At 39.5% G+C, this 278701-nt stretch overlaps 10 protein-coding genes and 1 pseudogene across 17 annotated transcripts in view; 6 read left to right on the top strand and 5 right to left on the bottom strand.

Annotated features, from left to right (window-relative positions):
• Positions 1-1392: 1392 nt before the first annotated feature.
• Positions 1393-4397, top strand: LOC138631615 (collagenase 3-like). The gene is made up of 10 exons (XM_069716669.1): positions 1393-1482; positions 1678-1925; positions 2018-2166; positions 2364-2492; positions 2620-2781; positions 2912-3035; positions 3149-3282; positions 3378-3537; positions 3650-3753; positions 3845-4397. Exons 1-10 carry the CDS (start codon positions 1393-1395, stop codon positions 3952-3954), a joined length of 1410 nt encoding a protein of 469 aa, XP_069572770.1. The 3' UTR covers positions 3955-4397.
• Positions 4398-11813: 7416 nt separating this feature from the next.
• On the top strand, positions 11814-15088 carry LOC138631614 (collagenase 3-like). The gene is made up of 10 exons (XM_069716668.1): positions 11814-12021; positions 12927-13174; positions 13278-13426; positions 13503-13628; positions 13713-13874; positions 14004-14181; positions 14278-14408; positions 14522-14681; positions 14777-14880; positions 14961-15088. The coding sequence occupies exons 1-10, from the start codon at positions 11914-11916 to the stop codon at positions 15059-15061; spliced, it is 1467 nt and encodes a 488-aa protein (XP_069572769.1). The 5' UTR covers positions 11814-11913; the 3' UTR covers positions 15062-15088.
• Positions 15089-20119: 5031 nt separating this feature from the next.
• On the top strand, positions 20120-29211 carry LOC138631609 (glucose-6-phosphate exchanger SLC37A4-like). The gene is made up of 10 exons (XM_069716661.1): positions 20120-20421; positions 22546-22982; positions 23814-24046; positions 25229-25475; positions 27058-27210; positions 27296-27381; positions 27456-27569; positions 27653-27718; positions 27825-27963; positions 28071-29211. The coding sequence occupies exons 2-10, from the start codon at positions 22835-22837 to the stop codon at positions 28235-28237; spliced, it is 1353 nt and encodes a 450-aa protein (XP_069572762.1). The 5' UTR covers positions 20120-20421; positions 22546-22834; the 3' UTR covers positions 28238-29211.
• A 1222-nt stretch (positions 29212-30433) lies between these two features.
• LOC138631619 (uncharacterized) lies at positions 30434-31625 on the top strand (annotated as a pseudogene).
• A 6928-nt stretch (positions 31626-38553) lies between these two features.
• Positions 38554-42350, bottom strand: hmgn1b (high mobility group nucleosome binding domain 1b). Its single transcript, XM_069716665.1, has 6 exons — positions 42140-42350; positions 40168-40191; positions 39981-40010; positions 39848-39889; positions 39649-39756; positions 38554-39561 (listed from the first exon to the last, which is right to left on the bottom strand). Exons 1-6 carry the CDS (start codon positions 42155-42157, stop codon positions 39514-39516), a joined length of 270 nt encoding a protein of 89 aa, XP_069572766.1. The 5' UTR covers positions 42158-42350; the 3' UTR covers positions 38554-39513.
• A 3457-nt stretch (positions 42351-45807) lies between these two features.
• On the top strand, positions 45808-62271 carry igsf5a (immunoglobulin superfamily, member 5a). Its single transcript, XM_069716677.1, has 9 exons — positions 45808-45813; positions 49589-49667; positions 53923-54237; positions 57388-57678; positions 60015-60134; positions 60279-60303; positions 60418-60506; positions 61272-61336; positions 62164-62271. Exons 1-9 carry the CDS (start codon positions 45808-45810, stop codon positions 62269-62271), a joined length of 1098 nt encoding a protein of 365 aa, XP_069572778.1.
• Positions 62272-65601: 3330 nt separating this feature from the next.
• On the top strand, positions 65602-95022 carry LOC138631618 (calmodulin regulator protein PCP4-like). Its single transcript, XM_069716674.1, has 4 exons — positions 65602-65789; positions 80256-80307; positions 84187-84219; positions 94293-95022. Exons 1-4 carry the CDS (start codon positions 65781-65783, stop codon positions 94421-94423), a joined length of 225 nt encoding a protein of 74 aa, XP_069572775.1. The 5' UTR covers positions 65602-65780; the 3' UTR covers positions 94424-95022.
• Positions 95023-97032: 2010 nt separating this feature from the next.
• Positions 97033-199340, bottom strand: LOC138631606 (cell adhesion molecule DSCAM-like). 3 transcript variants are annotated; one of them, XM_069716648.1, is made up of 33 exons: positions 198379-199339; positions 173782-174099; positions 173513-173662; positions 132061-132207; positions 130584-130862; positions 130066-130341; positions 129397-129693; positions 127790-128065; positions 126289-126567; positions 126017-126136; positions 124915-125094; positions 117550-117746; positions 116832-116928; positions 116614-116742; positions 116193-116360; positions 115561-115631; positions 114622-114865; positions 114137-114283; positions 111546-111701; positions 111017-111150; positions 108207-108360; positions 107487-107604; positions 107197-107360; positions 106918-107016; positions 106632-106820; positions 105238-105528; positions 104198-104374; positions 104065-104095; positions 103808-103923; positions 103543-103701; positions 102434-102631; positions 102031-102333; positions 97033-100240 (listed from the first exon to the last, which is right to left on the bottom strand). In XM_069716648.1, exons 1-33 carry the CDS (start codon positions 198419-198421, stop codon positions 99861-99863), a joined length of 6087 nt encoding a protein of 2028 aa, XP_069572749.1. In that variant the 5' UTR covers positions 198422-199339; the 3' UTR covers positions 97033-99860. The 3 variants fall into 3 exon arrangements, with proteins under 3 accessions (XP_069572749.1, XP_069572751.1, XP_069572750.1); XM_069716649.1 differs by having other exon boundaries at positions 97034-100240; positions 103552-103701; XM_069716650.1 differs by lacking the exon at positions 102031-102333 and having other exon boundaries at positions 198379-199340.
• Positions 199341-228018: 28678 nt separating this feature from the next.
• tmprss2 (transmembrane serine protease 2) lies at positions 228019-239543 on the bottom strand. Its single transcript, XM_069716667.1, has 14 exons — positions 239206-239543; positions 236776-237591; positions 235556-235611; positions 235132-235324; positions 233968-234057; positions 233720-233836; positions 233481-233610; positions 231318-231434; positions 231185-231225; positions 229586-229754; positions 228914-229080; positions 228720-228815; positions 228348-228490; positions 228019-228243 (listed from the first exon to the last, which is right to left on the bottom strand). Exons 3-14 carry the CDS (start codon positions 235568-235570, stop codon positions 228085-228087), a joined length of 1437 nt encoding a protein of 478 aa, XP_069572768.1. The 5' UTR covers positions 235571-235611; positions 236776-237591; positions 239206-239543; the 3' UTR covers positions 228019-228084.
• A 4635-nt stretch (positions 239544-244178) lies between these two features.
• On the bottom strand, positions 244179-256896 carry acat1 (acetyl-CoA acetyltransferase 1). 2 transcript variants are annotated; one of them, XM_069716663.1, is made up of 12 exons: positions 256775-256896; positions 250976-251023; positions 250772-250889; positions 249694-249789; positions 249247-249347; positions 247422-247565; positions 247171-247321; positions 246979-247074; positions 246560-246673; positions 246059-246123; positions 245663-245820; positions 244179-244583 (listed from the first exon to the last, which is right to left on the bottom strand). In XM_069716663.1, the coding sequence occupies exons 1-12, from the start codon at positions 256823-256825 to the stop codon at positions 244463-244465; spliced, it is 1263 nt and encodes a 420-aa protein (XP_069572764.1). In that variant the 5' UTR covers positions 256826-256896; the 3' UTR covers positions 244179-244462. The 2 variants fall into 2 exon arrangements, with proteins under 2 accessions (XP_069572764.1, XP_069572765.1); XM_069716664.1 differs by lacking the exon at positions 246560-246673.
• A 17002-nt stretch (positions 256897-273898) lies between these two features.
• Positions 273899-278701, bottom strand: part of acer3 (alkaline ceramidase 3) — a 16162-nt gene continuing 11359 nt past the window's right edge. For 4 of the 5 annotated variants that reach the window (XM_069716640.1, XM_069716642.1, XM_069716645.1 and 1 more), the window contains 3 exons: positions 277630-277734; positions 277496-277541; positions 273899-277380 (listed from right to left, as the gene is read on the bottom strand). In XM_069716640.1, coding sequence (XP_069572741.1) covers positions 277327-277380; positions 277496-277541; positions 277630-277734 — 205 coding nt within the window. In that variant the 3' untranslated portion in view covers positions 273899-277326. The remainder of the gene's footprint in view (positions 277381-277495; positions 277542-277629; positions 277735-278701) is intronic. The other variant, XM_069716641.1, reaches the window with a different exon arrangement.

Below are 278701 nucleotides of genomic sequence, written 5' to 3'. Positions count from 1 at the left end.
ATTTTGTTTTGAAATGTTTTATTTTAATTTTACAGCTAGATGTTTTTTTCTTTAAGATTTGAAAAACCGCTTATGCATAATACTGAATCTTTGCGCTTCCTCCATAGATACTAAACCAAATGAAACCAAAAACCAAATGTATGTTGTGCATATGAATGTTTTGCATCACTGTGACACTGTAATCAACTGCTCACTTTTTATGGGTTTGGGTGTGATTAAATATCTGAGAAACTACATTGCTCAACATCATTTTGGTTCCTCTTGGTGTCCATTATTGGGTAACGACAGCTTAAATGTAGTTTTCCACTGAAAATGATGTATAATGTTGCTTTGATTTTTTTCAGATAGAACGGGATGGAAAAAAACAAGAGTTCACTCACACAATACCTCAAACAAGTGAATAAATGTTTCATTTTACGCTGCAGTACTGCACTTTTAAATATATTAGGTTAAACTATCTTTATTGTTTTCATAAAATGAGAGTTACAATACAAGGAATGGCAAGCCAAAATGATGAATGTTTTACTGTATGTGACTCACACCACTAATTGCATGACATCCTCTGATGACTGATCCCTGGCTTTAGTGTTCTCCCGTACCTTTTGACGGGAAGTGTAACTCCAATGATTAATAACAAACACAACTAAATAGAACAGTTAAACAATAAAACACTAAAAAGGCCAACATGCAAGAGGGCAAGTACTGCTGTGAAGGATATAACAAACATTTAATTATTTTTGTTGTTGATCTGGATTCATTTAAATGAGTGTTTTAAAGGGGGGCAATATAACATTGTCCTGATGTCACACAATAATCCAACAATCCTCGGCAGGTGGAATTTTATTTCTTTCATTGGAAGGTATAGAAACAAGGTTGCAAATATCTATCCAATGTATCCTCTGTGTACTTTTCATTGTTTTAATTTTGTTACACATCTGGATGCAGATATATTTTTTTAAAATTCAACGTGTTTATTTCTCGTGGTCAAAAATGGATTAAACATGTGTTTCATATATTTATTCTTTTAATTGAGACATTTTTAATTAATTTTTCAGTTGTATCCCACATCTAATGCAAAAAGGACTTGTTGAAAATTGATGATAAAACATATACTTTTATTAATTTACAGGTTATGAAACTGTTCTAATTGTCATTTAATGAAAATTTCCACATGCATAATCTGTTCCATGCTGTAACAGCCCAAATCATCCCATGTCATCATAATTACGGTGTCTTATTTTGGGGAACTTTTTTGTTGGATGAGCAATCAAAGACTTCCTCTCTGAAAGGAGTATTTCTTGAGTCACTGACTCAAGAAGATTGCTCAACACACCCTGGCCATAGCCTATATAACAGAAGAAGAACACACAAGTTGTATTCAACAGGAGAAACATGAAGACTTTCCATCTGAGCATTCTACTAAGCCTAGCGGTCGCAGTTTACTGCGCACCAATAGTGCAGCAAGATGAACGCTTCGCAGAGGTATGTGTGCCTTATTATGCATGTGGTTTTACTATTGTATGATGAAGTGCTTTTGAACATTTTTCTTTATATTCTACAGGTTATGTTGATATTGAAATGATCCTTTTTAGGCATACTTCTTCCTTCCTTTATCTAATAGGTAATGAAGCTGATGTATTTTATCTATGATTTTTTTTTTCTTTTTCTCTTCTGTAGAGCTACCTGAAGAAGTTTTACAATCTAACAGAAGACAGCGACCCGACTGTCAGACGGGCAATCAGCCCGATTATCAAGAAGCTGATTGAGATGCAGAGATTCTTTGGTCTCGAGATCAGTGGGTCTCTGGATACTGACACTTTGGCCATGATGAAGAAGCCCCGCTGTGGTGTTCCAGATGGAAAAATTGGTCGTTTCTCCATTTTTGGAAACAACCTTAAGTGGGAGAAAAACAGCCTCACATACAGGTGAATTATCTGAAGAGACAATGGGTGAAAGGGATGTAGTAATACAGGCACAGCACGTAGTTCATTATTGAAGTGTATTTTCTGTTCCACAGGATTGAGAACTACACACCTGACATGTCTGCTGCAGAGGTGGATGACTCCATCGAGAAAGCTCTGCAAGTTTGGGCCAAAGTCACTCCTCTGAGATTCACAAGACTCTACAGTGGAACCGCTGACATCATGATCTCCTTTGGTCGCCAAGGTGAGTCCAAAATAACTTTCAATCATTTATGCTCAATTTGTTGGTTGTAACACTCCACAAAGCCTCTAATCATACTGATGAAGAGTACCTTGTCATTTTAATAAACCAGGAACATTTGGACTTATTTTTACATTAATTAAATAAAGGATAGTGTTTTTATTTGGTCTACTAAACTTAATATGACTATGATCTCACAGAACATGGTGATTTTTACCCCTTTGATGGACCTGACGGCACTCTTGCCCACGCCTTCGCCCCATCTCCTGGTATTGGAGGAGATGCTCATTTTGATGATGATGAGACCTTTACTTTCCGCTCAAACACAGGTACATTTTATTACTTTTACATTGCATGATGTCTTCTGATATTTTATAACTAGTCTGTTAATATATGTTTTCATATGATTTACCCTAGAGAAACTGTAACCAACCTGTCATATGTTTTCTGCTTTAGGCTACATCCTCTTCATGGTTGCTGCCCATGAGTTTGGCCACTCTCTGGGCTTGTCTCACTCTGATGATCCTGGTGCTCTCATGTACCCTATATACTCATACAATAACCCCGACTCCTTTGTTCTGCCCCAGGATGATGTAAACGGCATCCAATTCCTCTACGGTTAGTACTGATTGTCTGGATCATCACTGCCTGTTTGAGCAAATAGCACTTGATCTCTTTGATGAACTTATGCAAAAATGATTTCAGGTTACTTTGCTACAATGTAACATTAATTCCATATAACCTCCAGGTAAAAACAGGGATCCTGTTCAGCCTGGACCTACATCCCCCCCCACCCCTAATGCCTGTGATTCAACCATGGTATTGGATGCTGTTGCCACCCTGCGAGGAGAGATACTTTTCTTCAAGGACAGGTATCAAAGATGCTGAACGTGCACAGTTATGAATGCTGACGTTCATTAAGAGCACTTTTCTACACACTAAAGCTTTCTCCTGAACGAATAATGTTTTTTGATTGCGTTCTCAGGTTCTTCTGGCGTAGCTACTCTCAGAACAGTTCACCTCAGCAAACTCTCATCACAAACTTCTGGCCTAATGCTCCAGTCAATATCGATGCTGCTTATGAGAGCCCAGAGTCAGACAGTGTCTTACTCTTTAAAGGTATGTGCCTTTGTGTCCACCCAGTGTCACACTATTTGTACATCTACATTATTTGCCTGAATATAGATTTACTATAAAGTCCTCTTACTCCACAGATGATCAAGTGTGGGCTTTTAGGGGCTATGATCTTGTGCGTGGCTATCCTAAATTCATTTCCAGTTTCGGTCTGCCCAAAACCGTGAAGAAAGTAGATGCAGCCCTCTACGACAAAGCTTCTGGCAAGACTCTGTTCTTTGTTGGCAGCAATTACTACAGGTGGGTTTAAATGGGAGCTGAAATTAATTGAGAGGACGGATTATAGTGGGACAATGGTTTATGTGATGTATTTCAAATGATGAATTGGTCTCATTGCTGTCTCTTGCATCAGTTATGATGAGGCCAGAAAGACTATGGACCAGGGATTCCCGAAACGAGTGGATCAGACCTTCTCTGGCCTGACCAGCAAGGTGACGGCAGCTTTGCAATACAGAGGTTAGTAGCATGCAAACACTCAATAATTCAAGTTCTTCTGTATCCTTCAAGTCATAATTCAGCACTAACATGTAACATCTCTGTTGTGCAGGCTTTACTTACATCTACAGTGGACCCTACATGTTTGAGTACAGTCTGGCGAGTGGGAAGTTGTTCCGCGTGCTGAGGAACAGTTACTTCCTGCGCTGCACCAACTACTAGACCAGCTGACTTGCTAACTCTTGTTGACAATGAAGGCACGGTTAAAAAGGATTCATGATTTGTAACAACGAATCTTATTTTATTATATCAAATGATTCTGTTGCAAAATTACAGGTGCATACTGGATATATGCCTTTCCTGAGAACTTTTTATTTTTTTTAGATGTTAGCCATTGCTTTTTTAAATAAATATAACTTAATTTTCTTTCTTTTTTAAAATTATGTAATATTAATTATTTAATTATTGCTAATGCTATTTTTGTTGTTGTTTTGTGGGTGTAATGAAGAAACATTGTTATATGTTAACTAAACATTTTAACATTATTACAACTGCATATCTGTACACAGATTTGGACACCACTGTGACTAAATATATGAATGTATGTATGTATGAAAAGTGTACGAAGGCAAAATGTGACAGTGAGAATAAATTGGTACAACGAATCAGTACATTTTTGTGTCTTCTATAGAAATCTGAAAAAAGTATCTGTTCATTACTAGAAATACCGCTTTGCAGTTGAATGCTTCCACTGACCAGGCAAGTTGCAATTTATATCCATGTCTGTTCAGATTTATATGTAGTGACGGCTTCAAAAGGAATACCTATATATGTTCACATGCTTAGCCAGTAGGCAATGCTTCTTGATATGGGGTAATAATTAATAACATAATAATAACCTTAATATGTGGCTGTTGTTGCAAAGAACCAACCAATTCTAAAATGTCACCTATTCAGTGTCTGACCAAATGTGAAATATTGTCACAATTACATTACATTTAGCTGATGCTTTTATCCAAAGCAACTTACAACACACTGATGGTACACCATCGGGAGCAATTTGTTTTAGGGTTCAGTGTCTTGCTCAAGGACGCTTAGGCACGCGGACAGGAGGAGCTGAGATTGAACCACCAACCTTGTGATTAGTGTGCAACCCACTCTACCGACTGAGCTACAGCCTCCCTCTTACCTCCTCTTATGTTGACCTATGACCTTTGGGATATAAAACATCATCACTTCACCATTTTATCCTGTTAGATATTCTTGTAATACTTTGTCAAAATTAATGCGTACGGTGTTGTGAGGGCAAGTGGTTTGCTGATATTAACAATGGGAACATAGTGGACCATAGTGGCAGTGGAGTTATGATATGCACAAGCATAAGTTACAGAAACCAAACACAGGTGCATTTTATTGATGGCAGTTTAAAATATGAAGAGATTTCCTAACAACATGCCTTTCATCCGCCGCCATCTCCTCATGTTGTGGCATGACAATGCACAGCTCCATGTTAGAGGGATCCATACAGAATTCCTGGGAAGCTGAAACATCCCATTTCTTACATGCTCGCATAATCACCAGCTGTGTCACCCATCCAGCATGTTTGCGATGCTCTGGATCGCCGTAAACAACAGCATGTTCCAATTTCTGCAAATATCCATCAACTTCACACACCTATTGAACAGGAGCAGGCCAGCATTCCATCAACAATTTGATCAACTTGATGTGAATTAAATGTGTAAAAATGGATGAGAAAATGGTGGTTAGACCAGATACTGACTAGTTTTCTGCCCATTCACACCCCCCAATACAAAATGCATATATGTAACATATGTAAAATTATGCAAAATAATATAGAAAAAAAAAAAAAAAAAAAAAAAAGGTAAAACATGCTAATTTTAGATTGGGCTTTTATTAATCAGTCAAAGGAACATCTATGCTCTAATCATGATGATTTAGGAGTGAGCTCAGTGAACGACTGAAATGCTGGATGGAAGACATGTTACCACCTGGCTCAAGGCTGGAAACAAAAAGAGAAGGCCAACCAGAAAAAAAACATGGACAAGTGTACTGGTAGCAGAACAGCTTATTCTACAAATGAGGAGTAAACTACAATGTTGGAAAAATATGTAGTTAAACACATCCAGGCTGAAAGCAGCTCAGCTACAGCTGCCAATAACGGAAGGATGTGCTGGTAAAAAGTCACAGACTGTGAATGCGAAGGCTTATGGTAGCACTTTACCATTAATAGCGCATGGAAAGGCACAATTACGTTTGTATTCCATTGTGATTTAATTATTAGATGTGTTCTCATGACGTGTATGAACGCCTTTTCATTTCAGAACGGACTGGGGAGCAAATAATAAATGAATATAAAAACACAATTCAAAACATTAAATTGGCTTAATGTTACACTTTATACGCACAACAAATACAAGGCTTAAATGCTATAGTCAGTATCTGTTTTAGGATGGGGCAGGATCTCTCTCCTCAAACTAGGTGGCGTTGTCAGGCAACATTTTACCTTCTATTCATTTCATTTCACAGCTTTTAGTCTGCTGAAATTATTAAATTTTAAAACCCTCCCTACTGGGCTGACAATAACCTGCTCCAGATCAGGTTAGTTCTACAACCTAAGTCACCATGGTAAAGTAAGAAGTGAACCAACTTCATAGTACTGAAAACCCAGAATTAAACCTGAAGTTACCTCGATAACCACAAAAATCCTGCTTCATAGTACAGGCGTGAGGACAGGGCATCGGCCACCTTATTTGAAGCCCTTTGCTTGTTTTTTGTCTAAATTAAATTGCTGGAGGAAAAGAAACCAACGCATAAGCCATTAATTTGGGTTTTGGATTGTGGCATGAAGGTTAGTGGATTATGATCAGTGTACACCACTAAGTCTTACTCAACTCCCTGCATAAACTTCAAAGCGCTTAAAAGCCCATATGAGTGCTAACGCCTCCTTGTAAACTTTAAGAGACCACAATTTAACGTGCACAGGAGTGCTCAGATTGTCATATTCCTGTCTTTCCTTGTTTTTTCCCTCTGAGTTTCCCCGCCTTCCCTTCTTGTTTCTCTCTTCTCCCCTTGTCCATATTTGGTTTGTTTGGGTCGATGTGTGTCTATGGGTGTGGGCTGCGGGTGTGCCTTTTACCAGGCTCCAAAGGGACCACATTCCACTAATCACCTCCTGGCAGGACATCAACCCCTGGTCTTCATCTCTAACTTGTCAAATAATTTGTTCAGTTAACCCGGTATTGTACTTCAGGCCGCTCGCAGTAAGTTGAGCTTTCTCTTGTCCTTTGCCAAGTTTTGATCCATGTTTCTTTCTGCTTCGATTGAGTCCACCTGTGAGCGTGCCAGCCGCTTGACTGTTGCCCCAGATGGTTTTCCTGCTGTTCACTCTGGTGAATCCTCTGTGCCTGGAGAACTCACCTGTTCAGTCCTGCATCAGTCCACAGAGACCACCAGTCGACACCTACATGCTCAGTCCTGTGTTGATCCCCAGCGGTCACCATTCGATTCTCCCAACTCAGCCAAAATCTATGGATCAAAAGACGTAACAGAACAGTAACAAAACTAGTTAAACTTCAAGTATTTGAATTTTCTGTGTGAAACACTCTCCTCAAAAAAACTATTACTGAATGCCAGGAATATCTCAGACAAGCCTCCAATGTTATCACCCGGTAAAGGTAACGAAAAGGGAGGCTACTTACAGAAATTACTTTCAAAGGTAATTTATTTAACTCAAATTAATAAATGTACTAACTAAATGGTGAACTATTTAACTAGGAGACTCAATCATGTCAATCATGTTAGAAGTGTGCGGACGAGTGAAAACACAGTGCAAGAAATGTTGGATGGCACAACCAACCAAACAAAGGAAAAGATTGAGATGGATGCAGTTGGCCAGGCTCAGAGTGACCAATCAAGAGGGACAAAATAAAATCATCCGGAACATCAGCAACTAATGAACATAAGATTCTCAGGAAATGTGGCTGTTGATGGTAAAAAGTGACAGCCCATCTGGGTCTGTGAGTCCCCGAAGAGATTTTGGGAGAAGGCTCAGAGGAAGAACACCCCCAAGAAGAAAAGGAAGACGTGAGACAGAATTCCTTGAGTTGGTGAAGAAAAGATGGCTTCTACAGAAAGCATGGAAGAAAATGAAAGAACAAGAGAAGGAAGGTCTTGCAATCCTCAGGAGAGCAGCGCAGATCCAGAAACAGCAGGATAAGAAAGAAAACATCTTAGCAAGCTTCTTCTGAGACTTAAGATCGGCTTGAGGAGAAAAAGTTTGGCAAGCTTGAGACCACTGCCCAAGAACTGGAGAATCACATCTATTGAACAATTTGGTGACAGACACAAGAACAAGACGGTCTCTCCTGGGCATTGCCTTGTCCTTAGAGATCAAGCGGGAGGTAGAGAAAGCAATCAGCACTGGAGCAAATTATGTACCCTACGAGATTAAGAACTGTAAAACTGATGATAGTTGAATGGGAAATCCAATCGATCCCATTCATATAGAGCAGAGCTGTAATCACCTTTCTCTCAAATGAGAAAGATTCCTGGAACATCACCCAATTTAGAGAATCTGGCAAATGGATCTCTCGCACTGCAGCTCATCTCCCTCACCCTCAGTTTTTTACACATATGGCATCCAAAACTTTGTTTTTACCTATTTCAGCAACTGCTCTGTCTGCTACACAAGCCAAGAAACCACAGTTGTGTGTGTGTGTGTGTGTGTGTGTGTGTGTGTGTGTGTGTGTGTGTGTGTGTGTGTGTGTGTGTGTGTGTGTGTGTGTGTGTGTGTGTGTGTGTGTGTGTGTGTGTGTGTGTGTGTGTGTGTGTGCGTGTTTGAGTGCCAGGCCTTTGGTGGGTAAAAACTAATAGGTGATGCAACTGTTGGTTGCTGCTTGTATTTAAATCTAACAGGTTTCATGCCACAGCAGGAATTGATATGCACTAGAATGACACACAATGAAAAATAAAAGCATGCAAGTAAAATCAAGTGTAATAAAACCCATTTGAAACTGTGAAATCATGCAAGAAAAAAACAAGCTAGATAAAAACACAGCAATCATTATAATGTGAGATTGGGACATTCTAGAAGATTTTTTTTTTTATTGTATTTCTACTCACGTTGTTGATCGATCCTTATTTTTTGAATACGTAGTCAATATGAGTATTGATTTGTTTAACATCGAAGTACAAAGTGTTTAACCTGAGAGTAGTTAGCCTATGTGTCAATAATGAGTCATTGTTGGACAGCAATAAATCAAACTGCTGTTTGCTTATGGAACGTTAGACAGTGATCTCCAAACTTCGGTTGAGCAGAATGTAGAGAAAAGCCATTGTTTGGACATGATTGTAAAATCATTAGTGGAGACATGTGGGTCACGAGTACCATAGGGCAGCAGTTAATGAGGAAGGCAAGCACTTTCAATACAATGAACGGGCTCATGGTAGATATGTGTAGGCAGATTTTGACTCCCCGTAAGGTAAGTCTAGACCTGAACTATTTCAAAAGAGAGTACTCGTGAGAACACTTGGTTCTTTGATGCCTTTGATTTTCAATAAACCCACATTGCAACGGACTCAGAAGACTGTGTTAGGTTAAGTAGACTGTTGTGGCAGAGGACCCAAGCCATTCTATATAGATAGATAAAAGATAGATAAGACATTATTAATCCCACAGTGGGGGATTTTAGTCATCACAGCAGCAAAGAAACACATTTTGAAAATAAAGGTGCACACAAAAAGAAAAAAATACAAATGCGTAGACAATAAAATAAGATAGAGAAATCTAATTTTTGTATTTATTGATTCTATTCTAAATTCTGGTGAGGGATTCTCCACCCCAAACATCCCCCCACACTTAAATGTTGGCAGTCCTTTCAAAACTAGGTCAATATATTAGTCCGTGTAACACACCCAGATTTGTCCTGGTAGAATGTTGTTCAGAAAAGTTCAGGCTCCTTATTTTAAGGAGACCTAGCTAAAGAGGTTTGAGTCAAAAATGGTAAGATTTATAATATACAGTTATAAATAAAATAAATAAAAATAAGATTGGAAATAAATTACTTGTTGGTTTTTTATCTATTTATTTATTGCAATACTTCCACCCATACTGTGTTTACTAGTGTTGTTCAATTTACTTGAGGCATTGTTGCACACATTATGTGTGACATATGTTCCCAGAGTTGGGAAACAGTGCCTGTAATGTAGTTTCCCATAATTAACAATATATAAATGTCACAGTAATAGATGCATCGATACATATTTAAAGAGAATATTTCTGATCAATAAGTATTAACAATAACTGCCTAAAGCCTACGCAAGGAAAAGGACATATACAGCAAGCCAGTTGTATTGTATGCAGTGCAGCACCCATACACATGTTACAGTATAGAGGAAGTTATTGTTGTATCATTTGACTGGAACCTATGTATTACAAGTTGTCAAAGAGTTTGTTGAGTAAAGTAGTCACGGGAATATAAATTGACCGCTGATTCAGAATGAGATGCGAAGGGTTTTCTTCACGGCATGACCCAGCTTGTTTGAGTTTGCTCACAAGGTGAGTCCATTATTAGTAGAAAGAGCAGCCTGAGGGCAGAGTTGACAGTTTGCGAGTAAAGATGTTTGGATTCAAGACAGACTGCCTTTAAATTCTTGGCAGAAAACGACTATTAAGATAAGCATCTTGAAAATATTCAGTCATTTATTCCTTTGCCACCTCCTCCTGGATGAAAATGAAGCATAAATGAAATGATAATATGATAATGATAAAGAAAATGATACCGATTGCCCCTCAATAACCCAGATGTGAGCAGATGTAATGATCTTTAAGGTTTTACTTTTGGGATTTAAACTTCAAAATCACTTGTTTTATTTATTCTGTTTTTATCTAGGAATAAATTATAATGAATCTTTAAATCTATTGTTACTATAAGGAAGTGTCATAATTACTGACTTGTTTTGGGAAACTTTTTCATGACTGATATTCCCCTGTAAGCCATAAATGGAATAGCTCTTGAATCACCGGCTCAAGATAGTTGCTCAACACGCCCACAGCCCATATGATGACTGACTCCAATGTTGACACAACTAAATTCAATAAGGAACCATGAGGTCCGTCCATCTGTGTATCTTACTAAGCCTGGCAGTTGTGGTTTGCTGCATGCCTGTTTCAGAAGTTACTGTGAAAGATGAAGGTTTTGCAGAGGTATGTGTTGTTTGCTTTAGATGTATAAGAACAGATAAGGAGGCACAGTGGTGCAATGGTTAGCATTGTCGCCTCACAGTGAAAAGGTTCCAGGTTTGAATCTGGGCCTGAGCCTTTCTGTGTGGAGTTTGAATGTTCTCCCTGTGCCTGCGTGGGTTCTCTCCGGGTACTCCGGCTTCCTCCCACCATCCAAAAAACATGCACTTCAGGTTAATTGGTGGTTCTACAAAATGCCCTTAGGTGTGAATGAGAGCGTGAATGGTCTTTGTTTCCATCTGTCTGTAAGTGTTGGCCCTGTGATGGACTAGCAACCTGTCCAGGGTGTACCCTATCTTTGCCCAAAGTGAGCTGGGATAGGCAAAAGCCCCCCCCCACCCCCCTCCCCTCCTCGCTGACCTTAGCGAATGAAAGCATGCATGAGTTTCACGGTGACCTTTTGGGAGCTCTGTACACTATGCCTGTTTGTGTGAGAGATTTTTGTAAAACCATGCTTGCACACCACATTCACTGTTCTAAATACAAGTTTTGCTAGTAAGAATATTATATAAACTGCAACTGAAGTATCACAGTGAAAATGATATAACAGGAAAACACAGAAAGGACCAATGTCAACTCAAACCAACGTGCTGATGACGGTTTATCTAACACATTCTGATCTTCATCATGTTCATGCAGGTCCAAGCGTCTCTAGCTGTCATCTCACCTTTTCCATGACCCACCCACAGACTCTATCTCCTTCCTGTTGTTCTAAATAGGCCTGTTCAGACTCTTGCAGGAATGTTTTATTGCCCAGTCATGCATCTTTCTCTGCTCTTCTACCCGTATCCAAAACATTTAAAATGAGTGTTTCAGGAAATAAGCAACGAGTTTATTACAACTTCCCAGCTGAGTAGAACCTGAGAGAAAAAGATAAATAAAGTACCAGGAGTTATTATTTTTTCTTTCTCAAAAGAATTATGGAGGCTGCACTGCCTGTTCAAACTGTTATGATAGTGGTGATTTTAGCACTCTGTGGAGCTGTGCCCACTACCTCACCCAGCCAAGAAGTGCTCTCAAAAGCCCAGGTAAACATCTATATATGTTCATTAATATCTTAAACCATTTGTTGGTATTATTTATTGTTATTATACCATTGTATTTTCTAGATAGGAAAAAAACAAAACATGTATAGTATGAAAATGTATTGCTTCCTACATGGAAAGTAACGTCTTTTCTCGTGTAGGCTCAATATTTTCAGGGTTTGTATTTGATTGAGTTGTTGTGCTGTCCGTCCTGGTTAAAATAGGCAGTAAAGGAAATTCAATAAATATGAGAGAAAAAGGTTATAACTCTGAAAGGGAAAGTTAACCTGATCAAAGATTAAAATTCTTGTCATGTCAGTGATTTGGCGAAACCTGTGGTCACCGTGGTCAGAGCTTACCATGATCATCTCCCAGTTGTGGAAGCAGTTAACAGTACATGCACAACTGTTTTTGGTAGAAATACAACAAAGGAGCTGTATCTGTTTACTATGCAGTCAAACCAACTCATACTATTTTTGGAAAAGTCATTGAATAAATGGTCTTTTTTCATCATGCAATGGGCAACTGGGATCTTATTACATGCTGAGTAGGTTTCCACACAACAGCATGAGCTGAACAGTAAACAATGAGGCTGATATCAACGGGGGGAAAAAAAAAAATCACAAACGGGGTTACAGACATGCAGACTTTCGCACTTACAGTTAAAAAGACAATATAGAGATGTGAATGATGGGCTTTGACAAGAAATCCTGACCATTAGTATACAAATATTTGGTTTGTTTTCATGCAAATGAAAACCATTATTACTTTATATCAAAACTGCAAAATATTATTTTTAATTGATCTTTTCCCAAAATTCTGCATTTAAATTATAATGCCTAATCAATCAATGTCATACGGAGTTTAATCTACATGTGAAGATTGTGTGTTTCTGTTTCTTTGTGCAGAACTATCTGTCCCTGTTTTTCTCTGATGTGGGGGTCAGCGCCCCCAGCACAGTCTGGCGCAGCTCTCTCGACTCATTTGAAGTCACTCTCAGAAAAATGCAGGAGTTTTTTGGTCTGGAGGTGACGGGGCAGTTGGACTCCAACACCCTGGAAGTGATGAGTCGCCCCCGCTGTGGTTTTACAGATGTGACCAGATACAGCCACTTCGACGGTCAACCAAAGTGGGACAAAACTGTGGTCACATACAGGTAGCACAAATGCTAACTAGCAAGCATGCAGTTCAAAACATAAAGCACAATAGAGTTCTTGTCGAAGAATTTGTCAACTATTTTCACTCTCACGCTGCTCCAGGATAACAGACTACACACCAGACCTGAGTGAAAGTGATGTGAATGCCAACATAGCCAAGGCTCTGAAACTCTACAGTGACGTCATTCCTCTGGATTTTAAGCAAATCGACAGTGGCACAGCTGACATCATGATCATGTTCAAGGCTCGAGGTAATGCTGCTCTTTTGGTGCATTTAAATTTGGGGGGGATTTTGAGCTAATTTTACTCTTCTACTCTCAAAATCAGAGCATGGAGATTTCGCACCATTCGATGGGGAGAACGGAGTATTGGCACATGCATTTTCCCCTGGAGAAGGTCATGGAGGCGACACCCACTTTGATGAGGATGAAAACTGGACTCTAACATCAGCAGGTGCAGACCTTCAGACACATTGTAGATGTAATGCTATAGCTGGTTACGCCACAGTAACTTTACAAGTGTGTAATGTATATGCAGGAGCGAACTTGTTTTTGGTGGCAGCCCATGAGTTTGGCCATGCACTGGGATTGTCCCACTCTCAGGTCCAGACAGCCCTGATGTATCCCACCTACAAGTATGTCAACACGGAGGGGTACAAGCTACCAGATGATGACAGAGAGGGAGTACAGGTTATCTATGGTAAGAGCCCAACTAATACACATACTGATAATTGCAAGACTATATTCCAGAAATACAGTAGATATTTCTAACAGTGATAAACTCTCTTAATGAGCCTCTCCTGCCATTTCTCTCTTTTGTCTCTTAAAGGAGTTAGAGCAACATCAGATCAACCCGACCCAAATCCACAGCCCACCAAAACACCTTTGCCAAAACCACGACCTGGGCCTGAACCCACATCCGAACCGGCTCCAGACAGGTGCAACATGAACATGATTTTTGATGCTGCAGCCTCCATTCAAAGGAATCTTTACTTTTTTAAAGATGGGTGAGACTTTAATGCACTACAATGACTTAAATGTTTTAGTATAGAGTATTTCAGCATTGTCCACTTACTGAGGATTTTTGGTCTTTCTTCTGTCAGATATTTCTGGAGGAGGGGCAGCTCCTGGACCGGCATCACTATGGGCAAAGTTCAGTCTGTCTGGCCTAGAATCAGCAAAGTTGATGCTGCTTATGAGTATAAGAAACAGAATACTATCACTTTCTTTGAAGGTACAAAATTAACTTAGTTAATGATTCATAAAAAAATATATAAAAATGGCAAAAAGCATTAAAGAAATGTTAAGACCAGTGGAGAAGATAACCCTTTCTTGTTCACACCACAGGGGATCATTACTGGAAAATCAGGGGAAATATTATCCTACCTGGCTATCCCAAACCTCTTACAGACATTGGCCTCCCTGCATCTGTCACCAAGGTAGATGCTGCTGTTCATGTGTCATTTACAAGGAGAACTCTCCTCTTTGTGAACAACAAATTCTGGAGGTGAGTTACGTAGACAGACTAAATTTATGGGCTGATTCCAGATTTAGACAGATATTGAGGGATCATGAACACTTCTTTTCATATCACTCATATAGCTACAGCGAAAAAAGGGGCAGAATGGATGGTGGGTTCCCAAAATTCATTCACAGAGAGCTCCCTGGGATCGGCCACAGAGTGGATGCTGCTTTTGAGAACAGAGGTAAGTTACAGTCAAAGCCCCTCCAGCCGTTGCATAATGCTCTTGTTTGGCATGATACTAATGATACACCTCTTTTTCAGGCTACCTGTACTTCACATATGGATTCAGGCAAACAGAGTACCACTACCAACGAAGAAGAGCTCTTCGCACTCTTTTGAACAATAGATGGATGGATTGCTGAAGAAATAAAGACCCGAAAATGTACACATTCATACATACAGCTGTAAGCATGCAACAAAGCAGCGGTTTTTAACCAGCAACATTATTATATGCATATAGCTGTTTGCAGCTACTCACTAGAAATCTGCAAGAAAGGAAATGCATTTTTAAGTTGTTTAACAATGCTGAATAGGCAAAAACTCTTGAACATGCACCAATTAACATGATTTAATAAAGCATCAAGAATGATTTAAAATACTTCTTCTTGCCTGAATATGTAATGGTAATGAAGATGCAAGACCTTCGCCCTTTGTAACTGTGTGTATTTGTGTGTGTGTTTGTGTATCTAAGCGTGTTCAGTAGCTCACTGAGAGGAGATGTTACAAAAGGTGAAACAATAATTAAGCTTCTTTTAAAACCCCATAAAGGAAAAGCTTGTTCTCGTTTGGAGGACCCACTGAAAAAATGTTTACTGTTTGCACACTTGTCAAACTATGGAGATGTTTAATTTTTTCACTGAAAACGCATGTAAGGCAACAGTAAAATGTTAAGACATTTAGTGGATATGTTCAGTTCTAGTATGACTTATCCTGTAGTATCCACACTCTTGTGCAAACACAAATAAAAACATTAATCCAATTTCTTTGATTAAATAAATTAGGCTATGATCGGTTGCATTGATAATTTCATCTGGCCCCTATTATTTAATATATTGCTTTAAGTTTTTCATTTTTATGGAAAATTATACTTTGAAGATACATATTTGGTTCAGTTTATGTAATCAGTACCCTCCAAAAGTTGATTAACAGTAGAGTGAAATGTATGTTTATGTTAGACATTTTAATTCAAGATAAAATCATGGCAATGAGTAAGAGAGACTGGCAATGGCTTTTATTTCATGATATATATGCTAATTTCATGTCAATGAATTTATGTGTAATCTATACATTAGGTATAAGCAGCAAAATGAATAAATTTCTTTTATATTGCTAACATACCTTTGGAGGGCTCTGTACAGTAGACATATTTGGCACCAACTACAACAACCATAATGCCCAGCTACTGATGATGTCAGGGAACACACCTCCCACTGTGATTGGCTGATCCCTCTGCTGCTGATGGTGAAGTGGCTCTGAGTGTGTATCCTGATCTTCCAATCCAAAATGTCACCCAGTGGATTTCCAAAAGGGTTAAGCAACACAGTGCAACTTACTTGGAGCAGTCTATGATTAACTATATGTGTATAAGCACGGTGCATAAATGAGGACGCATTTATACAACGTGTTTAAGTCTGCGATTAATGTCAATAAAATACAAATCACAGAAAAAGGTTCTAGTTTGTCTAAAATTACACTGCAGAATATCTACTCTTTACCAATGTATTTGCATCCATAATCTTTATAGTATATAGTTTATCACACTTTGTATACAAGACAGCAGAATGTTACTGTTTTATTTAGAAGAAATAACGTAATACATGTGCGACTGACTTTAGAATGTCACCAATTAATCTTTTATTTTTGGACTTTCTTCAATGATTCTGGAGCTGTTACACCACTATCTATTTAGTTGAATTTTTGTACTGCTATAAGGAGATTCCCTGACCAGCTATCTATCGTAGCAGAACCTCCTTAAACCTTTGATCAAAGGAAAGAATACTTCAAGGTTTTAGGATTGGATAGGTTGTTCCCTTTGATTTTGTACATTTAAAATTCACTTTGCTCAGTTGTGACCATAAAGGCTCACACCACAGAGGTTCTCAGTCATTAAATTATCGTGGCCGTGCTGGTTGTTTTTGTCCTGCAGGTTGAGTTTACTAAAATGTTGAAAAACTGGTGATGTGATAGGAAACTCCACAGACATGAAATAGGGCTGTACTCATTTTAGAATTAAGCACAGGGGGCTCCCTGGAGAGGTCCAATGAACTAAACTGTTTCTTCAACAGGTTTAGTTCACCGCCCTCATCTGTCTCCTCCACACCTCACACCTCCAAAACACCTCTGCTGCCTCCCCCCCTCTCCCCTCTGCGCCCCCTGGTGAACTGCATAGAGCCCTCAATCTCACAGGGCTCTTCCTCCATCCATCCCCCCTCACCCCTCACCCCCCTCTCTGTGACGACTGGCCAGGTTAGGAGACAGCTGGAGAGAATCCACCAGCGCAAGGCTGCAGGACCTGACGGCATCAGCCCCGGGGTCCTGAAGACCTGACGGCATCAGCCCCGGGGTCTTGAAGACCTGACGGCATCAGCCCCGTGGTCCTGAAGACCTGCGCCGCCCAGCTGGCTGAGGTCCTACAACACCTCTTCAACCTGAGCCTGAAACAGGAGGAAGTCCCGGTGCTGTGGAAGACGTCCTGCCTGGTTCCAGTCCCCAAGAAGAAGACTCCATCTGGCCTCAACGACTACCGTCCGGTTGCCCTCACATCTCATGTGATGAAGGTGCTGGAGAGGCTGGTCTTGTCCCACCTCAGGCTGCTGGTGAAATCTTCACTGGACCCTCTGCAATTTGCGTACCAGCCTCATGTGGGAGTGGACGACGCCATCATCTACCTGCTGCAACGAGCTCAGTCTCACCTGGATGGAACCGGTGACTCTGTGAGAATCACTTTCTTTGATTTCTCCAGTGCATTCAACACCATCCAACCACTGCTGCTGAGTGAGAAGCTGCGGGTGGTGGGGGTGGACGCGTCCACCGTCTCCTGGATCAATGACTACCTGACAGGCAGACCACAGTTTGTCCGTCTGGGCAGTGTGCTGTCTGATACGGTGGTCAGTGGTACTGGAGCTCCTCAGGGAACTGTTCTGTCTCCCTTTCTGTTCACCTTATACAACACTGACTTCCAGAACAACTCAGAGTCCTGCCATCTGCAGAAGTTCTCTGATGACTCTGCAGTGGTGGGATGTATAAGGGATGGACGGGAGGAGGAGTCAGTGGACGATGTATAAGGGATGGACAGGAGGACGAGTACAGGGCAGTAGTGGAGGACTTTGTGGAGTGGGCGGGAAGGAATCACCTGCTCCTGAACGTGGCCAAGACCAGAGAGATGGTGGTCGACTTCAGGAGGAAGGCGACGGCTCCACAACCGCTGAGAGTTCTGGGAGTGGAGGTGGACATGGTGGAGGAGTACAAGTACCTGGGTGTGTCCATCGACAACAGACTGAACTGGAAGACCAACATCAATGCTGTCTACAAGAAGGTGATGAGTCGACTCTTTTTCTTGAGGAAACTTCGATCCTTCAATGTGTGCAGCCAGATGTTGGAGATGTTCTACCAGTCTGTTGTGGCCAGTGCTTTGTACTTCGCTGGGGTCTGCTGGGGGAGCAGCATTGGAGCCGGTGACACCAACAAACTCAACAAGCTGGTTAAGAAGGCCGGCTCCATCATCGGCTACAAACTAGATAGCCTGGAAAAGGTGGTGGAGAGGAGGACGCTGAACAAACTATTGTCCATCTTGGATAATCCTGTCCACCCTCTCTACCACCTGCTGCAGGGACAGCGGAGCACTTTCTCTAAAAGGTTCCTCCAGCTCCGCTGTCACAAGGACAGATACAGGAGATCATTCCTGCCCACTGCCATAAGACTTTACAATAACTCACCTCTGGCAAAATCCATCACAGTACAAAAACACTGTTGACTGTGTTTCTTGGTTGCTTGTATATTATATGTATATTATATATATAGATATATACTGTACCGTATGTATATATATATATATATATATATATATATATATGTTGACTGTGTTTATTGGTTTGTTGTATATAATATATATAGATATTTAATGTACTGTATATATACTGTATGTACTGTGCATTTTATATTTTATATTTATATTTTTTATTTTGTTGCTTTTCTATTATATTATTCTATTCTATTATTATTTTATTCTATTGTTTCTATTATTGCTCCTGTATGTATGCTGCTGTGGCGAAAAAATTTCCCCTCGGGGATTAATAAAGTATATACCTACCTACCTACCTACCTACCTACCTACCTACCTACTTGTAGGCTACTTTACTGAAGGATTTGCATCTTATGTTAGACTTCTAACACACTACACTTCAGAAGGAAACATTATAGTTTACACAACTGCATTATTTCACAGCTTTTCTTCATATGCTATTTACAATTTTGTCATCTTGATTGTCTATAGGTTTCTGTAAATTTTCTGATTTTCCACTATTGCATGTCTGTCCATCCTGAAAGAGGGATCCCTCCTTAGTTGGACTTCTCTGGTTTTATTATATTTCTTAATCCCAATAAGCGTTTTTGGTTTCTTTGGTTTTTTTTGTTGTTGTTGTTGTTTTTTATCTTAGTTTATTTTTTTCAAGACTCAAGACAACAGGATGTATGTTGAAGGCACATTTGTGATATTTATAGTTGACATTCAAGACATATAATGAACTGATCAAATTCAATATATCATTAACAACCAGTGGTTTCTATCCTTCTTGTCCTGTGAAGGGATCTTACAAGTCAGTGTTTAGTTTGGACTCTTAACCTTCCTGCTGTACTCGGGTCTTTCGTTGCATCAAAATGGTGAAAACGGGTCACGAAAGACCCGAGTGCAGCAGGAAGGTTAATCATGTTTCTGTAAGTCAGTTTTAAGTTGTTCTACCACAATATACATTTCTCCTCTTAATTTCATTGGTTTGGTTTCATTTAAATTATATCTATTTCTCTAAAAGTAAATACGAGAGAAAAGTCCTCAAAATTTGTGGAAGATTTGTGTGTTTTCTTCTCTCTGTCATGTCTTTTGACACTTTGAAAGGGCCCAACCCAAAGCTTGTAAACAACTGGACTAAAACATCTAACTGCAGGCTATAAATGAATTAAGTCCAGCCATAGAGTCATGGAGGACATTTTGATGTAAAATTTTTACTTTTGCTTCTTTACTTTAATCTTGAGTTTATAGGCTAATAGTTAGTTGTTTTTTTTAATGCTTTAGTAGGCTTTTGATTGCAATACTTTTATTACAGAGTATATAGATATTCCGATGATTCCTTACATAATCATTTCAGTATAAATTCTCCTCCAGCCTTCAACCAACAGAGGAGGGCAGCAGTGAGCACTGTGAGCTAAATGTTGAGATTACATGGAGATACCAGAAGGTCGATGATGACGAATTAATCCTTTGGCCCAAACGATTCCTCAAAATGTGCAAGATTATGGCGGCATGCCGGCGCAGTTAAATGGGGTGCATTCGTGAGTGTTAATGCCACATAGTGGATTATTGCCCACGACAGTGTATGTGTTATTGCCACGACGGCTGGAGTGCCCCCGCCCCGTCTCTCGCATGGACTCGCTATAAAGAGCTGCAGACTCGTGAACGCGCACCCTCCTTTAACATGGATGGAATCGGCGAGAGACACGCGGATTAAAGGTAACGAGCTTTATGGACATTTTCCTCACTGTGGCGGTGAAACGGTAGACTGCTGCGTCACATGACACCGAGCAGCAACCTTTATGTCAAGATTTGCACCAAAACAGGACTCTGGTGGTGTTGGAAGGCGACAAACACGAGGACTGCCCTTCAAATCAGTTTGCCACGAGCATCTGTAAGGATGTATAGTTAGTATGACTGCTGGTTTGGAGCATAAACAGCTTGTTGTGGTTTGGTTGTTGTAGAAACTTCAAGCCAGATTGTAGTGGGTTGAAATGATTCCAGCACGTAAGGCACATTATTTAAGTGTAAAAACTGATACTTATATGGACATATCTCCGTGTAGAATAGAAAATTGTACGTAACTGTCATTTAAGGTCATAACATGTTCAAAAAAAGCCACAACTAGGTCAGCCTTCTAATTTAGAGTTCTCTGACATCTGATATGTTGAGTGTTGCTCACATGAGCCCTCCAAACCAGTTAAAGGGACAACTCTGACATTTATGACCGTTTGCCAGACTTTGAGATCACAGTTCTGCTGAGCTGCAGGTCAAGCAAGTCACTTAATCCTGATTTTACACTTGATGTATGGGAGGCTATACATAACTAGGTTGCTGGGTCAGCTCACCATCACAACATCATAACCCCCAACACGGAGATAAACAAATACAATGTAGATTTACATGCAACCCCGTTTCCAAAAAAAAGTAGGGATGCTATTTAAAATGTAAATATAAAGAGAATGCGAGTCATATAAATCCATATTTAATTGCAAATAGATCAAAGATGACATACAACATGTTGAAACTGGGAAATTTCTACTGTTTTATGAAAAATATATGCTTATTTTGAATTTGATGACTGCAACACATCTCGAAAAAACATTGGGATAGGGGCATGTTCAACACTCTTCTTTTAACAAGACTGTAAATGTTCTGGACTGCAGGAAGGCCAGTTTAGCACCCAGATTCTTCTACTATGGAACCATGCTGTCGAATGCGGTTTGGCATTGTTTTGCTGAAATAAGCAAGGCCTTCCCTGAAAGATACGATGACATATGTTGCCCCAAAACCTTCAGCATAAATGGTTCCTTCCTAGATATGCAAACTACCCATGCCATGTGCACTAATGCATCCCTATAGCCTACCGTCACAGATGCTGGCTTTTCAACTGTGCGCTGATAACAAGCTGGATGGTCCCTCTCCTCTTTAGCCCAAAGAATGCAGCATCCATGATTTCCAAAAACAATCTAAAATTGTGATTCATCAGACCTAAGGACAGTTTTCCACCTCACTTCAGTCCATCTTAAATGAGCTCGGGCCCTTCTCTAAGCGTCAGCGTTTCCTGATCATGCTTATATCTGGTTTTCTTTTTTGCAAGGTTGAGTTTTAACCAGCATTGTTGTGGATGGAGCGATTAATTGTGTTTAATGACAATGGTTTTTGGAAGTATTTCTTAGGCCAGACAATGATTTGCACTACAGTGTTGTGTCTGTTTTTAATGCAGTGCCACCTGAGGGCCCAAAGATCACTGCCATCCAATATTGATTTTTAGCATTGTCCTTGCATACAGCGATTTCTCTGGATTCTTACATTCTTTTAATGAGATGATATACCGTAGATGATGAAATTGCTGAATTCTTTGCAATTTTACGTGGAGGATCATCATTCTTAAATAGTTGCACTATTTTCCCACACAGTCTTTTGCAGAGTGGTGAACTTCTCCCCATCTTCACTGCTGAGAGCCTCTGCCTCTGCAATGCAGAGTAATAACATTACTGATCTGTTCCTATTTAAGCTAATTAGTTCTGAGATGTTCCACCAGGTGTTTTTTTTTTTAGTCTTTTGTTGCCCCATCCCAACTTCTTTGAGATGTGTTACTGGCATCAAATTTGAATATATATATTTGAATCTCACTCTTTTTCAAAATCATTGCCTTTTATTTACATTTTACACAGCGTGGCAAGTTTTACACAGTGGTCCATTCCAACATAATAATAGTAAATGATCTTTTTATTCACCAAAACAAAGTTTTCATATCTACAAGTGTGAAATATCTGCCATTTTAGGATAAGCTCGTGCAATTGCTTTAAGGAGTGCTTATTATGTTGTTCTCATTTTCAGGCTGGTGTGAGGTTTCGTTCCTGTCCTTCCTTCTCCAAGCAGCATCCTCACAGACTGAGCTTCCAGCCTGCAAGAAGTCTGCAGTAAAGAGTGCGCCTCCTCATGAAAAATACTTCATGTCTGCTGCCAGGCCGATGCTACATCTTTCTTTGATATCTACCACTGCAAACAACTGCTTGACGGTGTCAGCCTTTTACTGGCCATAATCTAGATGCCAAAGGACTCAAATTAAATACTGCGCTGAAGAAAAGACTGGGAAGAATTTTTTTTTTTTCTATCATTTACAGTCATGGGGGCAACAGGCTATGGCTACTATCGGGTGGTCATCTTCATCTGCATGTTCATCGGCTACTCGCTGTACTTCTTCAACAGGAAGACCTTCTCCTTTGTCATGCCCTCTGTGATGGAGGAGATATCACTGGACAAAGATGACTTGGGTAAGGCAGACGCATTAACTGGAGTGTTTATCATTGTTATTATTATTGGTTTGGGTTGGTCTGGCTTGAGAAAAGCTTCTTTAAGCAACAATAAGTCTTTAATGTGGCTATTGTTTTAGAAGAGCATTGTGCAGTAATACCTAAATCGTGCTTATTTTGCAAGCCTGAAATTCTGTTGAGCACCGAAATGAAAAACAGCTGATTCACAACTGAAATGTCGGCTTCACCCTCTTCCCTCTGACTGCGTGGTAAATTTATATATGTCTAACGCAGCCCCTTGCGATGTGAAGTGTTTGTTTTAGGCTTGCCACTATGCCCAATGAACTTCTCTCATTACCTCGCTTGACCTGAGCGTTTAGTCGTAACACTTTGCTAATAGGTCAAGAGAAATGAACCGCTGATGGTGGTGTTGGATGAAGTCCACCTGTAATACAAGATGAGATTATAGCCTCGCCAACACTCCTGTCGGGGTCTAACATAAAGGCAACAGTAATCTGAGTTAAATGCTAATGTCTCACAATGACAATACTAACATGCTGCTGTTTAGAAAATATGTTTGCTTCTCTCATCGAGAGTGCTAACGTATATGCCAATTAGCACTAAACACAAAAGTACAGCACAGGCTGATGGGAATTCCATTACTTTTATAGATGACTGGACATAATGTTTGAAAAATTAAAATTTGACCGCCATTGTAAAGGAGGGGGTGATTTGATGCTCTGAGGCATCTGAGGGGAAACATTTTGTGCAAACGAACGGAAGTCTGACACTTTGATTCTTTTTGAACTTTTTGAACGTGGCAATCAATTTACGTTCATTGTGTCTCCACAGGTCTGATCACCAGCAGCCAGACCATGGCCTATGCTATCAGTAAGTTCATCAGCGGCGTGCTGTCCGATCGGATCAGCGCCCGCTGGCTTTTCTCCATCGGCCTCTTCGTGGTCGGGGGCATCAATGTGGCCTTCTCCTGGTCCTCCACTGTATCCATGTTCTCACTGCTCTGGTTCATCAATGGCCTGGGACAAGGCTGTGGCTGGCCCCCATGTGGGAAGGTGCTGCGCAAGGTAGTATAATCTTATTTACCACTTCATGCAACACAGATCCCTAAATCTTTTTAATGTAATGATCAGACTCTGAACATGCAAGCTGCTCATGATGCCTGAAATTATTCTGGGCAGCACGTTCACACACCAAATGGCTCAAAGTGCTCACCTGCCATCAAGAGCAACTTGGGGTTCTTGTGTTTTATGTGGCAAGGCGGACCCGTCAATCAAACTACCAACAATTGCGTGTATTTGCACTTCATACCCTGAAAGACAACATGCACCTGTCTGCTTGTTGTGTTTGGGGGAATCACGTTCTTTGCTGTGCGACAGTGCTGAACTTTGGGACGCTGTCTGGTTTGAGGAGATGGCAGCCTCCTGTAAAAGACACTGATTGCCCAAAGCAAGTAGTGATACAGGTGGCGGTAATACTTTGAGAAAGTAAAGGATGACCTCATAATCTGTATCATTTATAAATAGCTTTAGGAATTGCTTTAAATGTATTTCGGGATCATTGATGTCTTAGTGCAGTGAATGCAGCGTATTATGAGCAATACTTTCAAGTGTGTATCATTGAGCAAATCCTAATGCATTCTACTCTCAGACAACTTGAGGCTTGTAAGAAGCTGCCTTAAAGTAGCAGTGCTCAAAAGCTGGGGAATAAATAGGCTTTGGCATGTGTTCAGTGTGTGGTAGGGGATTAGGTTACAGGAGAATGTATTTATAGAAGATTCTCAGTGGATCTTTAGAAAAGAATAGCCCCTTTGACCAAAGGTGATTTCCTTCTCCAGTGAGAGCAAACATCTTTAATTTCTCCAGGTCTGTTCTACAGCTGAGTTAGCATATACATGCATACACGCATACACACACACACGGTATTAAAACAGCCTTAGGCTGCCTTAGGTGTTTGCCCACTGGATTCTTGAGTTTCTGTGGTGTATGCTGTGTGAGGAATGTTTTCGCTCGATTACATCATAAGGACATGTTAGTCTGATGCCATAAAATTAAAAAATGAACAGCGTTATATGTATTTATAGAAAGTACTATAAATCCAAAGTCTGTTGATTAATGAGTCCAACTTTTATCATATTTCTGCTACTTTATGTACAATACAATAAGTGATAGTTACGTATATAGTTCTTTTGATTCTGCCTGCGTTATAGGCTTTTAGTAATATTGACTTTTGTTTCACTTTTCCAACAGTGGTATGAGCCCTCCCAGTTTGGAACATGGTGGGCTGTGCTGTCCTGCAGTATGAACCTGGCCGGGAGTCTGGGTCCAATCCTGATCACAGTGCTCCTGAATTACTACGACTGGAGGACTATCCTGACCGTGTCAGGCATATTCTGTGCCTCCTTCTCATTTGTTTGTTTGGTGTTTATAAAGAATGAGCCAAAGGATGTGGGCCTGCCCAGCATTCAGGCAGCATGCGCAAAAGGGGCAAAGGGAGGTGAGCAGAACAACAAGTAGAGATCTCACTTCCTGCGTAGCTGAGAATGGTTAGCGTGCCAGCCATATGGTGATGTATAATATATCAGTTACAACATTCCAAAAGCAGGTCGGTCCCAGTACCCACACTTGTGATATTTCTGAATAGTTAAGTGTCTACTTCTGCTAACTGCCAAATGTGTCCAAAATTTGTGACGGGATGATTTTAAACCTTTTAAACCTCCCAGTTTACACCAAAGCAACACGTATCTGTACTTCTATTTTAACTGCTGACTTTTGAGGCTTTCTTTTTCTTTTTTTTTTTTAACTGGGTATAATTTTTAGTGTCTTAACCCTCGTGTTGTCCTCGGGTCAAAATGACCCGCAGCTGTGTTCAACCAAGTTCTATTTTATTTCTATATTTTTATATTTTTTGGGGATCATTGGTCATAATTTTTTTTAAAGAAACCCTCACAGCCTCCTTGTCACCAATGATCCCAAAAAATATGAAAATAAAATAGAACTTGGTTGAACACAGCTGCGGGACATTTTGATCCAAGGACAACACGAGGGTTAAAATATGAATGAAGTTAGTGATAGTGAGTTGTATTTTTAGTAGTGATGAAACAGTGATACAAAGAAACGAAAGCGTAGAAAATTCAAAGCTGCTCATGGGTGCTTCAATAAGAGTAATAGACATAATGGGCCAGTTCACATTGCTGCAACTTTGCATTGCAAAGATATAAAACGGTCTGTCATCACAGCTGAACTCTGCATAGGGCTAACATTACATCCCACTGTGTATAAAAAAATAATGATAACATATTTGCAGGTCTACCAAACAACAGAGTTATTAGCACCTATCACATGGGTGTGAGCACTGAGTGTGAGGCCCTGGTTTGGGCCCCTGGCCACCCACATTTATTTTCCATCAGACATTAAGCACATATTTCTTTCAAATTGCTAAGTCATACAATGTCCCATGAAAATGGTTCAGATATTCCCCAATTTTAGACAATCTCTACTGACAGTATTTTATGGTGTGATACATGTAAAGTATAATGGTTATTTTTCCTTTTATATAAAGTCTAATATAAAACAAAACTTCTGGTAATATCAAATGAAATGATTAGGATATGGATGGCCCAGCCTGTTCTGAAAATAAACAAGATACAGCATGAATGGTTAGCTCCTATAATGACCTAGGGTTGATGGGGTTAACAGAACTTCGGACCACAGCTGCTTATATGATGCTTTTAGCGATGCAGCCCAGCTCTGTGCTTTATGTCCAAACACCAGAATATGGTGGTGTGGATGGCTGAACATTACTAGACTGACAAGATTGCATATTATAGAACTGATGAAATTATACAGTAGAACCGATACAACGCCAAACAACAACAGAACACTGCAGATGTAATCTTATGGATATAGATGGGACTCCTGTGCACCATGTGACCGGCATGCTGTAAATGCAGTTACTAATTACATGTAACTTGAATGGTCTTACAGTGTGTATATATACGTTTTTGACTTTGCTGTATACATGGCCAATCTCTTGTTATTTTGAATGTGAATGCCACACTTGTGTCTGTACTCACCAGGTAACAGTGAAAGCACCCTGAGTGAGTTCCTCCTCTCTCCTTTCCTGTGGGTGCTGTCTCTGGGGTACTTGGTGGTGTTCGGGGTGAAGACAGCAGCCACCGACTGGGGACAGCTGTTCCTCATGCAGGAGAAAGGCCAGACCACTCTCATGGGTAAGCCTGCCCTGTCTTTATCTTGGTTTTCATACTGTATAATCTGGCCAGTCACTGGTGCTGACATCAGCTGTGTTGCTAACAGGCAGTACCTACATGAGTGCCCTGGAGGTGGGAGGTTTTGCGGGCAGCCTCGCGTCAGGCTTAATCTCCGACAGAGCTGTAGCTCGGGTGAGTAACAAAATCGATGGGAATTATTAATTCAATTTCAGTGTTTTAAAAGCCCTTTCATTGTCTTTCCATAGCAAGGCTTGGGCACACATGGCAACCCTCGTCATGGCCTGCTCATTGCCATGATGGCTGGCATGTATGTGTCCATGTACCTCTTCAGGGTGACCATCACACCTGAAATCCCAATGGTAATTCATCTTTATTACCTTTCATGGTGTGTAATTTGTAACCAGTATTGACATTTTTATAAGGGCTTGTTTTTTTTACTCAGGAGGCTCCTCTTTGGGTCCAAGTCATCCATCCTGTGTCTGTCCTCATTGGTGTGACAGAAAAAGAGGTACACTCAAAAATACTTTAATTCTTGTGGCTAAAGCCTCTGCAGTGTATCATCAGAAAGCCTTCAAGAGCATGTTTTTTTTTCATGATTTGTTCATCATTCATAGATTTGGATCCTTTTCCTTGGTGCCCTGTTTGGATTTTGTTCTTACGGACCAATTGCCTTGTTTGGGGTGATCGCCAGTGAAAGTGCTCCCTCAAATTTCTGTGGAACCTCACATGCTGTTGTAGCTCTTATGGCTAACGGTAAGTTGCACATTCACATATAACCTGCAAAAATCCCTTACTGTCAGGTTTCAGTGTTGACACCTTCATATGACTAATCAAGCTTTCTGTTTGTCTGTCTTTCACAGTGGGGGCTTTTATGGCAGGGCTTCCCTTCAGCACTATTGCCAAAAAGCACAGCTGGGACATGGCTTTCTGGGTCGCTGAGGTGATTATGGCCATCGCCACAGTCGGTTTTTTCCTTGTGCGCAATATACGCACTAAAATGGGACGGATTGTTTACAAAATGGACTAATGTCACTTTTTCAAGTGAGTCAAATGTCAGTGTCCTGTTGTGTGACTGCACAGACACAGTCTTGATCGCTCTGCATACATAATACTGCACATTTATACAGTTAATAGTTTGACCAAACAAAACCACTGTCAAAAAGACTAATCTCGAGACATTTTCCTCATTACTTGGGTCGATGTAGCAACTCAGGATGAGTGGACATCATTAAATCACTTTAAATTCACAATGAGGTAGTCTCGCATGCCTAGAATTTGTCTTTATACTCAGCACAAAAGAGCAGTAGATCGTAATTGTTTCTCACAAGCTTGCATTTTAATTTTAATAAACAGTTTTCACGTAGAGATGTTTAAAAGTTAATCGATGACAGCTGTATTCTAAAGGAAACATACAAACATGAAAGTCTACAAGAGTGTGGGTGGAGTTTCTTGAGATAAATTGTATGTGCTGCTGAGTGCATACCCTGCCTTCAGTGGAGGTCAATTATATTTAACAATATTTTATGAAAGTTGACTCAAAGGGTCTGTATATTCTAGACTTCCTGTCTAGGTATTTGCACAAACATGGTAGCATGTGTCGTCATTCATTTTACTAATACCTCCAGTATTTATTAAAAAAAAATGAACAGGTTCATTGTTTCACTGGCATTCAGTAATAGGAGAACATGCTATTTTTATACAGTTATATGCTAAAGGGTTCAGAATGGCAATTTGATTTAGTGTTCTAGGCCATGTCAGCATTTCAGATCTGACATGTTTTTAAGGCTTAATGAACATCCAAGATTTGCTGCCTGACTGCTGATATTGTCACTGCTATTGTAGTTGTGTACAGCAGTTAAAACACTGAATTACATGCTCACATAATTTCTCATCTAAAAACTCTGAGTTTTGTTGATTGTATAATGAGCATACACCAAGTGCCACTTTGGCACATCTGTGTCTTACTGGAATTGTACAATGTTCTAATAAATGTGAAGTTCACTGAGTTTCCTTATGTTTGCATGTTGTATGTTGAGACCGCGAGGGGACTTTTTTCTTTTTACAGCAGCATGGAAGATATGGCAAAAGCAATACAAATTACAGAATAAAAACAGGTAGTAAAGGTATAAATGTACATACAAATAAAATAGAATACATTTAAATTAAACAACAGTGTTTATGGTGAAAGACAGATTTGGCCAGAGGTGAGTTATTGTGCAGTCTGATTGCAGTGGGCAGGCATGAGCTCCTGTATTGGTCCTTATACCTAAATACCCTTAATTGATTTCACACTCAAGATCCAAAATCTGAAAGGATTGTGTCACTAGTGTTTCTTACCAATTTTTGAAGTCAGTCTTCTAACACACTCGCATGCCCATTTGTTCATTGGAACAGCCACAAAGCGTCCCCTTATTTCTTCTATTGTGTTAAGTGACAGGAGACAACATCCAGCACTTATTCTGTGCATCCTAGTTCAGTCAAGGCTAACATGAGGCTTTATGTTACTCTAACCCCTGCAACATTTATAAACATTGACAAGGTTATCACAAATGTAGTTGCAAACAGATAATAAAAGGCAATATAGTAAAACGAAGTTGTAATTAGATACTGCAGTAAACAATAACACACAGCAGTGCACCACATTATATTGTGATAAACCATCTGTGCACGGCTTGTACTTGCAAAACATGGGGCTTTTATGTTGAAAAGACCATGTTATGTGAGGTAGACAATTTATTTGACTTCAGTCATCAAATTTATAATTACAAGATAACCCTCTTAAGATGTGTCATTTTGTTTCCACGGCGACCCTGAAATCAGGTAGTTGGGAACACATATCCAATTGCTACCATTAAATAAAGCATAAGGAGGTGCTGTCTTCAATGTATGAACAGGAGGCACAATTACAATAACCAAAAACAACTCTTCTAATGTTCATTTACTTGAATCTGCGTAGTCCTCCACCACAGGGGTTACTTGTGTAGGTTCATTATGTATAATGCATTTTGGTCTGTATATTGCAGTTGTTCAAAGAATGAATGGGGCACTTTCCTTATAGGATGATGATGAACAGGAGGATCACGTAAATCATCTCGTCTGACGTGAGCGTATTGCGTCACTTCCTGTATACAGACATTGTGACTAGTGTCACTTCTCTGCTATTTCAGCTTCTTTTCCTGAATTATACTTATCTTAACTCTCTCTACACTTCTTCTAATCTCAAGTTAAAACTCACGCTTGCTCTTTTGAGCAATTCCACTGTTACATCTTTGACCAACGTTCACTTAACTTGGCGTTTTGGTACTGCTAGCTTAGCAGTTAGCAATGGCTTCTCTCTCTCCCTCCACCTCTTCTTGTTTTTCCTGCTCAGTGTGTGACATGTTTAGTTACGACCCTGCCTCCCTTAATGATAATGGTACCTGTGATAAATGTAGTGTAGTTAGGGCTCTGGAGGCCAGGGTCATAGAATTAGAATCGCAGCTGTGCACCATGCTAAATAACCAGCTGGCTGTAGGAGCTTCTCATGGAGGGGGTGTACAGCTGCCCAGGATACAGGCTTAGTCAGCCGGTCCCCCGCAGCACCCGAACAGCCGGGACCGCAGGGCGGCTGGGTGGCAGTACGAAGGGGGCATATTCCCAAGAAGAAGCCCACGGTTCACCACCGACCCCTTCATGTCTCCAACCGATTTTCCCCACTCAGCGAAACACCCGCTGAGAAACCAACCCTGGTTATTGGAGACTCTTTAACGTGAAGTTAGTGAAACCAGCGGCCAGAGTCAGATGTCTTCTGGCCAGAGTCAGATGTCTTCTGGCCAGAGTCGGATGTCTCCCCGGGGACAGAGTCGGATGTCTTCCCGGGGCCAGAGTCGGATGTCTTCCCGGGGACAGAGTCGGATGTCTTCCCGGGGACAGAGTCGGATGTCTTCCCGGGGACAGAGTCGGATGCCTTCCCGGGGACAGAGTCGGATGCCTTCCCGGGACCAGAGCGGGCGACATTGAATCAAACCTGAAACTGCTGGCTGAGGCTAATCATAAATCCAGTCAAATTGTTATTGACGTCGGCAGTAATGACACCCGGTTACACCAATCGGAGGTCACTAAAGTTAATGTTGAATCTGTGTGCAACTTTGTAAAAACAATGTGGGACTCCGTAGTTTTCTCTGGACCCCTTCCTAATCGGACCAGTGATGATATGTTCAGCCGTACGTCTTTACTTCACCGCGGTGGTGTCCCGCTAACAATGTGGGCTTCATTGACAATTGGAATACTTTGTGGGGAAAACCTGGTCTGATCCGGAGAGACGGCATCCATCCTACTTTGGATGGTGCAGCTCTTCTTTCTAGAAATATGGCCATGTCTCTTAACAGCCCTAAAACCTGACATCCAGGGTTGAGGCCAGGACGCAGAGCTGCAGTCTTACAGCTCCTCTGCAGCTTCTTTACAGCTATCACTCACCCAAAACATTCAACATCCTATAGAGGTTGTGTCTGTACCCAGACCACCTATATTTAAAAAACTCAAGAAAAGATGTATCAATAAAAATGTATCCTATTAATGGATCAAAAAAATCTGACAATTAAAAGCGGACTATTAAATATCAGATCTCTCTGGTCTAAATCTCTGTTAGTAAATGACTTGATAACTGATCATCAGATTGATTTACTTTGTCTCAGAGAGACCTGGCTGCAACAGGAAGAATATATTAGTATTAATGAAGCAACTCCTCCCAGTCATATTCATTATCATATTCCTAGAGATTCAGGCCGAGGAGGAGGAGTGGCAGCAATCTTCCACTCAAGTTTATCAATTAATCCAAAGCCTAAACTTAGTTATAAATCATTTGAGAGTTTGACTCTTAGTCTCTCACACCCAAACTGGAAAGCAGAGAAACCGATTCAATTGTTGTTGTTTATCGCCCACCTGGTCCTTATTCAGAGTTTCTAAATTAATTCTCTGACTTTTTATCTGATTTAGTGCTGAGTTCAGATAAAGTGATGATAGTGGGAGACTTTAACATTCATGTTGACGTGGACAACAACAGCCTCAGTTCTACTTTTAGCTCATTATTAGATTCTATAGGCTTTTCTCAGAATGTAAATAAACCCACTCACCGTGGTAACCACATCCTCCATCTGGTTCTGTCGTATGGCATGGAAACTGAAAATTTAATTGTATTTCCTCAAAACCCTGTTTTGTCGGACCACTTCTTATTAACATTTGACTACACAGCATGTGGGAATAAATCCCACTACAGTAGATGTCTCAGATAATGCTGTGGCCAAGTTTAAGGAAGCAGTTACATGCTTATCCTCTTCGATGCCGTGTGTTAAAGCAGTGGAAGGCATCTACGTTGATCTTAGTCCCACACAAGTGGATCATCTGGTAGAAAACACTGCAGTATCTCTGCTACAACTCTAGATGATGTCGCCCCTCTGAAGAAGAGAGTAATGAACCAGAAGAAGTTGTCTCCGTGGTACAACTCAGAACTACGCTCTGCTAGGCAGGCGACTAGAAAGCTGGAAAGGAAATGGCGTTCCACTAATTTAGAAGAATTTCACCTGGCCTGGAAGGAAAGTCTAAGATTATATAAGAAAGCTCTTCGTAAGGACTTTATACAGTATTATTCATCATTAATAGAGGACAACAAGAACAACCCCAGGTTTCTTTTCAGCACTGTAGCAGGCTGACAAAGAGTCACAGTTCTGTTGAGCCTTCTATTCCTTCAGCTCTCAGCAGTAATGACTTCATCAACTTCTTTATCAATAAAATTCTCATTATTAGGGAGAGAATCGGGCCGACCCTTCCTGCCACAGTCACTGATGTGATGTTAAGCACAGCAGCCCTGAAAGCAACTGTAGGACCAGATGTAAACTTGGAACATTTCTCTCCTGTTGAGCTCTCTGAGTTAACTAGAATTATTTCTTCATCTGGATCCTCTAGCTGTCTGTTAGATCTCATCCCAACTAAACCTTTTAAGGAAGTCTTCCCTTTAATTAATACTTCCATATTAGATCAGATCAACCTATCTATTGTAACTGGCTATGTACCGCAGGCTTTTAAAGTGGCTGTAATTAAACCTTTACTTTAAAAGCCGACTCTTGATCCAGCTGTTTCAGGAAACTACAGACCAATTTCCAACCTGACGTTTATTTCTAAAATCCTTGAAAAAGTTGTTGCAAATCAACTTTTTGATCATTTACAAAGGAATGGTCTGTTTGAAGATTTTCAGTCTTTAGAGTTCATCATAGCACAGAAACAGCTCTGGTGAAAGTTACTAACGACCTTTTATTAGCCTCAGATAATGGACTCGTCTCTGTACTTGTTCTTCTAGACCTTAAGTGCTGCTTTTGATACGATTGATCATACGATCTTATTACAGAGAATAGAAGACATTATGAGGATCAAAGGAACTGCATTAGACTGGTTCAAATCCTACTTATACTACTTAGATTCCAGTTTGTCCATGTGAACAATGAGTCTTCCAGACAAACAAGAGTTAATTATGGAGTTCCACAAGGCTCAGTGTTAGGCCCAATACTTTTTACTTTGTACGTGCTTCCATTAGGAGCTATCATCAGGAAGCACTGCATAAACTTACATTGCTATGCAGATGACACTCAGCTAATTCTTTCTATAAAACCAGATGAAACTAATCAGTTAGTAAAATATCTAAAAGACATAAAGGCCTGGATGACCAAAAACTTCTGGCTTCTAAATTCAGACAAAACGGAAGTTATTGTACTTGGTCCTAAACACCTCAGAAACTCTTTCTGTAATCACTTAGTTAATCTAAGTCTTTTCTTGGCCTCCAGCACCACTGTGAGGAACCTTGGAGTCATCTTTGATGAGGACTTGTCCTTTAGACAGCATATAAAGCAAATCTCCAGAACTGCCTTCTTTCATCTACGTAATATTAATAAAATCAGGAAAATCCTTCCTCAGCGTGATGCAGAAAAACTCATTCATGTATTTGTTACTTCTAGGCTAGATTATTGTAATTCCTTGTTGTTAGGATGTCCAAATTACTAATTAAAAACCCTGCAGTTGATCCAAAATGCTGTAGCAAGAGTACTGACGGGATTTAGCAAGAGAGATCATATTTCTCCAGTTTTAGCTTCTCTTCACTGGCTTCCTGTTAAATCAAGAATAGAATTTAAAATTCTCTTGATGACTTACAAAGCTCTACATGACCAGGCTCCATCATATCTCAGAGATCTTATGGAACCATATAATCCTAGCAGAGCACTTCTCTCTCAGTATGCTGGTCTACTTGTGGTTCCTGGAGTTTACAGAAGTAGAATGGGAGGCAGAGCTTCAGTTTTCAGGCTTCTCTCCTGTGGAACCAGCTCCCAGTTTGTGTTCGAGGGGCAGAAACCCTCTCTAGCTTTAAGATTAGACTCAAAACGTTCCTTTTTGATAAAGCCTATAGTTAGGGCTGGCTCAGGTGGACCTGAACCAACCCTTAGTTATGCTGTTATAGGCCGAGGCTGCTGGGGGACCTCGTTACATGCTGAGCTTCTTTTCTTTCCTCCTACTCTTTAACTGACTCGTACCTCACTGTCTTTTTCTCTTCCACAGTTTTTGCTTATTGTCTGTTGTCTCCATTCAGTTCCCTCGCTCGCATAGTTTCTCTTCTTTCTTTTGCAGATGTCCCGTCATGGAGCTGCATGTCTCTGCTTGTCATCTCCACCAACAGTTCTTCTCTTCTATCTCTATGCTGTCCTTTTCTCTCTCTGCTCTCCTCTCACCCCAACCAGTCGAGGCAGATGGCCGCCCACCTCTGAGCTTGGTTCTGTTGGAGGTTTCTTCCTGTTAAGAGGGAGTTTTTCTTCCCTCTGTTGGAGGTTTTTCTCCCTTAAAGAGGAGTTTTTTCCCTCCTAGCTTATGTGGGAATTGTTGAATTGTTGGGTTTCTCTGTATAATATTGTAAAGTCTTGCTGTAAGGACTTTAATGTGTTAAGTGCCATGAAATAACCTATGTTGTGACTTGGCGCTATATAAATAAAGTTGAATTTAATAAGGGAAGCAGGCCATAGCAATGGCTGAAGAACAGTCTGTTATCCTTTTAACTATGATCTGGACCAGCTGGAGACGAATTAACAGCAGATCATATGATTAAACAACAGTCCACATGAGTAGACAATCCCAATCGCTGCCAATTGTCATAGATTTTGATTTATGGTGGGTTCTTTATTCTTCAAAAAAGAGTAAATATAGTCACCTCTCTCTTCAATTAATCAATTACCATTATGAGGCTGATTTAGCCAATCAAGGATTCTGCTTCTTATTGCAACGTTTTCTGCACAATGAGTGGCCTAAATAAAATTTGATTTTGAATTCAATTCAATTCAATTTAATTTTCTTAAACAATATTGCCAAAGTGTCAAAGATTATAGTAAACAGGATAACATTGTACATGATTCACTACTACAATAATACAACATATTTACATATATCATTAGAGATGAATGCTGCGTCTGGGCATGTCAGTCCAAAGGTTAAAGAGCAGAGACCCTGAATGCTCCATGAAGCACGATAGAGATTTAATCAATAATCATGTGACAAAATATTACCAAAATATAATGAGGAATGAAGGCACAGGAAACAGTATTGTAATAATAATAATAATAATGACTATTATTATTATTATTATTATTATTATTATTATTATTATTATTATTATTATTATATGTCTGTGTGGTTGGTCACTGCCTGTGCATAGGCAGGCTACCTGCCGGGGGGTGCCATGGCTTGAACTATGTCAGCCTGCACTTCCTCATAGTATGCTGCTCCAGATGTGCAGGCCTTACACCACTGCACTGTGCTCTTGTAGGCTGGACTCTAGCAGGTTGGGCTCTGGTAGGCTGGGTCCTGGTTCCTTGAGCTCTGATATGATGCGTTCTCGTAGGCTGGTCGTTTGTAGACTGGGTTGTGCCACATGACAGTCTTCTTTTCCTTGGCCAGTGCAGTGTGTGCTGCTGTCCATGGCTCCCCTGTGGTGGTCTTAGGTCAGGGTGGGACTGGAAGCTCTTCGTCGGCTGTTGTTCTTCTCCGGTCCTCAGCAAACATCCAGACATGATCCCAGTTCAGGTGGACATGGCCTGTAAGCGCTCGTGTCAGCGTGGGATGATGGGCCATGTTGATTTTGTTTAGTGTTGCATGCTCTGAAGTGATCACTCTGTTCATGTTGTGGTTTAGGTCCCTGGGAAAGTCAGTCCGTGGCAGTAGTGTGGAGATTCTGATGTTAACCCTGGGAAACTCTGTATTCTTTTGGAGTCACCTTGATGATAACCTCTGCAACCCTTTCTTCCCTCCCTGACCTATGACAAAAGAGTTACAGGGCCTTGTCTGTGTGAGAGCACCAGAACTTTGCCACTCTTGACAGAGGAGCAGATGTCTCTGCTCCAGGAATTTGCCACTGGAGTCAAAGAGGATGGTAGTTTTAGGGTGCTTGTAACATAGAAGGCCCTATGCCACTGTGATTGGTTCTCCTCTCACTGGGCAAGGAGATGTGTGTATGACTTCAGGAGCGGTGTTGTTCTGTGAAGGGCTGGGTCATCTGACTGTGGAGCCTGGCTACAGGGTAAACCTATGTCTGTTCTGGCTTTGAGCATCCTGCTCTGTTGTTTAATTCTCAGCCGTTTCCCCTTCATATTGACAAGAAGTGTGTCTTACTGCTCCATCTCTGTTCTCATCTGACGTAGTTCATATCTGAGAGATTCATATGTTCTTTGAGAGTGATTTGTTTTTTCTCTCAACTGTCCAACAGCAGTTGGTTTCTTCTTAAAACCGTTTTGTGAGGTGTTTTAGTTGTTGAATTGTGTCATGCTTGGACAGTTTGTTTTCCTTGAATTCTATTAGGTCCAATTGTAGGAGGGAAAGATACTGTATACGTGTCAGTGTAGCGTATTGAGCTGAGACTCTCAGCTGATACTGGGCTGTTGAAGCAGGTTGGTTCAGGACTATTGGAGGCTGTGTGGGCCAGCAAGAGGTTCCAGTCTGCCAAAGTCTCTTTTAAACTGTTCAAGTTTCGCCTGAGGATCTTGCACCATCACTTTGCCTGTGTTGTAGAAACTGATGTTAGATTTGGATTATATCAAACTGGGGGATGGATTTGTTGCCAATCATTTTAAGATTGGTATATTCCTCACGGAGAGAATGCCAACTTTCTGGGTTCCATGAAGAGCAGCAGGTCTGTTATTTTTAAAGTCTGTGTCTCTGAGCAGTTTACTTCTGAATGTCTTCCTCCTCGCTTCACTGGTCATGTCCTCTGGTTAGTGGATCACCAAACTATCTGGAGTTCATGTAATTGTTTTGGATCTATTTTCCAACCCCCAGGAATTTTATGTAGTTAATTTCTTATTCTTGTTTCTTTTTCTTAACTTTGAATTGAATGGTTTCTCAGATTTACTTGAAACTTTTCAACTTTGTCAGCAAATTCTTTCAGTTTGATTTAACACTTTCCACTAAATTTGATCTAAAAGCAATCAAATTATTTGCAGCTTAGATTCAGAGTTTCAGTAATTCTTTTTGTCAGAGTGAAGTATTAACTCAGTATATTTCTGATTACTTCAGGTAACAAATAAATGCATAATTTAGATTTCCCCATAGGTGGTTGTGAGGAGAAGGCTTTGGGGGGAAATAGAAAGTCAATTCATAAATAAGGTTATGAATTTCAAATTAAATGCTTACGCATTATTAATATTTTCATTGACTGAACTTAAACGCAGTTAGAATTTTAGCCATGACCGATGTTTTTTTTTTGTTACACATTTGGAGTAATGATTATATTATGTAAATTGGAAAATACACAGCACGTGTAGTGCTGAACAGAAAACTGTATGAATGCTACATTGGGGAGAAGATAAAGGAGACATTCCTCCTCTACTTTTCTTACTCTCTCTGCTGACCAATCCCAACACAGCCTGTAGAGAACAAGCTGCCATGATTGTCATGAAGAACTCGTGATATTTTTTAGTTTGTTCACTACACTGAAACAAGCATTATCAGTCATTTGGGAAAACTGTTGAAAATAAATCACTAGATGCGAAAAACACCTAAATAAAGGTGGTCTAATTTGAAGCTGTCCATGGTGCTGAAACTGGTCTCTCATCAGTTTTTAGAACAGAACCGGTAAAACCAGTAGTTAATTTGACGCTGGTTCTATTTACAGGATTTGTTCAAAATCATGCTTTCACTATTTCCTCTAGAAAAAGAATGTTACAACATAAACCATTTGCTGTTTTTCTCTTTTCCAGTGGGACCAAGCTTTGCCTTTTATTTAAGAGTTAATGTTTCTAGTCTCGTCTTGATGATGAACAGACTTTTCATAATGAAACAGCATTACAACTACCAATCGAGTTTTATTGGTTTGTTGATAACAATCATTACACAGGTACATCTATAAACAAAGAGAAACTGCACACTTGTACTTCATACAGATACCTAAAACTCACATGAATATTGCTACTGCTGGTATGCATTTGACATTTCAAATAAAATTTACAATTTGTCTGGTGGCCTTTAAGAAGCCAATTTCAAGTTATTTTTATGCATACATATCTCATTAGCTTGGCTAAGAACACAAATTCCATTTTTACCATCCTTACAATGTACCATTACACACTGCATATTGAAAGATTGATAACCCTTTTCACAGCAGCTATACAAATTTATTGCAATGCTATCACAGAATAGAGACACAACCAACACACGCGATGCACAGTTCTGAAAGGGAGAACTCCAGTACTAGAGATTTTAGGTTTATTGATCAGATTTCTTAATAAAACTGCATGAGTACAAGAGTTAACAAATAGGAACAAAGCTTACAAACATTCTAAAACACTGTTCTTCATTATAAACAAGAAAACAATGAGTTGCCCTGTGACTTAGTCCATCCCCACCCCAGCCCAGATAACACACACTGTCCCTTATAAACATATGGAATGTAATCCACTGAGGCAAGCTCTTCCGGTTGTTGCCCCAGCTCCTGTGAACATCATGCTTGCGTGTTGACACGGTAACCTGTCCTGCACCCGCCCCGCCTTCACATTTAAAACTGAAATGAAATCCACTGACAGTAACAACAATGACGCAATTTTCATGGTGAGGCAAAATTGTAGGATGTGATGAAATTCCAGTCTCCAAATTGATGTCTTTTTGTCTTTTGTTAAAAAAAAGTGTTCTCTACAATCAAACTACTAAAAAACCTGTATTTAGAAAATAGTTGATAAAAATATTCCCCTGAATTGTACAAGAAAAGAGGTACAGGGAGCACTGGTAAAAGACGTGGCTGGAGAGATGTTATTCTGCTGCCTCATCTTTTTCTTCAGCTCCGTCTGTAGCAGATGCCTGGAAGATACAAATTTACAGTGTAAAGGTTCTGCCATGGAAATGCAATTAATTTGACATGTTTAGAAATTATGGAGCAACTCTTACCTCTTCCTCAGCTTTGGCTTCACCATTTTCAGCAGGGGCCTCTGGTGCTTTCTCCTCAGGCTTAGATTTCTCCACCTCCTTGGCTTTCTTAGGCTTAGCAGGCGCCTTCTGCAAACAGAAATATTAACCACGTTAGCCACTTACGTTTAACAGTTCAGATGAGTGAGTCTAATTAGAAGTAATCAAAATAAGGGCTCACCTTTGGCTTGGGTTTGGACTCTGCCTTTGTAGGGGCAGGTCTCTGTGAGAAAGAAGAGCATAAAGGTCAACACTAAGAATGCAGTGAACAACATGCATTTTGTCTGTGACAAGTTGGGTTTTTCTGTACTCACATCTTTTAACCTGAGAGATCTCCTCTTGGGCTGTGGAGAGTAAACAGGCAGATTATTTAAGCAGTCGTTTTCAACCAGTGGCTGACTGATGGGCTGTTGCTGACCCCTGGTGGGTATGCAGACAAACAGTTACATTTTTATTTTTTTTATCACAGATATGTCAAACAATGTTCTGATTATTCCTTACCGCTGAGTCACCTCCTGCACCTGTCTGTGAGGGGAAACAAAAGAAGAAAATCAGGTTAAAGAAAACTTTTCTGCCAGGGCTTTGGCAGGTTTAATTGGTGATGGGAGAGGCTTTGAGTGTTTGTTATGTAATTCAAAAGTGGGCGTTTCCAGGCAGAATATTAGCCTATGACAACACAGCCTGCTTTAATTTTGGTTTAACTGACACCAGGTATTTTGATTGGCTGAGATATTAGCAACAAATTTACACAATCCATAGACTGGACATAAAAAAAAAAAAACTCTGTTTAAACATTAAAGCTCAACAGTTTAGTCTCCATGTGTAGTTACATTCAACGCACATCAGAATTGCACCTTGAGGAAGTACATTTGCTGAGAAAGTACCATTTGCCATGCTGAACTACAAAAGTTAACAAACTCAAAACTCAAAAGTTCAACACACATCAGAATTGCTCCTTGAAAAAGTACATTTTCTGAGAAAGTACCATTTGCCATGCCGGACTACAAAAGTCAGAGTAATACTGAAAACTAAACTTGAGCCAGTCTAATGCTCACAACTTCAGTTTTCTTCATTGTGATTATAATCTGTAAAATCCTGTTCAGATTTCCATTTGCACAGCTACCCTGCGGTCAGACCAATCAGGACCAGAGTTGATGGCAACTTTCAATGATGTAGAAATTGAGCGGTTGTTGGTTTTTTTTTTGCGAAATGTGGTTTTGTCTCGACGCATAGTTAAAAGCTGCTCCAATAGTTTCCAAATTAATCCCAAATTCTACAACCAGTAGGAAGCAATAACTAGCGACAATTCCCTAACGAGAGCGCCCAGGTCAGACTATATAACATCATGCTATAAAATAATAACATCATGTATTTTAAACGGCGTTACGTGCTGGTTGCTCTACCGGTTCCGGTTACTGATTTGCCTACTGTATAACTCCAGTGCAGGTGGGGGGGGGGGGACTCCGCCTTCTCACAACACATCCATTTGTTTGTAATAAATGGGACTGCCAGTGTTCGCAGAAGTCCGATAGCGTAGTCAGTTCCCGCCATGAATTTGAAAAGAGTTACTCCGAGATGCTCAGCGACTGTCGGTTTGCTAGCAGAATCTACTGGAACCCCCAGCAACAGGAGCAGCGCTGTACTGACGGAGGCTCGCCATTGCATAACCTACAACTGGCCTGAGCCGACAATACACAGAAAAGCACTGAGCTAACACGACGAACACCTTCCAAGAAATACCGTTTTCACCGGTGGAAACGAGGGCAGCCATGCATTACCAACGCATATATACGACAGCTTAATGGAAAAAAAACCAAAAAAAAAACACGTCCGTAATTAAAACATTACGGGTCTTTTTTTTTTTATTTTTTTTTTTTTTTGCCCAAAAGAAAACCACAAACAAGACTTAAGTGTCCACACGAAAATAACAAGCACAGCATTACAGACAACTCCAACTGAGTGATAAGAATTACTGAATTTGACGTTTTCAATTTCGGTCCGCGTTTTCTTTCAGAGAAACTTCAGCATCCAGCGGGACGACCGCCATAGCAAGCAATCAATAAGCTGCCAACTTTCTCTGCAGAAAAAGCTTTCTATCGACAGGCAACGAGTCCCGCTTTGTCCCACACTGCAAGTAAACGTGTATAAATACAAATCCAGTCACCGGTCTGCAGAGAAATTATTTAAAAACAAAACGGCACACGGAAAAACAATTGGCGCAAAGATAATCACTGCACTAAAGACAAACACCAAGAATCAGCTCCTCCATAACATCAAAACAGACGCTACATCCTGAACTAAACTCTTGGCTGCAAAGCACAGCACTGGTGACATTCACTTGGTGCAGAAAAGATACATTTGTAGCAACATTTCAATAACTGACTGGAAACTGTAACAAGCCCATTTTACAAATTGCAGTTGCGGGTTATAAATACTGTATTACTGAATGCATGAAATATATCGGTCTACTCACTTTGCTCCTTTTAGGCATGGCTGGTTTGTTTTTAAAAAAAAAAAAAAAAAAAAAAAAGAGCAGAATGTTATTGAATACGGAAGAAAATACAATGGTATATTCTGAATAAAGCTGTGCCAGTACAGTCTAATACGGCGCAACGAGATGTTAATGTTCCATTGGAAGAAAAACTAGCTTAAACCGGATTGGATTCTCCCCCTCCCTCACTATTCAAGCCGTTAGTGTTCCTGCTTGACTGACTGCAGTATAACCCGCCCTCGCTGCGCGTTGATTGGACGACAACGTGGTGCCCGACACCATTTCAAATCTGGGCTTTTACCTGTGTGGACACATCTCACGTCAATCAACAGATATGAAGCGCTATTTGTCTTTCTGTGCCACCGTTTGCTTTAACAGAAGGCAAAATTGTTATAAAAGCTACCTTCCTCCTCGAAGAGGAATGCATTTGTCTCCCTCCCAAAAACTTTCACCTTGACATATCTGTGAATGTTTGTGAAACCAAACCCATATTGCGCCCTTAGCACGACTGATACAAGAATAGTGGCAAGTGTATTAGCGATTGACGATTGAGAGAGGGATGGATGTATGCTCCCCCGGCCAAGTCTTTGTAATTTTGCTCGGGAAAATGGCGACAGGATGCGTATGGGCAGGCTATACCTCTTCGCGTGCGCGAGCGCGCGTGTTTGTGTCCGTGCTCATTTGCATCCTGCTCGCAGCGCTCCAATGTGTGCGTGGTGTGTAAACATGACTTCAGTAGATACAAGTGCTTTGGCTTTGTGTTGAAGTCATTTCACACGTTTTCAGCGAGACATTCATTCACTTCCACGGGGTGAATGACACTATATCCACTGGCAAGAGAAAACCACGTGTCAGAGCGCAGATCAAATAAAGGACAGGTTTCAGAATTTATTTCTGTCTGATGAATGTGCTATAAGATATTATATCCTAATTTAGTTACTCTTTGTGTAACTTGAAAATGAATTCTTTCAGCAGGCATGTATCATTAATAATATCTCAATTAAAAAAAAAATTGCTGGAAGAGGAGACAATGATGCATTTAGATAATATTGAGGGTGGTTCTTATTTTGTTCGTCTTGTTAGAAATTAAAATCAAATGTTTTCACAGACATCCATTTCATCTTTCTATGGCACAAATAAAAATTCGGACCTGCAAATCTCTCTCTCTCTCTCCGCTTCTCCTATATATTACTACTTGCTGAAACTGCTGCCGCTGCTCTTCTATCTGGAGTGAACACCATTAAACAAACAGACATGAGTGTCAGAGAGGTGCCATTTCCTGACTTGTGGCATTCTAGGGCCGCTTGTCAACATCGCAACCCACCCAAATGGATTTTGTTTGATGTACCCTTCCGGCTTACGTCACACTTAATAGCTAACAAATGCAAAAAAATTACTGCTTAGAGTTGGATTCTTTTATTTTCCAGTATGGCGTGATTCAAAAGTGAGTGATCAATAAATCAGTTCAATGTTAGTGCCATACACTCAGTACCTGGGCTCTACAGGTGGGTGCTGATTTGACTTTAGCTCACATGTGGCAACAACAGCAGTTTCAAAATTAAACATAAGTCAACTCTGTTCATAAAACTGAGTTTAAAAAGTGACCTTAGGTTGTAAAAGCTGGTTGAAAGTTTGCAACAGAGACAAGCAGCCCATCTCCTTTTGACACTCCAATTCAAGCAGTTTGTTCAAATAAAAGGTTTTCTGTGTGCTCCCTGTGGGCAGAGAAGTGTGACACAAGTCACATGCTGATGCTTGCTAGTATTATTATTATTATTATTATTATTATTATTATTATGATAATAACACCAGAAGTTTCTTTCATCCCACTGCCCTACTCAGCAGTACAAGGACAGGGTGGGTGATGCATAAATTAGGTACCTGTATCTCTGGCTGCCACTCAAAACAAGCAACTTTAACAAGCATCCACGATCTATAGCAAAATCATCTTCTGTAGTCCAAATGTAAACTGTGAGGACAGCAACCAGTTCAACAAGTTATCTAATGTTTGTGTTCACCTTCTTACTTTGAATGTAGGAATACTGTGAATATTATATAATGAATGTGACGGACCTTTTAAGACCAGTTTAAGACAAGGCACCATTATAAACACCATCTTAAAAGCTTAAGGCTGAATTCACCACACAACTTACCTTTCCTTATTTAGAAAACCTTCTATTACTGTTATTTCAGAGGGAACTCTCTTTAAATGTATTTAAAAGCCACTGCTCCAGGTTATTTATGTTGATTACTATAATGTGCCTACACATGGAATGTAATATGTAGTGTATTCATAATGAATGACATTGTCGTAAAACACAGTTGTAATAATAGAAAGTATGCCTTACAGCATTTATAATTGTTGACAAACACTGAAAATATCAATATTATCTGCTTACAATTAATTATAAAATTATACTCTGTTACAAAACAATAATGTATTGATTATATTGTGTTTATGGATGCTAAATGGGTGGTTTGTTACAATGAAGAGTTCCCAATTTCATTTATATAAATGAATCACCAAACATCAACAGACTGAACCAGCCAAAAGTACATAAAGTATTTAAATGATTCCCTGCTAATGTTGCCACAACATAAGCAATGCAAAGCACATTAACAGTACACTCGTTCACCACTTGTTATGACATATGACGGAAGGGGTGCCTCCGCAAAATGACTACTATTACTTGTGATGCATTTTGCTTATCATAATGAAATAACATTTTAAATGCAGGAATTTTAATTGTAACGAAGTATTTTCCCATTGCTATGTTTCAACTTTGAGTTCTAATGCCTCTTCCCACAACCCGTTATGAACGCAGTAGGCCTACAGAGTATAGCGCAGATTAACTTAATGCTCTTCACAAGGAAGTGTTTTTAATGAGGTTGCAAAAAGAAAAACTGGCACAAACAGGGGAGTTAAACCATCACATGTAGGTACTATATGTCTGTTCGACATGGCATCTGCTTTAGGGCATAGTCTGTTTGCCTTCAGGGCAGGCACAATTCAAAATAGAGGATCAGTGTGCTGCAAAATTTAAGTGAGCTAAAACATCAAAAGCTTACTGCATGACGGTGGAAGTTCTACGAACACTGAACTGAAAAGCAACATGGAAAGCAGTTGTAGTTCTGTCCTGTCTTGCACAACTGGCTTCGCAAGACATAATTATCATCATGTTGGAAAAGCATATCCTGCAGCTCTCTGCAGGAGTCTCACTGTAAAGATATTGTATGAACTGTATACATGACGGAGAGAGGGATAAGAAAACGAAGGACGGGCAGGGGGAAGGGAAAAGGGTAGTTCTCAAATAACAATGCTGTTGTTGTGTTGAGTATGGTGGAGTCCTTCCATCACAGCTGCTGCCTGTTGCTGTCCTTTCCCTCCTTTTTGCTCCCCCTCGTTTTTCCTCTTTAAGTTGTGAGAGCACTGGGAGGAGGAACCAGACTGTGAGCCACAGAGGAGGGGACTGTTCATGCAAATGTTTGAAAAACTACTGTTTTAACTCACAGAGTGAGTAAGGCAAAGTAATTCCTCGGACCTTTGTTCGTCAGCCACACATAGTTAATTTAATTTATTCAAACAATGTAGAGCTCTAAGAGGTAACTGGAACACAGACGGTAGTATAATCCTTAGGGAGTGTGACGGGATGAAGGTAAAGGTGACCTCATCCAAAGCCTCTTTGACATAGGGCAAATTGTTCATTAATTTTCCTCTCTCTCTCTCTCTCTCTCTCTCTCTCTCTCTCTCTCTCTCTCTCTCTCTCTCTCTCTCTCTCTCTCTCTCTCTCTGTATCTATGTCTGTCAGAAGTTGGTGGCTAAGTCTTGTAAGAACAGGTGAGATAGAGCAGTTATGTAGTGCACTTGCACACTTTTATTCCTCTTTACTGCCACCCGGTGAAACAACCAGGCGTGTAGTATATGCAGCGGGTAGGTACTCAGGTGACAGAGATGACTGGATGGATCAGCTAGACGGAAGGAAAAGCTGAGTCTCTCCTTCTCCCTCTTACTAAGTAGATTTCTCCCATGCAGCGAATGGAAGCCTTACCATATGGAGCAGCGGGGTAAAGCCAGATTATACCATTTTGTGTGAGAGGGGTTTGAGCACCACTAGGCTTCACAGCATGAACTCACATTAAGGATGGGCACTATAGATTCCACACAAAACAGCACATACAATAGCTAGTTCAACATCAGCAACCTTTATGTTGTTAGCTTTTATTAATTAGATGTTTGATAGTGTATGTGAAAAGTAAAAGTAAAATTCTTTACTGGAAAATATGACCTGAGGTTGGTTTGTTTTTCAATAAAAACAATACTTAATTCCTTTGCTACAAAATTAGATTTGTATATCATATTTGATATTTAAATTGAAAATAAATCCTGAATATGAAAAAAATCTCTGAAAAATACTATGAAACGGTGGAAAAAATGACAAATATATTTACTAAAAATAAAATAGTCTGTTGTATTTAGCAATCAAAGGAATGAATACCAGTCTAAGAAGGGGAGTGTCCATGACCTGCCGTCAACACAATCATTTACATGTGAGAGAGGGTGGCGGCTGGCAACGTGGCCTAATAAGCTCAGTAACAATAAACCTTAGTCGGCTTTAACCATTGATTAGCTAACAGCTGACAAAACAAAAACAAATCCCACAGTAGTGATAATGCATGCTCTGAAGCTGTGCCTTTTTTGTTGGGAAAGTATTATATTGTGGGGTCATATCACCTTCTGGCAGATTAGTGGGGCAATTACAGGGAACTAATCAGTGGTGGCAAACAATACCATGAAGGAAAAGGATGGTTAGGATAAGCAGCTGATGCGTGTGTTTGATACATTATGACTGATGATCCCTGACACAGCAGCCCTGGTGGCCGAGGAGGGCCTCTGAATTACTTCCATTGCAAGCCACATGCAGGGGGATGAGAGGACTGCTGTTGCTGACCCTCCCCCACTATCTACTTCCTGTTTTTCATGGTTGTCTGCTTGCTTCTGCCTATACAATACCAGCTGTGTCTGGAGACATTCCAGCTCATACTATACTGCTACCCTCATAAAACAGTGAATGCGGGCCAGAGGAGCCTATAACCACAACAGTGGAGAGGCAGATCACATTGCCAGCTTCCCAGCTACATCATAGGAGATGTGCTAATCAAGGGGCTGTTTGACACGCTTTAACTGACAATTAGATCTCCAGCTTCAGTAGACTATTTTTTTTTTATTGTTTTCAACCAGGTTTCACATTGGAAACAAAATTTGTGTAGCTACAGCGTAATAATTACATTTACAGATACCAAAGGCTGTTGGTCATGTTATCTGCTCCAACATTTAGAATGTACAGCATTTGATGTTTTGTGAGGATCTGTGTGTGCTGAAGATATTTTGGAGACACAACATTACGCATTAATTTAGTTTGCTACTGAATCCAAATCACACACGGTCAGTGGTGAAGAGTAGGCTAAGCTTCTTTAAGTACATTTACTCAAGTGGGTACAGCTTTGAAGACCTTAATATATAAGTAGCACAAAATATTATAATTTTACTACCATTACATTTCAGAGGGAAATAGTGCATATTTTACTCCATTACTTTTATGTCACAGCTACATTTATTAGTGATATTTTACATAAAAAACATAGAATATTAAATGACTCAAATGTATGTAGAATAACCAACTACTGCACTGAAGTACAGCTTACATGTCACTGCCTCAATATAAAGATCCAGTAATAAAATTGAATTGCAGTAAAAGTAAAATGTATATATGTATATAAATAATTGTATATAATATACGTATATATATAAAATCCTGTATTCAAACTTTTTGATGTTAAAGAACAGAAGTATTGGCAAATAAATGCTCGAGGGTGCCAAAAATAAAAGTCCGTACCATGTATATAAATATATATATATATATATAGCGGTATTTGTACTTAAGTAAATAAGTATTTCACTATTATATATTGTATGAGTATATTTTATTTTCTTGATCTGTGTGCACATAAACACAGTTAATAATTAGTAATTACTGCAGGGACAAATTTCAGATATTGTAATGTATATATATATGTATACTTTCTTTGTGTAATGCATTCAAATTGATTTATGTTTGATGTTGTTTGTACATAATTTGATATTGCCTACCTTATTTTGCTTAGTGAAAAAAATTCCCCTGCACAATAAATTATATAGAACTCACGTCACAGTGCAATTGTTGACAAGAACGAGTTCACAAGTTTACAAGCTAGTAGCAACCAAATGTAAGTGCATCTATAATGCCGACATATCAAAAATTTACATTTCTACTGTACAGTTTTGTGTAAGAGGAACATAATCCTACAGTGACCTCTTGTGGTCAACATGAAAAAAAACACCTCAGCCAGTGGCTTTTAGAAGAGCTTTTTGCCGCCAAACTTGCAAAGCAAAGCGTTTCAGACACATCTATATTCTCCAGTCAACTCTGCAGCCAGTGTTATGCTAAACAGTTCTAATGACCTTAGTAATGGTGATGCCACTGACAGCCATCTAAATTGATCACAGGTCAACAGGCTGCAAGAGTGTGAACTCTGGCTCGCACGCAAACTTCCCACCTTCATTCATCAAACTACTGCTGGCTCAGAGGATGACCTGGACATCCCCATCTCCAATTTATGTTCGTGATCAGTGCTTAGATCAGTATTATGGATGAGTAAATAAGGGGTTAATTAAATTATGTATTTTGGAGATCATACCAAGGCAGACACCCCTAAATACAAAACAAGAAAATAAATTCAACTATATTTTCGTAAAGTACTTTGTAAAAGTTGCTGGGACATTATTAGTGACTGACAGGTATGCTGAGCAGATAAGGGTTGGGTTTTACTGACAGAGTCTGAACTTTGCTCCCTGTTGCCGTTTTCACAACCAACGCTTTAGTCCTGCTGCTCACCTGCTGATTCAGGAAATAAAGCGTTGGGACATTGAACACACTACAGCGGGAGCTATCACGCAGTAAGTTTTTTTCTGACTAAAGATGCTGTTACTTCAGGGGAATATTTAACTATGATTGCGAAAGTTGAGACTGAGATGCTTTATGTCATTGTCTTCAATGTCAGAGTTGACACAGAGATGCTTAATTTGTCATTTATGTAGATATCAACACTAGCAAAGTACGAATTCAAGAGAGCACATATTGAAAGAGTTTAGTTTTGCAGTAAGGAAGTAACCGTGCTATTAATAACAGAAGGGATAAAACGGGATAATATAAGCGTTCCTCATTTTAATGATATGAATGAATAGTCTATTCACATAAATATTTCTTTACAGTTATTTTGGACACTACAACTACAAAATGTTGTCTGTCTAGATTAAACAAATTTGTCGAACAATTTTCTTTAGAATTTTTTTTATTTTCTTTATATCTCAGCTGTCTGTCTTTCATCTTTCAGATAAACAACACTGACATGACTGTTTCCTGGAAATCATGGGCTAGCCTCCACATCTCCTCACTACTATGTGCAAGTGGAGGTCAGCACATATTTTTATTTTTTATGACTAGCAAGATTTATTCCGAAATGTAACATAATTGCATAAACCTAATAGAAATATAACAAAGAAAGAAAAGACAAAACACTTTGTTAAAATAGTACTAATGTGAATTATTTTTAAATGGCACTGATAACTCTTCTTATAAATACACCACCCAAGGAAGTTTGTATGCTTGAAGTACTCTTCTGCATTTTACTGCGTAGCTACTGTGATTGCATGATTAGGCTTGAGGTGCTTCCAAGACCTCCAGTTCATTCCTGTGCCCGAACTCCTTCTGTGTAGCAGGTCAGACAGATTTTTATGTGCTATAAACATTAGATAAATGAAATTAAAATCAAACTGTTCATTTTCATAAAAAGCTCAATGCCAACACCGGTGACTGATAAATACAACAGTTTTCTTCCAATAGCAAGAACACATTTTACCAACTCAACTTTAATGCTCCACTTGTGAAGGATCAGTCCAATATGTCTGAGTTTCAGTCTTTTCTTACCATTGCATGATGTTGTATGATGTACAAATACTGTCCTCCTTTGCACTTATGTCAACACCTGCAACGTTCTGCCTATTACATAAAAAAAATCTATAGTAGCCTGTTGAAGTTCAACTCAAAAATTTAAAAATTCAATTCATTCCACACTCGCTGACCAGTTTATTGGGAAGACCTGCACACGTATTCATGCAATTATCAGGCAGACACCAGTAAGGCGCTTCAGTTGATGTATACATCAAACATCTGAATGGGGGAAAATGATCCGAGCGACCTTACCAGTCGTCGGGTGTGAATCCAGTTGAACGTCTTTAGGATATGGTAGAACTAAAGAGACGCAGCGATCTGCAGAAATGTGTCAGGGGTATAGTGCTATTTGTTGAAGTACCTGTGGCTCACGTGTACGAGCGCACATATGACTTGTTTCTAAGGCATAGCCACCACGGTTCAATTGGTGGCAAGATTACATAGGCAATAATGTATGTTTCCATCTTTTTAATTTAATAAAGTATCATTGTCCAATTTCAGTCACAACACGTTCCTGCAAATGCTTCACAATAATAGCCTTTTTAGGAAATCAATAGTTTCTGTTTAATGAAATGCTAGAGGGCTTTTAATTCGAAATCATACATGCACAGTTTCTGTGGGCCCTCTTCTCCTTAATACATGTCTGTCATGTATCTTCAGTAATCTATCTTTACTTTTTTTTTTTTATTTTAGCCAACAACTGTAGACAGGACAGGCCTATTGGGTCACCAACAAACTGTTCACAGCACATTTAAACAAGTATGGATAATAACAATCTGTGGTGTGCTTCAGGGAGCACATTTCATCTCTCCCTTCTGTAGCCTACAAGAACTTTGCTGGGGAGATTTGCTTAAAATAGAACATTATTTTTCTTCATGTTTATTTCTCATGTCCAAGCTGAGATGAAGCTGGAAAAAAAAAAACAGTTTAATTTTTTTTAACCCCTACATTGAGGGAATACTAACTTATTGTATAATAAAAGACAACTGAATAAGACTTCACACATGCTTTAGAAACAAAAAGACAAAATCATTCAATGACTGCCAGCAAAATAGAATAAAACCTTCCTGTGTTAGTGTTGGTCTGTTACTCTCAGCTAAAACTTATTTCAGTTGCCACAACAAGAGCTCATGTCTCACATCCTCAGTAGAATGATGAGAGACCTACTGCTGCTGTTTCTGAAACTCAGGGCTGTGCGTTTCCTGATGTTTACCTTTGCAAGATAATGTTGCTAGATTCTATACGTCATATGACATTGTAGCTATGATTCTGATGAATTATTATACGACATAGAAATGTTCCAAGATAGATTCCTGACCGACTGCCATCAATCTAAGCAACAGCCGATATTAGCTTAAACTGTTTTAGTTGTGCTCAACTACCTTCTCTTTTTTATTTTTTTTCAGTTTCCCTTTCTTGGGGAAAGACATGCCTTCCTCAGCTCCAGCATTACCCATCACTATGCTGGATTACTTCACTTTAGAGATGAATCCTTGTAGGAAACCGTTTTGTAACTATTGTAAGGGCTGAGAAGAGCCTCAGAGAAACTTAAGCCTTGCTTTTTTAAAAAAAAAAAATTCCTATCAGTCTGTCAACTAGTTTATTCTGTCAATTACAATTCTTGCATAACACCAAATACAAATCAAAATTTGCAAACAAGAAAAAACTTTTCACTGAGCTTTTCGAGGGGCCCCTCTCCACTGGGGCCCTGGGTAGTCAGTCCCACTTTTCTCCCCACAATGATGCACCTGCAAATGGTAGTTGATCATAACAAGGCTTCAATTTAATCAGTTAATTTATTTTAAATGTCATTATGACAAATTTGACTATTCCATTTTCTTAATGGCTCTCTTGTGATATACGCTTTAGAGATGATTTAATCATTAAAAAAGTAACGGCAGCACTGCAACATGACAACTGAACTGATTCTGTTTGCGGAGCATAAGGGAGGCCCTGCATTGTATTAATATGGTGTTCCAAGTGAAGTACTCTGTGAGGGTATCTATACAGAATATATTCTTCAATCAACAAAGTCTTCGATTCTTCGTTTCTTTGATTTAAGAAAAATTGCAAGACGTAGGTTTGTTGTATCCCAACCCAAGTTATACATGATTATAATCGCTTTTATATGATCCCGGCAAGAAAACTGGAATTGCCGTTTCATCTGCCTCGTCAAGTCATAGCTAATACAGAACCCTGCTAGAGGCTCTTAACTCCAGCAAAACAACTTGCCATCATATCCTCTTTACATGGTAAAGCCCTCAATAGAGAGCCCTGCATGGACATGGACAAGCACCTCAGTACAACTGTGACTTGCTTCATTCTTACATTATGAGCAAGCACTTTTTGACATTTGCTCAGTGAAACATGCATTACTAATTAATCTAAATAATCAAACTAAAAAAAAAAAAAAAAATCGTATTTACGTACACAATATATAATGTCAGAAACTTTTATCACAAAGTCAGAGCCCAAAGTCAGCTGCAAATGGGACAACAATTTTCATATTTTACAAACAGCAGTTTTAAAAACATTCTACAAAGTTGTTATTACTGGAAAGAAAAGGCTACGTGACAGTTCTATCAGTTACAACAATAAAAGGACAAACAAACAGTTAAGAGTTGGATGTTAAGATAAATTTAAACAGCAATACTGAGCAAAATTCTACAATCTCCAACTGTGCATTGCACACAATGCACTTTAAACCCCAACAAATCTCTGTATATGTGACCAGGTGATAATATCGAGGGGCCAGAATAAACTGGAACCGAGACTGATCTAGACCAAGATGTGAGCTTTATTACTTTATAAAAAAATAAAACATCTCCAGTTGACTGGATAATCCAACTAAAACACAGGGAAAGGTTGAAATAACTTGTTTAATACCAAAAAAAAAAAAATCAAATTAACCATAAATGAACAACCAAATAAATAAAGAATGCGAGTCAAAACTGCACTGACAGGGAGATTGGTGGAAAGTAAGGTATACAACAAATAAACACCACTGCAAAACAAACTAATTGGAGCTAAAACAAACTATTTCACAGCACTACAATATGCTGAAACTTAAAAGAACTCAAACAAAACATGCATGAAGACTGCCACCATTTTGTTCTCCCTGGCAAAAATGAAACAACAAACGGCCCAAACAATTTTGTATTTAAAAACCAACTAAAACCTAACAAATGGTGGGGGAAAAAACAGTGGCTGGCTTCTCAGAAGTGTCTGGTAAAAGAACTAAGGAAACAAACAAACAAATTAATATACAAAATAAACTTTACAACCACATTTTACAAACAAAAGAAAATACCTTCCAGGCCTGAAACAAAGCCCTTCCCCTCAGTTGGGAGCATGCAGGTGCCTGGAGACTATTTATAAAAAAGAGGCCAAGTTAATATGTTAAAAAGACAATTGATTAATACATCTTTTATTTTGTCTAAAAAGCTAAAAGGCACAGTGCATCTAGTAAAACCATGTTTTTCAACAAACAATTTAAAACAAAGGGAACCTACCAAAATCACCACGAAGGCTGAGCTCTTGAGCTCAGGTGTACAAGAAAGAGGCCAAGGTGAGCTTCCTGTCTCCCTTTATAGCCTCTCCTCCCTTCCTTCCTGGGTCCGAGTGCTCGACTGGTATCTGGACGGCTGCATATAAAATGTGTGAAAATGGTAAATGGTAAATTACAAAATACTGACATATTGTTTCTTTAATGTCCAGTGGTGTTGGGACAGTTCCAGCTGGAGCCGTTAAATGCAACAGTGCTGCAAGGCTCCGATATCCAATTCAACGCCACCGTGCCGGGAAAATGGCAGGTCATGACCTGGACTGTCCAAAAGCTTCTGGTCCTCACTGTCTCTACAACCAGTGGCATAATCCCATCCTCAGAGCAGTTTTCTGCCAGATACTGCTCCCGTGAGGACACCAGCTGTGTGGAGTTCACCATCTATAATGTCACCCGCAGAGAGTCCGGGCCGGTCACCTGCAGCATACAGGGAAACTTTGGACAAAAGACATCACAGCTTCACGTACAAGGTGGGGTTATTATCATCTATACTTATCCATACATTCGTATTGTGAGAGATGAAGGCTGTTTTTATCTTTTTTTTTTTACCTCTGCCCTCAGTTTGAATTGAAGGCAACAAACCCAAAGACATTCCCTAAGTTCCAGGGTTTCAGTGATGTCCTCATCCTGACACTCCAGTATTATTTCTCCTTCTCAGTATCTCTACACTCACAAGATAGAAATGCTGAGTTGCAAGGGAGGCATAGTCACTGCAATGCACTCTGGAGGGAAGCAATGAGCTCAATTAGTCTTCTCAGCAGCTTCTGATTAACTAATGGCAAAGAATATCTGATGAAAAAGATGAACAAATAGCTTTAAAACCAGAATGAAATAGGAGAAAATAATCTAATCAAATCTAATTTGGACATTATTTTATTGGTCCTTGCACATGAAATTAGATAGTTAATGGTAGACTTATTATCTCATTCAAAGAACATATATAATCTTTGTTCATTTCTGTTTGCCTACAATAATTAATATACATACTGAAGCAAATTGCGGAAATATGAGGGGATCACTTTAAGCAGGCCTATTTGTGTGTTAGTGTGGAAAAAACTGATTCAAAGTTCAATTGACAGTGAAAAAATAATTAGAAATGTCTCTGCAATAGTGGAATTTCTGTTGTTAACGAATTAACACAGCATTATAAAACCTTCAGGGCCTTTACCACTGATAAAGAAATTACACAGGAACACAGGTGAACAAGATAAAAACCTTTTACAGCATTGGAAAAAAATCTCTGAAGCAACTCTTCCCATCATCAATCTGGATTGTTGTTCGGCTTTTAAAATCGGATAGTCTTTAATAATGTGTGAGATGGCTGGAAAGACAAAGTGAGTCATGTATGATATGAAAATAATGATAAAGAATTATTTAAATAGCTAGTTTCAAAATTGTTGTATTTTATAATACAAGTTGCATAACATCACCTTCAACACTCATCCATAATGGACTTTATTATCAGTCGTTGGGTGGCCATGTAGACACTGAAGTTGTCTTTATGATATGGTCTAATGATGTGGGAAAACAAGAAAATTAGTTGACCCACTGCTACACTATAAAAACTGCAACTTATATTAAATTGTGAACATTGTAAGCAAAAATTGCACATATGCCAACAAATGAAGCTTGTCTCTTATTTATATAAAATTTATTGAGTTCTTATAACTTCTCAAATGAAAAGATTCTATTAACTTGAGTGCTTGAACAAAATTCCCCCAGTGTTTACTTTATCTTTTGAACTGTAAAATGAGTATGTACAGTAAAACATTATTTTTTATTTTATTTAATATATTTTTCAATAGTTTTTTTAAATCTCTATCGAAGCTTAAAAAATGAGTTCAGTTAACAAAGTTTTCAGTCGATTCAGATGATGTCATTAAAAAAAAAGGTGCATACACCTGCCAGCATGCATTGCATTAAACTTAAAATTTCCCAGAAATCCTTTTTTCTTGTCTGAAGAAAAATTACATTGTACAATGACGGCCATGTCAGTATTTCAGGAATCTGAACTCTCTGATCAAAATTAAGACGACACAAACTACAATGAAGACAGTTCTTTTTTTCACACACTTCATGCTTGCTTCTTGTACAGGAGCATGAGTCATATGGGTTGTTGTGAGGAATTGTGTTCCTTGGCATGTGGAGACAGCTGAGGGGTTACAGTAAAATGTGCCAAGAGGGAGAAAGTTTGACACAATAAGCTAAAGGAAGTTAGTTAAGTTAAAGTTAACTTTAAACTGTACTCAGTTGTTGCTTTGAAATTTTGAGTTCTCAATTTCACAATGTCTTTTTATAATATAATACTGTTAAGCATTTCAATATCTGTGGATGTCCTTCTTTGAGTTCATTCATTCCTGATGAAGCGTAGTCAAGTCTACAACCAAACTCTGTAAAGCTGAATTTAGGTAGAGCAGCGCTTTGATCTAGCATTCTATGCTCACAATGACAATGCTAACATTTTTTTGTTTATTTTTTGCAAGTAAAATAATCACAATGTTTGTCATCTTAGTTAGCATTTTAAGGTTTGCCTGTGAGGTGAGTGATAATACTATTATCTTTGTGGATTAAATATACATAAGTAGAATGTTGAGCTAATTTTCTGGACAGTCCATCCAGTTGAAATACTTCTCCAGATAAGTGAATATTTTGTCCCTTTTAATCCAGGGATCATTTAGGTCTTTTAGATTCATTGTGTTGGCACCATTGATATGGACTGACTCAACGTATACAGACGTTGCCATTCAGAGAGCCACATCTGTTAAATACCCTGCAACCACATAATTCAGTCCATGCGTATGCAAGTCTTGAAAAGGTTGTCAGTTTAAAAATGCACTTTCTGTGAAGAGCAAAAAGCATGAACCAGTGAGCCATGTTTGTTAAGGGCCTGCTATGGTTCAGATACTTTATCAATGCTATCAAGGGAAGGGCACCACAGGATATACAGGCTCGTCCCTTCTACTCAAATTATGCACACAGTTAAGTGAAATGAAAAGAAACAGAGACATGACTCGGAAAAAGATTTGCTTTTATAAAATAACACATTAATAAGACGCTGACTCGTGTTCTGTGATCGGTCAACTTTTAAACAGAAAAATTGTAAATGTGTTGGACTGAAAAATGTACGACATATCCTAATGTCATGAATATGTAATATGCAGGAATGCTTATTGTTTGTCAAATGCTCGCTTATAAATGTAGTAAAAGTAGGACAGTGTAGTGTAAATCTAAAACAGTATATATATATATATACTTCCTCACCTCAGCTAAACCTACCTGTTCTCTAATGGTAATTTCACTGTGAAACATCTGGGCTTGGGTCTGCTTGTGAATGCATATTCATTTTGAAGAGGTGTTGAAGCTCTATCTCATTCTATTGATTAGGACCCGATTGCTGTCCTGCAAAGGTGACATCATTTAGTGACACAGACACTGAACAGCAAAAACTGTTTAACATTTAGGAAATGCCAATGTTCATTCTAACAAAGGGTCACGTCTAATGGTTTTAAAGAACAATGGAGCTCTAAGGTGCAGAGAGTTTATGACGTAAATACGATTTTGAACACACAACCAATACATTGCTTTTCTGACATAACCTTGCCTATGTCCTAATTTCTCAGAGAGTGGTGTGGTCAGCATCATGGGAGGGAATGTGACAGCGGTGCAGGACCAGCATGTAGAGTTCCAGTGTGTAACAACTGCTTGGCTTCCCATACCTACTGTCACCTGGACCCGAAATGGTGAGGCTGTTGACAGCAGCCTGTTCAACACCACTAGCATGACTGATGGGGATTCATTTAACTCCACCAGTGTCCTGCAGTTCCAGGCAGTCAGGAAGACAACAGTCACATGTCTGGCAACTATTCCGACACTAGAAAAACCACAATCCAGCTCTGTCTTCTTGGTGGTTGGTAAGAAAGTCTGACACAATTTTGTACTACTTTCTGCATCTCGAATATTACATTATTTATTGAAAGGATGTAGTTGAGGTAGTTGGGGCCTTGAGTCAGGCAGAGCAGTGGAGGAAAGTGTTTGAGGTGAAGATTAGGCTGCAGAGGCTAAGCCGGTAGAGCAGACAAATTGAGTAGGCGGGTAAAGGTAGCTGAGAGCCGGCAGAGCATATGAGGTGAGTAGCCGGACCACGATGACTGGAGCCCACAGAGAAACTGAGGTGAGTGACTGTAGATCGGCATTGCAGATAACCGTGATCACAGAGATGACGTCGAGACAGAGCAGGCAGCGTTCCAAGGAGGACAGACAGGTCAACTAAAACCCCAAATCAGGTTTAAGGCAGGGTTTCGGAGACACAATTACTTGGACAAAATCTAAGCAGCCAGATTTAGTGAGTTACGTGAGCTTATGGAAATGGCAGGGGCCATAAAAGTTCATATTTTTGGGGGGATGTTAAGCTAATATATTGTTGTTTTAGTCATGTAGAGTGAGAGAGAATGTAAAGCCTACATCTGAGGAAAATGTTGATCTCCCTAACTTCTCATCTTTTCCCACTGTGCCTTTGCATTTCCTGCATAATGTTTCCCCCCTGTTAGCTCGCTAAATTGTTAAGCCTCTGTGGCTTTTCAACGCCGTCCATGTTGCCTAGCAACGGCCTTTTTACAACTTAAACGCTTAAACGCCAAGCATGAGGTGCACAAGACTTCCAATGTTGTAACCACAAGCTCAAGAGTTCCAATTTAATGTAGCAAGAAAACATGTTAACCATGTATCATTCAGCATTAACGGTGCTTTTGCAGATGCGTAAGCTACCGATACAATGTGCACTAATGCATCCCTATACAATCCCGGATGCTGACTATTCAACTGTGCACTGATAACGAACAGGGTGTCCATCTCCTCTTTAGCCCGGAGGACTATTCCATCATCCGTCCATGATTTCCAAAAATAATTTCACATTTTGATTTGTTAGACCACAGGTCAGTTTTCCACTTTTCCTCAGTCCATCTTAAATAAGCTTGGTTGCAGCTGCATTTCTGGACCACGTTTATATATGGTTTCTTCTTTGTATGGTCAGGTTTAAACCTGCATTTTTGGATGCTGCGATGAACTGTGTTCATAGATAATGGTTTTCTCAAGTGTATCTGAGCCAATGCAGTGATTTCTACTTCATAATTGTGGCTGTTTTTAATGCACGTTAAGGCCCAAAGGATCACAGCCATCCAATATTGGTTCTTGGATTTTTTTTTTCCCTTGCATACAGATTTCTTTTTTTCTTTCTTTCCCTAAATCTTTTTGCAATTTTATGTTGAGAAACATTAATCAATGCTTTAACCATGCATATGAACGTTTGACGCACAAATCTGTGATTCATCAATACTTTCTTACCTGAATTTGTTCGTACACGCACATGATTCATGCCCGGGTGTCTTAGAAAATGTAAAAACACACCTTATTAAAACTGCATTCATTACAAAAGGGCTTCAATAAACAACAATACTGAAAACTGTTAACTTACCAATGCATTGACTAAATGTATTAAATAGGCTAAACATTAAGTTGACGGCCTTTAATCCTCATCAATTAGTGTCTTAATTTAAATATTTACATAAATGTATATATTTACAGATATTTGCAAATACCATATTAATTATGACATAAATTACCTGTGGTAAGGGTTGTAGGATAATTGATTTTGTTAATACCTCTAATATATATCTAAGTTGATATCAAAGAAATGTGCACAGGAAGGATCAAAAGTTGTACACAGACATGGAGAGAACACAGTTCAGAGGTGTAATTTCTAACAGGAAGCGAGCGCTACTTTAATCTACAGCTTGCTAGGGAAGTGAAATGTCTTTAAAATGTGCATACGAAACATGTTTTGGGTTTTGATGGGAGACATACTGCTTACTGGTTATTGTGGATCACATTTTTAGACTGGTTTAACAGCACTATTGTCTTTTGTGACTGCAAAGTGAAAACCTCAGTATACACCATGTAAGGTACAGTAGGCCTATGTGGGACAAAAGATGTTGATAATCACTCTCCTCTATTCAGGCTGTAACGACAGCATACTGATTCATCAACACAAATTTCATATCTAAACAAAATATATTACAGAAAATAGAAATGTGTGAGCAACATTTGCTTTCAATATTTGTGCAGTGTCTTCCATAACTTTTGAATAAAAATGCTGCTCTTTTCTTTCCTTTGGTTTTATTGATTTGAAAGTTATGAGCTTTTAGGTATTTGAGTCTCTCACTTTTAATTGTGGTCTTTCCCTCTGCAACAGTTCCTGAGCCTCCTGACTGGACAGTGCTGATAGCTGTGGTTGTGTCCTTTGGAGGTGCTGCTCTGCTGGTTTTGCTTATCCTCGCGATCATCTTCTGCTACACACGCAGGAAAGAAAAAAGTAAAGCCATCATTATAGCGATTTTAACTCAGTTTAGACCATTCTGCATGTCCATAATCACAAAGATAACAAGAAAAATTGTTGAACTCACTGGTTCTTAAAAACTAGAGTAATCACTCATTTGTTATTTAAAATCTTCTCTAGAATCCAACTACCAAGATGAAATGAGGTGAGAAACCACCCATATGTTAAATATTTGGTTGTTACTACTTCATTTTACATCCACTTAACTACATGTTTCTACAGACAGTGAAATTATTGGTTGTATATGTTTTTTTAACAGGATGGTGAGGACACAGAGCCAGTTAAGTGGAGTCGATGCAACTTGGCAGAGACAGGGTCAAGTGAATGCAGCATCAGAGGGTCAGACAAGTAAGACTGAGCACAAACATACACCATAGATGGATTACTGTATGGTTAATGTGGGCACATGCAAGGGGCCTTGAGGCTATTGAGGGCCAATGACCTCAAAATTTATTATAATTCAAAGAAGCATTTTTGTTTTTTAAATATTGAAGTAGATGTGATTATGGAAATGTAATGTTATTATGAAATAGTTTGAATGTTTTTTTTTTTTTATCTTTACTAAATAGATCACATGTCGTAATGATGTATTAGGCCATCGGTTTAATGTCATTTCCCCCCTCAACTTGGCTCTGTATTACATTTAATGTTAATTAAAACATATTTTTTGCTGGTGCTTTTATTTGGATAAAATTAGGTGTTTTGAATCGTAAAGATTCACACTTTGCTGTTCATGGCATGTGTTAAATGAAACTGACTTAAAATGCATTCATTTAATGTCAAAATAACAATATTTGGATCCAGGGCCCAGGTCAAGATAATTTATCCATTACACACCCAAGCTTTAACTGACTCTTTATGCTGTTTTGGTCATAATCACCCATAATCCATTTAAGATACCGTGAAGTCCTAACATCTCTACACTCCATGGCCAAGATTAGCTTGTTCAGTCTCTGATGTAGAAATTGGTTGTTTTCCTTCCCCTGCAGTGAATCAAACTTTGAAAAAGAACAAAAACGGACTGGAATTTGAGAGCACCTGGATCTCTGAGGGCCCGTTGGCAGTTTCCCATTTTGCCCGATTGATAATCACGTGTCTCTTCTTCGTCCACAGGTGTCACTCCCAGTGAACTCACTGACAGTGGCTTTTTCCAGGCAAATGGCCCCAATATTTTTGAGGTAGGATTGGAATATTATTCATCTAGCTACGTTCGGTGAGCGGTATGCTCACTGGTGGAGATGATGTTTGGTTGGAAATGCTTTTCCCCAGTGGGAGCAGGTTTGGTTAGTAGTCGATTACTAAGAATTATCAAGGGCAATTATTAATTTTCATACAATTATCAATAATGATTACTAGTCACGGCGCACCACTCTGGTACCAGGGACAAATAAACAAACTGTTATTTGAATCTCAAAAGGGCATCCACTTATAAGTGTCGATTCCTGAGCTGAGAGAAGCAGGGAGGCGAGCAACGGTTTTGCCGGGGCTTTATAGCAGCCTGTTTCAGGCTGTCGAGGTGGTGCCTTGAGGCGATTACCTAATAAATGGTCTGCACTTTTATAGCGCTTTATGAATTTATCGTTCTCAAACAAACCCATTCACACACAGATGCAGAGACAAATGGAGGTGCCATGCAAGGTGTGCACCATCAGGAAAACATTCACACACATTCACACACCAATGGTGCAGAGCTGCTAACTTTTCGATTAGTGCTACAATAATGGTGAAGTTGACTTTGGTAGCATTGTTATTGCCAAACTCCAGACATAATCCTCAGTAAATTATGTTTTGGGCTAACACTTTACGTATGTCATTACTCCTAACGTATGTTATTACAAATCAAATGAAGAAATTACAAGCCATGCGAAGTCATTACGTTGAGTCATCTATGACTCATTGCTTGACCAATCAGCCAAGTAGTGAGTGATCAAACAAATATATTACTCAAATACATATACATATACATTATGGTTAATGTCAATTTTGTTTTGCTTTGGATTTTTAGGTGCCTGATGTTGTGAACAGTAACCAGGCAGGAAATTTCTGCAATAATGCCAACAACTCTATGGGTGAATCAGGCTTTAAGAAACACAGACATGTCACCATTGTATAAGGACAAGGATGCGATGTTTATGAACCTTAGAACAAACGGCGTCCTAAGGTTTTGCTGCTTTGGTTTCAAAAGTCTGGAGAAAGGTGGGAGGAAGGACTGGATTTGCCCAGAGTGGAGAATGATGTATTGTAACATTAAAGCTGCCGGCTGAGGCCACCATTCAGAATTTGATCTTTCAAAGTCATTGGAAATATACAGAAAATGTTATATAATGTATAGTTTTATGGAGACATTATGTAATTGAAATTAATATTCATACAACACTTATTTTGTTTATCTACATATGTATACATATCATGAATTTACTCTAGATTATTTCTGTAGAGGAGGACCTACATTCTTCCATTACAGCTTATCAATCAACCCAAGAACTAAGCTTAGTTATAACTCATTTGTCTTACTCTTAGTCTCTCACACCCGAACTGGAAAACACAAAAAACACTTCTATTTGTTGTTGTTTATCGCTCACCTGATAAAGTGATCATAGTTGGTGACTTTAACATTAATGTTGATGTGGACAATGACAGCCTCAGGGCTGCCTTCAGTTCATTTTTAGACTCGATGGATTTTTCTCATATCTCATGTCAATAAACCCAATGTTATGATCTGTTATGACCACATGCATTTGTTACTTCCAGGCTAGATTATTGTACTTTCTTGTTGTCAGGATGTCCAAATTACTTATTAAAGATCCTGCAGTTAATTCAAAATGCTGCAGTAAGAGTACTAACAGGATTTAACAGGAAAGATCGTATGTTTGTTTTGACTTTTTCCTTCTACTTTCAGCACGAGTATATACATTTCTCACTCATCAATGCATTACACTCATCGCTGATACAAGTCCCCTTCACAGCTTTTTTATTTCTTTATTTCAATAGGTATGTTTGTCTATTTAAAGTAAACTGAGCGTTGGCATCTAAACCTGTCCAGTCTACCCTCCTTTTTTCACAAGCATTGTCACTGTTGACAACAGTGGGAAGAAAAAACTCCCTTTTGACAAGAAGAAACCTCCTCCATGACCAGGCTCAGAGGTGGGTGGCCATCTGCCTTGACAAGATGTGGTTAGAGAAGAGCAGAGAGAGAAAAGCACAGCATAGTAAAACAACAAACAATTTACACTGGTTTGGTGTAAATCAGAAACAGAAGCATGCAACTCTGAAGCTAAAGATATCTGGAAAGGTACACGGAGAGAGGACAAAGGAAAAAAAATACCAGCTACTGAAGACAGAAGATAAAAAGTTAATGAGATTCAAGGATGGCATTTAAATGCATGGAGAGTGAAAGACAGAGTAGAGGGGAGGCGCTCAGTGCATCATGAGAGGTCCCCACAGCAGCCTCGGCTTGTAGCATAAATAATGGAATACATGCAATTGTAAGTTTCAGGGTCACCTAAGGCAGCCCTAACTATAAGCATTATTAAAAAGTAAATATTCAAAGTACAGACGGTATCTGTAATCTAAACTTGAAATCTGAATGCAGCCAGTAATGGGATGTCCTTAAACTAATGTAGGACTAGACCTGCCTTAACACCTCCTACTTCCTGGTTTTCAATTTATTTGACTGTGATTGTGGCTTATACAGCCCTGGTGCTGCTCCATTGCAAGGCCTTGTTTCATGTGCTGAGCTCTTCTGTATTGGTGTTGTGCAACCATCAGGCAGGAAAGACACTGAATGTTTCGTTTTGTTGTTTTTGTGTACCCTTTACGTGTGTTATCTCCATTTGTATTCGCTAGTTTTAGAGGGTTTCTGATGGTGCTCCTTTTTTTTGTTTTCCTTTTATTCCAGCCCTTTGTGGCACTTATTGCTGCTTCCACGGGAAGTACATTTTCAGATTATTGTGCATTTTATTTTTGCTCTTTCTTTCTGTAGGAGTGCTTTAGGACCATTGGGGGGGGGGGGGGGGGGTTGATGATTAAGCTTCTCACCTGTGCTTTGTGGTGGGGGGGGGGTAATTTATTGCACGTTCTTCACTAATTTAAATTGTTTGTATAAGTAAGCAATACAAATGTGGATGAATTCCTCATCTCATTTACCGCCATCTGTATTAGCCTAAAGAATCGGTGGCCTTTAGGCTGGATCTGCCTTGTACATTTGTACAGATCCTGTAAAGCACTTACACTGATCTCCTGATTCTTGAGTCATTCATTTGGTTCCAGTCTGTTTCGCTATCAGCATTGCAAAGAGTGAAAACACTTGTGGGTATAGACTCTGGCTGCGCAGAAGCAAAAATATGCTCAATGGATGATGCATTCCTTTTAATCAAACAGTGTAATAACTAAAATGAGTCTTCCTAAACCAGCTAAAACATTAAAATGCTGCCCATACTTTAATAATGTAGCAACAACATACTATTTAAAATATATTACAATAATGAGGCCCACTCTGCATGATGATAACTTTAGATACGTTAACTACATTTTCCTTATAATACTTATGTACTTTTACTTGGATCCAATATCACACAGTAAAATGACTTAAATAGAGCATCTGAATCCTTCCCCCATCAGTGTATCTTGCATTACACTGGTATTTTCAATTCAATGTCGATTTTAAATTGAAATGTCCTTTTGTTTTTTTATATTTTCATCATTGAATTATGCATTAGTAATAGCCAGAGACGAATTTTGACATATCACTGCACCAGCGGGATGAATGTTTGTATTTAAATTATATGATTTACATATCTGCTTACCTTTTTAGAGCTGCTTTTAATGTGATTAATGTTGCGTGTTTTTTTGTAAAGTGTATTTGAGTACCATGAAAAGTGCTATATAGCCTAAATAAAATATATTATCATTAATACTACTACTACTACTTCTACTGAGTCAGTGTTGTTAAACAATGCAATATGGGCTTCAACATGCCCAAGTGAGTCATAAAACTGCATTTATGATATATATTATCATTAATAGTACTACTACTATTTCTACTGAGTCAGTGTTGTTAAACAATGCAATATGGGCTTCAACATGCCCAAGTGAGTCAGAAAACTGCATTTAGTGTGGTGGGAGATGCCTACATGCAAATGTAGGGAAAGATCAGTGGACCATCTGACTCATTTTGCATTAAGCTATTAAATAATTCCTTTCCAAAAGTAGCGGACAACAGCTGTGTTGCTCTTCAAACACTCTTAACACGTGCAAAATGTGCACAGCATACTTGTTCATCAAATGGTCGATTTGTTCAGATTAATGTAGCCTATTTCTTATTCTGAGTAGGTGTGTTAAATCATTTTGATTTTTTTTTTTTTTTATCGCCCAAGAAACGGAAAATCAGCCAAACAAGTGGCAGAAAATTGAAAATACGGAGGCTGATCATCAGTGTAGAACTGGAGACGAGTAGACTCATGCCCATTGGTTTCAGGCAAATGTGGCGAGAAGACCGGAGCGGTCTGTGCTATAAAAGCAGCCTGTGTGAGAGCAGGGAGCGGAGTTCGTGGAGGATTGTACTTTGTCCATTGGCGCATCACAAACAACTGGAGTCCACACACAGATACGCACAGCGCAGCCATGAGTGAGGTAGGTGCTTTGTAGCAGGCTTGCAAAACGCATTTTCTGATGTATGTTGTCCTTGATCATCAAAGATTTTAAACAGGAAACTCTTATTTCAGCAGTTGCAGTAAAGTTATTAGGAGAAAAGAGAAATATTTGCGTCGCGCAAATAGTGTGTTGGATCTAAGGATCCTTCTACGCTGTGCTTTTCCAACAAGCCCTTTTATTAATAGCTTCAGCGATATTTTATGTTTGTACAGTGTGTGAATAGTAACTGATGTGCGTGACTACCCAATTGGAATATAAAATGAGTTGTGTTTATGCGCTTAACTGACAGTTTTGCTTTTTAAATGTTCTCATTCACCCAGATTTCTACATTTGACAAAACAACCGCCAGTCCTGGGTTAATGCTACTGGCGTTGACATCAATAAAATATGAATCGAAATAATGATCGTATAAATAATACAAGTTCTTCAATACTAATTGTTATGTAAATAGACACTTGAGCACCAAACCTGACCTGACAGTTACCCACTGTGTATTGGGTAATGTCCCTTCTGTCACTGTAATGTGCAGCTACAGAGTTTACTAAGATAAATAAAGGACTGAGAGGATGAAAAAGGGCTGCAAATGGGAATGATAATTGTCAGTTCTGGATAATCAGGATTTAATAGTCATAAAACTACAAACTAAATATTTTCTGGTGAATATGTATGTAATGTGGTGAACGTTGACATTTCAAACTGAAGCTCAATCCAGCATGAACACATGCTGGATGATGCAGAAGCGAAATTGACCTACACAGTTGGTTTATGGATCATTTGCTGAGTCAGAGCTATCACAACTTGCATGTGGACTTGAGAGAGTCGACCCAATGATAAAGTCAGAGTGGGGATTAGAAGAGAGAGTCTTCACTGGCAAGAGCACATCCTTTAGTCACTGCATTATTCAAGGATTGCTGCTAACTCAGAGAAATAAAATATTCTCAGTGTGCACAGGGGATCACAGCCTTCAATAAGACTTTATCACAAGTTTGTTCAGCCCAGGATTGACATAACATGTACCGCACAGTGCTGTAAGCCTGCTTTTAATTTGCCTCCTGCTATATACTGTCTCCCAATAGTAGCAGAATGGAATCCACTGTTCAGCTTCTTTATGTGAAGCATTGCCGTGGTTTCAGGATGGGGGTGTTCCCTCTTGATCATTACGGCGACAACATGTAAACTGCTTTGAACACCAGTTGTAACTTCCATCCTCATGAATCTTTTATTGCTGACTTGGGATGTCTTTTTTGTACAGTGTCACACACATCACAGTCATTTTGTCGACTTCTCTCTTACCCTCTTGTGTAATGCTTACAGAGTGAGGATAGCATCACATGAATAAGACATTACAAAGTGGAAAATCGGGAAATTCCGCTGCATCTCATGCCTTTGGATTCACATGTTTATGAGTAGCCAAGACCCGGTTTGTTGCTTTGAATGAATCATTTAATAAAAATCAATGGTGGCCTCCACCTCTACCTCCACACTCCGCTCCTCTTTTTTAACCTTCGTTGTGTTCAGACTCCACAACAGTTTGAGTGCTCATCAGGACAACTGGAACTCTCATCAATATCAGAAGAGATTTACTTTTCTGTTGAATTATTAAAATATGAGTGTCGAGACAAATGACCTTGAGATCTTGCTTAATTACAGATCAGTCACTGCCTATTTTAGAGCCGGCTATGTCATGGCAATATATTGCCACTTACTCAACGTACTATACGTACCATAAGTAGTACAGAGCAGTCCATTGAATCCAAACTGCTTCACAGCCAGAGAGCACACACATTATCCACCGTCAGAATAACTGGTGGATTTTGCTATGATTAACATGAAAACAATTAGGCCATAACAGAGCCTCTACAGGGTTGTTCTTGCTTGGTTTGATTCATCTTTTCATCAACAAACATCAGGCAGTTTAAGGCTGAAAATATACTTTATTTAAACTACATGTTCGTGTGTTGTTGATGGCTTCCTCACATAGTCTATACTTTGCCTGTTTGGAGCATTGGTTGTGCACGTCCTCAAAAATGAACATAACGCATATGCAAGGTGCATTATATACATTATGGTAAGAAGTCCAAAACCATTACTTCTGTGCACGGTGTAAAAGGCTGGTAACAGAGATGATAGATTGTTTTGTTTTCCTTGTGATTTCAGAATCAGCAAAGTAGTGACCACCCTAAACGTAAATCAGTTGTGTGAACTTAAATCAGTTCCACTTTTCAGTTTTTCAACAACAGATAATGATTTCATTTTCCTGTTTCCCAGCAGGAGATGCACCTAGAATACTCAACAAAGTCCCAACCATGCAAACATCAATTTCCTTTTTGTATTTTTATTCTTCTGCACTAAGGTCGAGGCCACTGTGACCCCAATTAAACACAGTCACATGAACATGACATCTACAGAATGCCTGGACTGAATTTCTTCAAATGTCACACAATTGTTCACTTGGCCTCAAGGTTGAACTGATTAGTGGTCAAAAGTAAAAGTTACGTGACCTCATGCCCCTCTCATCCGTCTATTCTAATCTCATTCATAGGTTTAGCAATGATTTCTTTCAGTTTCTTTCAGCAAGTGCTGATATTTGACAACATGCTGCCATCACTACAATGAAACCTGACGATGATGGTGGATCAATATCCTGAGTCCAGTCTTGACATGCTTTAGTGTCATGGTTTTTATCCAGGTTCTTCTTATTTTTTTTTTTATCCCTGTCTCACTTCGCCTACCCACCTGAGGTCCCCTGTGTGTCTCTGTGCGTCGTTCAGTCCCTCTCTTTGTCCTACCTCAGTGTTGCTCTCCCTTTTTTTAGGTAATTTTTTTATGTCTTGTTTCCTTGTGTTTTATGTTGAGCTTCTAACCCTGTAGACAAGGGCTAACTCATTGCTCATTGCACAACCTCTACACAGTTGATAATGACTGACAGTTCACTTCACTGTAGCAATGTTACCACATTTCTAAATATCAATATCATTCAAGCAATAGAATTGGAAACAAGGTTTTTCTCTTATGTCTCTTTAATTCTGCTGCAGTTAAATTGCAGCACACTGTGTGCTTGACATTAGATTTTTTTTTTTATTTGACTGGCCTTTGGAATGTAAAGTCTTTTGCATGGAGACAAACCACTTTCAGTATATTGGTGGGAGACTGTACAGCATGTGAATAATCAAATGGTAATCCTTCAGTTGCTAGTTTAAAATTAGTTTGAAAATGCAATTATTGAAAGATCGCCAAAGGTGGTCGTCAAAGGAATATTCTGTTTTAATGCTTCAATCAAAGCATCAACATTTAAGTGGTCTCTTGCAGTTTTCACCTACCCTTAACTTTAATTACACTGAGAGTGGTGGCGATAGTGGATACTTGGCAAAGCCATTTGTTTCATCATCCAAAGTGCGCCTTATTAAATTAATGAGATAAGGGTGTTCAAAATTGCATACCACTGTAAAAAGCACAGCAAGCTTTTTTCGGAAAAGTGGTCAGGTATTGATTTTCCTATAAACCCTTTTCTTTGCTGACTAAAGACTGAAAGTGATTGAGATGCGGACCTAAGTACCGATTAAAAAAAAAAAAAAGTCTGGAAAAAATTCTATGTCTGGAAGAAATGTTTGCAGATCTTTACAGGCATGTTTATTTACTGTGACCTTTTTTCTCACTTATTGACCATAATTTTGCATCTTCAATTCCCCATGATTTGTCAAAAAGCGTAACCCTAATCCTGCTTTAAACAATGAACAGAGATGACATTGAAATAATCTGTAATCCATCTAAACTATATAGCAGGCTTTGGTGGTGCATTGATTTGCTGTAATCCGGTCACTGGGGTAATCCAGGTTTCAGCCACACTTTACAGATAGAAAATAAACTAACAAGACTGAGTCAGTGCTAGAGTAGCATTATTATCTTCCGCACTCAACTTTAGAGATGGGTTGTGAAAAAAAGCAGGCTCTTTAAATGCCACACCTAATTTAGTAGGGGGAATGCACAAAATGTCACAAGGACGAGACATTCTGCCTTTATAATACACTTGAGACCATCGCCTGAATCCATCTGCAATATTACATACAGTCAATTGTGGAAATATGAGACAGTAGATTTATCTTTCAGGAGGTAAAACCCTCACATCATCCATATGTCCTTGAAGATTACTTTTCAAGTTACAGTACAGGATCCTACCTTACATGCAATGACAATAAAAGCAGACTACTGTCTACTTAGCCTTCATCAGTTTGAAATAAGAATAAAACAACCTTTAAATCATCATAGAAGAGGTATTAAGAACCATTATCACCAGGAATTAACAATGAAATTATGATTTCTTTTGCCAAAAAATGAATTGTTTTTGGCTTAAGATGTAGGAATTTTGCATCACACCACATTATTAGCAGAAGCTGATTGGTTTTGAATGGTCACACTTAACAATAATGTTTAGTCATTTTAAGAGTCAGTTATTTTGTAGATAATTAATAAGTGATATGTCAAATATGTTTTGTATGTCAATAAATGATCATAAACAGATGATTAGTAATGGTAAATAGGGAATAGTTGATATATAAAAAACACTTTTTTATAATCATTAAAAAATGTGATATTTCACTAATCAGTTGTAAGTCTATAGTACTTGTTCATCATTCATTAGTGCTACCTTTTAAATTGCAGGGGTGTTTCTGTTTCTGGAGTGGGATGTGAGCTCAATCTGATCCCTGTTGACTTCTGAAGACAGATTATAGTAATTTAGTGCAACAGAGCAGTAAAATGTTTTTTATGTCTTCAGAGTGTTTACAGTTGCTTTTTATAAAAGAGTAAAGGAATATTGTGTGCAGTGAGATGTATGCTGCCATGTTTTTTTACTTAAAGCTCTAGCTGGAACGCTGACTGTTCCTTTTATACATTATAATGATGTTGCTGCACAAGTTTACGTGAGCTTCTCCACTGGCTGCTGCAAATCTGTTAAGGTTTAAATTTGATCCTACCTCAACACCAATACAATGGAAGTGCAGTGTTTTCTGTTTAACAGTCAAGTATGCATTTGTTTCCATTAAAAAAAGAAAAACCCATAAATTTCTATAAAATAATTTGAATAAATTCTGTATTTAATATATAAAAAAAAACTGACTTGGCTTTTAATTTGATTCAACAGAATATTTCAAATAATAAAACTGAAAATGAAAAAGTTGATGGGACCCTTAAACCAATATTTTTGTTGCACAACCTTCAGATGAAATCACTGCAAATAAATGACTTCTGTAACTCACTTTACCTGTCAGTAGTTTCAAACTGCAGCAGCCAAGGAACCTTCAGCTGTTGCTGAAGAAAAGTTTTTTTTTTTCATTAAATACCATGCTGTTGGGTAGAAGTGGTCAGTATGTTTACTGTGTGCAGTAAATAAAGGGTAGAAAAACATGTCCATTTCTGGATAAAATAATTAAAACCATCAGATATGTTTGCAGATGATGCATTCATAGGCAATGACTATTTCCACTAAATGCAGAACGGCAGTTTGCAGTTTGAGAAAACACAAGTATGGCACAAGTAAAAACTACTAAGGGAAGTACACCATTTTAAACACAGCCCTAGTTTTTTGATTCAATAAGTGCTGATGTTTAACAAAACAACAATGTTCCTTTTGTAAACGTGGTCGTATCAAAGCTGTAAATATTTCAGTTTGATATCATCACTAAGTCACAATAAATAAGCTATCCAAAAATGTTTTTTTTTAAATTGATTATAGTGAGAATAATTTTTAGAAAAGAGTATAGTCCATCATTGTGCCATCCTAGGCCCATTCAGTGAATCATCCTTCAGCAGTGTCACTCATTGTACGCTGTCATTGTCATCCCTGTTTCCAGTTTGGTGGTGGGGAAGCTGCAATGGATGGTGCTTGGATGAGCTGTCTGTGACCTAGTTTTGCTTTCTCCTCGTTAAATTGTTAATAGATCCTGAGTGCAGCATGGAGTCTCTCTGGGGAGCCCAAGCTGCCATGAGAAACAAAAATAGCCCCCCCACACACTGGCAAGATAATTTATTTACTTTACCAATTTCCTCCATGTGCACTGTAACCTGCAAGGGTAGAGTTCTATAAAATTGATAAGTAAGGGAAAACAGACTTTATATGAGCATTATATCAGGAAGCAGTGATGGAAACATCACATCTTTAGGAAGTGAACTTCCACTGAATAAACTGAACTGCAATAAAATAAAACTCAAATGGTTAAATGCAACATTTTACTGATTGTCAAGATAATGCATTCTAAGACTGTTTCAGCACAGAACACAATCTCTAACTTCTGGTCCAAAGTGTAGCAAAACAGTACAACACATTTTAAGATGTTTAAAAAGCTTTTTGCTCAATTACAAGCTGTTAAATTAATCCATGTAACCTTTGGTTAAGGGTTATCATTATTTTCTTTTGTTCATGTGTGTAATGTTGGTAACAAGAACTTCCTGGACCTCAATGCCCTTTTGGTATTGACACCACCTTCACTGCGCTAGTGCAGTACTTTTTGTTGCAGCAGAGGATATGTACCTCGGAAGGCTTAATAGAATCAATAGAATGACGGCGTCTCTTCAATGGACCATCTGACCTGTCGTCGTCATTATGGCTCCGTCATTGACCCCTTTGTATTTTCTATATTTACATGCTGCCATTAGCACAAACTGTCTGACAACTGTTTGTCTCTCTGACATAAAGTGTTGGATGTCCCAGATTTTCCCGAACCTAAATGAAAATGAATTAGAATTGATTCTATTAAGCCTTCCTAGGTACATATCCTCCGCTGCAACAAAAAGTACTGCACTGGCGCAGTGACTGCAGAGTAGAGACATTCAGTTCATGTACTAATTAAAACTAGATTAACTACAATGTATTACCATTGTCTGAACAAATTATTCCCTCGTTCAAATTCTATTACACACAGATATAATCATAATCATATAACTCATGCAGTCATAAATGGCTGTTGAGCTGTAAACTTTGTACAGTGGTTGTAAACCTAAATATAACAGCTAAACTATCAACATTCTGAGCATGAGGACAGGAGATCTGTAGATCTGCTGAATACTGGACTACATGGAAGTATCTGAGCTTGTCAATTGTTGCAATTGCCCTCTAAGAAACAGTTTTGTATTATAATTCATCACATGCGCTGCACTGAGAATATTTCCTACCTCTCACCATGCTTTGAAATTAATTTGTGGGAAAACTATTGGCGATGGGACACCGTTTCCTGATTTAGGCCAATATAATGATGGTATTTTTACATGAATTGCTTGTTACTGCAGCTTAAATGTACATTGTTACATTACACATCTTTTAACCCAGTGTGAATCCAGCAGGTTCTATTGGTTGTTCCAAATCCTACATTAAACATGTTTCATTCCCGATTGGCTGCTCCAAAATGTAGATTTAAAAGAGTTTTCTGTCATCAGTGCTCTCAGAGTTCAGAGACCTGCCTGAGAGGCTTAGCATGGGCAAATCTCATCATTCAAATCCCCCTTCAAAACTCTTCTCTGCGGACTTGGTTTTATGTAATCATTTAATTTCACTTTCCTTTTATGATTCTTTATACTTCTGCTGTTAAAAATCCTCTGTAACGCATTTTACAAAGATTTCCAATTGTGGTACATCTAAAAGTGCTGTAAACGTTCTTCCTTATCTTCAGTTTTTCTAATTATACATAGAAGGTCCTGTGGCACCTGTTCCTTTGCCAGTATTAATCATCCTAATAGCAGGCTTCTCAGCTTGGTGTCCCTTGCCAGTTTCTGTGCCATGCGTGATCCTTAAAGTCAAGGTCACAGCTGAGGTGTGAGGGTTAATGAAAAGTGGACAGCCACAGGAGTTAAGATGTGCTGACTTGTTGTCGAGCTCATGCTTGCATGCATCATTCTGAATCATTCTGAATCTGTTGACCACTTTTCACTCATTTGAAATAATCCTGCATCATCATTTGTACTCTGTCTTTGCCATAAGAAGACTGAACGTATGAGTTCTGGGTCTATGATGTGGGAGCGAGGGACCCAGCAGCGTTCCTCTGGCCCGTACCCTTCCCACTTGAGGAGGTACTGGTAACCCCTACCTCGTCGACGGACATCCAAGAGACGGTTTACCGTGTAAACTAGCCTTCGATGAGTCGGGGGGAGGGGAGGGGGTGGAGGGGGTTCGGCCGGAGGGTTCAGAGGACTTGAGTGTACAGGTTTTAGTAGAGATACATGAAAGACCGGGTGAATTCTCATGGACTGAGGGAGTTCGAGTTTGACGGTGACTGGGTTGATGATGGATATGATGGGGAATGGGCCGATGTTCCTGGGTGAGAGCTTCTTCGATTCCGTACGGAGGGGAATGTCTTTAGTGGAGAGCCAGACTTGTTGACCGGGACGGTAGTCGGGAGCGGGGGTGCGACGGCGGTCAGCCAGGCATTTATTTTGCTTGGATGACTGTAGTAGAGCGGCCCGAGTCTCCCTCCAGGCCCTCCTGTACCGTCTCAATTGTCTTTGAACCGAGGGGACTGCCACCTGGGTCTCTTGGCTGGGAAAGAGCGGGGGCTGGTAGCTGAGGGAGGCTTCAAAGGGAGAGAGTCCGGTCGCCGCTGAGGTGTGACTGTTATGCGCATACTCCACCCAGGGGAGGAGGCGGCTCCAGGTAGCCGGGTTAGCTGCTGTCACGCAACGAAGAATGGCCTCCAGCCCCTGATTTAATCTCTCCGTTGGTTTGAGGGTGGAAACCCCCTCGGGTGGTGGCACCGAGGGATTGACAGACAAGTATTGACATACTTGGGAGGTAAATTGGGGACCCCGATCTGACACAATATCGGCCGGAATTCCATGGGGTCGAAAAACATGTTGAATCATCAGGTTGGCGGTTTCCTTTGAAGACGGGAGTTTAGGCAGGGGAATGAAATGGGCTGCTTTAGAGAAGCGGTCCACCACGGGCAAGATGACCGTATTGTTCTCAGAGACACACAGGTGGAACCGTCCCAGCTGCATAGGTTCCTCCCGCGCCTGCGGAGGGAACGCCGGAGCAGGCGGGGTTTTCCGACTGTGACTGGGGCCCAAAACTGAACCGGAAGTGGCGGATCGGAAGTGGTGCGGGACTAATGGACTGGACCCGGGAGTCTGTAGTCTCTTTCACGAAGACGCTCCTGAATCCGATTAGCTAACCGTATGGCTAGAGAGATCAGGTCCTCCAATGTCATTTGCAATTGCAGCAGATGATCTCCGAGGAACGATTTGTAATCTTCTTCGTTCTGGTGAACGGAAGGTAGGCAGGAAACAAAAACGGCAGTCAGAACTGGAAACTCTCAATAATGAGACAGACGGATTTATGGGACGTGCTACCATGCAGGTGGACGGACTGACGACGAGCAGACGGCGAGACCGGGGTATTTGTATCCAGCTGGAGGTGATTAGGGAGATGAGGCAAAGCTATGCTGATGGAGAATGGTGAGTCAGAGGGCGGAGCTCGGAGGAGGGTACTGCGAGGAACACAAAACAAAACACCAGCACGTGGCAAACAACAAACAGACAGGTAAATGACACACACATGAGGAGAGGTGATTGGGGACAAAAATAGAAGAAAACACTAGGATCAGACAGGAATCCTCACATCTTGTGTCCAAAAAAGTTGGGACACTGTCTGAAATGCAAATAAAAACAGAATGCAATCATTTGCCAATCAAGTGAAACTATAATTAAATGAAAATAGACTAAATTCAATTCAATTCAATTCAATTTTATTTATATAGCGCCAAATCACAACACAGGTTATTTCATGGCACTTAACACATTAAAGTCCTTACAGCAAGACTTTACAATATTATACAGAGAAACCCAACAATTCAATAATTCCCACATAAGCTAGGAGAAAAAAAACCTCCTCTTTAAGGGAGAAAAACCTCCAACAGAGGGAAGAAAAACTCCCTCTTAACAGGAAGAAACCTCCGACAGAACCAGGCGCAGGGGCCATTTGCCTCGACCGGTTGGGGTGAGAGGAGAGCAGAGAGAGAAAAGGACAGCATAGATATACAAGAGAAGAACTGTTGGTGGAGATGACAAGCGCAGGGCAGAGACATGCAGCTCCATCACGGGACATCTGCAAAAGAAAGAACAGAAACTACGTGAGCGAGGGAACTGAATGGAGACAACAGATAATAAGCAAAAACTGGGAGAGAAAAAGATGGTGAGGTATGAGTCAGTTAAAGAGTAGGAGGAAAGAAAAGAAGCTCAGCATGTAACGAGGTCCCCCAGCAGCCTCGGCCTATAACAGCATAACTAAGGGTTGGTTCAGGTCTACCTGAGCCAGCCCTAACTATAGGCTTTATTAAAAAGGAGCATTTTGAGTCTAATCTTAAAGCTAGAGAGGGTTTCTGCCCCTCAAACACAAACTGGGAGCTGGTTCCACAGGAGAGGAGCCTGAAAAATGAAGGTAACTTTCACCAGAGCTGTTTCTGTGCTATGATGAACTCTAAAGCCTGACTGAAGATCTTCAAACAGATCATTCCTTTGTAAATGATCAAAAAGTGGATTTGCAACAACTTTTTCAAGGATTTTAGAAATAAACGTCAGGTTGGAAACTAAGCTAAAGACAACATAAAAGTCAAAACTGAGATATTTTATTGTTTTCTGAAAAAAATCTTTTTGAATTTGATGGTAGCAACAAAAAAGGGTTTTAAAAAATTGGGGACAGGGTAAACAAAAGACTGGAAAGGTCATGTAAGGCCAAAAGAGACAATTTGTCAAACACTTCACAACTAATTAGGTCAACACGTCAGTAACATGACTGGGTATAAACAGAGCATCCCAGAGGGGCAGAGTCTCTTGGCAGTTAAGATGGGCAGGTGTTCACCACTCTGTAAAAGACTGCATCTGCAAATAGTGCAAAAATTAAGAATACTGTTCCTCAATGTAAGATTGCAAAGAATTTGGGGATTTCATCACCTATGGTACAGAAAGAAATCTCTGTCAGCAAGGAAAAAGGCAGAAAACAAATATTAGATGGCCATGGTCGCTGGACCCTCGGGCAGGACTGCATTGAAAACAGACACGATTCTGGAGGGGAAATCACTGCTTGGGCTCAGGAACAGTGATGAAAAATTCACAAATACAGGTTAAAGCTCTACCATGCAAAGAGGAAGCCATATGATCCAGAAACACTGCAGCCTTTTTTGGACCCGAGGTCATTTAAAATGGACTGAGGCAAAGTAGAAAATTGTCCTGTGGTCTGACCATTGACTGAGTATAAAAGTGGACATAGCTTCTGGATCTGAAAAATGAGGCTGATGCAGAAGTGCCTTAAGCTGCAATACCACTAAGTTCCACTAGAAGTTGGCTCCATAAAGCATCATAGACTCCCATTCAACTAGTCTCATAAAATTCTAAGTGAATAACATTTCCCAAGGAGTTATTTTAATTGTGCTAGCTCACTAGTGCCTTATTGCTTATTGCTCAGCTTAAGATTTTTCTGGCCATCCATCTGAGAATGACCCAATCAATAATTAGAAAATAAGCTTCAAAACATTTTTTGGGGGGCATGTCTGTTTGACTGACAGGCCTATGGTGCAGTCATGTTATGGCTATTAGTGGGTGGGATGTAGTATTGCTGGGTTTTCAATAAGATCAAGTCCAATCCACAGCTCACTCCTCCCCATCTTGTCCAAATATGGTCACTTCTGGCTCCAAATCGACGCTGGCCAAAATCCGAACTTGAGCCTCCATCACAGCCGTTCACAAACCAATGGGTGACGTCACTGCTGGTTGCCATTTGTGTCTGACAATTCTAAATTTGTAATTCTTTTTGGAAATCATGGACGCCCCAATCATCAGGGATAAATAGGAGAGAGACTAGAAACATGAAAATTGGTCGGATTGTGGTGCTATAATTAAGGTCAAAAAATGTAATATTTGAAAGGCCACCCGCCACACACATTATGAGTCGGATGTCTGCCATAATAGATTTTTTGCCATTTTTTATATTTTGAAAAAAAAACAGGGAACTACCACATTTTTTGGAGATCATCAAAGAAAGCTGATTAAAACTTAGATAAAGCTTTTTGATATCTTATTTGGCTTTCAAGATATTGACCAATAACATTTACAAAGGGAGGGTCTTGGAAGGAAAATAGTTTATAACTTGTTAGTTATTTCTCTAGTCATCATAACTCCTGGTAGATACTGTATGTTCAGACCGTGTTTGGGAATAGGCCTTTCAAAGTATTATGAGCCTGACTTTAGGGGGCGCCACAAATGTGAAAAGTTTATATTTCCGTGTTGGCTGTACAGATGTGAATTACATTTGGTTGGAATGCTCTAGTTTCATGAGTCAGTCAATAGATACAATTTGGTAATTATTGATTAAAGTGTTTGTGGGTTAGTACAAGAAATAAAAATGTCCCATTTCAAACCTTTAAAAGTGAAAATAGATCACCTTTAGAGCTGCCATTTTTTCAGCATATCCACTGAAATCTATCAAAACTTTGGCTCACTGCAACCTGTAGTCAATTCAGAAGTCTGTTACTTTATATTTTTCAAAATATGCAAAAGAAATTAACATTTCATTTAAATGGGACCAAAATTGACTCTTGCATTCTTTAGATACTAGATATCAAATGCTATCAATGGGGTTCAGTTTGGTCAAATGGTATGTCCACAGTAACACTCTATCTCACTGTAATGTGTACTGTGTGCGTAAGATTTTTCAAAACACCAAATGTTTGCTCAAACTTTAACTAAATATTTGACAGTATACAAGACATCATCACAAGATGTGTGATTTAAAAAAATAAAATCTGAATTTTATCACCAATGTTTTGACTGTTGGAAGGGTTTTAAGTTTAAACAGTTGATTGGTGCTTTTGGGCATATTGTTCATTATGCTCCATCTTATTCCTGCTCAATTTCCCGTGAGTTTGAAAGAGCTACAGACATTAAACCTTTTACTATAACTAGGGCTTATGTGCAAATAATATACTTTCCAAGGAATATAAATACAATTGGCAAGGTTTTACCATTATAATTAACAGTCAAAAAGTGGAACATTTAAAAACTTGGTAGATATTCATGTTCAACCAGTTTTTTACTGCTTACACCTTTAGTTTTAGATAAAGGTGCTGATTCCTTATTTTGATCACTAGAAGATTTGAACCTACAAATTGCCACTTATGGCTATATTCATCCTTTTGAGCCATCTGTCTTGATTCTCTCAATATTGTACTGCATCGTTACACTGCTCCAAGACAATTACTCAAACATTATTGTTGATCTGCTCTTAAGCGTCAGCTCTGGCTGTCCCGCTGAATGCTCACTTGTGGTGGGTGGAAGTATAATGTATGGCACCATCATTGCATGGCACCACTCCTACCCAACTAAATACCAGAGCACAATCAAGCAGATGAGACTCAGCGTGGTACTGAAAATCCCAGCGGCATTAACACTTTGGGTTTTGCTGATAAACAGACAAACAGATGGCCATGATGCCAAACAAGTTCCTCTTTGGCTCTGGTGATGACATACAGGGACATGGGGAAGATATGTTGGGTTTCATATTTGTTTTGTTCTCCCTTTCTTCACACACATTAAAACTGCTTTGGCATTTGAAATTTATTGAAAGCATTGGATTAATAATTTAGGTTACATTAAGACCGGTGGAGAGAAGGTCTTTGTTGAGCAGATGAATCTGTGAAATACAATGCACACTAAATTAAATCCCACAATGCTTAGCTGAATAAATTACGTTCTGGAATTGATAACACATCGATGTTGGCAAAAACGAAGTTCGTTAAATAACTGGAAAATGTTACCCGCAGATTAAAACTCAGTGTGATGAAAAATAATTTTACGGCAAGCAAACAAATTTATGATGTGAATGTTGCAACTGAAGCAAAATCTCTCACTGCAGTGTGTGCATTTGGAAGCTTTTTCACATCGGGGCCTGTGTGCATCTTGAAAGGTTGCAGAACAGCAGCAACCTGTCAGGGGAGTATTGTCAGGAGCTGTTAGAGCAGGCAGAGAGGGCATGCCTCTGCTGCAGAAACATGGATAATGTGTGTTCCTGTAATTAGCCCTGAAAAACTTTCAACCATGCATTTTATCTTCCATGCCCCTTTAATTATCATGTCTGAACCTTTTTCCTCGATCAACATATCTCATCCTGACTCCCTTCACATAAAGCAGAAACTGTCCTGTAGCATGTGCAGTGTGACTGAGTTTAGTCGGCAGATGATTTCCAGTGACCTTCTTTAATGTTTTCGCTAAACCTAAGAAATGTGTTAAATCTGGTTTTGTCTTCAATAAATATCTTAAAATAAAACTGTTGTGCGAATTAGCATTTTGTGGAATAGGTAGAAAATAAATTATAATGGGAAAAACATTTTCAGTATTCCTCCATTCACGTCTGGAGTTTTGGCTTAATCTTTCGAAAAAATGCTGATTATATTTTTCTTTTTTGCTTTGCAGAGACAAGCATCTGGAGCAATGACTGGAAACAGCAAATCATCTGCTGGCCAAGGTATTTTCTTCTTCAGCACACCCAACAGAAAGACATTTCTGTCATAGAACATTAATGATGTGCAGTTTTCGCCAAAGCCTGTTTGGTGCATAGATTCAGATTACATATGGAGACAGAACAAAATAGCAGCTTAGAGTAAGGTTGTTTTTTAAATCACCCAGCATACAAATTAAAATCCACTTCAAAACTTTCCTCAAGTAAAAGTACAAAATATGACCAGAAAAATGTACTTGAAGTATAAATGTCAAAGCATGCATTATACAGCCAAAATGGGTTCTGTAACTGTTAACTTATCAAACTGGATCATCCAGTTTCATTATTATCACTGTTGCAGAAACACATAAGCTTAATTTTAATGTTGTAGTAGCTGATTTTACTCATCTTATACACTTTTGAATGGTTTAGTTTACAGTATAACTTTGGTCAGTGGGTCCAAAAGTACAGTCCGTATAACTTTACTGTTTGATATTGTTGTTGTAATTAAAGAAACACATGGCTGCCCAAGAAACATTTAGTAGCCAAGTGTCCAATTACTTTTGCTATTGCAATTTGGGCAGCATTTGTTAAAAGGTCAGTAACACCTATGCAGTTTTTTTTCCCAATACTGACACAAAACTTCTGAAATTATAGGTTAGAATTGGCATATTAATGTGGTAGCCATAATTTAATTCCAAATGGACTGTACTAAAACGAGTCTGAACAAAAGCCAAAACTGTGCAAGTGTCTTACTACTGGACTGCATTTGTCACCAAGTACAGTGTAAATGTAACGGGTGTTGACACTGGACTGATCCTTTGTTCCAGAGATAAGTTGCAAGCTGGTGACTTGACCTAATAGTTTAATTCCTGATGTTATATTATTTGTCACCTCGGTAATTTTCAAAACAAGAGAGCAGAACTGTTACATCTCTGGGAATTTTAACCAAATACTACACTGATTTTTTTTTAATATTAAATAGAAACCCCAGGAAACATCTTCAGATGATCTGTGCGACTTCGGTGACTTCATTACCTCTTATTACAAACTGATAGTAAAATAAACCTGTATCATGCAATCATGCCTGACTATACCCATCACACGTTCTAATTTTTTTCGCAAAGTTATTTTTCCCCAGTATTTACATGGAGAAAATGTCAGAATAGTTTATTTCAATATGTTTCCCTCGCTTTTTTTTTTAGAAGAAACAACAAACCAGTTGTTTTTACCATGGTGGCAATTCAGAGGAAGACCTACTTTGTAAACTGGGCCATTGTATGGTTGGCATAATAATGTAATTCAAATCCCTCGAGTTTAAAAAATCCTTTGAAATTCAGAAATTATGTTAAGCACAGAGCTGTCATCCTGGTAATTTTAAAGTATGCAAGAACAAAATGGCCTGTTTCTAATGAACCTCACAACAGTGAAAGTTTTTTTTTATGACCTCAGCTCAGGTGAGATGAAGAAGAAGCAGTCTGACATTTTCATTTTGGCTCGCACGAGTAACAAATGCTATCTAAGCTTTGAAAAAAGTCTGTTTAAAGTCTGACCATTTACTAAATTACGTCCCATGACAGCATATGATATGATATACAGAGGAATCAGTAAATGTGATCCCTTCCACTCTTTGAAGTTAACTCTGTCCTCACACAATGGATGCAGCAGGTTAATAGCAGCCTGTTCACTGCTAAGTGGCTACATCGCCCCATTCAGCACATAAAGCATGTACCAGGAGACCATGTGTCACCTCTCCTTTCTTTCCAGGCTGCTGATAACACTGTAAAGACCTTGAAACACCGTTGCAGCGAGAGGGAGCGATTTTAGGACGCTTAATTGATAGAAGTGTGAATTGCATTCATTGCATAATTATATTATCCAATTTCTGTATTCTCTATTTTTTATTTTTGTTTTGTTTCTTTAGTTTTTCATAGATCAATATAAAGTGCAACTATTTTCTTGCTTAAACATTAATTCAAAATTGCCCCTTTAGCTAAAGTTAGCCCAGATTCTTAACGCAAATTACAACACTGTTGATATTGCAAATACCCTATTTTTAACATGTTATTTTAATGCTTTGTAGCCCAATAACAACATTACTGTACTGTACAACCCCCATGTTTCTAAAAAAGATGTGACGCTACGTAAAATGTATATATTTAACAGAAACCGATGATTTGCAAACCATATAAGCCAGTATTTCATTGAAAATAGACCAAACAACATATCATGTGGAAATTGAGAAATTATATTAATTTATGAAATTGAATTTGATGCCAGCAACAAGTTTAAAAAAAGTTGGGACAGGGGCAAAAAGGTTGTGTAGAAACCCCTGTTCGAACATCTCAACTAATTAGGTTAAATGGCAACAGGTCAGTAAAATGATTGAGTTTAAAAAGAGCATGTCAGGGGTCGCTAATCTAAATATAATGTTCCTCAATGTAGAATTGTTAAAGAGGAGAGGGATCATCCAGCTTTGTAACAGCACACAGTTGAAAAGACAGCATCCATGATGGTGTGGGGGTGCATTAGTGCACATAAAACGGGTAGCTCGCACATCTGGGAAGACACCTTAATGCTTTACGGGATATATACAGGTTTTGGAGCAACATATGTTGCCACCCAGACAATATTTTTTTTCAGGAAAGCTTTGCTTATTTCAGCAAAACAATGCCGAACTGCATTCTGCACATTTAATAACAACATTGCTCTGTGGCAGAAGATTCGGTTGCTAAACTGGCTTGCCTGCAGTCCAGACCAGCCACCCATTCAAAATATTTGGTTCATCATGAAAGAAAGAAAATGACGAAGTACTATGTACTGGCACTAGTACTGAACTTTTAAGCAGCTGAAATCATATGTCAAGCAGGAATGGGACAACATTTCACCTTCAAAACTCCGGAAACTGGTGTCCTCAGTTTACAGTTTACAGAGTGGTAAACGTTAGGGACGAGATGTGTACTCGGCTTAAACAAGTATTCTGTATGGATATTTTACTTTTGATGAGTACAAGTATCATCCGAGTCATTGTGTCAATATCCATGTTGATAAAGATACAAGCTGTGTCCAAACATCGAGGCAGGTACACAGAGCCCCGCCCCCTCGCTGACTACACACTGTTGTAGCTGACACAGGCCCACAAGCTCTGTTAGCCTGTTCAGTCTCTACAGGGGTCAACAAAAACTCACAACTCTTCTGGTTATTTTCTGGCATTAGCTCTTTTCAGTTAGGTTTGCATAAAATAGGTTTGTAAAATAGGTTTGTATAAAATATCTTCAGCTGAGTTACCAGAGAACTTTGCTCTTAAAAGAGCAGCAATGTTACTGCAACTGGGTGTTTTTTTCATAAATTTTCTGATTGAAGAACTCAAAACATATTTTTATTTATACTTCAAAGGGACTTTGATATTTGAATATTTATAGTAATTTGACATTGCTTGGCTTCACAGGTCACCCTTTAGTGATCTTGATGCTCAGCATTTGTTTTACCGGACCTTCATCAATCATTGTCCCTATACTCTTAGGCTGCCTTAAATCTCCCAGGAACCAATTTTAACGTGACCTTTTACAAACCTTATATTGAAATACTCCCATCATCCATTGTGGAAATTTGAATTATTCGTGCAGCAGCACGACACATTACTTAAGAGTCTCCCGCTCTCTGTGGTGTAAAGGGCATTGATCCTGTGGAGCCGGTGTGATTGTGGAGAAGGAAGCTGTGTGTGTGTGTGTGTGTGTGTGTGTGTGTGTGTGTGTGTGTGTGTGTGTGTGTGTGTGTGTGTGTGTGTGTGTGTGTGTGTGTGTGTGTGTGTGTGTGTGTGTGTGTGTGTGTGTGTGTGTGTGTGAGAGAGGTTTGCGTGGCTTCTACAATTATGAAATATGAATTTTTTTTTCATTGTTATCCAAGGGCTTCAAGGTCAGCAAAAGGTTACATCTAAATGTAAGTAGGCCTTTTGGAAATAACACCGTTTATACCAGCGCGCACACTTTCACCACACTGCAGCAGGTCACCACAATTATTTCCAATCATGCACGGAGCACTGGACTGCATGACAACTATTGTGCTTGAATAAACAACTGACCTGTTGAGTGAATGAGCAATGGTGTGTTTTATTGCAGTGAGAATTGAAGCCACATCACATGAAACCGAATCTCTCACGTTATAATCCTATTTTCTGGGTTGTTGAGTCGTCAGCACTGACTTAACTTTAGTTTTCCCTGTTCGCCTATTGTTTGTGCACCTCAATGCCAACAATGTGATTCTTCTGTATCTGATAATGTCTGTGTGATTATGCACTTTGAAATGAGCCGTATTTGTGTTGATTCAGTAAAGTGTCTTGTTCTCTTCAATCTTGAGGATCTTGAGGATTATTATTGCAGTGGATGGATAATATGGTACATTGAGGGTTATGGGAGTTGTCTTTTGTCATAAAAAAACAAAATCTTCTGTATTGGACTATAAAGAGTACTCTCCTCGTTGGCTACATTTGTCAGTGTGTGCTTCTTCAGTGTCCCTTTATAGAATGTCAGGCATCTAAAATGACTTTTACAACTGACAAGAACGAGGTTGCTCATTTAACAGTGCAACTGGACCACCCTGACAATTATATAAATTAAGGCCATGAAAGTGACTGAGAAGGTGAGTGTTAAATATTAGTTAGGTACACTGACTGAGGCCGATGGCTCCAAAAAAACTCCTGCTCTATAGGCTCCCATTCAACTAGTCTCAAGATTCTAAATCAATACATTTTTTTCACAGCTTATTTCAGTTTTGCTAGCTAAAGTCAGTCCTTCTTATTAGTTTTCATTGCAGTCCATCTGAAAAAAAATCCTGTCATTAATTAGAAAATAAGCTTTAAAAAGCTGTGTGTTTGGGGGCGTGTCTACTTGATTATCAGGCCTGTGGTGGAGTCAGGTTACGGGTATCGGTGGGCAGAACGTAGTATCGCCGGGTTTCCAATCAGTTCGAGTCAGATCCACCGCTCACTCCCCCAAGCTCATCCAAATCTAATTCCGGCCCAAATCTGAACTCGAGGCTAAAAAATGTTTTAACAATCCAATGGATGATGTCACTGTTGGTTGCCATGTGAAAGCCTAGTCTTCAAATACATTTACTGCTATAATGCATGAAAACCATGCATTATTCATTTTGAGTGTACACAGTTTTCTAGAATTAGTTTATTTTTTTGAGGTGAAGGAAATATGTAATCTTACAGTAAAACCATGTTAAAGGTTTCTTGTCTGTTTCCTGAATATGATTTTTGAAATCTACAGAGTAATTTGCATTTATATGTCTAATATCAAATACAGTTACACTTTAGAAACATTCTTGTCAATAATCTTTTAACTTTATTCTCATCTGTGATGTTCTCTGTAAAGCCTATTAAAATATGAGTGCTTCCTTTTTTTGATTATGACAATGAGGTATCACCATGTAGTTTACAGATACATGTGACATATTTGATATAGGAGTTATAAATAACCACAGTCATGCAAAGCGGTCACGCTTAATGACAACTGTTCTTCTACGTCAATACACCAAGTCTTCTTGGCCCTTCTTGCCATTGGCAGGTCTAATAATGTTGAAAGCTGTTTGTGACAGACATCTTGCTATCACTGTGGGCTCTTTCAGCACGAACGACAACATACAGCCCTGGTACAGTTTCACAAGGTGTTTATTTCACCACAAACAATAAATATAAATGACTTTGCTCTCCTGCTGAGCATTCAAGCATTTGAGCATTCGAGTACCCGGCACATGTCTCTCCTGCCGCTAACCTGTTGCTTAGTGTCCCCAGTAGTGAGAGCCATCTGGTGTCCTGCTTGTGGCTTTATGGGGCGAGAGAGACAATCAGTAATTGAAAGCAGCTGGGCTAATCAAGCCTCTTCATGGCACCTGATTGGGAGAATGAACCACTGAACCACTCCCCAATCAGTCCCTCCTGCAGCTGAGCCAAACCATCCCCCACCACCACATACCCTCACCACCCGACTTAGGCTGGGGAGCCCTCCTACTTAACCTACTCCCCCTCCCTCCGAGGGTGGGAGTCAGCCACGGTCATCTGCACCCCCACTGGACCACTTTGAAATTAAAGGGCTGTAAAGCCAGATACCACCGAGTGATCCAGGCGTTGGTATCCTTCATGTAGTGGAGCCACTGGAGCGGAGCGTGGTGCGAACAGAGGGTGAATGGGCGTCTCAGGAGGTAGTAACGCAGGAAGTCGACCGCCCACCGGATGGCAAGGCACTCTTTCTCCACCTTGCTGTACCTGGCCTCCCTGTCGAATAGTTTCCAGCTGATGTATAGAACGAGGCGGTCAACCCACCTGCTGGGACAAACGCGCAGTGCCCAGTCGGTCCATGAGTTCGTTAACCCAGAGCATTGGATCAGCATCAAATCGTGACACATCATTCACCCTGTGATAGTCCACACAGAACCGTATAGATCCATCCTTCTTGACAACAAGAACGATGGGGCTACACCAATTCAATTCAATTTTATTTATATAGTGCCAAATCACAACATAGGTTATTTCATGGCACTTAACACATTAAAGTCCTTACAGCAAGACTTTACAATATTATACAGAGAAACCCAACAATTCAACAATTCCCACATAAGCTATGAGGGAAAAAACTCCTCTTTAAGGGACAAAAACCTCCAACAAAGGGAAGGAAAAACTCCCTCTTAACAGGAAGAAACCTCCGACAGAACCAGGCTCAGAGGTGGGCGGCCATCTGCCTTGACCGGTTGGGGTGAGAGGAGTACAAAGAGAGAAAAGGACAGCATAGAGATACAAGAGAAGAACTGTTGGTGGAGATGACAAGCAGAGACATGCAGCTCCATCACGGGACATCTGCAAAAGAAAGAAGAGAAACTATGAGAGCGAGGGAACTGAATGGAGACAACAGACAATAAGCAAAAACTGTGGAAGAGAAAAAGACAGTGAGGTACGAGTCAGTTAAAGAGTAGGAGGAAAGAAAAGAAGCTCAGCATGTAAGGCGGTCCCCCAGCAGCCTCGGCCTATAACAGCATAACTAAGGGTTGGTTCAGGTCTACCTGAGCCAGCCCTAACTATAGGCTTTATCAAAAAGGAGCGTTTTGAGTCTAATCTTAAAGCTAGAAGGGTTTCTGCCCCTCCAACACAAACTGGGAGCTGGTTCCACAGGGGAGGAGCCTGAACACTGAAGCTCTGCCTCCCATTCTACTTCTGTAAACTCTAAGAACCACAAGTAGACCAGCATACTGAGAGAGAAGTGCTCTGCTAGGATTATATGGTTCCATAAGATCTCTGAGATATGATGAGCCTGGTCATCTAGAGCTTTGTAAGTCATCAAGAGAATTTTAAATTCTATTCTTGATTTAACAGGAAGCCAGTGAAGAGAAGCTAAAACTGGAGAAATATGATCTCTCTTGCTAAATCCCGTCAGTACTCTTGCTACAGCATTTTGGATCAACTGCAGGGTTTTTAATTAGTAATTTGGACATCCTAACAACAAGGAATTACAATAATCTAGCCTAGAAGTAACAAATACATGAATGAGTTTTTCTGCATCACGCTGAGGAAGGATTTTCCTGATTTTATTAATATTACGTAGATGAAAGAAGGCAGTTCTGGAGATTTGCTTTATATGCTGTCTAAAGGACAAGTCCTCATCAAAGATGACTCCAAGGTTCCTCACAGTGGTGCTGGAGGCCAAGACAAGACTTAGATTAACTAAGTGATTACAGAAAGAGTTTCTGAGGTGTTTAGGACCAAGTACAATAACTTCCGTTTTGTCTGAATTTAGAAGCTGGAAGTTTTTGGTCATCCAGGCCTTTATGTCTTTTAGATATTTTACTAACTGATTAGTTTCATCTGGTTTTATAGAAAGAATTAGCTGAGTGTCATCTGCATAGCAATGTAAGTTTATGCAGTGCTTCCTGATGACATCTCCTAATGGCAGCATGTACAAAGTAAAAAGTATTGGGCCTAACACTGAGCCTTGTGGAACTCCATAATTAACTCTTGTTTGTCTGGAAGACTCATTGTTCACATGGACAAACTGGAATCTAAGTAGTATAAGTAGGATTTGAACCAGTCTAATGCAGTTCCTTTGATCCTCATAATGTCTTCTATTCTCTGTAATAAGATCGTATGATCAATCGTATCAAAAGCAGCACTTAAGGTCTAGAAGAACAAGTACAGAGACAAGTCCATTATCTGAGGCTAATAAAAGGTCGTTAGTAACTTTCACCAGAGCTGTTTCTGTGCTATGATGAACTCTAAAGACTGAAAATCTTCAAACAGATCATTCCTTTGTAAATGATCAAAAAGTTGATTTGCAACAACTTTTTCAAGGATTTTAGAAATAAACGTCAGGTTGGAAATTGGTCTGTAGTTTCCTGAAACAGCTGGATCAAGAGTCGGCTTTTAAAGTAAAGGTTTAATTACAGCCACTTTAAAAGCCTGCGGTACATAGCCAGTTACAATAGATAGGTTGATCTGATCTAATATGGAAGTATTAATTAAAGGGAAGACTTCCTTAAAAAGTTTAGTTGGGATGAGATCTAACAGACAGCTAGAGGATCCAGATGAAGAAATAATTCTAGTTAACTCAGAGAGCTCAACAGGAGAGAAATGTTCCAAGTTTACATCTGGTCCTACAGTTGCTTCCAGGGCTGCTGTGCTTAACATCACATCAGTGACTGTGGCAGGAAGGGTCGGCCCGATTCTCTCCCTAATAATGAGAATTTTATTGATAAAGAAGTTGATGAAGTCATTACTGCTGAGAGCTGAAGGAATAGAGGGCTCAACAGAACTGGGACTCTTTGTCAGCCTGCTACAGTGCTGAAAAGAAACCTGGGGTTGTTCTTGTTTTCCTCTATCTAATGATGAATAATATAAAGCCCTGGCCTTACAAAGAGCTTTCTTATATAATCTTAGACTTTCCTTCCAGGCCAGGTGAAATTCTTCTAAATTAGTGGAACTCCATTTCCTTTCCAGCTTTCTAGTCGCCTGCCTAGCAGAGCGTAATTCTGAGTTGTACCATGGAGACAACTTCCTCTGGTTCATTACTCTCTTCTTCAGAGGGGTTGACATTATCTAGAGTTGTAGCAGAGATACTGCAGTGTTTTCTACCAGATGATCCACTTGTGCGGGACTAAGATCAACGTAGATGCCTTCCACTGCTTTAACACACGGCATCGAAGAGGATAAGCATGTAACTGCTTCCTTAAACTTGGCCACAGCATTATCTGAGACATCTACTGTAGTGGGATTTCGTCCCACAAGAAGTGGTCCGACAAAACTGGGTTTTGAGGAAATACAATAACATTTTCAGTTTCCATGCCATATGACAGAACCAGATCGAGGGCGTGGTTACCACGGTGAGTGGGTTTATTTACATTCTGAGAAAAGCCTATAGAATCTAATAATGAGCTAAAAGTAGAACTGAGGCTGTCATTGTCTATGTCAACATGAATGTTAAAGTCTCCCACTCTCATCACTTTATCTGAACTCAGCACTAAATCTGATAAAAAGTCAGAGAATTCAGTTAGAAACTCTGAATAAGGACCAGGTGGGCGATAAACAACAACAAATAGAATCGGTTTCTCTGCTTTCCAGTTTGGGTGTGAGAGACTAAGAATCAGACTCTCAAATGATTTATAACTAAGTTTAGGATTAATTGATAAACTTGAGTGGAAGATTGCTGCCACTCCTCCTCCTCGGCCTGAATCTCTAGGAATATGATAATTAATATGACTAGGAGGAGTTGCTTCATTAATACTAACATATTCTTCCTGTTGCAGCAAAGTCTCTGAGACAGAGTAAATCAATCTGATGATCAGTTATCAAGTCATTTACTAACAGAGATTTAGACCAGAGATCTCATATTTAATAGTCCGCTTTTAATTGTCAGATTTTTTTTTATCCATTAATTTGGTAGGATACATTTTTGTAAAATGTTTTATTGATACATCTTTCCTTGCATTGTTTAAATATAGGTGGTCTGGGTACAGACACAACCTCTATAGGATGTTGAATGTTTTGGGTGAGTGATAGCTGTAAAGAAGCTGCAGAGGAGCTGTAAGACTGCAGCTCTGCGTCCTGGCCTCAACCCTGGATGTCAGGTTTTAGGGCTGTTAAGAGACATGGCCATATTTCTAGAAAGAAGAGCTGCACCATCCAAAGTAGGATGGATGCCGTCTCTCCGGATCAGACCAGGTTTTCCCCAGAAACTATTCCAATTGTCAATGAAGCCCACATTGTTAGCGGGACACCACCTCGACAACCAGCGGTGAAGTAAAGACGTACGGCTGAACATATCATCACTGGTCCGGTTAGGAAGGGGTCCAGAGAAAACTACGGAGTCCGACATTGTTTTTACAAAGTTGCACACAGATTCCACATTAACTTTAGTGACCTCCAATTGGCATAACCGGGTGTCATTACTGCCGACGTTAATAACAATTTGACTGTATTTATGATTAGCCTTAGCCAGCAGTTTCAGGTTTGATTCAATGTTGGCCGACTCTGTCCCCGGGAAGACATCCGACTCTGGCCCCGGGAAGACATCCGACTCTGGCCCCGGGAAGGCATCCGACTCTGTCCCCGGGAAGACATCCGACTCTGGCCCCGGGAAGACATCCGACTCTGTCCCCGGGAAGACATCCGACTATGGCCCCGGGAAGACATCTGACTCTGGCCCCGGGAAGACATCTGACTCTGGCCAGAAGACATCTGACTCTGGCCGCTGGTTTCACTAACTTCACGTTAAATAGAGTCTCCAATAACCAGGGTTGGTTTCTCAGCGGGTGTTTCGCTGAGTGGGGAAAATCGGTTGGAGACATGAAGGGGTCGGTGGTGAACCGTGGGCTTCTTCTTGGGAATATGCCCCCTTCGTACTGCCACCCAGCCGCCCTGCGGTCCCGGCTGTTCGGGTGCTGCGGGGGACCGGCTGACTAAGCCTGTATCCTGGGCAGCTGTACACCCCCTCCATGAGAAGCTCCTACAGCCAGCTGGTTATTTAGCATGGTGCACAGCTGCGATTCTAATTCTATGACCCTGGCCTCCAGAGCCCGAACTACACTACATTTATTACAGGTACCATTATCATTAAGGGAGGCAGGGTCGTAACTAAACATGTCACACCAGGCAGGAAAAACAAGAAGAGGTGGAGGGAGAGAGAGAAGCCATTGCTAACTGCTAAGCTAGCAGTACCAAAACGCCAAGTTAAGTGAACGTTGGTCAAAGATGTAACAGTGGAATTGCTCAAGAAGAGCAAGCGTGAGTTTTAACTTGAGATTAGAAGAAGTGTAGAGAGAGTTAAGATAAGTATAATTCAGGAAAAGAAGCTGAAATAGCAGAGAAGTGACACTAGTCACAATGTCTGTATACAGGAAGTGACGCAATACGCTCACGACAAGATTCCTCCAATCACTGCACCACTGTGCCATCGTCAGTTGTAGAAGATCCCATGGAGTGAGACGGTCTTTTGAAAAATGATCCGGTCTTTTGTGGAGTGGGACGGTCCTCTCAAGGCACTTCTATTACCCCAATCTCCAGCATAGCAGCCAATTTACTCTGAGCAACTTTTCTTTTGTGTTCAGGTAACCTGTAGGGTCGTGACCGCACTGTCACACCCGGAGGAGTCTCAATTTAATGCACTATGAGGTTTGTGTGTCCTGGCAGGATGGAGAACACATCAGCAAACTGCTTTTGCAACCGGGCAACATCTGCTCTCTGGGTCCTGGAGAGATGGCCTTCACAATGGAGCGAGGCAGGATTGGTAGACTTTGGAAACTCTGGCCCCAGCTCCTCTCTCGGATACCGCAGACACCAGACAAACATACTCCGCCTCTCTCCATGCTTTTAGGAGGTTGAGGTGGTAGAGCTGTGTAGCTCCGCCCCTGTCAGAATGCACCACCTCATAGTCGACGTCCCCCACTCGCTGTGTGACCACTAAGGGTACTTGCCACTTGGCGAGGAGTTTCGAGCTGGAAGAAGGAAGCAATACAAGTACTTTTTCTCCAGGTGTGAATTGCCTCAGCTTGGCCCCTCTGTTGTACAGCCGTTGTTGACGTTGCTGAGCCTGGAGCAAATTCTCATGTGACATCCGTCCCAGTGTGTGGAGTTTTGCTCGCAGGTCCAAGAGGTATTGTATTTCACTTTTACCGGGGCTCAGCCCTTCCGGACAATTTTCTTCAAGCTGGGTGTTTTCCTGTCCTATCTGAGTGTCACAACTCAGTCTATACAGCCTGTTCCTAATCACTGAAAAGTGCAGATATGAGTGTGTTAGGGCACACCAACTGACCATCAATTCTTATCACTTGGTCAAAGGCAAAGCATAGAATGTCATCACGAGACTGCTCAAGTGGAAAATCCTCCATGGAGTGTAATTTGGGAACTGGTGGAGTCTCCACAGGAGGCTCCGCTGGTTCCCCCTTCCCATCTGCAGTATCAGACAACCTTGCGTGACCGCTGAGCACAGCACACATATCGCATGACCCTGTCTGTCGTGAACACACACCCGCACGTTGCCCCATTCATTTATGAAACCCTGGCCAATCTGTCCCCAAGATTAGGGGGTGCGTAAGGCGGGAGCTAACCACAACCTTCACATTATACTTTTTCCCCATGTATCTAATTTCCACTTACACTATGGGATACTCATGAACATCCCCATGCACACACCTAATTTTCATCCACAATGCCTCTACCAATGCCCCGGGCCAAACCAGGCTCTGGTGAATCATAGACTATGCTCCCCCAATCAGTCCCTCCTGCATCTGAGCTGCTGGTGATATTTCAGTAACAGGGTGTGGCCCAGTACCACACTGTTCATACGCCCATTTATGGTGGAAATGAGGCATGCGGGCTGTTTCACAATAATTGAGATTTATAGAACAGAAGCAGGCAGTATGTGCAGGCATATGTGCAGCTTTACATTGGTGATAACACAAATACAAATGATAAAATGCTACAACTGTGTATAACGGCGATGGTTAAGTCCAGTTACCAACCTAAGTGGGTAGTAATAAAGCCAATAATGGTTTGGTGAATCACAATAAGACAATAGTGAGGCAGCTAGGATATTTAGTCCGACAACAAAAGTGAGACTTTGCAAGACCTGCACACTTTAATGTAAAATAATGTATCATACAGCTCCTCTGGACTTTTTAGCCTGTTCAAATGTTATGGGATCAACTGGTTCAAATTTTGAAAGAGTAACTCAGTTGTTGCTTCTTCGGCCAGTGTTCATCTTGGAAAAGATGCAACAACACAGTTTGACCACAATGCCAAATTCCACACACAGCCCAGCACTGTTTGTGGGGGCTTTGTTGAGTTGTGCAACAGTCATTTTCATAAAACATAAATTGCCGACAGGCCACATCTTTGAGGACACTGTAGTTTGAACGGTCAGACATTTTTTTGAATTTTAATTGTAGTGCAATACGTAGTAAACAGTTAGTGATTTACAATTTATTTGTATTTTCTGACAGCATTTTTTTCAATAACGAAGAGAAAAGGAGGATGAAGGCACTTTTGGCAAATGTACACCTGGCTATCTTCCCCACTTCTGTTAAAGAGAATCACACTGCTGGCTTTACTAAGGGCTAAGTTATCTGAAGCATACACCAATACGGCACACTGTGCCTTCATCATCCAAGGAAAAGAAACATTTGGCTAACAGTACAGGCACACTAGCAGTGTGCTAGCAGTTGTCGGCCGAATGGTAATGTTATTATGGTTGCATGCTCCCATTGATAATCCTAACATGTTGATGTTTAGCAGGTGATTGTCACCTCTGTAGTGAACACTCTAAACTAATGAGTTGTAAACAAAATCTAGTTGAGGCTGATAGGATGAAAAAAAAACTGAGATGAAAATATCAAACCTTTCCCCAACAGAGGAAGCTAAAAGTAGTAACAGGGTAAATATGAACTTTTGGAATATTTCTTCTGGAAATTCCGAGACACATCAGTCCTGCTTTCCTCACTTTCCTCCCTTCCCCCGCTTCTTTTCCCAGATGAAAAAAAGAACAACCTCCCCAAGGATTTTGACATCGACATGGAGAACCCAGAGACAGAGAAGGCAGCCGTGGCAATCCAGTCCCAGTTCAGGAAATTCCAGAAAAAGAAGCAGGATGTGAAGTCGTAGAGGGGGGAGCTGTCTTTAGCTGTCTTTGCCTGATGTGGGTCATGCATGTCAATCAAACTGCACCATCATGAACTGAAAAGGAAGAGTGGGGGTGGGGTTCCTGGAGGTCAAGGTTATCTTTGTCTGTGTATAATTATGAATCTTAGTCTGTGTATAATTATTATCTTTACTCGTTACAAAATTATACATATAAGTGTATATACTTAGATCTTGCCTCAGATTTTTCCTATTTCTGTATGTTTTTTTTTTTTTTTTTTACCTCAGTGTTACGTCACAGTGTAGCTGCAGTATGTTTTAATGTCACATGAGTAAATTATACCCATGTATACAAACCGTGTATGTTAAGTCTTCATATAAATTGTTAAACAGTTGTTGTTGTTTTTTACCTTCAGGAGGAATACAATGCTGTGATTGATACTAAAGCCTGGGGCATGATTTCATCAATCATCCAAATCAATAGATTTTTGGGCTCCACTCGAGGCCTGTTAATGACATGTGCCTCTGACTGGGTAAAATGACCCTATATTGTGGCTAGTGCTTTCACACATATGACTATTACATTTAAAATCAAATTAGTGTCTCTAATTTGTATTTAAATGTTGGAGGTCTCCCCTTAGTCCTGGCTTTTGGCCAGATAACATGAACCTCTCTCAGTTGTATGTCTTTGTTGCGACTTGTGATCTCTGTGCTGGTGATTTGGCTCCATTTGTGTTTCTTTCCTTGTTACTGTTTCAATGTGGCTTTAATGATGTCATTGCTCAGTTGGCGCACGTGTTGTACTGTACAATTGCACACACTTGCATGTAAACTCGCACACATACACAATAAAATAAATAAAGACATTAGAAAGTGCTTTACTTTTTCTAATTTCACGTTGCATTATAATATCTACTGTTTGATGAAAATATGCAGTCGATCACGTTCAACATGTTTGAGTCTTAAAAAGTCTCTTTTTTCAACGCTAATAAAACAATACAAACAAAAGAATCATTCATAATTTTTTTATAATTCAATGAATATTTGAATAATATATATATAAGCTATAAAGGCACCCTTGTTAATTAGTAATGCATTGGAATTAAATTACAAATTAAGGGCTAACTTTTCAAATGCCTGTTCCCCTATCTGGTTAATTTAGCCATGCAAAGCCACAGAGTGTGAATCTGCGCCATTTAGGCACAACATTTAATTTATTAAAACCACAACATCCCTGATGTTTGCAGCACATAGCTTTTTTTTATTTTTTTTTATTTTTTATATCTGTGTTGTTATTAAATGAATGGCATCGGGAGCTTTAAGTGTGAGTAATTTACTTATGCTAACGCCTCAACATTGTTCCAGCACCTAATTACAACAAATTAGATGAGTGTCCATTGTTTACTTTGAGTTCACTTTTAATTAATTACAGTGATGGGCATCTATAAGATGCAGATTTTTTGTTGAAGTATTTATAGTATAGGATACCTTTTCCCAAGCCGATTTATCATCATTAGCCTATGATGGCCAACTCCTAGAGTACCATTAATTCAGTGTTTACGAGCCTGAACCTCCGGGACAAATATGTCAATGTCCTCCTGCACAGAGTTTGGCTGGTCATGCTACTCTGCTTCTTCTTCAGCCATTGCAAACTATACAAAAAAGAAAAACATAGAGGTAATACAAGAAAATACACTGAGCAGCGTGCAGGTATTTCTTCTATAAAATTATATGAATAATTTCCCCAGCACTACCGAAGACAGTTTATTATTTACTCAAACTGATCAGAGGCAAGAATTCAGTGCAGCCTGAACCTTTTTTTTTTGGCAGATATTATTTGCTGACGTGTGGCAGCTAGTTAATCTCTGTCACCATGCTTAATTTGTTGTAGACTTCAGAGGTGGTTGGCAGATATAGTTGTCATGCTGAATAACACGCCCTGCTGCTAAATATCTGTCCAGTGATGAAAGACCATGGAAGCAATTTAGCTGGCAAGATGAGTGAGGTTCTGGCTGAAGCTTCAGGTGACAGGTGAGAAGGTTTTCATTTCATAAACCATTTCGGGGGGATTCTTTATAATGTTCACAATTCTTTAACTGTATACTTAACACCTACAGTAAATTTAAAGTAGAGGGAGTCTGGGTAAACTATTGTAGAAGTGGTGGCATTTTAAATTTACACTTCATGACTTCATTAAACTGATAGATTTCATCCAGCTCTGTGTACTCGCTGTTACTTTATCCTGCCCTGTGATGTGTTTTCCAGAATGTCTTTTGATAGGTATGCTATAAACTCAAAGGGGTTTGTGTCAAATACCCACAATTGTAGCCTTAGAAACTTAAGTGTATGTTCAAACACGTAGTGGTGTTTCTTTTTAAAATGCCAACATACAAAACACTCAACACTTCATGTGCTCTTTTCTGAATATTGCTCCGAAGGTATTTAGAGTTAAATGTATCCCATAATTCATCATAGTTTTTTTCCGCTTTACTAGTTGTTGGCAGTAGTCTAATAATCCAAACAAATTTATGACATGCTGGTTGCATATTCTAAAACAGTGAAACATAAAAACATAGGTTTGTACATTGTAGACTATTTAAATTAAATACTGCATATCTGACACTCAATATTCATGAAATATTCTTTGGCTGAAAGCAGCTCAAACTGGCAGAGTTAGGAAAACCTAAAAAAATCTTTGTCAGTTCTGTTACTATACCACTCCCAGTCAGTCAAATCCTACAGGTCATTCCCCTGCTCACAAAAGCATTTTGGAAAAATGCAGCAACAGTGACCTTTTAAGGCAATATTTGGATGGTGGAGAATTTATAACATTTAACCGGCCAGCTGGCCAATCAGAGCCATCCAATACACTGGATATGATAGTTTGCACTACTCTGCACTAAAATCAGTTTACAGCACTGATTAACATAATAGTGTATTAATAATTAAAACAAAATGGAAATTCCAGAACCCAGTGTACCTGTAGTAATAACTGTATTTAACAATTAAAGTGGGTTTCAGGGTCACCTACCTGTTTCATATTCTGAGACAGTCCAGCCACCTGTCAAGATGTTATTCAACAAACCATCTGAGCTTGACTGTGCTATAGCTGTATTTGTAATTGCATGGGTGAGAGGATGTCCTTATAATTCACGTGATATTAGAAGTATTTCACAAAAATAAGTGGTTAACGACTCACTCATACTTTAATTGTTGGTATTGGGACAGACACATAGTGTCAGTGTCGCTATCTTAAAGACAAGCAGGTGGATCTGGGACAACTGTGACTCAACTTATACTAATTCAATCCTGTCTAGATATAATTTTTATATATAATACTAAATTGTGTGCCGTACTTTCCTTTAAAATATATTTTTTTAAATAGTTTTGTTGGTAGTAAAACAGATTTATTGTCTGTTTCTGCAGTTTAGTGCTCCACAATGTTTGCTGTGGATTTTTGAAATCTCAGATTAGTTCTCTTATGTGTTCCAGGGCAGGTTTAGCTATTTAGTCACCTGCATATACTGGGTTAAATGGGCTGGGGCTTATCTCAACATACACAACTACGTAACCTTTTTTTAGGCTGCTGTTCACTGCAAAGATAGTAAGCAACACAACACTGCCATCTGCAGGAACAGAGTACAATTTGACCAACATTAGTAAACCATAATTGCTGGGACACTGCTGATGTCTAATCGCTGCCATGGCGAAAACAAGGCAAAGATTCAGTATCTCATGCTGAGATGCATGACCCAACCAGCCAAAGAGTACAGCTTCCCACTGCTTTCTGCATGTCTGCTTCATCTTCACACCACTAGCAGTCACTCATGTCAAAACCAGCGCGGGAAACTTTGGGGAACAGCCATTTTATTAATCAAATTTGAACCTTTGTGTTAGTTTCTCTTTATTTCAGTGCCACCATGGTGAACACTCATGTTAAAAATAAAAAGTGACATTTTTTGTTAAAATGTATAATCATAATGAAGACAGTTAATCATAAAAACTAATCATAGAAACTGACATTATGACCTCACAGCATTTTGGATCAAACTCTTCTCCCTTCAGGCTAACTGAAAGAAACAGAAATAACAGAAATGGGCCAGGGCAGACAGGAAAAAAAAAACATCTTCTTACGTATATCCACATTTTTTTTTTTTTAGATATTTCCCATAGACATTATAGGTTTGGTTTGAAGGGGGGAATTGGCTGGATTGTCTCACATATTTTTTTTTCCCTGTAGAGGAGCATCACTGCAATGCAGCAACAGTAAATCTACTGAGGAGAGTGAGAGCCCTGAAGACTCTACCTAGTGCACTGAGAGTAGGGGCATCTATCTGGACACACTTGAGTTGGGCTGTTGTGAAGTGCGTACCATTAGTTCTCTAAACCCTCCCTGTTCTAGCTAACATCATTTACCACCCTGGCAAACAAGCAGTGGTAAACTACACCTGAATACATAAGCTGGATTGTGTCCGGCCCTGTAAGTATACTGACAACATAGTTATTTTTCATCATTACAGTACAGTATAGAGCAATAGTTTTCATATACTTTTCATATCTTTTTTCATATTGCACCATCAGAGAATGGGACACAGAAAGATCAACAGAGACTCCATTTCCTAATTAAAACGAGATATGTGCAAACATGACTAAGGACTTTATTAACCAAATCAATTCTTCCCTGTAATATCCACAAATAAAAGTGATTTCTCTTTTTATATATATATTTATAGTAATAAGAATAATAAATCTTCACATTGGATCATTTCATAGTGTGAGAAAATGCTCGACTGGGCTGTCCAGCCACGATCGTAATCTTCATTGTCTTTTAATTGGTCAGTCCCCATGCATCCATAGGAAAGTTTTGTTTTTTCTTCAAAAAAAGTAACAATTTGAGAGCAGCTGAAATGTTTGGACTGGTGTCAATTGCTTTCATTCCAAGATTTCTCCCGGGTTTCATTCAGTGTTTCAGAAGGATATTCCATAGGAAAAAAGTGACTCCAAATCGTCATCTTCCACTCCAGAAAAAACAACAACAACAACAAAAAAAAAGTCCGGGTGCTCAAAACATTGTAGTAATGGTGATAATAGATCATTTGGTAGTCAATAATTAATGATCATTAATAGCTGACAACTAACAATTAATAATCACTGACTAATTATAAAGAATTAACAAGAATAAATAATGCTCCCTTGTTACTCAATTAGTTTGGCAAAGCTCCAGCTGGAGTCGTTCCGAAGAGTGAATTTTTTTCTCAAGTGAAACAAACGAAGAAACCAAAAAGAAATATAAACAAGAGGTAAAAGAAAGCTCTAACATAAATAAAAGGAGATTAGTAAAATTCACCCCGTCCTTGGAGGAAGGGGATGTATATACAGAACTGCCTGGTGAAAGTCAGTTTACTGCACTTAAGTGTTAAGTCCAGTGTGAGTTCTAGTCCCGCCCAAGGTGCCCCTGCTGTTATACCAGCGTGTAGGACTTTGCGTAGGGGTTGCTGGTCTGTTTAAGATGTCCTCTTGAGTCCAGCAGGGACTCCTGGGAGGTGCTGAGCTTGGCGGCCTGGGCAAGCTCCGAGCCCTCTCTGTGGGGGAGCGTGGCTGCCGAGCCAGGCTGCCACTGGGCCACTGGGTCCCTGCTGGCCTGAGGGGCCTCTGTGGGCGTCGGGGGTGCCATGCGAGACGGCCGCTTCAATGAGCGACTCTTCTGAGGCTCAAGACAGGCCTGACCCATAGCTGCTCTCTCCCCACTAGCTGTCCCCCTGGATGACCCTGAGCAGGACATGCCTCGGTTTAACAGGAAGTCCATGCGCAGGTAGGGAGGAAGGTGAACCAACTCGCCCCCTGCAGGAGGGGACACACACATCAGAGTTAGTTAAAAAAAAAGAAAATACAAGCACGCATTCTTGACCAACATCACCTTGACTGTGTTCTTTAAATGCGGTTTATATAATTCAGGTTTACAAGTGACTAACAGCCTTGAATAATCTTGTTTATTCCTATGTAGTTTATCTGGTTATTCACTCTATAAATGCAGTTTGAGGATGGATGTGTTGATCTTAGAAGGATGGATGTGTTGATCTTGGAAGATGGTATCTGGAATAGTGGTGACCTATTTTTGAAATAAACCAAATTTAGTAGAGTTGAAACCATGTGTTGTCATTATGTGTAACAGTTACATGACTTGAGCGACTTAATCAGCAATCGATTCATTTCTCTCTAGCTCTCTAGACCGTATGTGTTTTTGTATTTTTACAAGTTTTACTTCTTCTACACTATGATCCACAATGTTTCCACTGTCTCATCACTGTCAAACAACTATTACCAGTGAATGCAGTTAGACTGACTAATATTGCTGCATTACTGGTGAGATTCTCCCCTGCTGACAGATATGAGGGACATAAGCCTGTTGTGAAAATTAAATGTTAATACAATCTCTCAAAAAGTGAGAGCATAAATGCTTTTCAACAAAGTTGAGCTCTGCAGTTGAATACGTTTTAGTTCTCAAATGTCTAATTCTCCTTTTGATATCAAATAAATGATATATCTTGTTTTAACAGTCAGAATCTTTTATACACAGAACTTCAATTTAGATATTTATTGGTAATTTTTAGTGTACAAACTATTATTTTGTTGTAGGTTTTACCTTGCATTGGTAATTCACAACAGCTCATCTCTCAATAACCTGCCATAACCAAGGAATTATGTTATTGTCAAATAGCTTTTGATTCCATGTGTTTGGTTTATAAGAATTATTTCAGAGTCAATGTTTTCTACTTCACAGATAAAAAAAAAACATTTTTGATGATTAAAGCAATAAAACAATACAGCATATTCACTATGCATAGGGACATGCATCTAACTGACTCTAACTCTATTGCATTAAATCTACAATATTACACTACTGGACAAGACTACTTTACTAAAATGTATTTAAGTTTGTAATATTTAAGGAACATTCTGGATCTACGATACTGTCTCTGGAATGCTACAGTGTATCAAGAAATACAGGACATAAAATATACCCTCTCATTCAGTTTCAACTGAGTAAGAGGCCATAGTTTCTTTCCTAAGAGTCTTACTTTAACACATTTGTAATGACTTCCCCTAAATTTTTTGTTAGTGGTTTTAAATATTAGTTGTCCTATTGCGTAAATCAGATTGAATTTGTGATTTAATGGATCCACATTTTCTCTCTACGAAACTTTTGATTTTTGATTTGATTTTATACACTTTATTAATCCCCGAGGGGAAATTTCTTCACTACAGCAGGGGGGCTCTCAGGGGGAGATGCTGCAGCAGGCTGCCACTAGCGCGGCGCCAGGTAACCTGACCTGAGGTGCATGTTTTTGGATGATGGGAGGAAGCCGGAGAACCCGGAGAGAACAAGCACAGGGAGAACATGCAAACTCTGCACAGAAAGGCCAAGCTTAACTAACTAATTCTATACATTTGGCAACAATTACATTGAATTCACTGTTGGTGTTATCATTGTGTGTCAGTAATAGACAGATTTCCAAAGTTTAGTGATTATCAGCAAAGGGGAGGTCATGGGGAGGCCAGTTGGAATGAAATGTTAGCATGTCTTTGGATTTCAGGCAGAGAGAACTGTGGTCTCGGCAGCATGGCCTCACCCGGTCTGTGGGCCTTGGGCACTGCCATGTTCATGACCCGGCTGACGTCCTGAGGCTTAGGTGGGGAAGCAGTGAAGCGGCAGATGCCTGACTCAGATGGTGTGCTGGAGGTCAGGCTATCAGTGTAGTCGTTGGTGCCTGCCGTCATCTGCTCTGAGGAAGTGTCAGAGATGAAGCATTCTGTGATGGTGAATTTGGCGTGGCGCAGCTGCTCCTCCATCTTGGCATGCTCGTAAGCTCTGGCAAGCTCCTCGTAGGTGGAAGAGGCACTCTCTGTTGACACCATACTGCTCCGCGCACGGTCTGGACATGGTTCAGAGTTAGTGGAGGGACGGATTAGTGGAGGGAGTTAGTGGTAGAATTAGTGGGATGTTTCTTAAAAGACATCTGATTTGTTGTTTACCTGTGTCCTGAGATGGGCTGACACTGTAGCTGTCACTCTCCTTGTCAACAGAGCCTGCAACTCTAGGTGTGGGCAGCCTCCAGTCAGTGCTGAGCGTGTGGGAGGAGACAGGGGGGTGAGGGCGGTTCAGGGTCCACTGGCTGGCATAGCGGTTGCGAGCAGCTGGGCCAGCTTTGGCTGTGCGGCGGGCAGTAGGATCTGACAATGAGTAGGAGAATGCAGGGTGTTTGTGCCGGTTATACAAAGGAGAGGACTAAACCTAATGAAATCGTCATGGCAACAAAGTTGCTGAATGTGAACAAGTCCACAAGCAAAAACTAAACTCAGCACAGCGGAGAATTTGGGATCATGAAAGTAACCTCCCCCCGAAAGAATCATATTCTAACTTCTATCTACAGATAGAAGTCAGGTAGATAGAAGTTAGAATAGAAGAGAGTGCAATGCTAAGGAAGGTGTGAGGCTGTTGTTGAGTCAGTAAAGATCAATAAATATTATCCCTCTTTCCAAAAGTGTTTTGGTTTAGTTTCTGTCTTTGTCTGTTTGTCAACCTTAAACCAACACTTCAACAGGTCATCAACACAAGAAGAGGATGTTGACCCAGACGAGCAAACACACAACAAGGACTGCAGAAAGCTGGTCCCCCTCATTAAAGTCCTGCATCTTTTCTTGTGTTACGTCATGGCCTGTTAGCAACTGGTATAGCCATGAACTATAAATGCTGCTAACAAAAAAACATTTAACGAGTCGACTCACAGAAGGGATTATATGTAAATATAGAAGCTGTACAGAGATGATAATTTAACACTAAACATTAAGGATGACATTAAACACCTTGTCAGGCTCAGAACAGCAGAGAGCAGCAATAATGTAATGATGATATCATTACAACTAGGGTGTGTTGGATATGTGTTGTAGTGAGAGAAACAATAGCCAGTCGAGCCGCGTTGACTGCCAGGACTGGCTTGCAGGCTTCACTTTATTCTATTAAATCTCCAAAGCATGCAACATAAAGCAGAGATTAATAAAAGGCACGTTAAAAGGGGAAGAATATAAACCAACAAAAGTCACGTTGATGTGGTGTGAAGTTGAAAAAAAAAAAGAGTCCGTACTGGACTTACTGGTTCCTGGTCTGGCATCAGACACATCGACCAGTGGACCGGTGGCCTGGGATAGCGACTGGTAGTGGACAGTGTGAGTGACAGTAGATGACTTCTGTTTCTGTGTCTCCCCAAAGTCGTTGTCAGTCAGTAACACAGTGGACCTGTCGTCTGTGGGATGGCAACAAAACAAGCTCAGAACTACAGCACGCATAATCAGGTTCAATTGCTTTAAGTGTCCTACAATATAAAGCAACATTATAAGTGGTGTGCTTACCAACAGTCTCCATGGTGTCTCTCTCCTCAATGAGAAGCTGGGCTCTGGGGATGTCGATGTGCATGCGGAGCGTCTGTTGCTGTTTGTTAATTGGCTCTGCTGGGCGTGTGTTTTTACTGAGGAACACAAAACAAAAAGAGAACTTATTTAGAACTTAGTTATAGGAAAAAAATATTTTAGTAATGTATTTGGCTCAGAGTTTACTGATTACATATTGAATATCTGATAATGGTGTAGTGAAAATATTGAACACTGACCTCATAAGCATCTCAGCCAAGCTTTTTGCATCTGGAAAACAAACATGAGGGAAATTATATTATGTGTGAATAGAGGCAAACATGTATCCATTTGTATGAAACCTGACTATAACCGCACCCTATCCTGTCTCACCTCGGAGCCTCTTGAGCCGCTGCTCCCTTCTCCTTCTCCTCAGCACCAGCAGCCCGACGAAGATTACAACAATGCCCACCAACACACATGAAATGGTCACCATCATCTTCAAACCTTCGCCGCTCCCAGAGTTTTCCTCACTAACATTTGGTGCCTTCACCAAAGGTGCGATGGTACCTGTGCAGAAGTCATGTGACACTGTTATGACAGACACTGGCATTCACTATACATGAACTTTAAGACATAAATTCAAACAACCATTGATTTGTGTCTTTAAATAATAGTTACTGAATAACAGTTTAACATTCTTTATCTGATCAATCACATGCAGTGTTCCAAAACAAGCTGTGGTCCTCAAATAAACAACAGCGCTTGACCTTTTGCCGAATTGTCAGTAGCACCTGGTTCCCATTTCGCCAAGATGTACTTCTATGTGACTGAACTCATCCTTCATAGCTGAATTCTCAGCCCGATTCTTTCATCTAAATTCTTCTTCTACATTTCTTACATTTCTTGTAAATTTAGAAGTGTTTAGAGACAGCATACCACTGAAACCCCCAGATTGCAATATGAGCTGGCAGCACTAGCATCTTGTATCTCAAAGGGTATCGCAAAATTGTTTAACTCATGTCTTGGCATTGGGTAGGCTTGTGAGGGAGGTGTCATAAACTAAACAGCGTCACCTGAACCAGCTTCAGCCACTGGATTTGGCATGAAATGTGTTTTTATTATTGAAATTCATCAAAGAAACTTCTAACCTCTTGAGCCTAGGGCTCTGCCAGAAAAAGTCATTTATTTCTCTTTGCCTCAAACTACTACTGTTAGCCAGCCAGACTCTGTATCTTAGAGTTACAGAGGAGGACTTAATGTAGGTCTTTTATCACAGCAGTCAGAGCATCATAATATACTACCTCTGGAGGAGCCAGTGTATCATTCAGGTACAGTACCCTGTGAGTTTCAGCGGGCCGTAGTCGATTTTTCAGTGACTCTGTTCCCTACGAGACTGGAAAAAATATAGTCCCCTGCTTGTGTGAACTTACTTCCATCATAGCTGAGTGTTGCAAACTTGACTCTCTTCTCAGCGTAGCCGGCGCTGTTGTAGACTTTCATTTGCAGCTCATACCAGGTGGCCTCCTGCAGGTCATACAGGACGTAGCTCTTTGTGAGGGAGGTACGCTGAGCTGTGGTCCACGTGGGTGAGTCTGTGGGCCGATACTCCAGGGTGAACGAGGTGATTGGACATCCACCGTTATTCCATCCGTTCAAGTTGAGCTTGACCCGAGTGGCGTTGATGCTGGTGAAGAGCTCCTGCTCTTTAGAGTACTGAGGTTCTGTGTTGAGAAAGATTTATGAAAAATTATTTATGCATTCAGACAAAGTAGTTACAATGATCAAGGATTAAGACATCAAAAAGCCAAAATAGGACAAATACAGACATACCTACAATAGTTTCTAATGTGTATCTGGCATGTTCGGAGCTCACTTGCAAATGTGTATGAAGACATTGTGTGTTATCCAAAGGCAACTGGACTCTTTGAAGTTGCTCATTCAAAAGGCTTCTTCAGTCCGAAAAGACTGGAGGGGAGTTTAAGTTTTTTCCATTTTTTTCAGGTTTCTTTTGGGATCATCAACCCCTTTAGAGTCGTTGAAGTCAAATATTAGACCCACCAGGCCGTCCTGAGAGTCATTCACACCAGTCATTATGACTCGCATGATGGCCAGATGGGTTAATAAACCAGCCCACTTTTACCATGACTACTGTGGCCCTAACGACTCACAAGATGTGCTGGTGGATGTTGTGTGTGACCTTAAGAACTGTCAATGTGTTATCTACCCCGCAAGAGGTCAAAGCTAGGAACTCCCCTTCAGTTTTTTAGAACTGAAGAAGTCATTCAGATGAGAGGTGAAATGTCTTCAAGAAACAAAAAAGTCCGGTTACCTTTGGATAAAACTTAGACATACTTGCTTATATAAATAATTGAACATGATCATCTGATGTGATGAGGTTTTAGGTTTAATGTTGAGTTGTTGTATCGTACAACACAAGAATAAAGGAATCTATCCTTACCCATCAAAGTGGAAACTAAATGAAATTAGTTGAGCAACCTCTTGTTAGACAGCAATGACTGTCTGACACATTCATGGAGAAGATACAAAAATTACCAATCACGAAGTCACATGCTCAATGGTGCGAGTAATAAAAAAGTAACAAAATGTCCTTATTTTGTTGTGATATAACTTTTAATTTGAATAACAAATATACTTTTTGTGTTGTTGCCGTTGAACTGTAATGTGTAACGGTGAATTGAATATAAACATTCCACTAAAAAAGATAATATGATACTATGACAGACCATTGACTTCAGTTAAAAAGGTATTCAAAGAGACTAAACTATATTTTGTGTCTTTCGAAAGAAAAGTTATTTGTTCATACCTTTTCCATGGGTCTTTGCTTCAATGATCTCGCTGATACGACCAGGACCCACTGCGTTTTGGGCAGTGAGGGTGAATTTGTACCAGGTGCCACACTTGAGGTTCTCCAGCCGATAAGAGCGCTCACTGGGACTAATTGCAAAATTGCCCCACTGCTCACTGTTATCCTCTGAGTACTGCAGAATGTAGCCTGGCAATAGCACAGATGGAAACATATTTGTCAATCAATTGGGTGTATTGAAATGATAAATATACACTGAAAAAAGACACTGTGGAGTCTGTCTGACCTCTTATGGAGCTGCCTCCGTTGTCTCCTGGGATCCAGGATAGGGTGATTGAGGTTGTGGTTGTCTTGGTCACTGTGAGGCGAGGCTGGTCAGGTGGAACTGGGGGAAAGAAAATAGACAAAGCTCATCTAATGAGTCGAGCAATACAGATTAATTTCAGAGAAAACATCTAGAACTGAAAAGTTGATTTGTATCTAGAAGCGTAAAGATGAATTGTTGGTGAGGGTTGATACAGGCATGTTATTCATTAAGACTTTTTGCCCACGTTGTAATTCTTACCTTGAACCTGCAGGTTAAGGACAATTTTGTCTGACCCAAAGCTATTACTGGTGACACAGGTGTAGTTCCCAGAATCTTCTGCTTTCACAGTGCGGATAACAAGGCTGCCGTTACCGTGGACACTGCGCCGGCTATCAATCACAACAGATGCTGGGGTTCCATTTCTGAAATACAGATGTGTTAACAATTAGTTTACGGTTTTCCCTGTCACATGGATTCTTCAGAGACAATATTCACATTTATTTATCTTTCCAACACCTGCTGTATTTTAGTATTTATACTTTACTCACATCTCCTTCAGCCACTTGATGGTTGGGGATGGATCACCCACAGCCTTACAAGGCAGCACAATGTCCCTCATCCAGGGGGTTGTTACTGTTCTGTTGAAGGTCAGGATCCGAGCCGGAGCTACAAAAATACGCACATGCTTCTTCAGAGATGGTACAGTAACATAAGAAAACGGCGATGCATTTATTCTTAAGTATTTGAGATGGAAACAATTTTTATTGTCACATGGTCACAGTTTTTCACATTTTGAATTCTGTAACCCCGGTCAGGCTAAGGGGCCACAATGTAATGATGTTTGTTTCTCTCTCTGAACAGTGGGCAGTGGGAAGATCTACCACCTGAATCTCAGGCAGCATGTGAATGTCCTGATAGGAGCGAAGGATCCCGACTTCACACACCACAAAGACTATCAGCATATGCAATCAGCTTATCAGCTTTAACCAAGCATGTTAAGTGTCAACAGGGCCAAAGGCTGGGTTATTGACTAAAGCTCTCCTACTTGTCGTCTTATGAAGAAATACTAGGGATGAGCTATATTTTACCCATCTGCATGGATCACTAAAAAGAGGTCCTGTTTGAATGACCTGAATGATCTGTTAAAGCCTTAAAATCTGAATCTGATAATTGAATTTATCTATTGAACAAATGTGCAGTGACGCACAAGCTATACAGCGTTGTTCACTACTGAATATCAAATTGTACATTAGAGCAGCTCCACCTACCCTCAGCCATGGGTTTGACAGTGATGATCTCACTGGCGTTTCCACGGCCTGCAGCAGTGACAGCCACCACCCAGATACTGTACTGCCGGTTCCTGCTCAGGTTGGGGATGCGGTAGAAGAACACATCTGGGGCTGCTTCAAACTCACTGCTCACCTTGAGGAGGGAACACATTCACAACTGTTTTAATTTCCTGGAAATCAAAATGTAAAATTTTCGATCTCGACATTATGTCGAAGACAATTCTGGTGATTTTTTTCTTAATGATAACAAATTCCATGAATAGCCCAAACCAGTAATGAACAAATGATCTGTGTGTAACCAAAGCCTGATATTCCTCTGTGCGACAGAGAGTGCAAAAACGAATAAAAGCGCCTTACTGAGTTGTCATTTTAGTCAATCCCACATGCACTATCATGGTGCTGTTTAACGGTTAAAGCTGGGCAACTGAATTTATCCCGCTGCCCGAATTTTCATAAGAAGACACTGTGTGGGGCAGAGATTCAAATTGAAAATATATTTAGGCCTAATTAGAATAATTTGTTGATTATTTTTACTTTTGTACTTTTGTTTTAATTATAATTCTATACCAACAGACTCTTAACACCTACACTGAAGTCATCTGCCAGGGAGCGACTGGCTCCTTAAAGCAACATTTCTGATAATTATGGCCTGTCCATTTTATTTCCTTTATATCCATTTGCCATTGTCACACTGGGCTGTAATTTGACGCACTTTTTTTCTTGTTAAAAAATGAAATCAGTTCTGTTTCTCCTTTTGTTTGGCTGAGCAGTTTTAGTTGGCATTATGAGTCAGCGTTATTGTGATATAATTATATGTGATAAATGTTGAATAAGCGCGTGTGAAAAAATGAATAGAACGAAATGTTACATGAGATGTATGAGTTTGTCCCGATTATTGCATAGACGTCGCTGGACAATGGGAGAACCACATGTTCCTAGTCGTAGTCAACGCTCAGCAAATGGCTTGAGGATGACGTCACAAAGAACACTTCCTCAAAGAGATCCATTGAACAGCTATGGTCTATCATCAGCCATTTTGGTCTACCACGACAGCTTGTTTTTAGTGACGGTGGCCAAAAACTAGTGTCTGAAGAGTTTTAGACATTCATTGAAGAAAACAATATTCAGCACAGACTTGTGGAAAGATTTTTACAATCCATTAAGCAAGCTCTCAAGTCCTCTCAAGTACAACACAATCCGTCATCAGGTGCTTTGGTACTTTCCTGTTGTCATTCTGGAACACACCTCTTACTATAACAAAGGTTTCTCCTGAGACCTAATAACACAAGAGAGGTTGTGAGAGGGCTGAAGAGGGCTCAAGTGCAGAGACATGCAAAAGCTTCTCAGCTGAAGACAAGGTTCAAGGAACTATACCAAAGGTGAAAAGTGGTCCAAGAGAACATCTTATCTGGAGAAGACACATCATTCTACTGCTTCACACTTCGAGTTCCCGTGATGACCCACCTCAGCCAGCATCCCTAGTTCTAGAGCTGCAGGCCTATCAGAAACATCCATTACCTGAAGAACCCCAAAAGGAACCTTCAGGAATGGACACTGTTCCAGACACACTTAATTGTGCTCAGGCGCCTTTTCGAGTCATCACTTTTCCCAGTTCAGGACTCACGCAGTCCTTACTAAGAGACAATATGATATTGGGGCAGAATAAGCCCCAAGGTTCAGTCTAGGAATTTGTGTAGTCTTTAGGCAAAGTTCTGTAGCCAAAACAAGTTTGTTAAAAGTTAATTATAAAAAGGGAAAATATCAGATAAACCTGTGAGATTTATAGTAGAGAAAAAAGTATATTTGACACGAAGACTTTTGAGAAAATATGGATACAGTCAAATGTTTTCCTTTTTTTTGTTAGGAATATGTTGTTTATTGACAGCTTAAGTTTTTCCCTTTTTAATATAATGTCACGCTCTAATTTTTTTGTGTTTCATACATAAATCAATAAAATGCTTAGTTTGGACGGATGCAACTTAAGTTCTTCAGTACAGCACTTCAGTGATGCGGACATGACTGAGGCACTTGTGCAATCGTGACAATTAATAACGTTACAGTAAACTTCTTGTGTAATATTGCTTAATGAACACACCTTGGAGTACAGTAGTTCTGCCTCACTGTAGGAAGGACAAACCAGTTGCAGCTCAGAAAAAAACTACATTTTTAGCTGCTCTTAAACCTTAACCACATATATTACCCTCTTGTTGATATGGTGAACATTTTAGCAAACAATGGCATATTTGCACATCCAACAGGCATCAATTATCATTCATTTGTAAAATGATCTGGTTTGCTACTTGCTAAATGCTTCACTTTCTTTAACAGCTAATTGTTAACTGTCCATCTGCTGTTTGATGCTGATCAGGCTGCCTAAAGAGGATTTGTAAAGCTTTACTGGCCAATAACAAAGTTATAAGAGGGGGAGAACGATCAGACCAGTAATGTTTTCTGTTGGAAAACCAAAACAATGAGCTGAAAGATGCTGTACTGTACAGAGGGGAACTGTTTGTTTTGTCACTAAATGCAACTCGTTTTATGAAGTCATACTTTTACAGACTTTCTTTTTTTTTTTTTACCACTGTTGATATCAAACAAGGTTTATTACATCTGTAAACAGATGTAATAAACCTTGCTCTTTAATTAATGTTTGCTGAAAACTGCACTGCACTGCTGTTAAAATAATAACCATAGCTGCCCTAATTCTTAATTGTTCTTCGATTCAGAACAGGAACTTTACGTGTGGAAAAATACTGAATGTTTAGGTATTATTTTTTTGTTTGTTTTACCGTGGGGTGTGGGTTGGAGCAGAAAACGGTGTATTTCCTGATGATGCCGTTCACTTTAAGAGGGGGAAGCCAGGACACAAACACTACGGAGTTGGAAGCAGCTGCTGCCTTCACACCTGCTGGAGGACCAGGAACTGAAAGCACAAAATAATCAAGTTAATATATGTTTCATATTAAACTAATATTATTACTCAGAAGATTTGCATGGCTCTTTTTACGCTGATCATACAGCAATACATTAGATAGCGTATGACATATTCTACAAGCTTTTCCAATATTTACAGGAGTTACAGCTCTCCTCCTAATAAGCATATTCAAGCTCCATCATTATTTGTTCAACGGTAAAATATTTTTACTTTGGAAAATCTGACATTTAATGTCAGGAGATACTGAAATTCCTTGAGGCCCTGCAGCAGCAAGTCAAGCTCGCACTTTAGCAACTTGTCTGGCATAAGCTTGACTTGACAAGTGGAAAATAACAGCTGCCCTTGTGCGTTTTTTATTCAGAGAGGTGACTTAATCCCCCTACCGTCCTCTTTGGTTCGGGTGTAAATCTGTTCACTGCGAACACCATCGCCAGCTCTGGTGAAGGCCAGAACCTGGATGCTGTAGTTGGTGTATTTCTCCAGCCCATCCAGCTCCAAAGAGGGCTTAGAAGTTGTCACGTTCCTGATCTCTCCAAGCTCTAATGGACAGAAAACAGGAGAGGAGAGGATGGGTGAATAGAGTAAAATTGAGTAAGTTGCAGCGTGAGTCTCTTATTGTAAATAATCAGTGATAGGACAAGTACCAAGTGGACAAAATATGACTAGTTTCATATACAGTAATTATTAATATATATAAAAGTAAATGTCAGGCCCAAGGCTGCCATGGCACAGCCTCCGATGTGATTTTATATTCAATCAGTTCAGACAAGTTTAAACAACCTGAAGAGTTTTCATGGCAGTTTGTAATTACATTACATTTCATTTAGCTGACGCTTTTATCCAAAGCGACTTACAATAAGTGCATTTCAACCATGAGGGTACAAAACCCAGAACAACAAGAATCAAGAAAATACAATTTTTTCAAGCAAGCCAAACTACAAAGTTCTATCAGTAAGTGCCATTTTAAGTGCTATTAAACCTTTACCTATTCAAGGTAAAGTCAGAAGAGGTGTGTTTTTAGTTTGCAGCGGAAGATGTACAGAGTTTCCGCTGTCCTGATGTCATTGGGGAGCTCATTCCACCATTTAGGAGCCAGGACAGCAAACAGTCGTGATTTTGTAGAGTTTTTAGCTCAGTGAGGAGCAACAAGCCGATTGGTAGAAGTAGAGTGGAGGGAGCAGGCTGGGATGTAAGGTTGGACCATGTCCTGGATGTACACTGGACCCGATCTGTTCGTAGCACGGTACGCAAGTACCAATGTTTTGAAACGGATGTGGGCAGCTACTGGTTACTGGTTAGTAAAGGGAGCAGAGGAGCGGAGTAGTGTGAGTGTATTTCGGGAGGTTAAAGACAAAAGACAGAAAGCTGATGCATTCTGGATGAGCTGCAGAGGTCGGATGGCACTAACAGGTAATTGTTTTGTGAACGTGTTATAGACTAAACAACTGTTGAATAAAGAAGATAATAGCTCATTTATCAATAATGAGAATAAGGGAATAGAAGTAACATGTGAGTGTGACCTTAAAAATTCCTAAATTTTTACCCACGAACTAAAAAGCCTCACAAACTTCTGTTAAACCAAGCTGATTCCAAAAACGCTGGGGCACTGAAACAGCCTGCACCACTGTTGTTAGATCAGGCTTGTATTGCCCTCTGCTGGTCAATTATATGGTATTCACTCAGAGAGCATAGAGTGCACCTGTTTGAGATTGAGTGGTGCCGGAAAATAAACCATTTAATTACCTAGGGTCCATGGTATAGACCTTTTTCAGTTAGATTTGTAATTGTAGGAAAAACATAGGTGTAATCATAATGGCTGCATTCCACTTAGGGGAGGTCCTGATTCTGTGTATATTGGTTCACTGTCATGGTTTACTGGGACGCTTAATAGAAATGAGCCATCATTGATACCCTTATTACCTACCTTGGCAAGTCAAAATGTCTTCCATTAAAACAGCCTATATGTCAAATGTTAGGATATGTGTGTATTATATTAAAAGTAGATGCAACATAAGCCATACCATTTACAAATAATTACATTTAAATTCAACTTTCTTTCATCCACTGATCTACAGACTGTTGCCATGCAAACTGGCCTTGGCTGTCAAGTCTTAAGCGTTCATGTACTATAGGCAGGTCAACAGGATGTGACAGTGCAGGGGGCAAAGGTTATCACGCTGTCACAACCCATCCTGCTGACACAAACCCGGCATCTGACAATGCCATGCCATGCTGTCCGACTTCCACAGGGTCATGCAGACTGCCGGCTAGTACTGGAGTTACCCAAATCTACCAGGGTAACTGCAACATAAGCTACAACTTACCCGTAAGCGTCAGATATTGTATGAATAAATACTAATTTAAATCAAAGCAACACCTCAGCCAGGATGTCATCAAAATGATTTAATGTATATAGAAACACCAGGATAAACTGTTCTGTCAAGTCTACTCTTTGGGGATCTGCAGTGGTTTTCTACATGTATTATTAAGAAAATAAGGACTACCACTGACATTAAAACCATTTTGGGCATGTAATAGATTGCCATTATTATTATTATTTACTCTTTCTACCTGCTGAAAGTGTCTATGTAGTAGTTTCAATTATTATGTTTTTCTTTTTTGGTTATGTTATGCCACATATTTTACCACATTTTACTAAATCTGTAATACATTACAATATGATCTTGTACATTGTGTTTTTTTCCCCTACTTTGTCTATCTCCATATAGATAGTGTGCCTCTTTTATGGGCACAGTGATCAATCTCTGCTCTGATTGGTCCTGTCTGTGTAAACTCTTATTCAAGCAGATCACAAGCACCTGGGGGATGAAAGTGTTATGTCTATCTAAGTTCAAGTAGCTTTCAAGTCTATCCTAAATATATTCATGAAAAAGTGGAGATCTCTTTGAAGCACGTCACGTTTACCTACTTTTGTAAAATGTGTACCAATGTGAATTCAGGTATGACCGTGTACCTCCATCAGGTAGGTTGGCCCAATAGATAACCCTGAAGCCCAGCAGGTTGCCATTCAGAGCATCTTTGGGAGGGGTCAGCCAGGACAGAGAGATGACCTCTGGAGATGTGGCTGTGGCCTGGACGTTCTCTGGAGGACGACTGGGCACTGAGGGTGAAGAGTCAGGAGACAAACTATGAAAACAGTGGACTCAGAAGACACTAAGGGAGCAACAACACATGGCAGTACTGTCTGGTCTCCACTAGGTTGTGATATTCCCTCAAAAATGTCTCACATGAAACCATGCTCTCTGCCTCAAAAAATGTTCACAGTTGTGTTCTTTTTCAAATTGTTCTAGTGATGTGACATAAAAAGATCAAGTAATATGTTATGTTTCTCATGTTTTGTTGTGTTCAGAACATTCTGTGCTTTTATTCAGCTTTCAAAGTTGACACCACAACTTCACAAAAAGAAAATAATGAACCCTTGTCTCCCTCCTCTCTTACCGTCCTCCAGTGTGGTAGCAGCCACTTCTGTGGAAGACGGCCCTGTACCAGCGCTGTTACTGGCTTGCACCACGACTCCATACTGGGTGAACTTCTTCAGGTTGTCCAACACTAGGTTTTCTGCATTGTCCCCGGTGGTCTCCACACTGATCACACTGAACTGGTAGTTTCCACCAGAGCTGTACTCCCTGTAGCCCACCTGATAGCCTCTAATGGCCCCATTCTGGAGGTGCTTCTTGGGTGCCTGGCACAGAAATGACAGGGATTATTTCATACAATTGGGATGAATGTCATGGTCTTTTTTATTTAAGTTGTACTTTATAAGATAAATTAAAACATGCTTCTATATACTCTACACCTTCCTTAAGAGGGAATGCTATAAATGACATAAATTAAATCATATGGGGAGCACTCCACATACCAAAATACATCCAATGTATCGATGTATATAAATACTGGATGTACCCAGATCTGACTGGTCAATATGGCCTAGTTACAGAATGCATGGTACCCCATAGATTGTACTGCAAATGTATTCTTGAAAACGCTGAACGTAAAGGAATTCTGTGGTACTGTACTAATGAAAAATTAATGATGACACCCATTTAAACCACAGGAGAAGAGAGGACAAGACAGATAATGCCTACAAATACTCTAATACAGCATTCTTTGAACACCTTTGTTTATTTAGAAAACAGACAACTGACCGGCACAACTTCATTGCTCACTGCTGAGCAGCAGCAGCAGCAGCAGGTTAAATGTTTACTTCAAACACTAGTACTGTTTTCAGAAATAAATCAGAGAACAGTACTGATTGACTACGGAGATTTGAAGCAGCAGCGACAGTACTTAACCTCTGTCGTCGTTAACTGTATCTGTTCGGATACTGTTACTGTACACAATCACTTCATGGAAACACACAGAGTCAGATCAACTTACTCTCCACATAACTCGGATGCTCTGAGAGGAGAAGGCTTCCAGCTGCACATCCTGAGGTGGTCCATCGGGAGCTAAGATCAGATCATCAACATGTAATTCTTGTAAAACTGTACACATCCAACAACTGTGTTAAAGTTCAGAACGAGTGAGCCTGTGGACAAGTGTGATGGCTGCTGAGGGTGAGGAGCAGTGCTCTGTGGAGGCTGGCGGGGAGAGGAGATGAAGGAATACGGGGGTAACTTGAAAATGGGGTCCAGCCTCAGTCTATTGACAGTGGTGTGACATTTACTACTGACGCTGCTAATTGAAAAGTTTTGCCTTTACTGTGGGGTCAGTGTGTGTTCAATAATGCAATAGAAACAATGGGCTGATGTCACTAGGCTGTTAATGAAATGACTTGGTTAGCCCTTCACCGAATGTTGCCTCGTCTTCAATTTGACCCTTGCAATCAACTCCGATTGTTTTCTTTCTCATAGTTCCACAAATTAGATTTTTTTTTTGTCACTATAACTACACATTATCTATATACTCTATAACATGTGCATGATTTAGTTTTGTACAGAAAACAGCACTGACTGCAAACGTGTTTGTGGGTGGCAGAGAAAGAAAACGTCATCCACAGTCATTCTTACCAGCTTCATCAGTGGTGATGGTGAGCTCGTTGCTGGCTTCGCTTTTGCCAATTAAGTTCTTGGCAAACATGCGTATGTTGTAGGTTGAGGAGGGGTGCAGGTCAATGATGGTGGCCTGATTGAGCTGAGGTGAGACATCTTTGGTCTTTTGTGCAGTATCCCAAGAGGCTGGGAGGGGAGAGGCCAAGGTTTATTGGGGTTACCGAAGAGGGACAGGTCAATCCAGCTAAGTGCATCAGGACAGGCTGCATAAAATTATAGTGCTGAGAGTAAGTGAATGGAGCGATAATTCATGTCCCCAAAGTGCACTACTGCTACAAGGCTTACAAGTTTTAACCAGCACTATATGAAATAACTAGTGTTCAGTGTGATAAACTGCAATCATACATCTGATTATGGATCTAAATAATATTTTCCGTACCTGATTTGTTCTTGCTCTCAATATCAAAGCCTGTGATTGGACTGTTGCCATCGAAACCCATAGTCCAGCGCAGTGCAATTGTTCTATCTTTCACTTCTCTGATCTCCACCTCAGGAGGGTCTGGGGGCTCTACAAAGCACAAAGTTGATCAGTATATTATTACTTTAGCATGGATAAACCTAACATTACATTTCTAGGTTTGTTAGGTGCAGTTATACCTTGTACTGTGAGCTGTATGATCCCTCTGTCTTCCCCAAAGGAGTTGATCGCGTGGCAGGAGAAAAAGCCAGAGTCCTCCCTCACTGTGGGCATGATCTGGTGGATGCACAGGGATGGTGTTAGCAATGAGCTGATGTAAACGACAATATTCAGATAACTGCTAATTGTTCTTTTATTGATACTCATACAGTAATTGTGTGATCATTGTAATCTTTATAGTTGGAAGAGGTGTTGCCTATTCATGGTAGTCTTGACAGAGTGGGAGACATAAATTTTAGAACAACGGTCCTCAATCTTTTTGACTTGTGACCACTTGAATCCAGTTTATGGCATAACTGTAGACAGGAAACATGAGTATAAGAGGGGATTTTTCCCTCGGACTGTTTTAAAAGAAGGATTTTTAAAGACAAGAGAAAGTGAAAGTTTATGGTATTTCAGAAAAAGTCACAAAAGATAAACACAACTTTTCTAATCCCTTAAATTATTTGGTGACCCTTCAAATTCATCTTGGCATCCACTGATACGTAATCTGGACTCCCACTTTGGGAACATTGTGCACTTTGTTAATTTTTAGATACAGTTTGTTCACGAATACCAGATTCGTACTATAATGGACCTCTAAGGAATTTTTTTGAGCATGTTGTGACATCATATATTGAAAATTACCAATCCAGTGTTGGGTCTCAAACTGTACACTTTTCAAGCACAGCCTCCTACCTGAAGGTTGGAGACGACTTCATCGCCCAACTCCTCGACAGAAACCACGTAGCGGCTGGTCTCAGGGTTGATGATGCGTTCCTCCTTCTCCCAGCGTACCATGATGGGTTTCTCACCATGAGCCGTGCAGCTCATCTTCTTCTCTTCACCCTGTGTGGCCAACGTAGTGTTCGGGTAGGATGTGATCATGGCTGGGACTGGTGGGAAAATAAGGTGAAGACAAGATTAATAAGAATCTTTTCACAGATAATATTAGTACTTCATATGAGTTGAGTCATATGAACTACATTGTTCAAAGAGAGAGCACTAGCAAAGAGCCAGGGAACAGTGTTAACTGCACTGTCACTAACAGGGACATTGAATAAAAGTCTTATTGGGGAAAATATCATGAAATACATGCAGGATTTGAAAAATGACATTTTGAGATAAGAATTTCTACAGTGAAACAGACATGAAGACCAATAAAATGCTGTTGATGTCATAATTCATTATATAATAACCACATTTACTGATTCTCTTGTATATTTCCATAGGTACACTCATAATCATAATTACTTATAATGTTGTATTCATATATCTAATATTGAAAACACGAGACCTCCTTGCGTATTATTGTACTATTGTTTAACCTTTGTTTCATTTTGCTAAACAATTGAACTCAAAAATCAATGCTGGTTTTATTCTCGGGCTGTGTCATCTGACTGGGCACCAAGTTTCCTGCTAAGTAGAAAATATTTATCAAATCTTAATGCAAAAAGTTGACAGTTTCCAAATTTTAACAATTTATTATCGTGAAAGTAAAGAAAAAAAAGCTAATATTAAGCCTCCTAAGTGTCATATCTAATGTTAATGCACTGTAACCAAGTGTCTCTTTAATGTTGTGTTGAAGGCAACGTGCAGCCCTGGTGTGTGTCTTATATCAGAGGGTCCTAAATGGTACAGTGATGCTCTAACAACACTCTGAAGACTCCACACTAAACGCACACTAACGACATACATGGCTCATTACACCCACAGCAGAGTGCATAACAACCCTCTACTCCTAGATGCTCACACACAGTCTCACCCCCCTCCCCCCCCACACACACACACACAAGCTCATGCATGCACACAAACATGTGTGCTTGCTCTTATTTTCTGTCTCCTACACACACAAAGCGTGACTCGGCTGATGTGATGGGAAGTGTCAGGCAAGAGGTTGCAAACATTTAAGCCTCATCTCTTATTCACTCCGAAGCCATTTGGGGCTTGGCTGTGGAAAAGAACGCTGATTTATTTTGCATGACAAGTATGAATTTTTTGTGGGACACATTTGGAAAAGTGAGGGGAAAGAAATAACTGCTCGGACTTTATGTAAACGTTATCATTTTAGAGCACAGCTACTTTCATTTTGCTGTGTAAGTGGCTCAGAGGGGGCACCGGGCGGTGTTGTTGACACCCCTGGCAGAGTGGGATTTTGTGAGGGCAACAAAAAGCAGGGATGGTGAAGAAATTGAGATAGCATCCAGCATTTGGAGGGAAAATACATTTAAGATAGCCTGGCTCTACTAGATTAATGCTCAGAGCTTTAGCTTTCTGTGACTGTGACTACAGTCTAGAAACGCTGTTCAGACTGAAGTTTGCTCAGCCACTCTGAGGGGCAGACCAATCAGCGACCAGTGTCGTTGGTATGATGAGCATGATGAATACAATGTTGAAGTCAAGGTTGTTTTTTTGTAGTTGCATCGGTGGTAGAGTTTTGGCGCATATGGTGCTGAAGGCTGAAGAGGGCTGTGTTGATGAGGCACATGCAATTTGTGTGTCTATATTGTTGCACATGCGTGCAAGCAGCCAAGCTGAGCCCGCCTCAGGCACACTTTGTGGTGCAGTAATTGTTGTCTTGATGTATTTCTTTAACATAACAGATACTAGCAACAGGGAAAGTGAAAAGGGAGGGACAGAAAGAGAAAGAGAGGTGAGATGGAGGGAAAAAGGGTATATATGTATATGTACAGTATATCAGCTTCACTGATATCTCATTCAGCCTTAACCATAACATACACAGCAAACACACAGGATTTCATCTTAAATCTTACTGACATGTTGACTTTCTCTTATCATTGATATTGCTTATTTGTCCAGTTGAATCTCACTGTTTTATCAGTAATTCATGTACAGTATATGCAAATATATGGAAAAGCCTGAATGTGCATACACTTGATAAGACAGTGATATTTAGAAATTGATGACTAAATAGAGCTGACTGTCATTTAAAAACATACAGAACACAAAGAAAACCAATCATGTACTGGTCCCTTTTGGATGCCGATAAGATGTGAAGTGTAGCTTATAAAGAGAGGAAAACATCTACATTAGAGCTTTTGGAAAATGGAGGAAGAAAATGCCAGAACATATAGTGTATGTTTACTGCGCAATACAATATGTCTTTTATGTGGAGGTGAGGAGAGCTCTGTTCCTCCACAGCAACCCAGAGGGCAGTGATGATACGCTTAAGCCTGCAGGGGATTGTGGGGGATATGCTGGCTGCTGATAGGCTACTCCCCTGAGACAAAAGACCCCCCCCCCCCTTCTCCCAGGCTCCCTTTCACCTGGCCAGGTTACCATGCCAACCAGCATCGGACAGGCTCTCCTCTCTTCTCCCCATCTCGCCTCTCTCCTCCCTCTCTCTCTCTCTCTCTCTCTCTCTCTCTCTCTCTCTCTCTCTCTCTCTCTCTCTCTCTCTCGCTCTCTCTACTCTTAAAAAAGGGGATATTTCTGGTAACCAGAAATAGAACATGGGCTGGCCATTGATTTCCACATGAGTATGATGGTGACTACACAATCACACCCTGAATGTTGCAATACAGGCAATAAATGAAAAATAAAATGTTATACCGTCTTTAACTGGTGGTGTGAGTGATGTAAAAAATGGAATTAGCCAAATGGTGGTCAGGACAATAATAATGACATATTATTATTATTATATTATAATAAGTGGCTAAGTGAATGGTTACTTCAGTGTGGGGTATTTATCTGTGTTCAAAGACAACAGTAAGACCATCTCAGAGGTTCAGTGTGATGTGAGAGGTGATGAAAAGAGATTTAATTTATTTCATCATCATTTGCATTGGATCCATTGTTATTATCAACAAAAGAGACTGAAAGATTAAGTTCCACTTTAGAGGTTTCACATTTTGCAAAAATATATATATTTTTTAGTTTCTTTTTAGTTTTTAGAAAATCTTTGATTTTCTCATTAGCTGAATTAGTGATGGCATTAATGTTGCTATGTGGGCTCTACTGTTTGAACTGCACTTATCAGAGATCATTTTTTATTCAAACTGGAATAATGAATGTGATGTCCTTTTCCCTGGATTTTTTTTTTTTGATAAAGTATGAGTCTCTCTAGGGATGCTATTTTTTTGATAGACTGATCAGCGGGCAGTTTTTCCATTTAGCCATTATAAATAGACCACTGCTGTTGCTAATAATGCTAAACATATTATCTCTTATGCATCAGTGGTCTTTTTATTAACTGTGTTCTTACGCTTTACCAAATAACTTTTTTTCTACAAGAAGTTGTCATGTTTTTAAAAAGTGAAGCTCTTAAATTAAAAAGAAAACTTTGGGTGTGCTAGCTTCTCCTTCATACATATACTCCAATGAAGCCAACTCGGCTTCATCGGAGTGTCACCCATGCTGAGAGCACTGAGATGCTAGACTACATTCCACATGGACTGCCTGGTAGGCCGGTGAGAGCCACAGGGCACCCCGGCTCAGTGAGGCCATGAGGGCCAGACAAGAGAACACGAGCTGGGATGCATCTAGCTACTTGCCCTGAGGACACACTGTAAGTGGGCGCTGGGGAAGAAAAGGCATTGGTTGGGGGTGTGGGGGGAAGGGAAGAGCGCTATGATGAGAGCACAAAGATGACTGGTTCACTGGCCGCCTGCAATGTACTGAAATAATTCCCTTAGCTGCACAATTGCCCTGGACATGAAGCATGATACCAAATAAACGCCTGCAGACTTTGCGAGCCTCTGAGCAGAGGTGGGCTAAACGTAGAGAAGTGAATTAAATAAGATGAAAAAAAATAGAGATCATAAGGAGAGGGGACTGCCTCATGTTTGTCTGAAGGACATTGTGGTTGGGTGACTGCTCAGTGACCACAAGACCATTTAGCACTGCTCTTCAGTGAAGCCTCATTATGTGTTCTGCCCTCATCACGGTGTCTGCAGACATTATGATGTCTAATAGGCTTGATTGGTCTTAATTGGCCCTGATAAACATTGAGTGGTTGTTGACTGACTCTGATAGCATCCACTGTGGCTTGGTAATGAATTGACTGAATTGCGTCTGTTTTGGAGGTAGAGATGCTTGACTGGAAATTGCACAAAAATGATTTGTTCAAGCTCCCACCTGCAACCAGTATCAAGGCAGACCAAAACCAAATTACTAGTCGAATAAGGAGCTTTATGAAAGAAAAAAATAAACATAAATGCAAGTGCATGTGAACACATTCACAGCTTAATTGTGGTGCAGAGAGTGCAATCCGTTTCCACTGGCTGTTAGTGTAGTGGTGGTGTTCATGCTAGATGATGCATGGTGTATTATGACAAGACATTAGCCTATGCACAGACACTCATAACAATGAAAGTGCCAAGCTAGGACATCACAATAGCTGCAATTCATTTCCCGGGGAGTCTACTACAATAGCCTGGTGGAGTGGGATCTATCTAAAGCACTGCATTAGCTGCCTGCCCCATTATTCTTTTGTAATGGCTGCACGGTGCTGGACTGTATCTGTGCCTTTACATTATGTCTTTGCATTAAAGTGTGCAGTCCTTTGTGTGAAATGCATGTCTTTGTGTGTGTGTTATGAGGTTGTTTGCTCACCTGTGTCAAATATATGACCTGATAGCATCTTCACCATGCTTGTAGCGACACTATACAGCTCAGAGCTTCTGATTGCATCTATTGATCTCTGTTTGTTTACTGATTCATCAACCACATCCAGACAGCCAATAATAAACAGCAAAGATCATACTATCTATCACGTGATTACTTCAGCTTGCGTGCCTCCCTAATTGGCTCCTAAGCCTCTTAGGTAGCCGTCACTGCTCAAGTAGTGCAGAATGGCCTGAATAAACAACAGAAAACAACACAGTGTACAGAACAACACAGCCCCGGATGTTATAGTACACTGCACTGTACCTGTAAAGCACAAGGAGAAGATTTGAAGGTAATGAGCTTGTTGTCTTCCCACTGACACACACACACACACACACACACACACACACACACACACACACACACACACACACACACACACACACACACACACACACACACACACACACACACACACACACACACACACACACACACACACACACACACACACATACATGCACACAAAGGGGAGATACGAGTTACTCAGGATAGTAAAACTACCACAACAAAAGCAAGATAGCTCAGGCTTTTGTTTTTGTGTGCGCCTGGCTCAGGTAGTAATCTGTCATATGAAAACTCAGATCTTGCTGTGTGTTTTCACATTTCTTTAGGGCATTTCTGTCATGTCATCAATAATGCAGTTGATGTAAAATTCTGCCTAATTAATGCAGAAGCACTTGGTAATTTTGTTTTCAAAAGTGCTAAAAAAAATAAAGGTTAATATTATTGTTGTTTTTGGTATTATATGTTGATTTTACAAGAAATTTATATTTGGGTTGGCCTACAGACTATAAATGATGAGCTTTAAGATTTTGCAAAACAAAAAGGGCCAAGAATAATTGAGTAAGGAGAATTCAACTTACACTTTCACTGATTTCTTTGTATGTACATAAATGAACAAAATGCATTAGAGAAGCCAGCTTTTCAAATGGCAAAAGCCCTCTCTTTCACATGGCAAAAGATGGAAACATTATGTTCTAGTTGAAGGCCCAGATTTTTACTAACTTTGAGATTACGGAGAATTTTGTGTTTCAAAAGAAAATACTTCAAAGAGATATCTTAAAAAAAAGATACTTAATTGTAAATATCACTTGAAAGACATTAGGGGATGTACTAAGAGCTGCTGCTTCTGTGTCTCTGCGCATGGAAGCTGGTCTGTGAGGGAGCGTGACAGTCTGCAGTCAGACAGAAGGGGTCATGAAGGAGTTGTAGCCTATTTGGCTGCGGCTGGCAGACAGTGAGACACTCAGCAGGGAGTACTCTGCTCTGGCCTGATAAGAGCTACAGAGGCATAAGCCTCATCTTGCAGTGACTGATCAAAATCAACACCCAGTCACAATAGAGCAGCTGCAGCTCACACACTGTGGACACACATGCAAATCCACAATCACATACATGAGCTACAGCTGAAAGAACTGTATTTTTTTTTTTTTTTTTACAGTTCAGATATATACATTATTTGTAAGGTGGTTCTTTGCACCTCAAAGAAAGTACATGCTCTTAAAAAACATTTCGTCCATTGCTGTAGACAGCTTCCAGCATCTCTCCTTAGATGAGATAGTGGATTAAATCATGTATTACTCTCAAGATTGATTAAATGTTTTTGATTAAAAGTATTCCTGTTAAAAGTGTATGAATACAAAACCATTGAAATGTCTGAGGACTTTCTTGCATGAACTATAAGCAACTTAGCAAAGGAAATTACATTTTCTACATTTCCGTTCCTTATTTCTGTACTACATATGTCATGACTGTTGGTACAGGACATGCATATCTTAAATACATTCCTTTAGCAATCAAATAATGATCATGGTCATGATCTCCAATTGATAATATTAGAACATGGCAGTCTGAACGAAGAAAACAAGGACAGAGACATTCAGACTGCAAATAGGGTTTTGTAATACATATAAAACGTTTTTCAGACGCATAGGTAGGATAAACCTGCAATACAGAAATGGGAGGACTAGAGTCTAGAGAGAGGACGGACCCGACAGACATAGAAAGCATGCAGAAGAATGGAGGTGGATAACCTATTTCTCCTACAACCTCCTTTCCTGCATTCTTTAGCCCTCTTTTCCACATGGCAGCTCCTTCCTACATGCAGAATTCAGGACTTAATAGAGGGGAGCTAAGTCCTTGGCCACTAAGCAGATAAATGCTGTACTTTCTCCAAGAGATGTCGTGGTGGCTTTCATGGAATTCACTGATGCAGAAAGCACAGAGCGAGCATCACGACGGCATCTTGCTGGTGGCCCTGACTGCCACAGACAATGTCTACTCCAGTTCAACTCACCTAACCTTTTGCTTTAACGTTAACTTTTTATTTTAATGTAACCAGCAGCCCTTAGCAAAAACAGCCAGGGCATGAAAATAATGTCATATTAAATTTGACTTTAGGTGGTGTAGGTGGTGTTTTTCCATGAGACTTACTTTTCACATTGAGATACATGGACTTGCTGACATCTGCCCCAACATCGTTGCTAACTCGACACAGGTAGAAGCCACTGTCTTCTTCAAGCACGTGCTTAATGAGCAGAGAGCCATTGACCAGCACCTCAATTCGAAAGCCTGAGTTGAGGGCGATGGGTCTGAACTGCGGGACACCGGCACCTGTTCAAGAAAACAGGGTTAGACCAACATACTGTATAAGACAACATGAACGAGCCAGTTAATATTGTTCTCACCCATCACAGAAGGGCTTCCAGCAGTGAAATCTAACTCTAGCCCACTTACGGAAATTCAAACACTACATCAGTTTTCTATGACCTTGCCAGCACACCTGAAAAAGCTGGTCTAAGATTAGTGTGGAAAAAAAGAAGAAAAGCAATGGAATGAGGCCGAGCTCAAATATTATATGCTTGTCAAAATAATGTGGACCTTTTAAAAAAATAATGGAAATCAGTTATATTAGTCTTCAAGTTGGGTTAAGGAGTAAATAGATGTTTTGTAAAGGATTTTTTTTTTTTAAATTCTGCATATATTCCATATTTCCTTAAATCGCAAAATGTAATAAGTCATCTTGCCCCACGGCTAATAGGTAAACAGTAAATACGTACGAGGTTCATACGTACGAGGTTCATTATCAAAACCATATTAATATTGTTGGCATTTCATTGAATACCAGAAAACCTGCATCTAAGCTTTGCACTGAAACATGCTGTGACCCTAACTCAATAAAGAGTATCATAACTGATACTTATAAATGCAATGTATATATTAAACAAACATTGCTGTTGTGTCCAGCCAGGATGGGATAATTGAAGTTTTAAAGTCACATGATTTTATACCTGTTTCCTACTTCCCAACACATAAAAAGCTTTTCCTTGAACTTTGGCTGCTTTTAATCTCACTGTGCTGTGTTCCTACTCAAGGCTGTGGACATTATGTTTGTCGTGCTGGCTTCTATAATTATTATAATGTATCATAGAGAAAAAGCTTGCTGTAGGATAAAAAAACAAGCGTTTGAGATCCTGTTTCACTAAACCTTAGAGGGACACTTATGTCCAACGTTGTATGTAACATGTTTGTTTACCTTTCGAGTACTCCCACTGGATGGTAGGAACAGGATAGCCTTCAGCTGAGCAGTTTAGTATCACTGCTTTTCCATAGATGCCGTCCTGGTCCTTTGGTTGCACCACAAATTTGGGAGGAACTGCAAATAAAGTAGCCTTTAGATTAGGCTTTGTCACCTATCAAATATCAAATCAAGAATTCAAGTATATGTCCCCCCTTTCCCACTGCTTTAAACTTCTTCTTCTCATAACCTCCACACGGGCCTCTCTCACCTATCTCCCTCTTCCTCACCTCGGACAATGAGCTGGCTCTGGTGTTCCACGGCGGCAGCCTGGTTTCGTGCGATGCAAGTGTAGTTGCCGTTGTGCATCAGCGTGAGATTGGAGATACGCAGGGAACTGGTGAAGTCTATGTTGTCTATGGTGACACCCAGGCTGACTGGGATTGGCCGCCCATCCTTCTGCCAGGTAATGAAGACGGGTTGGTCTCCGGACATAACCACGCACGGGATGAACACTCGCTGGCCGATTGAAAACCGGGGAAACTCAAATGGATGGATCGTTGGTGGGACTGTGGAAGTGACATGCAAATTAGTTTTCCCTTCAGGTATTATTGCCTCCGGCCTGTGGGTTACATGTCTATAATCTAGGTTTAATTCAGCAAATGCTGTTTAAAATTATTCACCGCTCGTGTGCACACTAACAGAAAACAGGTTTATACCATAAATGTCATGGCAGAGCTACTTTACAAAGCACTCTAAAAGCAACTCATTAGTCCCAATTCACCCTTTATTACCTTGTTGTCCATGTCAAAACATTATGCTGCGATTTTGCAGGATTGCAAGTTATAATTTATTAGCCTACTTCTCCCCATGTTGAGCTGCTGAATTCTCTCTCTAACAACATGCATATAACATGCGCTTTCACTCGCGTTTGCTCTCTGGGGACTCTGTAGTCATCGTGAGAACCAGATGCTTTGGAAAATTAATGATTTAAAATAACATTGGAATAAGCAGCACTTCAGCGCTTATTTAATTCACAACAAAATAGGCATAATAGGCTCCTGGGGATTCCCTCTCCGCAGCAGTGGAATGCTAAGCAGCTGAGAGGCAAATTAGCCGAGGCGGAATAGTGGCGTAGCTTTGTCTACGCTCTGTGATTTCCCCTCGCACACTCGTTAGCACGTCAAGACTCGCCAGATAGGGGAGAGGGGGGGGGGGGGCAAATTTGCCCATCCGACATTTCAAATTATGCAGCGTCATTGAAGAAAGAGAGCCATCTGAGGTTATCATCATCTGGCTCTGCTCAATGCCGCTGCATACTGAGATGAGCTCAAGATAAACTGGCCGGAGCGATAGAGGTGGTGCTTTGCTATCTGTGATGCAAGTGCTTTTTCTTTTCTACAAGTTGTCATATCCTAATATCTCTCTGCATATCAGTGATTGTTGCAACAAGGAAAGATAGATTTTATGCTGATGCTTTAATGTAACTTTTTAATGTGATGTACCAACATGCACATCAGATGGAAAGACACAACAGTGTCAGTGTTCAGAATGATGAAGTGACTCACTTTTTAAATTCACAGACTGAGAGATTAATGATGGAGTACCTGTGAATTTACTCAGCAATCCTGGGCTACAACATAGAAAGTATGCACATCTCAAATAAATAGCCTTAGCGTCTTACTTGACACTACAGGTCAAGAATAATGATGATGGAGTAGGTTTGGGGAAACTGTCCAATGTTTGGTCATTTGCTGTAGGACTAAAGCCAGACGAGACTGAGGTTCTTACCTTTCACAGTAACATAGACACTCTGGTGTGTGGACAGCTGTGGTTGTACCAGCACATTACATGTATATTCTCCTTCATCCACATCCTTCTGCACATCAAACAGCTTCAGGGTGCCGTTGTTCTCGAAGGCCCGCTGCCGGTGGTTGTATGGCAGCAAATTAGAGTCCTTGTACCACTTGATGGAGTAGTAGGGGTAGCCAATGACACGGCAGTGGATGTACATGTCCCGCCCAGCGATGGCAGTAAGGTTTTTCATTGGTCTGATGCTGGCAGGCCCTTGAAGGACACATTGGAGAGACAACTCTCTTAAAATGATTTTGAGGCAGGGGGGTGGAGTAAAAGATAGCTCTGCTGTGTTCTTTGTGTTTTCAAGACACCACAAAGTTTACATAGAATGATGCATTCTGACAGCTAGAAATGAAAACATTACCAACATTTGATCAGGGGTTTCAGACTGCCTGATTAAGTTGCCTCGTGGTACCTTAATGAAGGGTGTCAATGAAACTTGAAAAAGGAAATCAGGCTCAGAATCATCACCAGTGGACCCACTCTGCTCTGTATTCCTTTTCAAATGAGCTTTTTGCCTTGTCAGAGCCAGGGACTCATGTACCCTTCAGTTTGAGATGTATTGAATACTACCTTTTGCTCCCACCTCTTTGGTGCCAGCTGTGATTGCCTCTGACAAGCATTAGAGTAGAATGTTCCCTTTCTCCACTCATGAAGCTATTATCAAAGCCATTACTCATGTTGCCAGCTTTTGCACACACTTGTGGAAAACCAACAGAATAACCAACGGGCTTCCATAGCTCTGTCTAGCAGGGAGATGGACTCTTGAGCTTCTCTTTAAAGCACTGGAGAAGACAGCTGAACTAGGCTCTGTAGTGTACTTTGAGCACAAGCATATCCTGGGTTGCTACTCTCTTTAGCACGATTAAGGTGCCAACGATGTGAGAAACAATCGTTACACTTTCTCCACAATGGCACCTGTGGAGATTTATCTTCATTACTCGGCTGCATCTGGCTTCCATGGACCATCGCTTAAGGGCTTGAGGATTGCCCTATTTAGCCTTGCAACATGCAAGAATGAACACAATCAAATTAAACCAATCAATGTACAGAAAGTACCATTCCCTCTCTGCAATAGTGAAATACTAATGGCTTTGCATCAAGCACAGAAAGCTTAAGTACCCCAGTATTACCGCTATATGACAAAAGCAATCCAGCCAACCATGTCCCTATAGAGAGCACATAACACTATCGTCAAACACTGGTGCTAACAGTAAATCACCCTAATGGTGTCCCAGTAAAAAGCTATATGCAGGTGTTTGGTAGAAAGGAGGGCATTAGAAAAGTAAATGTTGACACCAGTGACTGATGATATGAGATGCCACTACTGGAGGATCTGCTCTAATCTATCAGAAACCAGCGACACATCTGATGACAAAAAATATAATTTTCTGAACAAACTTAGTCAGGCATTCTTTCAACATCTGCACATCTAGGCACTTTAAATGTAGCCAATTCAAATTGTATCAAAACAGAATAACTCAAGGACATGTTGATGTGTATATGTGATGGTGTGTTGGAAGAGTTGATCTGACAAGCACCTCTTACGTTTATTCGCGCCTGGTAGGAAACTGTCCCAGCCGAGTTGTTGCAGATGCAGCGGTACACCCCTCCATCAGGGACCTGGGTCTGGCTGATGTTAAGGTGGCTGACCACGTGGCCTTCAGCATTGGTGTAGTGGGAGATGCGGTGGCGACTGTCCCGTACCACAGGCTCGTCATCCAGAGTCCACGTTACTCGAGGCTCTGGTGTGCCCTTCACCATGCACGACAGTGACACAAATTCGTTGATGTTGTAAACCTTCTCGCTAAATGAAGCCAGAATCTTGGGGGTGCCATCTGAACAGAGGAAGGAGAATTTGTATAAAGTATATTATTCTGTACTAATCACACTCAGATAGGATGATTAGAAAACTATATCTGAAGCCTTTTTAATAAGCATATCTTCAAAATCCAGACAAATTTGCATATTTACTGTAACACAAGCATATCTGCTGCATAACAAGCAGAGTCAGATTTATACAGATCTTTTGTCTGACTCCAAAACATCAGAGCAACAACTCATGTAACAAAATGAAAGGTTTTTTTTTTTTTTTTATCTAATAGACACAAATACCTCTGCACACGAAAAAAATATACTGGATTTGCCAAATCAGATATTCAACACTATGATAACTGCTCCTATCCACAAATGTCACTGTGAAATCTGACCTTCCAGTATGACTTGAACAAAGTCCTGGGCAGACATCTTCCCGTGTCTAGCGAAGCACTGATAGGCTCCTCCATCACTCTTGGCCATACCAGCCATGACTAGGTTCTCCCTGTTTTGGCCTGTCATGCGGACACTGTTACTTGGGTAGATGAGCTCTCCGTTACGGTACCAGGACAACTGGTACTCCTCAGAGCCAGTTACACTGCAGGACAGTGAAACTTGGCTTCCCACGCTGCCCTTCACCTTCCGTGGACTCACTACGACCTTCAGGGGCTCTGTAGGTTAAAAAGGTTATAGTTCAGTGCATGCTTTTAACAAAAGATCAGATTATTTGTTTTTATTTGTTTTCTGGAGTTTAGGGAAGAATATATCTCAGTAGCCAGTGAAATGTTAAAAATGCTACATGGAGCACCTAAAAAATCAGAGGCAGCTTCTACAGCTTCCCAGCTTTCCCATGTTTTGACTCATTATACCACTAATGAAACCGGTCCCTTACCATCAGCCCATGGGTACTGACCTTTTACCTGCAGCCTGCCAACCACCTCTGCATTGCCATAGCTGTTCCACACCTCACACACATACGTCCCTGTGTCACTGGGCTGGGCTCTCTCTATGAGCAGACCTGTCAAACTCTGTCTGAAGCGTGTGTCAGGCTCAAGTGGCCGGTTATCCTTTAGCCAGCGGTATTTTGGTGCAGGATGTCCGGAGGCTTTGCAGGGCAGCTCCACTCGATGGGAGCCCATCACCTCACGACGCTCAAAGCTGTCCAGGATGTGGGGCGCTGAGTTGGTGGGATCTGCAGGTGGGTGGGAGAGTGGGTGTTAGGTGTGGGGGGTGTTCAGCGGGATTGATTATTTTTCGAGTCAGAACTCAAGTTCTCAAGCTTTTTTTTTTATTTACCCCAAAATACTGTTTTTTGGACCAATGAATAATTAGCATCTATTGTGTGTTTCTTATGTTTCATAGTTATCATGGTGGTTTACTGGGTAAAAAGACACGCTCTTTACACTGAGTTTCAATGTGCCTGATGGCCAGACAGTGTATCCCCAGACCCTACACAGTCATAGAAGTCCCTTTAAAACTCAAGAACTTCATCTGACATTGGTGGGATATCCCACAAATATACCCTGCATGAACACAACATTAAAGAGATAGTCCAGCAGTTTTGCACAAATCAAGTTGGGAAACAGACCCATTGCAAAATCAAATGATAGTCAATATTTAAATAAATGAAATAGAGTAAAGTTTTAGAGTAATGTTCAAGCTTCAAACTAGATCCTACCATTTCTATAACACAACTCAGTATATCTTAAATATTGTATACAGTAATATATTATATAAATAGTAGTATGTTAAAAAACCCTGCCTGCACGGTAAATGTGTCCGTCTTTCAAACCCTGCGCCAAACATATATAAGACAGGCTTTCTGTTCAAAGTAGTAAATCAGTAAACTGATGTCATGTGTAAAATCAGCAGAGTATCCTTTAAATAGTTAAATAGTAAAAGGAGGGGAATTATCTTTCCTAAAACCCTGCCCCATACTGGCAGTATTTTGGTGACCTTTATCATATGTCATCCCCTCTTTAATTCAAGTGTTTATTTTCTGTCATTCTCCATTTTATTCAGATGACTACATGTTTTTTTTTTCCAACCACACATTTATTTTCATATGGTCCAGGTACACACTGTTTTTGAAACCAGGCTAAATCAACAATGAAACACATGCTGTATTCCACAGATATTATTGTTTTACTGACTAGTATGAATACAGAGATTGTAAAACAAATTCGTGTCCTCTAATGTTTCATATCAATCTGTTTACTTGTGTTGTTTATTGTCGGGTACACAGGAAATAATCTTTACTTCATGCACAAATAAATAAAGCCACAGGGAAGAATGTGATGGGATGCTTGCTGGTTTCTAATTTAGCAACAAGCCCTGTTGACACTGTTGATGCATCTTTGCAACACCAGATATTCCACTGCTCTTCTTACCTGAGACAATGAGGCGGGCGCTATTGCTCTGTCGGGTCTCTCCTGTGTACCGATGTCGTGTCATACACCTGTAGTTGTACAGCCCGTCTTCCATTTGCACATCCAGGATATAGAGGGCTCCCGTGGATGTGATGAGAAACCGTGACACTGGAAACAAATTGAAAAATAGAGGATATTAGTCACTGCATATTATTGACATATGAAGGTATTCTAAAAGGTACAAGTCTTAGTGAAACAATGAAACAAAAGCAACATCTTACAGTGACCCTTACTAACTCCAACTGCTTGAGGGCCAGTCAGTAACAAATATGTCATCTTTATGTGACCTATAAGTACTGTGTAGTCCACATTATGGAAAATACAAAACATCTGTGGGATGAAGACTTTAAAGTGCAGGATTTCCTAATGATTTGTTTGTCCCCTTTAAGTCCTCACTATGCTTGATTGTCTGGTGTAACAACTAATGTGTTGTGCAAATATTTGCTTGTATACAACAGAATTGTCACTATTCCCATTCTGATGACAAAAATGGGCCAAACACAAACATTACTGTGGTTTGACCTGCTATCGTGCTCACACAACCAATTATTTAATTTTTAGTCATTTTAAAAATGCCAACATACACTTGAAGTAATGTAATTATTTCTTCATGCTTTGCTACAATCAAATTGGTGATGTCTGAAACATTGTGAGTGGCACATGAAAGGTACTAACAAAGCATCAATTGCCTTCAGATTACATCACCAGACATTGCTAGCATTTTGCCACAAATACTATTCATCAAGAGTCATAAATTGTGGATGAGAAAGCATGGTGTGTTTATCATCTTTTATGCACTGGAATACTGTAAGTACCTTACACATTTGAAAAGAAAGAAATAGAGAACACCCAATATTGAAGTCCCTTAGCAAATATTTGCAAGTCAAGTTAGGTACGCAGCTCTGTGTGATTATAGTCACCAAACATCTGCTGCAGCCAATTTAGCTCAGCACAGCTCTGAGGCACAGTGACAAGGATGTGTGTTGTGTAGCAGTGTAACACAGCTCGTTATCATGTAGCTCATCGCTCTCTTCTTTCTGTCTCTCTCGGGGGAAACTCTGTGTCTCTCTCTCTCAGGCTCTCTCTCTTCTCTGCTCCAGACTAAAGTGCATGGGAGCAGGGGATCACAGAGTGCTTTGATAAGGCATGGCTGCACAGGTTGGATATGCTAATATCATTCTAATGTAATGCTAATTTGTGTGAACACATGGAAGTAGTGAGAGGTAGTCAGTGTTTATGAGTGATGTGTGCGGTAGCTGGTGCCTGCCAGGATATTTCACGTCACCAATGATTGACAAGCCTATCTTGGATAGAGATAAAATGTGATTTTGCCAGAGATATCATAATGCAGACTTGAAAGAGTGTTTTGAGTTACCCTTGTTTATTCTAGTCATGACAGTTTTAACACAGATTAAGATGGATGTAACAGGTCCTTGCAGAGTGCATGCCTCAAAACCGTGAAGAGGTGAAAAGTGCAAAATATGATCATTGTCTTCAAGATTATATCTGCAACAGCCCAACAATAAATCTCAATGACGCTTTGTCAAGTGTAATATGCTAGTTTAGGTGCAAAAACACTCTTTCGGCACTAAATCTGGAGTACATCTTCTCAAAGCTTCAGACAATGAACCTATCTCTATAGTTGTCTAGCTAGATCTTATTGCTGCATTTGATACCTTTGATAATGACATTTTACAACTCCATGTCCAAAAAAGTTGGGGCACTGTGTAAAAGGCGACTATTTGCAAATTGTTCAAACCCAGATTTAATAGAAAATAGCTCAAAGACAACATATCAAATGTTGAAAGTGAGAAGTTTTATTGTTTTATGAAAAAAATGTGTTCTTTTTTAATTTGACGCCAGCAACACCTCTAAAAAAAAGTTGGGACAGCGGCGACAAAAGACTGGAAAAGTTGTGGAAAGCTAAAATAAACATCTCACAACTAATTAGATCAATTGGTAATAGGTCAGTAACATTATTGAGTATAAAAATAGCATCCCAGAGAGGCAGTCTCTCAACAGTGAAGAGAGGGAGGGATTGACCACTGTGTGGGCAAACAATAAAGAATAAGATTCAAAGAATTTGGGGATTTCTATGGCACACAATATCATGAAAAGATTCAGAGAATCAAGAGAAAATCTCTAAATACAAGGGATAAGGCCGGAAACCAGTATTGGTTGTTCTTAGTTTCAGAAGTTGGCACTTCATTAAAAATAGACACAATTCTGTTGTGGAAATCAGTCTGGGCTAAGAAAAACTTCTGTAAACCATTGTCTATGAACACAGTTCATTGTTGCATCAACAAATGCTGGTTAAAACTCTGTAATGCGAAGAGGTAACCATAAATCAACATTATCCAGAAGCGCCACCGCCTTCTCTGGACCCATGCTCAGGCGAAGTGGAAAACTGTCTTGTGGTCTACAAAATCAAAATTTTTGATTATTTTTAGAAATCATGGAGGCTGCATCCTTGTTATCAGCACAGTTGAAAAAGCTAGCCAGCATCCGTGATGATACAGGGATGCGATTGTGCACATGGAATGAGTAGCTTGCACATCTGGAAAGGAACCATTAATGCTGACTGATATATACAGGTTTTGGAGCAACATATGCTGCCATCCAGACATCTTTTTCAGGGAAAGCCTTGCTTATTTCAGCAAGACAATCCCAATCCACATTCTACATGTATTTCAACTGCATGGCATGGTAGTAGAAGAGTCCTGGAACTAAACTGGCCTGCCTGAAGTCCAGACCTGTCACTCATTTAATAAATCTGGCACATCATGAAATGAAAAATATGACAAAGGAGACCCCAAACTGTAGAGCAGCTGAAATCCTGTGTTAGGCAAGAATGGGACAACACTTCATCTTCAAAACGCAAAAGTAAAACTTCAAGCATAGCTTAAACACATAAAGGCCTGAACCTGTATTATTGTACCTCAGCATTCAGAGAAAACTGAATTTATTGTATTTGTTGATGAAAACGTCAGAGAAACACAAGCTACAGCAGTTTACTCTAAAAGCCATTGCCTTGGCCTACGATGCTACTTTCAGAAACCTTGGGGTGTTTTTTGACCTGGCTATGTCCTTTAACTCACACACCTTCTCTCACCTGCTGATTATTGCTGAAACTAAAACATTCTGTTCCAATGTGATGCTAGTCTATGCATTTGTTGCTTCAAGGCCACAGTATTGTAATTCCTTATTATCAGGATGTCCCAATAACTCTCTTGCCCCCATGTTGCCCTGAGCACTTCTCCACTCTTATCTTTCACTCTCAATGCTTTTTTCTTTCTCTCCTCTCTATCCTTGTACCTTTATGCAGGTATCTCTGGCTCCGAAGCAGCATGTTTCTGATCTGCAGGTATCTGCCCCACCAACCTGCCCAGTGTTTATTATGGGTCTCCAAATGCAGTTCTTTTCTCTACTCTTTTCTCTCACCACAGCCGGTTGAAGAAGATGGCCGCCCACCTCTGAGTCTGGTTCTGTTAGAGGATTCCTATTGTCAAAAGAGACTTTTTTTTTCTCTCCAATATTGCTCATGTGGGAATTGTTGTGTTTCTCTCAATACTATTGAAGGGTTTTGACCTTACTTAATAAAGATAGCTGAGATGACTTACATAGTGATCTGGTGCTATGAACTATTGATGAAATTGAATTTAAAAAATGAACTGAAGTTTTTAATATAATATATAAGCATTCCACAGTTGCAGGGAGTGTTGCTGCAATCAAAAATACATAAATGAGAGGAAAAAGAGAAATGGAGGAGACAACAGAGAAGAAAGGGGATAAATTCACAGAGCAGGGTAGTGAGGATGCTATTGTGAGCAAGGCTTGACCTAGTTAGAAATGAGAGACCATGGATTTGATATCCTGGAGGATTTTTTTTTTTTTTTTAATTTTCAGTTTGTGGTTAAGATGCTCTAGAAAATGACCGACAAGCAGTGATGAAATGAAAGAGACATTACAGGTATGTGTGTGTACATAGTTCTTAATCTCTTAATCCCAGAGACAGGCCACAAAACATGATAAAATTGTAATTGCCCTAGTTGTCAATGCATATAATTTTAAAGGAAAGAAACCATTAAAAGAAAGCAGATATGAAAGGAAAGGGGAAAGCAGGCTGTCTCTCCTGTCTTCCCTCTCTCTTTTGTCCTTCTTTCCCCCTGAAACTTGTCTGCCATCAAAAGTTGACAGGCTTATGAATGAAAGACACTTTCATTAGAACAGACTGCCTGTCACTGTGACAAAAAGGCATTCCTGGAAGAAGGGAGTAAGCCTGTGTTTTATATGCACGTTCCAAAAGACACATACGCGCACACACACGTGTGGGGGAAACTACATTTTGCATCTGACTCTGTCCACAGCAATACATAGCTTAGCTTCTGTGACGGTATAACTGCCGGCTTCTCCAAATTGGGAACGTTGCGAACCCCATCTACAAACTACTAAGGATAAGTACCCCATTCAACCCCACTTCAGACAATCAAACTGTCCCTTAAGAAATATGCTTATGTGCTTAATTGCCGTGATAAAATATCACTCTCATGTCTGTGGATAAACCAAGATTCCATTACAACAAAAAGAAAGGTGCTTCTCCATTGCATTGATTGTGATGAATTTTTCACATTAGTTCAATAAGGAAGATCTGTAAACTCGAGTAATGCTTTAATTCCACCTCTATGAGTTAATCCTGCTTTGCTGTCTTCTACATCACATCCACTTTCCCACAGTGTCAAATCACTCATTCATAATCTTGTCTTCACCATATTTGCCCAATGTATCGTAAATGATGAAATTCCAAAATTCTTTTCAGTTTTACATTGAGAAACATTATTCTTGGATTTTTGCACTATTTACCCATGCACGCTCTTTCACAGAGTGGCCAACCTCTCCCCATCTTCACTGCTGAGAGACTTTGCTTCTATGGTGTGTTACATCAATATATATTATGAAATCTGCATAGTCCACTCCACTTACAGCGTCTAAGCTCCAGAGGGTTCTGTCCTCTCTCCTGAAACCATTTCGTACGTTGCTGTACAAAGTGGCCTGTCAAAATTAAAGTCTAAAGGCAAAAATGCAAAAGTCACACTGTCATTACTTCAATAAATAATTTTCCATTTAAATTTTTTGTGTGCATGTCCTTGCAATGTTAGTGCCAGAGCAGTTATATCAAACCCTGTTGGCTTGTTTGTCTGTATATTACAATCTTTGTATGTGTATTCATGTTTCTATGCATGTGTATGTAACTCAGTGTGAATGTGTTTATGCCGTGTACAGCTGCATGGAGGAATTATCTAACAGTAATGATCAAAGGTGCTCCTCTACGCTTTTCCCTGCTCTTCGCTGCTTCACCTTCTGCATTCTAAACTGCCTGAGAGATAGCCTTCACTGTTCTTGCAGTGTGTTTGTGAGCATGCTAGACTTATGAGCATGTATTTGTGTCCACACCTGGGTGTATTGGTTTATATTTCTCAAACTATGGTTTCACTTCACCCCAGCTGGCTTGCTAGACTATCAGTAGTCTCCTCTTCCCTTCCTCTGCCCACCCAGCTGCTCTGGCATCATCGGTGCTACAAACACAAGTCCCTTTATGTGGATCCACACTCAATAGCTTCAATTAATCCCCATATAAGCCACACTGGGCCTGCAAGTAGACTCTTTATTTACTCAAACTAGGAGACTTTGAGGTTTGTAACTGAAACCTACATAGCTTGTAAGACATAATAGAAACAGAATTATTGTCACACTTTTAACCAAGGACAGTTTGGACTGTCATCATTGGACACACAGGTTAAAGTGTACCAAAGAGAGAGAAGGATTCCAATGAGATGGAACACAATGACACATGGTGACATAGCTGAGCACTTTGACTTGCGCTTGCTGGGCGACCATCTGCCCAAAAACATGCACTTTTACTGAAAGCTTGACTCCCTGAGTCATTTCAATATTCCATAATTAAGACATGAGTGGAGGAAAGATGAAATTGGAGGAGGGGCTGAAGAAGAAAGAGAGAGAGAAAATGAAAGATCAAGAAGGAAAAAGCACCTCTGGGATACAACCACTCTGTCATCTAAAATGACTTACAAATTAGCTTACAGCTATGCACTCTCAGTGAAGGAAAAAAAGACAGAACTTTCATATGCTAATTCAGATCATGTCTGGGCAGAGCAATTATCAAAAAGTGTCAGCCCTGTCTGTCTGACAGATCTCTACAGGAACGCAGTACTCCTCTCTCTCTGTTTCTTACACTTTCGCTCTCTTTCTCAAATCAAATATGCTGCTGCAAAATACTACAGACTATAATCCAATGTAAAGATATTGTGGCAATATGACTTGATTATACAGGTGTATAGCTTGGCAGCTTTGCAGTACAATCCTCAATATATATAATTTTAACAATAGAAAAATAAAAACATTTCCCTTATGATTCTGAACACCTCAACCTGTATTCCTCTGACTTCTCTGAAGAACTTTGAATCATCTGTGATCAACACCAACAGTCTTCATGCCATTGATGTGAAAACAATGGAGTCAGCTAAACAATGCAGATAAAAATTGCTTCCTCATCACTCTGCTGGCAGTGTCCCCACTGTGCAACTGTCTTGGAGTGTATTAGTGAGTAGAGTGTGGTCCCTGGAGACAGCCAGGGCCTACAATGTCACAGTAACCTTGGGCACTCAAAGTCAAGCAGCTTGTTACACATACAGCTGTAAAAAAAAAAAAAAAAAAAAAAAAAAAAAGATAATCCATGCTGGTTGCGCAGTTGCAGACCAGCTGCCAACAATGTCTTTTAAGCAGGACCAACAATTGGAAATATAAACAAATACTGTAATAAACTAAAATAGCACAAGACAGACAGAATATAACCACTGAGGTGAGTTGGTGAGTGTAGATTTAGCATTTTCACAAAAAATATATATATATTTCCCAAATGGTGTGTACAGCCTCCATTTAACAAAATTATATTCAAAGCAACAATTTGTACAAAACAATCTTGTTTCAGAAATGATCACATCTCTGATATTCAACTCCCTTTTAGTAGAATAAAAATGGACGAGCACTTTTAATAATCTGAAATTGCGGCCATATTACCACCATATGTGAAGTCACATTGTTTCAAGCTATGAGCATGTCACACAGAGACTTGCGCCATAATTGCCGATGTAGTCTGAGAGTAATACTGAGTGTATGATGAGCCCAGGAGGGCCTGTGTTGTAATTAGGCCTGGTCAGAGTTATTGGCAAAGTGACTCCAGTTTGGTCAGGCTGGGATAAGCATCTCTATAGAGAGGGTACCACACCAATTTACAGCCCCTCTAATAAAAATCATCTGTCATTCTTACAGAAAGCACACTGACAGCTGCTGGGGTTGCCACGGCAACACAATGGCCACCATTCGCAAGCAATATTTCCTGTACTGTAAATGGTGGAGAGATTGAAACAATTCAAATGTTTTCATGCTTAGGCACACAAAATTAAAATGTGTTCAATTAGGATGGATGGATGGATGGATGGATGGATGGATGGATGGATGGATGGATGGATGGATGGATGGATGGATGGATGGATGGATGGATGGATGGATGGATGGATGGATGGATGGATGGATCTGCCTACATCTAATTGTCAGTTAGATTTTCTTTTTATATAATCTTTACTATTGTTATCTCTTTGTACTCTGAGCACACAAGATGTGTTCCACATCCAACCATCAGAGAGAGAGAGAGTGAGAGAGAGGGAGTGAGGCACTCTGTTGTTGCTTTGCTTTGGGTTTTCTCCTTTTTCACATTTTCCCTCATCTGACTTGAGAGCTTCTGGGAATACAGGATGTTGTATTCCGTAGAGTCTGTAAAGGCCTTTGATAAATCTGTGATTTGAGATTTCAGGCTAAATAAATAAGATAGCGTGGCTTTAATTACTTATGTCACTGTGAGCAGTAATAAATGCTGCACTGCTTAGTGCAGATCCTGAATAGTTTTAGATGACTGTACACTTTTAACTACCGTGTGTTACACTAAGTTAGCCAACTATTAACCTCAAAACCTTTTATAAAACACATCAAATATTATAGCTTCAACAATTGGAGCACACATACTTGAATAATTATCATCTTTCATGGCTGTATACAGGAAGTGGAGATGAAGTTTAATGCTGAAATAAGGAGTTGAAAAATCCATTACTTAATTATCAGAAAATTAATACATCAAAAGTCAAGCCCTTTATTAAGCACAAATTCCAAACTTTCTGTATCTCCATATTTGTAAGGAATGTGAGTAATCTTTCTACTTTTCTAAGCCTCTGTGACTGTTTGCACACATATATAAATAAAAATAGTTGGTGCCTTAGTGGGCAAGAACACACAAAAACAGACCTATCCAAAATCCTACAGGTTTCTTAAAGGGAATGAGAGGAGCTAATTTGATTGGCCACGATTGAGGTTGGCTGTGACACACCTTCTAATTATCTGTTCCTCCTACTTCACCATTGTACAGCGCCACGCCTGAAATTTTGTTCACAAAATACCAAACACGTTTGCCACACCTACTTGTGCCTGAGACGCAACTGCACTTGCGCCATATCTGCACTCTGCTGAGGCGGACCAAATTAGGGCACTGTGCCTTTAACACACATATAAGGAGGATTGCTTGGTTTGTCAGTGAACAGTTTTCAGTAGATTTGGTTCTTGTAAATATGGAAATAAAGAAATACAGGAACATACACATAAACCAAACAGCTGCCTTAGTTTCTAATCACACCTGGATGACAGACTTGAAGCAGCATCTGGGTCTAGGATTGATCTGCCCGCTTCAGATGGTGAGCTTTTTTATTGCCAGTCCTAATTAGTGGGAGCATCCCTCTGCTCATTAACTAGACATACACTAGCCTCAGGCTCACAACCTCATATGTCAGCCACAGATAAAGATGTAATCTTCTGCTTGACTGAATAACCTACTATTAGAACTAGATGCAAATAGACAAACAATATTCAAATCAAGAGGCAACAGGAAAGTTTAAACCCTGAGGCACATGGCCTCATCGTTTTGGATACTGTTGGTCTTCAGACTGATGAAGCAAAATGTTCAGAAGTTTCACCTGTGTAAGGTCTAGTGTTCAGTAAAGTAGCTAGGAAGCTATTTGCTAGTACTGCACTGTACTGCCATGTCCCTGGACATAGTGTACCTGGAAAATAACAGACATATATGTAACACCCAATGAGAGCAACATTGTCAGCAGCTTTCTCCATTATGCTTCACTGTCCCTATGTTTTGCATACTGTGGACATACAGTATCTAGCTGTATAGACAGACCAGTGAAATTGAAACTCAGCTAATATAAACAGAATGTAACTGAAGGAGTTCCTTGTAGAATGCAGATCTCAGCCAAGGCCAACACTCCACTCTTCTATGATATGCATATCTACAACTGCAATCAGTACGAGTTCATATACCATTTACAATTGTGGTGATATTTGAATTGCACAGTTTCCTGTTCCTCCCTGTGAAACTTTCCACAGTTCCCCATTGACTATTTGGCCACTGGACAGCCATAATATCCCCACAGTTTTTTATCAGCTCTGTTTCTCTCTTTGTCAATCCTCTCTGTGTGACATCATTGAGGGTGCATCTAAGATGCACATGACAACAAGATGGTCCGGTCCAAGCAGTTCAGTCCAGGCTTCTTTCCCAGAACACCTCCGGTGCACCACAATGACTTATCTGTCTTAAGTTTTAGCAAGTACATCTGTACTGTGAATGTGGTTTATAATATGGAGTCAACGGCCCATGTTTAGTGTCTATTAAATACTACTATGAACTGGATTTAAGTATGGCATGTAGTAGGTACAATACCTTATTTCACAATGCAATGAAAGTTAATGTGGATTAGCCCCGTGATTTTAATTCATTCCAAAACTGAATGTCTTCCTTTCTGGCCAATGCTACACCCTTCCACCAAGTTTCATTAAAATCAGGCAAGTTGTTTTTTCATAACGCTGCTGAAGAAAAGATAAAATACAAAAAAAAATTTTTTTTAAAAACAAAAACAAAACATGAACCCCTTGGCGAAGCTAATAATGGATATGGCAAGAATGGAGACTACTCATACAGGCCTTATTGTGCAGACACCGACGTACTATAACAGAATGTCTCTGTTCTCCACCAGACTGTTTCGGGGCAGCTGCATAAGTACTGTTTTTTCTTATGTCTATAAGATCAAAACTGAGGAGCATCACAATAGCTTTCAAATTTGTGCCTGCCTGTGTGTGTGTCTACGGTTGCGTGTGCGGAGTAATTAGCCAGTTGTGGAGTTAAGCTATTAAACCCCTGATGGTTGTGTGTTTACAATGCTATCTTTGGCCCCTTTCTGGCCAACATTAAATGAGCCAGTGTTGAGCGTCAGCTGTATAATCATGAATATTCAGCTCCTTCTGTGAGAACCTGTCTCTGTGTGTGATGCACTGGCTGGCATTAAGAAAGCTATTGCCATCTACTCAATCACAATCCGTCACTTTGTCTGTATTATAAGTCAAGCTGAAAACTTATCACCAAACCCCCAACAAAATGTGCTTTGTCGGGGAAATGAAAAAAAAAAAAAAAAAAAAACAACAGAGCCTGTTCCCAGTCCTGAAGCTTCAAAGAGCAGTGCATCAGGTCAAGGTTATCTGAGTGGGTCCCATGTAATGTTTTTTTTCTCTTTTTTGCTTTTACTGATGCTTGATGAAAGCTCTGGATTGAAGGAAAAAAAGGAAAAGCTTGAATAGCCTTTCTGCCACCCGGGGAGAAAAGTATCAACTGCAACAACATTCTCTTCCACTGACACACACTTATTTGGTCACACACAAGGGTCATATTCAAAAGCCAAGTAATGTGTTTTTCATGCAAATGTGCACATCTCCTCATGGTTATTAATTACACTTTCTAAGTAAGAACAAGACAATCTTTGTAGACCTTGCTGAACTGTGATAACTTGGTTGTAAAAGAGTTGTTCCCATAATGCCATTCCCTGGAGACTTCATGGCACCACATTCCCATTTATGGAAAAAGGGCTTAAATACAGTGCTCATTGGTGTTTCATGGTAATTTGTGATGGCAAGTGGAGCGGGCGATGCTGCTCTGTGAGTAAAACAGAGGGGGCAAGAGGAGGATTAGATAATCAAACAGTGTGCCACTTTAAATAATCTCTGGCTCCTCTGGGGGAGGTGAGATTTAAAGCTGGAGCCCTTCTGCTTTAATTGTCTGATTTTCCTGTCATTACAGTTGAGGGCCTCAGTAATTCTGGCTTATTAAATATTCAGGAACCACGCTGAGGATGGCGAGGAAGGAGGGGGCAGGAAGAAAGGAGAGGGTGGAGGGAGGAGTGGACGAAGAGAGCGGGACGATGTTGTGCCAAGGTAAGCCATATGTGGTCAATGCTTGATTAAGACTGATTTACAGCCTTATGAACTGGAAGTCAGGGAACACAATCAACACTCCATTTTTAGAGCAGAAAAATATACTGATATCAATGGGAAAATGATCATATCCATAAATCAAAACCTCACTCATTGACTGTTTTTGCCTGTCCACTATCCATCAGAAACATGCACACCATATGCATACCAAACACATCGAATTATCTATTTTTTTACATTTATATTTCACAATTTCATCTGGCAAAACCCCAATGTCTACATCTTAATATGAAAAGCATCAAGAAGCTAAAACTGTCAATAAATGTAAGTGAAAAATACAATATTCTCTGAAACATATATAAAAAGACAATATAGTAATGCGATGCAAAATTGTACACATACTTGAGTAAATGTACTTTATTATTTTCCACCACTGTAAACTATCTTATTCTATCACGTTATGTGCTTGGGGACACTGAGGTTTCAAAATGTAAATTAACCCTCCTGTTATGTTCGTTTCTTAGGTACAGCAATGATGTTCCCGGGTCAATGTGACTCGGTGCATGTTTAATCATCCAAAAGTTGTCAGAAACCAAAAAATCCTAATAAATATAGTTTGTACCTCATCACCAACACCATTACCAACAATTCAATCAGTTTTTAGTGGAATGGAGTTATTCACCCCTCCATAGATCATAGTTCAATTAGGATAACTCGCTCGTTTTCATGAAAAATACATGTTCAAATAATTTTTTAGGTACACTGGAAAAACCTAGATATAAATTGCATTAGTCTACCATAACATGTATTTTTTCCAAAATTTTATTTGCATTTTGAAACTTTCTTTTTTTCATGGGGTGGTGTAGATAAGACACCTCTGCTGTTCAGGCTCACTTAAAATCAAGCCAAATGAGTCATAAGGATTGCATTTTATCCAGATCCTTCCACTTCTCCCCCAAAACATGTCTCCCTTCTAGATTAGTCATTTCTACAATGACTTTCTGTATTGAGTTTGGAATGACCAGCTCAAAAGCTGACTTGATGTCTGTGACACGAGTCACTGCCATCCTGGTTGGGCCTGGCACTGTCTTTACAATATTTTCGGCAGACAGTCTCGGCTAATGTGTACCAGGTGAGGATGACCGCTGTATTTCAAGATTTTTTTGACACGAATGTCTCGCTTGGAGGAACAGGTATATCACTTTCCTCATCTGATGGTTCATAATCAGTACCGTTATAATCTGAATTGACCTGAAGATGGTCTTCATCTTCAGACACATCCTTCTCTATTTAACTGTCGTGATGCTCCAGAGCCTCCAGGGCGGTCATCCTTTTGTTTCTGTTGCTCATGTTGTCCTACAGTTAGGTGCTGAGTTGTGTGTATCTGCAGAGTGTATAGTTGGTGGGACTCCTAAGCAACCATTTTGTATGTTTCGGCCCTCCCCTGCTAAGTGTGGGCGCAGTTTTGTGTGTGTGTGTGTGTGTGTGTGTGTGTGTGTGTGTGTGTGTGTGTGTGTGTGTGTGTGTGTGTGTGTGTGTGTGTGTGTGTGTGTGTGTGTGTGTGTGTGTGTGTGTGTGTGTGTGTGTGTGTGTGTGTGTGTGTGAGAAATGGGATGAAACATGGTGGGAGGGAGTAAGAAAGACTGTCTCATATTTTCAAAGAAAGAAATGGTCTAAACTTGACCCCTTATAGCCTCCACTTTCACTGCTGGGTCAAAATGACCCGAACATCATCTCTGTAATATAAACCTGCAGGGAGGGGTTACAAATACATGATATTTTTATTTATTTATTTATTTTTACATTGATTACACTAATTAAGGCAAGCAGAAGAAGTTTGATACAGAAAAAGTATTTTAAAATATTTCTTCTACATTTTCAAACTTCGAAACGGGTCAATTTGACCCGCAACATAACAGGAGGGTTAAGAGTGAAATCTAAAGGACAAAATTGAGCCTTTGGTTTCATGGTGCTAGCGACAATGTTAAGTGACAAAGGTACAACCAAAGTGAGAAAGAAAATCTTAAAGGTAAATGCATCACCGATCTGTGCAAAGTTGCCAGGGTTGTTTGTTTCCTGTACAAAAAAAAAACTAGGCTTCTTTAGTCAAAGGTAAAAGAGTGAGATATGACTGATACTGATTGGATAACCTGACCAAACACTCAATGGCAATACACACATGCATCCATTAAACATACACACTATCCTCAAGCTGAACTACATGCCTGCTGCAGCACAAAGAGTATGTTTGAGAAAAAGTATGGTGTTAGAGTATGAAGCAGATAGTATTCATAGTCTAAATGCGTCAAATGTTCCAAGAAATTGTAATGTCTTTGCTAAATATGATCAATATTAGGCAGTTGAGTTTAGATATTAGCAATATCAACCAACTTTATTATTGGAACTTAAAGCAAAGATGTCTCCAAAAAAGCACACAGGATAAAGTCCTTTATTTTTTTAAAGAAGAATCTGCGCGCTGAGCAGCTGAGCAAACAATTATCATCATGCTATCGTTGAGTTTAGCAGCATGTGTAGCCATTACTTGTATTAAACAAACACTATCACTCCCTCCTCCCTTTGTTCAGGAATTATTGTTTTGTAAGGCCTCCCTTGAGCCTTAATGAGCTGACTGAATAATAAAGACATGTTTTTAAGAAGTTTGGCATCTGCTGTAGATCTATCATTATGCACTTGGTGCATGTTAATGTTATTATGATGTTATTAACTTCAGAAACATCTTTTGTCTGTATAGAGTAGGGATGGACATAAGGTCATATTGACCTTGAACTTTGACTTTTGACCCCCAAACTCTAATAAGTTCATCCTTGAGGCCAAGTGAACGACTGTGTAACATTTGAAGAAATTCCATCTCAGTGTTCCTTAGATATCATGTTCATGTGGCTATATCGAATTGGGGTCACAGTGACCTTGACTTTTAACCCCCCAAAATCAAATCAGTTCATCCTTGCTATCAAGCGAATGCATTTGCCAAGGTTGAAGAAATTCCCTCCAGGCATTCTTGATATAATGACATCGCGTTTACGAGAATGGGACAGACAGACGGACCGACGGACAACACAAAAACATGATGCCTCCAGCTATGGCTACTGCTGGCCATGGAGGCATAAAAACGAGTAGTTGTAAAGCAAGTGTCTGTGTTTCCACTGGAACATTTTCACCGGACCTCCAGATAAACATGTTGAGTAGAGCTTTCCATGGTGCTGAACTAGGCTGCCGAACAGATCCAACAATCCATGAATGACAATCAGGACAAGCCTGGTGAATGGAGATATTAAGATAGGCTGAATAGGCTGTTAAAATTAAACACCTGAAGTCATTTAAAGAGAATTCCAATCACACATTGAGCTTTTTTTTTTTCCTCTGCTCCGTATCTGTGTATGTGTGAAGCTGTTATTTCACTTACCAAGAGAACTAGTCTAAAATAAGATATAAGATATCCTAACAGGTTAAAACCAGCGTGAAAGTTTACAAATGAAAAGGCTGGAAACTACATGACAGTGATTATGCACAAAAAATTGAAGAGACAGAGTGCTGCCCACTAATGAGTCACCCTGTCTGATCATGGCCCGCAGCTACAGCCTCCATCCACAATTCTGCAGAAACTACATCTTGACATGACATTTATTCTGTTTTTTAGAGTCTGTCAATGGAGTGAAATAATTTTACTAATCTCTAATGCAAATCATCTTGTCATGAGGTTTTATTGAATCAAGTGACATTATCTTGCCACACTGCATTTTTGTCTAATTTATTAATCCTCATAATATATTGGATCCAAGTGAAGTTATTTAAAATACGCCTTAGGTTGTCGCTGTAGCCCTTTTAAAATGAAGCAATAGTTAGCCTTTACTTGAGTAAAAATAGCAAAACCACAATGTAAAAAAACATTCAATTAAAAGTGAAAGTCCTGCATTAAAAAAATGTATTTAAGTATAAGTACAGATACAGACAATGTAAGTAAAATTTAAAGTAAGTATTTTACACTCTTTACTGAACAGAGTGCAGTATGTCCAGTAAAGAGTGTAAAATATGAATGAATCATATACATTGGTTGATTAAATCAGGGGTGTCAAACATACGGCCCGCGGGCCGGATCCGGCCCACCAGGGGGTCCAGCTCGGCCCGCCAGATGACTTTGCTAAGTGTGAAAATTACAGAAAGACATAAATTGCATTTCTATGAGAATATGGAGGTTTATGAGTACAAACGTTTTGTAATTTTTTTTTAATCGATCCAGTAATTGCTTCAAAAACAGCGTAAATGCGATGTCTGCTCCGGTTTGACGTCAAACGCGTCACAAAGCGAGGGAATCTGCAGAGGAGAGCCCAGGCAGATAAACAGTGGGCTGATGTCTGAGTTTTTGCTCTTTATGTTTCTAGTTTATTGTAGAAAGACCTTAAAATAGGGTTTATCATCCAAAAACCTTCACCAATGATTTAAACATAGAGAAATATTGTCGTTATGTATGCGTTATTATGCTATGATTTTACTAGTCTGGCCCACTTGAGATCAAAGTGGGCAGTATGTGGCCCCTTAACTAAAATGAGTTTGACACCCCTGGATTAAATTGTAAGCCGCAAACTGTGTTTGACTGAAGTGTAGCTGACTGAAATACATTATTTTATAAACTGTTGGGTAGTTCGAATTTTTGTTGGTACGACATCATTGTCATTTATACATGATGTTTTGTGACTTGATGTTAATCTAAATATAGTTTTGCACAACATAAACCTGGTTAATACTAATCAGTTTTATGTAATGTTTTAGTAATTAGAATGGAGACACACCCTTTGTTTACAGGACGACTCAACTCAATGTAATAAAATTCTTATACCAACGTCCACCTTTCCTATAATGTCTAAAATTACTGCAAAAATATGTCACCTTCCCTTTATATCATCACATTTCAGTTGCAGCTCTCTCCCTGACCGTATGCTTCTTCGTTGCTCTCCCTTAAGCCTCCTTGCTTTTCATTTCTTGCCTTTTTCTTGGTGTTATCCTTTCTTCCATCTCCCCACTCACCCCTCCTCTCTCTCCCTGCAGAACATTAGCTTGCAGTGGCCAGGCTGCTTGACAGCTGCTCCACCTGAAGAATATGAATCAATGTTGCTGTGGAGACGGAATCAGGCCCTCCTCCTTTATTTTCTACCTTCATCTTAGTTGTTGCCGTTAATGGAGTGAACATGATCCATAGTCTGTTTGCGTGTCTAAAGTATGAATGAATCATTACGCTCATAAAACATGGGAATATTTGGATAGTATTTCACTTCTTGAACTGATCCTTTACATACTTTAGCACCTTCTGCTGCTAATTTCCTTGAGGTGTGAATCATTGATTTGCAGATACAAACCCAAAGATGTCAGACTCCAGATGAGCCAGGCAGAAAGGTGTGGGATGGAAATGTCTATCACTGCTACCATATCACAGATGAGTGAGAACTGGGAATCACTGAGCTCAATATAGGACCAGATTCAAAGTGTTACTAATCACTATTAAGGACTTTTCTGTTCATCCATGCAGGGGAAACCCACAGGTGAAATCTTTTGTTATTATAAGTATATCAAAATGTAAGAACCCGGTGACCAGAAAAAGAGGCTGGAATGTCTTTGAAGAGAAATCCTACGTTTGTTTTGTTTTTTTAAAAAAAGGTTGTGATTATACCACTTGGCAACAATTCCTCAAGGATAGCCAAATTGTCAGGAGACCAATTACATTCTTCCCTCTAATTGCTACAATCAACCTCCCATACACTCCTACACAATCCCACTTTGAGCCAGTCCCCAAACATGGCCCCAGCCCTGCTGCTGTACATACTACTATGCTGTGAAATGACTCCCCACAGACCCATCGTCAGTGGCACTAGTGCCAGGCCCGCCAGCAGAGGGTTAAGTAAATATTGGGCGAAGCAGCTGCTTTCAGAGCACCATCGTCTGCCTGTGTTCCTGCCTGGTCCCAGCCTGGTATAAATCACACACAGCAATTAGTGCCACACTGTCCCCCTGCCCTCGTTAAACAACCCCGCCTGCTGAGGAAGCCCATAAACACTAGACACCAGCCTGCATAGGTGGAGGAGGGATGGATGGATGGATTGATTGATGGATTAAGTCAAGAATCAACCAGACAATCATTGTTTTAAACTGTTTTGAACATTTTGGAAGTCGAATATTGTTCACTTAAGTGTTCTATTGTGAACACTTTCCTTTACATTGCAAACTTTTGCAAACTATGGAAACACATTCACTTCATTAACACCTGATATTTGAATTGAAATATGATCTGAGCAGCCAGACCACTTCTAGAGGCTGTGGTCACAGAGGAGGGCGGCCATATGTCTCAACCAGTTGGGGCGAGGGTAGAGTGAAGAGAGAAAAGAACAGCATACAGATACAACAAACAACACACAATAAACAAACTTCCATACCAGCAGAAGCACAGAGGGCTCTTCTGTTCGCAACCAAAGACCAGATAAAGCACAGACATAAGTGTGTTTTATGTCTGTCAGCCAAGTCTCTGGTTAGACAAAAAAAAAAAAAAATAATAATAATAATATTAATAATATATATATATGTTGTGAAAGCTTAAACAAACACAGAAAAATTGTAGTAGGGGCTTTTTTAGCCTCACAAAATGATTCAAATCTTGTTCATGCCATCACCACTCTTGACCATATCTGTGCTTAACTAATCCATACAGATCCAATCATAGTGTGGGTAGAATTGAGAGAGCAGAACTAGGTGTAAATGTCATTATGGACATAATGTACTTATAGAAACAACATGTGTAAATGGGGCCATTATGTCTCATGACATTATTTTTCAGTTGAGAAAATGAGAAGGCCGGAAGTACTATAATTGCAACTAAATTAGAAGCCAAGAAACCCAAGAAAACCTCAAATATTTGAGCTGGGTTGTCAAAACTCCACTTCCACCAGAAAGTTGCATGGATCTGGATATGACCACAAGAAGGAAGGATGAAAAGATCAAAATAAAGGAAAAGTGAATCCAGCTGCAGTGAATTCTTCCATGTATTTTTCCATGGTTACTTTGTTTTGGACCCATAAAGATATGCACCCTTCATTGAGCCCTGGCAAAAAAATCAACTGCACAATTGAAACAGTGTTGCAGAGTGACTGCGATTTATTTGGTAAAAACCTTTCAAATCAGCATTCTGAGAAAGAAACTCCAACATCAGGAAATGTATTCACGGATGTCAGAAAGATGCAGAGCCAAAGAGGGAGACTTTCCTGTCTATCATAAATCTATTGCTCATTGCTGTGCTATGTTTCATAAAATCATAAAAACACAGCCGAACATTATTTGAAGTTAACCTTATGAACCCCAGGCAATTTTCAGGCAAATTTGACCTTCACTTTTCACATCCTTGCTTAAAACAAACAAAGACCCTATATATATATATATATATATAGGGTCTTTGTTTGTTTTTAGAACCATCTAGGCGATTTAAATATTGAATCAATTTATTTGAAAAAAATAATTCTATAAGTTTTTATATCAAGGAAAAAAATTCAATGAATGATACATGTAAAAATTAAATTTTCTCATGATAAAATATTGTCAGTACTTTGTGTGATTGTGTAGAGGATATTGTCTAGAATCTGGCAATATCTGAACCATGTTTGTGGGAAAACTTCCCAAAATTTGCCTAATGCCTGGCAGCAAATAAATATCATTGTTTTATTCAGTTACATCTTGCACATGTTTTGACCAGAATTTTTGTATCATTGCTATGAGAAGCACATAGATTATTTATCTTTTAAAAAAAATTATTATTATTATTAAATTAGATATGTGCTCATGACTCGGCTGTCGGGTAGGCCCACAAATCCTTTATTTGTATGTAAAGTCAGCCCTATGTTCAGGGCCATGATTTAAAAAAAATATTAGTTGAAAATGCTTCATCGTAGAAAGAAAATTCACAATTTACAATCATCTAAAATACAGGCAGATTGCTATATATATGAAAATCAAATATTGGTGGATGTACTGACTCACTGGTTTTACTTTAAATATGCATATTCATATATTTTCTCTAATTTAATCTATTTTCAGACAATAATTTATTTTGCTGACTGGCATCTATATATAAAATCTATAGAATTTATTAAATTATAATCTCTACATGATCAAGTGACATTTTAGGCCTTATTTAGCATGTAATGTGTCACTTCAATAGTATAGTGCATTTGTCACAGCTGACTTCCATCATGCCAGCCAAACCTTCCGGGAGTGGGAAACTGTAGGTTGAGGCTCGAAATCACCAAATTTATGTAAATCAGCCTCCATGGGCTGACGATATAAAATCCAATTGGAAAGAGGTAACGATTATTGTATATGCCTCTTCTCCTGGTAACCACTGCCCAGCAAGCAAGCAAGACAAAAGCCTGCATTTTATAGAGGCCAAACACTGGCATTAGTTAAATGTCAAAGTGAACAAAGAACACTCATCCAATACAGCGAAATCTGGAACAATGTTGCTCCCAATGCAATTCATTTAATAACAACACTGATAAAAGAGCAATGTGCTCCAAACGTCACTGATGTTGTGGTGTTAATAAATAAACTGCATTGGGAACTTTGAGTGTGCGTAATTTACTTTCCAATCATTAATTAAATGGCCAAAGCCAAAAAAATCTGTCATTGGTCTGTTACAAGCGAGTACAATGTAAATGTCACACTCTGTGACCTTGCACAGCTGGCAAAGATTACTATACCATATGAGTAGCTGAAAATTGTTATCCCTTTGTGTAAATTAACTAAAAAAAAAATTGTCGTTAACCCTTTTATATTTTATATTAAATGGATGCGATTTTCTACTAAGTCATGACGTGCCCCAACTTCACATCCAACTAAATATACAAGAGTCAGTTACATTTTCTATACGATTAACTGTATAGGCAGGTTACAAATTTTGTATTATTATTATTAAGGTAAGTGGGATTAAATATGTAGAACATTCACCAAACCTGATTGTGGGATTTTGGATTGGTCTGTTCATGTGTGCTCTTGCCCACTGAGGCCATAAATAGCCCTCCACCATATAAATATATTGTCCATATAATCATGTTGATCCCGCATTTTTTTTAATACAAATCACACAGATCATAGGATGTTTATAGGCCCCAAATAGCAGATTGATGTTCATTTACACTACAATTAACATATTTGATTATAATTTAAAAACAATTCAAAATGATAAATAAAGAGCACGGTTATAAAATAAATATCGGCCTGTTTTCACAACCATTATTAATGTAAGCAAATGGCAAACGAAATCAGAATAAAAGCTATATCAGGTTTGACGGAATGGCTCATCAAGACTGTGCCTTAAACAACAAGTCTCCTTTTATTTAGCTTATATGAATAAAACAGCATGAGCCAATGACCGCCTAATTTATGATGCATGCTCTGACAAGTAATAATCAATGATCACTCAGCTGATTTTTATCATTCATCAGCTGTGATGCCCCGTGTCCTAAAATACCCAATCAAACCTTCAATGTAATTTAGTCAACAACAGCTCATGAAAGGATAACAACAGCGGCTGGAGAAATCGCCATCAAAACGCCTATTACCATATTGGTCCAAATGATCACAATCACCAGGGGAGCATTTACCATGCCACCACCCAGTGGAGAGAAAATTCCAACAAATAATGTCAGAATGAATGTAACTGATTCATATACTGCTCTCTTTTTGATTGCGCTTCCAGTTGCTGTTGTGTCCAGGGTAATTAGGAAGTAATCAGAATGTAAGTGGGCATCGGGCACATTTAGAGACACAGAGATGTAGACAGACGGATGAGGAGAGTGCTCCGGTACTGAATAACTTGTCTAAGGCACAATTCTGTATGAGCAGACACTCCAACGCCACCACCACTGTCTGCCACTCACAGACGACAAGGCAGAGGAGAGGGGAATGAAGGAGGTGGGTGGACTGATATACAGGAGGGGGATGGGGCAACATGGCTGGAGCAGGTGGAGAATGCTGGTTAGCAGCTTTGCTACTGGTGCTGTAAATGTAGGAGAAAAAAAAACAAACATTGTCACTCTAGGATCGCTTGCTTTGTACACGTGTTCTTGCAGTATTCTTTTTTTCCGTGTCTTTATTCCCAACTGTTTGTTTTTTTCCTTCGTTCTCTTTCTTTTGCCTTGCAACCGTCTGCTCTGTGGTGTGTGTGTGTGTGTGTGTGTGTGTGTGTGTGTGTGTGTGTGTGTGTGTGTGTGTGTGTGTGTGTGTGTGTGTGTGTGTGTGTGTGTGTGTGTGTGTGTGTGTGTGTGTGTGTGCGTGTGTGCGGATAAGAATTGTAGAAATGAAGAAATTTGAGCAACAGCAGCCTTTCTGAAACATGCCTCTTCAATTTCCTTGTCTCTGTCAGACTGAGACAGATTCTCCTGTTTAGGTGCATTGTGAAAGGGAGAAAGACAGAGAGACAGAGGGGGAGAGAGGTGAGCTGGTTACTGTGGCAACCAGGAGAGTAACTCTTAGGCATTGGCATATGCATAGGGAGGGGGGGATGGAGCCGTGGAGGGAGAGGAGGTGGAGAGAGGAGAGTGCTGGTGAAGGGATGTAGTTGAGGGAGGGGAGGAGGGGGGTAGTGGTTGTGATGGCGAGGGCAGGGTGGGGTGGAGGAAGTAGAGTGCAGGAAGCAGATCAGAGGGAGGTGTCAGTGGGTTACTGCGCAGAGAGAGAGATTCACCCTCTTTTTCTACCCTGGCAGAAAAAGGGAGGCAGTAACAAAAGGAGCTGTCTTTTGGATGGTCGCTATGCTGGATTGGACTGTCAGCGCTCCCTACTAACAACCTCACTTAGTTTGCTGCTCCCACTCCCAGACACTTCCTTACTCTACGTCTCTCTGGTGGTGTCTCTCTCTCAGAACACACTTGAGTCTATTGCAGGTGATTTATTTTAGTTTTTTCAGAATTTGACCACAAATATTAATAGCTGAAACCAGGATTAAAGCATTACAATTAATAAAACCTGTGTACACCTTAATCTGTTTTTAAGCAATTAATCAATCTGCCAGCTATTTCCTGGACATTTAGTGTTTTTTGTTTTTTTTTATAGAACATCAGGGAACCAAGAGCTCAGTTGATGTCTTGTTTTGTCAAGTCAACATTTCAAAACATCTCCAAAATGCTGAGACAAGGAAAAGTACCAAGTTCTCATATCTGAGATGGTAAATGGTCTGCACTTATTCAGTGCTTTATCGCCTCAGTGATCTCAAAACACTTTAGAGTTTTCCACCCATTCACCCACTCACACACACATTCACACACCAATGGTGCCAAAGATGCCATGCAAGGTGCTCACATGTCATTGGGAGCAACTTGGGGGTTCAGTGTCTTGCCCGAGGATCCTTCAGCATGCGGATAGGAGGACCTGCGATTGAACCGCCAACCTTATAATTGGGCAACCCACTCTATCATCAGAGACACAGCCACAGAGAGGTGGGACCAATCATATGTTGAACATTTTTACCATATAAATGACTTGAAGATGTCATTTGTAAGAATTAAATCCTGTGTCTTTGTACGAAAAGGGGCGGCGGTAGGTCACTGCAGCATCCAGGGAGTCGGCCCTGTGTTACACTAAACTCTTTGCCCCATCAGATCCTGGGACCTTCAGTGTTGGTGGTTTAGGCATGAGGAATGAGGGGAAGAATATCCGGGCAGGTTGCAGAATGTGATGGGATATAAATAACAACGTGTCTCGAAGTTTTTACATTTGGTAGGATTTCCATATTCTTGCCCTGCCGTCAGTAAGTTAACAAAGTTTCTTTATTTTTCTATAATTGATGATTGTAAAGTTAGATTGTATGCACACTGTGGTGGATAGACAGAAAATGTTGATCAGTTATGCCTTTGGTTTACGTTATTGCCTGCTCATCTCCTGTTTGAAAAGGCCACAGTAGCAAGAAAACAACCACTAAAAATGCTATTTAGAATGTTTTTCAGTACGATTTGTGTTGGCTGCACTAAAGATTTTTTTATTATTTTATTGTCCAAACAAGCTAAGCTTAGTGGTAAAATGTTACACTTTTGAAAACATTAAAATTACACATGGGCAATGAAATATACAGTTGGATTAATTCAGTACATTCACTGCTGTGGTAGAAGCTGTTATTCTTTAAAATGTTACATATGGCCTCAATAACAAAAGTTACATATTCTCGCTACTTCTAACAAGTAAGAAAATATCTTACTTTAAAGTGTTAAATGATGACTGTGTAACTTGTGGAAACACAGAGAAGCTCGGTTCCTCAAAACTTCCTTAGTCCTGAGAAGAATTCATGTGCTGGAAACATAGCTTTTACTCACATTAGTAACTACTGTATAAGCTCATGGTTTGACCATGTAAGGCTGGTGCAGCAAAAAATTCAGTAAATTGAAATGTGTAAAGGTGTAAGTAATTTATTGTCAAAGTTGTTGACCATGAATTTAGGTTAGGTTAGGCAGTTACTTTATTAATCCCCAAGGGGATTTTTTTTTTTTATTGTCATTAGAGTTAATTGTTCCACCTTAAATTTCAATACTGTACCTGAATCTTGCCACATCTACAATACATGTCAGACAACTCAGTTTTCCCCATTTCAATATAAACTAGGCATTTTTGTTTTGATGAGGCCAATTAACCTTTTTACTCTTTCCAGAGGCATCGTGACTTTTCTGGCCTGTTGTGAAGACAAGAGTAGGATGATAGTAAGTTCCCTCTGACCTTCTGACAGGAGCCCACAGAGAAACAGACTGCCAGAGACAAACAGAGCCATGGGGTGGGCATAATGAATATGCTGCCCCCTATGGTGGGGATGACCTTATAAACAACAACAAACTGTCACTGTGGCAAGGCCTGCTGGGAGCTGCCCTCTGAGCAAGGGCAAATGGCCTGGAATCCAGTGGACAGGACAGCCACAGCTCGCAGAGGAGACTGTTATTAGACCTTATAACAGCCCTTGGGCTGTCGCGGCTTATTGTAAACGTTTGTTATCCTTAGTCAAAAATGAAACATTTACATTTATCTTGCAGCCAGCTGATGAGACCATCTGTTCTACGTTGGATGTTGTAACATCAGTCTTTCTTCCCTTTTGCAAAAGAGCATATTACATACAGAGGATGGCATAGCATTTATTTTTCTTCCGTTATTTGCTGTATTTACCCAGGTAGATCATCAAAAGTCCCATCGATGCAACTGTAGTAAATGTGCTCCTACTGTGTCGTGTAATGCTAAGTGACTGCTTTTATTATACAAGACAAGCTACACCCCCAATCGCTATGATCTCCTCCAAGCGTTCTGAATCAAACAGCACAGCAGAGACATCCTCATGTTTCAAGGGGACTTTCATGTCACCATGAAGGAGACGGGGAAGAGCGGCAGTGGAGGGTTAGAAGTCAGAGCGAGGCATATGGCATTCTGAATTTTGGGCAATGAGAACTGACAGGTTAACTGAACATTTGGCAGGGGGTGCATGTGGTAGGGGTGCACAGGCAGAGAAGGGGCAGAGTAGAGGTGCTAGGGAAGAGGACGTGGAGGAGGTGTGTGTGTGTGTGTGTGTGTGTGTGTGTGTGTGTGTGTGTGTGTGTGTGTGTGTGTGTGTGTGTGTGTGTGTGTGTGTGTGTGTGTGTGTGTGTGTGTGGGTGGGAGGAGTAGGTGGGTAAGGTTGCTAAACACTCCCATCTGTTCGTATCCCGAGGCACTTCTCGGCCAGTTAGATACGGTCTTATGCAGATGAGGTGTTGCTGTGCCAGCTCCTTCCACTTATACCGTATAAATAATTATATAAATATATTTGAATAATAGGAATGGCATGATGGGGAAACAAGGAGCAGCAGGGTTAAGCTGTTTCCTAGGGAGAGTTTGCTTTGTACCAAATGATGATCACAGCTCTTCGAAGATGAGAGTGCTGTAACTATGTCCTCATTATAGTTTGCCATCCTCTGAGCCCCAGTACTATTCCAGGAGAGAGATCTGCTCAACAAGATTCCTCTATGCACAATGACATGCATTACCTGAGCTACGAAGATGTAGTAAAAAGCGAAAATATACATTTGCACTGAGCACACTGAGCACTTCAGCTGATACCAGAATTTGATATACTAGCAAACTGCACCTTAAGACGAGCAATATAAAAAAATGTATATACAAGTGTGATCCATTGTAATCCAAAACTATCTCATCTTTTATAATAAATTTATAAAGACATAGTCAGTCTTTTACAGGAAGAATGCCATCTTTTGTGCACATATTTAGGTTTCTGTTGATATTAGCTTCAGTGTAAACACCAAAAGGAAATATGTTGTAAATTTGTATTTATTTATTTCACTTTATTAATCCCCGAGGGGAAATGTCTTCACTACAGCAGGGGGGCTCTCAGGGGGGAGCTGCTGCAGCAGGCTGCCACTAACGCGGCGCCAGGTAACCTGACATGCATGTTTTTGGATGATGGGAGGAAGCCGGAGAACCCGGAGAGAACCCACAGAAGCACAGGGAGAACATGCAAACTCCGCACAGAAAGGCCCAGGACCGGATTTGAGCCCGGAACCTTTTTGCTGTGAGGCGACAATGCTAACCACTGCACCACCACAAAAAAGATTAACTCTTAACTTCAGCCACAAAGTATTTGTAGAATATGAAGAAAAAAAAAAAAGCTGCTGATTATCAGTTTAGAATGACATTTGCTTTATGGACCCAATTAGACAATGAGAGCAAATGTAACAGAGTCAAAACTGGAACTCACTGTTTTTGATCCAGAAGTAAGAACATTGGAAATTCCACTGATATATATAACTGAAAATCCAGCATTAAAGACCACCTGTTGACTGTGTTTATTGGTTTGTTGTATATAATATATATAGATATTTAATGTACTGTATATATACTGTATGTACTGTGCATTTTATATTTTATATTTATATTTTTTACTGCTATTTTATTTTATTGCTTTTCTATTATATTATTCTATTCTATTATTATTTTATTCTATTGTTTCTATTATTGCTTCTGTATGTATGCTGCTGTGGCGAAAAAATTTCCCCTCGGGGATTAATAAAGTATATACCTACCTACCTACCTACTAATGGAAGCCAGTGGAACAGAGGCTAGCTTGCATGTGATTCGGATTGTATACACAGTTGTATATTTGGCTACTTCCACACCACTACGTTTACATTTTTATGTAAAAAAACAAACAAAAAAACATTTTTGCATCAATTCAGAGATGCTTGAAATATTATATCACATTACCATTCACATCAGTGATACACCACATTTGGTGATCGATCAGATTGTGTGACCTGCAATGTTGGTTAGGTTGGGTAGATTGAGGCATGAGTATCCTGGCTAGGGTCAGGATAAGAATATGAGGGCAGGTCACAGAATCTAATGGGTCAACAAATACAGTGCAATACTGACACTTAGATGTAAACCTGTTAACGCTGCAAAACATGGGAATTTGCTGGCCGTTGCAAATTGCTCTAATAATTTCTGTCTTTCTGCACATGTAGGCAGTAGCAGGATTATTTCAGGCAGATTGTAACTGCATGATAGCTGCTGGATTAAACAACAAGGTCAGGAATGCCTGTAATTAATTATCCTTGTTGAAATCATCATTGGTAGTCACGACTGGTGTCGTTTGTTTTCTTCGGAAAAAGGGTCACAAGATAGGGGTGGGACGAATCACGGAAAGATATAAGTCATTAAAGTCTCAGTTTCCCTGCTGGTCGAGCACACCATAGTTGTATGGACCCTAGGCGTAAACGTAAAGAAATTGTAGCAAACGCAGAAAATGTATTCGTGTGTTTGTATCTTTTATCTGTATGTTTATACGGAAAATTAGCAACTATGAAGGCACATGCTAATGGAGATTAGCATGTGCCTTCATAGTTGCTAATTTTCCTGAGGTCCACAATGTCCTTGAAGGATTTCTCAGCAAGTCAATAGTCCTGATAAACACTAATTCCAACCTACACTATGGCCTTGTCGGAAAGAAAGAAGGAGTTTTAAGGCTTAATTAAGCGAGGTTTGTGCATCACCCACGTCCCTGTTCTTAAATACAGCCATGTCATGTGTGTTCGTCGACTAAATGATAGCATATTCAAATGGGGATAAAGAGCTTTTCATGGAATGAGGGGGGAGGACAGGGGGAAAAAAGCGACCGAAGAAGTGGAGGAAGAACGCAAAGCCCAGACTGATTTGAATCTGGTAAACTGTCAGAGAGAGGGATTACCCCACCAAATCCCTGGCGAAAATAGAGGCCCAAGTTATTTACTAGCCTTACAACCAGCTGCAAACCATCTGTACTTAATTGTAAGACACAAACTTTATGAAGATCAACTGGGGATTTGGCCACAAAGCCTCTTATGCTGCTGAATTGGTGTCTCTGCTTCGAGGGAGAGTATGGGAGGGTGCTTGAGACTTGTCACATGCGCTTTAGAGGACATGGACTCCACTGCTCTCTCTAGTCTCTCTTAAGGTTCCAGCCTACTAAACAAACAGACAAACCTTGTGTATTAGAGTGAGGGGTGGAGTGCAGAGGCAGACGATAAGAAGTGCTTTACAATGCATACATGTATGTTTGCTTGCAAGAACCAAAACAAGCCAGATCAGTGTACCCTGACACAAACTTGCACACCATGGCCAGCATCAAAATATTTAATTGGCTTGAGGCTCAGAGCCTTTTAGCATGAGGCCAGTCATTAGGTCCCGATTAGGCATGTAAGTGGCCTGGTAACCAACACTTAGTCAAGGAAATCAGCATTAGGAAGACAATACCTACATTGGCCATCAGATACAGGCCAGTACAAAACTTGCATGTGGCATTGTTTAATGTAGGTCGTGGTGCATTATGTTGTTCTTGGCAGCCTTCTGAAAACAGGAGATAAGAGATCCTGTTCAAGCCACTGAATGGCAGGTAGCCAGCTTAATCCTATTTAACAAGATGTGGACTGAATCTGGGGTGGGGTGGGTTGGTGGGGTCACATGAGGAGCCCGTCGGGGTCAGGTTGTGGCTTTGTGGGTGGTTTGGTCCCAAATATAGTGCATTTTAAAGACAATGTACTTCATTTTTATTTGCCTGAGCCCAGCCAATGCATCTGTAGTGCTTGTAAATAATTTGTTCCCATTTGTATGCAAAATGGGCACGGTGTTTTATTGTCATTTGGTTCTGAAGGAAAAGAACAAACAGAAGGAACACAGGTTTTCCTCGAGGAGTGCATCACTCACGAAGGGGTCACCCAAGAAGGAATGTTGTGAGATCTAAGCTGTTGGCTGCTTTAACTCATTTATTTTCTTCCAGTGTACTAATTCCTCTCATCTCCATATGTTAAGGGGTGGAGAGTGAGGGGGGAGTGCGTGTGTAGCGTCTGAGTGGGGTGGGGTGGACGGGTGATCAGGGATTATCATCCTGTCTGGACATACGCCTTGTGTAATCACACTGGAAGGACTGGTCCTCTCTGCCCAGTATGGGTGTGCGGGCCCCAGAACATCCATCACCCTATCAAAGAAGACCCCCCACACACACACACACACACACACACACACACACACACACACACACACACACACACACACACACACACACACACACACACACACACACACACACACTCTCCCCCATCCCAACCCCCCACCCCTGCCAAAAAAGATAAAATCAAAAACTACACTTACCCATTGAATCTGAATTCTGCTCTAAACACCAGACAATTGAGAAAACAGAGAATTGTCTAAAAGAACCCAAGCAGATATAATAAATACATATCAAAATGTAACAATAATAGGGAAAATGGAAAATTTACTGAAACATTATGATTTTATAATCGACATGTGTGCTCTAAAACTCCGTTTTTGAATGTATAATGTATGATACAATACATTCATAATTATTGTATTATATCTGAAGAACAATGTTTTCCAATTTAGGGATATGAAAAAGATGAGTTGATATTTGTTAATGCTGTCTTCACAGTCAATTTAAAAACATATCCAGTCCCAGGGAGGACCTGTGGCATTGTCTGTGTTCTGTCCTCTGCATGGTCACATCATAACTCGTTATAAGCCTCCACCCTCCATCCTTCACCCCATCCCTCCACCTCTTTTCGTTAGCAGGTAATCCCTGATGGTCCATCTGCCAGACGCCAAAGCCACAAACCGCATAGCAAACAAGGCTGAAAGAAGCTGCCCATTTAGGGTCCTCTTTGAATTGGCTGACCGATCACTTACATAGACGGTGTTTGCTCAGGGTCCACAGAGACACACAATACTGCCACTGCAGAACTGCTGTTTTAATACAGATAAAGCATTATTTGAGCTCAAGGAGAATGTAGCTGATGAGCAGTGCACCTGCCTCTGGAGAGGATAGGTGAACGTGTGCAGATGGAAAGGTTTAACTTACATGTGGATCCTCTCATGTCCAGCTCAAAATACAGACTTAATACTGTAACATGAAGGTTAAACAAGACCCTATTTTTTATTATTATTAGCTTGTCTTAGGCAGCTTTGACATTATGAACTGTGCTCACTGCACATATACTGATTCAGCATTCTGCCTCACTGTCCCTTCACTATCCACTATCTAAAGGGTCTCTTTCAAATTAATAATGCATGGTGTCAGTAAGTGTTCTCTTTCCAAGCTGAAAAAAGCCTTGGTAAGGAATAAACGAAACACTTCTGCTTTGTTTTTCTGATTAGCTCTTCTTTTCAATGTGAACTAAGAACCAGCCCTGTTCTAGCAACTCAGCCTGGCTGACACAAAATGGCTGCCTTGGACTGAAAGAAGCAGCAAGCCAGAGCAGCAGCAGCAGCAGCAGCCACCGCCTTGACAGAGCAAAACTGTTACCAGTCTCTCTCTGTCCTCAGAGTTATTGACAGAAGATTCACAAATCTCCTCTATAACACCACTTGATTGCTTTTCCTCCCCTCCAAGAGTCCCACAATAGCATCATCACACCAAGACATTTGAAGGCTGCCGTTTAACCCCCCTACCCCACCCCCCAAGCCAAGATTAGATTGCGGAAATGTAATCCTGGTTTGGGGGAGGGGGGGGATTGTGTGTGCTTGTGTGTGTCTGTGTGAAAAAAAAAAAAAGGGGGGGGGGTTAAGAGATCAAGGCAATAGAAGACAATGTAATCAGAAATACGTCTACACCCCATAAATCACACCACAACATGACTAAAATGTCAATTAGAACATATGTTCGGGCACATAATTGATGTATAACACACTTGTGTTGGTATGCATGCGGAGAACAACACACAGACAATGTTACACTTACTTTTAACTTTACATTCATATACCTGTATTCATACTAGGACATGTTTCAAGACTTGTCTCTATATTTGTGATTGCATGAATACATGGATGTGTAAAAGCTATTTTCATCTCATAATGTATGTGATACTGGCACACGGGAAACACTTTAGATGTGTTTGCTCACAAGTGTACGAGGATACTAAAATCTTTTAGTAAAGACACAAGAAAGTTGATCAACTGAGCAAATTGTATGTGCGTGTGTTTGTGCATCTTTCCCTGTGTTTCTAAGTAGCAGCAGCCCAAGGTCACATGACCTGGGTTCCATTTTGGAGAGTTATAGAGCAGTGTGTCAGACATCCAAAGATATACACCAGTAAACTACATATTTAACTTTAAACCTGCACCTCACTAACACTAAGAGCTTAGAGGTGACAGCTTAAAAAATATTTTACTAAAATGAAAAAAGCAAAGAAACTGGCTAACACACAGTGAGCTTAGCTGAGAGAGAGGAGCTTATCTTTCCACCACAGCTAATATGAGCTTCTCAATTAGATAAAACGCTCTCTCCCGTTCTCTAATTTTTTTATTCAGTTTCTCCAGGCAATTTACTTAGGGTAGGAACAAAAAAAAAGACTTCAGCAAACCACATTGGCCAAGTGCATGACGAGTCATAGCAAGCTCCAGCCAATCAGGAGAAGCTGACAGTGTCAACTCAGGCCCTCAGCAACAACATGACTATTTACTGTATGCAAGAAAAAAACAATCTATTTAGGGTCCATCACCGCTCATTAAACATATCACACACACACAAAAACAAAACAAAAAAACTCAAATTCAGCAGTATTTAAGCATAAATATAATAAAATTGTTCAACTTTAGCTGCATTTATTATTTTTTCTGCACTCTTATTGCCAGTAAGTGTGGGACAATGAAAGTAAAAGATTGTTCACTTTCTGAAGGCAGTCAGAAATATTTTTAGACAGCTCACTCTGTATTATGCATTTTGGATTAACTCGGATTATGCAAAGGACCCTTCATGTGTTCACTTATCAGTTTAATTTCTTTGTCCACTGAATTATTTTTAGACAGACTCCCTCAGTATTGTATGTCTCTCCATAGTTGCTTATGTGGAACTAAAGGATTATGCAAGTATTTCCCAAAAATGTGTATTCCTTACTGGAAACAAAATAATGTAAAGCATTTTTTGGCAGGGTCAATTAGAAATTATCTTTTAATGTTGTCACTCCTGGGAGTTTGCACGCAGAGAAAAATGTGTTTAAGCCATTCAGGTCTATCGTACAAATACTACTTGAATGAAATACTGTATACTTATTTCAAATTTTACATTTAAAAATAAGCCAAGTCATGATTATCATCACAATAAGCAGTCGTACAATAAATTGAAGTACACTGTTTTGGATTTCAGATTATTAATTCAATGAAAAACAATTATTTAATGCATTCGTATTATCACGTTCGACTCAAAATTGTACAAAAAAAATGAAATATATCACAAAGAAAGAAAGAGAAAAACAAACTAACACCAGAACAGAAAGAAAATATGAGGCTATGGAATTTCTTAGCCTTAAATATGTAAAATAAAAATAGCTTTCTTTAATTGTTGTGAAAGACTTATAATCTTATTTTTTAAAAGAAATATAAATCTTTGTTGTCAATTGAGTGTAATTGTAATGCAGCTTTCAATTTACCATGAGAAAAGAAATGTGATGAACATACAATTTTTTATTTTTTTTAGTTCAATGAGTTTAGAGGCTAAATTAATACTATGATAATGAAATAATGTTAGATTACAACAAATAATTCTGAATAAACACATGAAGAGTCTCTCTCCAGGCTTCTGATCCAAACTGATTCTTAATTATTCGGTCTCACCATCTGCTCCTCTATTCCTCTACCATTGTCAAGGTTACATATCATAGTCTGAAAAATATTACTGCAGGAGGGTAGCGATACATGACATAAAGGGCACCTGGGCAACGATGGTGGGGAGTGTCTGTCTGTGTGTGTGTGTGTGTGTGTGTGTGTGTGTGTGTGTGTGTGTGTGTGTGTGTGTGTGTGTGTGTGTGTGTGTGTGTGTGTGTGTGTGTGTATGGGGTGGGGGTGGGGTGAACAAATCCCAGAATGCACTCTGCACGCAACATGCATTGCTGCCCGAAATGTCCATCTAACAAGGTGATATCCCATAGTGGAACATCTTGAAAATAACTTTACACAGGTCACCTTTATAGTGGCATGGGCTCCTATCTAAATTAACTAACTTCATTATTCGTCATTTTGATTGTCATTGTGGGGGCTGGTGGATAAAATTCTGATGTCTGATGACAATTAAATTCTTGACTGTCCTTTGTTGTAAGAATAATCACAAAGATGTGAATATGAGGGCCTGCATGTCATGAGTCTGCATTTAATCCCAAGTCATGCTTTTTTTCCACCCTCTTTCTTTCGTTTACTTCATTGCAATAAAATGCAGCAGACACGGATAGAAAGAGAGAGCGGGAGAGGGATGGAGAGAGGGAGGGAGGCTTTGAATAGGCAGAGTGAGTGGCATGCATGTACAGCCCCTCTGTCTGCCAAAGACACTGCAGCAGCTGCATGCACACGATAAGAGCAACCATTCACAGCCAATCCCCCCTTTTCCTCCTACTACACACCAGCACACACCACATTTTTCCTCTCCCTCTCTGTCTCTACCACACATACACAAAATACATATACACACAAGTACAGCAGGGTTAAACATGGTTAAGATGGGGGGAATCACCTTTCTTTTTTTTTTTTTTTTTTTTTATCACTAACAGAGTAATCAGGTAGCACTCAGCAGGAAGCGACGCTGGCATTTCTGTGACCTACGTAACTCCAACTGTAAATCATGTCAGTCTGATTTCAGATTTTTTTTTTTTAAATCTGATGTTCTAGCATTCCAATGACAATCTGTTTAAGGCCTGAAAATGATTGTCTCTTTATAATAAATTACTGTCTCTGCACTGTATAAAAGCTTATGTGATCCTCGAGCCTATACCAAAATTGTCCTTTGCATTCCTAATAAAGGAATGCATCATTCATAATATTGTTGCCTCTTCCAATCCAGGAAGAAAATGATTGCCATTGACTACTATCTCTTCAGATAAACACACACGAACTGAAGTACACACAACCGGCCCCTACCCGGCCCTCTCAGCTTTCAGGCTTGTCCTTACATACAGCAGGAGCTTCAACACATTATAAGAAGGCTGCTTTTCACATATGTGCTTCACACAAGCCTTTTTTCCGTATGTCAGATATATGAATTAGATATATGGGTATACAGTATATCTAACTTTATATGGGTATATATCTAACTGCAATGACATCCATGCCAATCATTTTGATCCACTGATAACCTCCCACCCTAAGTCTATACAGTCCGCAAAATGTCTAAGTACCAATTAATTGGTGGCTCCTTCCACGATTAGCTCATGTTGCTTATTTATTGCTAATCTGTATCCTGGCAGGGAGCCATGCATGACCTGGCTCCCATCCAGGTCCAGGAGCCACAGAGGCATGAGCTCGCCCAGAACAGCGCTGATCAGCCAGAAGATGATGTGCCAAACTGCAGTAGCAAAAAGAAGACCTCACTGTTTAACTAAGATTAGTGTTTAGTGTCTCTCCCCCGACCCGACCCTCCTCCTCCTTCTCCTGCCTGCGTCTGCACTCAAATATATGCAACACACACACACACACACACATATACACACACATACACACGCATGCACACGCACACACACACACACACACACACACACACACACACACACACACACACACACACACACACACACACACACACACACACACACACACACACACACATGCTAAAATCCTCTGCCTCACAGCCTAATTGTTCCCAGCCCCAAGAGTTTAATAAAGAACAAATTGTGGTTATTGGTGAGCAAACAGCACAGTGCGGAGGTGGGAGTGTGATCATTGCAGCACCAGTGCAGTGAAGAGAGAGAAAGGGCATCAGCCAATTTAATTAATAACTCCGTCGGTCTATTGCTAAGAGTGGAGCAGCAGCAGGCTGCGTGGAGAGGGATGAGCTAAGCACACAGAGCATAAGCATGCTATATAAATATAGCTATATATATGCTCATGTTTTTTACTTGTAATGTTGTAACATGGCATTTCTAACATTGCAACCCTGCCATGTCAGCTCTGACACAATTATGACGCCATCATTAAACGGGACTTAGACCTTTATTTGTGAAATTACGACAGCTGTCTGGTATTTAGTAGAGGGGCGCAGCGCACAGAGCTTTCATTACTTAAACTCTGTTGCCAGTTAGCTCATATTACCATTATATTACGTTTGAGAGTTATAATTATTACATCATTTACTCACTTTGATTTACACAAGCAAACAAACTGTAGCAGTAATGCAAAACTGTATTGTATTTTACATTTTTATTTACTCTAATCAACACATCTATCTATCTATCTATCTATCTATCTATCTATCTATCTATCTATCTATCTATCTATCTATCTATCTATCTATCTATCTATCTATCTATCTATCTATCTATCTATCTATCTATCTATCTATCTATCTATCTATCTATCTATCTATCTATCTATCTATCTATCTATCTATCTATCTATCTATCTATCTATCTATCTATCTATCTACCTACCTACCTACCTACCTCTCATTTTAATGCTTAATGGGTTTGTGTATTTCTTTATTTTATTTTTTTCGCTTATCACGCTGTCTGCATGGTGCCCAGCCTAAGTGTATCTACCCGTCATGTTCCCATAATGCTTTGTGGCAGCTGCAGCTAGATTCATGCACACAGGTATTGATTTTCTTCCCATTTTTTCCCTTCAGTGCAACCCTTTATTTGTCTCCCTAAGCTCCTGCCACTGGGTGTGAAGAGAGAACCAGCTCGTAGCTTGTGAGAGGACACAGTGAATTCAACAAGAGAAACGCTAACCACATAACATGGATTTATTTTTATTTATCTGTTATTTATCTGCTAACACTGCTCTGCTGCACTGCTCTGTGTGGGATGCATGTGTAGGTATGCATGTGAGTGAGTGCTCACGGGTGTGTTTGTGCTGTCCATCCATCCATCCATACAAACACCTCATTCTCCACAGGCCACCTGACCCATTTTTCTGTGTGAATAACAGTACTCCAGCCAATCACTGGCAGACAGAATGACAAATGCTGGAAAAAGACTCGACATTCAACCTGTCACACGTCAGAGTCCCAACCCTGCCTGTCGACAGAGCAGAGCAGGGATGGTGAGAGGGAAAGAGAGAGAGAAAGAAGGAGAGAAAAAGAGGTAGAGAGTTAGTTATCACCTTTCTTCTGTCCCTCTTCCTCACCTCCCCTCCCTTCGACTTCTACATCTTCACCACGCAGGGACCAGTAACACCATTACTCACCCTCCCCAGCCACCAGCTCAAGGTTGCGCTGCTCCAATGGCTGTTTCCTACTTGCATTCTAAAAAAAGGGCAAACCCGACATGCAAGCGAGCTGCAAAGCTCCTCACTACAAAAGCCATTCATTATACACCACACTACCAGTAGGCTACAGCACACAGTATATGGCAAATGATGAACTCCAACCCTATCCTCTTCACTAATGTTCACAGTAGGGCAACAATAAACAGTGAAACATGAATGCTTTATACTCCCATTACATATTAATAAAACATTTACGCAAACTGATACCATTTGAAATATTAACAAACACGTGCATTCAAGGACATCTCAGGGTTGACTAAATGGATCAACACAGAAATGAGTTCAGGTCATCTTAGTTTTCCTAAAATCAATGGTGCAACAACTCCCAGATGTTTGTTTGACTCCATTCAAGCCCAGCTTTGTGGCTGCCTTGAAATGGAGGAGTGGAGGAGAAACAGTAGGCACTGGGGAAACGCATGATAACATCCAGCAGCCTTTTGATAGCAACTCTTGATATTTACTTCAAAAGCCCATTATACACAGCCAATTAAACCGGCACAGTGTGGCTGGCTCCTTATCCTCTCTGCAATTGCTGCAGGCATGCAAGACTGGCTGCAGAAATAACTCCAACACACATCCCAAATGTCAACAAACATGAAAGAAACAGAAATGTGCAAGATTGCTCAGCAAATAGCCAGACTTAAAGTGACTTAGAGCAATCTGCAATCTCCCTAAACAACTGAGTCTACATGTTACCAAACCCAGCAGCACTGATTGGTTAGTATGAGATTTGACTGCATAAACTATAAGTACTGTGGATTAATGGCATGTTCCTGTATAATGTATGTGATATAATGTATGTCAAAGTGATAGAAAAACAATTGAAAAGAAGAAGTATGAACAAAAAAGAAAAAGAAAAGAAAAGACAAGACTAGGGAGGGCTGAGAAGACCAAATCTGTGTGATGGCTGATGGCCCTCGTGCTTAGCCCGTGTGCAGAATGAGAAAAAGCCCTCGTGTCGTTGTGTGTGTGTGTGTGTGTGAGTGTGTTTTTGTATGTGTGTGATTCTCTGCAGTATAATGCTAGGGGGTAGCCCCCCTTTCAGCCCTACTGGTGCTGAATGCAGAGCAGGCAGCATTAGGCAGAGGCAAATGACTACAAGGCCTCCTCAGTGACTGCAGCACAGGCTGCACCTGGGGAACGGCCCAGCACAGCAGCACAGCAGCACAGCAGCACAGCAGCACAGCAGCACAGCAACACAGCAACACAGCAACACAGCCGCAGCCAAACCCAGTCCACAACAACACATCCTCAAAAACAACCCTGCAGGAAGTAAACACATATCTATCACACCTCTTCAATTCCATTTCACCAGCACGTACTCTAAATGGACAGAGTTGATCAGCATCCTTTCAACATTAATCCAGCATTACAAATCAACAAAAATGGGTATAAATAGATATTCAAGTCTGATATACACATCCTTTCCTTAAACGATTTAGGTCAACAAAATCCCGAAAAAAAATTAACACAAAATCTTTGATTATTACATAAATTCCTGTCAACTATTTGTGACCTAAAATAAAAGAAGAAGTTAAAAACTGCATGAGCACACCATGATGGTAAATTAATCTGATCTTTAAGACGCATTTCTAGAAATAAGAATATTATAAAAAACAAAACAACATGACACCTACTTACAGCTACAGATGCTTGTTTCAAGTGTGTCCTGTTGTTGTCATTCATTTCTGCTTGTAAATAACCTTTCAAATAATCTTCTTTTGGGCCCTGATTTCTTTTGACTGTTTGGCATCTTGACAAAGATTATCAATGCTGGTTAGGCGGGACGCAGCAGTCTGATACAGTTTTATTCATGTAATGACCTAAATGGTTAACTTACAATAGTAAAGTAAGTTTATGGAGGGAACATTGTTACAAAAACAACAAATAGATAGTATGCCAATACACTGCAGATATGTGCCTGTCAGTAAAGTTAGGGAGAATTGTGTATGTATCAGTGAAACCAGGCTTTACTATTCAATGACAGATTTATCTAGATTGCGTCCAGAAATCAGAAAAAAAAACAACACAGTAAACCTCACAATCAGAGTTCTCTCTCCCCTCCAAAATAATAACTGAAGTATTTTTAGTCTGGACAGTTTGCAGCTTCTTTGACTGTGTCTGATAACAGGATCTATTTTCATACCCACCACAGCACAAATCCAGGCACATTGGTATTTTCGTACAAGAAGTGTGGCTTTTTTCAGTCTTTGCACCAAGTTGCAATTTTTGTGAATTAACATGAATCCGGCTGCGCCAAGATGGACGGAACGGTGCAACAGGGGCGTGTCGATAAAGATGCGGCAGAGCAGTGCAACTTTGGGGCCCTATTTTTGTACTCAGCACAGCACAAGCGCAAGTGCATTTGTATTTTCGTGCCGTGCAAGTTCCTTTTTTTTTTAACTCTGATGCAGCGAGATGGGCGGACCAGTGCAACAGGGGCTCTGTTGGTAAAGATGCACCGGTGCAGTGCAACTTTGGTGTCAAAGTTGTAGCTCTGCCAGCTCAAACAAGGTCTAACTGCAGCCTAGCTGACGCAGGGATATTTTTGTAGCTTCAGTGGGCAAGAGCACACATGAACAGACCTATCCCAAATCTCACTGATATACATAATGAAAACAAGGTTTTTTTGAATGTAAACTTACGATTCAGTTAATCATATATAAAATTAAGCTGACTCGAATTGAGGTGAATCTGTCAGTTGGCTCACCTCATGATGCGGTAGACAATTTAGCCATAAAATAAAAATGGCACTTGGGTTAACTAGAAATGAATTGCAATAAATTACACAGAAAGGCATATGTGTCACTGCATCACATACCCAAAAAAGATTAGTACAATTTACACACGGCAGCTAAGGCCACTTAATTACTGATTATTATATGAAATATACTTAGTATTTATAATATATATAAAATATTATATGCATTATAAAGTAGTATGTCTTACAAGTTGTGTGGTTTATTTTTTACTTTTCTGAGGTGGAAATGAGAGAAATTTCCCTAAATCAGTAAAAAAAAACTGTAATTGTTAACTGTCCCACCCTCCCACTGGAGGATAAAATAGATTTTTTATTTGTTTGTTTTTTTGCAGCTGTTATGTTAAAACACCAGACCACTATTTACCCACTGTATTGGACGACAATACTGCACAGTTGATTTTACTGGATGTCCTGACTGAATGCATATTTATTCCGAAACTTTCATTCCTTTCTAACAGTCGTGCTTTGTAAGTCTACCCTGACAACAACTCAGAAAGGCGCAGTCCGGTGAGATTTAGAGAGGGCCTTTCTGACTGGTGCTGCACATCATACTACAACTGGAGAGCCACAGTCAATTATTCATGTCAAAGACAGAAAAGCTGTATTTCACAAAGTTTTTTGTTTAAAGTCCAAGTGTTGATATTATTTTTAGTCATTAAAAATTTAAATGCTGAAGGCTGGTCATCGAGATGAGTCATCTTGCATTGAGCTGTCGGTTAGTATACATACAGACCCGCACACACACATACACACACAAAGTGCACTTAAAATGCATGTAGTAGAGGATGAGGGGAATGGACAATGCGTCAGTAGGATGCGTGCGCTGAAACGTGAATAAAGACCATTTGCTCATGGATTCATAGGCTTCCGTCATCCATTATTTAGCACGGAGAAGAGCAGTGGATTGGTGGCTGGGTGATTTTTCTGACAGCGTTTACATGGCTGATGGCTACATATGGGATGAGTTTTACAGCTCAAAATAAACACTTTGTTTTGACAGTGCTGAAACCTTTTCTGTAAAGATTTATAAAGAAGTGAAAAAGGTTGCAGGTTGCAAGTCCTCAAAGATTCAGTGCTCCAAAAAATGTGATTACCTTCATAGTTGCAGCCATACTGTAAAACAATTTGGCAGTGAGGTGTTACATTCAAAAAGTCTAAATGCACAAATTCGTTTCAATGAAAAAACGTACACAATAGTCCTTGCATATTCCAGTGTCTGAAAATATGCTTGCGGCAAATCCATTTATGGACAATTAAGAGATTGCTATAGATTTCAACATGTCCGCTTTTGCCTCAGCAGACAAATGTGAAACGTCAACAAAAAAAACCAACAACACAGCATTTGCTAGCCAGTATTTGCCCTCCATCCAAAAGCAAAATGACATTTGCTCTTGTCTATTGAGTTTGCTAAATGCCCCACATAAAGTGAATTTGCCCCCCAGGGCTGGGAAACAATCACGCAGGCGAGTGTTCTATTTAAGTGATTTGAATGATCGGCGCACTGCAGTGCTTCCTATCAGCCAGAAAAATGGGTCAATACAGTGACACGACTGGCACCCTGTGCTTTCATGGAAGACCGAGCAGATGAAAAGGAGACAGAACTCCTTTTTTCCTTCCCTCTGTTGGAATTTTTTCTCCATTAAAGAGGAGTTGTTTTTCCCTCCTATTTTATGTGGGAATTGTCGAATTGTTGGGTTTCTCTATATAATCCTGTGAAGTTCTGTTGTAAGGACTTTAATGTGTTAAGTGCCATGCAATGTTGTGATTTGGTGCCATATAAATAAAATTGAATTGAATTGAATTGAACTCTGTCATTGGGTCAGACAGACTTGGAAATAAAGAGACACACACAAACAAACATAACAGGCTAGGACACAGACAACACACACCTCTGCTCATCTAACGATGAACGCCACTTGTAACTCGATTTTGGCAAGGATAAACTTTAGTTAAGGTGTCTTTCCTAGTAACTCATATAGACGATGATGTTAACATTTATCTCACTATGGCCTGACTATAGCGGCATTGTAAATCCTGTAGCATTTCTCATAGATAGAAGTACAGAAAATTTCCCATTAGCAAAACAGAAATTTCTCTTTCTACGATGCTGGATGTGTTTCTTCTTTTTACACTGTTTCACTTATCCCGTCATAACAAAGGCAGGAAAGCTTAACCTATTATCCCATTTAGTAAAATATAAAGTCTGAACACATACGATCTAACATCAGTGACTGATTTGTTCTCATTTTGGCTATGTATACCACTATCTAAATCTCTTATAACAACCATTGAGACCTAAATGAGAATCGTACAAGAACAACACAGCAAAGAGGCAAATAAGATCCTCCTCACTCACTAAATACTGATCCAAGTTAACTTAATATTTAGGTCCACTTGGACTTCCACCTTTCAGAAATTATGCAGTTACTGTAGTGCAAAAGGATAACTTACTTTCAGCATTGATTGACATTGTGTCTTTCTCCCAGGACACAACGGTGATGTAGGCCTCCACTGAGGCAGGGATAATGCACTTGAAGACCACCACATTGCCTCTCATGGCTTTTTGATCCTCCACCCGGACAGTGTAGGGCTCTCGTAGGACTAGGAGGAGGTGACAGAGAAGTGAGTTGCATATTAGAAGGAAAACTGCTCATACTAAACTAAGACAGGCAACTGTTTGGGTTGCAACAAAGCACATGGTCAACAGAAGAGAAACTAACCAGCCTTAATGTGGACATCTTGGCTCCTGATTCTCCCTGAGGGGTTCTCCGCTGTGCAATAGTAGGTGTTGTCATGGATGAGTTTGCTGAAGCTGGAAGGGGGGATGTGGAAGATCTGAAGGGTGCCATTGGGGTGCACATGGCGGATCCCTGGCACATCATAGATCTCCTCGCTGGTGGCCAGGTACCAGCGCAGTGAGACAGGGGGCACACCTGCGGCAGGACAGGGCACCGATGTCCCTGTGGTGCTGGCAAACACTACCTCTTGCACAGATGCATTGACAAAATATAAGCTGGAACGTAGATCTTCACAGAAAACTGCAGGGAGAAAATGAAATTACAAAACAAAATGTTAGATAAGTGTTTGTAATGTGTGGCTTTCTATCAAAACCTGAACATATGTCTTTCAATATTGTTGGCAAATTTGTATAGCATATTGTTGAATCTCAACACACGAGGGATTAACTATTGTATTTGACAGAATGGTCTCCTACATCTCGTTTTTTCTTAGAATTTTACCAAAGAGTGTTTTCCCTGGGCTGGCTGCTGTGTTTGTGTTCACTGCAGTGAAGGGAGTGTGCTTCTATGTTTTGTCCATGAGGAGACATTGCAGCAAAGTTCGAGGATAGCAGCAGTGGATGTGAAATAACGGAACGGATCAGAACAGAACAGAACAGAACAGAACAGAACAGAACAGAACAGAACAGAACAGAACAGAACAGAACAGAACAGAACAGAACAGAACAGAACAGAACAGAACAGAACAGAACAGAACAGAACCGATCGATCGATCGATCGATCGATCGATCTATCTATCTATCTATCTATCGATCGATCGATCGATCTATCTATCTATCTATCTATCTATCTATCTATCGATCGATCGATCGATCGATCGATCGATCGATCGATCGATCTATCTATCTATCTATCTATCTATCTATCTATCTATCTATCTATCTATCTATCTATCTATCTATCTATCTATCTATCTATCTATCTATCTATCTATCTATCTATCTATCTATCTATCTATCTATCTATCTATCTATCTATCTATCTATCTATCTATCTATCTATCTATCTATCTATCTATCTATCTATCTATCTATCTATCTATCTATCTATCTATCTATCTATCTATCTATCTATCTATCTATCTATCTATCTATCTATCTATCTATCTATCTATCTATCTATCTATCTATCTATCTATCTATGACATGTCCACCTCTGTACATGACATGGAAGAGTAAATCAACAATAATCATTTGGTTGTACAAATCCTTTTTTCAAGAAAAGAAATTGCTAAAAAATAGGCCAAAAAAAATCTCTGCGTCAAACTTTACAAAGGAAATATATGACCGCTTTTCTCAGTTTGACATTTAAAAAATAATCATATTTGGGGGTTTTGGACTGTTGGTTTAACAAAACAAGGCTTTTGACAATGTCACCTTGAACTATAAAGGGAACTCACAATCCTCCGACATTTTTTGATATACACACAGATGAAAAACTCAACATTATTCAAACTCAAGTAATCACTCTGATCAGAAATAGCATGTGTTTTTTAGCTTTTATTTTGCTTGTTCATCACGTTGTTTTTTGTTTCTTTATTTACCCTTGTCTTGAAAGTGAAACATACACACATTCTCTCTTGACAGCTCAACAGAGTTAAAAGCCATCGTAGCTTCCATTGCCTGCAAAATGTTCAATTTTGAAATTACATAAGCCATGTATCATTGTAGCAATCACATTGTTTCTATGGTGTCAAACATTCACTGAGAATCTGTTTTTATAATTACATCTTGGACATGGGCAAAAATATGTACATAACCTTAAAAGCGGGTATACACACAATTTATTACGTTCATTTACACAGTGTGCAGAAGAGGGTGTTTCCAAGGCATCTTAACTAACTAAGTATGTGATGTACATCCCCTGTATTAAGTTACTGTTTAGGATAAAAACTGACAATGCAACTCTTTGCTGTAAGGGACAACCCACACTTTCAGCATCCAGCCAGGATATGTATGTTGATTTGATATCAGGCTAGGGAACAGGAATTATTTTAATACATGCAGTGCAAAATAAAGTCATGATGTGAGATAACCGCAGACCATTGTTTGTAATATATTTCTATAAATCAGCAGTTTTAAATACACTGTGTGCCATTATTGTCACTTATAGTTAAACGTCTGTATTGGACAATAGTGAACTTCTCTGCATTACTAGAGGAGATGGTAAGAACATATTTCGACAACTATATTAATCAATAGATTTATTCATCATTAAACTGATAGGTGTCAATGCGTTCTGTGTTGTGTCTGTATGAATAACTGAGGGGGAAAACTGGGCCTTGTTGCTTGAGGGTGACATTGTCACCTTTCAATTGAGTGTCTAGATTGAAGAATATATCTAAAGGCAAAAAATCGTATGTGCACTGCTACATCATAATAAAATACGTTATAATACTAAATGTGGCATCAAAAAAGGGTAATTTACCCCGAAGGACCCTGCCGAGACTTTTTTGAGGACTATTTTTGTGTTTCTTTGCATTTTGTTTTGTGTTACCTCAAAATATTTTGCATTCCCTCGCAATACTTTTTTATCCTTCTGAGCCATGTTTGTTTGCTCTGAGCTGCCCTGGTCCTCATGAACAGTCGTGTGTTGGTTCAGTTCAGCTATAATTTGTTTCCAGTTAAAGGAAACACTCTGCAGATACTACAGGAAGGAGAAATGATGTGACACTTTGTAATGCATTTTGTGATCAATCATTTTAAAAGGCCGATCTCCGACAGTATTCAGCTTTGTTAGCTTTTGGTTCACAGCTTCCAATTCTGTAATTAACATTTAAGGGAATCGTGCCTACAGTTCTACGTGATTGATACAACATGCCATCGAAACACCTGTAGTCATGTTAGGTGCAGAAACATCCCAAATTCACCCATCTTTTGGCAGTGGCTACAATTCCCACCCTGTCTGGATCTTGAGCTGGCAGGGTGAAAACATTACTTAGCTTGTTAGAGCTTGTTTGCTGAAAACGACAGCCTGCTGTTGTTTGTTGAGGGCAGTGAGGGCTGAAAACCTAAACAAAGAGTTTAAAGCAGCTAAAAGCTGTAGAGCTGCAGAATTTTTTTTTTTTTTTTTTTTTTGCATTTCTAAATGCTGTAAAAGTGTCTTAGATATTTTAGATAAAGCCGTAACTCTGTCTGGAACGCATTTGCTATTTTGTGAAACCTTTATTGTATTTGGGAAAATGAAAAAAGAGAATATCATACTACCTTTTTTTTTTACATCTCGATCAGATTGGTCCTGGTACATATCTAAAACCACTTAGCTTAGACAGGTCAAACCTGGACTAAATTATCAAAAACTGTGCAGCTGAGAGCTCCGAGGTGATTCCCTTAACCGTTCGTTGTAGTGCTAACTTCATACCTTGGTTGTTACTATTACAGCAGGGATGCATCAGTTTTTAACGGCTGTAACACAAGCTGTCAAAAACTACAGTTTCAAATGAACACATAGATATATCCATAACAATACAGACTGAACCAAAGCAGCAGCCCAAGTCCCAACACCATCCACATAGCCATAGCTTCAGCCATCATAGTGGACAGAGAAGATGCAGCTGTGCTCACAATACTATTGTTGATTGTCCTTTTTAAATTAATGAGCACAAAATGTATCACAAAGTGTCACAACATTACAATAGTATCTGCAGAGTGTTTCCTTTTACTGGAAGCGTATTATAGCTGAACTGTACCAACACACTACTGTTCATGAGGACCATAGTGCCAACAGGCATGTGGCTCAGAGAGAAAGGAAAAAGAAAAGTATTGCGTGGGAACGCAAAATCTAATGTGATGTAGCTCAAAACACTGTGAGGAAATGCAAAACATATAGCAAGGGAATGCAAAAGTAGTCCTCAAAAAAAGTGTCCATAGTCAGGATAAAATTCAAGGATTTTATTTTTATACCAAACACCAGCAGGGTGAGCAACATTCATTCAAAAATGTCAAGAAAACACCAACTTTAGCCCGGTCGTACACAGAAAGCTGGACACAATAAAATATGTTAATTCTATCTATTGTCCATTTAAAGGAAAACTGTGCACTGTGATTTTACTATGGTGCACACAGTAGAAAGAAGCTGAAACAGTAATTTTGCTTGCCCTAATGTACCATGACCACAATGACTAAATAAAAAATGTACAGATATAAAAAACACAATCAAAAAAGAAAATGTCCTCACAGTATTTGACAGCACATATGCAGCATAACAAAACACTGCAACAGTAAATATACACCATGATCTGATTTGAACAATCAAAATGTTAAAACTGATATGAAATAATGTTCTGTATTTGATTGCTTGTCTGTATTTGCAGCATGTTTCTGTGCTTCTGTGTGATTGTGCTTCTCTGTGTTGAAGCTCGATCTTATGTACCAATGTCATCACTAAACAGATACCAGCCATGAAGTTAGAGAGCAAACATTTCTGCATAATAAAAACATGGGCTGCCATTATACTTCTCTAAGGCCATAAAAGAATGCTAATTGTAGATTCATAAAAAAAAAAAAAAATTTTAAATGTGGCGCCTTAAAGGTTGCTGTTCTAATGAAGACTGCTGAAATACTGCCTGCCTGTACACTTGTGACATAAATACTGAAGTTGTGACATTTGCAGCACAACTACAAATGAATTCAAACGTTCAAATGATAATTCCACATGTGATATGAGTGAAAGAAAGGCCCTCAACTGGCCTGGGTAGCTATTGCTTGAACAGCCACTTTCAGTCACCTACTGTAAATATTTCAGTTATCCCTGCTGTATCTCTACAGTTTCTGCTCTGCTAATGTGTGCTCCCTCCTCCTGTTGCTAGCCTGCCTGCCTATGCGACAGCTGCCAATCCCCCCTCCCCGGAGACCCAACATTTTAGCGCTTCATAAATTCCTAATGAGCGTTCTCAAGTCACCGGCCACTTCCACCCACTGGTCGCTCAACCTGTTACAACAAACAAACGCCATGGCCTACACATGTTTCCACACATTTATAGCAGCACTCACTTCACACATGCAGTACACAGAGGGCCAGGCCTGGAGGTGTTGAAATGCGAACAGCTGTAGTTGTCTACAGCTACAAGACTGTAGTTTCTTAACCACAAGGTGGCAAGAAAAGGCAGAAGAATCATGATACACAGTTCGGTTGTTCAGATTTTTTTTTAATTTATTGCCAGTTTGTCAATGCTGACAAACACTAATTTCCTCAAAACACTATTTAAGGGCAGATTAACTTTAGCTTTGATTGTTTACAGGTTATATCATCACATGATTATTTGGCTACTCATAAATCAGGTTTGGTTCATTTAGAATTCAGTCCATAAGCCATTGTATTATTATTTCTTTGCACAAAATGATTGTGTTCAGCATAAAAAAGAGTTTTAATATAGCGATATAAATATAAATATAGTACATGTACAAGAAACCAGCTGCAAGCAGGCCAAAATCACAAGAAGCAGACATAATACAAATTTTGAATTGCTCTCTACCCATAATGATATATGAAGAACTACTCAGGGGTTAATTTACGACCATGTAATCCAACAGAGTAACAGCTTGTCAGTGGTTTTCTCAAGTAGGGAAATCTGCCATCAAGATGATCATTAAATCTCACTTATGAATCGCAGGGAGCTAGACTCTTATGTAGATGACTGTTTCATAACAGTGTCGTTAATTTGCTTTCAAAACAGACATATTGGTTCTCATTATCTGTAAACATTTCTAATATGGCTCTGCCAAATACCAGTGATTCCTTATGGCCCCATGAAAACACAAACACACTCACAAATGGCTCACAACACGGACTCCTTGTAGTTTCAGATAATTCACAATCCACAGCATTATCTATATACAGCAACACTTAGCAGGTGACACTGACAGTGGTGTACAATATGAACCTCCACTGCAAAATGTATAATTTAAAAGCTCAAAAGAATTGTCAGAATGGTATTAGGTCACGCTGCATGGTTTGTCTTTACACAGTTGAAGTTGTGTTAAATATGCGAAGAAGTCCAGGTGAAGTTGGTCTGAAATTTCTATGCTAACATATATGGAGATATTGAGAAGTAAACTGGCCATTACAGTTCCTTTGGCTTAATTGCAAGATTTGTAAACAGAAAAAGAAAGGTTATGTAGTGGTGTGTGTGTGTGTGTGTGAGAGGGGGGTTGTCTCAAACTCTGGATATTGCCAACAAAAATACTGAATGCAAATGTGGCATGATGGCACTTGGCGTTCTCCATTATAAAAATGCACAAGTTTCTTGTGGGATGCCGACATTTAAATACAAAATATATTTTGGCCTGATTTGCAAATTATTGTTAAGTATTTTCACCTTTGTTCAAAATGTTTAATACAAATTGAAAAGCCTATATTAGACTGAATGGACTTGTAACACCTATACTGCAGCCAGTCACTAGGGGGTGATTGAGATATTTTGGTGTCCATTTTGAGGATTAAATCACTTGCAAGAATGTAACTGTCAAAGACCCTTTCGCGTAAAGTTGACGTGGAACTGATAGGTACGCCTTCATAATGTCAATTTTGCTCAAGGCCAAACCTGTATGCCTCATTTGCAATGAAACGATTGCAGTGGAAAAAAATAGAATCTGAACTGTTTCATTCAGCTTGCTCTTAAAAGCAACATTTCTGACAACTAAAGCCTGTCCATTTCATTTCATTTACAATTATATTTGCCGTTGTCACAGAAAGATGTAATTTTCGGTGCTTTTTTTCAATCCAAGCAAAACATTTTGCAACATATTTTTTTGGCAAAGCAGTTTTGGTTGGCATCTTGAGTCACTGTTATTGTAAAATAGTCATATGTAAAAGATATTATATAAGACTATGTGAAAAAATAAATAAAACATAATATTAAAGGCGAAGTATGAGTTTGTGCAATTCTTGTATGAAGATACAGACCATCAAAGCAAGCAAAGATTTGAGAGTGAGTTGGGCCTGACTGCTGTGACCCAACTAGCTAGTTATAAGCTGACAGATAGATGTATAATGTTTTTAGAAACCGCAGGTCAAGTGCACATATTTAGGTTCTGAAAATCATCACTAATCAAATTATTTCTATCTAAAAAAAAAAAGGCTAGCTATCATAAATATCAGCATGCCTTCTGTTCTTTCTCACATTTTCAGAATTTAATAATATTCTGTGGGCTGGATGGAAATGTTTGGTGGGCCTAATATTACCGCCATTCATAACCTAGTTGTTACAGTATAGGTAATAAGCCTTGAGTTCAGATTATTATACTATATTTGGACAAGCTCAATCAGATTGAGAACCCAAGGACACGCTGGCCCAATCCCAATGTCCACCCTAAACCCTCACTGATTTAGCTGATGTCACAGCTGTAGTGCTCGAGTGTTTGAGTTCATGTGGGCTGAAATGGTATAAAAGATCAAATGGAACACTCCATTGTGACATCACACACTGCTTGCATGGCCATTGGAAAAGAAAAAATGCCACACCTACAAAAGAAAAAGAATAATTAAATGAATAAATACCAATAAATAAATTATATATATGTGTGTGTGTGTGTGTGTGTGTGTGTGTGTGTGTGTGTGTGTGTGTGTGTGTGTGTGTGTGTGTGTGTGTGTGTGTGTGTGTGTGTGTGTGTGTGTGTGTGTGTGTATAGATAGATAGATAGATAGATAGATAGATAGATAGATAGATAGATAGATAGATAGATAGATAGATAGATAGATAGATAGATAGATAGATAGATAGATAGATAGATAGATAGATAGATAGATAGATAGATAGATAGATAGATAGATAGATAGATAGATAGATAGATAGATAGATAGATAGATAGATAGATAGATAGATAGATAGATAAACCTATACATAGGCTATATTTAGTCTATATAATGTTTTTAGATTTTAGGTATTTATCAGAAAAAGCATTAACGTTCATAAATCCAATGCAGACATTTAACTTAAAAACTATAACACTTTACAAACGTGCAATAAATAACCCCAGCAGCAAGCAGCAAGGTGATGTTACCTTTAACACCCTCCATGCTTTGTTTGTTTACATTTTGTGAACAGAAGACTACGGGCAGGACAATGACAAGGGTCCAACTGTAGCCAGACAGAACACAACCACGTTTAATACATCGCAAGTTTTGCTCACGGAAAGGGTGCTTAAAGGGCTCAAAATGTCCGCCAGAGAACCCTCACAGACCCGATGATCTGACAGTGTGACAGCCCTAAATCCTCGAGGACTTACCGGGAGCGTGCCTCAAAGTCCGAGCATCTGCGAGGGTGGACATTGGGATTGGGCCTATGCCTGTCCACATATAGAAAACCTGACTGCACTTGAGGCCTGTCAATCAAACATACAAACATATTTTTGAGGCTTAAAATCTAATTAAACTAGATTATTTTTGGATGGACCACCTGAAAACTTTAGGAAGGAGTGACTTTAATGAATAACACTGTAATGACTTGTGGAAGACATTTTTGGACTTGACTCTATTTGCAGAGAAGTTGAGCCAGAGCTTTTTTTTTTAGAGCCAACCGCCTGCATGGTATTTTATGGTCGTTTAAATCACTTCTGGATTGGCCTCCTTTCTCAGACCTGAAGGTTTGCGTCCACTTTTATATACAGTCTATGGCTTTTGCTCTATTTTTGATGGAAGCTGATGTCAAGCTGTATCAAGCTTCAGAGAGCACATCGGCCGGGCAGGGAGTCAGACACAGGAACAACAAAGAGTATCCGGTCAACTTTTAAAATAAAACCCTAGGCAAGGCAAAACCTGACACTGACAGAGTATGCTGGAGTGGACTGACAGGTGTTTTTACACATTTTGGCGTGGTACTAGTTTGTATGATCACTACAGACTCTGGGAGCTCAAAAGGATAGTACCTGTATCCTGGATACTTTGGCTTCACTTGTAAAGTGGGAAGAATGGGAGGCGCATCTTCCATATTTCTATTAGGGAGGGTCATGATTTTCTAATATTCGAATAGTCACTTAAATATAAAAATCAAATAGTATATGCAACTCTAGTCCTTCCTTTTCTCCCTTGTTTTTACTGCAGCCTGAATGTAATTTTTTGTGAAGGTGGCAGTAATTCACCTAAAAGCTGTCTACCAACCACTGTGTAACAACTTAAGGGGAAGAAGACGTAACTACTCGGCTCTGGAGCTTTGCTAGGTAAAACTGCTCAACACACAAAGATTAGCACCTAATCGCACCGATGGTGGGAACAAAAGAAAGATGCAAAGATGACTGCAGCCATTAAAAATTTGAAGACGTGGTGCAGTGCAAAACCTGCCAGCTAAAGCTCTCATATAAGTTTACCACAGCTATGTAAAGTCATCAGGGTGAAGCATCGAGCTGACAACAATAACTACACCGATATATGATCAATTGTTGGTGAGTTCAATGTCGGACATGCAGTGCAAACAGCGGGTGTCATGTCAAAAATGAAGCTAAACACATGCTTCCCATTAGATTTGTCCAAGGCTAGGGTTTCAGAAGTTAGATCGCATTTGCTCAGTCCACGGCAAAAGTAAGTCGGTTCCTCGCTTCGTGTGTGTACCTGTGGGGTGGGCGGTGGGTAATAGTCGAATAGTTATTTCGTTTGAAATGTCCATCCTATATTTCTATACACTCTATGATGACATCTCACACTGACAGGTCACAATGGGTGAAAAATTTGATGTAACAGATAAAATGTGTTTGCTGTTCATATCTGTTCAGAGCACATTATCTAAAAAATATATATTAATTGACCTCCCTCTTACAGTAACATATTCATCCATCAGGAACATCAGTCTATAAATGAGAATAAAACAGTCATCATGCATCCCGTGCTTTGAGCGAGATTAAAAGGTGATTGAGTGATGAGGAGATGAGAGGAGGTTGGCTCATAACTGCTTTTGTCTGAATCCATTTTTCCCCAACTCATAAAAAATTTAGACCCCAACCACCTCCACCACCACCCATTTGTAGGTGGCTGACTCCTTAAGATAAGAGAAAGCCTGATGGACGCAAAATCCTGCCAAATCCCAATAGTTCAGATCGGTACAGTTGGAGTGCATGTATTTTTCAGAGATGGACCAAGAAAAACAGTGTTGGGGGTTGAGTGGGGAGGTAGTAAAGCTGGAAAGCACTCAGACAGTACCACACAGTCAGCTATTAACAGAGAGAGACAGAAAGAGAACATAAATAAAAGGATGAAGGATGGGAGAGATGCCATGACAGAGGTCAAAGGCATGCGCCATCTTAGTTGCCTTTCAAATTAAACTCTTTTCCCCTACTTTATTCCCCTTCAGTATCTCTCTCTGTACCTTCTTTTCTCAGCTCTGTTTTGGCTATTTGTGTTTCTCTTCAACCTGCATCTCTCCTTCACACTCCTTTGACACGGCTTTTCACATTCAAACTTCACTCCATTTCACTCTACGTTTACACAAGGATACAGTACAAAAGAAACACAATGCGTGAAACCAGCTGTCCACTGACCAGGACATTCCCTGCAGTTGGCAAGCAGTATAGTAAATGTGTGGAGAGCAACATATACACTCTGCGGTGCCCTGGCTATTTAGTAAAGGGGATTGTTGGTTCGGGGCTGGATAAAATAAATAGATCATACATTAACATACATTAACTCCCTTAGACCACTCGGACAGTAATGCATCTGAATCAGGTTCATCTAGACACTCCCCCAGTCTATTCCCTATTCCCTATTTACTGAGAATTATCTAATAAAGCAGAAATTACATAAACAATATTTGTATTTTTGGAGCATATTATTTGAATATTCAGTTGTTACTGTACAACACAAGACAATTTATCATAATGTTTGTTTTCAAGCAAAGGAGACAGTGTGTGGGAGGCTGTTGGCAATCATCAAGCATGTTTGTGTACACCAACGTTAAGTCATAATCTCATTAACAGCTGTCATAAAATAGTAAGATACAAATGCGCACCTCAAAGATACAGTATGTAATGAATTGTTTTTGCAGAGGGATGAAAGACACTTTTGAGGATCTATTGGTAATACTGGGTACATGTGAGTAAAATTTAAAAAAAATAGCTATCAGAATCTTTAAATGGGACATGAAAGATTTATGTGGATCCTATCGATAGTTAGCCAGTCGTCAGGCTGTTGGTAGATAACAGCTGCTGTCTGCATCACTTTGCTCCACATCTCACGGGTTTCTTAAAAATAATCTTAATCTGTAATAATAATATAGGAATAATCTTCAAATGATTAAATATATTGAATAGACCTGACAGATACGCTTGGGCTATTTCTATTCTCCCGTTCATGCACGGACACGATGTGGGATGATACAAGTTGTGCAAGCATATATATTTATTTCCTCAGCTGTACAAACTTTACAAATCCTTAAATTAATTGTATCATAGTTCCATTGATATGCCTTTGGCATCACACATACCATTACAATATTAGGCTGAAGGAACACCAACCCACCCCCATGCCCATTATGCCCACACACACACACATGGTCTCATAACAGCCACTACATGCCTGTGCCAGAGCCCGTCTTAATCGACATTCGTTTTCCCTGAGATAAAACCATAAAGTGGAAAAAGTGATATTGTTCAATTATGAATCCCACACATGTATAATAGATGTGCTCTCTCTTTTTTCCTCTGTTTTCTGTCTTAGCCATTCTCAGTGGACAGGTGGAAAGGGTGGTGGGGGAGTAGGGGTGGGGCGGTGTCCTGTTGGACTGGTGAAGTGGGTCTCTTCTTCTTGCCTTGGGAAATAATGCTTGGCAGTCCCAGATGTCAACACCTATTGGTGGCAGGCCCTGCTGAAGACTCTAATCGTCGATTGCAGGTGACTCCTCATGCAATCCTTCCTCTGCTACTACATTAGTGGTTCAAGGGCATCAGACACACTTCGGTCAAGAAGAGAGGAAAGTGCATGCGGGTGTGTCAAAAGGATGTGTGTGTGTGTGTGTGTGTGTGTGTGTGTGTGTGTGTGTGTGTGTGTGTGTGTGTGTGTGTGTGTGTGTGTGTGTGTGTGTGTGTGTGTGTGTGTGTGTGTGTGTGTGTCTGTGTGTGTGTCCTCTATGTCAATGTCTGGAAGTCAATAAACATAGAAACTGACATGGGCTTGGTTGACAAGCAAGTCAGCAAGGAGTCAATGTGGACAGTAATGTTGCTGGTTTAGCCTGATACCATTACAGAGAATATTCGACTATAGCTATGTTTCAGAATACTAGTAAAAAATAATTCTGTTTTAAAAAAAAGCACCAACTGCAAAGATCCTCAATGACATTATTCCTTCAAAAGAATAAACAAACATGCCTTTTATGTTCCATTTAGTGTGTGGTTGATTTGACCCATGATTCTCCACTCTGACAATGTCAATCAGTGGTTGCTTCCAAATCACCCAGGCAATTTATTTAAGTAAATGTCTGATCAATACAGGTCCCACTAACACACAACATTAATAGGTTTATGCATTAGCCTGTTGTGTCAGGGGCTTTTTGCTCTGCTCTGTGTTTACCTCAACCAAACACCATTAATCAACCTTAGCTGAATGTTTGGAGACTTTTTGTTTTCTTGTTGAAACAACACAAAACTTGATGCTTTCTTGATGTTTCATTTAATTTCATATTTTCCAGTGACAGTCTAATTTAACCAATGATTTTATCACATTGAATTAGCTATTAGCCACAACATGTCTGCCCTGCCCAAGGCTGATAATGTATTTAAACATTGGAGACTGATTGGCTCTCAGCCACATCGTGTCCCTCACCAGGTCAGAGATCTCTGGTGTGCTACAGGGGGCACCAGGGCATCGAGACATTAGGGCAGCTCCACTGGGGCAAACAAGCACTGAGCCACACTGACAGCTCATGGCAGGCGATGCAGGTAATTAAGGCAGAGCTCTGCAGACTGCCTAGGGAGGGGACTGTGGGGGTTGGGGAAGTGAAAAAGGGGGATGGAAAAGAGATGGGGTGGAGGACGGGACAGCTTCATGATGACAGTGAGTAAGCATCCAACCCCTCCTCCACCCCCACAACACACACCCCTTCCTCTATTGCCCAGGGGGCTTACACAATAAGCGGTAAAGAGAAGTGCCGTTCTGAGCCGAGATGCACAGATCGAAGAACAGAGTCCCCTCACTCTCCCAAATCACTGGCGCCCAATTTGTCCTCATGAATAATGTTGAGCGATGTGCTCAGTGCCATGCAGCCGCCATGTAAAACCAATGATAGCCTCCTCTGATGTCAACTCTCAGGAGGGTGAGAAAAGAATCACTGTGGAGTGGGTTAGCTGATGCATATAAACGCTAATTTACATGAGCACAAACAGAAGGGGAGGGAGTTCCCACATACTGGGTACTTTGAAGACTTTAATCAGTAACATTACCAAGGTGGCAATGGACAAACTGACTGAGACAGTGGGAGAGCGGAAATAGAATAGCGATGGCTATGGAGTTATAAGAGAAACTCCTGTTAGTGAGTAAACAAACTCTAGCTACTGCTACTGACAGGCACGTCAGGAGAAAAATAAACAACCATATAAGACTTTCATAATGTATTTTCATTACCCTTCTCAAGTGACACAGCATTCAAATGACAGCAAGTACCCAAAGTAGCAACTTCCAATATTAATCCACATGGAAAATAAAGTTTGAATCCGAGCTTGATGTAGCTACTGGTTCGCTTGGAAGTGTCCAAGCGAACAGATGTTAGTTCACATACTGTATTAAAAAGCTAATATAAGTAGCCATGAATGTCTGGCCTGTGACACATTACACGGCATGAAATCCCAATGTGATTTCTGTAAGCAGGTTTCGAGTCCAAAATTCTAAAAGCATAATATTACCAAAAAACATTTGTATAATATTTTTAAATCATGTTATCCTACTCTAAAATAATAACATTCTGGGACCAAAAAAACCTTGCTGATAAAAATAATTTGTACATAATCAAATAATTTTATGAAAAACATTTTCAGAATGTCGACAAAAAAAATTCTAGAATGTTTTTGGAGAACATTATCTTACCTTTTAGAATAACATTAACTTTACTAGAACACTGCATAATATTGTCCGAACATTTTTAAAACAAAAACAATACTCGCTGGGTTTGTGTTTATTTCTCATTACTATTATTATTAGCATTCTAACACACAAAAAATAAAGTGGTCGGCATGACAATACCTGTTGATTATCAATATGTTAGAAGAATTACTGCAAGTAAAGCCAAACCACAGCCTCAAAGAACTGCTAGTATGGCTGAAGAGCTATAACAAAGCTTTTTTGATAACATGTCTGCAACTCACTTCTGACGACAGCTAGATTAATTGAAAGAATGTTCAATGTCAGTTCACATACATATATACAAAGTATAGACTTCACAGGTGGTGCTAAAATGTGTTAAAGTCAAATGTTTGTCTTCATTCAACAAGGTGCTAGAGTATATTTGGATAGAGAGAGTCTCTGCACAGTTCTTCAGTACCTGATTATCAATTTGTATTTAATGTATTGCAGCATAATATACATGGGGTGCTTTTAGAGAGTGAAATAGTCACATTATTTTTATTTCAGAAAAATTATTTCCATCTCTCCCTTCTACTGTATACTGTTAAGTACAATTCTAACTGACTGGGCTAAGAGAGAGGATCTGAGGTGTGCTGAGAAGGAGAACATTAAACCCAGCAGGGAGGGATGAACAAGGAGATTAGCTGGAGGAGGAAGGCTGACAGCTTGAAGATCGTCTATAATACTTGTACTATGGCACAGGAGCCTGTGATTTACAGAGCGGATGTATATCATGCGTATCTGAACAGAATAATTACACAGTTACAATTTGTTTCTTTAGTGAAAGAGAAAAAAGTGAGAGAAAACTGTAATAAACTTAATCACTAACATGTCTCTCCTTAAATTGTTTTTGATACATTTTAAATTGATTTGACATATGACCGATGGCAAGTAGTGACTAAACATGTTGACATGAATGACTGAGAGCTGAAATGCAAAATGGGTGGTAAGCAAACCACAGACCAAAGACATGAGAAGGAAACATTTATTTGATGGTTCAGGTAGCACTCATCTGTCCTTGTTTGCTTCACATTGTTTTTCAATGAAATACATGTCCATTTAACACACAGGTGAAGTGTCCATTTAGACAGACAGGATATTTTGGATCACATCCGTTGTCCAAAGGACAGAGGCAACAATGCTTTGTTAAATTTCTGTTCGATCAGTATAGTTGCCCCATTTGACCTGCCACACACTTGTAGTGTGTGAGATATGAAAACTCTCTGCTTATGTAACAAAAGCACATTCATTGGCTCCTTTGGACCTTGTTTGAGGTTATGATCCAGAAACCACACTGGTGAAGCGATGAGTCTTGGTGTATAAATGGCCACTTTGGATGAACATGTGCATTCTTAATCACTACAAAAAGAAAAATGTGAAAGATGATGAAAGGTGACTAAATCTTTTCAGTAATTTAACATGGAAAACATTTTTTATAAAACTATCTACATTTGATGTTACAAATGTTGAATGAATCTTTATGCAACAGTTGCGCTTAATACAATGTAGTTGCATGCATGAAAAATGATTATTTACAGTCCTCATAAAGATGAATGTTCAGCGATGGTGTAATGCATTGCATTAGCAAGTATTTGCCAAATACAAAATCATCAAAATGGACTGAATATGGTATTTCCTGAATTACTTATAACAATTAAAGATTGGAGATTTGTGTGTCTTTGTTTAAAAAAAAAAAAATTTTTTTTTTTTTTTTTTTTTTTTTGCTTCATTGCCATGTTGCTTTTGTACAACTCTGGGCAAAATGAACCCATTAGCGGAAGAGAAACAAAAGAGGCGAGATAAACTGACAGTTGACAGTGGAGGCCTTGGGTTAAATGGGATTGTGGGTCAGATGACTAGACATCGTTGCCTTTCCACTCCCAGCCATCCTCTTGCGCCTCAGAAAAATATCCCTCTCGCTACACACACACACACACACACACACACACACACACACACACACACACACACACACACACACACACACACACACACACACACACACACACACACACACACACACACACACACACACACACACACACACACACACACACACACACACACACACACACACACACACAATACTCTCCCCCACATCCCATTCTCCCCTCCCCTCAACAGCCCACTATTTCCCTCTAAGGCAACAGCATTTCATCTTCAGTAACCCCACTCCAGGAGACAGTCCTCACTTATTGCTCCTATGCAAACACAGAGAGGCAATCTTTTAAATATGGTTAAAAGCGTGTGCCTCTGCACCGTTATTTGGAATTTTTTGTTTTTGTGCTTCCAACACCACTTCAACTCTTCAATTTATCTTGAATCGAGATGCTTAAGAGGTCACAGAATACTCAGACTACAAATGTATCTTGTAATGTCGAAGTACAATATAGAACCTAATCATGTAGTCCTGTACGAAGCTGTCTGCAACCACACTATTATAAATCACCCTGATGTGTCACTAACAATTCAGAGTAACAGAGACGGGCAATGGTTGAGAAAATGGCAGCTATCTGCATTACAGCTGCACTCAATCTGCACAGACGAGAGGGAGCCTTTATTAACTATCAGGTTTTCCGTGATTACTCGAGCACAGTACATCAAAACCAGCATTCATGTTCATCACTACTTCCCAGTGCAGCGTTGCATACATGTCACCCGGTCCTACGGTATACCTAGGATGTGTGTACACTGGTAACAAGGTGACAGGGGTCCCTGCAAACACTACCAGGCAGCAAAATACACATTAATGTATTCAAAGCGTTTACTGTGTGGTTTTAATCAAATTATAATTTAATCATCTGATCAAACAGCAATTACCATAATCACTTCTGGGGAAGGCCTGATAGAGTGGAGACTGGATTGGATTGGAGCTGGGGGCTAGCAACACTTTAATGAAACATTTGCCAGAATGTTTGAAAATGTTACACATTTTGGGCAATGGGAACAGAGGTGAATTTTGAATGCTAATCAGCACAATTTGGTTATGCTTAATGAGCACGTCCATAAGTCAGCCATGGGGGATCAAATTCCCAGTGAGGGCCTGATTTGATATTTTCTCACTGATAGTCTTCCATGGTTAAGTATTAAATATCTATGACTATATTTCAACAAATATAGCAAAATAAATTTTGATTTTAAGATAATAAATAAATCATAATATAATATTTAGTTATTATATTTGAATTTATTTTTTTTTCAAAATGAGCAGTTTTGTAATGAATTAAACTGTATCTTTCCAATGATCACCAGATTTAAATGGCTGAAAAAAATAATTGTTGGCTACTTTTACTAAACACTGCATCCTCACATGTTCAGGACAAAGCTAACTGAATATCTACATTTTACACTGATATGTCACATTCTACAAAGCTTAAAACTTAAGTAAAAACAATATGACAATGTGTTTTCATAAACAGGTTGTATAGAGCAGAAATAGGTGTATTATTGAGCTGAACATGTTTTGTTTTTATACGTTTTACTCTGGTCATTAATCTTTACAAATATTTCTCCATCACTTCACTGTTTTGTTAGAAATCTTATAGATGGTGTCTCTTTTTCAGTATAGCTCACTCACTTCTCGCTCTTATTCTCATGGATCTACAGAAATACTATTAGCAAATTAAACCTTCTCTAGGTGCATGCAGACAGTTGTCCATAAAGCAAAATCCCTCCAGGCAAATTGCTGGAGGGGTTGTTTGGCAACAGTTGCATCACCCCAGTGACCAACCTGTTATATTCCCCTGCAGCATATTGTGTTGAAAAAATAATTTTTTGGGGAAAATTATTTATGACCCGGAGTAATCAACAAATCAGTGAAAATATTAATTTGAACATATGCAAAATGTCCAAAGCCAGTGTATTTTGCAGATGTGCTGAAAGTTTAAGTGCAGAATATGTAAATTAATGAGTGCTAACATTTTTGTTTCCAAAAATATCTGCAAATGGCAATGAAATTATGATAAGTGTTTAAGGCAGCTAAAACGGTTTTGTAAAACAGATTAAATAATTGTGAAATGAACAGAGTCAAAACTTTATCGATGCAAAGATGTTGACAAAGTTTTCCTTTAAGGACATAATTTGCAATTGATAATCGATAATTTAAAATAACGTATCTTGGGGCCTCTGGGGACTTTCATCTCTATCGTTGACCTTAATCTCACGACTCAGGCAATGTGTTTGTTCTTTCACATAGGTGGCCAGCTAATTCAGAAATGACTTTCCTTAACATGTAAGATCCCTGATCTTTCTTCCTATGTGTTGCCCTTGGCTATTAATATCTTCATACGTGATGACAGCCTCTGAGCAGATCTCCTTTTGAACCTAACAAATCTGTTTCCATGTCTGTCTTTATTATGGCAGCATTTATCATGATCTCAGGGGCCAATAATCAAAACAAGCAAACATGCAAAAGAGTCTGCAGGGATGTAGACTGTACAGCAGATATTACATGTATACATTATACCATAAAGTGAGTTAAAGTAAATTGTAATTAATTTGTAAATTTCACAAAGTTTCACTGCATGGGTCCGAATAAAGAATGTAAACATCTGTCTTATAGTTTCTCCAACTCGTGTAAATTTCAATACAATCTTCAAAGTTAAAGTTGTTAATCCAAAGTAAACAATGAGTGCGGAGCAACGGCCAGAGCATTTATTTAGAAAACTTAGCTTGTGTACCTGCCTGGTCACAGCATTAACCTACTGCCCTATTTTATAATTAAAGCCTCCAGTCAGAAACAACACAACTAATTGTCATCTTATTAAGTCACCAGTCCAGTTATAATGTATAATCCAGTGTCTTATTATACATTTCTGCAATGACAATTTGCAAGAACATAGAATACATGTCACACAAATTGTCAAAAATATTCTGGTGATAAGCTTTTTCATCACACTGAGCTGTAGCAATGCATTTAACAATTGCGACCTCATTTTAACATAAAAGGTGAAAGTGTTTGAACACGGGATCATTCCCGTCCGATGAGTTAATACTAACTCAAAACAATATTCTGTGATTCTGAAATCCATGTTTAGAAACATTCGTAACAGTTCCTGTGCTATCTATAAAACATTCAAAAGCTGAAAGGCACTTAGTAGCTGTTGCAGTGTTTGGCTATCAAATGAGTGCAGCATTTTTCCACCCCATTTGACTGGACCTTGTCAAATTCAACTTCATATTTTGCTCGCAACCATTAGACCATAACACTGTCCTCATGCCAGGTATATCACGGTGTGTCATCAGAAAAAAGCTATGTAGTTCACCAGACTGTACAAGTTTAACGAGTTAAAGCAATTTCTATCATTTATCATGTGGGTTGTGGCACTTAGTATTTAAAAAACTATGATCCATGAGAGGCCAAAGAATCATAAAGAACAGCTTTGTTTCTGCAATGAAAACTAGGCTGATTTGATTTGATTCTTTGAGCTTTAGATACCACATAACACAAGTCGACTCTGTGTCCTTCTTCCCCCTCTCTTTCTCTTCTTTTTCCACCTCACTACACACTATCACCCCCTAAAGCATTTTGGTCTGGGTTAAATGAAACCTTTAACAGTTCAATATGCATTCATTATCATATGCTTGGTTGTACTCATAGCAAGCACAGACGGCAGAGCAACAACAACAAAAAAAGATCTATCCTATGGCACTGACAAAGAGTGATTAGTAAATGGTAAAAGGTTTGTACTTGTATAGTGCTTTATCACCTTTGGTCTCAAAGCACTTTAACATAGTTTTTCCCATTCACACACTGATGAGACAGATCACCATGCAAGGTGCTGCCATCAGGAGTACATTCACACACTGATGGTACACCATTGGGAGCAACTTAGGGTTCAGTGTCTTGCTCAGGGACACTTAGGCATGTGGACAGGAGGAGCTGGGATTGAACCACCAACCTTCCTGATTAGTGTTCAACCCACTCTACCGTCTGAGCCACAGCCTCCCCACAGTGGGTCCACAAAAACTGCAATCCACTAATACCTTTGGATATAATGTTATATGTATAATTAAAACATATATATAAGTATATAATTAAGAAAGTATAAAGTATACATCTGGACATGACTGTACAACCTTAAGAGCACAAAAATTAAGTCGATGAAGAAGCTAAGCTTCAACCTAAGTCTAACCAATTGGGATTCATATTACTGAATGAACTGGATTTCATAATACTAATAAAATAATCTATATTTGCAAAACAAATTAAATGTTTGCCATGTGTCACTAAAAGTCTGGTTACATACAATCAGAAATACTTGTCATATAGTCACAGATGAATTTTAGGTTTTAAAATTCTGTTTATTGACGTTAATCATTCTTCTAATGCAAAAAAAATGTGGGTTAAATAAGCATATGAATATCCTACTACAGTCAAAAATGATAACATCGGTAGATACGGTAGCTCTAGATGTAACTAGTATTTACTTAAAAAAAAAAAAAGGAATCACATAGCATTTGATTTACACAGGATTGACTCTTTTCAAATTTCTTTGTTCCCAATGGCCTACATTGTGTTGACTGGTGTGCTGATATTAATGTGCAACTGAAGAGCTGAGCTCAGTTGTTTGCTGATGTGTGTTGCTGTGACTTTGTTAACCCGTTGTGGTTCTATGCGAAGTGACAGATGTATACCAAAAGACACAAGTCTTTACAGACCTAGTTTCCCACTGGCCTTAATGTGACCTCAAAGCAAAGCTGTTTTGACTGGTGATAATTGGCCAAAATGATACCAAAGGGCCAAACTTGGTATAACCCATCAAAGCTCCACTTTAAAACAACCAAACATCCATGTTAAGACAATCAAAAACTGAAATAAATATTTCTCTTTTACCACCAAGAATGATGAAAACAAAACAAATTTTCCTTGGCCAAAAAGGTTTGAGGAAACATGCTGCCTGGATTACTTTTAGTAATGTAGTTTTGATTGAGAGAAGTGCTCTGTCATTTGTGATGGACTTAGATACCGTATGGCAGTGACCATATTGTAAATGATCAGGGTTTGGCAATAAAGGCATGCTGCTTGTTAATAATAAACTTGTATTGCACTGTAAGTCACTTTTGACTTTTTTAACAATTGACTGAGCTCACCATCTTTCTGTGACCTTGAGTAATGCCTAAACCATAAGAGATGTTGTTTGTATAGTAAGGAAATATATTCTTGCCAGGAAAACAAATAAAATTTGCTGTCAGTATACTTTTTACAGAGAACTAAAAATGAGTAAAAAACTAAATTTTCTGAATATAAAGGTAAGTTCTATGAGCCAAGTGTAATGACTTAACACTTAAATACTGTGATCAATAAGTAGTTTATAACTGGTATGAGTATACAAATACACACCCTTGATTTATGTCAATTAATCTAATATTTTCATGACATGCCTACCTATCCTCTTTTTGTCTGATTGATTGTAATCTCTGTCATTATCAGGATTAATATCATGCATGGGTAACAGTTTGCTGATGACAGCTGCTCAGATGTCCTGGTGTTTTGTATCAATCCTCCAAAATCATTGTTCAGTGCGAGCGAGCTTGCTGACAGTTCACTGTGTTAAGTCTGTTTCTATGATGTAAAGAAGAGGGAGACCAAATTCTGCTCTTACATTATTCATGTTTAACAACATGATTAAGTCATACTGAAAATGCTTATGTTTTAGTAAGCAGAGGTACTTTTTCCTCCAGCAGCCCCTTATTCTAAGCTAAAAGCTAAAAATATACATGCACACAGTGGTACTAAGAGTCAATTGAAGAGCTTTGCTGTGTATTTATACAGCTTATTAGTGTCCAATTGAGCATGTGTCAGATTTCCTCCCTTGGCGTAGCAGAAACAACATTATGCCATTTCCCCAATTACATCTCTTCATACTGGAATATGTAGTTCCTATTCCATTTAGGTTTTAATAGACACTTTTGCAAAAGCACTTTAAAAGCTTAAGCACCACTGAAGTGAACTCTACAACAGATTCTACTCTGTACAACAGTGAGGTGTTTATATCTACAGTAGATTATCTTGAAAATGTGTCCTCAAATTCGCAAATGGCAATTTTCAACAAAATAGAGTTTACCCAGTTGGTAAAGTGCAAATAGGTGGACTGCAGTTTTAATCTTTAAATATATGTTCTACTAACAGACAAAGCGAATATCAATATCTACATGAATGTACAAATGATAACCAAACACACCAAATTAGTTTAAGAATTCAAGCAATTAAGCCTTTAAATACAATCAAATGTTTGAAATGAAATAAATAAATATTATCAGAAAAGAGTGACAGACTGAAATCTATCAAGACGCTTTGCTTGGGTCACCTGAATGCAGTGCAGTGTTTCTCAATCCCAGAGCCCACACTGCAGCAACAGTCATTACCCATGTCTCCATGGAGACAACCTCAGCAGCCTGTGCTGGACCTTTAAAAGCCTTTATTTCAGGAAGCTACATTCCTCTATCCAGAAGAGGCACAAAATGTACAGTTCTGATGGAAGCTGCTCATTAATTATAATCTTTGGTCTAATCTTTGTGGGTCTGTTCATCGAAAACAAATGTGCAACAGGAACCATCTGAGATCAACATTCACAGCCCTTTTATTCTGCCTGATGTTAATTTAGCATGAAACAGAAGGAAGACAAATAGAAAGACAATATTTTCACACTGAACTGAACTGATAATTCTAATTTCTGTCGCAACATTTTTTTTAAATCTTTGAATTAATAAAGAAGGTCAATATCAAATGAACAAAGTCTGTTGATACAAATGGCACTGCATCAGCAACGGCCACAAATGAAGCATTAATCACAATTACAAGTGCTGTTGCTATCATTCAAAGTTTCAATGTAAATGTCTCTGGCAGCAGCCATTTTGCAACACTGTTGCCTGGACTAAAGAGACTGAAAAAAAGCCATGCACAAGCAAAGCAATGGATTATGCTAGCAAACAGAAATTTCAGCACAGCATTGAGGGACATTTGAAATTAACGTCAGTGTCTTCTCTGTTTTTTGGAAATTGTCCTGCATCAATTCCAGAATGAAGTAGGCTATTTACTTTCACTCCATTCTCTTAATATATATAACTACTGCCTTCATTGAACCCTTCAGCATGGCCACAAAATGGTTTTCCTGTCATCTTTGCTTGACGCATTGTCCTCCACTCTTTGTTTCTGTTTTGCTCCTGTCTTTCCATCTATCTTTTAAAATGTCCTCAAAATCCCAAAATTTTCTTTTGAGCTGATATCTGCCCCCCAACACGTACACATCCTACCCACTACCCCACAGCCCCTTATCCTCCTAACGGCTCCCCCTTCCTCACTTTGCAGTAAAAAAAAAAAAATCTGTCACCCTCAGTCCAAAAAAAGACAACTACCACCTATCAAGCCTATCTTTTCAGGAATCCATGGTGCACAAGACAGAATCTGAATACATTTTGCAAAATGTGCACTTGGGCAAAGGTGATAAGGGCTTGTCTCTTTTTTTCCCCAATCCAAAATGACTCCATGTCTGTGCTTCTAATATGGCGGGTACAATGGCGGAAAAAAAAAAAGCACAGCCAACCTATTTAATCCTTTTTTGCACAAGAAACTCGATAGTTTTAACAGAAAGAACACAAATATGTAATATAAATGTGCACATTATTTCATTTCAGATGTTAAATAATGAAAATAGTTACTTTGTGTAATATATTAGTTTTTAATTACCATACTTCTGGGTTTATGAGTGGATTTCTGAATTGAAAATTGATGTTAATGTCTATACAGATTTTCATTATGCAAATAATACACTGTTTAAATGCCATTTACAGGCAGGCTTGAGATTTAAAAAAATGCTGATTACAGCAGGTGAACATGCTCATATGTTACAACAAATGTATTTATTAAAAAAATATTTTTCATGAGCAAAATATGCATCAAAGTGTGATTGTTTTGTTATATGCATATTAGGCATCTGAAAATGTAGGATTCGATGTAGAAAAACGCACCCAGACTGAGGCCCATTGCTGTTTAATGACAGAGTAAATAATCCTTTATGTTGTCGACTGAGAATGAAACAAAATAATTGAGAGATTTCAAGCCTAAAAATGTTGTAAAAATGAATTATACAAAAACTAAATTTAATTACACAAAAAAATGCCTTGTTCCTCATGCCGTACAGGCTGCACCTATAATTAAACCTATGCTTTTCGTCTTTCCCTCGCTCTATTTCTCTGTGTATTAAATCTTAAATGTTGAACAAGCAGTGGTGGCTAAATGTCACAAGTTTTATGAAGGTTATTGTTAATGTATCAACCCCCCACCAAAAGCCCCACTGCCTGTGACAGGACATTGCAACAGCCTATTCCTCCGTTTATTTTTGCAGGAAAATAAATTAATGAATATAAGAATCAACAGCTTAATAGTAGAAACACTTTCAGACTATTCAGACTATTATTTATGCTCGGTCAAGTAGTATAATTAACATAAACTTGAAGTTCGATGTGCGCAAATGCATGACTTACCATTCAAGATGCACTGGAAAAAGATAAGAGCCAATATCCACATGCCCCGCTCCGTTCAATATCCAAGCTTATGCTTTTTCTTCTTCTCTCACCGCACTCTTTCTTCTTCTTTCTTCCTTTTATTTCTTCAACAAGTCAATTGCAATGAACAAAAAGGGGGCTTGCAAATCTCTCTCTCTCCCTCTCTCTCTCTCAGTCCTTCACGTTGGGAAGAAGATGAAGAGGAGGAGGTCTGAGCTTCTTCCTGATGCTGATTGTCTCCTGGTACAGCGGGAGATGAATGATCCACAACTGCGTCTCCCCCTTTTTTGGACTGACCGCACCGCACCGGGCCTCAGTGCAGCCGTCCCCCCGTATCGGAGCGCTGTTCTGCGTGGAACATGAGGGAGCTCTGCTCGGTGCACCCCGGTCCAGGTGAGCTGTGCCGCTGCTGCTGAGTCAGAGGCTGGAGACGCATAGGACAAACTGTCAATGCGCAGACACAACTCCACTGTGAAACAAATCAAAACAACGAAACAAAAAGCAAAAATCCTCAAAAATCAGGACAAAAAAAAAAAAAAAAAAAAATCTATCAATAAATCAATCAGAAGTCTATGCACAGAGAGGAGCCAAACGTGTCATCTCAGGTATGTGGGAAAAAATGCGTAAAACTTGTAATTTTTTTCGAGGATTAAAAAACGCATGGAGTTGATTGTTAGCTGCGCTGGAAACTCATTCTCTCTTCGCCGCCTCTCTCCGCCCGGCGAGCAACAAGCACACGCATCTTCTCCTCGCACACACAAACTGCGCACACTGGTCCTGCGCTTATAACCTGCCCTGCCTCAGAGCACTGTGAAATAAACCCTCGCCTCTTTCTCCGCTGCCGCTTTTCTCCCTCTCCATTGCCTTAAAGGTGCAGGGGTGGGGGGATGAGGGTGCGCACAGCTGAGCCTCTGGAGGAGCGTTATAAAATCCTATTTTCTTCTGTTTTAACACAGAGATGACGGATCAAGGTGCCCGGTTCAGAGCAGGAGAACTGTACATTAAATTAAGCAGGAGAGAATTAGCCCAGGCAGGACATCTTTCTATGGTTTGCTGGCACTGCTGTGGTGTAGCAGACCGGAGGATAGAGGCTGAGGGAGGGAGGGAGGGAGGGAGGGAAGGAGGGAGGCAGGGGGATGCCGCGATGCTACACCTGACTCGATGCTAGGCATTTGGTCAGGGGGAAAAAGCTCAATTCTAAATTATCTTAATTGGAGGCGGGAGAAAAGGGGTTGGGGTAATCAAATCCTGTTTTTAATGTAATTTCTGGATCATTTATGAACCCCAGAAGGCATTTCTGGGATCCTGCTTGCCTTACCCCTGCATTCATGAATTGACCTTGACAAATAAAAGTAGCACGCCAGAGAGCTGTGGATTACTATATAAAATACTAAACCGTTATGGTAAGAACAGCATGCAATTTGAAATGATTAGGGCACCATTCCATTTTAACATTTTACAAAAAACAATAAGCACCGAAGGGGAACATGCAGACAGTAAATGTTTCCCTCTGAAACGTAAGGGACCAAACGTGCATGTTGTGTTTTTCCCATAACACCGATGTTTACGTCAAATTTGCATCATATGTTGAGCTTGAAATGATTTTGCAGGCACTGAGACTGTAGATACCATAATAACTAACTGCTGTGACATCTACAACCATGTGACTGTTTGAATTTAGCGTGGCACATTTTGTTCAAAGGCGATCCAGACCTTGTCTCTTAGACTTAGCATCCACATCAGACCTGCACATGCTCTCCACCAGGAATACAAGACCTGTCACTGCCTGTCTGGCATCCAGACAGGCATCCCCAAAATAAAACAGATCATTATCGCTGACTCCAGCCACCCAAAATAAGATAGCAGGAAGGGAAATGCACTATTCATCACACATATACAAAATATTTAGTGTTTGTGTTGATTTTGCTTAATTCCCCTCCTTGGCTCTCAGCAATGATGGTTTGTTATTCATTCAGTTATGGCAGTGTGTTTACTGTAATGTGCAGGCCTGCTCTTGTTCTGCCTTTGTACAGCAATGGTTTACAAACTGGCACGTTCAACAGCCCACGTCCCTTTTCAGTGGATTATTATTAGAAAACCTATCCTAAATATATTTTTCTCCAGTATCAGGTAGCTACCTATTTAAAATCCAAACCAATTCAGACAAATTTGATAATTGCTGTAAGAGAAATGCGCAATCCAAACAACCAAACAGCAATGCTATATGTCAACAATTTATTTACAAGTCAAATATAGTTTATGTGGCAGGAAAATATTTGGCACTAACCAATTTCCCCACCAGTCTTGTTGATTTATTGCCATTTTTTCTTATGTCCTAATCATTCAAACATATGGTGAATGTTTCTCTTTAGTGTCCATCCTAGTGGACTGTTTGTGTACAGAGATTGGATTAAAATCACTGGCTGTATGGTCATAAAGAGCTCAGTCCTTATTTCTCTAATCCCTGCTTAAACTCTATGATATGTTGTGAGGGTACGATCAAATCAAAAGTATTATCCTCTGTAAACCCTTCTGTTATTTAAATGTTATAAATTCCCAGACATCTCTGCAACTTCCTTTTTGCGCTTATAGATATGAGCAGATGTGTCACTAAAAACTGAATTTGAGTGATTTGTGTTTGAAATGCTTAACTTGATTAAACGCATTTAAAAGCTGAATTGGAATTACATCATTTAAATTTGGATTGTTTAACTTGAATAATTGCACTGAGACTGAACTGAACTTCAAACGGAACGTAACATTATGAAATTGAATTAATTTGCTATGTGTGTATAGTGTATGTATAGTGATCCTCACCAAAACTTCAAAACTTTGGTCAAACTGATATTTTGACGTATTGATCCACATGTGGATAAGATGCAAAGTTAAGGCCTCACTATTAACTTTATGAGTTGCTATTAATGACATTATTAAATACAAGTCAAACATCTTGGTCCTGATAGGTTCAAAAAGGGTTCTATATTCATAGGTGGGAGCTCATATCCATTTTTTTTATGTGGGTCATGCAGCCTAATTCAACCACATTATAATAGTTTAAAAATGGTGATCTCTGGTTTTACGTTACATGGGGGTGAACAGCTAGCTGCTTACACTCAGACTGACTGACCAACACTGTCATTCACAGAGCTACACCATCAGCACTAAAATGTGATGTTGTCACCTCATTGAACAGTGCAGCAAAAGTATGTGCTAAGAAATAAAGTTTATATTATCAGTGGATAGTCCTACATAGCTCACAAACAGTTTGGACACCATGAACCACAACACTGCAGCCTTTAGTGACCAAACAGGCCTATTAATTCATCCATTGAACAAACCTCTCTGAGATACAGAAATAGAATCATGGATGTAAAGAGAGCATTCACAGGAGCACAGTAATACTTAGAGTGAAAGGTACAACCAAGCCTGTATCAATTAAAAACAGAGAACACAACAAAGCCTATTTTGCCAAACACTTGCATTGAGTATTGACCAAAAACACTATTTCATGTGTAACTATATTACAGTTGCAATGGAAAGAGTTAGAGAGGGAGACAAGCTGTGAAGCTACAGTTTTGGATGGATTGTTTATAAAGCTTTATACTCTCAAAATCTAATTGAGGGAAGCGCACAAGTTTGGGTTCGCTTGTACTGGAAAGTAACAGAAGGTAACAGAACTTCCTGAATTTGTTAGGCCTCTAGGCCTTTTAAGGGAGATTGAGAATTATCATGATTGATGACCATTAAAGAGCTGATCAAGTTTTTGACCTTTCAAACCTTGTGCTAAGCCACGAGCTCCTCGAAGCAAATGACTAAAGATCTGAAGATGAAGCCAACTGATGCCTCCAAAGCAGGAGGGGGGAATAAAAAAAAATATCAAAGTGCACCCTTCTTGCAAGAATGGTTCAGGGTCACCTAATCACCCCCAACTGGAAGCTTTATTAAAAAGGCATGTTTTAAGCCTAATCTTAAAAGTAGAGAGGGTGTCTGCCTCCCAAACTGAAGCAGGGAGCTGGTTCCACAGGAGAGGGGCCTTAAAGATGAAGGCCCTTACTCTCATTCTACTGTTGGAAACGCTACGAACCACAAGCGGGCCAGCATTCTGAGAGCAATAGGCTCCATTAGGATGTTATGGTTCTATATGCCCTCGGATAAGATGGAGCTTGGCCATTAAGAGATTTTAAAGTTAGCAACATAATTTTTAATTATATTTTTAATTTTACCAGAAGCCATTGTGAAGAACCTAAACAAGGAGAAATAGGATCTCTCACTAAATCATGTCACTACTCTGCAGTATTTTTTTTTTGTCAACTGCAGACTTTTTAATAAGTAATTTGAACATCCTAACAACAAGCAATTTCAATAGTTTGGCCTGGTAGTAACAAATGCATGGATTCTCTGCTTTGTGCTGATGCAGGATTTTCATGTTTTTATTAATATTACAAAGATGAAAGAAGGTAGTTGTAGAGACTTGCTTTATGTGCGAGTTAAAGGATAAGTCCTCATCAAAGATGACCCCAAGATTCCTCAGTGGTGGAGGCAAAGGCAGTCGTCCAGAGAACCCAAGTGATTGGAGAAAGAATTTCTAAGGTCTTAAATATATAGCCTGGCTGTGCCGACTGTGGCTCAGAACTTCATTCTTCTTTTTTTTTTCACTGTGATAACGGTCTGATAACTCTGCTCATAATAGCATTTGCACAGCCACTCTGAAGGGTGGACCAATCAGCGGGAAGTGTTTGTGGCTAACAGTGTTTGTCATGCCCCTCCTTCCCTGTGATTGGACAGCTGGTGACAGTGACAAGTGCAGTGCTATTATTTTTCAACTGTAAGAAAAAAATAAAATCACCTAATCTTCAGCATTCAGTGCAGAGTAAACAGTCAGAACCTCCTCAAGCTGCTGGTGTTCATTAAAACATTTGAGAAAAAAAAATGTGCTGTACTCAGGAAAATTAGCTTTGGTAGTTGTAGAGGTGGCAGAGTATCAGGCAGTTTCCCTATGTAGGGTGGCCAGGCCCATATATTCACAGTGAAATTGGGTTCTGGTTCATACCAGGCTACCAAATACAATAACTTCAGTTGAATTTAGAAGGCAAATTTTAATGGTTAACCAGGCCTTTTTTTTTTTTTAATCTCTTAGACCAATTGCTTTATCTTGTCTAAGAAAGACATAGCTCGGTGTCATCAGCAAAACAATGCAAGTTTATGCATTGTTTCCTTATGATATGACCAAAGGGAAGCATGTATAGTGTGAGAAGTATTGGGCCTAGTAGGAAGGTACTCTTGAGGTTTCTTTTGTGCAATTGTGACCAGGCCTCAGATTACAAGAACCCAAAATGCCACTCTGGGAATTTCACCCAGAGGATACTCAAATACACAAGCTCTTTAAGAAAGAGAGTGCAGAGACAGGAGTTTCACATTTCAAAAGGAACATTTATTGAAAATTAATCAGGTGCATTCCTCCAAAAGTAAAAAAGTCTAAATAAAAGGTAAAAGTCAATGTCTTTATTACAAAACAATGTTATCAAAACTTAAAAATGTATATTAAACTGACCACATTACCAACACAGGGGAGGGTGCCAAAAATACTCACAGGGGAATGGACTGAAAAGACAAGTCCCAAAGTGCTTCACCACCAAAGGTTTCCTTTGACACAGCAAAAATGGCATGCAGGAGATAACCCAGGGCTAGAAAATCAGACCACCACCAAAGCAGCCCAACCTTCCTGCTGACAAAAGAGTCAAACAGTTGGTTTACAAATAACAAATCACTCTTCGGATGAACAATTTATATAATTGCTCCAGATAATGATTGAGCACACACCCACACAAGATATAAATATAAAACAATCACGAAGGCCAGCTATTTAAATGGGCCATAAACCAAAATCAAATGGCATGAAGTACATAAGATGAGATCACAAAACAAAGAAACCAAACTAAGGACACTAACTAAGGGACAAAAACAGTAGTAGCAACAGAGCTTATCCTTCTCAGGCAAAGAAACAATACTATCAACTCTAAATAGATAGTGGGAAATAAGCAAGTGGGTGGCTACAATGCATTACCTTCACCAACAACAGAGCCACTTTACATGTGATGGCAACACTATGTTCCTTGTTCCTATTGAGAGCGCGAGGAAAAACTTTTGGTTGCGAGTTTAGATGGGCAGGACCTATACTCATGGAGGAAACAAAAGTTCAATTAGTGCTTTTAATGCTGATGAATAATTCATAACCACATTGAGGAAGAAATGAAGGAACAGTAGGCCTATGTCTGCAGAATAAAGAAATGGGGTAACCGTGTTCCCTTTGACAGTAACTCTTTGCCATTACAGGGTCGAAAGTGGTATGTCCACTTGAAAATAAGCTATTTGCCATAAGCTTCCCACTGTATGTAACACAAGAAATAATATGAGATCGTAGACAGACAGACTGACAGACAGAGTATGTATCATATATACTACACCAATTGTGCAATATACATCCATCCATTGTGCAAGACAGTTTATGTGTGTTCATTTTCATCTTATGACTGTGATGTTATTGTGACTGTGATGTTCCACTGACCAGAGATATCTAGGAATTAGCTCGAGACTGGGCGACTGTCATTCACAGAGCAATAGTAAACATCTTTGAGTTTGACTCTTCTGGTCCATAACTGTCCAACATGGGATGACACTGTTGCTTAGTAACCACAGCACATGACTGACCTTAGCGGTGCAGTCATAAAAATGTATGAAGTCCTTTTATTCATTTTCCCATCTCTTTTGTGTTCTCTCTGTCATACAAACACACACAAATATACGCACATATCAGATGAACACATCCTAAATGTATTGTTCTAGTGTGTGTGTGTGTGTGTGTGTGTGTGTGTGTGTGTGTGTGTGTGTGTGTGTGTGTGTGTGTGTGTGTGTGTGTGTGTGTGTGTGTGTGTGTGTGTGTGTGTGTGTGTGTGTGTGTGTGTGAGAGAGAGAGAGAGAGAGAGAGAGAGAGAGAGAGAAGTATGATGGTAATAAAGGGCTTTACCTGACACATGCTACAGACTTCATCAAGCAGCATGAAGAGATTGAGATGGGGGATAACATCCAGCGACAGTAAAATCAGCAGTCAAAAGGTAAACAGGAAAACAGCAGAGGATGCAAGTGTGAAAGCAGGTTCACTTCCATTCCAATATTCCTATGATGCCAATGCCGATAAAAAAAAAAAGAATATATGCAGATGTAAGAAACAATAATATTTAGGATTATGTGTTTGGGGTGCTTTCAGTATCAAATCTGTGATCTACTTAGTTGATGTAAATCTGTCCAGTTTACAGTGTCTTAATCAGGTTTAATCCCCTGAACATATTTTTTGAATTGACAAAGCTTTGAGCAGTAGTGGCTGAGTATATGACTGGGCAGATGCGGCCCAGATGATTCCACGCAGGGCTTTAAGCACCATGTCTGTCAGCTCATTGGCACAGTATCACAGCAACTGGCTTTCTAGCAAAGTGCTGTTCTGTTGTTCCTACAGGGAGCACAGATGTTAGCATTGCTGTCGTCACCCTCGCCATCTTTTCACCCGAACAACATCTGCAAAACTGTGTTGTCGGCTGGAACGCCACGATCCAGTCTTGAACTGTTGACAGCTGGGGCAAGTCAGCACAGATGGCAGGAGGGGTGGCAGGAGACTGGCACCGTATGGAGGAGGATGGCAGGTAGAGTGTGGGTCTCCCATCTGGCCTTGGTGCTGGCAATTTGCCCCAGGGAATCTTCAACTCTTCAACATTTCCAACTCCATTTAGAAGTTAGAAGTCACCTTGTGTTAATTTGAAGGAAATGGCTTGCTCGAAGTATTAGCCTGACTCTGGACAAGTTATATAATGCATTCTCACAACAGCTACAACCTTGTTTTGTCATAAGTACTCAGGCAGAAGCCAAAAAAGCTGATAATGTCGGGTGTGATGTAAATTGCTGCTGAAATTTAAAATAAGGGAGCAATCCTAATTACATTTTGATTGTTTGCCTTTTTTTTCTATTAAATGTATAAAACAGGTAATTATGTATTACTCCATCACGATTACTGTTAATCCTGTGCTTCTCCTGTGTTACAACCGGACGAAAAGTCGCAACATAAGGAGGGGCACAACACCGAGTTAAATGCGAAACAAAGGTGACATTTATTTACAAAACACAAAATTTATGTCCTGCTTTTAAATTCAGACAGAATGGAAGTTATTGTACTTGGTCCTAAACACCTCAGAAACTCTTTCTGTAATCACTTAGTTACTCTAGATGACGTTGTCTTGGCCTCCAGCAAAACTGTGAGGAACTTTGGAGTCATCTTTGATGAGGACTTGTCCTTTAGACACCATATAAAGCAAATCTCCAGAACTGCCTTCTTTCATCTACGTAATATTAATAAAATCAGGAAAATCCTTCCTCAGCGTGATGCAGACAAATGAATTCATGCGTTTGTTACTTCTAGGCTAGATTATTGTAATTCCTTGTTGTTAGGTTGTCCAAATTACTAATTAAAGACCCTGCAGTTGATCCAAAATGCTGTAGCAAGAGTACTGACGGGATTTAGTGAGAGAGATCATATTTCTCCAGTTTTAGCTTCTCTTCACTGGCTTCCTGTTAAATCAAGAATAGAATTTAAAATTCTCTTGATGACTTACAAAGCTCTAGATGACCAGGCTCCATCGTATCTCAGAGATCTTAGAGAATCATATCATCCTGAAAGAGCACTTCGCTCTCAGTACGCTGGCCGGCTGTCTATTCAGTTCCCTCGCTCACATAGTTTCTGTTCTTTCTTTTGCAGATGTCCCGTCATGGAGCTGCATGTCTCTGCCCTGCGATTGTCGGCCACACCAACAGTTCATGTCTTGTATCTCTATGCTGTCCTTTTCTCTCTCTGCTCTCCTCTCACCCCAACCGGTCGAGGCAGATGGCCACCCACCTCTGAGCCTGATTCTGCAGGAGGTTTCTTCCTGTTAAGAGGGAGTTTTTTCTTTCCTCTGTTGGGAACTCTGTAAGAGTTTTTCCCTCCTAGCGCATGTGGGAATTGTTGAATTGTTGGGTTTCTCTATATAATATTGTAAAGTTCTGCTGTAAGGACTTTCAATGTGTGAAGTGCCATGAAATAACCTGTGTTGTGATTTGGCGCTTTATAAATAAAATTGAATTGAATTGAAGATTAATGTGAGAATCAAAACTGAAGACCAGGGTCTGGCGCCAGGAAGTGAGAAAGAGTGGGCAGAGCAAGGAGGCACTTACAGAATATCTTTTTTTTATTTGATTTTATACACTTTATTAATCCCCGAGGGGAAATGTCTTCACTACAGCAGGGGGGCTCTCAGGGGGGAGATGCTGCAGCAGGCTGCCACTAGCGCGGCGCCAGGTAACCTGACCTGAGGTGCATGTTTTTGGATGATGGGAGGAAGCCGGAGAACCCGGAGAGAACCCACGCAAGCACAGGGAGAACATGCAAACTCCGCACAGAAAGGCCCAGGACCGGATTCAAACCCGGAACCTTTTTGCTGTGAGGCGACAGTGCTAACCACTGCACCACCGAGCCGCCACATAGGCCAAACCCACACCTTCATGCAGGTGCCCTTAGTAAGTCATTAGGGAGCTGCACCTAGAACATATGCACACATATGCACACATATGCACACACACACACACACACACACACACACACACACACACACACACACACACACACACACACACACACACACACACACACACACACACACACACACACACACACATAACACATGCCTTCACAGCAGGACATAGAATTTCACATAACACCGTTTATTCTGTTTTTTTACAATCCATATTGTTTACAACTTCACAGTGGGTTCTAGGTTCATTCAGCACTAGGTTCATTCGGATACAGTACTGTATGGGAATTTTAAATGTCTGTTCTACACAGGTGGAACACAAACATGCTTTTATGGTACTCGTGTTGCACAGTGACAGATGATGACTATACTGAAATAAAAATATTTTTTAGAATTTTCCATTATCATTATTGTTCGGGGCCGATCAAGGTATCGATATGTGTTCAGCCAAATATCACCCAATCTCCACTACCAGAAAAATGAAAATGTCCTGCAGTCAGTGCTCAATGAACTAGTGCTCATCCTTTTAGGAAATAGTTTAATTGGTAATACAGAAAGAGACAGTTTTCCTTGACAGACATCAAGGCGTTAACAAGTTACCCCCTCAAAGCATGTTTAACCTTTAACCAGTCTGCAACAAACTGGATCCAAACAGCACCGTGAGTAAAAAAAAAAAAAAAAAGAAAAGAACATTTACCCTGACTTGTACTGACTGTAGTGATATTTATGTGTTTAGAAATTGTGTTAGTGAACATTATATCAGAAATGTACCTAAGAAATCTATGTTTAATGGAGTTTTAATGTAGCTGTCCATCAAGCTGGAGATATTAGATAATGAACACTTTTCCTGTCAAATGTCCTTAGAGATGGACTTCCATCGTGCTTTATTCTGTATATACAGTCTACGGTCATTACATTTTCCATATGCTCAAATTAATTTTGCGTCTGCAGATCCCAATTCAGTATTTAGTACATCAACTACAGTATATGGGGCATTAACAACAAGTAGCTTAATCGATTTGTATATCTGCTGCTGCTCGATCTGCTCAATTGATTTGTTTATATATCAGAAAATGAATCACCCATTATTTAAATACTTCATTAAAAGTTTGCATAAGTTAAAACTTCTGTTCTGCCCTCAGGACTGGGTAATCGGCGCCTCCTCCTGGGCCCTTTAGGTTGTGTTGTTCATTTGCCTTTACTTTGACATGCCCTTTGACCTGGAACAGGAAGTTTGCCACATGTGGTAGTTTTAGGTAGATGGTCTCAGAAAAGTAATCTGCTGCCATCCTTCATGTGTTTACGCCTTCGAAAGCATAGTCTGTAAGTATTTGTTTAGCATAGACCACAGAATAATATTTTCGTAATATTTTCTCCTTAAGTATATTTTTGTAAAGGTTCATTTTTTTGTATCCGTAGCCAGTTGTTGTTACACTATACGCTTGACTGCTACAGAAGCATAGGAGCTACATAAGGTTCAATTTGTAGTGTGCAATTCATATGCATCTTGTGCATTGTGTCCTTCTGTTTGTTTTAGTTTGACTTATATTTGATTTGTGTACGTGGGTGCTGCACAATAAACCATCTGGAGCTTGGATGCTCCATCCTGACTCCCGTATTCATTTGAATGGAGTTTGGCTTACTGCTGAATTGTGTACCAAGTTACACACACACACACACACACACACACACACACACACACACACACACACACACACACACACAGGAGAGCAGTACAACTTCATCACATCATTTTTCAAGTAAAACTGCCAATGTTTCTTGGTCCAAGATACTTAAGTGTCAGGATTTTATATTTGTAATTGTAAATTGAATATCCTCAAGTATTTGAATACATCAGCTTGGGCTGTAGGACATAATAAAAGGCACATGTAACTATTTCTCACATTTATAGACAGCCAAATGATTATATTAATTAAGAACATAATAGCCAAATGAAACTACAATGAAACGAATCATTTGTTGAGGCCCAAGCTGAGAATAAAAATACAATAATAAAATTGTAAAATCAGTCAAGCATTTTTTCCTCTGACCTCAATAAAATATAAAACACTGACTCCTTCCTGTTGATTCAAATTTGGCTCGTGCGTTTGAAGGTGACAAAAAACAAAAGTTTGTATTAAGAATTTGTATGACACAAAATAAGGAACTATTACATGTTGGTATGTTGTATATTCAAACATGTTTGCCAAAACCTTGAAAAATAAATATATAGAATTTCGGGAAAGCTGTGAGGTATCCAAGTGGTTAAACAATCTTCAGGGTTTTTTTTGTGGACTTATTGAAAAGGCCTGGATGATAATGTCAGGGGTGAACTGAGATGTGATGAGGGTAAAATACCAAATGGCAATACAAAATAAAAATAATTAGTTCAAAGCTGTAGTCATAGCAGTACTTCTTGTACTTTTTTGGCTTAATGCATTGGATTTATTTGATAATGAAGACATTGTTTTCATGCTGACCCTCCAAATTGAAACATCCAGGCCTACCTTAAAATGAAATATCAGATTTGAGGGGCTGGCTGAGCAGACCTGCAGATCACAATGGTTGTTGACAGCAGCATGGGGCATTGCACAGTAGGGGCTCTGGGTTTGACCTGGACTGGCTGTCCAGGGCAGAGGGCCAGCACAGAAGAAAAGCGCTTTACGGATGGAGCATGTGGTCAGGTCATCTTTTCTCCTCCTCCCCATACACCCTCATCCCCAGCTCCCCCTTAATCCCAGCCGAAAGCTCCCTCCCTCCCACCCTCACTCACTCACTTCCCTCTCCCTTCGTGCCCTCCTCTTCATCCTCCTCACCTCGACCCCCTCCCCTGTATCCAGAATGCCGCAAGGAAATGCCACCAGATGCCAGTGTCTAAGACAGGCATTATGTTCTTAGAGGATGTCCTGGTAATTCTGGTTTTACCAGGCTGTTGATTATTACCATGCTGTCTAGAAGTGGTGAGGATGAGAGGCAGCACAGAGGACAACAGGTAGCCATCTCTGCTGGCTGGGTCATGTGCTGCAGTAGTATATGCTAAAAAAAAAGAGCTTACACACCCAGAGGAGACATATATGTCTGTTTGTAGTAAATTAGAATGAGATAACACTCAAGGAATAAACGGACACACATAATACACACGTAGACGGATTGATCAATAAATAATTAGAACGTTATTATATTCCATTGTTTTTTACCGTATTAGTAGTAGTATTCATGGGATAACTAAATGTTATTCAGGGATATCCAAACAAGAATGCAGCAACAGCAGCATTTAGTGTTTTATTTTATAACATGTTACTCATCAAGAATTTAAAACCTGAGGAACAGGACTTCATTTGCTGTAAGAAAATGTGTCAATCATGGGAACTCGGGGAGAAAGTGGTTTGTCAGACCCTGAGGGGGCCACACTGACCTAAATACAAAATTGTCAACAGCAATACTACACTGACCAACCATATGAGGACGGGGGGGCAGAACTCTAAAAATGGCACCAGTTAAAAATATCTCAACTGGGAATTTATATGTCCACAGGCAGCTTTAATGTTTCATGGAAAAATTCACCAATGCAACATAAGCAAGTTTATTGTTTTCTGCAAGGAAAATTCCTGTATCCATCCTCAGAATATATGATGGAAGTGTGTTATTTTGTACAACTGGCTGTCTTACTTGTAAATCCTTTTTCTATTCATATTGCTTACTTGTGTGAGGGCTTCTGGAAGGTGTCTGTATTGTTGATGTATGGTTTTTATATAAGTGGTGAAAAGATATTGTTAAGATTTAAGTCTAACCCTTCCAGTAAAGAGGATTTCTTATCATTTAGCTCATGAGTGATGCTGAATTCAGGAGCCAAATCACTGAGGACTGATGCCACCATGTGGTCAGCGGTGGTGTTGCTGGTGGAATTCAAAAAAGTCAATATTAAGACTGGAAATCAAGCTGTATGTTTGTTCTTATGGTTTCCTGACATTCCTTACAACAGATAGTCAAAATGTATTGCAAGAAGCACTTGCTTGACACTGATATGCTTTGATGATACACGGTTGTCTTGATGAAACTAATTTAGATGATTTACACAAAGTTTCACGAGGTTTAGATGACATGTGAAGTCTGACTTAAGGAAGAGGTGTATTCTATTGAATATATAGGTATTGATCAAACTTTCTGAGTCAATTCTGAGCTGCTTTGTAGAGTTATATTTGCAATACTTTTTTTCCTGTAAATTAACAACCTCAATATTCTTAAAAATAGATGTCCTTATTCCTTAAGAAAGACACTTTATTACCAAACATGACCTTCATGAAAAAGTATATAGGATTTTTCTTAATGAATTTACATCAAAACACGAGGCTGCTGATTCAAGGACTGATACAGGTCAGTAGTATCACAGTATGCTTAGCTCCTGTGGCCATCACTGCTAACAATTAATTTAATGTCCAGCATAGTTGACAGCATGTCTAATTAAACTGACAGTAGAAAATACTGTTGTATGTTGTATTGTCCTTATATAGCCACTTGAAAGACTGTAATTTGTGGTATAAATTGGTGGAGTACATTCACTTTACTTTAATTGTATTTAGGGTAATTATAATGGAGTTTCTCCATCGTACGATGTTACGTCTTTTATATTTCAGAGGAAAATATTGCAGTGTTTACCAAATGTTGCTGGTTAATTTGGAGGAGTTGGTGGTGGTTATTTCATTCCCATTGATAACCACTATGGTGGCTGAGCAAAAATGCCGAGCACTCCACATCTAAAATAATCCAAGGTCCACAAACAGTGTCTAGAAAATAAAGACCCTGCTCTGTCATTCCACTGGCACTGTCCCCAGTCACTAGTAGATGTATACATTTTAAAAAGATAATTCCCCACACTGGATGTGACAGATGGGATCATGGGCCAACATGCATGGCCCAAGGCCAAACGTTAAGGCAATGTTCATGGGAAGTGAAAAATTATTCCTGATTTTGATCGACTGAAAAATGTAATGGTTTGTTCCTTGCCCCACGCCAGACTCTTCCACCAAATTTCATGAAATTTTGGTTGGCTGCTTTTTTAGTATTCCTGCTGACAAACAGTTCAGCAATGAAACATATCAAACATATATAAACCTTTTGGTGGCAGTAACAATACATTTATAAAATATGACACATTGCTATAGCTCAAACTATCCAGAGGTACATAAAGAAAATGAGATAAGCTTTGGTCCATTTAGTTACAACATAAAAATCCCGCTTTCACAATCATGCTAGTATTTTCTTCTCATTAAGTATAAGAAACCAATTTTTTTGTCTGAATTTACAGTGAATAGTAGAGATAAATGTGGTAAACACTGAAAATTTGTTGATTTCTTGTCAGTGATGGTTATATGACAATGATCCACCAATACACATAAAACTAACTATCATTCAGAGGCATTGACTTGACATGTACATGACAATATGTCAGCCAAAATAGGTGAGTAAACTGATTGTACTTTGTGCACAGTGAAATGAGAGAAATGATTCTGGTAGATAACTGCAAAAAAAAGAAAAAATAGACAGTTTGCTTCACCAACTACAGAAAATAAGTTTTTTTTGGTAATAGAAATTCCTAAATGACCTTTGATCTATTTATTAAAAACAGTGAACACAAGTGAATGTACTGTGAAATGGGCTTCACATGTAGCTCAATACTGGTTGACCTACAAAACCAGTGAGAGTGCTGATGTTCATCACAACTGCAGAACCATGGTGTGTCGTAAAGACTCATGCTGATCTGAAAGTCTATGAGGCTTGACATCAACCTCACGAAAGAACGGGGGGTAAACACATAACTGCCCAGTAACAAGGGCTCCCTTTTCATTGGCTGCAAGAGAACGTTGCATTGATCATACTCTTTGTGCAAAAATGACACGTGGTTTTGATCCACATAGACAGGATTACAGTAACATGCACGCACGCACGCACACTCTGAGGCTTAGATGTGCACAAACACAACAGTCTTTCTTTCACCCTCTCACACACACACACATCACATACTGACAAAGTGTTGGTGAGAACTAGGGCAATATCACACCAGTAAGCCTCTTTTTTAGTCAAATATGCCTTGACAATTCTGTTTTTTCTTCCTTTCCCAAGATTAGCACCTAGCCCCTAGTAACAGTACGGTCATTTAGTTGTTACACATCACCCACCATGGTTCATACTTAATGCAAATACTGTTTCCCCCTCGGTAACTGGCTGCTTTTTACAGCAGCACATACTTTATGCTTTTACTTATGACCATTCATTTTTTTCTCTGTCTTTTTACCTAAAAATTAAATATTAGATAGGATTTGTTCAATATTGGCAGCTTACCGAGTCCTGACAAGTGGGCTAAAACTGATTTTTAATTCAGTTTAATTTTCAAAAATATTTTTGTAGTAAAACCTATCAAACCTTATGTAGGAAAATGACTACATTATGACATTGTATACTAAATAGTTTTGAAGTTGTACAAGAGAATGTAATATCCCCGTATCACCTTTTCTCTTTCTACATTACCCATACAGTGTATGTTTGCTGTAATGTAGACAAGAGGTGTGACAAGAAACAAACAGCGATGATTTTGTTGGATACAATGACAGTAACTGAATTACTTGTGTGATCATATGTGAATCACAATTAAAAGTTAACAATTAAAAATGATGGTGTATACGGCTTATCAATACCGTCAAACCTGTAATTATTTGGTTTCTTTCAAAAATGCTCCATTTAATCTTAAATTTAATTTACCAAAAGCCAGTTCACTGCAAACAAAAATAGCTATCCTATATCTTAAATCATCAAGTATATGTTATGCTGTAAAAGACCAGATACATAAATTAAAAAAATAAAAACTTTAGACAGAGACAAATGTTGTAGGTTGCTAATAAAAATGTTAGAGGACCAGCTGTGCTTGAAGTTTCCTGAAAGACACACTTCATCTCCTGAGCTGGGCTTCCAGTGCCCAGCTCAGGAGATGAATATTGTTCATATTCATGTTGTTCATATTGTTGAAGGCTCTGCATATTGTTGCAAGAAGCTTACAACAATATGCAGAGCCTGTTTTTAACAACAAAACTGCAACAACCTGGAAATAGTTCATATGTGGGCACATAAAAGAGCCGTCCCTCATCTCATGCAGTGAATTTTGCCATGCAAACACATACTGCTCAGCTGCAACAGTGAGTCTGAACAGCTAATTTAGGGATCTGGTGAAAAAACTGTTTGCTCAACACACCAGGCTTCCCTGGCCTTCCCACGCCTCATTTGAGAGGCAAACAAGAAGGCGGCGAATAGATGAAAGGGTGTCCCCACAGTTGGAGATGATGCAACAAGAGTCCTCACACTAAGCAGCCAGCTATTCAAATGAGTGGCTAATTGTGGCATCTGTTAAACCCATTGAAGAGGCGTCAGTGCAGTATCATGGGCCTGTTAATTGGTACAAACAGGTAGCAGATGTAAGCATTGGGATTGAGCATCTGCCAGCTAGTGGGCCAACCTCCATGAGCTGTGATTAAACAGGAGGACAATCAACGTGGAGGAGAGGAGAAAAATTATTTGAAAAAGAGAAGGCTTCGCATGAGACAAAGACAAACCACTCAATATAAACAACCATTAACAGTTTCTGGGCTATCTATTTTACAAAATAATGTAAAGATTTCTTTTCTTTCAAACTACATGTCTCATCCTATTCGTCAAGGAATCATAAAACCAGATTAAGGCTCATTACACTTCTTTTACGTATAAATTGAAATCTAAACAATGTGATGATCCAGGCCTATCAGAGCAAGATAGGGGTTTCTGGCACCGCTGCACCTATTGCCAGCCTGTATGGAGAAAGAAAAATGAAAAAGTGGTCAAAACTCCAGCAACACCTGTAGTATGTAGAACAACTTTAAACCAATGTGACAGACATCTTGCCGTCACCAAGGGTTCTTCCAGCCTGACTGTACAGCCAGAATCCACCATTGCCTGACGTACACCCTCCTGGATCCGTGGTATGTTGCCACTGGACTGGGGGAGGGTGCTGGAGGGCCGGCAACCCGGATCACCTGCCTACGTCCAGGAGTGGACACTCCTTCCGGAAGTGCCCGGGCCGCCCACACCTGTAGCTGCTACGACCTGTGGAGACACAACTGGAGGGAGAGGGTCAGACCGCGAAGATGGTAGTGGCTGAGCCGGGAGCTGCAGTTGTGACCTTCTCTGCAGGGCAGGAGTCGGCCAGGCTGGAGCTAGCGGGCGCCCGCTGCCTTCCTGACCGCTGGAGTGGACAGTGAGATGGTCCTCCACCAAACTGATGGCGGTCGCCAGTGACGCGGGGCGGTGGCAGCGTACCCACGGTGATGTGTTGACCGGCAGCCCCTCCACAAACTGTTCCAACACCACCTTCTCCAGCAAGGCCTGCTCCTCCACCGCAACCACCTGGCTGCGGCATCCCTTAGCCGCTGGGCATGGGTGAAGGGCCGGTCCTCGGACTCCAGCCTGGCCTCACGGAACCGCCGTTGATGCTCTTCTGATGAAAGGCCTAGCTGGTCCAGGATGGATTTTTTTCACGTCAGCGTAAATGTTTCTGGCTGCCGGCGGAAGCCCCAAGGCTTCCGTTTGTGCCTCCCCCGCCAGGAGCGGGGCCGCCCACTCCTCTGCCAGCCAGCCACACGCCGCCGCCACTGCCTCGAACATTTTGAGGAATGACTGTGCATCGTCCACTGCAGTCATTTTATGTAGGGGAATGGCCGCTAATGTCGAAGAGGCCAGCGGCGGAGGAGCTGCAGCTGAACGTGCTGCGAGCTGCTCGAGCGCCTCAGCCTGCCTCTCTGCTTGGACCTAAAGCGCCCCCAGGAACCCCCGTTTGTTGTGCGTCCTTCTTCCTGCCGGGCCCCACGTTGGGCACCAGTGTGACAGACATCTTGCCATCACCAAAGGTTCTTCCGGCCCAAACGCACAACAACCAGCCAAAGTATAGTGTGTTAATGTGTTTTATTCCACACAGCCAATATCACACCTCCGTTGTGTTCTCCTCTCAGTCAGTCGAGCACTTGCTCTGTGTCCTCCGGAGTGAGCCCCTGGTGTCCTGCTGCTTGGGTTTTTAAGGGCAAGAGAGAGTCAATCAGTGATTAATTTCAGCTGGGGCTAATCAAGCCCCTTCCAGGCACCATTCCCTGAACCACTCCCCCAATCAGTCCCTCCTGCAGCTGAGCCAAACCACACCCCGCCACCACACAATGCATTTCTGCTTGTGTCTTTCATCAGGATCAACATGAAACACATTACAACAAATCCTTAAATAGGGTGGATATAAAACAAATGAAAAAAAATTAAAAAGGTCAAAAATGAAGGACAACCATATGCATACACACAGATATCAGCCAATAGGGCGCTGGAGGTGGGTTGGGTATACTCCACAAGATCAGAGAGTGTTCCTTAGTGTCCTGTAAGGGACATGGTTAACACTAGGGATGAGAAGAGTACTTGGCTGAAACGAGTAACCAGTATAGTTAATGTACTTTTGATGAGCAAATATATGTGTCAATATCTGTGGTGATGAAGGAAGATCCTCATTGGTAGCTACTGGATCTAGTTTTGAACAGACAAGCTGTGTTCACACATGGAGGCCAGCTACAGACACAGCCCCGCTTCCTCGCTTACACAGACTGCTGCAGCTGTCTGTCAGTGTCCAGTGTCCGCAGGGATTAACAACAACTCGCGACTCTTCTCTGCTTCCCCACAGGTTCATTTCTGGCAATGGCTCGTTACAATTTGGTTTGTATAAAACAAGGGTGTCAAACTCATTTTAGTTAAGGGGCCACATACTGCCCACTTTGATCTCAAGTGGGCCAGACCAGTAAAATCGTAGCATAATAACGACAATATTTCTCTATGTTTAAATCATTGGTGAAGGTTTTTGGATGATAAACCCTGTTTTAAGGTCTTTCTACAATAAACTAGAAACATAAAGACCAAAAACTCAGACATCAACCCATTGTTTATCTGCCCCGGCTCTCCTCTGCAGATTCCCTCGCTTTGTGACACGTTTGAACTATTTGTGATGTCATCCACCGTAGGCGAGCGCTGCTGCCTGTGACAACGAGCGCTTCTGCCTCCGGAGCAGACGTCGCTTTACGCTGTTTTTGAAGCAATTACTGGATCGATTAAAAACAATTACAAAACGTTTGTACTCATAAACCTCCATATTCTCATAGAAATGCAATTTATGTCTTTCTGTAATTTTCACACTTAGCAAAGTCATCTGGCGGGCCGAGCTGGACCCCCTGGTGGGCCGGATCCGCAAGTTACAGCTTATGATTCACTGCTTGTACTGGTTATGTTTTCTTCCATCAGCTCGCTCCTACTTTGTGAAAATATCTCCACTCAGCTGAGCAACTTCAGATAGAAGATAGTGGAACGCTGAATGCATATTTTGATGTGGACTGTGTCTGCATAAATCACCCAGCTTCCCACCATCAGTTTTTTTTTAATAAAATAATAAAACCATGCCAATAATCAACCTCCTCCTCCCACACACACGCACACAAATAAAGACAGACAGACAGACACACACATTTCCTGCTGAACAAAATTATATTATTTTTATTTTATTTTTCATATGACAAGCCTGACATTTTTTAATCACTGTCGCTCAACAATAACTACTTGCAAATTTTATTTAAAAAAATAAATATATGTTCTGTAAATAGTTCTCATACTCTTGTGATCAAAAACGTTGCTCTGAAGCTCAATTCTAGGGCTGTTCTGTAAATAGTTTTCCAATATATAATCCCTTCAGTGGCAAATAACAACACAGGTTATTTCATGGCACTTAACACATTAAAGTCCTTACAAGAAAACTTGACAGTATTATATAGAGAAACCCAACAATTCAACAATTCCCACATAAGCTAGGACGGAAAAACTCCTCTTTAAGGGAGAAAAACCTCCAACAGAGGGAAGGAAATACTCCTTCTTAACGGGAAGAAACCTCCAACAGAACCAGGCTCAGAGGTAGGTGGAAAATCTGCCTCGACTGGTTGGTGTGATGACAGAGACAGAAAAAGACAGCATAGAGATCCAAAACATGAACTTGAACTGTTGGTGGGGCCGACAATTCTATATCTGCAAAAGAAAACAGAAACTATAAGAGCGAGGGACCTGTATGGAGAGGATACAGACAATCAGCAAAAATTATAGGAGAGAAAATGCATGACGTTAATGAGACGTAATGGTGCCATATGAGTGTATAGACAGTGAAAGAGTAAGAGGAAAGATTCTCAGTGCATCACGAGGTGCCCCAGCAGCCTCGGCCTATAACAACATAACTAAGGACTAAGGGTTGGTTCAGGGCCACCTGAGCCAGCCCTAACTATAAGCTTTATCAAAAAGGAAAGTTTTAAGTCTAACCTTAAAGCTAGTCTGCCCCTCGAACCCAAACTGGGAGCTGGTTCCACAGGAGAGGAACCTGAAAACTGAAGGCTCTGCCTTTGGGAACTCTGGGGATCACAAGCAGGCCAGCATTCTGAGAGTGAAGTGCTCTTTCAGGATGATATGTTTCTATAAGATCTCTGAGATAAGATAGAGCCTGGTCACAAAGAGCTTTTTAAGTCAACAGGACAATTTTAAATGATATCCTTGATTTAACAGGAAACCTATAAAGAGAAGCTAAAACAGGAGAAATATGAACTCTCTTGCTAAATCCTGTCAGTACTCTTGCTGCAGCAAATCCTCATCAAAGATGACTCCAAGGTTCTTCACAGTGGTGCTGGAGGCCATGACAATGTCATCTGTTGTCTGAATTTAGAAGCAGGAAAGTGTTGGTCACCCGGGCCTTTACGTCTTTCAGACAGTCTTCAAGTTTTAGCAAATGATTTGTTTCATCTGGTTTTATAGAAAGATATACCTGTGTGTCATCTGCATAACAATGGAAGTTTATGCAATGCTTCCTAATGATATCTCAACCGCATATACTATGAAAAGTATACTGAGCCTTGTGGAACACCATAGCTAACTTCTGTTTGTCTGGAAAAGTCATTGTTTACATGAAGAAATGGAAATCGATCTGATAAGTAGGATTTGAACCAGTGTAACCATTTGATCCTCGTAACATCTTCCGATCCGATGCTCTGAAATCTCGTGGACTCTTGTCTGACGTTACGGTGAGCGTATTGCGTTACTTCCTCTCTACAAACATTGTGACGAGTGTTACTTCTCTCTGCTATTTCAGCTTCTTTTCCTGAATTAAACGTATCTTAAATCTCTCTACACTTCTAGTTACATCTTTGACCAACGTTCACTTAACTTGGTGTTTTGGTACTGCTAGCCTAGCAGTTAGCAATGGCTTCCCTCGCTCCCTCCACTTCTTGTTTTTCCTGCTTGGTGTGTGACATGTTTAGTTATAACCCTGCCTCCTTTAATTATAATGGTACCTGTAATAAATGTAGTGTAGTTAGGGCTCTGGAGGCTAGGATCACCGAATTAGAATCGCGGCTGTGCACCATGCACCATTCCCCAGGCCTCTACGGGATTTTCTCCCTTTGAGCTGCTGTTTGGCAGGAAACCACATGGGGTGCTCGACCTGCTTAAAGAAAACTGGGAAGAAGGTACGAGCCCCGGAAAAAGTGAAATTCAATACGTCTTGGACCTGCGAGCAAAACTCCACACACCTGCTGCAAGTTCAGTCAAGTTCCAAATGGAAGATTCCTTGTTGTGTGAATTAATTTACACCCACGCACATCCAGATGAAAACACTTTTTCACACAGGGCCATGTGGGTTTGCATTTTTTTTCTCCCTTAATAATAAAAACCTTCATTTAAAAACTGCATTTTGTGTTTACTTGTGTTATCTTTGACTAATATTTAAATTTGTTTGATGATCTGAAACATTTAAGTGTGACAAACATGCAAACAAATAAGAAATCAGGAAGGGGGCAAACACTTGTTCACACCACTGTACCTCTCAGATCTTGTTTATACACCTCGTGAGACTTACAGCAACACTCTCATGTCAAAATAGAATGACAGTACAACGGACTATACCGCCCTTCTTAAGATTTGGTCCTTAACCTACATAAAACAGAGACTTGTACTAATGATATCTCAACCTGAAACAATGTATAATCATAAAGTACAGTACAGTGTTTTCCAACTTAAAATGCATTTACAAATACAGATTCACTATAACAATAGTTATAACTTAATAAATAAAGGCATAAACAAATAATTCACATCCTCTTAGATTTTTTTTGCATATCAGGGTTCATCTATGCTGTCTATCTGATCTAGTCTAGATGCTTTGTATTCGGCTTGGAAACTCGACCGGATCTTGTGAAATACAAAGTAGTAGGTTGAACAGAACTTTTGTTCCATCTCTCTACACTCTTCTGCTGGGAGTCTTTTCAGTATCTCTTTGTTTTTGACATTGTCCCGATGTTGTGTGATCCATCTTTTCAGGTCTTCATTCATTTGTATTTTATGCACTTTGTGTTGGGGCAGGTCTGGTTTACTTGCTAATAGTGCAGATGGATATGAAAATATTGATACTTTCGATTCCAAACATTTCTCTTCGTATCATATTTCTTATTAAAATATCGATACACATACTATGGATAGGTTTAATCAATTTTGATTGTTTTAAACTAAACATCTTACAGATTGCCCCTTTAATAGTCTATTACTGTATGTTTCCAATATTAATATCATTAGTATTAATGAAAATGGACATAGCTGTCCAGTAGGCTCCACCATTTGGACCAGCTTTTTGAATTGCAGTTGTCTGTTCTTCCATTTGAGACACGCCCAAGAATGGAAATGACACTACCACACTTGTAGGCCAAGTTAAACACAGTCATTGCCATTCATTCTGTACTTTGATCTCGAGAGCTGAGAATAAACATTCCGTGAATCATAATATTATACCAGACAGCACCTTTTCAGAAATGACACAATGATTAAAAAAAAAAAAAAGATAAACTGTAGTATTCCAGAAAAATAAAGTCATTTAAAACATGAAATATTAAAACACTTCAAACAAATCCAAAGATATTTTTCAAAGGCAGCTGCTTTAAAAAAAGTCCAAAGTCCATAAATTCCAACTTTTGAGAGCACACACACCCTGGTGAGTGGTGAGTTACAGATATTGTCTACAATTTGTTTACATGTGAATCAAGTTACTTGTTAACCAAAACTAAGATCAATATCAAACAAGATCTACATGTAAATCAAGTTACTTGTTAACCAAAACCAAAACAAAAGATCAATATCAAACAAGATCTTATACTTACTGCTAACTTAAACTAAACAGAGGTTTATCAGACATAAATAAGCCCAAGACACCAATTGCAGGAATGGGTTTTTGAGCAGCTCCTTTCAGTAGACTGTTAAGAGGCTAGCAGGTAGTACCACTTCACTGGGGAATTTGATACACTTAAACTTCACAAACACATAAATAGGAAAATTTGGGGAAAATTGAGGTGATGCAAAAAGAGGAAATAGTTGAGGAAACAGCACAATATCAGGTACAATAAACATTTGTAGAAAGTGTAATGTGCTTGTCATGCACATACATGTGCGCTTTTTTTCCTTGTAAGCGCACACCTATGTGTGGTTGTGTGTTTACTGCTAGTTACAGTGTCCTTCATACTACATACAGTGGGTACGGAAAGTATTCAGACCCCTTTAAATTTTTCACTCTTTGTTTCATTGCAGCCATTTGCTAAAATCAAAAAAGTTCATTTTATTTCTCATTAATGTACACTCAGCACCCCATCTTGACAGAAAAAAACAAATGTAGAAATTTGTGCAAATTTATTAAAAAAGAAAAACTGAAATATCACATGGTCATAAGTATTCAGACCTTTTGCTGTGACATTCATATTTAACTCACATGCTGTCCATTTCTTCTGATCCTCCTTGAGATGGTTCTACTCCTTCATTGGAGTCCAGCTGTGTTTAATTAAACTGATTGGACTTGATTAGGAAAGGCACACACCTGTCTATATAAGACCTTACAGCTCACAGTGCATGTCAGAGCAAATGAGAATCATGAGGTCGAAGGAACTGTCCAAGGAGCTCAGAGACAGAATTGTGGCAAGGCACAGATCTGGCCAAGGTTACAAAATAATTTCTGCAGCACTCAAGGTTCCTAAGAGCACAGTGGCCTCCATAATCCTTAAATGGAAGAAGTTTGGGACGACCAGAACTCTTCCTGGACCTGGCCGTCCAGTCAAACTGAGCAATCGTGGGAGAAGAGCCTTGGTGAGAGAGGTAAAGAAGAACCCAAAGATCACTGTGGCTGAGCTCCAGAGATGCAGTAGGGAGATGGGAGAAAGTTCCACAAAGTCAACTATCACTGCAGCCCTCCAGCAGTCGGGGCTTTATGGCAGAGTGGCCCGACGGAAGCCTCTCCTCAGTGCAAGACATATGAAAGCCCGCATAGAGTTTGCCAAAAAACACATGAAGGACTCCCAGACTATGAGAAATAAGGTTCTCTGGTCTGATGAGACCAAGATTGAACTTGTTGGCATTAATTCTAAGCGGTATGTGTGGACAAAACCAGGCACTGCTCATCACCTGCCCAATACAATCCCAACAGTGAAACATGGTGGTGGCAGCATCATGCTATGGGGGTGTTTTTCAGCTGCAGGGACAGGACGACCGGTTGCAATTGAAGGAAAGATGAATGCGGCCGAGTACAGATATATCCTGGAAGAAAACCTCTTCCAGAGTGCTCTGGACCTCAGACTGGGCCGAAGGTTCACCTTCCAACAAGACAATGACCCGAAGCACACAGCTAAAATAACAAAGGAGTGGCTTCGGAACAACTCTGTGACCATTCTTGACTGGCCCAGCCAGAGCCCTGACCTAAACCCAATGGAGCATCTCTGGAGAGACCTGAAAATGGCTGTCCACCAACGTTCACCATCCAACCTGACGGAACTGGAGAGGATCTGCAAGGAAGAATGGCAGAGGATCCCCAAATCCAGGTGTGAAAAGCTTGTTGCATCATTCCCAAGAAGACTCATGGCTGTACTCGCTCAAAAGGGTGCTTCTACTCAATACTGAGCAAAGGGTCTGAATACTTATGACCATGTGATATTTCAGTTTTTCTTTTTTAATAAATTTGCACAAATTTCTACATTTCTGTTTTTTTCTGTCAAGATGGGGTGCTGAGTGGACATTAACGAGAAATAAAATGAACTTTTTTGATTTTAGCAAATGGCTGCAATGAAACAAAGAGTGAAAAATTTAAAGGGGTCTGAATACTTTCCGTACCCACTGTATATTGCTGAAGTAAAGTGCAAGTTCAGAGTTCTTATAGTGTCATTAAATGTAAAAAAAAAAAAAAAAAACTAACACACCAGTGAGTGAATACATGTTGTAACTGTTGTTTCAAATTGCAGGTTTCCTCAATGTTGTTGAATATTTAATTAATTGGTGGAAAAGGTTATTATGTGACACAGTCATGTACGGATGTCTTGTCTCCAACCTTTCTGGTCCCCTTCAACCTGTAATGAGGTAAGAGCCAACAGGTGGATGCAGGGATTATGGTAAGGTTTAACCTATACTTGCAAAGGGAGCTTTAGATATGTGTTGCAGTACATCTAGTGTGCCATGCAGCCAAACGCAGCAGAGGATTTGGTCCATTCACTGAAAACAAGTTGACAATGAAAAGCAAACATAAGCCCCAAAGTGCCCGATGTTTTTCCACATGCTAAATTAAAAGAATGTTAATCTTTCTGCAAATAGAGTTTGTTTTTATTTGAACAAATAAATAGTTGTATCTTCTTCAAATAATATTCATTGTTTAAAACTAGCATATAAATCAGTGAGTTTCAGTTGTTTTGGGTTTTTTGGATTTTTGTTTTTTTAAGAAAATCTTTAGAAGCAGTAAGTTCTTCACCAATGTCTCATTCAGTAATTTTATTGAAATTTAAAAAAAAAAAAGAAAGAATCAGATTTATGGTATACATTTTTTTAAAAAAAAACTGTTTAAGGCTCTTAGCCAATGTCTGTAAGAAATGTACAGCCCGAGTTGTAATATGCCCCTTAAAGTTGATTATTAAACATTGTGATACATTTTGACAAGACCTTTAGTTTATATTTAAATTGTTTACCTAAACCCTTAAGAAATGCAACTATAATTAAAACATTTATTTAAGTTTGATTAAATAGAATCATGTATTTCAGAGGCTGCAGAACTTGGCCAGTTAGTTTCTGGAATTGTTTTTTCCCCCCATTATATTAAATTTAACTGCTGCATAGTTGATGTGTCATAAAAAGTCACTTACTAACCCATTATTGAACTACAATTCCTGTTTTAAAACAAAATAATTACAAGGAAGTGAGTAATTGATTAATTTTAGCTGTAACTATTTAAAGTGTCACTGCAAGTCACTCCATTTTTGTGAAAAACATGTTGCGGTTATTTGTTTTAAAATGTTTTGAGTTATTTCCATATTTCATGTGCAGTTGTCTGACAAGGTAAAAAGTTCTTATGTTAACATCCAATTAAGGCATTTCCCATAGTTTTAAAAGTGCTGCTGGTCTGATGGATCCCACTGAGAATCAATATACTAATCTGTTGCTCTGTGTTGCTTGTCATTAGCTACATCTTATTGTTTTGGGTCACAGTTCCATATATTTTGTGTGGTTAAAGCCCAATTTACTGGACTAAACTAGGTCTGAGAAAGCACTGAATATGCACATTCACCATTCATGACAGAACTGGTGCCAACCCCATGCCACTTCTTCCAACATACCAGTGATATTTAACAGCCAGTGGCATGGTCGCACTCATCATAACAATCATAGACAATCTGGTACCTGTTTCTAGTGCTAATCTGAAAATAGTCAATGTTCAGCCACAACCAACCTCCCCTCCAGTCTTAGAATCCCTACAGTTGAAATTAGCTCTTCTCAATATCAGATCTTTGGCCAATAAATATTTTCTGGTTAATGATCTGATAACTGATAAGTGTTTGCACTGTATATTTCTCGTTGAAACATGTCTTAACAACACCACTGGTGAAGCAAGAGGCTTGTCCTCCTAACTATAAATTTGATCAGTCAGTTAGACAAAACAACAGAGGAGGAGGGATCGCAGTCATCTTCTCCACACAGTTTGTGTTCAATGATATTGATCGAGGTGAATTTACATCATTTGACTATCTTGCTACCAAGTACTCAGCGTTATTTCTACATAAACTCTTAGAGTTTACCTTCCTAGGTACCACCAGATATGATATGTTAATTCTGAATGGAGACTTGAATATTCATGTTAATAACAAGAACAACCAAAAAGCTATAGAGCTCATAAATACATACAGACAAAGCTCTTAATGGGCTCGGACCAAGTATTTGCCTTCAAGAACATTGAGATCATCTGCTGCTGATTTATTAGAGGTTCCCAGCAACAGCTGAAAGAAAATTGGAGATTCAGCTTTTGTCAGTTACGCTCCAAAGCTGTTGAACACACTACCTGTCGATATCAGGGAAGCTAGCTCAGTAAAAACTTTTAAAAGAAAGCTCAAAACATATCTCTTTACATCAGCCTTTAACTAGCTACTCTTGTAGTTTTCTTGCATGTGCCTGCACTTGAACTACCGCACCTTTTAAATGCATATTGCTATATTTAATATTTTAACTCAATTTGTGTTAATGTTATGCATTGCATCTGTTCTTATGCATCTCATTTATTTTCTATATTTTTAAATGTTCCTAAATATCTGTTTTTATGTAAAACACTGCATCTAATTGTCTTGCTGTAAAGCACTTTGAGCTGCGTTTCTTGTATGAAAGGTGCTATACAAATAAAGGGTATTATTATTATTATTATTATTATTATTATTATTATTACTATTTAACCTGTCTAGAAAATCTGCAAAGTGAACTGTAATGAGTAGTCGATTTATCAATTAGTCGATCATCAGAAAAAATGTTTTCAACTATTTTGATAATTGTTAATAACTGCGTTAGTCATATATCAAGCAAAAATAGTAAATCATACCAAATTCAAAAATGCCGTTTCCCAAAAAGTTGGGACGCTGTGTAAAGTGAAAATATAAACAGAATGCAATGATTTTCAAACTTATATTACCTGAAAATTGACCAAAGACAACATATCAAATGTTGTAACAATATTCTGTATAAAATGAGCATCCCACAGAGGAAGAGTCTCTCAGCGGCAAAGAGGGGGACAGTTTCTCCACTTTGTGAAAGACTGCCTGGGAAATAGTGCAACAATTTAAGAATAATGTTCCTCAATGTAAAATTGCAAAGAACTTGAGGATTTCATTATCTATAGTATATAAAGTTATACAAATGTTTAGAGAATCTGGAGAAATCTCTGTACCAAGTGACAAAGCTGAAAACCAATATTGGATGGCCCCTCAGGGGGCCAGGTGATAAACCAGTCTGCCTGCAGTCCAGACCTGTCACCCATTTTTTTTTTTAATTGCAGCATCATGACATGAAAAATAAGACCAAGGAGACCCTGAACTGTTGAGCAGCTGAAATCCTGTATCAGGCAGGGAATGGAAAACATTTCGTTTTGAAAACTCCAGTTCCTAAATGTTGTTGTTAAAAGGATGATGATGTAGCACAGTGGTAAACACGCCCCTGTCCAAACTTTTTTTTAGATGTGTTGCTGGCATTAAATTCAAAATGAGCATATGTTTTTCAATTCAATTCAATTCAATTCAATTCAATTCAATTCAATTCAATTCAATTCAATTCAATTCAATTCAATTCAATTCAATTCAATTCAATTCAACTTTATTTATGTAGTTATATAGTATGTTTTTCATAAAACAACTAAAATTTCTCAGATTCAACAATTAATATGTTGTCTTTGATCCATTTGCAATTAAATATGGGTTTACAAGATTTGCAAATTGTTGCATTCTGTTTCTATTCACATTTTACACAGTGTCTGCATTTTTGGGAAAATGGGGTTGTATTTGTACAGAGGAGCCACCATGCTTCAAGGCTCAATATTTATTCATATTAATTTGGATTTATTTATTTTTTATTTTTTTTTTAATTGCATATTAAAGTAATAGGTCTCTATTTCATCAAGCTTTTATAGCTGCATTTGTTCATATATCCAGTCAATAAAAAAGGGGACATTGCTGTAGACCCCTGGCTTGTTCCTCAAAGCACATCCAATCCCCCAACTTGTGCTCCCTACAAGCCACCATAGATCTCCTGCTTTAACAACCAGGGGCCCTCCGCTGTCACCCTGCAGCACACGAGACAAATAAATATTTCAGGTTAGTGTGTACATAAGTGTGTATGTGTGTATACATGCCAGAGTTGTGACAGAGAGAACAAACTCAGACTAACCTGACAGCTGTCAAGTCCTCCCTCTAGTTTGCCTGCACAGATCATGGTGTGACTGACTCGTCCACTTAACACCAGAGGTTTGTTACAGGTCTCTCTGCTGTAAATGGTCACCTGGGCTTGATTTAGTATATCGGGTGGTGGTCCTGAGAGAAATGAATGATTGTACACCCTACAGTTAAGCATGAAAAGTGCTGTTCCCCTTGTTACTTTAATCTTTAAAAAGCATTTGATCCCTAAAACATTTCAACAAATAATCTGCACGGAGGAATTGAAATGAACGAGTTTGAAGGTTTCTCAAGTAAAACAAACTATGTAATATTGTAAACTCTCTATTCAACTAGAAATTTGGACATGCTTTGCGTTTTAGCTCACCAGATGATTTCAAAGCTCCCCATCCTGTGATCCAGACTTGAGTTCCAGCAGAAAGATCGAGACCAACGTTGGGAAGACACACTGGCTTCACTGTTCCTGAGAAATGAACATGTATGAACTTAAAGTGTTGTCATTGGTATGGATATGAACTTCATTCAATTAATGAAATATGAATTTAACTTGCAAGCATTTACTTGTAAAAGTCAGAGGTGAATGGAGCTTTAGGAGAGCGATGTCATTGTCATTAGTTTCTTTGTCATAATTTTCATGACTGATGATTCCGTGAACTTTTTTGCCAAACATCATTTGGGACAAGCTCACGTCACCAGAGTATACCTGCCACAATTCAGGGTTGGAGTACCTGCATTGGTAAACAGGAGGTGAAACATAAAACAAATATCAGATTATTTTCCTGAATTTTATTCCAAAAAACAGTAAAAAATTAAAAAAAAAAGAATTTGGAATAGACAAGGTAAATGGGTATTCATGTTGTAAAGAGTACAGGATTATGTAAAAGAAGCCGAGACAAACTCCTTCTAGTTCTGAATTACACATCACGTGAACACTGGTTGGCTGACTCATCCAAGCTTGACAGTTTTAGCATTGACACAGTGACCTTCCATATGAATAGTTGTTGTTGTTGTTGTAAAGTACAATTTCAGAGTACTGATAATTGTCTACAAAGGCAGACTAGTGTTATGAAGCTCTAGATAGGACACACAAAAGTACTGTATTGAGCCATTATTATGTTAAGATTGTGAACTGATAGTAGGCAAACAGCAGTGTAAACTGAGGCAAACTCAACTTCAATCACAATAATTTATTCATAAAGAACAGGTGAAGGGAAGGGGAGGGTTCAAGCTCACCTTTGGAAGCAGTGTGCAGCAGACAAGATCCAATATGGACTGATAATGGAGCCGCCACAAACATGTTGGCCATTAATCTGGAGGCTGACCTGCCAGGGCCAGATTCCATTTACAGCGTCCGTGCCACCCACGATACGAGTACTGGTATCAGATGAAATCTTCCCACATTCTAAGATAAAGGAACCTAATATAAATACATGTTTTCACAAGTCAAAGAAAATAAAACTTTTATTTAAATATATGTTCTGTTCTTTTAAATACATCCCCGTTGCGAGAGTTGCATATAAAAGGTAAATAAAAACACAAGTTGATGATTTGCAAATTATGTGAACCCATATATAATTAAAAATAGACCAAAGACAACATATTGAATAATGAAATTGTATTCATGTATATCCAAAAATCATCCATTTTAGCACGCAGACTCTTCTACTATAGAGCCATGCTGTTGTAATAAGTGTAGAATGCGGTTAGGCATTGTTTTGCTGATATACGAGAAGCATTCTCTGAACAATACATTGTCTGGATGGCAGCATATGTTGCCCCAAAACCTGTATATATCATTCAGCATTAATGGTGCCTTCCCAGATGTGCAAGCTATCTATGCCATGCTCACTAATGCACCCGCATATTATCACTGATGCTGGCTTTGGAACTGTGCTCTGAAAACAAGCTGGATGGTCCCTCTCCTCTTTAGCCCAGAGAACGCTGTGTCCATGATTTCCAAAAAGAATCTCAAATTTTAATTTGTCAGACCATAGGACAGTTTTGCACTTCACTTCGAAGGCAGAGTTCTGGATCATGTTTATAAATGGTTTCTTCTTTGCATGGTAGAGTTTTAACCAGCATTTGTTGAAGCAACGATGAACTGTTACATACAAAAGTTTTCAGAAGTGTTTATATGCCCATGTTGTGTTTTCCACTGAATTCACAAAATTATATCTATCTTTAATACAGTGCCACTGGAGTGCCCAAATATCATGGCCATCCAATATTGGTTTTCAGTCTTGTCCCTTTGCATAGACCAAAGATCATAAAACCCCCAAGTTCTTTGCAATTTTACGTTGAGGAACATTATTCTTGGAATGTTTGCTCTATTTTCCCACGCAGTCTTTCACAGAGTGGTGAACCTCTCCTCATCTTTACTGCTGAGACTTTGCCTCTCTGGGAGGCTCTTTTTATACCCAATCATGTTACTAATTTGTTGCCATTCAACGTAATTAATTGTGAGATGTTCCACAAGGTTTTTTTTGTTTTTTTTTAGCATTCCACAGCTTTTCCAGTCTATTGTTGACATTGTAACAACTATTTTTAAACATGTTGCTGCCATCAAGTTAAAAATGGGCTTATATTTGTCAAACAATAAAATTCCTGTTTCAAACTTTGGTGTGTTGTCTTTGTGCAATTTTTATTTAAATACTGGTTTACAATAATTGCAAATCATTGCATTCTTTTGTTACTTATATTTTACACAGCATCCTATCTTTTTGGGGAACAGCGTTTTATTCGCCCCCACCTGAGGTATGCCTTTGCATATATCAAATTTCATACTGTATTTCAGTGCTTACAGTTATGTCTCAGTGAAATAAATTAGCTTACCAATACAGTGAAGTTTGACAGCTCTGGCTGAGCATAATTGGCTGTTAAGGAAATGATGACATGTAAGCAAACATATTTTTATCATTGACACACTGTTTAAATTGATCATCCAGGAATAAGTGGGCATGTATACCTGTGAGTGAGCTGTGACTGTATTTGTGATTCATAGTTACTTTCAGGTTTTAGCTTCATGTATCCTTTGGAGGCCAAAGAACCGGCACTGGTTTGACTGTAGGTAACATAATCCTGCCTATGGGACACACGCAAGGACAAACATGTAAAACCATGAGGTGAGACCATCATACTGCATTTAGTTGGAACTGGGCACGTCATGTCACGCATGCCTGAAAGAAACTGTGTATATCTAAACAATTTGAAAACTATCTTTTTATTTCATTTTCTGTTTTTAATGAACCAATTCTACAGTTAGGTATTTAATTTGTCTTGAGTACCTTTAACAGTGTTTGTTGTTGGTCCCTCTGGTCTACAATGTTGTGAATCTTTTCAAAGTTAAATTTAATCGGGTTGTCTGTCTAGCTCACTCTCGTAAACCTCAAGAATGCCTTGATGGAATTTCTTCAAATTTGTCAGGTCTGCCGATCTGGTACTCACATATGATGTGGGGCTGTTGACCTCATCAGACTGTGACCTTCAGCATATACTGGGAAGGTTTGAAGCCAAGTATGAAGTGGCAGGGCTGAGGGTCAGCACCTCAAAGTCTGAGGCCATGGTTCTCTACCAGAAAACAGTGGATATCTCCCTCAGGGTACCTTCCCCAGGGGAAGTAGTTGAAATATCTTGGACTGTTTTGATGAAGAGGGAACCTCACCTATAGTCACATGGTTTGGATAGTGACTAGTGAGTGAATGAAATCGTGGTTATAAGCCACTAAAATGAGTTTCCTCTGCTTAGGGGAAGGAGCTCTGACATCCGGAGGGAGCTTGGATAGAGCCACTTGCTCTTTCGCATTGAAAAGGGTCAGGTGAGATGGCTCACGCATCGTATTAGGATTCCTCCTGGTTGCCTCCCCTTTGGAGGTTTTTTGGGCACTCCCAACTGGGAGGAGACCCTGGGGTAGAGCCAGAACATGCTGGTGTGATTACATATCTCATCATATTGAATTCATGAACTTCTTTACTATAAAATTGTCACCGTTAGGGAAAAAATTGGGCATACGCTTCCTGTCACGATCACGGATGTGTTGTCAATCACAGCAGCCTTAGAAACGTCCATGCGAACTGATTTACTTTGAATACTTCTCTCCTGTTAAGCTTTTTGAGCTAACCACATTATTTACTTCATCTAAATCAGGGGTTTTCAACCCATAGAGTAAATCGCAGAAGGTTCGAACAATATAAAGTTGAAATGTAAATCAGTTTACAAAGCCCATCAGGCAAAACTAGGACAGACATTTCACTTTCAAAACTTCAGCAACTGGTCTCCTCAGTTTCCAAACGATTACATAGTATTGTTGAAAAATGAGATGAAGCAAAACAGAGTTAAAAATGCCCCTGTCCCAAATTTTTTTTTAAACTTGTTCCTGGCATCATATGAGCATATATTTTTCATAAAAGAATAACATTTCTCAGTTTCAACATTTGATAAGTTGTCTTTGTTCTATTTTTAATTAAATATGGGTTTATATTATTTGCAAATCACTACATTCTGTTTTTATTTACATTTTACACAGCGTCCCAACTGTTTTGAAAGCAGGGTTGTATGACAACATGTCAAACAAATGTCTAATTTGAGAATTTATAAATTGTATCCAAAATGTCAGCTTCACTGTTAAAATATGTTCTGCAAAAAATATTTTTGGCCAATATTCAACACCATAACTGAGGAACAGAGGGGGAGATTGTGACCATATTTTTCACTTGTGACAGGTACTGAATTGTTGACACAATCTTGAGTGTCCATCTGGGAACTATGGTGTTTTCAGATATTCTTTGCTGTTGAAGTTGAGGTTGTGAGTGAAGCTTCAATGGTTTAGAATTTGTAGCTCATTTGCAGCAACATCCATATTTGAAGCATTGTCTGCATTGTCTATATATATATTGTGTGTGTATATATTTGTGTATAGCTGCATGGCGGTGTGTTTCTGATGTACAATAAATAAAAAACATTAAATGAGGAAAACACTAAAAACTTTTGGCATAAGCCTAAGTACCAGCACGATGGAAACTGGCTTAAAAAAAATAGTTGTAGGTCATGCAGTATGAGCTAACTTCTATACAGCTGACTCATCAGAATAAACAAAGGTGAAGAAGGAAGTCATAAGTAGGAAAATCAGCACCTCTCGTAGCCTAGCTGCTCACACACAGATCTCCCATAGTTGTTGTCCCAGCTGTCAGCACACACAGGCATCCACGTCTGGCTGTTTGATGAGTAACTCTCAAGCATGAAGTTGGTCCCATGGAGGCGAACTGTGAAAAACACACGCACACACACATGTATATACACACACGCACATACTCACACATGCAAATGCTAACATATGTTGGGAAGATTGGGGTGTTGATTTGAATTTCTTACAGCACTGAGATTCATCCTCTCCGTGCAAACAGTCGTTGACACCATCACACCACTGGGAGGAGCTCAAACACTTCCCACCACGTCCACACGACCTCCCCAGTAAACACTGGTAGTGTACTGCAACACATACATGGTACTGACATAATACTGTATACAGCACACATACAAGAGCACACATGGATAATGTCACCCTAAAGTCCTGCATTGAAAAAAATTGTTTTACACAGAAGATCTTCAAATAAACTTACAGAAGTACCAGAGCAAGAGTGCGGCCACTGCCAGTACAACAAGCGCACATAGAGAGGCACACGCGTATTTCCAATGACATTTCTTTGTTCCTGTAGAAGTAAAATAACAAAAACATTTTAAAACATTATATTGAGTTTTGGACACTGGCCACTTTGCATGTTTACATAAAAATAAAATGCAAATTGGAAATTGCAAACGGTGAATGAACAGTTTTTTGGGGTTTTTTGGCCGACATATTCAACTTTTTGACGCAAGTTCATTTGCTAACTTTTTTTCTGAACATCAGCCAAATGTGACCACAGGTGAGAAGCCCGGCCGGTGTCATGGCAAAGTGTGTAACCATTCATTCCAATAATGGATACTGTGTCAGGGACATTTTTGCCTTTCCTAGGTGTGAAAAGGAAACGTATGCATAATCCAGATCAAAGGTGGAGATCATGTGATGAAAGTCGTGATGAAGTACAATGGGTGGTTAATTCACCTGGGAGTCCAGGGTTTCAGTTCATAAAAAAAGCGGCATGGTTTTCTTTTAAGTAATGTAAGTTACTTTTGACAATGTATGTTAAGTAGTGTGATTTATGTAATGTTACGTATATAAAATGATTTATTCTCACCCAAACTATGACTTTTCCTAACCATAACCATCTTTGCACGACTTGGCGAGGTCAACAGTGACACTGTCGCAGTATGTATTAGCCTACATGATTTGGTGTTGGATAATTAACGGATAATAGTAATGTAAATAATAAAACGGTACCACAGCAGTCAGGTGCTACTGTGCTACTGGAAAATAAATAAAATGAGCAAACTCCCTCTCAGGTTAGAACACAAGAGGTATCTGTCTGATGTTCTCTAACAATATTTAGCAACAATCAACTGTTAAGTCATACCAGATGACGCAAGAATCTGTTAGGACGATAGGCTATTGAACTGAGCAGGGGTGTGTGTTACTGTTTATTAATTCAGCTTTTCAAAAAGGCAAAGTAAAACTGTTTTTTTAAAATGAACATAAACATAAGTTTATGATTCTGCGAAACTTCACGTTTTTATTTATCTGAATGGATATTTACCCTCTGACTGACTAAAAGTCATTGTTTACCCATCGTTTTATTCCACACAGTATCACCTCATAAAGGCTCTTGAAAATTCAAATATCAGTGTACCTTTGTTTAATCCTGAAGAATGTGGTTTTCCAGCTGGTGCTGTATAGGAGGTGTTGATGGTTTGGGGAGTGACAGTGATATTGCCGGGGGTCTGCGGCGGGAAGGAAGGGTATATCCACTGCTCAGGGTAATTTGAAGGGGGTCTTTCTTCATTGTGTTGAAACCCTATGTTATCATAGGTGGGAACATTCACCTGGAGATAACAAAATTTAAAAAAAGTAGGTTTAATGTTCTAAAGCCAACACTTATAGGGACTGTAATAATCATTTGATCTGCTTTAGTTTAGACAAAACATCATTAAGTTCACTTATAAACCTGAGACATCAGTTTAAAGCAAAGATACATTCTCAACCAAAGAAAAATAATTTGAAAATGAATGCCCAAGGATTTTAAAGAAGTTGCTTTCCAGTAAAACTAATCTTACATGATCATTATTCATGCTGAACTTGGTCTCACTGCCCAGAAGGAACTCGGTCGAACCTGGAAAAAGTGGTATAGTTTTTATTTATAAAACATTAAGTACAGTGATTTGTCCCCCACATGATGCACATGATGACCATTAAAGCTCAAAAATTCATTAAGGTAATAATATACATAAAATAAAATAAAATATTGTTTATCAAGAATTTAGGTCACAAAAACTACCATAAAACTAATAAACATATTAATCAATTAGCAAACAAGCCCTAAACTGATGAGAACCTTTTGAGAACTCCAAATACATTGCTTACTTCTCCTGCATCTAAACAGGTTGAATTAAAGTTTCTTATAATTTCCACCTACTTTGAAATTCCCACAGATCCCGTTAGCAGTTTAATTGTGTCTGTCCCGCCGCTCCCGTGTTTCTCCCTATGCCTCACAGTAACCCCATTTCTCAGTCTAATAAACAGCCAAGACCACACCTTTTTTACACAAGATAGCCTATTGTGCACCACTTGATTTATACTGCACTTGAAAAATGACACTGGGCGTTTGCTGTTTAGCTAACATGGGCTGGTATTGATGAAGGCGGCACTCCTGTGTTTACTGGGAGGTTTGAGATAGGGTGAATGAAGTGAAAACAATGAGCACAGGACCAAATCCAGAAGTGTCCGTCTATTGATTTGAAAATGGGAAACTTAATTTAGGAATTCTGCACAGTTGTGTGTTCTCCACTGTGATTGTGATGCATCATTGAGCTGCGTCTCTTCTTGTATAGGTTTATGGTAGACGTTTGTGTATTGATAATCTTTGCCAGAAAACCCTCATTGCGATATAAACAGGGGAGTTCAACCAATAGAAAGCAAAACTCATTTGACTACACTGAACTTTACGTCATTTTAAAAAAATGCTGGTATTCAAAAACAAAACCACACTTATCTTTAAGTTGCTGTAAAAGAATGTGGTCTTTCCACCTAAATATTTTGCATTAAGCCCCAAGAAATGGAACAACACATCTATTAAACGAGTATCAGTTTCCTAAAGATGTTTTACATAAACATTTTTTCAAAAACCAAAGCTGCCTCTCCTACTCCTCACGGTTTAACTGAAAGGAGGATCAAGATGAATCAAAGTAACAAGTGGTCACTGCTTGTTTGACATAAAGATTGTCATTCAGACACGGGTACATATAACAAAAAGAGGAATAATAGATGCAGTCCTTACCTTAAGCGTTTTTGTTTATTCTTCCAAAGAGAAGCGGTTTGTGTGTAATCAGTGATGTCCAAAGTCAAGTAGGCTTAAAAAACATGAGTGCCTGAAAGACTTTTCAGACTCTGTTAATATTTAACTGGATGTTTAAAGCGGTTGACTGGCAGGAAACATGGGGAATAAAACACAAGGAACGGACTGAAGAACATCCTGCCCTACTGAGTGACATCAGCTCAACCGTTGTACATGTTTTTACTGACTGGATTAAAGTAGATGATAATGGATTGCCAAAAATAAAATGTAACTAAGTTGAACTCATTAGATAAAAGCAGTGATGCAAAAGGACACACAAAACAAATGCCATAACAAGAAACATCTGTACATACAGCAAGAATTTGACTTAAATCTGCACACATTGGTTCAAATTAAACAAAACAACAAAAATATTCCAAGCTCAACAAAAAGGTATTTTGAGAGGGAGTTCCCCTCTCAAACAGCAGCTGACAGCAGACATAGTTTGACTGGTTTTCATAAATGTTCAAAACTAATCTGAACTCAGTTGCCAGACATGTAATTTCATAATCTTCTCCAGTGTGTGGTCATCTCCCACACTGTCACAAGCACTCTCACACACACAATCTCTCTTCCTCACACTCGCCCTTGCTGGGCACTCAAGAATATTGTTTTGTGTTCATTTGGCACAGGCACTTGGTGGTCAAAGGTAACGATGACCTCACAAAACACATTTGTGACCATAACGCAATGATTTTTAAGTTAAGTATGATAACATTTAACAAATATAGGGACTAGGATAAAATGATTATTATTATTCTCTTTCGGTTCCCCGTGGTCCTGAAGACCTGCACCGTCCAGCTGGCTGAGGTCCTACAACACCTCTTCAACCTGAGCCTGAAGCAGGAGAAGGTCCCAGTGCTGTGGAAGACGTCCTGTCTGGTTCCTGTCCCCAAGAAGACGACTCCATCTGGCCTCAACGACTACCGACCGGTTGCCCTCACATCACATGTGATGAAGGTGCTGGAGAGGCTGGTCTTGGCCCACCTCAGGCCGCTGGTGAAATCTTCACTGGACCCTCTGCAATTTGCGTACCAGCCTCATGTGGGAGTGGACGACGCCATCATCTACCTGCTGCAACGAGCTCAGTCTCACCTGGATGGAAACGGTGAATCTGTGAGAATCACTTTCTTTGATTTCTCCAGTGCATTCAACACCATCCAACCACTGCTGCTGAGTGAGAAGCTGCAGGTGGTGGGGGTGGACACGTCCACCGTCTCCTGGATCAATGACTACCTGACAGGCAGACCACAGTTTGTCCGTCTGGGCAGTGTGCTGTCTGATACGGTGGTCAGTGGTACTGGAGCTCCTCAGGGAACTGTTCTGTCTCCTTCCTGTTCACCTTATACACCACTGACTTCCAGTACAACTCAGAGTCCTGCCATCTGCAGAAGTTCTCTGATGACTCTGCAGTGGTAGGATGTATAAGGGATGGACGGGAGGATGAGTACAGGGCAGTAGTGGAGGACTTTGTGGAGTGGGCGGGAAGGAATCACCTGCTCCTGAACGTGGCCAAGACCAGAGAGATGGTGGTCGACTTCAGGAGGAAGACGACGGCTCCACAACCGCTGAGAGTTCTGGGAGAGGAGGTGGACATGGTTGAGGAGTACAAGTACCTGGGTGTGTCCATCGACAACAGAATGAACTGGAAGACCAACATCAACGCTGTCTACAAGAAGGTGATGAGTCAACTCTTTTTCTTGAGGAAACTTCGATCCTTCAATGTGTGCAGCGAGATGTTGGAGATGTTCTACCAGTCTGTTGTGGCCAGTGCTTTGTACCTCGCTGGGGTCTGCTGGGGGAGCAGCATTGGAGCCGGTGACACCAACAGACTTAACAAGCTGGTTAAGAAGGCCGGCTCCATCATTGGCTGCAATCTGGATAGTCTGGAAAAGGTGGTAGAGAGGAGGACGCTGAACAAACTATTATCCATACTGGATAATCCTGTCCACCCTCTCCACCACCTGCTGCAGGGACAGCGGAGCACTTTCTCTAAAAGATTCCTCCAGCTCCGCTGTCACAAGGACAGATACAGGAGATCATTCCTGCCGACTGCCATAAGACTTTACAATAACTCACCTCTGGCAAAATCCATCACAGTACAATAACACTGTTGACTGTGTTTCTTGGTTTGTTGTATATAATATATATAGATATATAATGTACTGTATATACTGTGCATTTTATATTTATATTTTTTACTGCTATTTACTGCTATTTTATTTTATTGCTTTTCTATTATTATATTATTATATTCTATTCTATTATTTTATTATATTGTTTCTATTATTGTCTTATTGCTTCTGTATGTATGCTGCTGTAGTGAAAAAATTTCCCCTCGGGGATTAATAAAGTAAATACCTACCTACCTACCTACCTACCTTATTGAACACCTAACTGAGGAGATGAAAGGGGAGATTATCACTACATTTCACAGATACCGAATTGGTATATACAGTCCTGTGCTGTCAGGAGTGAAGTTGTGCGTGAACTATCCATGTTTTAGAATTTATAGTTGTTGTTTTTTTTGCAGCAACAGCTATATGACTTTGGACAGATACGGTGGTGTGAAAAAGTGTTTGCCCCCTTCCTGATTTCCAATTTTTTTGCATGTCTGTCACACTTAAATGTTTCAGATCATCAAACAAATTTAAATATTAGTCAAAGATAACACAAGTAAACACAAAATGCAGTTTTTAAATTAAAGTTTTTATTATTAAGGGAGAAAAAAAATTCAAACCCACATGGCCCTGTGTGAAAAAGTGTTTTCCCCCCGTTAAAACATAACTTAACTGTGGTTCATCACACCTGAGTTCAATTTCTCGAGCCACACCCAGGCCTGATTACTGACACACCTGTTCTCTATCAAGAAATCACTTAAATAGGACCTGCATGACAAAGTGAAGTAGACCAGAAGATCCTCAGAAGATAGACATCATGCCGAGATCCAAAGAAATTCAGGAACAAATGAGAAAGAAAGTAATTGAGATCTATCAGTCTAGAAAAGGTTCTAAAGCCTAGTGATGGTGAGATGAAGCCTCATGAGGCATCGAACCACTTCAGCCAATTGGTTCGAGAAAGGGTTCATTACTCGAAGCTTCATGTGCACACGAAACCACCTACTGGCCAAGTGTATAATCACAGGCAGCTGTATCTGAACCACATGTGATGCATTGAATTGTTGTGTCTGTTATGGCTGTTGGGAATGACTATGAATTACAAAAATGTATGACCAAATGATTTCTGTACATAAATTATCACATATGTGCATAATAAAATATTTTTTGAATGTATTCTGTGTGTGTAAATTTCCCCAAAATGGTAGTATCATATGATATGGCAGGTTGTGTAATCATGTTTTTCTGTCACTTTAGGAAAATGGCATGGGCTTAAGCAGGCAGAGGACAGTGGAAGTGCTTGTGGAACTAGGAAGAGGGGACTGAATATGCTTGTGTAACTTGGACAATGATGTACAGGACAGGGGACATTTTATTCATTTTTATTCAGAAATAACAGTTTCTCAACAGTTTTTGGTTTTAAACGATTCCTTTTTTTTGACACAACCTCTCCGGCCTTTGAAAACACCCTTTCACAGGGTACAGAAGATGCTGGCGTGCACAAAAACGCAAGAGCAAGTCTATATCAATTTGGATACAGTAATTTTTGCCTCTCCCAGTACTCCAGAGGGTTTTCCAGCCTGCTTATATTTGGCTCTGAAAGGTAGCGCTGGACCTCCACAGTGGCATCTGCTGTCACATTTTGAGTCTTCCGTGCCTCCATGACGCTGGTGTCGAAACGATGCCACAGTTTGCTACCTAAAAGGAAACCACAGATCATGTTACTAAGTGTTCTCATAGGAATAATTGATCTCAAAATGTAAAATAATAGATTACCTCCTGTGACATCATGAGAGGTGGAAGCCTGGGGGATTTCCTCTCTGCTTTGTGTTGACCGTATAATGGTGGCACACTCGGAGGTCAGTCGTTTGATTGCTTCGGTGGCTTTTGTTTGGCTGAAAAATCCTATTGCTTTAAATCGGGGGTCCAGGAGGGTAGCAAGAGACACGATGCTCATCGACTGCAAAGTGTACAGCTTCTCCCGGAGTTGCCTGATGAGCTGGTCTCCCATTTCCAACGCTGCTGCAGGTGCCGGCTTTGTTATTTCCTCCTGAAGGGTGTGCTCCAGCATCTTCACGAGGGGGACAACTTTGGAGGCAGACACATCTTCCTCTGCCGACAGCTCTACAGTGGCATCATAGAAGGGAGACAGCAAAGAAAGGCACCCTCCAACAATGTTGAACTCTTCTGATGTTAGGAAGGGGATGTCATGTTGTAACCCAGCTCACGCTGCTCCTACTGGCTCCCTTTGCTCCACCAAACGTTGCAGCATCAAATATGTGCTGCTCCATCTGGTCTCCACTTCTTGCATGAGCTTCATGTTTGCCATCCCCAGATGAAGTTGCACTTGTGTAAGCTTCTCCTTTAAAGATACAGATGAGTAGGCCATTAAATCACTGCAGTAGGAACACAGACAAACTATTAGCGTTATTAGAAATTGGAATAAAGGGAAAGAGCATACCTTAGCAGTGGTGCTGCTTCTAAAGAAGCCAACCAGCTTCCGTGCTTTGGCCCGGATGCCAGAGAGCACAGGCTGCTGGTCAAGTGTCTTCTTCACTATCAGATTCAGTGTGTGTGCAATGCAAACATGGTGCCGAAGCTTCAGCTCTCTCACACAGGCAACCATATTGGGAGCACCATCAGTGACCATACATGTCACCTTATTGGCGATTCCCCATTCCTCCATCAGGGAGGCTTTCACACGAGCTATATTTTCAGCAGTGTGTGATTGGGGGAATGCCTGCACTCCTAACAGCACTGAACTGAGTGTGGTTTTCTCACCCACAAAATGGCATGTTACAGCCAGGTAGGCATCCATATTGATGGATGTCCACATGTCAGAAGTAAGGCTAACAGCAGCCACCTTTTCCACTTTAGCCTTCTCCTTCTCCTTAGCTGACTCATACTTGGCCTCCACCATGGCCTTCAGAGCCTAAAGGAAAAAATATATAGTGCTGAACTGTGAGACACAATAAAGTACTCATTTGTTTCATGCATGCACCCATACATACCTGCCTTGTAGGGAGGACATAATTAGGATCCAGTTTGGACACAAATGCCCTGAATCCAACATCATCCACAATACTGAAGGGCTGTGTGTCCTTCACTATCATGGAGACGAGGGCTTCATCCAGCTCTTGTTTTCTGGTGGCTGGTTAAAAGAGAATAAATACAGTGTCTGTTACCTGTCTTTATTTGCACAATAAACAAAAGTGAACAGGGAAAAATTGTGATGGTGCATTTGTAATATTGTAATGACTTACCTTGGCTGGGTGAAGCTCCAGTTTCCTCCTTATTCTCATGCAAGGCACGGTAACGCCTCAGCATGGATGAGGTGTTGTTATTGTACCCCAACTCCTTGGAGCACAATAAACACCTCACCTTTGAATAAAATAAGAAACTGTGAAAAATACAGTTCTTGATAAGCAAACCTAATGTGTCTGAAATAGAGTTAGATTTACCTTATTAGGAGTTATCAAATCAAAGTGTTCCCACAGGGGAAATCCTCCTCTTCCTAGCTGGCTCCATCTTATCACCTCCTTCTCTCCTCACTCTCCTAAATCTCCAAACTATCTCTCTCTCTCTAACTTCTCCAAACTATCTCTCTCTAAACTCTCCCAACTATATAAACGCTATCCAAACAAACTATCTCTCTCTCTCTCTCTCTCTCTCTCTCTCTCTAAATTCTCCAAACTATCCAAACTCTCAACTGACCTCAACTCTCCACCAACAACCCACATTTTGAATGGAGCCTGAGGGGTTTATATTGCTGTCAAACCTCCCGGCAACACCTGAACCACTTCCCGAAGCAGTCACGTGGTACAGCCGGCAGCGAGGCTTCGGACGTCATCATTTTTGGCTCCTCCCCTAAATGAAGCAAGCCTCGACACGCGCTTCGAGGAAACGCCCCCTCCATTACTCCACACACGCTTCGAAGCGTCGGCACACCTCGTAACATCACTACTAAAGCCATTTCTAAAGCTTTGGGACTCCAGAGAACCACAGTGAGAGCCATTATCCACAAATGGAGAAAACACAGAACAGTGGTGAACCTTCCCAGGAGCGGCCGGCTGACCAAAATTACCCCAAGAGCGCAGCGACGACTCATCCGAGAGGTCACAAAAGACCCCACAGCAACATCCAAAGAACTGCAGGCCTCACTTGCCTCAGTTCAGGTCAGTGTTCATGACTCCACCATAAGAAAGAGACTGGGCAGAAATGGCTGCATGGCAGAGTTCCAAGACCAAACCCACCGCTGAGCAAAAAGAACATTAAGGCTCGTCTCATTTTTGCCAGAAAACATCTTGATGATCCCCGAGACTTTTGGGAAAATACTCTGTGGACTGACGAGACAAAAGTTCAACTTTTTGGAAGGTGTGTGTCCCGTTACATCTGGCGTAAAAGTAACACCGCATTTCAGAAGAAGAACCTCATAGCAACAGTAAAATATGGTGGTGGTAGTGTGATGGTCTGGGGCTGTTTTGCTGCTTCAGGACCTGGAAGACTTGCTGTGATAAATGGAACCATGAATTCTACCGTCTACCAAAACATCCTGAAGGAGAACGTCCGGCCGTCTGTTCGTGACCTCAAGCTGAAGCCAACTTGGGTTCTGCAGCAGGACAATGATCCAAAACACACCATCAAGTCCACCTCTGAATGGATGAAGAGAAACAAAATGAAGACTTTGGAGTGGCCTAGTCAAAGTCCTGACCTGAATCCTGTTGAGATGCTGTGGCATGACCTTAAAAAGGTGGTTGGTGCTGGAAAACCCTCCAATGTGGCTGAATTACAACAACTCTGTAAAGATGAGTCGGCCAAAATTCCTCCACAGCTGGAAAAGACTCATTGCAAGTTATCGCAAGCGCTTGATTGCAGTTGTTGCTGCTAAGGTTGGTCCAACCAGTTATTAGGTTTAGGGGGCAAACACTTTTTCACACAGGGCCATGTGGGTTTGGATTTTTTTTTTCCTCCCTTAATAATAAAAACCTTCATTTAAAAACTGCATTTTGTGTTTACTTGTGTTATCTTTGACTAATATTTAAATTTGTTTGATGATCTGAAACATTTAAGTGACAAACATGCAAAGAAATAAGAAATCAGGAAGGGGGCAAACACTTTTTCACACCACTGTATGCATGTTGGTGAGTGGAGGCATACAACCCCTAAGCAGGAATTGTAGTTTACCTTTAACCATCTACCCATAGTTACATAAGACCAGTTGCAAAACAGTGCTTTCTTAAAAACTATTTATTCAACCATATAACTTCAAAGACTACATTTTTTGCACAAGAAGTCAAACAAAGGAGTGTTGTGAACACAAGAGTCATGATCTCAGAAGAGCCAAGTCCAACTTTGAAGTTTGATTATGGCCACTAGCATTAAAGTTGTAACATGCATTCTTCACAGTAAATGTGATTTAACAAACGTCTTCACTATTTGGAACCAACAGCTGGTCACCAAACAATTTAACAAAAGAGTGTATCATGAAAAGATGAGGTACCCATCAGATTTTTTCACAACTTCTGGATGAGAATAGAGGAAGCTCCACCACCTCCATTGCAGATGCCTGCTAGCCCATACTGACCTGGGTTCAGGTTGTGAACCATGTGACCCACAATTCTTGCCCCAGACATTCTGACAAAGGAAAGAAACAAAGTATTAGTACTTTAATTGTTTGTTTTTTTTGTTGTTTTTTTTTGGGGGGGGGTGTTAAACATTTAGCTGATTCTGGTTTTAAAATGTTCATCTAAGCTACAAAGTAAAATGCACATACATACAATATGACAGTTGTTTCAGTTCTTGTAGTTTGGATTGGGACATTTAAAAGCTTCACAAGGTGCTCATTTGTTCCTTTGAGAAGTACAAGTTGATCAAAACAAGTACTAGTTACGGCAGTATAATATCTACCAACCTTATCAATGTCTTTAAGATCGCATATTTTACACCTTTCTGGTATTTTATTTGCAGTCTTTATATCCATAGGAAGAGATTTTTGTTGTTTTAAGTGCCAAAAAACATTTCAATACAGGTTTACATCTCTCTAAAGCTTTTTTCTACAGTTCTACCAGAAAAAAACTGTTTTATGTCTTTCTTCATTGATATCAATCAACCAATTTCTCTCCTCTAATTTGCTGTTTCATTTCCGAGTGACACACACCTTGGCCAACCATTGGTTTTCTTTGGTTTTGTAGCTTGATAGCTCCAAGACTGAAAGACAGTGTTTCCTTTCATATGAAACAGTTGGACAGTGGGCTGTGCTGAGGATGGACATATGATATGAATGAGAGTTTGTGACATCCCAAACTTATGGAAGACCAAATGGCTCAGGTTTTGAATATGGGCTGTGGGAATTTCTGTGTCTATACCTGTTTTAGAATCAAAAAAGAAATCTGAATTTATACAATATGGGACCTTAAAACATTTTATATCTAAGGGGTTATGGGCTAAGTTTGAATATAGTTCAAAAACGTTTTCTTTCTTTTTTTAAGAAAAGAAAGGTGGTACATCTGATTCTTCTATCTCTTACTCTCTTGGATCAATAGAGTAGGCAAAACAAAAATATATTCCTTCATGATAGAGAAAAGGAAAAGGCAGGGGACTAACAGGGGATATTTCTCACTCCTCTTCTTATCTTATCTTCTTCTATGAAACTCAAAATAGAACTATTTCTGTTCTTTTCCCCTGAATCCAGCCAGTCCCTTTCAGTGACTTACCCAATGGGGTGTCCCAGTGACACAGCTCCCCCGTTGATGTTCACTTTTGCTGGGTCAATGTCCAGCATCTTGATGTTGGCCAGCACGACCACGCTGAAGGCTTCGTTGATCTCCCACATGGCGATATCATCCTTCTTCAGCCCTGCCACATCCAGTGCCTGACAGACACACACGAAGGAAGCGTTCAGATGTTGTAAGAGTCCTTCATCCATAACCACAAGTGTTTGCGTGGCAAACAAAGGACATTAAATAACTTTTACTCCTTTGGACCTTAACATGGACCAGGGATGATGCAAGCCACATTATACCTAAATTTATAAAATTCTGGCTGGATGATTTTATTTTGTGTGCATCCTAGCACAATACATAACAGCCTAATTACATCCTCATACCCACCTTTGGCATGGAATATGCAGGAGCAATGGGGAAATCGATGGGTGCAACTGCAGCATCAGCAAAAGCTAAGTGAAAAAAAAAAAAACAGCAACATGTCATAACCATAACCACAAACTAAAATTTGAAAATAATGACCGCACAAAGACATTTTTGAGTTTTTGCTACGAGCCATGATTGCTCTGTTTCCATAGAGGTGCAGCTTTGCTAGTCCAGAAAAACAACAAAAACAAAAACCAAACCAAAGCCAACAGTGAGTAACAATGTGCCAGGAGTATACAATGCCCACAAACTGCTAGGTTATAGAGGGTTAACTAGCAAACCAACCATTAAGCTCTGCAAGCACAGTGTGTGTGTGTGTGTGTGTGTGTGTGTGTGTGTGTGTGTGTGTGTGTGTGTGTGTGTGTGTGTGTGTGTGTGTGTGTGTGTGTGTGTGTGTGTGTGTGTGTGTGTGTGTGTGTGTGTGTGTGTGTGTGTGTGTGTGTGTGTGTGTGTGAATCTTACAGACAATCCTGGCAAGTGGAGTGACGTTTAGTCTCTTTGCAGCATTTGCTGTCATTAGAACAAGAGCAGCAGCTCCATCGTTCAGTGTACTGGCATTGGCTGCCGTCACTGTACCTAAAAAATGTGGACATTAAAACACAATGACTGCTTGAACAAATATTCTGATTACTATTATTATTTGTTAATTGTAATTACTGTTGCATAGAATAACTGGTGTTAGGGTTGAAACACACAATATATTTGTCTTTGCGCAAATGCACCATCAACTAACTTCAAAGGAAAGGGCAGAAAACAATTATGTTTTTGCACTTGTGGAGATGTATTTATTGCATGATTATGACATACAACTCTGTTCTCATTTGTTCTGTTTTATTAACCAAAACGTCACTTTACATTACTGTTCACGTCATCCTCATTACCGTTCTCTCTCTGGAACACAGCCTTCAGTTTGGGGACTTTGCTGAAGTCAACCCGCCTCCACTCCTCATCCTCAGACACAACCACATCAGGTTTGCCTACAAAACCACATCAACATCTGTTATGCAAATTATTTTGTTCATGACCAGGGTGAGTGGCAACAACAGAAACATAACACTGCCATCTTTATGTACCTCTTTGGGGAATGCTAACTGATACAATCTCCTTGGCCAGCACGCCCGACTCGTATGCTGCTTTGCTGCGGCTGTATGAGCCGATGGCGTAGGCATCCTGCTCCTCTCTTGTGATGCCCGCAGTTTTGGCTGTGTTTTCTGCACAGTTGCCCTGTTAAAGACAAGATCAAATCAATAGTATTATTCTGTAAAATAACATAAGCAGTACAATTCTCCTGCAAGTCAACATTTAACACAAGGTTGAGAGATACCATGTGGAATTTGTTGTAGACATCGGTGAGTCCATCCTTAACAATGAGGTCTTCAATCCTCAGTCCTCCATAGGCTGGGGTCTCTCTGCCCATCACATAAGGTACATTGGACATGCTCTCCATGCCTCCTGCCACCATTACATCCTGAAGTCACAGAAAGAGCTACAGTCTCATGTCCGTACAGCAACTACAGTCTCCTGTCCATACAGCAGCTTGTATAACAATGGCTCTAATTCCTGTAATCTAGCCTGCAATGGTTTAGTATAAACAAAGATTTTTTTTTTTTGGTCATATCAAATCCTGCATTATCTTGTCTGTCATCAACTACCAATGTCCTAGAGAGATATGCAATATGCAAGAAGTGTCTTCACCTTATGGTTTATTATTAAATGTACTGTATATGTATAGATTAATCTGTTGGTACCCTTAACAGTTCATAGAAAAATTTGTCATTCCTTCTGAAGTGTTTAAACAAACAAAAAGATAAATTATTGCTTCTTTAACAAATATATTCTACAATATATACATAATTGGATTGGTGACATTTCAGACTAACTCATTTTTCTAATACGTATCACACATCTTCAATCAGGTAATCAGTCACTCAGCCTATTTTAAAGAGATCCCCCTGCGGTTTACTATCGTTGGGTGCACCACATTGAACATGGGCCAGAAGAAGCAAATGAGAGAGCTGAGAGGATCAGAAAAAAAAGATTATCGACAAGCATGTTAAATGTAAAGGCTATAAAACCATATCCAAACAACTCAATGTCCCTGTGACCACAGTTTTAATTAATATCAAGAAGTTTAACAGCAAGAGGAAAATGGATTGAGTAGAGGGATGGTGCAAATGGTAAACAAAGAGTCACAGAACATTTCCAACAGCAACCAGGTAAACTCCAAGGCCTGTTGAAAGCAAAACATATAAAGGCTGGATATTTGCAAAAATGCATTTTGATAAGCCAGACTCCTTCTGAGAGAATGTCCTTTTGGCATACAAGACAAAACTGGAGCTTTTTGGCAAGTCACATCAGCGCTCTGTTAAGCTTTCCAGGAAAAGAATGACGTACCTACAGTGAAACTAGGAGAAGGCTCTGTTATTTTACGTGCTGCTTTGCAGCATCTGACACCGTGCCTTGAATCTTTGCAGGGCACAATGGAAACTCAAGACTATCACGGCATTCTGGAGCAAAACTTGCTGTCCAGTGTCAGAAAGCTCTGTCTCAGTCACAGGTCATGGATTGTACAACAGGACAATGACCCAGAAAACACAGCTAAAATCACCAAGAAATGGCTAAGAACAAAATGTAACTGTTCTGAAGTGGCCTTCTGTAAGCCCTGATCTGAATCCTTTTGAACATCTAATTGAAAGAGCTGAAACATGCAATATGAAAAATGTTGGGGAACCTTCACTGGGAGGTCATTTGTTTGTAGTGATTGCCTCTGAATGTTGTGCAACAAAATGTTAGGTCAAGAGTCCCATTTTTATTTGTGTTATTATTCAAAAAAATATGTTGAATCGAAATGTTTAGTTTGATATTGAATGAACAATCCCCCGGGCGGCACATTGGTACAGAGGTACTGTGGCCTCACAGCAAGAAGGTTCTGGGTTTGAACCTCAGCCAGGGGTGAGTGGAGCTCGCATGTTCTCCTTGTGCCTGCATGGCTTTCAGGATAAAGCGGGTATAGATAATGGCTGGAATGAATAAACAAATCAGAGGCCAATTACTATTTTCAAATTATTTCAGAGAATATTGTGGGTTTTTCTTTTCTTTCTGGAAGGGTACCGATAAATGTATCAACGACTGTATATGTGTAACACTACCTGGTGTCCACATATCAGACTCTGGGCTGCCATCATGATGGACTTCATCCCAGAGGCACAGACTTTGTTGATGGTTGTTGCTGGAGTCCCGAGGGTCAAGCCTGCAAATACAATCACTGACTTGATTTAATTTGCAAAAACTAATGAATTTAATGAAAACATCTCTTAACCCGCCTTCAATTACGCTTGGATGTAAAACCATGTCTTCAAAAAATCTAGGATGCTGTGTAAAATGTAAAAAAAACAACTGAATATCATGATTTGCAAGTCATGTAAACCCATATTTAATTGAGAATACGAAATACAACATATTAAATGTTGAAACAGAGAAATTATTTTGTTTTATGAGAAATATGTGCTCATTTAGAATTTAATGGCAGGACCAATCAAAGGCAGCAAAAAACCTGTCAGTGATTCCAACATGAATAAAAATGTAACAATCCATACCTGCTCCAAGCAGGGCCTGTCTTGTGGGGGCCTGTCCTTCTCCTGCCTGAAGAACATTGCCCATGTAGACTTCCTTCACCTCTTCAGAAGCAATTCCTAAACATACAAGATAACTTGGATATGTTAGCACGCTCCACCTGCTAATGTGACGTAAAGGCCTGGTGCACACTGCCAGCATGGCGTCTGCATTACACCTGCCTCGCAGTACTGCTGCAGCTTGCTCACGTGTGATTGTGTCCAGACTGTCTGCAGCAGCGCTGCTCCTGCCAGCCCAATCATTCTACCATTGAGTTTCCCTTGGAAAACAGCAATCATTGATTAAATGTTTGACGTCCAACAAGTGAAAACTTGTAACCAAAAAGCAACTGAGTGAATTTATTTAAACTCCTTCAGAGGAAGACACATAGGCATAGGCAGAGATAGAGAGGCGGAGAGTGTACCAAAAACTTAATGGTCTTTCCCAGAAAATGAAAAAAAAAAAAAAAAAAAGGAAATCAAGCCATTCCTGTGTGGCATGGTCTCAGAATTGCTTGGTTATAATATTAAGTGCTGACGTTAACAGGTTAGAGCAGCCACACAAATGTGTGTCTCGTGCGTCTGTGGTGTGTCCTCTACAGAATAGACGATATGCCTATTTTTCAGCATAAGTGCAGCAAAAACAGACAGGAAAACAAATCCATGCATATAACAATTGAACTCTATAAATATAGCAGAAACCTAATGCACGGCGATAATTGGAAAATTTAACAAGTGAAGAGCAGCGGTCTCTCTCTCTCTCTCTCTCGCCCTCTCTCTCTACCTCTCTCTCAACCTCTCTCCCTCTCTTTCTCCCTCCCTGAAGTTCAGCTATGTGAATAGATGTTACAGTCTCAGAGACCTATACAAGTAGCTCTTGGACACTTTCATTTTGTCAAAGTAGCTCAGAGGAAAAAAGGTTGGAGAGCCCCTGGTCTGTGGTTACAACTCTACCAGTGTGGACACACACACACAAGCAAGCCACCGCTGTTCAGCAAAGTAGAGGTAATGCACACGCCATGCATGCAGCATGTCCTGACCCTAAAGCATGAAGTGTCTGAACCTGCTCTGTCTATGGCTCCCTTAATGGCGATGGAGCCCAGTTTGGTGGCTGGAACAGCTGCCAGGCTGCCTCTGAAGGAGCCCATTGGAGTACGGACTGCACTGACAATGACGACTTCCTGAAACCATCAATTAAAAAAATAAATGTGCAGTCAAAAACATTTAATTTGAACATGGAATTTGAAATTCCAATCTGTGTACTTACATTGAGTGAAGAGCGAGATGTGTACGTCCTTGATAGGTATTTGTGACCCTACAATGGCAGAACAAGAAAAAAATAATAATTAAATGTAATAATTCATAATTATGATTTTCACAGCTGAAATAATGCCTATATCTCCTACGGCCTTTCAAATCAAGCCAACTGCTCAAACTGAAGCTTTCTGGCATACTTTGTGATTTATGGTTTTAAATACAGCTACTCATATTAAAATAATCTTAGCCATGCTGACAATAAGGGAAAATACAGGCAGAGAACATTAGCTATTCAATGGAGTAACAGTAGCTAATATTGCCCTCAGAGCCAAGAGACATCTTGATCAAAAAGTGGTTGTGGTTATGCCACTTCAGATGCAGTGGTATAAGCCAATCCCTTCAGTGGTATACAACTCCTGTGCCAATCGTTGGTGGTATGCTGCTCCTACATACCGATCCCTGGTGGTATGTAGCTCCTTTTCCATTGGTACATACAATGTGCCCAAAGTTAATATTAGAGCTATCCTTAAGTAACAGAGCTAATGTAGCTCCAGTAACCGAATAACAGAAATTTTGAGTCAACAAAAAGGCAAATACTTTTTGGCACATTGGATTTATTAGTGAATATTTGCTTTCATCGTAGCATAAGGCATTTTCTCCGGGCTTGACTTTGGGTGTTTTCTCACTATGATCTCTCTGCGGATTGTCTGAAATGACAAGCGTAGGATAACCCTATATTTTTACAGTGAAACTCAACATTGGTAACTTGTCATTCACAACATTTAACAGCCACCAGAGCCGTCAACATTTGTCACTGTCAGAATCATTTCATTCAGAAACCATTGTTTCACTATTTAATTATTATTTATGTATCATCCAAAGGACACTTTTATGCAATATGTTTTCTCACTGTATATAATCCAGCCACACGTTTATACCGATTATATCAAGAGGGATCAGTATAAAGGAGTGCCATTCCACCAGCAATCGGTACATGGGAACAGCAGTCAAGTAAGCCGTCATCTGTTAAAACACGGTCAAGCCTGCCGCTGTTTGGATATGAGGTGTGCGACTATATGTGGTATTGCTGTATGGGTAATTGAAGAAGCCCCCCCCCCCCCCCCCAAAAAAAAGACTTTGATTTCACCTTAATAGGTGAAAAGAAACCTTCAGTGGATTCAGGTTCAAAATTACTGTTACAACAACTCACAGCACAAATCCCACCAGCTGTAGATGCACCTGTAGCACAGCCCTCTAGATCTGCTGCTGCTGGGATCGCTGCCCAGTTTAGCAATAAGCCGGGGCCAATGGGACTGAGGTATGCAAAGTAAGAAATTGCCTTGCTTAATATCAAGCACAGTTTTTAAGAAATTTAAAGGAAAAATCGGCTCAACTGACATGATAACAAATTAGTTCTTTCCTAATATTATATATTAAGGAATAAAAATCCTTTATAGGTGACAAGAAACTTTCAGTGGATTCAGGCTCACAATAACCCAGACCATGTCCTTGTTTAATATCAAATGATTTAACTTGACAGCTTCTGAAAAATTTACAAGGAAAGTCTGCTCATTTCACATTATAAGTCATAATGTCCTAATATTTAATATTACAGAAAAAAAAATCCCTTAATAGTTAACGGATATTTTGAGTGGATTTCTTTTCAGGATCACCTGGACTGTGTTCGTGTCCAATATCAATTGATTTAACTCAACGGTTGCTACAAAATTATAAGGAATCTGCCCCGAGGCTAGTTTATTCTATCTTGATGGTAACCAGCGAGTCGAGTGTGACCCCTGTCACACCTGTGCACTTCCCCAGAAGGAGCACAACCAGAGATGACATTTTCTGGAGTACTCCCACTCCGCTCAAGCTTGGCAAGTGCTAGCAATGAAAGTGCTGGGGGATTCCTTTTAAGTCCAAGAGACGACCTGTGACGTCTGATTTTATGATGAGCATATTGTGTCCCTTCCTGCTTCAAATACTGTTGTCCTTGCTGGTCAGGGATTTATCGCTACTATTTTAGCAGCTATTTCCTCATCTTACATCACTCAATCTCTCTGTGCTTTGTCTATTTTTGACACTAACAAACCTGGTTATTTGCATCTCTATTTTGCAAAACGTGAATTTAGCGATTCCAGGGCCATAATCAAATAGATTCCTCGGGCCAGAGAGGGTAACGCTGTATAAAATTTGAAACAGCTGGCTAAGGCTGATGGTATATATAGATGGATTGTTATTTACGTCGGAGGTAATGACACCCTGTTACGCCAATCAGAGGTCAATAAAATGAATGTAGAATCAGTGTGTAACTTTGCAAAATGTCAGACTTATCTGACCGGTGATGACATGTTTAGCAGCATGGGCTTCATTCACAATTGGAACACTTTCTGGGGAAAACCTGGTCTGATGCAGACAGACAGCATCCATCCCACTTTGGATGGTGCATCTCTTCTTTCTGGGAATACAGATGAGTTTTTAAAACCTCTAAAGCATGACATCTCTAAAACATGGGAGTATTTTTTTTTTATCATAAATTGACCGGATTCCCTTTGTCCATATCAGACTGACTTCCCGCCTGGCCAAATCAACACTACTAATTTACAAGAATAAAAAAATACAACATATAAATGTGGACTATTGACTATTGGATTTTTCTCATCTAAATCTCTTGTTAGTAAATGATTTGATAAATGATCATCAAATTGATTTAATTTGTCTTACAGAAACTCGGTTGCAGCAGGAAGAGTATGTCAGTCTTAATCAAGCACACCTTGACCTATCAATTATCACTTTCCTCGAGATTCTGGCAGAGGAGGAGTGGCAGCAATCTTTCATTCAAGCTTATCAATAAACCCAACCCATGGAACCTGATTTCTATTTCGACCACTTCTGTTGAGATCTCTGAGCTAACTGTGATAATGATTTAATCTAAATCATTTACTTGTCTCTTAGACCCCATCCCAACAAGACTGCTCAAGGATGTTTTTCCATATTTAGCACTCCCATATTTGATCAGATCGATTAATCTTTTTCAACAGGCTATGTGCCAAAGGCTTTAAAGTTGCTGTGATTAAACTATTTACTTAAAAAGCCTACTCTTGATCCAGCTGTTTTAGGAAACTACAGACCGATTTCCAACCTAGCCTTTATTTATAAAATCCTTGAAAAAGTAATTAGAAATTAATGATGCGACTATTTACAGAGGAATCATTTGTTTGTTTAGAGAGCATCACAGCACAGAAACAGCACTATTGAAACTTACAAATGATTTTCTGATAGCCTCAGACAATTGACTTATCTCTATACTTGTCCTGCAAGACCTCAATACTGCATTTGACACAATTGATCACAATATTTTACTTCAGAAATTGAAGCATTTTACTAGGATCAAAGGAAATGCATTAGACTGGTTCAAATTGTATCTATCAGATAGATTTTAGTTTGTTCACCTCAACAATAACTTCTCCGGGCAAACCACAGTTAGTTATGGAGTTGCAAAGGGTTCAGTACTTCAGTATGTGTGTTGAGAATCATTTTGTTATTGCTCACTAAAAAGAAGCTTATTTAGCTGGATTGGTGGAACTCAGCTTTGTGAATAAATGTTAATATCACTTTCATTTTGTCAAAGTACCTCTCTTGAAACTTGGTCCAGTTTTTAGAAAAGGTAAAGAAACATAATAGTCTAACCATTTTTGTAGCTGGGCCTGGATCTGGTAGGTCAGGTTTGGGCCCAGCTGGGAGTGCATTTATCCAGAACAGCCTTTGCCTTAGGTAGTAACCAACAGCGAAACCCATATAGCCCCTTTTCCACTGACGGAATTGTCTCAGCTGAGCTCAACTGTTTGAGTCTACTTGCTTTTTTTGGTTTTCCATTGTCCATTGATGGTATCTGGTACTATTTTATAGTATCGCCTCCATTAAGGTTCCAACTCAACTGAGTCGATAATAAAAAGTGACAAGAAAACACTGCAGACCACAAGCCTCCACAGTGCGATGGACACTGTCTCAATAGGCTCAGGTGTTTGCCACGTTCCAAAGTGAGATAAGCAACAGGGTTTCCATGGTTTTATAGCAGCAGCGAGATCTCAGGGTTACATCCCAATTGGTTGGTAAGTACAAGTAAGTAAGTAAATAAGTAAAGATCTGTCCAGAGATAGTTCCCTCTCTCTATGTATCCGGATGTATGTAATTACTCAATGAACTGAATTTACGGTAAAACCACTTCACAATCCTAATTAATGTTTTACTGTTATATTTTTACTGTTATATTTAACCATATATATGTTTTTTTATATATACAATTGGATGCAAATCATCCTAAAATTGTCATCTTTATGGTTTCTGTGGAATATAGATCTGATTAAAGCATATGTGGGCTCATATGATGTACGTTCAAAATACATACTGATTGTAATCATTGTAAAACACATTGTTTATGCAGAAAACATCACGGGTATGAAATATGGCCAAAAGTAGGATGCAACTAGTGCATCATATTAGGAAATGAAATGTGTTCGAGGGAACTGAACGTGTTGATTGTTTGTATTATCATAGACAACAGGAATGTGTGTGGACGGGTCACCTGGGGTGCAACTCCCCATCAGGCAAGAGGAGGTGTGGCTTAAACGGAGGACAGTGGAGAACCACTGAGACAAACATATGCAAATGTTCCCGTCACAGTGTAGGACACGCTTATACCCAATAGTATAAGGGTATGTACCGGAAAGCGGGAAGTTAGAATCCAACAAAGAGACGTTAGTTGATGTTGGACTCTCCAAGATATCTTGTAAACTACGCTTAATAAAAATCAACTAAGACCGGTAACTGCCTAAAGACTGCTTCTATCAACGGACTCGGGGAAAACTATTGGGGATACAACATTTCTTAGATTTATTTTTTTAAAGACCATACACTGTGAAGGTATGCTTTTATGTGGTATCAGTGGTGTGACAAGCGAGAGGTTACTCAAAAACGCTGCAGTTATATTCGTTGATATTCCAAATAAACATCATCCTTATGAACAAGAATTCAATGCAATTTTCTTGTCACTTCTTAGAGAGTTTATATATATACATATATGTGTGTATATATATTTATATTTAAGGTTTCAACATTATGACTACTATAATGTCAAATGAGCAGGCTTTTACTTTAAATTTCTTATCAGGTCTACTGTTAAACTCTACAAAAACATACATAGTCTGGGTCATCCTGAACAGCAATCTGCTGAAAGTTTCTTGTCACCTATTAAAGATGCGTATTCTTTAATAGGCCTAGCTAATATTAAGACAATATGCTGTGTTACGATGTGAAATGAGCGTGTGAAATACACATTTAAATTTATGATTTTATTATTATGAAACTTCATCTAATGTGCAATATAAATGAGTTTTCCCTTGTTATTGGCCTATTAAATGTGACACATTAAGCAAAATCGCATCTTTCTTCGTCCTTTTTTGCCGCTCCAAGCCTCCGTACCGTAATATCAGGGACATGCGCGCATCTAAAATCCAAGTTTGACAGATGACGGCTCACTTGGTCGCAATGCATAGGAACTATATACTGCTGAGGGGATCTTTTCCATCAGCCACGTTTCGATCTCGGCAGCGCGCCGCTGTCAAGTCCACGTGCTGCGGTTATCGTGTGTTTTCAGATTACCTTGGCCAAGGACAACCTATTGACACCATAAAGTTAGCAGAGCTGCTCCGAGTTATCCAGGGCCTGGTGTTGTCAGGCTGTTGCAAAAACGAGCGCTCCTACGCATTATAACAAGCCCAAACAAATTATTTTACACATCGTCACTTACCAGACGTTTACAGATGTGAGCGTGTAGAGCTAAAAATCCAGTGGACGACATTTTAGACTGGAGGACAGGACACCACCCAACGACGCTTCACTTTCAGCAGCAGAGGGATAAATTACATCAGCCAATCACAGTGAGAGGTGTGTCGGTGACGTCATCAGTAGCTGGGCATTATGGTTGTTGTAGTTAGAACTATAAAATCGACATATTTTAATAAAGCCGACTGTACATTGACTTCCAAAGGTATGTTAACAATATAGAGGATGATGCTGCATTAGGTATTTAAATTGGAGATGAAAACAGGATCATGTTTCCAGCTTTTTATATAAAAATAGTTGAATAAGAAGATGTTTACAGTGCCCTTCAGAGTATGTTAACAGTAGAGTGAAATTCCAATCTATTATTAACATGCTGTGTAACATGCTTACATATTGTGTATCACACACACACACACACACACACACACACACACACACACACACACACACACACACACACACACACACACACACACACACACACACACACACACACACACACACACACACACATTCATTTAAATTAAATTAGCATATAAATAGCATGGAATAAGAGATACAGCCAGTATCTTTGATTGATTCATTGCCATATTTTGATCTGAAATTGGAATTCTAAAAACAACATCAGTATCACTCCACTATTAAACTTTTTAAGTAAACTGTATATACTGCAGGAGACATTTATCTTCAAAATATGGCTTCCCATCAAAATAAATAACTTAAGCATTATTTTAATTAATGAGGGCCAGCCTAACTTTTCCAACAAACATTACGTAGCCTAGCATACTAAATCTTTATACTAGAGTACGCAGGCATACTAGCCTGCTGGATACAAGCCTACTGGAACTGCAGGTCTGAGACTGCTGGTGCTGCAGCTTTACAAATGGATGTGTTAGGCTGGGCCCAGTTTGGGGTGTTTTGCTTTATTTAAACATTGGGTTATTTCCTTTTTCAGTGAAAAAATAATATGTCTACAATATGATAAATTTGCATATAGTTTAATGCTCATTTTCACAGTGGTCCTTGAAACGAGAAGTCAAGCCTTCCCTTCTAAAGTTTTGAAGAAAGCTTAATAATTTTTTTTCCTGTTGTAACAACACCGCTAAGCATACTCCAACTACATATGCTCTTCTGAGTGAATGCATTTATTTCCTTCTTTCTTTTTGTTCATGATCACAAAATATCTGTCTAAATTTGGATTCAGTCCACAAGTTTAGTCTGATTACACAACTCACCTCCAGATTTGTTCTTCACAAAGAGGAGAGTTCTGCTTGTAAATGTCACTTGAACAGCAGCATCTTCCTCAGTGACAGATGGAAGGAGGCCAGATTTAACTTTTTCTATTCTGATGCTGTCCAAGGAGCTGCTTCTCCTCCAGAAATATCTGACAAAGAAAGACCAAAAATCCACATTTATATATGGGTACCAGTTGTACTATACCCCAAAACTACAGCAAAGCTGAGTAATAAGTGCCTCGAACTAGTGTATCAGTGCACTCAGTCACACTTTACTGACTCTGTTAATCACAGGTGGCTAAAAAAAAAAAAAAGAAGAACAAAAAAGGTGTTTCTACATTTGAATGGCCATGAAAAATTACTCAGTGTACACATCTGAAGTTAAATCAACTGTGTGCTTATTTGTTTGGAAATTTGACCTACAGTTCAATAGATGTTCAATGAACAGCAGCACCAAACAATATGAACTCATTGTAGGTGGAGCGATAATCCACAGATATAAATATCAGTAATAAAAACCTAACCTAAAGTGCTAATAGTTAGGCTACCGCCATACCTGGCTGACAGTATAGGCCTACATATAGAAAGATAACTTGCCTGCTGTCGGAACTGAAACAGTATTTTCTTATAGAAAATAGCAGGCACATATTTTAGCACAGAAGAGCATTAGATGTGATATTTGACTTTAAGTGACACCAGCAGATACTGTATGTGACTGTCTCACTTTATGATAGCTTCTCTTTTTATGATAGATATTAATTCAAGTAATCTGCATCATTATTGCTCGGTAAACACACTAGTCTACCTCCCTGCAGGTGACTGTTAAGGTTTACCGCTCTGATTACACTCTCCTCCTGCTCACTCTTTCGCTCCTTATCTTCCCTGTCACTCTCCTGCTCCGCCTGGCAGTGGTCGTGGCTCTGCTCTCCTCCTTTAAATTCCAGTTGCTGCACTGTGTTGAGTACTGCAGCTAACACTGAAGCTCCTGCAGCCCTGGCAGCAAACATATCGGTTATTTATTGTCGTCATTAGTGTTAAATATTGTTATTGTTGAGCTATAGTGAGAAAAATGACAGGCTCATCATATAAAAAATAAAATTAAAATAATGTACTTTGTATTTTGTTCAGCAAATAATGTGTGTGTGTGTGTGTGTGTGTGTGTGTGTGTGTGTGTGTGTGTGTGTGTGTGTGTGTGTGTGTGTGTGTGTGTGTGTGTGTGTGTGTATTTTACACAACCCTGATTGAAATGAGCCGATGCCAGAAATGAACCAGAAGACTGGCGAGTTGTTGTTGATCGCTGTGGAGACTGAGTAAGCTGACAGAGCATGTGTGCCTGTGGCACAGAGCTGGGTGTGCAGCTGCTTGGATGTGTGCACACAGTTAGTGTTTGTTAGAAGCTTGAGCCAGTTCGGATATTTGACACAATTACTCAGATGAAACTCGTACTTGTGAAAAGTGCATTATCCTTACCAGATACTCGTTTCACCCGAGCACTCGTCTCATCTCTAGTACCATGAAACCATTGACCTGATAAGATTTTGGTGTTTCCAGGTCAAAGGTCAAGGTCACTGTTACCTGAATTTCTTCAAATTTATTCACAAAAATGTTCACTTTGACACAGCTGATTAGATTTTACAAGTCAAAGCCCAAGGTCACTGTGACCTCACGTATTTCCCGTTTTTGTTTTGTTTAAGGAGGCCAAGGACCTTCTTCAAATTTGCTATGATTGTTCACTGCAAGGATGACGTGTATAGATTTTAGTAATCTGAGGGATCCTTAGCAGGGCATGGACCTGGAGGTTGGGGCAATGGCAGGGGTAATAATCACTGTGTGCTGTTATGAAGAACAAAGTCCTGTTAGGTTTGTAAACTGGCTTTGTAAAATAAAAACATCCCTACTGTATAATGCACTTTCTATGTTGTTCCTGTATTTTTGTGAAAACCAACAAATAAAAAAATATGTCTTATGTATATTACATTGTGGATCATCACAGCCACCAACCTTCGCCAAGATAAATACAGACATTTCTACACCTTCCTCATCATTAAATCACTGGGAAGGAAGAAACATGCAAGATTGAAGCTGCAAGCCCTGGCATGTCACCTATGGAATGATTGTGTCTTTGTTGTGTGAAGTGATGTACATTATGTAACTGTACAAATGCTCTGTTGGTAGTCATTAAGCTATAAACAACACTAAAATAATATGCACTGCAGTATGTTTTGTAGCAGAGATAACAAAATGCTGTTTAAAAAATAGATACTTCATTACACAATAAACGTCATTCTTTTTACAGAGAACAGTAAAAAAAAATTATAAAGTGAAACATATTTAATCTGTACTTTTTTGAACAATTTACCTAAATACTTGAAAATGTTCCTTCTATGCAAGTTATATTTATTCTCCACAACATTTCAAAGGGAAATATTATTTACACTATTACTTCACTACATTTGTGTGTAATATAATATAATATAATATAATATAATATAATATAATATAATATAATATAATATAATATAATATAATATAATATTGAAAGTGAATACTTTAGTTTTGATACTTAAAGAACATTTTGCTGATATACTTCTCTACTTTTAGCAACAATGTAGAAGTTTTACTTGTAATGGAGTATTTTTAACCAATGTATTAAGTAAAGGATCTAAGTACCATCACTAAAAACAACATTGTACTCACCCTGGCAACCAAAGGAGATCATGATGTCACTGGCTCTTGAGAATCTCAGAGGAGTGACTTTGGCCCAAACCTGCAATCCTTTCTCTATAGAGTCATCCACCTCTGCAACAGACATGTCAGGTGTGTAGTTCTCTATCCTCTGGAAAATAAAAAAATATCTAGGGTTATTAGTGGTGACACTCACCTGAATGTGAGGCGGTTTTCTCCCACTTATAATTGTTTCCAAAAGTCAAAAACACATGAAAAGTCTGGAACGCCATAGCGGGGCTTCTTCATCATTTCCAAAGTGTCGGCATCCAGAGTCCCAGTGATCTGGAGACCAAAGAATCTCTGCATCTCACTCAGCTTCTTGCTCACTAGGATGATCCTACATCTGGATGGGGGACCTCTCTGCTCTGTTAGGGTTGAAGAATTTCTTCAGGTAGCTCTGTACAAGAAGACAACAAGTTGATCATAACTTTTGATACCTACTTGTCAGTTATCTTTAAGATTTGTGGAACAATGCCAGGACAACGCAAATCAAACACATGCAGGATAAGGCAGTGCAAACACACACACACCTCTGCTAAACTTTCATCTTTCAGTTACTTCCCAGTCTCAGTATAATATACAGACTCAAAGACCTCATGCTTCTTTGTCATCATTGGAGTCAACCTTTATACAGGCTGTGGTCATGTTGAGCAACTATTACATTTCCTCATTGTAACAACCAATTTAAAGAGCCAATCATTTTCCATGACAAATTTCTACTGACTGGACAAAGTTGCCCGAATTTGGAGAACACACACGATTTTATTAAATGTATTTATTGTTTAAGTGTAGGTGCTGGGAACCATGTGCATGGCTGGGACACTGGGTTGTTCCTTTTTGTTTTCCCTGGGAACAAACAAGTAGACATGTGCAGCGAGTGACTGACTGCTAGATTAGCGTTAAAAATCCCATAATCTTACCCAAAAGATCCCACGTAACAGAAATCATTCTAAGACACATACACACTCAAGTTGGTCATTCTGGAAGAAATCATATGCTCTCAAAACTAGGACAAAAGTACTGGATGTCCTCTGCAAACTCTTCAACACGAAAGATCATCAGAAACTGTGTTTTCTGTAGACGAATGCAGTCTAAAGTAGGAGAGCAAAAGATGGCAGATCTACCATAGGACTGTGATGTCAGATTTTCCACCTTTCACTTCAGTTGGCATGCACTATTTTGGACCTTTTGAAATAAAGCGAGGTTGGACCAATGTAAAATGGTGGGATGTAATCTTCACTTGCCTTACAAGCCGTGCAATCCATCTTGAGGTGGCTAGTAGCTTGGACACTAACTCCTGCATCAATGCAATACGCAGATTTCTATGTCGTAGAGGTACTGTAAAAACCATCAGATCTGATCAAGGTAAACATTTTATTGGTGCACAAAAGGAGCTTGAATGATCATTAAAAGAACTAAATCATGATAAAAATCCAAAGGATTCTATTCCAAGAAGGAATAAAAAGGATATTTAACCCGGCACCAGGTGCTCGGGGAAAGACTCATTAAGTCACTAAAAAAAAACTTTTTTCGCTCTGTGGTAAAAAAAACAAGTTCTGGATGATGAGGCCTTGCAAACAACCTTAGGTGAGGTGGAAGCAATAATGAATGATAGACCCATCACAACAATACTTGTAAAAGTAGCCTGATACATGAACTATAAGATAAACTTCATCTATGAACACTTTATGTAGGAAAAGAATGAAATACATGATTATGTGAAGTTGAATATTGGCTCTATTTATTAATTTGTGTAATTGCTATATTTTAAGCAATTAGGGGCAGTGTGTGGGGAAATGTCTGGTTGTGAGGCAGGTAGAGAAGTGAATTAGTGGATTAGAGTAAATATTTATTGGACATATTCATTGTTGGAATAGATAGTTACCTGTAGATGATATGGCCGGTCTAATTAGTGTAATCAGGTGTATAAAAGGAGCTCAGTTTGTTTGCATAGTGGGATACTGGTAGGTGATGGTGAACCTGTGTTGTGGTGTTTTATGTAATAATCAATAAACTAAGCTTCACCTGAAACCCCTCCTGGACTCATAACCTGCTCATTTGCCTCCATGGCTGCTCCGGCATGTTAACACCATAACAACCAGTAACAAATAGGTTTCAATCAAATGATACAACAATAACCACCTCTCTACTGTGGCACATGTAGGGGTGCTGCACTGCATGCAGTACAACAACTGGCTTGTTTGAAAAGTTGTGTGGGACTTTTTCCTTATGTTGGCTATAGGCAGTTATTGCTCACACTTGTATTAATACTTGTAATAATGTGAAATGACAGGGAAAAAGTATTGAACACGCTTACTGATATTTATTTAATACTTTGTACAAAAGCCTTTGTTGGTAATGACAGCTTCAAGATGCCTCCTCTATGGAGAAACTCGTCGTATGCATTGCTCAGGTGTGATTTTGGCCCATTCTTACACACAAACAGTCTTCAAATCTTGAAGGTTCTGTGGGCCTCTTCTATCAACTCTGATCTTCAGTTCTTTCCACAGATTTTCAATTGAATTCAAGTCAGGTAATTGGCTGGGCCATTCTAGCAGCTTTATTTTCTTTCTCTGAAACCAATTGAGAGTTTACTTGGCTGTGTGTTTGGGATCATTGTCTTGCTGAAATGTCCACCCTCGTTTCATCTTCATCATCCTGGTAGATGGCAGCAGATTTTTCATCAAGAATGTCTTGGTACATTTTTCCATTCATCCTTCCTTCAATTATGTGAAGTTTACCAGTACCGTATGCTGAAAAGCAGCCCCATACCATGATGTTCCCACCTCCAAACTTCACTGTTGGTATGGTGTTTTTAGGGTGATGTGCAGTTCCATTTGTCCTCCAAACATGGTGTGTATTATGGCATCCAAAGAGTTAAATTTTGCTCTCATCTGACCAGACTATATTCTCCCAGTATTTCACAGGCTTGTCCAAATGTTGTGCAGCAAACTTTAAAAGAGCTTCAACATGCTTCCATCAGCAATGGAGTCTTGCATGGTGCAGGCCATGGCGGTTGAGTGCATTACTTATTGTTTTCTTTGAAACAATTATACCTGCTAATTCCAGGTCTTTTTGAAGCTCTCGACAAGTTGTCCTTGGCTCTTGGACAACTATTCTGATCATTATTTTCACTCCTCTGTCAAAAATCTTGCGAGGAGCACCTGGTCGTGGCCAGTTCATGGTGAAATGATATTCTTTCACTTCCGGATTATGGCCCCAACAGTGCTCACTGGAACATTCAGAAGTTTAGAAATGCATCTGCAACCAATGCCATCAGTATGTTTTGCAACAATAAGGTTGCAAAGGTCTTGCGAGAGCTCTTTGCTTTTGCCCATCATGAGATGTTTCTTGTGTGAGACCTCGGTAATGAAACATCTTTTTATAGGCCATCAGTTGTGCCTGAACCAGCTGATATTAATTTGCACTGACAAGGGGCCGGATTGATTTCTAATTACTGAAAGATTTCAGCTGTTGTCTTGGCTTTCCATGCCTTTTTGCACCTCCCTTTCTTCATGTGTTCAATACTTTTTCCCTGTGTCATTTCACATTATTACACATAACTTAATTTCTGAACTTATTTGTTTGGGTTTCTTTGTATGTATGGATTATTTGGGTTGTTGCCAACATCTGGTGAACATTCCATGTCAATAGCACCTTTGAAAATATATTTACTGAGAGAAATGGTGATGTGTTCAATACTTATTTTATCCGTTGATCACAGTGAACTTTTATTGTGACCAGTTCAAGCAACACCTGAGTAATCGTTCCATTTAATCAGCATCTTGATGTTATACATGTCAAGTGGATATGTAATCTCTGCAAAGGTGAAATGCTCACTCACACAAATATTAAAACAATTTGTGAACAAAATTTGAAAGAACAAAACCATTTGTGTGCATAAAAGAAGTCTTGTATTTTTTTTACTTCAACTCGAGAAAGAGCGAAAACAAGAGTGTTACATTTATATTTTTGTTAAGCGAAACATATCACAGTCTGCAGAAGGCATTTTCAAACATGTGGGGACAGGGGGATCAATGATAGATTCTTCACCTATGGCTGTGATTGAAATTATATCTGAATAGTATTTATTTTTTGCAACCTAAACCGCATTCTGGTCTTAAGTCAGACAGTCTCTTAAAATTGTATAGGACATGTTTTTCCATTTTTGCTCTGCTCTACTACATTTTTAGCAGAGAAGTCTTATTTGGGTGAATTGGATTTTAAATTAAGGGCGGTATGACCTTGTGGGGCAGCAACGTCAAGGATAGCAGACCAGGTGGCATTTAAATTATATTAAGATATCCCCAGCACACTGATTTCTATTGAAGACAAATTTCTCAGTTACCTTTTATTTATACTTCCAGTACTGTGCCCTGCTTTTTGGTCCAATTCACCACTACTCATAACACGATTTGTGCGTTTTATTTAGGAGTGTTTGTAAATGATCCCCGGTGTCATATTTCCAATCAAAAAACTTGACAGGCTTGTCATTGTTTTTACTGTTACTCTATTTTTATAAAAACATTAGTCAGTTTTTTCTTATCATGTTCAAAGGTGCTGTACTACATAGAAACGTGATTTTTTTTTTTTTTTCTCCCACTTGCTTCAGTTGTTTAATCAACTGCAGGTTTTTTTTTTTTTCCCAACCCGATATATCTGTAGTAATCCAAATTCACTTTGTAAATCATTGTCAATGGAAAGCTACATTTTGGCCATTGTTACCCTATATGGGACACTGAGAGCAACTGTGACTGTGTTGAGCAATGTACTTTCTCTGGTAAACTAATCACCAGCAGTGAATGCAAAAAAAGTCACACACACAGAATGGATATGTAGTAATAAAAGAATCAACGTAAATCAGTGCCACATTGATGCAAAACAGAACCTTGAAATACACTTTTCATTTGGTTAAGTACCTTTGGATGAAGTGTTGATATTTTGCATTACATGTAATTTTTTCAATCTTACACATAAATATTTAATTACAAATGCCATTCTTACAACATTGTATTACACACTGAATTGACACTTTTAACCACTTCTCTGCATTAGTCGTAAAGTCCCAAATTTGTATTAGATATATTGTGATATTGCAAAATATGGCTTTTGTCACATTGTGTATACACACACAGCACCATCATCAAGCTATTTCCAATGAAGAAATGCACAAGTCCTGTGGGGAATCAAGATTAATTATTGTAGTATTTAAAATGTATGCAAGTGTTCAAACTTTAGTAAAAGGTAAAGGTGCAATGAGTAGCATTAGTTACGTTTGGCTTTAATGGTCAGGAACTGAGAGAAGTTGTCATGGTTATGGACTTGTATGCCCCTTTTGTTTGGTTTTTGCTCTGTGTCACTCCTTCCACCCACAAGAGGTCCTCAGTTCCTTTTACTCTCCAAGCCCTCCTCACCTGCTACCAATTCCCCAATCTGCCCTTGCAGTAGCCAGTCAGTCTGTATATATATATATATATATATACTCCTTAACCAACTCCACCAACAACCCACATTTTGAATGGAGCCTGAGGGGTTTATGTTGCTGTCAAACCTCCCGGCAAAATCTGAACCACTTCCCGAAGCAGTCACGTGGTGCAGCCGGCAGCGAGGCTTCGGACCTCATCATTTTTGGCTCCTCCCCTAAATGAAGCAAGCCTCGACACACGCTTCGAGGAAACGCCCCCTCCATTACTCCACACACGCTTCGAAGCGTCGGCGCATCTCGTAACATCACTAGAGTAAAGCAATGAGGATCAATGTTTCTTGATTGGCTCATTCTCACCTTAAGGGTATTTTAAGCTTAGTAACTAAGTGGTTTGCCACACTTCCCCTCAAACATACAATTCTAGTGGAACCATTGTACCCTACAACCAGGAAAACAAAGTTAATATGTTTTGTGTATAATCTCAAGGTACAATGAGTAGCAGAGGATAATGGAGGGATCACCGATGCTCATAGAGCAGCAGTGGCCGGGGATTCCAACCCCTATGAATGCAGCCGTCTTCTATGAGTGTGGTTACATGACCTTTCATTTTCTGTCTTTAAAAAGTGCCACATAAGCTTTTAACAACATGCTTTTTTAAGAATAAATGTAAACAACGCACAGTAGGGCAACAGATTAACATCAGAAATACAATAGCAAAGCATACAGATAGGATAATGTCTGCAGATACAACTACCCACTTCACTTCTACCTTAACGGTTTTTCATGTGTAGAATTAATTATGAGCAATGTGTAACATCAGGCTGTACCATGGAGAGGCTGTACAAGTGAAGGTGTTCATATACCTTATCTTGATATGCAGTGCCATCATATCATTATATCTGCATGTTCTCGTGCTGTTGGAGTTGTGTTGTTATCTTTTCTACTCTTTTAATGCTTTGAAAAACAATTAGGTAGATTACATTAATAAGCAGAACTTATTAGTTCTGCTTATGGTACAATGGTTCCACTAGAATTGTATGTTTGAGGGGAAGTGTGGCAAACCACTTAGTTACTAAGCTTAAAATACCCTTAAGGTGAGAATGAGCCAATCAAGAAACATTGATCCTCATTGCTTTACTCTAGTGATGTTACGAGATGCGCCGACGCTTCGAAGCGTGTGTGGAGTAACGGAGGGGGCGTTTCCTCGAAGCGTGTGTCGAGGCTTGCTTCATTTAGGGAAGGAGCCAAAAATGATGACGTCCGAAGCCTCGCTGTCCGGCGGTACCACGTGACTGCTTCGGGAAGTGGTTCAGATTTTGCCGGGAGGTTTGACAGCAATATAAACCTCTCAGGCTCCATTCAAAATGTGGGTTGTTGGTGGAGAGTTGAGGTCAGTTGAGAGTTTGGATAGTTTGGATAGCGTTTATTTAGTTTGGAGAGTTTAGAGAGAGAGAGAGATAGTTTGGAGAAGTTAGAGAGAGAGAGAGAGAGATAGTTTGGAGATTTAGGAGAGTGAGGAGAGAAGGAGGTGATAAGATGGAGCCAGCTGAGAAGAGGAGGATTTCCCCTGCGTGGGAACACTTTGATTTGATAACTCCTAATAAGCTAAATCTAACTCTATTTCAGACACATTAGGTTTGCTTATCAAGAACTGTATTTTTCACAGTTTCTTATTTTATTCAAAGGTGAGGTGTTTATTGTGCTCCAAGGAGTTGGAAGTGAGTTCTAATACCCAAACAAAAATATACCACCTAAATGCAGAAGCGGGTCATGATGGAACTTACAACCGTTTCCAAAAAAAGAATGCGATCATTTGAAAGTTATGTAAACCTATATTTATTTGAAAATAACCCAAAGACAACATATCAAATGTTAAAAATTAGAATTGAACACATTTTTAAGAGTTGAGACAGGGGCATGTTTATCAAATAAACATATATTCTTTAAATAACCTGCAGTTCAATCAAAATGCTGCAACAAAAGTGCCGACAGGATTTAACAAAACTTTTCTTAGCTTTTCTTCATTGACATCCCATGAAATCAAGAATTTAATTCAAAATTCTTCTAACTTGCAAAGCTCATCATGGTCATTCCGTCTTATCTCAAAGGATGATATAGTACCATACCATCCTAATGGAGGTCTTCGCTCTGAGTGTTGACATTCTTGTGGTTCCTCGAGTTTCCAATAGCAGGATGAACGGCTGAGCCTTCAGCTTTCAGGCCTCTATTGTGGAACCAGCTTCTTGCTTTGGATCAGAAAGCATACACCCTCGCTACTTCTATAATCAGTGCCTTCAGTCTCCCATAGTTTTGTTTACTGTTGCAGTTCTCCTTGCTCCTGTTTCATTTTTTTTGCAGGTACTGGTCTACGATTACTGGCCCCACAATGACCTCAGTGCTGTTCTTTTCTCTCTTCCTCTCCCTTTACCCCAACCAGTAAAGGACAGATGACCACCCACTGGTTCTATCAGAAGATTTTCCTGTTAAAGGGACTTTTTTTTTTCCCTCCTATTGTACAGTGCAAGGATATTTTTGTACTCGTACCTGGAACAGAACATACAGCACATTGACTGCCTTTACACTACAGTGTTTAGGTATGAAACACACAGGAATGTGGTGTATGGATGTTGTAATTATTCTTTGTTGAAACTTGCTATTTTTACAGTACACTGTAAGAGACCCTGAATGTATCAGTGGCCACCCTAATTCTATAAAAGTTGTGTAAAATGTAAATAAAAACCGAATGCATTGATTTGCAAATCATGTAAAGCTATATGTAATTGAATGTAGACCAAAAACAGTATTAAATGTTGAAATTGAAAAGTTTTAAGTTTTCTTTGCCTATCCGCCATCATGATTTAAGCACACTCATACCCGTGTTCAGATCTACACATACTGACTGTTTAGTAAACACACACACGCATGTGTGTACACGCACACTACACCAACAGCACATTAACACCAACTCACACAACCTGTAACCATCCTGCACTGACTGCTCTTGTTGTATTTGTGTTATTCCCTTTGTGGATTGTCTTTTTGTGTTGCAATGAAGAAGAAAAAAAATACATAACTGCCTCAGGAAATATACTAATACAATGTAAAAGGAGAATACAGTATAATGTGGAGAAAAAAAAAACCACAAGTCTTCAAGCTTGATTTAAAGAAGCAGAGGGTTGCAGCAGACCTGCAGGTTTCTGGGAGTTTGTTCCAGATACGTGGAGCATACAAAGTAAACACTTCAAGTTTAGTTTTGGCTCTTGTAACAGAAAGTAGACCTGTCCCAGATGACCTGAGGGGTCCATAGATAGCCTTTTTTTTGTATACAGTACTTGAATTTTTTTTTATTAAAGTGTTTTTACAGCAAAGAGAAACAACTCCCTTAAAATTAAGAAATATTTAAATACATAACCATGCAACTGACAAAAAAAGACCAAAAAGAAAAAACAAATTAAACGTGAAAAATTAAACAAATTCATCCGAACAACCATACACACACCAACAACGTTGTCAGACAATCGTGTCACCCATAAATTCAGCCCAACAAACGGATATCCCAAAATATATTCAGAGGGTTCTATACACAGCGTTTCTTAAACTTGGAACTAGTCTTAAATACATGGGGTAGCATCCTGATTGAAGAGAGTACTTGTCTTTTTAAGAGATAATGAGCGTCTACAGCATACAAAATCCAAAAACTTGAGGTTAGGGAGGGCAAATCATCTGGCCATTTCCTTGTTCTGACAAATATTTGCTCCATTTTGTCCATCTTGCTATGTATGTGTCCTTTCTTAGTCTTAGCAGGAAGGTCAATCTTTCCATATCATGGATTTCTTTAAAGATTTCAGTCCAGTTTTCTATTGAAGGTGGGTCAGTTTGTAACCATTTACGAGTAATTGCTTTTTTTGCTGCTACTGTTAATATTTTCAGGAGGTACCTATCATTTCCTGTTATTCCTTCTGGTAGATCGCCCTAATAAAGTGACTTGCATGTGAATAGGATCTGCTGCCCAAGAATATTTTGCATAATTCTCCAAATGTTTTCCCAGAATATTTGTATCTTGGGACAGCACCAGAAGATATGGTGGTGATTTACACTCCCCTCCCCGCAATTTCTCCAGCATTTATAGTTTATTGTAGTTAGTATATCTTCATTTTAGGGGAAATAAAGAAACGAACAAGGTTCTTCCAGCCAAATTCACGCCAATACATAGAACAGGAAGTAGAAAACACGGTTTCACATGTATTCTCCCATTGCTGACTGGGTATTTTATCTTCTAGTTCTTTCGCCCATCTCTCCTTGATATATGTTGTGGTAGTTCCTCTGCCCTTTGTAATTCCCTGGTAAACTTTTGAAATTATTGATTTGGAGCTACCTATGTATGCCCGTACTGTTAATTGTATTATTTCATTAGGTTCTATGGTTACCTCATGTTTTCTAATTTCTTTTGAAAACTAGTGCCGTAACTGTAAATATCGGAAGAAATCATACATTTCCAAATTCTATTTTTCCTTCAATGCCTGAAAACTTTGTAATGTGTTTTTCTCCATTATTGTGCAGAAAGCAGCACCTTGGATTGTCCAATACGTAAATCTAGAATCTATACTATTTGGTTTAAATTCTGTATCATATGCAAGCCATCTGAGTTTTCTTAACTGGGTCCACAAATTAAATTGCTTTATAACTTCAAACCAGGTGTGCAGGGTAAATGAGACGATGGAGTTCAGGTGGTCATGATAAGTTAACATTAGTTTGCGGTCTGCGATCATTGCTTGTACTGGGATACCTTTGCATTCATTTTCCATCTCCTTCCACTTAGCCTCATAACCATTGTCACACCAAAGAACTATTGTTTTTAATTGGGCAGAATGGAAATAGCCTCTAAGGTTAGGAAGAGACATACCACCTCCCTCCTTACTAATGGTTAACGTGCTATATTTAACCCTTGGTTTCCTTCTGTTCCAAATAAATCTGGAGGTTTGTCTGTTCTAATCCTGAAATTGTCTGGTTGGGATTTTAACTGGTAGTGACATGAATAAATACAGTAGTCTAGGTAAAATGGACATCTTTATGATATCAATTCTCACACTTAAATTCAATAAGGGTGTTGACCAGTTACTTAGATCTTCTTTAATTTTGTTGTTTACAATGTCATAGTTTTTTTTTATATACAAGTTACTAGTACATTGAGTTAACCAAATTCCAAGGTATTTGATTGCTTTCTGAGACCAGTTAATGGGTATCCTTTGCTTTATAAGAGGTGATGGATTGTAGTTAAATGTTAATATTTGAGTTTTTTGCATGTTTAACTTGTATCCTGAATATGTACAGAATATGTCAAGGAGATCTAAAAGGTTAGGGAGGCCTACATCTGGGTCACGGATGTATGGTAATACATCATTGGTGTATAATGCTATTTTATGTTCCTTATTATTTATCAGAATTTATTTTATGTCACAGCGTTATTACTTGTGCTATGTAGAATGCAAAAAGGGTTGGGGAGAGGGGGCACCCATGTCGAGTGGATCTTTCTAATTTTATGCGGTCAGTCAGACGTCCATTTATTTTGATTCTTGCTGTTGGGGCAAAATGTAGAGCTTTAATACTGTTAATTGACTTTTCAGCAAAACCAAATCGTTCTAAAACCAAAAATAAATATTCCCAGCTCACGCAATCAAAAGCTTTTTTAGCGTCTAGGCTAATTTGATTTGGTTTTCCCGATATTTTCTATAACATGGAGAGAGCGTCTAATATTATCTTGAGTTTGCCTTCCCTGGACAAAACCAGTTTGATCGCTGTCAGTTAGGTCAGGAATAAAAGAATCCAGTCTCCTGGACATGATGGATGCATACAGTTTGTAGTCCTGATTCAAAATCAAAATCAGTGTATTACATACATTTTATTCTTGCCCTCTTTTGGGATGACAGAAATAATGGCTTCACTCCATGAGGGTGGGGTTGACATTTTTTTCAAGTGTCCAGTTAAAAGAGTTCAAAAGTACTGGAGTCAGCTCTTCCTTAAAGATCTTATACTATTCAGCTGGAAAACCATCACTTCCTGGTTGTTCTGCCCTCAATAGCTTTATATGTTGAAGAAATGTTTAAGTTAACTTTTGAGATGTGTTTTTATTGTTTCATGCTTAAATGGGTGTGGTGCTTTTATTTTGACACCTGTAATGAGGCAGGAAGTGAGAAACAGGAAGTAGAAAGTTGAGAGCTGTAAACTGCAGAGCATGATTGCAGCTGTGTGGCATCCCATGTCTAATCCACATTAATCCTTTGTCTGTATTCCTCAGAAAGCAATGGCTGTCAGTGTTTTATGTTCTTCATTTGTTGAATGATTAAGAATGGTGACCTTTGTTAGGATTTTGAGGTAAATGTGAACATAGGCTGTTTCTATTTAGCTGCTATCAATATTGCAGTTAATGAAGATGTTTTTGTATTTTCTTTTCTAGTTTCACTCTGATTCAACGTTGTCAAGATGATTTAATTTGTATGAAGACATTAAAAGGAGCACGCACGTTCACATTCCTGGTTCTTGAAAAGGAGTTTGGCTGGCTGTTTATCTGTTAACACTAAAGAAGTAAAACAGAGAACAGTACACTGGCATCTTATTGTTTTTTAATTTATTTACTGCAGTTTCCAATTTTTTTGTAATCTGTAAAGTCAAGTATTCATTCTGCTGTTCTCCAATTGAGGGCAGGTCTATAGATTTTAGGAATAATTTTATATTCGCTTTAGTTTCCTGTTTTGGTTGTGTAACTTTAGAATTTAAACCATCTACAAGTTAATTGACTGAGATGTAAAAGAGTGCTGGTGTGGTTCGAACCCCTGAATAAATAGTTCACTGGCATTTTCAGATATGTAACACTTTGTCACTACCTTGGTTTGAACATTTGTGTGCAAAGAGAAAGCACATTCAAAGAAAACACAGAAATGATCAGAGAGTGCAACATCAGTCACAGCAGCCTTTGGTGATGATTAGGTCTAGAGTGTGCCCTCTGTTGTGAGTGGGCCTTGTCACATGCTGAGTCAGACCATAGTTATTAAGGACACCACATAGTTCTATAGACCGTATGTCCTGGGGATTATAAACATGGATATTAAAATCGCCAACAATAACCAAAAATCAAGTCAAAATCAACAGAGTATAAAACGGTTCAGCAAAGTCATCAAAGAAGGTTGCACAGTATTTAGGTGGTATGTAAATGTTGAGGAATAAAGCCGGAGAGGAATTCAGAGCCACATATTCAAAATAAGTCAAATGACCATAGGACATCTGCTTGCATTGAAGAGAATCATTAAATAAAATATCAACTCCACCTCCTTTCTTATGCACTCTTATTTTACTCATGAAACTGAAGTTGTGTTCAATAAGAACAGCTGGAAAATCACTGCATGGCCTCAAACATATCGGAAACCACTGTCTGTAAACAAGGTTAGCTCTATAATAGAAGAGTCCTGGTGCTAAACTGGCCTGCCTGCTTGCCTGCAGTCCAGACCTATCACCTACTGAAAACATTCAGCACATCATGAAATTAAAAATATGACAAAGGAGAGCCCTAACTGTTGATAGGTTCAAATTCTGTATTAGGCAAGAAGGGGACAGCATTTCTCTTTCAAATCTCCAGCAACTGGTTTCCTCAGATCCCGAGCATTTACATAGTGTTTTAAAAAAGAGCCAATGCAACACAGTGGTAAACATGCTTCCAACCCAACTTTATTGAAACATGTTGCTGGCATCAAATTCAGAATGAGCATATTTCTATATAATAAACTTTCTCGGTTTCAACATTTAATATGTTGTCTTTGGTCTATTTTCAATTAAATATAGGTACATGATTTTCAAATCATTGCATTCTGTCTTTATTTACATTTAACACAGTGTCCCAACTTTTTTTTTTTCTATTCGATTTCCAAAAGAAAAGGTTTGGATTTTGACCTTTAGTTTGATTTTGTAATTTTTTTTGTTTTACTTATTTTATTTCTTATCTTGTGACAAGAGAGGTTACTGTGAGGAACAACATGTAGTTATTTGGCCAGGACACTGTCACATATAACCATTTGATTTTAGGAGGTTCCACTTAGGAGTATATTTACTACAACTTTCTTTAAAGGCAGAACTTCTCAGTATTGTGAATTTCCCAATAGTGTAAATGTACAGAAATATGTCAGTGTGAAAACTACAAAATTATTGCTACACCCTCAGGTTGTTAAATCAGTCCAATACCCTAACAACATTATTTCTGATAAGATGCACAAACCCATGAGTCATATATTATGATGGTTGTTGATGTCATCTTCAAATGGCTGCATATCTTTCGCAATAAGAGAATATTGTTGATCGGTAGACACATGGGTTTGACGCATTTTCTTTTATTTGACAATACAGGACATCATAGAAGACTGACACATAATCTAAGTCCACAACATGTCTGCAGAATTTGCTCTTCTGACTTCAACACATGTAGCTTAATCACTTACAGTTAACAACAGTAGAACCTAATTGCTGGACACATGAAATGAATGGAAGGGCAAAGGATCAGGTACAGACTTTGCAATAGAAGCTGTTTTTGTTTATCCCCCTGATGCTTTCACTGCTAATAGTCAGGGAAGAGGTCCACTGGAAAACTTGGTAGGTTTATCATGTACATCAAGGCCACTTGGAATAAACTGCCAGGATAACAATAAGGCACTGTCTTTGACACCTGCTCACCTCCACTGATGAGCAGCAATTACAGACAGTGAATGTTTGATAGACATCTGGACAATGCAAACCCTTAAATACATTGTGCTTATGAATGTGACACTGAGTTCATTCAGTCATTATACACAAGCATAGGTTGGTGACACAGCACTTATGTATACTGAAAAATAAATGTATGTGAGTTGTCTCAGGAAACAATTCAGCACACAACAGTTCTAGAGGCCACACAAAAATCTCTATATGACCATATGTTGTGCATTTTCCAGTTCACCAGTTACTTCAAGCTCCAGGTCCATTTCAAAATAATACTATACAGTGCATGTTTGACAGACATCTGGACAATGCAAACACGTCAATACGTTGTATGTTACACCTAGTTCATTCACTCATTATACACAAGCATGAGTTGATGAACAGCATTTATGCATCATGAAAAATGAATGTATTATGTGTTGTCTCAGGAAACAATCCAGCACACAACAGTTCTAGAGGCCACACAAATATCTCTATATGACTATAATGTTGTACATTCCCCAGTTTACCAGTTACTTCAACCTCCAGGTCCTATTTTTACTGTTACACATCCACCGTTCCACAGTAACCAAACTAACATTGTAAATAAAAAGCTCTTCATTTCACAACACAAATCCAGTACCTGAAAACCAAGGCAAAGATCGCTAGAGGTCAACAGTTTTTAGGTAGTCTTTTTTCAAATGCACTATGGCATGCTTGGGAATGTCTGAAATAAGCTGGAAAGTTATGCCACCTAGTGGGTTTATCACAAACTGCTTCATTGACGTATTCTTTTTAAAAGTGTGTGCCTTTGACTCTTGAACTTGATGCCATTGCATTAATAAGTTCATAAAAAATTTGGTTGAAATGCACTTATTGTAAGTCACTTTGGATAAAAGTGTCAGATAAATGAAATGTAATCAAAAGAGATCTTATCAGTCCGTGTCAAATAAAAGGTAGAAGTATTGTGGGAGATGTTTAAGTCTTAAATACTTTCAAAATTATAGATTTCAAAACTTTTTCTCAAAATTATTGAGGACTACGTCTTTGTTCTAGCATGACAATGGATTCTGAGGTGATTTTGTGTAATGAAGCCAGAGATTAAAAGGGTCTGGTACTGCATTTCCGGTTATTCATAAGGATACAGTCATTCAGACATCCCATCTTTCGCTTGGTCCTTTGATTGAATTTAACAATCACAGTTCTGACATTTTTTCTTTAACAAACTGTTTGCTGGCTTTACTATAGGCCAGCACGTACATCCCCCTACGTGCCAGCCCACATCGGCCTGATGATCTTACGCCTAATAACAGCTGGAGATAGTTGATGGGCATTGCAGGTGATGTCCCTGCATGCTTATACTATTTATGCCTGATCAGGGACTTCAGTTACTGATCAAATTTCAATAAAGGTGTTTCTTCACATTTACACAGTCCCTAGTCCTATTTCCTTTGTGCTTTAAAGGGTGGCTATAGAATTATAGAGCTTCATAGAACACACATTACTTCGAGTATCACTTTATCAATTGTGAAAGCCTTGTCTGTCCACAGAAACTTGAGATGTAGAAAGTGGTTCAACTAGTTCTGTGTAACTGAGAAAAAGTAACCTTGTACAAAACAACTAAAAGGCAGTCTCATGATGTCTTGCTTGTATATAGTGAGGTAAACCAATATGTCACCCATTATTTAACTGATTCAAATCCCAGTTTAGCTTTGGCAACAAAAATGATTGAGATTAAAAAAGCAATAATTCTATTTGTAGCATGTTTTGATGCAGACATTTTACATAACAAGTACAACGTAAGCTGGTGGCCAAGCAAATGAATCAAGTCAAAGCAGCTGAGCTTCATTGATACAGCATCAATTTCACTTTCTTGCTGGCAGTTACTGTCATATTTGTAGCAAGCACATTTAAAAACACAATGATGCTTCTTAAAAAGGGACATGATAGAACAATGTTGTAGGTAGACCATTCTTGGCTTGGAAATTACTAATAGGCAATAGTTTATACTGTATTCAACCCAAATCAGGCTAACATCCTTAACCTCTTGAAAATTTGCCACAGCAGCGGCTCACACAACATTCATCCATTGCACTGAAAATGAATGATCAAATAAGACAGCTACACTTTAATAAAAGTTACAGAAAAGCTTGTCTCATAAATTATGATTGATGGAAAAGTTCTTTGATTTTTTTTTTTTAAAGAACGTATTCAGTACCATACTGCACTTAGTAAATCACTACAATGCAGAATCAAAGGGTCCCTGGGATGGTTCCTTAGGATCTACATGACCCCTGACAGTGGCCAGGGTTCCCAGCAAAGGCAGTGGCAGGGGGGCATTGGCAGGTCACTGTGCAGATGGTGTCTGGATTTGGCAGTCACCATCATTCACTTGGTCCCCATTCCTGTATTTCAGTTCATCTTTTGTGGTTCAATGTGAAATGTGGGCCAGACTCCACACAGAAACTGAAGTTAGGATATGGCAATAGGTTATGGCTTAGATGTCAAATATATGTAATCATGATGAATAAATGAATGATATTAAATAAAAGTGATAATATAGACAAAGAGATAGACATACCTTTACTTTTGGTCTGCACCTGAGGTAGGTTGACCTAATCTGCAAGCTAAAATAAAATGAGCATTTTATTATAATGTACGTAAACTGTACTTATCATAATTGTTGTAATGTAAATGGCAGAAATAAGAAGTTACCTGAGAAGTATGTGCAGGTAGGATCCCAGACCTGTAAAGATGTGCCACCAGGCGTGGAACTGTGTTACGACTCCAACACCAAGGGGCAGTGTTTGTCTACTGGCTCTGAAATTTAAGGAAAATGTTGACTAAACATCTTGCATTTTTTACTTTTGGAGGACTATATACAGCTGGATCACTTGAACTAAGGCAAAGTATAATCTTTAAATACGCTTCTCTGCTAAAGTTTATTATTGCATCTGCTGTTTTAGGATATCTTGACTGCTAAAGCTTGTATGTTTTTTGGTAGCTGGAATTGTTTGTGATTGGATTCTTGTTTTCACTCAAGTAACTGTGAGTCATACAGAACAAGTTCAGAGTTAAACTGCTGGTCTTTTATTTCCAATTCTATTAAGGACTAAGTTGTATTTGACTTTCTACCGTTCGAGGTAAAAAGACTTGTCCGGGACAAGTTGGGACAAAATCTAGAGACTGTGTGAAAGTTTTCTTTGTTTAGTAATCAGTGGTGAGTTCCTATTGCCGCCCATTTGTAACACCTGGTGACGGGAGGCCTAACGAGCAGGGGGTGTGGTCTGACCAGCTGTAGTCAACCCTGTTGGAAAACCAGGAAGTGTTTGAAGCGTCAGCGAGGGCTCGTCGTAGGAAGACTCGGAGGATAAAGACAAAGGAGTCTTTCGTTGGAGTCTCCGGGGGACGCTGAGTATAACTACTGCCATCTGAGTATGTGTGTACTTTCCGTACCTGTGCGTATATCTACTCGTAGATACTATAGGACTCACACTCGTTCACACCAACACCGTAACCTTTCCTGTTATCTATCCCACCCGTTCCACTCATACCCAACACCTCGTCACAGGACAACTCTGGAACTACCAGTCAGCTGCCCGCAAGATAGACTTCATCTCTGGCTTTGATATCCAGCAATCACTTGACTTCCTTGGTCTCACTGAGACCTGGATCACACCGGACAACACGTCCACCCCTGCTGCTCTCTCCTCTGCCCTCTCCTTCAGCCACACCCCCAGACCCACTGGTAGGGGTGGTGGTACAGGTTTACTCATCTCCCCCAAAT

This window comes from Brachyistius frenatus, unplaced genomic scaffold (genome assembly GCF_029030835.1).
Source record: "Brachyistius frenatus isolate BFR_SWC_R1_liver_20210118 unplaced genomic scaffold, ASM2903083v1 Contig_161, whole genome shotgun sequence".
Taxonomy (NCBI): domain Eukaryota; kingdom Metazoa; phylum Chordata; class Actinopteri; family Embiotocidae; genus Brachyistius; species Brachyistius frenatus.
This window is presented reverse-complemented; position numbering and strand designations above follow the sequence as displayed.

Excerpts from the sequence above, each read along its gene's own strand:
- LOC138631615 (XM_069716669.1), top strand. The coding sequence starts at position 1,393 with ATGAAGACTTTCCATCTGAGCATTCTACTAAGCCTAGCGGTCGCAGTT. Across the intron at positions 2,493-2,619 it reads TACTTTCCGCTCAAACACAG|GCTACATCCTCTTCATGGTT; the intron begins GTACATTTTATT and ends TTTCTGCTTTAG. Across the intron at positions 3,036-3,148 it reads ATACTTTTCTTCAAGGACAG|GTTCTTCTGGCGTAGCTACT; the intron begins GTATCAAAGATG and ends TTGCGTTCTCAG.
- LOC138631614 (XM_069716668.1), top strand. The coding sequence starts at position 11,914 with ATGGAGGCTGCACTGCCTGTTCAAACTGTTATGATAGTGGTGATTTTA. Across the intron at positions 13,629-13,712 it reads CTGGACTCTAACATCAGCAG|GAGCGAACTTGTTTTTGGTG; the intron begins GTGCAGACCTTC and ends ATGTATATGCAG. Across the intron at positions 14,881-14,960 it reads TGCTGCTTTTGAGAACAGAG|GCTACCTGTACTTCACATAT; the intron begins GTAAGTTACAGT and ends CCTCTTTTTCAG.
- LOC138631609 (XM_069716661.1), top strand. The coding sequence starts at position 22,835 with ATGGGGGCAACAGGCTATGGCTACTATCGGGTGGTCATCTTCATCTGC. Across the intron at positions 27,570-27,652 it reads TCACACCTGAAATCCCAATG|GAGGCTCCTCTTTGGGTCCA; the intron begins GTAATTCATCTT and ends TTTTTTACTCAG. Across the intron at positions 27,964-28,070 it reads TGTAGCTCTTATGGCTAACG|TGGGGGCTTTTATGGCAGGG; the intron begins GTAAGTTGCACA and ends TGTCTTTCACAG.
- hmgn1b (XM_069716665.1), bottom strand. Across the intron at positions 40,011-40,167 it reads GTGCAGGAGGTGACTCAGCG|CCCAAGAGGAGATCTCTCAG; the intron begins GTAAGGAATAAT and ends TACTCTCCACAG. Across the intron at positions 39,890-39,980 it reads GATCTCTCAGGTTAAAAGAT|AGACCTGCCCCTACAAAGGC; the intron begins GTGAGTACAGAA and ends TCTTTCTCACAG.
- igsf5a (XM_069716677.1), top strand. Across the intron at positions 49,668-53,922 it reads ACTACTATGTGCAAGTGGAG|TGGTGTTGGGACAGTTCCAG; the intron begins GTCAGCACATAT and ends TTTAATGTCCAG. Across the intron at positions 60,135-60,278 it reads CACACGCAGGAAAGAAAAAA|AATCCAACTACCAAGATGAA; the intron begins GTAAAGCCATCA and ends AATCTTCTCTAG.
- LOC138631618 (XM_069716674.1), top strand. Across the intron at positions 80,308-84,186 it reads CAAATCATCTGCTGGCCAAG|GGCTTCAAGGTCAGCAAAAG; the intron begins GTATTTTCTTCT and ends TTGTTATCCAAG. Across the intron at positions 84,220-94,292 it reads GCAAAAGGTTACATCTAAAT|ATGAAAAAAAGAACAACCTC; the intron begins GTAAGTAGGCCT and ends TTCTTTTCCCAG.
- LOC138631606 (XM_069716648.1), bottom strand. The coding sequence starts at position 198,421 with ATGTGGATATTGGCTCTTATCTTTTTCCAGTGCATCTTGAATG. Across the intron at positions 116,929-117,549 it reads AAGTCGTCTCCAACCTTCAG|ATCATGCCCACAGTGAGGGA; the intron begins GTAGGAGGCTGT and ends TGCATCCACCAG. Across the intron at positions 107,361-107,486 it reads ATCAAGTGGCTGAAGGAGAT|AAATGGAACCCCAGCATCTG; the intron begins GTGAGTAAAGTA and ends TCTGTATTTCAG.
- tmprss2 (XM_069716667.1), bottom strand. Across the intron at positions 234,058-235,131 it reads TTCTTCAGGATTAAACAAAG|GAACAAAGAAATGTCATTGG; the intron begins GTACACTGATAT and ends TTACTTCTACAG. Across the intron at positions 229,081-229,585 it reads GCTGCACACTGCTTCCAAAG|GTACTCCAACCCTGAATTGT; the intron begins GTGAGCTTGAAC and ends TTACCAATGCAG.
- acat1 (XM_069716663.1), bottom strand. The coding sequence starts at position 256,825 with ATGTCGTCCACTGGATTTTTAGCTCTACACGCTCACATCTGTAAACGT. Across the intron at positions 247,322-247,421 it reads TCTACAACAAATTCCACATG|GGCAACTGTGCAGAAAACAC; the intron begins GTATCTCTCAAC and ends TGTCTTTAACAG. Across the intron at positions 244,584-245,662 it reads TCACTGGGACACCCCATTGG|AATGTCTGGGGCAAGAATTG; the intron begins GTAAGTCACTGA and ends TTCCTTTGTCAG.